This window comes from Falco punctatus (assembly GCF_963210335.1).
Source record: "Falco punctatus genome assembly, chromosome: 2".
Taxonomy (NCBI): Eukaryota; Metazoa; Chordata; class Aves; order Falconiformes; family Falconidae; genus Falco; species Falco punctatus.
This window is the reverse complement of record NC_137581.1, coordinates 79,723,450-79,969,051: the sequence shown is the minus strand read 5'-3', so window position 1 is coordinate 79,969,051 and position 245,602 is coordinate 79,723,450. Positions and strand designations below refer to the sequence as shown.

At 43.3% G+C, this 245,602-nt stretch overlaps 7 protein-coding genes and 1 long non-coding RNA gene across 29 annotated transcripts; 4 read left to right on the top strand and 4 right to left on the bottom strand.

The window, feature by feature from the left end:
* Positions 1-16,219: 16,219 nt before the first annotated feature.
* Positions 16,220-26,390, bottom strand: NDUFV3 (NADH:ubiquinone oxidoreductase subunit V3). Of its 2 annotated transcripts, XM_080376745.1 has the most exons (4): positions 25,512-26,390; positions 25,055-25,145; positions 20,715-21,680; positions 16,220-16,489 (listed from the first exon to the last, which is right to left on the bottom strand). In XM_080376745.1, the coding sequence occupies exons 1-4, from the start codon at positions 25,716-25,718 to the stop codon at positions 16,323-16,325; spliced, it is 1,431 nt and encodes a 476-aa protein (XP_080232871.1). In that variant the 5' UTR covers positions 25,719-26,390; the 3' UTR covers positions 16,220-16,322. The 2 variants fall into 2 exon arrangements, with proteins under 2 accessions (XP_080232871.1, XP_080232872.1); XM_080376746.1 differs by lacking the exon at positions 20,715-21,680.
* Positions 26,391-26,475: 85 nt separating this feature from the next.
* On the top strand, positions 26,476-47,569 carry WDR4 (WDR4 tRNA N7-guanosine methyltransferase non-catalytic subunit). Its single transcript, XM_080376751.1, has 11 exons — positions 26,476-26,658; positions 27,231-27,293; positions 28,030-28,176; positions 30,270-30,426; positions 31,007-31,119; positions 34,266-34,326; positions 35,664-35,762; positions 41,543-41,607; positions 43,147-43,330; positions 44,225-44,294; positions 46,763-47,569. Exons 1-11 carry the CDS (start codon positions 26,531-26,533, stop codon positions 46,939-46,941), a joined length of 1,266 nt encoding a protein of 421 aa, XP_080232877.1. The 5' UTR covers positions 26,476-26,530; the 3' UTR covers positions 46,942-47,569.
* Positions 47,570-55,925: 8,356 nt separating this feature from the next.
* On the top strand, positions 55,926-63,890 carry LOC308059425. Its single transcript, XR_013926231.1, has 2 exons — positions 55,926-57,093; positions 57,496-63,890. It is a non-coding gene; the product is annotated as an uncharacterized lncRNA (long non-coding RNA).
* Positions 63,883-135,081, bottom strand: PDE9A (phosphodiesterase 9A). Of its 5 annotated transcripts, none has more exons than XM_080376741.1 (18): positions 110,051-135,081; positions 106,729-106,799; positions 104,843-104,920; positions 103,843-103,886; positions 96,477-96,531; positions 95,574-95,644; positions 90,800-90,884; positions 86,736-86,817; positions 84,316-84,390; positions 81,131-81,217; positions 77,907-78,011; positions 76,681-76,763; positions 75,661-75,817; positions 74,373-74,486; positions 73,606-73,710; positions 72,028-72,156; positions 71,743-71,838; positions 63,883-70,047 (listed from the first exon to the last, which is right to left on the bottom strand). In XM_080376741.1, the coding sequence occupies exons 1-18, from the start codon at positions 110,117-110,119 to the stop codon at positions 69,997-69,999; spliced, it is 1,557 nt and encodes a 518-aa protein (XP_080232867.1). In that variant the 5' UTR covers positions 110,120-135,081; the 3' UTR covers positions 63,883-69,996. The 5 variants fall into 5 exon arrangements, with proteins under 5 accessions (XP_080232867.1, XP_080232866.1, XP_080232868.1 ...); XM_080376740.1 differs by having other exon boundaries at positions 119,120-135,081; XM_080376742.1 differs by lacking the exons at positions 104,843-104,920; positions 106,729-106,799; positions 110,051-135,081 and having other exon boundaries at positions 98,183-104,834.
* A 1,444-nt stretch (positions 135,082-136,525) lies between these two features.
* Positions 136,526-178,568, bottom strand: SLC37A1 (solute carrier family 37 member 1). 14 transcript variants are annotated; one of them, XM_080376731.1, is made up of 23 exons: positions 178,434-178,568; positions 177,188-177,266; positions 174,254-174,320; positions 174,021-174,172; positions 172,336-172,417; positions 171,400-171,526; positions 169,490-169,568; positions 168,508-168,643; positions 166,924-167,000; positions 163,812-163,978; positions 163,025-163,062; positions 159,317-159,355; positions 157,210-157,293; positions 153,438-153,566; positions 150,037-150,127; positions 146,501-146,563; positions 144,718-144,803; positions 144,013-144,061; positions 143,110-143,183; positions 141,470-141,548; positions 140,797-140,894; positions 138,425-138,477; positions 136,526-137,797 (listed from the first exon to the last, which is right to left on the bottom strand). In XM_080376731.1, the coding sequence occupies exons 4-23, from the start codon at positions 174,074-174,076 to the stop codon at positions 137,782-137,784; spliced, it is 1,623 nt and encodes a 540-aa protein (XP_080232857.1). In that variant the 5' UTR covers positions 174,077-174,172; positions 174,254-174,320; positions 177,188-177,266; positions 178,434-178,568; the 3' UTR covers positions 136,526-137,781. The 14 variants fall into 14 exon arrangements, with proteins under 14 accessions (XP_080232857.1, XP_080232846.1, XP_080232855.1 ...); XM_080376720.1 differs by having other exon boundaries at positions 174,021-174,320; XM_080376729.1 differs by having other exon boundaries at positions 174,021-174,304.
* A 349-nt stretch (positions 178,569-178,917) lies between these two features.
* On the top strand, positions 178,918-196,752 carry RSPH1 (radial spoke head component 1). 4 transcript variants are annotated; one of them, XM_080376754.1, is made up of 10 exons: positions 178,918-179,053; positions 186,409-186,511; positions 188,533-189,752; positions 189,874-189,979; positions 191,164-191,254; positions 191,491-191,626; positions 191,929-192,000; positions 193,943-194,141; positions 194,595-194,735; positions 196,573-196,752. In XM_080376754.1, exons 3-10 carry the CDS (start codon positions 189,588-189,590, stop codon positions 196,620-196,622), a joined length of 960 nt encoding a protein of 319 aa, XP_080232880.1. In that variant the 5' UTR covers positions 178,918-179,053; positions 186,409-186,511; positions 188,533-189,587; the 3' UTR covers positions 196,623-196,752. The 4 variants fall into 4 exon arrangements, with proteins under 4 accessions (XP_080232880.1, XP_080232879.1, XP_080232878.1 ...); XM_080376753.1 differs by having other exon boundaries at positions 178,921-179,053; positions 186,419-186,511; XM_080376752.1 differs by having other exon boundaries at positions 178,929-186,511; positions 188,533-189,092; positions 189,639-189,752.
* A 6,710-nt stretch (positions 196,753-203,462) lies between these two features.
* UBASH3A (ubiquitin associated and SH3 domain containing A) lies at positions 203,463-229,554 on the bottom strand. The gene is made up of 14 exons (XM_080376709.1): positions 226,193-229,554; positions 222,705-222,758; positions 220,922-221,108; positions 218,489-218,687; positions 217,682-217,851; positions 216,604-216,812; positions 215,671-215,797; positions 213,633-213,741; positions 212,098-212,220; positions 211,211-211,303; positions 210,003-210,147; positions 206,061-206,167; positions 205,435-205,541; positions 203,463-204,529 (listed from the first exon to the last, which is right to left on the bottom strand). Exons 1-14 carry the CDS (start codon positions 226,303-226,305, stop codon positions 204,392-204,394), a joined length of 1,881 nt encoding a protein of 626 aa, XP_080232835.1. The 5' UTR covers positions 226,306-229,554; the 3' UTR covers positions 203,463-204,391.
* TMPRSS3 (transmembrane serine protease 3) lies at positions 229,497-244,771 on the top strand (the record flags this gene model as incomplete). The annotated part of the gene is made up of 11 exons (XM_080377673.1): positions 229,497-229,656; positions 231,568-231,678; positions 232,569-232,685; positions 234,467-234,590; positions 235,644-235,769; positions 236,503-236,546; positions 237,302-237,467; positions 238,922-239,091; positions 240,731-240,826; positions 241,984-242,126; positions 243,599-244,771. Coding segments are annotated over 11 exons (1,521 nt in total), but the record flags the coding sequence as incomplete, so codon positions are not given.
* Positions 244,772-245,602: the final 831 nt, after the last annotated feature.

The following is a 245,602-nucleotide window of genomic DNA, read 5'->3' as shown; positions in this document are numbered from 1 at the left end:
CATGTGAATGACATATAAATAAGATTTTAAAAAATACAATTCTTAGTTTGTCTTATTCAGAAGAGCCTCTTTCTCTATTTCTGCTCTTGCATCGTGTACCACCACCTCCAGCAGAGTTCCTGTGGCCAGGCTGCTGCCTTCTGCCGCAAGTTTCACCTCTCATTATCCCTGACACATTCATTAGTGACACATTCACTAAACAGTGCTTAAAATTAACTGGTTCCCATGCCCAAACCTGCCTCTTCTTCAAATTTGATTCTCCCTGCAAACCCTTTGTTCTCCTTCTGCCTTGCCTGCACTTCTTTGGATAGGAGTTCACCCATTTCTTCTGAGAAAGTAGAGATTAAATTCAAACTAATTTAGTTTCTGTTTAATCTCTTCTCCCAGTGATCTTCAAAGCCTTTCTCGATGCCTTTCCCAGCCAGAATTTTCCTTTCTCCTCCTGCTTCCCTTTGCTTTTCCTTCCCTTCCTGTCTGCCACTTTCTCTTCCCCAGCTCTGCCCTCACATGAGAGGTGTAGAAATTCCTTGTCTGCTGTCTTCCCCTTACCTCAGTAATCCCATCTCTTGGGTCTCCTTTGTAATTAAGATTACTCTACCCTTTACTCCTCTCAGCCTCTTACACTTTTTGTGGTTCTAACTCCCTCGATCTTAAAGCACGTGACTTCCCAAGCATTAGAATTAAGAAAGTCTGGTTCCCCACTCTTTTGTGCCTCATGGTTTGTTAACTTTTAAGTTCTAAGGTGAAAGCTTTAATGGAAATCTCTTCCAAAATTGTGGGGTACTTAAGCTCTCTCTTTTGTCAGTAGATGTTACCTAAAAGCTCTTGCTGCAGACTTTCTGTCATTCAGGGAGGACATGATACATCTTTCCTGCTCCACACCTTATTTTCATGAAAGTTACAGGAACTAAATTATTCTGACAACTTTAATCCTATCTGAAGTAAGTCGCTAGGTTCAAATGTTATTAAACAACATGGATACGCTCCGGAATATATCTGTACCTACATGACATGATCATATAAACCTCACTCCCATAAGAAAGTAACCTATAAATCATGCTTGATCTAACTTGTGCCTTCCAGCTGCCCATCTCTAAACTCACTGTTGCCAACCACTGTCGAGAGGTGCCTGCTTTTCATTTTATCTTTAGTTCTCTCTGATAAAGCCTCTTAAGGCTTGAAAGCTAAGCTTAATTTTTAAAATATCACAGCTGCAGTGACTCCAGGAGATGAAGATTTAAGAAAAGCACTAAAAATTACAAGGCTTTTGGGAGAAGCCTGCAACATTAGGAAAATAGAAGGAGCTGGAAAGAGAGGAGCAGCAGGGGAGAGGAATGAAGTAACTGAGATGAGTGATTCAAAGGCAAACAAAAACCCCAACAAACAAAAAAACCCAAACAAAAATGGAAAACATAGGTACCCTTTTCTTTCTTTGTTTCTAGTTGTCCAAACAAACTCTGTTGTTGCTTACCAGTTCTGAAAATGGACAAGGGTCCAATACATAGGACAGAAGGCAGCAATTCTCCATACTACACTTTTTACAAGGATTATTACGCAACTGATGCAGTTTTAAGCCATGAACTTCCATTGGTATGGGTTACTTATTTAAATGCAATGGTGAGAGGGCTGCTTTTTTTTCTAAAAAAGCAAAAAGCTACATGCCAAAGTGAATGAAATGCCATTTTAATGTTTTGCAATTGCTAATTACAAGTACATAAAAGTGAGGTTCTGTAATATTTAGGCTTGTAACTGCAAATAACACAAAACTCAGATTCTCAGACTTCTAGATACTTTCTTCACATTGCAAGTATTAAAAAAGCTTATTAGGTATAGCTCATTACTTAAAGCATGCACAGATATGTTTGTAGGGTCAGGACCTTACTTGGTTACTGAGAACAGTCCCAGATATGTAACAGCATTCTTCACAGTTGGACCAAATATTTGCAAACACTAAGCTCTGAAGGTTCTGTCTCACCAAATGAGAAAAAAAAACACTCTCCCAAACTGTACTCTGAAATGCACTTTCAATTGCAGTTTAGTGATAGCAGGATTGTGGAAAGGTATTAGAGTGCAAAATTGTATCTTACATACGTTGCTAGACGAATTAGGCTTACTCTGACACCCTTTAGCAATTTCCAAGTTCTAAATATTACAACTGTGTGCATAATATAACATTCATATGCATTTAACCTCTTCAGAAAAAGGAGACTTTTCATAGCTCTTGATTGTGTGCTTTGCAACTTTTTCATATGTAAGCTTTCAAAGGAAATATTTACATAGAGGTGAAGGGATGGGCTTCCACGCAGGTGGCAGTAATCTATACTCATAACTTACTGAATAAAGAGTGTAATTGCAGTGATAAGACTGGAATAATCTAAACAGAGCAGGGTTTTCCCCGGATTCTCATTAAAATCAGGTGAGATTTTAAGTGCTGATCTCTTAACACTGGGAGGCCTCTGCAGCAAACCAGTTTCTTCTTTCGTCACTCCAAGGGAAAAACGTATGTAATAAGACACGTCAATGACTTAGTTGTCCTCTGGCTGTTTGGAGAGCATTCCAAAAAGCAACCTCTATGCTCCCTGTTTGCAGGCACAGCACATCCACATCTGCAGCCACAACATTACGTGGTATAGGAGGAGCCTGGGAAAAATGTGTGACAATTTATAATGGATATGGCTTTTAAGATTTTAAAGCTGAAATTAATGAGTTAACTCAGTCTAAATAAATGTCAAGCTTTGCTCAAACTAGATCATGGAGATCTGGGAACACTCCCTCTGGAGAAATTAAGAGCTCATGTCCCACAGCAGGACTTGGGCTTGGACCAAGAGCTGGCACTGCAGTACAGTACTGCTGCAAGGAGGTTCTGTGTGGGGATCAAGATGCCTTTTTGATCATCCTTTTGATGAGTTGTTATCATCCTATGTTTTTCCACACTTGCTGTTCAGTAGAAAAACCAACGTCCTTAAAGCCTCCTTCAAAAAAGGAAAAATTATAAATGCCTTATTCAACGTTTCTCCTCTTGTTAAATCAAATTCGAATTTCCAGAGCTGTACATTAGCTGAATCACTGGCTGCATACTACTCACTCCATCTGTTTATATGGTTGAGTCACTGCATTACCAGTATCTTAACACATTACTTGGAAAGAATTTGGGGCAATCTGCAGGATAAAACCCCAAAGCTCTCTAAGATAATGTTCCCTCCTGTATGTTGTGTAGTACCATACTCTAACATTGCTCCCTTTCTGCTATCAGAGATGTTAATTTGAACAAACTGCTGTTTTAGAAAAAAGAGCTTATCATAAAAGTACAGCTTCCCCTTAAGAGCTGAAGATTGAGCTGTGATGTAGAAATCCTGTCACCTCCCCACGTGCAATGCCTTGCCCTGGGAACTGTGCAAGGAGTTCCATGGTGATGGAACAAACATCTTTCACAATCCAAGGCATCTTTTTTCCACTTGAGATACTATAAGCAGATTACCTTCTGAAGGCAAACTCTCTGCTTTTAATGATGCCAAAAGTTGAGGGTATCTTTTTGACTGCAAAGTTTCTTCAAAAATGTGCTATATTAAAAAGACATTTTTATTTACCTCATCGTGGAGAGAGGGCAAAAAACAGGGCAGAGGGGCAGAAAAGCAGAGTCAGAAGGAAAGACCAGAAGTGGAATTGCTAATACATATCTTGATTTTTATTTTATGAAAAACATAAAAATTTTGTATGAATCTCACCATGGAGGACTAGGAATGCATTCATGTTATTCTGGGAGTTGAGAAGGAGAAAGTGAAACAAATGAAATAAAAGAAAACCAGTGAGACTAGTTTTACCTTCCAGACCAAGGCTAGATCCAACTCTCGCAGAACTCGGTGGAACAATTCCCACCGGCTTGAGCAGGATTTGGATTCGGCAAAGTGAAATGCAGAAAGAATAACCAGAAAGCATTAATGAGAGGTTCTCAAACACTGGTCTACAGAGCACTTTCTTCAGTCCATAGAGACTTTTCTTTCCTCTCCATTACTCATTTACTTCCAGCTGCTTTTATAGGTTTCTGCATTTTGGAGCCTAGAAGAACCAAAGGCGTTGGTAACAGGGAATGAGAATGGCTGGCCAGCCGGCCTGCTCCCGACACTGTTTTGCAGATGGAAGAGGAAAGAATTCAATTGCTGAGTAAATAGAGCAAAAATAAAGAAGGGACTATCTGAAGGAGTAGAAGGCCATTAAACTGAGAGGATTAGGTGGCCTTCAGCAAGGATTAGGTGCTTTGCTGCCTAATGCAACTGTCTAGCCAGGCACCTGAGCTCCGAGCACAAAGCAAGAGAAAAGCTGAGCTCCACACAGACGTCTGCACTGAGCTAAAAGCAAATAGGAAATGCCAAGGGCAGAAGCGTTCCACAAACATTCCCCTTCTCGTCTCCGCCAAGTTGGGATTTGTGGAAACTACCATGCACACCCACCCCTGGGCTGAAAGTAGACAAGCCTGTCTCTGATGGTCTACACTGCAGTACTTAGAAGCGTATCCTCCAGGCCAACATCCACACTATCATTCCAGATGTGACATACATTCCTACCACCACATCTAGCTGAAGCCCTTCCTCTTTGGAGCACTCAGGCATCTGGACCAGGCTCTGGATCAGCTGATGGTTGATGTTTGCATTCCCATTAACGCTTTCAGGCTCTTCCTCACCATGAAGGGCTGTTATCATCTGAGTATGAAGCTAACACATGCATGCGCGACAGCCTGGATGGACCTAGCTGGCAACCAGTTCTTAAATGCAGAGCAATCCGTTCCTTCCACATGTACATGTGGGTCAAACTACCTTGAGTCCAACAGTGACTAGTAGTAACTGCTTAGTGAAAGAATGCAAGAAACATGAAAACTACTGGGTCAGCCTTCCTCTGGTGTATCTTAGGACCTCCTGGGGTCAACAATGTAGCACATATCTGAATCAGCAGTTGGAATCAGACCATCATATTCAATGGCCACTGGCAGACTTCTCCATTAATTCCTTTAGTCCCTTCTTTGAACCCATTTTACAGATTGCAATTCTGTAATGCCCATTTGCCTGCCAGTGAGTCTGTCCTGGAGTTAGACTACCTAAGTCAGCCTTTCCTCACAAGAAAGTAGAGATACAGGAGGCTTTCCGGATATTTTTTCTAAGATTTATTGATGAGAAAACATTCTAGGAGAGAAAGGGTCTGTCAACATCTCGCAGAGCAATAAGGTACAGAGATCCCTATACTGGCTCTGCATGAAATAGCTTTGGATCTGGAAGCAGCAGAAGTAATACCAACCTCATGCTGTGTCCAGGTTAGTTGGTGGGCTGAGAGTCTAGGCAAATTAGCTTGAGGCTGAACGCTATGCTAGCAAAGCAATACTGCTTCTGAGATCTGAGCTTGTATCCCTGCCAAGGTCTGCTCCTTCCTCCAAGAATGACTGGCCCACTCAGACCTGGGTTGGGGATCTGCATCATAGAGATGCATTGTGCCACACTGGCACATCCTGAGAGGAATGTTCCCAAAGCTTTGCAATGCCTGAGGATACAGACCCACCTCCCTGGTGGACCATCTAACCTGGAAGCTGCAAGACAGCGACTTTTCAGCTCTTCTCAGTTTGCAGCATTCTGTTTATTTCCCAGAGCAAGTGCAGATTCCCAGGGAGAGACTTAAGCTTCCTCCCATAGAAGGGGTGTATGAATTCCCACAGATCTGCAGACCCCATGCCTCATACCATTGCTATAGGGTCTCCTGGGATGGGAGCTGCACCCATCCATTACTGAGATTCTACCGCATTGCATACAGTATTTGTTGACCAGCACAGACAATGATGGAACGATGCTCTCTAGGATTATTTAAGCACATTTGATCCAGAACCAGATTGGAACTAAAATTTTCCCTATAACATGCCTTGTTTGCTCTCATGCTCTCAAGCTGAATTGCATCCTGCATCAATCAGAAAGCCCCATACATCACATCATGCTCTTAGGAAGGAGCTGAAGTGCAGCCCCTGACGCTGGGTGACTTGCTTGGTGTCCTCAACAGCCCGCTGCTGTCACACACTGCTTCCCACTGATGGGACCTTGGTAAAGTCTCCAGCACACCTTGGTCTGCTGACCAAGTCTTCTCCAGACTAAACAAGTAACCCTGGTCTAGTGAGCAGCACACTTACCAGGCAGAGGGCAGACCTAGGTCCCAGCTCACAGCACCAACCAACAGCCAACACAATCATGCTGGCTGGCTTTTTTTCTCTTATCCAAGGAATTCTGAGCCCCGGAGAAGAGAGCTATTAGCAACACATTCCCTTTTACTCCACTTAAAGCATAAGTCACATCAGTAAGGGTTGGAACTTACTTTTTTTTTTAAAATCTACTAAGTGAAGTTCATGCAGATTACATTTCTTTTCTAATAATCTGTATGTTTAGGTAGCTTTACTTTCATAAATATGGCATTGAACGGGGTCAGAAAGAACACACTGGAATCAGCAGAGGCCCTTCAAAAAGTGCCAGAAACAATACTGCTTATGGCTTTGTAGCTGTTCATATAAAGCAAGAGTCAGCATTGCAGTTCATTTCATAACTAACCTATACACTCCATAAGTAGTTTAAAGCATCAGAAAAGGCAGCAACAAAATCCACTCTTCGTTGTGAGGTGGCTCGTTATGCTCCCTCACTGTTTCAGAGATTTACTGTTCAGCTGTCTCTAGGGTCTCCTTCCCTTAATCCTACTTTCTGAGTATTATCACCGAATCCTGTCAAAATTGTGCTTTTGTTTTGCACTGCCTTTTCCAGTTCTCTTCTAGAAATGATGATGCTTCTGCTTTTCCAGTCACACAGGAATTAAAAAGCTATATCAAACCTGGCATGTTTATCTCAGTATGACATCCCATGTGTAAAATGTGTGCCTATTTTGGATGTCAATCTTCATTATTTTCTTTACTTTAATCAGACCTAGGAAAACAATCACAAAACATGCAGGGGATTTGTTTTTTTCTTCCTCAGTACTGTTTCAGAGTACTGCATGCATCCATAGGATGATGGCATTCCTTTGGCTGCTCAGTAAGCATATTCCCTGATTGCACAGTCTCCACAGGCAGCAAGCAGCCGAGTTCCCATGCTGCACAGTTTGTGCACAGAGTGCGTTTGCACAGTGAGATTCAACTCTATCTGCTTGTAGGGCCCGTAGCTTGCTTTTTCTTTTTAATACTCAGGAGCAAAGTTTTACATTAGCAAAGGTTTGGTGTTTTGTGTTTTTCCCCCAATTAGTACAACATAAACTGCATAGTATATAAGTACTTATGTATAAGTTGTACTTATATGTGTGTACAAGTACAACATAGCCAGAATCTGTGGTGACTATAAATTCCAGCTGCTCCCCTAGTAGACCATGTAGCAGTAGGACACTACTGATACAGTTAAACATGCAAAAAATGAAAGCTTTCAGAACCCCAATTTTCCTGTCATACCTAGACACAGTCTTGCCCCTTTCTCATACTCCAGTTCAGTTCTGTATCACCACCTCCACTGCTGACAATACTTTTTTCAATGGGAATATCACAGCTGTGGCCACTGCCAGAATCTCTTGGCAAATGAGCTGCTTTCTGAGTCAGAGCCTAATGCCATTACAAGGTCTGCAACAGCTGCAGCAGTCATACATCTGCAAGTCATTTGAACATTTTATGATGAATAAAAACTATCCATTACATAGACCTATACATTATATATTAACCCTAATACTTATTCAGTTACACTGACAATAACCTTTTCCCTCTGCATGCCGTAAACTTCTTTGGCTACAGTATGTGTTAACATAGATACTTAGAGCTGCAGTCCATGGTGGAGCAGTCCCTGTGTACATATTACCTAACTTATTCTACCTATTTAAACATGAAATGGGATGATGCAAAGAAAGAAAGAAAGAAAGTGAATGTAAAGCTATAAAAATTAATACCATGCATAAGGAAACCATTTTAATATAATCGTAGGAGGCTGCATACACTCATACAAATAGAGAGTATACAAAACAATGAGAAATACAGAGGAAGAATGAAAACATGGACTGAAAACATAGTTAAGAGATTTGGTTATGATACGCACAGATCTCAAACCCATCCAGATGTCTCCAGCCGGCAACCTGACTCTCAACAGCATAGCCAAGATTTTAAATCTAAAAAGTCAGAATACTGGAGACAGGGTAGCAAGGCTTATGGAAAAAGAAACGGGAGTTGTGAGTAGTTAAAAACCTTTAAAATAATAACAACAATAAAGAAACATAAATGTGGTTTCATGAAGGAAATATATACACAGCCGCAAATTATGAAGTCAGCCCTTCAGGACATTACATTCCTCATGCAAGCTGCTGAGCCCGCTCAACATAAATAGGTGTAAAATACACTCACCGGCTTAGTGACTTCAAGGATAGAGTCCCATATGTGATTCCTTACCAATGAGTCTTCTACATATGTATACTTTTACAACAGTAAATGCGAACTGGGCAAGACATACCTCCCTATGAGTTTCACCATAAGAGTTTTAAAGAGACAAGGTGAAAGTCTGGTATGACAGAAATCTGTCTTAATTTTTCCATGAGATTCATCCAGATCCAGGATTTTACTAGCATGCATGTAAATATTATTTCATGTTTGTTCATTATCTATCATTTGCAAACTCTTTTTGGATTCTCAGAAACACATCTCTGTTGCTTCCCATTCACTTTTACTCTGTGTTTCCTGTATCAGTTTAATGCCCTTCATATCAGTATCGCTTTGGAAGCAGAATGTCAATTAACTTGCACTTCCACACAGAGTTAAATGTGTGGATTAGTAATCTACAAATAGTGTAGGTTTTAAATAAGAAGCAGCTAATAGAATAGTCTTACAGTTAAATAAGTGATTTTTGGGAAATGTTTTCTTGACTTGATCTGCTTCCTCTGTGCAGTCAGAGGCCAAACTGTTTATTTTACTGGCAATCCATCTTTATTGCTTGTGCTGGCTTTAATATTTCCATTCAAGCAATCCACGTATTAAAAATGAAAAAGAAAATCCTAATAAGGTTACAAGCAGTTCATTTAAAGGGGACTCGAAAGGCGTCCAGCAGAGATCTTTTTTTTAAGGGTCAGAAAAGCATTACATTTCAGGGCTGAAAAGCCACCTTGCCGCTGATGAATGGGGACGCTTTACTCGACACGGCCGAATGAATCCCCGTGGTCAACTTGTGGAGCACCTACCTCCCGCCTAAAAAAAAAAGGGGAAACCCTGGCCCTTCTGATTGCAAAGATAACTTACCAAGTATGACGTGACGCAATGATGTCTTTCTAAGTCAGCAGCTAGCCAGCTGTCTCTTTGCTGCTGCTCCTACTTTTCCCATGCTCCGGCAGAGCGGAGCTGAGCAGCCAGGCCAGTTGTACAGCCGCTATTGAGTCAAAGGGCAAGAGCGAAGCTTAGAATAAACACGTTTTCACTCGCTTGCTTGAAGTGCTGCCAAATCTCTTAACGTTAGCACACATAAATTGGTGAGTATCATGAAGCCCGAGGCCCGAGCAGCTGGAATCTTGTAGTTGTTACCTGAAATCTTAACGTCCAAAAAAATAGCTTCCCCATTCCTCCAGGCTATTTGGAAAATCTCAAAAAACACAATCATAAAAGTACAACTAACATTAAGGAAAAGAACTCCCAATTATTTCTTTCTTTAGTTCTCTTTTTTTATCGTAATCTCAAATTTGTGGAGGTGAAGGGGGGAACGAGGTATCTTTCTTGAGATTTTCAAACATGCTGGTTTCCTAAGACTGCACAGAAGAAAGCAGTCATTGGTTCTGGAGGTAAATCCTGAAGTTATTTAGAGGGGAGGAAGACTGAAGATAAGCAGCTCAGGGCCCAGTACTAAACAACCGAACAGCAGGAGCTGAGCAGCTGGAGGAAGGGTAGGCTGGTCGATTTTTCGCAGCCCAACGGCGACCTCCAGGAGGCAGAAGTGGGGTAGAATAGTGATGTTCACCCCCACCCCGGGCAACAGGTTTGAAAGGGTTCTTCAGCAAGGACTTGAAAGAAAAAGCTCCTTCTCCATATCCAGCCATCAAGAGAAAAGGAGTTGAAAAACACTGAATCCTTATGGCTAATGGGAGGGTGATATAAAAGATGGAGTCCATTGACTGGTGTCCAGAGACAACAACCTGGTATGAATTCCAGCACCATTCCACTTCCCAGCAGCTGGATTTCTCACCAGGGTAGATTGCTGGTTTTGGACACCTCCCCATTTTTTCCCGCCTGTTAACAGTCTTCCACTAGTAAGTATTTGGAACAGTTGTAAAGCTTTTTTTGTATCTAAACGGCCTTGCCACTGCCTGAATGCAATTTCAGAATCGCTGGCATTTCTGTGCAGACTATCTGAAGTGTATTTTTGTCATGCTGTTAATAAGCGTTGCGCCTCCTGGGAGAACCTCAGCTAGCTCAGAGTTTCTAAATGATGTGCATGCTTGACACAGATGTAAGAAGATTTTTTTCCCATTTTTTCCTAGTTTTTATTCTGAGTTGCTTGCTAAATAGACGTGATGTACAAAGAGAAAGTTGGGACCACTAACTTCTCATCTATAAAGTGAGGATGAGAACCAAAGAAATTAATGTGACTTGCCAAAGGTTATGCAGGCAGGCAGGGGTCTCACAACTGATCCATAGCCAGTCCAACACCTGAGTCATAAGGACCATCCTTGCTCTCAGTTATGACATTATCCTTCTGTTTTCTGTATCCTGAATTTCTTTCCAGCTCCCCTTACATTTCCCCCAGTCCTCAAACACTAGAATATAGGGTGCTTTTGGGGGTACCCCAGGAAAGATTGGGAAACATCAGTACAGTTTAGAATGGCCTAGCTTGGCATGAATTTAAACTAAATTAAGCATAGGAGTGCTTTTTTTAAAAGGAGCGCATGAAAATGAGAAATGAAAGCATGAAGAGGTGGTTCTTTCAAGTCCCTTTCCAAGCCTCCAGGGAAAGGTAACTATTGCCCCCTTCTTTGATACAAGACATAAGCATCTGCCTAGTACAAGGTGTGTTGTGGCTTGCATATTCCCTCTCTGGTGCTAGACAGATTCTGTCACAGATTTTAGAAAGCAAGCGTATCTCCACTGTGCGAAGTGCCAAACAAAATACCAAGAGCACCTCATAACCATGGAGAGAGGTAAGACAGAAACAGAAAACAAATCAAAACCTCAAGCAACAAAAAAAGGAAGCATAAATAATCTTAATTAGGTCATTTTTTACATAACTGGATATTCACTGCTTTAGGAACTATCTATCCAGACTTGATAAAACACTCAGATTTGGAAAGGGGTACTGCCATTTGAGCCACATGTCAGACTGGAGAAATAAAGATGACTACTGCTAAGAATTTTAGGCATTAATTTTAACTAAGACACATGGCATAGGTTTTGTATTAAAAGTTAACATGCATATAGGCTGTATTCTGTGATACTACGATTTACAGAACCATGTTCCTGTTAATTGTTTTCCAGTTAAAAGTTTGTTGAGAGTGCAGGGGAGACCAAAATAAATTTTGAGAGCTGACCCACTGACTCCATATGCTGATTCAAAGTCTGTGGGATGTTTTATTATCATAAACACACATGCTTAAACTTATGTCCCTAATTATGCATTAACACAGCCTTTTCTATCCCAGAGCTGCCACGTATCTTAAGACTCTCAGAGGTGAGTATCAATTTCCAAATGTAATTGAATGTGTGTAGGCAAAGAAAAAAAAGGGAGCTGAAAAATATGTGCAGATTGGATTAGGAGTGATATCATCCTGAGATGAACACTTAAGGATAATATATAAGCACCAAAACCATAGAATCATAGAAAAGATAAATAAGTATTTATAACTCCGAAACAGAACCACATGAGAGGAGAAGGATGATCTGGAAACTCGACGGGATGTTTTGTTTAGAGTCCTCAGAGTTTAATTAAAATCATCCAGAGTTTAGAGGAGTTTCTCTCAAAGGATAAAATTGAAACACATAAACAAACAAAGCCACAATACAAGAACACCATGGTCGTAAACTCAATCACTTGAACGCTCAAAGGACCTGTACTAAAGTGCTTATACTACCCTTATTGTATTAGCTCCTTTTGTCTAACTCTGTAAAGCGTAGGAAGGTTGTAAATCACAGGCAGATAGCAAATATTTGGGTCGAGAACAATTCCAAGATTATTATTTTTTGTTTTTACAGCAGGACAGTGAGGACCTGAACCTGCCCCACACTACTGTCCCTGCATAACATCATGACGAACAGGAGTCTCCCAGGTCCCTTCCCAATCACTACAGGAGAATCCACACAAAAAGTTAGGAAAATTAACATAACCTCCCTTTTAGCATGTTATGAAGCATAAGCTGTGGGAGGAAGATGGTCAGAGACCACTTAGGCAACCTGCGCAACTATAGGATAGAGTAGGACACACTAAGGGGTGGACTGTGACCACACAAAGATGCAAATGGGCCTGGAGCACATTGCACGAGATGTGCCTGAAGGAACAGAAGTTACCTGGTCTGAAGGTGAGAGTAAGGGGCACCTTATTACTACCTTCAACTACTTCCTTGATGGGTATAGACAAGACAAAGCCAGGCTTGTCAGAAGCACGTAGTAAGGATAAGTGTCAGAAAACCAAAAATTCCGATTAGGTAACAGGTAAAGGTTTTGCTTGCCGTGGTTTTTGTTTGTTGCTGTTTGTTTTTTTTTAAATCACGAGGGTGTTCAAATGCTGGAGAAGGTGACCAGGGAGACTGTAGCATCTCCATCCTTGAAGACATTCAAATCTCAGCTGGACAAGGTCCAGGACAACCTGAGACAATTGCATCTGCTAGAAAGCAGAGGACTGATCACCTCAAAACTTCCCTTCCAACCTCAGTTTGCATGATTCTGATGTTAAAATGCTGTGAGCATGCTTTCTACTCACTCACTCACTGCACAATAGTCACTGATTGGATGCACCAGGTACTAAAACTGTCTGGAACAGACAAGTGGCTGCTCTCACCAGCTTGTCCTACTCTTCCTCCCAAATGCCACAAGATCTCAAAATCTCACCAAAGCGCTTTGTAAGCTGTGGAATTCTGATCAGCATCAAGCTGAGAAGCCCTGCTCTTCTATGGATCTTCAGCAGACTTGGACAGTCTGGTGACTGTTCTCAGCTCGCGTTCTCATTGCCGAGTAGCTGAAGGAAGAACTGCACGTTATCCTGATGTAGCCTTAAAACTTCTCACCATTTTTTCAACACACGTTAAGAGCAGACTCAAGATAATTGCACAAGTAGCTTAGATGATGGTGTACTTGTGGTGGGCAGGTTTTTATGGCTTATGAGTTTACAGGAAAACAGTGAGATGCACTGAATGTGTTTTGAGTGTTTAAAGTTGGGGACATACTGTGGAAGATCTGGAAGTGCATCCAGTTAAAAGTCTCATTCCCCAAATTTAAAATAAATCATGAAGACAGTCTTATAGATTGCAGCGCTTACAACTGGATGCCAAAGGAAGCACCAGGAGGACCAGAAACATGCTGACCTTGTAATAACTACAGCGATCACCACAAACTCTGCTTGCATTACACTACTTCTGGACCTTGGATTAGTGGGTTTTCAACTGCTGCCCAGGATGTTCTCAGTTTCTAAGTTACTTGTGAGGGATCTAAGCGGAACAAAATTATGAAAAGCAACCTTATTAGCAGTTTGCTACACTAAAAAAAAATTAAGACCTGAAGTTTGAAAGCCACTCCCTTTGACAAAGAAAGTAGTTGCTTCATCTTTTTAATGAGAAGTTGGTGGATTCCACTTTCCACATTTTTGTGTGGACCCACCGTAACACATCAAAAACTCCACTTCTGAAGTTTATGCTGGTTCTGAAGAGCTGGTTTGCACAAAAACTAAGATGAGGCTTAATTTCTTTCACATTTGATGTTTTCCAGGAGTTATGTTAATATCCTGGATTATACATTCTTTAAAACAAGGTCCCTGACTGTATCTGACAAGTGCCTAGCACAGCAAACCAAAGTTATAACGTCACAGAATTTGAGCATATTGTATCACATCCTGCTTGAAATTTAAATGCTAGCATATGACTCAAACACAATAATATCTGATAATAAACAAGTACAAAAACATGAAGCCTTTTTCATCGAAGCCCAGCAAAACTCAGCAGTGGGAAAAAGTCTTGGTGCCCTTCCTCACACTATGTGCCTCTCCCCGAGCAGACTGGTTCACTAAACAGAACAAATATACAATACACATCATATATACCAAAAGAGTTACAAATTTATTTGACTTCCAACTTGATTTTAGAGGTGCAGGAAAGATCATCAGAAGCCACTGAGCCAGGATTACAGAGATAGGAAGGGCATTCACCATTAATTTTTGCTGTAATTGTGAAACAAGGGTAGCAAAATGCCTAGCCCAAACACAGATTAGAACTTCCTCAGCTAGAAATGTGTAGGAATTGACTGAAAGCAAGACACACTTTTGTTTCAACCCATTCCTCCTAAGCTGTCAGTATTTATAACGACAAGCCTCCTTAGACGAAGGAGTCTGGCTCTGAAGAGCTAACAGTCACAGCTACTGTGGGTAGATTTAGTAAATACATATGCATATCAATAGTTATCTTTAGCTTTTACTGTTTAGATACTGACAATTTACAGCCTTCTGTAATCACAAAACAAATAGTTAGGAACATAGTTCAGCACCAATGCAGATCTAAGCTACAGGGTTCAGGTTACTACATGGAGTCTCTGTTCATAAGAAAACACAGCAGCTTTACTGGGGCCCTCCGGCGGGCCCTTAATAAAGAAGACCCTTTTCCTTATTCTTTCATGTTTTTATTCTTTCCCTTTTACAAGTCCAGTGTACATGGCACCACTGGCGTCTCAAAGTGACTTTCTGCACTTTATTCCTAAGCACATGGACTTAGACATTTGCTGATTTTTAAATTTCATAGTTAGTCACTTCTTAGTTTTTACAGGACAATAAAATTGCTTGCCAGGGGTTTCTGACTTCAAATTCTACACAGCAGATTGATGTAGCCCTCTTGATCCTTCTTACGACATTTTTGCCAAGTCAGAGTATAAAATATCTGTTCTACTAATTGCACCCAGGGATTTGCGTCCAATATCCAGATAGACTCCTAAAGCAGACTCTGTTTTCCCTTTGATCTTGCATATTCTGTTGCTTGAAAGAATACAGACAGGTGATGGAAAATGCTGGAGCTATTGCAAGTACAACTGCTCAAAGACCAATTAACTCAAAAAAACCCTCAAATGAACAAGAAGCCAAAATGGAACTAAACCCACAACAGCTGGTGGTCATCAAGGCAGTTTTCCCAGAGGGCAGAAGACTGTTACTAATAGGATGGAAACACAAAATTTACTGAGACCAACTGTGACTGCTGATAACATATATTGAGAAGTGCCTCATTTCTCACATTTTCTGTAGCACAAGAGCAAAGCTGGACAGCAATCTTCCTTTTTTTTTTTCCACAGCAAAAGTTAACTGAAACATAGTCCCACTGAATTAGTACAAGCGGATTTCACCATAATGCTATTTTAATCACATTTAAGAATAACATTCAAGTGATTCTACCCATAGAAATAAATTTTCTCACTTGGAGTTTAATCAAAGTAGTAGTTCATTAGGAACTGCCCACTCAGTGCATTTTAAATTCTTTCAGTTAGTGCAGAACCTGGATGCTAGAACCCCCAACAGAAGATTAAATAAAGTTGTACATTCTCCCTTTACAACAGCAGAGGTTTTGAGATGTTTCAGTCACATTACATGAACTTACATTCCTCTACTAACACAAAACATACACTCTTGCCACAGGAGACAAATATGTCTTAGGCTGTTTCCAGCCAATGATTTTAACTTCAAATCCAGAGTAAACATAACCTCTTCAGAGCTGGGAACATGTTTGTTTGCAAGGAGAACAGCCTGCACAGCAATTACAGTGATAATTAAAATCATGGCACATGCTAAACAGGTACATGCACGAGGGCTGTTGCGTTCTTTGACAACAGTACTGAAAGAATGGCCAGTTTCCAAAGTTTGGAGACACTGAGCAAAGTCGGGACTTTTTTTACACTATCACCAAATAATATATAGTGAAAGGCAAAAAACCTGTTTTTATTCTGTGATGATTCATTTGCAGCTCATTCATATAAGTCAAGAAGCGAGGGGCTCCAAGAGCTAAAAAGAAACGTTCAAAAGCATAACTTATTACGCATTTATTATCTGATTTATAATACAGATGAAGCAACAACACTAAACAGAACAACTTGTTCTGTCTGGGCATTTGTTTTAAATGTGGTTCTTTCAGTGTCTTGGTGATGGTCTTCCAGAAGATGGCTGAGGCTGCCTGAATTTTGAGAGAACTGCAACAGAATCAGCAAAGGTATAAATGTTATATTCATGATGCTGAAGGTTCTTGTAGGTAGAATTATCGAATTCTTCTGGAGCAGGCTGAGCAGCTGCTGTGGTCTCTGTGAAAACAAAACAGTAACTGGTGACTATAAGGATACCACATCAAAGGGCATTATTCTTAATTACTGAGCCAGCCTTCATATACTGTTAGATCCCTCATCCAGCCAACATTAAAAAAAAAAAAAAAGTAAAAAAAGTCAGCAACTATCACAAAAGGGTAAGTTTACTAAGTTCTGCTGGTACCTTGTCTGATCCTAAAGCAGCACATCAGCATGCAGTAGGGGAAGAGGAATCAGTACAAGTCATCTAATACAGCAGAGGTTTTAAAATCCAAGCTACCACCTAATACTGGGGGTGGATAGGGCAGAACATGTCATTTATGTTTTGAAGACATATGTCTGCATTTCCTGGCTTTTTCACAGTTGCCTTGGTTTTCACACCAGCCAGAACAGTAGGTGACATTCTTAGCAAGCCAGGAGAGGCAAAGAAGCAGTACAAATGATTTATGATCATGTCAGACCATGAGATACAGCTATTAGAACTACTTTACAGATTGAATTATTTTCCATGGGGAGAAGTGATGGAATTATTGATATCTCCATGGTTTAATTTCAAATGTGGTTATACTGAACAGTAATATATCAAGAGCCTTTGATATAAATTTCCTTTCTTCTAAATATAATCTTCTAAACTTTGTATCAGCTCTTCTTCCTAAAAGAATAACCTAACGAAGTTATTCAGAACTCCTTACTTCACATTAAAGCCAACATTAATTCTTACACTTTTAGAATATTATGCAAATTTAGGCAGTAAAATTTACATAAAAGGTTCCTGTTACAGGCTGATTTTACAACCAAGGAAATTGCAAGAAATAAAACTTTACTCCCAATGTTAATTTATTCTCATATACCCAGAGTTTTAACAATAGGAAAGACATAAGCATAGTCTAACAAAAACCTTCATCATATAAATTTGTATGTAGTGGTTTAGGTCAGATCGTATTAAGCTCTTTGCCATACAATCATCTACAACAAACATACAAGGACTCAGGCAACTGAACACCAGAATTTCCCCTTAATTATGACATCATTATTGCAATGTAACACTATCAGTTTAAGAACATGTATCTGTAACATTCAGCAAGACTTGCTTATCAAATGCAATGTTGTAAGCCATGGTTCCAGCAAAACAACACACACAACCTATGAAAATATCCCTGTGCCTACTGCTCAGTGCCAAATGAGACAGCTCATAGCAGACAACACTACAGATACAAAAACCAGATGATGCAGTCTTTGCTGCAAATAGCCCCAAGAACAGGCAAGCGTAGGCAAGCGTACATTCAACCTGCAACAGACAGTTGTTCCAAATTAAGAGACAGATGCTCAGGAAGAAAAGCAGATGGGAGCCTCATTTTTCCTGCCGAAATACACTGTACTTGGCTTCTCAAAGGAAAAAATTTATCCCTGAGTTCATCATCCTCACACTTAAGACTTCATCTATGCTTTCTCTCTTAAAGAGCAAGTATTTCACAGGGTGTTCTTCCTAAACGAATAAGAGGTATATTTCCGAGTTAACATGCTACTATTTTGCTGCTTAGCAGTTAAAGTCAGCAGGTTTTGCTGACTGCTTAGCGTACCTGCTCTACAAAGCAGATGACATCACCTTAACGTCCAGGTTTGTAATGGGAAAAGTTGCTTTTACATCTTCAGCGTGCCTGCTGCAGAGTTTGCAGATGAACAAAAGAACACAGGAGCAGAAGTACAGAACACAGAAGGTATCATTAACTGTGAACGTTAAACACGGAAAAGCAGTAGCTGTTCTCAAAGGCCTCCAAAGGAAAAGAGAACAAGATACATCTGGATATACCAGTGATGCTGTTAAACACGGTGTAGCTACATTTGACTCTCTGGTACCCTCTGCACCCAAAGACATTACACCAGCAGTAAAGGGTGTGAACTTGCCTGTACTAACCCCCACCTCTCCTACAGCCACTGCATCAGAGTCCTCTAGCACCTACCCAACAGAAACTTTCCTGCTGCTGCAGCCTTACCATCTCCACAGAGGAGCTCAACAGCAAAACCACATCCTACCTAGGAGGCTTTTGCTGTGTGATGACAACAATGGGTCTGAGGCACAGTGGTACTGTTGCCCCATCAATACAGATCTGCAGGAAGTTTGTCACATGGGCTTAACCTTAATTCTGGATTTACAGCATCAGAGTGGAGGAGGTTGCTTCACAGATCTTTGATGTGTCATAATCTTCACCTTGAATCATTAGAACATTTTAAGTTAAGTCCTCCCTCTCATACTTAACAAAGTTAACTGAACTGATTTTTTGGGTCTTCATATCAGCTTCAACATGGAAAAAAAAAAACCCTCTAGCATCTAGAACTCCACTATGGATGAATAAGGAGAAAAGCATCTCTGTAGATAAATAGGAATAGCCCTTGCCAATTATTTTTTTTTAAGAAATCCACTGCTGACTGCAAGGAGGAACAAGTAACTGAAGATGTCACTTGCAAACAGTGCTGTATTTCACCATTGAGTTTTAGTCAGGAAAGAAGGCAAGCTTAGCTTCCAGCTCTTCGATGAAATTATGAGCCAATTAACCCCTTAAAACAGAAGGTTGGTCTTTTACTCAGCACTGTATCCTGGGAACCCATGTACAAAAGCTATTATTTGTCACTTAACCTGCTTAGACACTTCACAGTCACAAAATGGCTGAGGCTGGAAGACACCTCTGGATGTCATCTGGTCCAACCTCAAACACTCAAGCAAGGTCAGCTAGAGCAGGCTGCCCAGGACCGCATCCAGACACCTTCTGAATGTCTCCAAGGATGGGGACTCCACCACCTCTCTGGGCAACCTCTGCCAGCACTCACAGTAAAAAAAAAAAAAGAAAAAAACCCAAAAAGGTGTTTCTTGATGTTCAGGCAAAACCCTGCGTTACAGTTCATACCCAATGCCTCTTATCCTGTCACTGGGTACCACTGAAAAGTCTTACCTCTGTCTTTGCACCTTCCCATCAACTATTTATACACATTGATGAGATCTCCCTGAGCCTTCTCTTCTCTGGGCCAAACAGTCCTAGTGCTCTCAGCCTTTCCTCACAGGAGAGATACTCCAGTCCCTTCACCATCTTAGTGGCACTCAGCTGGACAATCTCCAGTAGCTCCACATCCCTCTTGTATCGGGGAGCCTGAAACCGAACACAGCACTCCCGCTGTATCTCACCAGGGAAGGATCACCTTTCGCAGCCTCCTGGCAACACTCCTCCTAACGCAGCCCAGGTTACCATTGGTGGTCTTTGCTGCAAGGGCACACTGCTGGTCAGCTTGCTGTCCACCTGGACCCCCAGGGCCTTTTCTGCCAGGATATCACTTGAAGGATGATACCCAAGCAGCTTTACAACTATGTTACTTATACTTCCAAGTAGGCAAACTCTTTCATTCAAAGAAGCAGCCAGAAGCACGGGGTCTTAAAAATGGTATGCTGCCTAAGTTGAAAGGCAAGAATGGTAAGCCACCACCGATCAGGATGGAGGGGCATTTGCTATCGAAATACATGGAATGAGATCAGTAGGTAAGTTAACAGAACCGGTAGTAAATAAAAAGGGTGAGTTAAACATGGAAGTATAGCTAGGGAGATGATTATATGATGCATGATGCTCTCTCCTAAAAATGTATTGCTATCTCCTCTCCAATTCACTACAAAAACTGAGTTATAAGGTCAGCTCTACTACTTCAACATGACTTGCTTACAACCCACCAATCTCAGAATCAATACCTGTTTCTGGCATTATACTATGATTTCGGAAAGTCTACTGAAATCTGAAACACTGCAAGACTTAAAAAAAAAAAAAGACATCAGGATTTAAAGCAAAAATCAGATGGCACCAAATTTGGGTCAGGAGAAAGGCAGCTACAAAATCCTTCTGAGAAAAGACAAGAGGGAAAGCAATTTTTGTCATACAAACTCCATGATTTTCATCATAGAGGAAACAATCTCATTTTCATTTTATAATTAACTGGTTTATGAAAATATAAATACAGTGAAATGAAGACCACTTCCTTTCACAGGATAACTGGAAACTGAGTATTACTGAGCACTTACAACTATTAGCAATGAACAAGAATTTATCCTCCAGAAAGTCACTGCTACACAGTTAGCTTCAGTATAAAGATCAGAGAATCATGAACAGAGTAGATTTGGAAACACTTTAAAAAAAGTTCAGCCCTAGCCCAGATGAATCAATACAGTTCAAACAATTTAAAGTTGTACCCTCTATTGTGTTTCTTTCTCCAGCCTGGACTCCTGCTTCCTGAATGGTCTCCTCCTTGGCTGTAGTGCCCATCACCAATATTGTGCTTTCAGAAGTCTTTTCTGGTTTACGAGCAGCTACTACCTCTGCTTCTGACTCCTGTGCCTCCTTCACCTGCTTTTCTTCTCTTCTGGATACCAGTTTTTGCTTTTTGTCTTCCCGAGTCACTGATGAAGCTTTCAGCTGAATAGCTGCTACCTGGGTTCCAATGGACTTTTCCTCCAAATAATCAGATTTATGAGTGACATCCATCAGGTCTTGTCTTTCAGTCATGTGTGGTTCTAAGACCAGCTTCTGCCGATCCGCTTCTTTTGGAGTTGATTTTACTTTGGGGTCTCTTGCTTTGGATTTTGGCTTTTCATGGCTGACTGATCTTTTAGAAAACGTGACCTGCTTGACAGGAGACACATCAGTTTCTGTTCTGCATGTCTTCTTCTTAGCTACATATTCTTGGTGGGATTTTTGGGACAAGTTCTCTCTTGCTAGCATTGATGCCTTTACTGCGATGTTCTCAGAAAAGATGGAATCCCGTCTAGGAAACTCAACTTTGGTTTTAATGGCAGCTTCTGAATCATCATCATTTTCTTCCCCAGAATCTGAGCTAGAATCTGAATCTGAGCTGGATGAAGATGAAGTTTCTTCCTCAACTAACTCTTTCCCCAAGCCTCTTTCTGTTGCTGGTGTAGTGACATTTTCCTCCTCAAGGGAAGAAACAACTCGCTGAGGAAATGCAACCACGGTTTTTCTTGACATGAACACCCTCGTGTCTTCAGCAGAAGGTTTTGAAGCTTCCTCGAGGTTAGTACTAGATATGCTCTCACCTTTATTTGCAGACAAAAGGAGAGCGCTAGAAGATAACATTTTAGGAAATTCAGCTGGTGCCTTGGTGGCTAGCAGTTTGGTGCTTCCCTGTGGTGCCACTACATCTAGGAAATGGCATAAAGAGGATTATCATCATTATATTTGACACCACTGTTAATTAGTAATCTTAGTCAATTTTAACTTTCTGAGAAAATCTGGCACAAAAAGCAAATTGAAAGAAGTTATTATACTAAATACAGGCATTATAAAGCAGAAAGTTTTAAGACATTTTAAGTTAAAGAAACTAGAGTTCTACTTAGCACTTAACAATTTTTGCTGCCACAATGCTGAAAGTCACGAGACAATGCCTTTTGCTCCTTGTTTTTCCAGAGTCCTTGCAAGAGCTATTTTTCTCCGTGATTCAATTCTGCACCACTAAAAGTGGTTGACAGCCACCTTCCTATCTCAGATGAACATTAAGACAGCTTGTTAGCTAAGCTCTTCAAATATGCTGTTACAGAGGTAACACTTGTCTATGAACAAGCCAGAGAAACAGAAGACACAGTGAACAGACATAGCAATAGCTAGCCTCTTGCAGTAGTTATCTTTAAAGCAATAGAGAGGGATGACTCCCAAAAGACAAAGTAGCAGAATAACAGATACCTGAGGCCATATACGAAAGTATTACTTATTCATGCGTCCATGTGACCTACCAACTAAATTGTATCTAATACAGTTTAATGTTACTTCCCCAAGACCTCACCTCCTCCAGTCTTTACTGTCTCTACTTCCTTTTTCGTTTGAGACCTCTTCGTAAAGTCTTTGAGGCTTTAGGAGACCTTCATATTACCCTGCCTTTATTTCCTCTCCCTCATGGATACTTTTATTAAGCTAAATTCTCCAGACAAGGAGCCAACAGTTGAAGAGAAAGCAGCAGCATTCAGGCCCTTTCAGAGAGTGCCAAAACCCCCTTGGATGCTTGTGCTAATGATATCCTTGAGAGGTTGATCAACAGCAAATACTGCTGTGGTTACTGAAAACAGGAGGACAAAGAAGACTGGAAGCACATTAGGAAGATACAGCACCACTGAAAGTTGCTATAGCAAAGCCAACTCCATTATGGGTTGCACTGCTTCCAACCAGTTGCATAATTCAACAGAGTTCCACTCTATTGCATAGATTTATCTGCAATTTGGAAACCCAGATCTACTTTACAAAACCATAAACTAGATACAGTTTTCCCCCTTACTAGTATTTTACAGTAATACCTTGTATAATCTAAAGAGTTAGTATAACGAGTTCTGAACAGAAGCAAGTCTTTAGCAATTTCCAAGTGAAAACATCATAGAAGAGACAGACACATGAAATTAAAAGCAAAATATTTAACAAAGAAATACAGAGTTCTTCAGTACAAATAAAAAAATAACAGTTTACTACACAGGTAATACTTTTGAATAATTTCAGGCACATTATTTGTCTCTGCTAGACAGAAGGTGCAGGGCAGGTAGGGAAGGCAGGGGGAAGTAGGAGGATGGGCAGCCACCTTTGAAATAAGCCTGACTCCCTGCCCAGACTGACACAGCCAGAGTAGCCTGTAGAAACTAATACATGAGGAAACCACTCAGGATCGAAGAGTTCTTCAAAGCAGCGTACAGGAAGGCCAAACTAACACAAGAATGCCCCAAGGGATGACAGACAAGTGAAAGCTGAGCAAAAGTTGTAGTAGTATTAATGTTAAGACATCCTGAGGAACCAGGAAGGCACGTTACATTCAACTTGACCGTTAACAGTAGGTGTTATTGGAAAAATACTTTAAACAGTAATATTTGGATATGTGAAAAAGATATGTTTCAGCTTTTAATCATAAAGTCTAATACAACTGGTACACACACTTTAATCAGGGTACCTCAAACTTTGTACCACCTGATCTGTATTTGCATCACTTTGCCAAAAGAACAATACATCCAAATCAGTAACAAGAATATTATTCCCAGATGCATTCTTACTGATGCTGGTAACATCAGCATCATTATTGGAACATGTTTAAAACATGTTCACACTCAGAAAGGTGGCACGCAGAAGTTATAGGTCTATTCCCCATCACTGACTTCGTATGTAAACATGACTTTTATCGAAGAAATTTTGCACACCCCGTTCCAGCTAAAATCTGAAAAGGACAGCTGCATCCTATATACATTAACTAACCATAACCATTTACAGGGGAAGCAGCTGGGTGAAAGAGATGGTCTAAAAGGTCTCCTGACACCTTCTGAAACCAGAGCTGCAGGACAATGAATCTAGAAATTGATGCTAAAGTAAATCTCAAATACACTTAAAATAACGCCCCCAAAAATACTGTAAGGCTTTGTTAATGTAACAACAAAACTTTTATATGCCTTTGCATTTAGGAAGCTAACATTAGAAGCCAGAAGCCCACATTCAATTATTCTTCCAGTGATATTTTCAACAGCTGTCTGATCATTCTACGTATAGTCCCACGGAGCTTTGCTGTTTAAGCACATGGTTCTCTGATCTGGGGTGGGAACTGTACTCACTGAATTCAGTGAGCCCCTATTTACAAACAGCATTTTGAACAAGATATCCCTCTCTGAAGTTTGTACTCATGTTTTGACTTTGGTAAGGAACAGAAGGGGTTCAAATACTTCTGAATGTTGAATGCACTGCAGCATCCAAACCCAGGCCCATGCATTGCCTTGCTTGCAAACTTATGGGGCAAGAAGCACTATAACTAAATTTAACACAACAGGGCCATGGCAGTTTTCTGCAGTTTCTCGACACTATTGCCTGGAGTAGGTATTTGGATCTTGCAAGTCTTTCTTTCTGTGGAATGAGATGCTTTTGGACCTCACAACCCAAACATTTCAAAAGAGAAAGGGGAACATTTGAAGTCCAAAACCAGATTTTGCACCTCGTTTAAGAAAGTAACTTGCTACACTCATTTCCATCACATTTCAGGCAATTTGCAAAGCTTCTTTAGATTAAGACAAATGTAATGATAGCTCTCAAGTCTAGTCAAACATCACAGCAGCTATCATTAAAGTGAAGGTGAACAGGAAAGAAGTATCAAGCTCACAGCATGGCCTACGAATGTAAATATATCCCACACAGCCCCATTCCTACCAGCCCTTTACTTTCAGTTTTCTTACTATGCAGTACATTGGAACAGAAATCCTTGGTTTACATGGGAGTGACCTTTTACTTTCTTGGCTTAAGTAGCAGTTGTGGCCACGAGCATTTCTAAACTTTTCTTGCTAATTTAATGACAGAGGGACCTGAACTTCAGTTCAGGACTCCCGGCTCCAACCCGCTGATTATTATGGTCTGGGTACCACACTCAGGGCACAGAAGGCTCCCCAGGCAGGCAGGCAGCAGGGGAAGGTGGTTAGCACCAAGAAAGGAGGCTCTCCTAAGAGGAGCTACATGCCCGTTTGCTTTTATTTACCCCCCACCACCGCTGAGGACGAAAGGAGCATCTTACTCGTCGGCGGCGTCCCGGAGCCCGCCGGCCTGGTGCAGAGCGCCGCGCTGGGGGCCGCCCCTCGCAGCCCCCGGGCCTCCAGCCGCAACACCTGCAAGGCACCGTGTAAGAAGGAACGATGCGGGACACAAGCGATCGCCGGGCCACGCGGGACGCGCGCCCGCCGCAACGGCCCGGTGAACCGCGTCCCCCCCCCGCCCCCGGCGGGGCCCAGGACACACACGCGCCGGTGCCGCCGGCCCCTCGGTGGGGGGCGCTCGGTGGGCGGGGCCGCCGTTCCGCCCGCGCATGCGCACCGCCCCTCGACCGGCACCTGCGCCACGGGCCCGGGAAGGGGAAGGTCACCGGCCGGGTGCGTGCCACCGAGAGGGAGCCGAGCAACCGCGCAGGGGTAGGGGGGCCCGAGGAACAACCCCCTGCCCCTTTCCCCATGTCCGGCGTCCACCCTCCCCCTTACCTTGCGGGTCGCCACCCGGCCGCAGCCCAGCAGCGAGGGGGCCGCCATCTTGACGTGAGCCCGGACGGTGCGCGAACGCCGGGGCGGCTCCGGGCCCTCCCGGTGGGCGGGGCCTGAGCCGTGGGGCTCTGCCCCTGCCGGTGGCCGCAGCGGGGACGCCGTTGGCGAGGCCCGGTGGGAGTGTCGAGTATAGAACGGTAGAATCATTTAGGTTGAAAAACACCTTTGAGATCATCAAGTCCAACCGTTAGCCCAGGACTGCCAAGTCCACCACTAAACCAAGGCTACGCAACCGGCGCTCCCTAGCCGTCTCCCATCCAGGTACTAACCGGGCCCGATCCTGCTTAGCTTCCGAGATCAGGTGAGCTCGGGCATTCTCAGGGCGGTATGGAGGAGACACGCAGCCTTCTGGCTCGTGAGCGGCATGACCAGGACATTGTCAGTTACTTCCAACGCTTAAGGCAGAAAACTCCCAAGTATTTTAAAATAAAATCGCTGCTTTCAAGTTAAAAGCGGCCGTTTACATTGTCCATTATCTGCAGTTGTACACGGAGCAATAACGCAAAACGCGGCTATTGGAAATGGCTTCATCCTGCCGTGCTCTCTGTTGAGGCCGCGCCACCGGGACACTGCGCAGCTGCCGCCTGAAGCGCGGCCCCATCAAACCCCGCCAAGGGCCCGGGCGGGCGGGACCACCCAAAGCCCGAGGCGCACAGGAAGGCTGCTGCTGCGCCCCGGCCGGCCGCTCCGGTTCCCCGCTGCGCGCTCAGGGGCGGAGGGCTGCGCTGAGCCCCGCCCGCTGCCCTCAGCGGCCCCGCTGAGAGAGCGGCCAGCGCAGCGCGGGATGCGGGACCTCCCGGAGGCCGGGGGTGTTCCCGGGCACCCGCCGTGTCACGCAGCGGGACAGGCGCTCCCTGGCGGAGCCGCCCGCGCAGGCGCAGCACGGCCACACGTCATTGCCCCGTGCCGTGACGCCCGTGCCCTGCGCCCGCCGCGGCGGCACGTGGAGCCGTTGACGCATGGAGGGCGGCGGCGGTGGGGGGCGCAGCCCCGGGCCCGGGCCTGGGCCGGCGCTGGCGCTCCGCGGGGCGCTCATGGCCGCCAGCGGCGGCGGGCGGCTCCTGGCGGCGCGGTACAAGGAGCCCGGGTCAGTGCTGGGCGGCGCGGCTGTGGGGTGGGGCCTGTCTCGCCGGCGGGGCCGGGGCGAGCGGGGCCGGGGCGATCCGAGCGGCAGAGGCTGCCCCGCTGCTGGCCGGGGGCGGGGGGCGGGAGCGGCAGCAGCCCCGGCCTGTGCCCGCCTGTCGGGAGCGCCGTGGCGGCCGAGCGCAGCCTTCAGGCGCCCCTTCGGCACCCGCCGTTACCGAAATGGCGTTCCTCAGCGTTCTAGTCCTGCCGGTGTTCTGGCACCATTGCGCGCCACCAGGTGCGCGCCGCTGGTATGTGAACAGCGGGGTAAGTGCTAGTGACAAGCACAGCGGGTCTGACGAGTAAAATGTGCAGAAATCACGGTTACGTTGCCAGCAGGTGACGATTTGGTTTGGCAGGTGTAAACTTGCGATGCTCCTGTGGCGCTTTGGGAGCCCGTTTGGCAGGGGGGGCCTCAAGGTTTTGGCGGTGCTGCAAGTGACCACGAAATAGCATGTTACAAAGGAGTTGAGCTCTTTGTAGTTAAGCTTATGGTCGTTCTAGTGGTTTTAGTTCGTTGGTTTTTATTCACAGTGATGATGGTCTCTTCGTGTACGATTGCAGCAATGTGGAGAAGACAACCTTAGGAAATAAAGGGTGAGAAAATCTGCTGTTTTCCTAGAGGGAGCATCTCCTCCGAAGGTTATGTGGTAATGACGATAATAAAAGAAAGACATGGGATGATTTCTTGATCAGGTGATGGCTAGTTTGGTTTTGCTAACCCTAGTGGATATATATATAAATATATATATATATGTATTTTTTTTTTCTGTTTCGTCCCAGAGGGGAGACTACAAGTTTTTAGAGAAACACCAGTAGTACAATCAGTGATTCTGTAGGACTCTTCTTGGTCAAGACATCTACAGAGAATGCTGCATTGTTTACTAGGTCATCTAAGACAGAAAAAAAGATATAAACCAGTTACATAACTCCTCCTTCAGGTCTGTTCTCCAAGTCATGAGATTTCAAAACTTGAAAAAGTATTTTTCTTAGTTTATATTCTACCACTGGGTATTGTTTTACCTGTAGCTAATTTTTCTGTTTTCTCCTAAATTTGTATCAAGATCTGCTAGCACAAACCCTAGCGTTTTTTGGGTTTTTTGTAGTTTTTTTTAAGCAGGTAAATTCAGACTTAGACCTTATATCAGTTTCCTTTTTCTTAGCTTTTCTCTTTGCATTAATGTTCAAGTTGGCTCAGCATTTTAAGCACAAATACACAAATTGTTGTACTTTGTTCTTCATGCTCCCCCTTGGTGGTGTGAGAACAGCCATCTTTCTTAAGGATTTCAGGAACTCTCAGGTTGTGAACTGTTGTTTTCCTTCTCTCTATTAGGCAGGATGGAAAACTTACAGGTAAAGGAAGTGATGACATCCTGGCTTTTGCCTTCTCCCCATCAGGAGATTATTTTGCCTTGACAGATGACAGCAAACATCTGATTCTGTTCCATACGAAGCCTTCCTGGGAATGTGTTAGCATCAGGTAAGGAAGCAGGATGTTGTGTGTCACTTTGTTATGGAGATATGGCTGATTCATTTAGAACTATAAAATAGTAGTGCTTGGGATGTTGCCATTTGTTGTCACTAAGCTTCCTGTTTATATCATTGGCTGATGAAAGGATAATCTGTTTTCTTATTCCAGAAGATAGTATTTATGTCCTTAAGAACTGAAACTTTACCTACTCCTAGGGAATGGTAAGGTTGGGCTTGCAAGAGTAATACTGAGTAGTTCAGCGAGTGCACTGTCTGCTTCTCTTGATTTGGAGAAGATGTTTTGAGGAATTTGTGAATTCTCTTAAAAGCAGATCTTTAGAGGTGGTGCCAACTGTTTCCGTTCTGCTGTACGGTCCTCTTGAGAAAACAGTCTGTAGCTGTCCACCAGAGGTCCTCCAGTTACAGGTTTGCTGCTGCTGCTTGTGACTACTGTTTGTGGAGAAAAAAAAAAAAAAAAAGAGTACCATGAAGGACTTCCTGAGAAAGTACCTCAGCGTATGACATCTCTGTTTCTGGTGGTCTCTGACAAATGGTGAGGCCCTGGTTGCAAAACAAAATAGAGTCTCTGTCTGCCTGGCTGTGTGCGTAGGGTACATGATGGACCTTTAACCAATGTTATCGTGAGTAAGTAATCACCAACAAAACCAGAAATGGTGAATTCTGTTCATTCTGCATTCTGTCATCCCTGTATATCTTGCCCATAATATGCCATGGGGTAATTGTTTGATATTTCATGTTTCTGCTAAAAGATCAGGTAGGACCACAGCTGGATTTTTTGGGAATGTCACTACCTGCTATTAGGAAACCGGGAATGCAGGCAAAAGGGCCTCTGCATGAAAAAAAGAATGCTAGAGTTGAGCTATGTAACTTGCGCTGGTGTTCTGTGGCAAGCTATATAAAAGTTTTCATGTGGTGCTATCTTTTGTAGTCAGCTTATTTCAGACAAGGGGAACTATTGACTTTTTGTGTTGTAAGATCAAAGGCAGTACAATGAACTTGGACCACGACTTTTTCTTCTTGGCAAGGTAACCTATTTTGAAACTCTGCTGCCTGAGCCTGCAGTGTGTTAGTAGGCATTCTGTTCTATACATTTTTCCATTGTTACGGTGTTCCTTTAAACAGCCACTAAAAAATATTAGATTTTCTGATTCCTACCATAAATACAGTGTATTGTTCTTTTGCCTCCAGATGATCACCAAATTTGAGAGCGGGTGAATAGAAATGTCCATTCCTTATGATCCCTGGTGACCCTAGTCGTTTGTTAACACACAGGACATAGAGGGGTTTGGAAAGAAAAGAATAACAGCAGTAACAATAGCTGTTAAGTTGCAGAAGCATTTTCCAGAATAAGTGATTAAACCTTTCCTAAAACTTGGTTTTCTCACATATATGGTCCTTACATTTATCTGAAAAGGTGCAAGAAAACTGTTACCTGCTGCAATAGCAACTGGAACTATAAGATACTGGCAGATGATGAGGCACAGTCAGAATTCAAGTTCAGGGCTTTGCCTGGACAAGGTACCCTAAGACTGTGGTGCTCTGACTCTGGCTGTGAGGAGGAAGAGTCCTTGAGGTTCACAAGTAAGGGCTTCCTTTTACAGTAAGAAGTGGTAAATGGAGGAGTAGTTTCCACACAGTTTTCAGATGTGTTGTTGCAAAGGGCTTTTACTAGGAGAACTCCTACCTTGTCTTCTCTTTTCTGCATGTTTAACTTGTATTTTTATTATGGAGAGTTCAAAAAAGTCTGCTCGCTTTCTTTATAGAGTACTGGCAGGCTGCCTAGGTAAAATGCTCAGTTGAGAAAGCACCTAAGCAAAATGCAGGCATGCAGCTTTAATGGTCTCTTTTTTTTCTGTCACCCCCCCAGGTGTTTGCTATTACATAGTTTAGTCTTTTAATAGGTCTCAAAAGTGCTATTTCAGCCCCATACCTTCCCTTAACATTATTCTCATTACTGCCATTTCAAGGATACTGCGTCTGAGAGCTTTTTGTCCAGTCTGTTGGCCTGTTTAACCGGGTCTGAATCCAGATTTGCTGAAGCTGCCATCCAGAGCTGTTCAAACTGTGCTGTTTTTCTTTCAGGTCTGTGAACAGGAGATGCACTTCCCTGGTTATTACAGCTGCAGAAGATAAGATTCTGGTTGCAGACAAGTCTGGTGATGTCTATTCTTACTCAATAACTGAACCCCAAGCAGATGGAAAACTTGAGCTAGGTCACTTGTCTCTGCTGTTGGATGTTGTAAGTACATGTCTCCTTGTAGTTAGTGTACAAACCTGCGTTCCTGCTTGTGTTTGGGTCTTTCATTGTTGCTCTTGTCCTAGGTTTGGGATTTCTGTTTTTTATATAAATGAAATACGTGGTCGGGATTTCTTCCTGCAGAGTTTGGTAAGGAAAAAAGCTTACCAAAGGGTTTCCTATTGGGGAAGTGTGTGTGTTTAAGAAGGCTTCATGTTACAGTCACAGAAGACTTAGTGATAGAATGTATATGAGAATTCACCTAGTCTGTCATGTCAGTTGGGTTCTTCAATGTGATAAGTTTCTCTTTTTAACACTCAGTGGGACGTTTGCCTGTAGTGTTGGAGCTCAGTGGATTTCACTGGACCTGGTAGTCAGTGTCGCTTGTCTTAGCCAAAGTTACTGTCATAAAGATGTATGCTTCTGTTTTTGGTGGAAAAGCATGGCTTAATAGCTGCGCCTGTCATTGAGAATCAGGAGCAGCAGACAGTTTACTGCTTATCTTTTTTTCTCCTGGTTAGAAAGAATTATATTAAAACAAGCATTGAACCGCCGGGCACTTAAACTCTCCCTTTACCAACAGGCACTGAGTCCTGATGACCGGTATATCCTAACTGCAGACAGAGATGAGAAGATCAGAGTCAGCTTGGCAAAGGCTCCTTATAATATTGTATCTTACTGTTTGGGACACACAGAGTAAGTTCGTTGTGTGCAAAAGTTATTGTGTGCAGCTCTTCCCTGTGTCTCAGTGGATGAAATGATTGTCTCTTCTAGTCATAGTAGATTAACAGCTAAGTCTGTATTAGAATTGTAGAATGTGTTGAGTTGGAAATTACTTTTAAAAGTCATATAGTCCAACCCTCTTGCAATGAGCAGGGACATCTTAAACTAGTTTAGGTTGCTCAGAGCCCTGTCCAACTTGACCTTGAATGTTGCCAGGGATGGGGCATCTACCACCTCTCTGGACAATCTGCTCCACTGTTTCACCACCCTCACTATAAAAAAAAAAATTCTTTCTTCTTTCTAGTCTGAATCTACCCTCTTTTAGTTTAAAACCATTACCCCTTGTCCTATTGCAACAGACCCTATTTAAAAGTCTGTCCCCATCTTTCTAATAAGCCCCCTTTAAGTATTGAAGGGCTGCAGTAAGGTCTCCCCAGAGTTTTCTCCAGGCTGAATGACCTCAGCTGTCTCAGCCTGTCCTTATAGCAGAGGTGCTCCAGCCCTCTGATCATTTTTGTGGCCCAACTCTGGACCTGCTTCAACAAGTCCATGCCTTTCCTGTACTGAGGACCTCAAAGCTGGACATAGTACTGCAGGTGGGGTCTCACCAGAGTAGAGGGGCAGAATTGCCTCCCTGGACCTCCTGGCCACAAGAGACTGCAGAGTCTGGAGATTGTTAGTTCAAGATGGAGCCCCCCTTAGTCTTAGGAAGGGAGGTCTTAGTGATTAGCATGGGCAGATGTTGATCTAATGCCGTCTCAATGCAGAGCTCAGACTTGGAGGCTCTGTGGTAATACAAAAGAAACCTGGCTGTATCAGTAAGATACACTCTTTCTGCCTGGACATTAGACTGCAGTGAACTAGAGGCTGCAGAATGGCTGCATAAAATAGATTCAAGGAATCACGCTTCTTAATGTAGTTACCTGGCCTTTCTGGTAGCTGAGAAAAGGGACTTGGTGTTTTTCTTGAGATTGGTTTTATTGCTGTGGGGAAGAATACTTAGGTAGGTAGAAGGATCTGCAGAAGGTGGATTGTAGGGGATATCCCTGTAGAAAGATAATGTGTTGCTGCTGTGTTACTAAGCCTAGTAAAATTCAGGGTTCGCTCTGCATAAAAACAGGAAGGATGTTCCTTCCTTTCCCTTCCTTTCCTTTCTCTTCCATCCTGAAGTGAAGGTCCTTCTATTCCCAGGGATCTGAAGAGTAGAGGGCAGCAAATCAGCCTGCTAGCTGTGTGGATGTGGTTCAGATGTGCTCTGACTTGCTAGGAGACAGGTACTTGTTTTGCTATAGGAGTAAGGTTTTTTTCTAGCCAGTCGATCTGGACTTCCTGTTCAGCCTACAGGAGGGGACTGTATTTTCCCTTTACTTCTCAGCAGTCATTTTACCGTGAAAAAGACTCAGATGGCAAATAGACTTTTAAAAGACTTTTAAAGCAGCAAAATGTAGAGAGAAATGTCTATCAGTTGTGGTATTTTCAAAGTCTGTTCACTTTGCCTTCTATCTCCACATGGTTTTGTGGACTTTTGGAGTTTTTTTTGTTGTTGCTGGTTATTAGGGTTTTTGAGTAGGGTAGGGGGGTTGTGCAAGTTTGGGGTTTTTTTTTTGTGTGGCTGCTGCTACATTTTGAAGTCCCCAGTGACAAGATAGCAGCGAAGATGTGACCCTGCGTAGGGTGGAGAATGCACGTAATTCTGCTTGTCTGTCTTTGAGTTACTTGGGGTTAATGATGCCCTTCCAGGCGTGTTCTTCCATAAGATGATGCAACACGGTGCAGTCAACTCACTGTATCAGAAACAGGAGTTAAAGACTCTCTGACTGGGGAACTTGAGATATGGGTAGCAAACCTATCTACACTTGCCCACCAAGGTGTTTCAATGGAGCGTTTAGGACATGGATTAATTTGGAGTGTCAGTCTGATTTTAATAAACATCATTTGGTAGTCTAATCTGTGGAGAATTGGCATAGTATAAAAGCAAGAGACTACTGAAGTTAAAGATCTAAGTAGTCTTTGATCAGGCCGGTTTCTATAGCATATTTACAGAGCCGTGTCTGGTGTTTCCACCTACTGTGTACACAGTTGTACTTTCTAATGAATAGAATTTGATCGTCAGAAAGACTCTTCTAAACGGGGGCTGTTTTGTCTGCACAAAGAGTTCATTAGTGGCTGCAGAGTGGAAAGGCACTTAGTGTAAATTAATTGAAATATATTTAAAAATGCAATATTTAAATTAGGAATGAATGAGCAAAGGTTTACATAAAGCAGCTGTAATTGCTGTCTTGTTTCACACTCCTGGATCTTCTTTCAGTGAGGTGCGTGGTGACTCTTGCTGGATCTGCCATTACCGCTTTGTCATGGAAGTTTGTATTACAGTGGCCAAATCTCTTCCTTCTATTTATTTTTCCTCTTTATTTTTTTAATGGCCTTAATATTATGCCCATTTTAAAGCAAGACTGTCCCACTCAGGTAATGTTCTGCTCAGGTCACTGTGTTTTAAGTTGCTGAGCATTAAGTTAATTAACGAATTCCAGAAGTTCAGGTCCTTGTTACTCAGCAAAGGCAAGTCACAGTAGACACAGCAGTATTACATATTTCTGAAAAATAAGGTTTCTGGCTGAATGTAGACACTGGTGGTAAATTGTCACATTCTTGTTTTAAAAATCTGTAAAGATTGCTTTTGAATGGTCTCCAGCTGTGATGGGAGAGATGTGGTACTCTGAAAGCTGATTCATTGTTGTTGCTGTGTTTTAAAAGCATCTGTTGATTTATGTTTTAAATGTGTGTCATGAGTTGAGAAAGGGCAATGTGCTACCCAAGTAAATCTATCTCCATTGGTATTTTCTTGGTCTAAATGGCAAAGCTCACAGTCGGGAGAAAGTCGATAGAATTCCTTGAGTGCAGATGGGGAAATATTTTTTTCCTATTAAGTAGAAAGTAGTTTGTGTAGCATATATGAAGTACTGTAGACATATTTTTTTTCTCCCTCCCAATTAGCTTGATGTCGATAATCTGTTTGTTTATTTTAGAGTTACTTTTAAAATTGGTGTTTTCTCTTACTGTGTGTGTTTAAAGACCAGTGTCATGCAAGAGAGTTCAACTTCTCACTACTTTCCCTTTAGGTTTGTGAACAAAATACTTGTAATACCCAACTGTCCTGACCTACTGTTATCAGCTTCTGGGGTACGTATTGCAATTTCTTCAGAAAAGTATTTCTCAAAAATACAGATTTTAAAGCCATTGTTTGCTTGTCTTTCCCTCAGGTTCCTTGGAATACTTAGCATCATCTCTCATGGTTTACAGCATGCCCTCTCTCTCCCTCCCCCCCCACCTTTCTCCGTTTTCTCTTCAGTATTCAACCATTCTATTACTAGATAATCTTAAGAGCCATTTACTCTGTTTATAGCACGGCTAGCTGCTTATTAAGATCTTTGGGATGGAGAAATCACAAAGTCCTCAGTATTTCTTCATCGTTAATTCTTGCTTTGGAGCACAGACAAACTTTAATCGTTGGACTGTTAAACAACTTTGAAGCAAATGAGTATTATGATACCCTGCCATGATAATGAGTGTCTTGAGAATGAATGGCCTTAGAATCACAGATATTTTTAGAGCTTTTAATATGAGAAAATTGTTCCTTCTACACCCTCCCACTTGCTTTCCCCTGGGCGACTTGTTCTGGATTATATCCTTGTCTGTATGTCCTCATAGTATGTCCAGTGCATGTTATGTAGAGATTGCAGTGCAGTGCCTCACAATGCTTGGATGAGGACTGAAGAAGTGAGTGTTCCATCCATTCCCTCCCCCCAGCCCTTTTCTGAAATTGATGGCATCCTGCTGTCATGCCAGACATGTACAAAGGGAGTAGATGGAGTTGGCCTATAATAAGGGAAACAATATTCTTTGTTTCCCAGACTACCAAAACTACATAGGAAACAATTGTTTTCTGTGAAGATGTGAAGATCATAGTAATCCTTAGTGTTTGGTTTCAGCTGCTGCTCTTGCCTTCCCTAAGGCTCTTGTCTCTTGTTCCTTTAATACTTAGCAACTCTAGTGTTAGTGCTGCGTGTGGCTGTATTTCATTCTTAGCTCTTGGATGACTCTGTTTTTCCAGAGAAGTGTTTAGCTTCTTTCTGGGAGGTTACTAAAGCAAGCAAGAATTTGGGTGATAACAAGAGTAGGAGTGGAGAAGGGCAACTTGAAAGAATAGCCATTAAAATGCTGAGCACATGTATTACTGTGCTATTTGAAATTAGGCTTGAAATGTCCTCCTCCAGCTACCCGATTTCCACTTCAGAAGGAGAACTAAAGTTAGTATGATTGAATAATTTAGAATGGAGAGGAAAAATTGTGTTAATTAAAATGCTTTATCTGCAATTTGAGGTCTTAACTAAATGACTGTTTAGCAGCTTCTGTGGGAAGCTCTCCAGGGAAATAGGATTTAGCTGAAGGCCACGAATGGCTTCTCTTTGCCTGAGGTGCTGTTAGTAATAGACTTGTGTCCGCTTCCCTCTGTCCAGGACTTGACTTTGAGGCTTTGGGAGTACAAAAGTGGAGAAGAAGTGTACTGCTGTCATCTAAGTAGCATCTGTGGGCCTGAGACAACCAAACCCGACCAGGTACTCCTGTGTGTGTGTCAATGCTTTTGCTATCTTCCTGATCCTTGTGACTCCCAAACGTGGTGTTTGCATTTTGTTGGGAGTGCTTCCCTTTTGTCGGTGGGTTCAGAAGTTATGTGAGGCCTGTGAGTTGCTGTTACAATAGCCTGGGATTTCAGGAAAGATAGAAGGTGCTTGTGTGCATTTATAAATGTGCCAAGCAGTAACCAAATGAAACTGTTAATTCTTCCCAAATACAAGTTCTGCACACTGGAGAAAGCCTTCATGTGAAAATGTTACCAAAACCACGGGTGCCAGAGAGTCTTGGTGCCAGAAAATACCTTGTAACACTGGAAAAAAACTAAAAAATCGCCGGTTTTTATAAAATACCTAGAATTTCAAGTGTTACAGTTGCAATTTATCTGAGCAAAGAGCAGTGTTGTAACATTTGTAAGCAGTCACCTGCAATAGTACTACCCCACAGAGTCAAAACACTGGGCTTGGGTTGTCTGAAGCTGGGCGGTATCCAGAATTAAAATGTCCAAGTCCTACATGAAAACTGAATACCTCAGCAGCTCTCCTTAGCTTGCAGCCTGTACGTGAGTGCTGTCGTATGTGTGTGTTTGGGGTGCTGCTGTGATAACGGGATGCTAATCTGACGTGAGCAGTGGTTCTGGTAGTATTTGATCTCTGGTTTTGTTCTTTCTTGTCACATGAATTGACATATGACCTTATAGCAGTGTTACAGCACTTGTACTTGTCCCTACTTTGTATGTCATATTAAGCTGGCTGCTAATCCGTTGAGTCATTTAAGAGCTGTTCATTTTACCACCCATCCTGCTGGGTGTGTTTTTCATGTGAATCTTTAAACTGCTTTCTCTGAAGTCCACAGCTGCCTCCCAGTTGTTAGGTGACTGGGAAGCCAGCAGCTGTGCATGGCTCTTGAGGCAAATCCACTGCAGAATTTGTATCCAGACTGAAATTAAATTGGAAAGTCCCCTTCCCTTGTGTTTTGTTGTGGTTTTGGTTAGTCAGTGTGTTGTGCTTGGCCTCTCCCAGCAGTCGGGAGCCATTCACGGGCATCCGTCAGAGATTCTTTGATGTCCATATACGTCTGGCCTGTTTTGTTAGTGGGATTCCCAGTTACTGAACTGGGAGCATAACTGATGGAAGGACCAAGCTGCTAGGTACAGACCCAACAACTTGAGGTTTTTTCTGTGTGAAAGACATCAGTAAGTTGTTCTTTGTGTTGAGTAATAACTTGCAACTTTGTAGGTAAGCCCAGGATGGCAGCCACTTGGATCATAGCATTCAAAGCTTAGATACTGGAAATCTTGGGTTTGGAATTCAGAGTAGTATCCATATATTAACCTGCTCCTGAACTCGAAAGTATACTTGAAAGTACACCTGAGCCAGAGACCTCTGGTACACATTCACAAGGTCCCTGGCTCATTTCAGACTGAGTCTAGTACTTGAAATCTTTGAAGTTGTTACTGCTGTTTCTTTTTTTCACAAGCAAAAAAGGGGTGTAGCAAGTTAGGCAACAAGCCCATCTAGCGGGCATCCTCTTAGAGTCTGGGTGCAGCAGGATTTGAGTGAAGAAAGGAGAATTAAGACTGAGGCAAACCTGTAAAATTACTGCATGTAGTCTTCTGGAAATAAGTGGCTTGGGGAGCTTCATAGCTAAGGTGTTTTCTCTTTGTGTTCAAAAGTAGCTAATGTTGAAACAAGTGCTTTGTTGAAACTGTGGTTTGATAACCATCAAATCCACATCCACAGCAATGTTGTAAGGCATTTCCTTTGGAGGGAAGATTGGTTTTATTTTAAAATAGTTTGCCTTCTAGCTTTACTGGATCATTGAGGACTAGTAAGCAACTAGCTGTGAAGTGAGGAATCCTATTATTAATTTTAAAAATGCTACTTTTTGCTTAGACTGGCTTAGCATTTAGAAAGATAGCTTGCCTATAAATTAATGGGGCTTGGTCTCACACTGTATTCTAACTTCATTGCTTACAAACTATTATTATTTTTTAAAAAAATGAAGCTATAATAAACTTTGATCATAGCATTGGATAAACTAACAAATGTTAGAGGAAAAAAACCTTGTTGCTGCAAGCAAGAATTGATTTTAAAAATAATCTCCAACTCTCTTAGAATGTATTTGAAGGCTTTTGGACATAGTTTAGTTAATACTTGCCTTGCCTCCTCACACACCTGATAAAGTCCCTTCCATAGGATACTCTGTGCTGATGGAGTCTCTCAGCAGAAAGTTGGGGTGCCCGTTCACTGAGGAGTGTCAGTTTAGCTTCTTTACCTCGGTGTAAGCAAGCAATGACAGGGAAAATCCATAAACTGTGGGTTAATAAATGTAACACAACAGTTAATAAACTATTCCTGCAGTGTTTTGCAGTTCTTCTGTCCACTGCCGTATGTGTCTCCTAATGGTGGTCTTGGAAGCCTCAGGCTGGCCTGTTCCTTGAATCTGTGAAATTCTGCTCACTGCCCACTCTTACAGGGGTTTTAAAAATCTGTCTCCAGTGACACTAAATTTGCACAATGCTTGAGGGATGCCAAAGACTCAGTTGACTTCTGGAGTTTGTGCACACTTGGAATGGTGATCAGGCAGTGTCTCAGTGATTACAGACAGATAAATGACAGATTTAAACCTTAATACAGTGCATTGCCACTTTTGTGCTGTATGCTACACAGCTGTCAGTACGTGCTTCTTTCAGAACAGTTACAGTCTCAATGGCCAGCAGGACCAAAGGAGGAGATTTGTGTTTTGCTGGCATCATAGTGCTAGAAATGCCAGAGGTGTTGTTTGGTGGTAGTTTTTAGTCATGCTATGTATCCAGGTGTATCAAAGATCAACTTCAAAACCTACTGTAACATTTACAGTCTGAATTTAAGGGAACAATGTCTTGAGTCAGCACTTTGTCGGTTGTAACTAGCAGCTGTCTGCAGATGACTCCAGCAACCAAAGATCAGATATCGATAAGTGTGTTTTCTTGTCTTCTGCATTACATTTTTATCATTGATAACCACTGTGAATGCACTGAAGCTTGAAACACAGCTTGAAGCATGGAAAAATGGATAACAATAATGATAATGGAATTATCAGTAATGATGGGTCATGTGAGCACATAAACATGGGCTTATTTTGCTTGGCAGATAATGAATATATGTGTTTTGGGAATGTAGCAATGTTTTTGAGCAGTATAGCGTTGGTTTCAGCTGATGGGTTGCAGATCCTCAGTTCATTTTTTCACTAGAATGGGAGTAATTCTCTAATTTCATAGTGCTATATAAATGTTTTTCCTGCTTCAAAGCTTCCGCCTCATCTGATCCTCTTGACAGCAGAAGCTTGTTTAAAGTCCAGAACAAGAATTGCACAACTGTACCCCAGTGCTCCGGTACATTAATTTTTCATAGGGTCACCTCTTCTCACAGATGACATCAAAAGTTAATTTTAAGGTGTTGGCAGGCTGGTAACAGTGTCATATAAATGCTGAATAAGTTCAGAGAGTATCAACTGAACATCTGTTTATCACAGACTGCTCCTGTAGCTTGTCTTTAAATTAACTGATTTTATAGGCTTGTCCTTGAACAAGATACTACTCCAGGTCTTGTAATCACTTTGCTGATTGTTAACTTACCTGCATGTGTAAAGGAAAGAGCTTGCAAAGAAGATACAATTTCTTGGTCTGTCCAGCTGTGGATAACACTTGGTTCAAATCAAAAAAGCCTTCTCCTCCCTCCCACAGTGAGGGTCGGGGAGAGCTGCTGCATACTTCAAGTTCACAGAACCCTTTGTCTCTCTGACAAAGCACTCCTGTGTAGGTAGGTGGGCACTTCCCATCGCTGCACTTGCCCTGCATGTTTGTCATGAGACAGGCATAAAAGCAGCGCTTTGTTATTAGAAGTAAATATCACAGGTTTGGGGTTTCTATATATATATTTCTGTATATCTTGGCTTGTTACTTTAAATGTCTAAAGAACCCACTGGTGGTTTGCAACAGGAGCTGTCAGTTCTACTCTAAAGCTGTGGTATAAATGGCTCCATACTGCAATAACTACATTTAGATTTATTGGCTACAGAGGACCTTTCTGATTCAGCCCACTCATCCTGCCCAGTATTTGGAACTGCAAGCATTTTTTATGTCAGTGTGAAACAGGGATCCTGGGTCCCAATGCTAAATATGGACTAACAACTTAGTATTTCTGCACAGTAGCAAGAGATTAGTCCCATCTGTTCCCAACAGCTCTGAAACACATCATCGTTTTGATAATGTTCTTTGTAAAGTGCTCCTCTTCTGTTCATATTTGCATACAGGCATCTGAATACGTGAGTGAAAGGTGTGCGCATGCTGTTGTTCTTGCTTCCTTCCATGAGATTGTATCACACAACGGATTTAATTTTTTTTCTCATGTGCTTGAGATGCACTATGTAACCCTGGCTTTCAGATGTATTTATACTATTAAATATCTTTCCCACTGTTGGTTTATCTTTTAGTAGTTGCGTCATGTACCACTGACAAAATAGTTAATTCTGGTATTAAACTTGCTGACTTGAATGTTTGGAAGCTGTACAGCTTGTTTTGCTTTTCTATGTTGATTGCAAAATTCGGAAACAAGCACCCTGACAATGCCTATACATCAGCTGGTAGCTCAGAGGGTAAAATCCCATGGTTACTCCCAAATTCAGCTGAACCTGGTGATCCAGATGGTTTGTCTAGTGACCAGTGTCATGTCAGGGAAAGAGGTGAAGGCTGGAAAGTAGATAAAAGGAAAGAGGACTTGAGGATGCACCTGAGTTCTGCCAGCAGGGTGTCAAGAAGATGTAGTATCTCCTTTATGCCAGGGAAAACTCGAGTAGGAAGGCTTTTATTAATCAGAAATGCTGGTGTTATAACTACTTACAAAATATACTTGAGAACCAGCCTTTTGCCTTTGCTGTTCCATCTTTCACATTACATAACAGATACTTTTGGAAAAGCACCCTAGGGCATCTTATTGCAGTTTCTCTGCTCCTCCCAAGCTCTCGCTTCCCACTCAGGGAGCCTCAAATCAGTTTTTGTATATTTCAAGTAGTATGTTTTGTGTGGCAAAGGTATTTCTCCGATTCTCTCCCAGGTAAAACTATGTATCTTCTAAATTGGGAATGTTGTGTAGGGTTTTTTTGTTGCTGTTGGGTGTGAGATTATAATTTTTTTTTTTAGTTTGTTCGAGGATTTTGTTTGGTTTTTTTCTTAATGAGGAAAATGGCCTCTGGCCGTCTTGCCTTGTTCTTCAAGGCATGTTTTCTGTTAAGCAGTATGGCTTCACCCAGACGCAGGTTGAAAACAGAGGCATCACAGCAAGGATATTAGCTGTGCCTCACTATCTTCTTTTTTTTTTAACAAACATAACAGCAACAGCAGCTAATGGCTTGTGTTTATAATCTCTGAGCTGCTAGTGTGATATCCTGGCTGAGCGGGCTTAATGTCGATGTTTTTGCCATTAGCATCGCAGGAGAGAATGTCTGAAGGTGGTGTACTTTTCCTTCATCTGTTAGTTGGTCTATTAAGAGTAGTTCACTAAAACCTTTGCATTTGATCTCTGGATGGCTGTGAAGGGAGAAGTGTGGAAAACTTCATAAAACAGCAAACAGTGGTGCAGTTTAAAGGTAATTATGTTGCTTAACTTGCTGTAAATTAAGACATCTTCTGTACTTTAAAGGCTGAGATGTGAAATGGAATGTGAATTTTCTGCCCATAAATGGTCTTGACTTACAAGGATGTTTCTTTTTCTTTTTTTAATAGAAATACCCTGTGTCAAGAATAACCTACTGCTGTCAAGGTGGTTATGTTGCCATTCTATGTGACTGGTAAGAGTAAATGGGGAAAAAAGGCTAAAATCATCATGGCTCCTGCAAAGGCAAGAGCAGCTTTCCTTGCTGGCTGTCCTAACTTTCCCCTAGCCTGCAGTACTTGGTACTGTGGATCTCCAAGTGTCCCAGGTGTGCCTGCAGCCTCACAGGGAGCCTCTGAGTCCTTATTGTGCTTGGTCTGCGTGCAAGGGTTAACTGGCTTAGTTAAATTTTGCAGACTTTAGCAAGCCTTTCCATCACAGGAGGAAACACACGACGAGGATGTGTGAGAGCCCTCCTTGGTGCTCAGGATGTCTCCCAGAATTGCTGTGCCTGACGCCCATGTGTTTTGGGTCCAGTTTTGTTCAGGGTGCTGTGGTGATAGAACGGCCAAACTTCTGTTAGCATATTCTGCTCCTGTAGATGGGTTTGGCCATTCTGTTGAAAACCCCAGCGTTGCTTCAGTTTAAAACTGTGGAGAGCCTACGTTGATTTTGGAGGTTCAGATAATTGTGTTTGTGTAAGGAGAGAGTGCTCAGGAGCTGAAGGGCCTAAGCACTGAGAAACTTTACAAATCCAGCTGGCAAGGAAATGTCTTATGGGGATGGACAAGCACTCTTCCCCTCTCTTTCCACAGCACCTTAAGCCTGCTAAGGAAGCTGTTCTTCCTGACAAAAGCTTGCCAACAGGAAAAGGAGAGATTGCCAGAGCTACCTGTACAGTGAAATCTGTAATCTGTCCCCTCAGTGGACTTGCTCTTGGCCAGAGCAAGGATCCCCGTCATGCATTCTGCATGGGCATCCAGAGCGGCCCTGGAAGGAGAAGCCATGTCAGCTGAGGGCTGTGCCTGTGTCACTTAGCCCAGGGGCCATGCTGCGCTCTGCGTCAGGCTTTTATTTCTAACTCCACAGCCTAGCATTTCTGAACAGTGCTGTCACGTGGACCTGGTAGGCCACTCGGGAGGGAGCCATGGTGTCCTGCCTGGCACACTGGGGACCTGTCTGAGGGAGGTTAGGAAGCTCTGCACGTAGAGGCTGTGGCTGCTAGAGGAGTGAGTCCTGATGGGAGAGGTGGAGATGAGTGCAGTGCCAGAGTCCCGTTCTTCAGCTGTGTCAAGATTTCCTGTCCCTCTTATTCCCTCCTCCCCTCCCTGGTATGTAATTCCCTTCCTGTTTTATTTTGACTGGTGCTTGGCTACGTATTCCATCAAGTGAAGCCTTGTAGGCCAGTGTGCTATGATGCAACACTCCTTATATAAATCTTTAGTAATTCTTACGAAATTCCATTTGCTACCTTTTCTTTTAAAGAAAGGGCAGTGTTGACCGCTTTTTCTTTCGTATAACACTTGAAAAGCTGTTTGATGTGTTACGTATTTACAGCTTCTGTCTCAGATCATGTAAGCAAACTGCACTAGAAACGCTAGAGTATTTTTTGCAATTCCTAATGACTTTGCTTTGGCTCTGTTTGGAATTAGCGTGGGTGTTTGTAGTTTGCTGTGCAAGTGATGGCTGTAGGTGGATTTGGTAATAATGGTAATTAAGTTTTTCCTCTCAAAAGTATTCCCACAGTCTACATCTTTCAGCTTGATGCCATTGCCCAACAGCTAGTTTACAGACAGCAAATCTCTTTGAAACATAAAGGTTGGGACATTGCATTTGAGGAAACAGGAGATCTCTGGATTTTGCAGGAAGACAATGAAGCTCCTCTTCAGTTGTACAGACCGTGTGATGATCAGTGGAAGGTAGATACTTTTGTTACACTAGCATCCTGAATGTTTTGTGTTGCTTTGAGGCCATAGCAAAAATGAGTAAACTATGTTCCATGAAAGCTAAATGGCACATTTCTCTGTTTGTGTCTTGAGATGGCATAGAAGGCACGGGTACACATCTCATTCTATTCTCACCTGTGTATAACGCAAAGCTACTGAGAGCTTATGATGAATACCAGTCTCTTCTCTCGTAAAGCTGACATCTGCCATAGCAGGATCAAGCAGAGTGGTTGTCAGCTGTTGCACTCAGTACTTCAAACCATTGTCTGTGCTACACTTGATTATTTAAAAAAAACACCACAAAACAACAAAATCCCTTTCTGGTTTGCTCAGATATGCTTTCCACACAGCCTTCGCTGTGCCTGCCTCTGAAGGATCCTTTGGGGGACAAGGCATTCTGGGAGCATTAAGGGGATTTTTTTTTCCCACGAACAACAGGAGTCAAATTTGAGTAATGTGCTATCAAGTTCTCTATAATAGCCTGTTAAACAACTGGAAACTCACTTGTTATCCTTTTACGTCCCCAGCTAACTATGGTACAGCTGTGAAGTGATTTTAAATGAAATTTCCAAGTATGTTCTGTGGCCCTTATGTGTTTCTTGTGATATTCCTTTTCGTCACAGATTAGTAAGTGGGAATCTGTTTTCTTTTCCTTCAAGTTGCAAAGCTTCCCCAGCAGAACACGTGATCTCAGGCCAGGGTTCTATAGCAGTCCTGGAAAAAAGGAGCCTAAAAGAGGTTGTGGGGGGCTTACACTTACTCTCCTTTCACTGTACTCATTTGAGAGCTGTTGCAATTTTGTGTGCCATGAAGCATGAGATTAGATGATATTTTGGAAATAATAAACAATATTCCTTCTCTTCCCAGGCTGTAACTGATGACAAAGGACTACAGAAGATGTCAAAATATCTTCAAGACAACTGGACAGTGTTTGAAGGTAGAGAAATTTGGCCTAAAGGCCCAGGAAATGCAGTTTTTATAACTAAAGCATGAATCTAGGAGCAGAATTAGAGTTCAGGTCTGTTCAGCTGGCTGTTGAAGTTACTTCATCTTTCAGTTTTCTCAGTTTCGTCACTCCATCTGGTATGGCAGTTAGTGTAGTACATTAAGTGTGTTCAGGATACTGTTACCACAAAATGATGTAGGCATTTAGATCTGAATTATACCATTCTAACTGTTTTACTAGACACCTTATCACAGGGATGTATCTAAACACCCTATGATTGAGCTGCCAGAGTCTGTCTTACTGCTGTGATATTGAATACTGTTGTTTGTTTGTTTAGTCTCTTTAACTGGGAGTGATACTCTTATCAGAAGTATAGTGGAGACAGTAAGAATGGAATAGCCATGGGAGGAGCAGCTTTGCTGTAAAGATGGGCCATTCAGGTCCACCGTGGCAAGGCAGATTGTGTGGAGTTTGCTGTGGCTGGAGGGTGTGACCCTGGATGGTATCACAGATGAAATTGTTTGCTGTCAGGGCTGGTTCATTTTGTTCTTGATTCCTGCCCCACCTCTAGTCTCTGAAAGAAAAGTAGTACATGGTTTACTAGTTCAGAAGCACCCAATGCTTCTAGGATTTTTTTAAGTAAAAACCACCCAACTTTACTTAGAAGCTGAAATTATGGTGGCTGCAGGACAGAGAAAGATTGCAGCACATGCCAGTGGGTATCTCATTGTGTATTGAGAGTTGATTAATTGAAGTTTCTCTCCTGTACTTTGCTGGGAAACTGGGAACCTTCCTTAAAAAAGTTGTTACAGTCCCCATTGGTCTTTTAGTCTGTTCTTGGTGGCCATACATAAAGATGGAAATGTTGCAGGAATCTGCAGTCTAATGTAAAGTCTTCTTAGTGTCTAGTATTGGATGGCTTAGAGTGTAGCTGTGATTAAGTTGTTCATTAAATTGTCATTAAGCTGGTACAGTCTTTGAAATCAAAGAGGAAGTCAGGTACTCCTTTGGAAGGGAGAGTGTTTGCATGTAGATGTTGCTGACTTGATAGTTACAGCCAGGCAGATAATTAGAAGTACGAGGTGTGAGTGAAAATGAACAATAGAGAAGTAAAAAGAGTAGGCAAGGGAAGAGGTTCTGAGCTTAATTAGCCACTGTAACAAATTACTGTGATATGTGGTAGCCAGCTGCATCTGCAGCTGGGAAGGGAGGACTGCTCAGATGACAGGGTCTATTATTGTTAATTAGTAAGGAGAGGCTCACTTGATGAGCACTTATTCCGGTGCATAATTAGTGCTTGAAAAGGTAGTTACTCCTTTTAAAAAAGGTGATCATTACATTGTTTAAACCCAGTCTTAATTTCTTCCTGCTGTCCCTTTATAAACTTGTTTAACCTGATTGATGATTCTGTAGGTTTTAAGACATGTAGGTCAATCTTGAAATAGACGTTGAACAGTTTGACATTCTGCTTGTAACTGATCCCAGAGAAAGATAGATCAAGATTTAGTGCAGACCAATAAAGCAGAGACTATCATGGGTATTCAAACTGACAGCATGCAATTTCTCCCAGGGCCAGAGGCCAATAAATTGTTTACTATGTGAGTGCAAGATCTTTGAAAGTAAACGTGTATGCTTTGCTCAGTGCCAGCAAGGGAAAATTGCTGGAAGAAACGAGAGGATGCTGTATGTACACTACTGTGGAGTAGCACACTAACTTCAGGACCAAACCCTAGCAAATTGGCCCTTTAAGATCAAGAATTTTTGATAGCAGGAAAAGTAGGAATATAAAAAGAACTAGAGGTAACTGGCTTTGTCAGGTATCACTCCTTAACAATTTTTAGAAATGTGGACATAGCCAGCTAGTGTCGTTCTACAGAAACAACCTGATCAGGTTTTTTGGGATAGTAGTTGTCTAAGCTTGGAGTCTTGGAGATGGTGTGATGAACATTATGCAGAATTCACAGAAAGTTAAAACCATTGGAGTGAATACTTAGAAATGAGTACATTGCTATTTGAAGTCTACTTCTTTGAGCTTCTTTTAGGTTAATACTCTAGGAGACCAGTCACAATTAGGCATACCCTTTGCAGGTCTTGGGGAACAACTCGAATAAGATGTCTAACAAGAAGTCGTGACAGCAGTCATTTTAAAAACAGAAGCCTTGAAGTCTGCAAGTGTCCAACATGTAAGGAGAGCTGCGTGCTCTCTTTGCTTCAGTGTCAGGTGCTTGTGTCTGTGAATGTTTTTAGCCTAAAAATGGAGACTGTGCATGGCTGTGTGAAGGCTAAACAGGTGCTAACCAGCACTAATCACAGTGTAAATGCTGATATTTAATAAAGTGAATAGGACCACAGTAAATTAGTTGAAATTCCACTGTCTGTAATTATAGTACAGGAAGTAACTGATGGGACCCCCAAGGGAATTAACACTTGTCTTGTGTTCTCGCTTTGCCCATTTGCAGGTTTTGTTGGTGCAGAGAGCCACTACAGCAGTCTCTACAAGGCTTCATTTGATAACATGGCTGCCTACTTACAGAGGAAGGAGGAAAGGTTACAGCAGCAGAAAAAGAAAAGGCAGGATCTGCAACGCGGCTCAAATGGACAAACAAAAAAGATGAAGACTGAAGAATCATCACTATGACATTTGCTAGCTTGTAACTTTTGCCTTGCTGAAAAGAACTGATCCAACTGTGGACTGGTTTTAAATGCGAAATGGATTATGGAAGAAGGCTGGTTTAAACATCTATTCAGATTCAGGTTTTCAAGTAGCCTGATATGACAATATCCTGCTTGCAGCAGATAATGCATTTACAGTATGTCTAAGCTTTTAGCTGCATACAAGTATTAGCGGTTCAGTCCTAGGAATCTCTAATGCATGATATATGAAAATTGGAGATGGTGTTTTCCTCGAGACGGAATTTCCTTTTTGCCTACCATGTTCAGGCTTTGTTCCTCAGGTGGAAGTGCACTGATTGAAGTTGATGTGTTGGGTTTTTTTCTTTTGTTTTTGTTTTAAAGGTCTGTTAGTTAATATAACTAGCTTAGTGTTCTGGCTATGGGAGAGGGAATGTAGCAAAATCCTTGCTGTATATAAAACATTTTAGCTGAGATTTCGCCATCCTTGTTTTTACCCTTTACCTTCAGTTCATATGGTAGGAATTGTGCCTAGCTTTCAATCCATTGCTTCTTGCTTGTGGCATATTTCTGTAAGAGGAAATGCAAAAATAGATTTTATACATTGGAAAGTAAAAGTAAAATGTGTCAGTCAACTTTGTGTTACTGGAAGATCCTTTTATTGCAATATGATCCTAGTGTTTCTGTAAAAATTGAGAGGTCTATAAGGAAAAATTGGAGTGCATTCTGCTTTCTTCAGCAAGAACTCTTTCATGTTGCGGTTAGCCAAGAAGTACACCTTTTGAAAAAAGTTACCAGTAAGAGCCTTATGGGATCACTTGTTGCTTCATCGCGGGGCAGAAGATAAGCATTCGTCTACCAGATGGCATTGTGTCTATATGGGATATAATGTACTTTGTAAAACCAGGTGTAGAAATCTGTACAATCCATTACGGAATTAACCTGTGAACCATGAATAATTCTCTAGGTCTCTTTATATAGCTGTCCTCTCTGGAGTATCTGGATACTTAAAAATTTTGCACTCAAGTTTTAGTTATGCTAATGTGTAAGACATTGTTGAGCTGTAGCTTGTTTTGAGAATATCAGGTGTCCAGCAGTGAAGCAGAACTTGCTGCTTACATCTGTTCAAAATTGCAATCTTGTCCTTGTGTGTCCCAGAGGCCATGAGTCTTTCTTGAGGTGTAGGATGTCACGTGGATTTTCATAGTCCTGTTTGGAAGTGCCTCCTTAAGGATAGTGTTGAGTGCATTAGTACAGAGCCAGTCTTTCACCTCCTGGGTCCAGCTTATTTCAGTGATTCCTTTTAAGAACCTTCTGCCTTGGTTGGCAAAGGTCTCTTTGGGCAAAACTTGTGAATTGTCAAGAATGGTATTGTCTGTTCTGGTTAATGTCTCCATTCTGGACGGAGCCGCCTCGGCACGAATAAAATGTGGAGTAGTTTCTACTAGGTGTACAGTTGCATGATGTAATAACGCAGTGTCACATCCAAAAAGATGATGATCTTGTGTAGCAATTCAGCCCCCTCTGTCCAATAGCCACATACCGGGGATCTGAAGCATCTTGTTTGGGTATCACCAAATCAGTTGAGTGCTCCTGGATTACACTGGGCCTTGAACAAAGGAGAAGGTGGTGGATATGTTTGGGCTTCAGCAAGGAGTTTTACCCTCTCGAGGGCAATAACCTTTTTATTAGAGAGTCTGCTGAGATAGAGAGACTTGACTACATAATCTGGAGGAAACACTTTTGAGCTGATATGTCTTTCTGTCTTTCAGGAGAGTGCCTGAACCACCAGGCCAGCCTGGTGGAGTGACTCACTGGCTCTCATGCAAAGAACTGGCCTAGCATGGAGGCACGTCCCTGGAACAGGGCTGCTGGCTGAGCACCCTGAGTGCCTGGAGGCTCTTGTGCTGCATGGAGTCCTTGCTGTTTCTGACAAGCTGGCTTGGGTAGTTTCTTATTTGTACTGTTTACTGGTGAGGATCATGTTCTCATACGTGCAGTGCCCTCCCTGCTCTGGGAAGGTGGTGTCTGTCCTTAGCTGTGCTGTATTAGAAGTAATTATTTCTGCAGTGCATCATTGTGTATGTGTACATACGTGATGTCACATAAATGGAACAAATGATTTCCTGTATTTAGGTTGGGAATGTGGTAGAAGGCCTAAACAGAGCTCAAATGCAGGCAAGGCCCAGCTGCTTGGTTTGCTGACCGTAGGCTCCCCTTCTCTAGTGGAAGATGTTGAATGTCAGTAATGGAGCTCAGCAACAGGTACGTGGATTTCCTGGTAGTTTCCTCACATCCCATGCTGACAAGAAGCTAGGATTAAGAAGCCCTATAATCAGTCTTCTGAAGGACAGTTGCAGGTGTAAGGTGGAAGTCTTTTGACTGTATCTGGAACAGTAAATGCATTGGTATGACACTGGTGACGCGTGTTTGTCTTGGTCCTCGAGAAAGGATGAGAAATCACTAGCTGAAATGCTTGATATTATTGGGTAGGAATGGTGACTTGGAGACTGAGATACCTGCTGTATGATGGTGGCTATGAAAGTGTTGTACTTCATTTAATTTAAGAGGGGGCTCTAGGGAAAGCAGTTGGGGAAGCAATTAAGGACACTCTAGCCACAGGGTATAGCTTTGTGATTGTTTGGGTGAGGAGTTCAGTCATTCAGTACAATCTTATGAGAAACAGGCCAGCGCTCACGCTGCTTGTGAACTAAGCAGTACAGGAGGAAAAAGCTCCAACTAGTTTTTATGCTAATTGTTGGTGAAGAAATGATTCTTCTCTTTGCCCAGCATGAAGCCTGCTGCTACAAAGCAAACTGCAACATTCTTGAACAAATTTGAATCTGCAGCAGGAATCTATTGGATCAGTTCTGCGTGTCACGTAATACTGTTTTTGAGGTGGTGGTGTGTGCTAAAGGCAGGTCTTTTTTGTGTTTTATTTTAGCTGGATCTGACCTCATGAGGGTTGGTCCCAAGAATTGCTCTGGTGCTCTTACCTTAGCATGGGAGGGATGCAGGGATGCTGAAGGCTGTGGCACGTGAGGCATTTCTGGAGGGGCTGACAGGACAGGTCACCTCTTGTCTGTGACCTTTCTGGTCACCACAGAGGTTTCTGCCTGGCCCTACCTTCTTTTTAGCAGCTCTGATGTTGAACGTTATGAGTCCTTGTGCATAAAACCAATTACAGGGGAGGAAAATCTTCTGAGGACAACACAGGTAACTGCTTTCAGTGCATTGGTCGCATGTCCTACATGGAGTTTCAGCATGAATGTCTGTATTGTTATGCGTCTAAAGGATAAGAGACTGCCATGTCAGCAGTTCCTATCCCTGAGGAATGCTCTTCCCCAGCTGCTTTCTCAGCACAGGATGGACCTCAGCAGTGATCTTCACTGGCTGTGGGTGGGATGCTCTTGTGATCCTCACCCTGCCTGCTGTCCTGGAAGAAACACAAAATTTCTTCCAACACTTTAACTTATGACAGATCAAGGTGTGTAGGAGTGATGTGAGATGTAAAATCTGACAGACGATTCAGGCATTTTTGCTTTTTCCTGCAAGTTTTTCCTTCCTTTTCATGTTTCCTTTTCTGCATGCAGCAGTTACTGAGCTTAAGTTGTGAGCCTGTGTGTGCCTGTGGACTGCTTTGAAGGGGTCTGAAAAGTGATCAGAGAAAGGAAGTTTGCTGGAAGGTCTAACTCTGCTGTGGTGTTGCCTACACCTTGAATGGAAAATGGTTAGATACCCTCAAATCACTTATAAAAGGAGTGAGTACCAGTGCAACCGTGTGAGACAGCACTCCTCTCCCTGGCATTTCTACTGTTTCTAGTGGTTAAACCTTACGTCACTTGCTTGTGTTTATTTTATGAACTTGAACTGAAGCAAATGTGCCTAACAAAAAGGGGATAGGTCAACTAAGGTGTAGTTCTACAGCAGAACTGGGAACCCTCAGACCATTGCGAGGGGTATTTGTAGGCCACGAAAGTTCACCCTACAGTGTGCTAGATTTCTTTTGTAGTGATTGTGCGACTTCCCTGCTTCTTTCCTGAGCACTGACAATCCAAGGAGCCTTTAAAAATGCAGGTAAGGAAAAAGTTGAAGCAGTAATGAGTTTCTTTTCCTTAGCATTTTAAACTGAAAGATGTTTCCTGCTCCTGTTGTTGGGATTTCACTAAAACCCTTTCAGCAACACGTTGAACAGAGTGACCTTTTGTCTGTTGCAGCAGGAAGGAATTGTCATCAAATACAGCTCAGCAGCATCTTTTAGAATAGTCCTTATATTTTTAACAAAACTTCAGAAGCAAATTTACTCCTTAAGTGTCTGTAAAAAAAAATGTTCCTTTCTTTATCAAAAAAAACCCTACCCCCAAACCCCGTACAGTACAGTTGCTTTACCCTCAAAAGTTGTTGCCAATTTCGATACACTCCAAAGTTTGCTCCAGCTTGCTTTGCTTTTTGCTGAAATATTTTGTATGAAGTTCTTTGATCCGAAAAGGAAAAGCCCTACAGGCTTAACTTACTGGATGTCCCTGCTGCCATCAGTCCTGGTGATGTGTGGTGAATGAGGCCAGGATAACTCAGCCGAATGTGGTGGTTCACAGATGAGAAAAAACAGGCTGGACATGGTTTGTCAATACTTGTAGACGAAGTGGATGGCTGAAAAGAAAAAGGGCTAGAGAACTGAATGGCTGTAGAGGCTGACAAATCTCGATTTCTAATGTGTTTGCACAAGTTACTGTGTACCTGTCAGCAGCAAGGTTCTGGAAAGTCGTGCAAGAACTAGAAGTAAAGGCTCTTCCACTTCTGAAGTGGGTCATTGTTTGATACCCCACATCAGCACTTTTTTACTTGGTGACCTTCTGCATCGCCTTCCCTCAGTCCGGTCAAGGACAGAGTAGAAATTCTGTGGGGAAAAACACCTCCTGGGAACTAACGTGACTCTGGAAGGCAAAGGAGCAGCAAGGAGGTGAAACTTCCCTGCATAAGGTGGGGACCTGGACATGAACGCCACAGTTGAGGGCACATCTGTATGCATGTGTGCGTAGTAAGCTCTCATGGGTCAGTGCCGACTGACCTGGCACCTGTCTGCTTTGAGCAGAGGAGCAGAGCCCAGGACACAGCCTGGCAGCAGCCCACAGTTGCACTGTCTCCACCCCTGGCACTCAAAACAAGAACGCTCAGGCTTTTTGCTCTGCACCCTTTGTTTCAGGCTGAGTCAACCACCCCAGCAGGGGCTGTGGCAATGGCAGTTCCCCTGGACACCTTTGAACACAAGCCCCATTTCGGTGCCGAGGTCCCCAAGCAGCAGTGTTGTGACTTGTGGCATGCGCTGGGGATGCCATGGCCAGCATGCAGACAAGTGTGCCATCACCAGTGGTGGTGTGGTGCAAGTCTCATTTAGCTCATGGCATTTGGCAAGCCTATGATGCAAGGCCACTGTGTCCCACAGGGATTAGCAGCTAAGATCTATCAGAGCTCACCTCCAAATCGAGCTACTCTGGCTACGGGTGCCTTAGGAGCTGGACCACAGCTGTCAGTAGTGAAGAAGGAGTTGTGTGACCTGATGCTTTGTGTTCAAGCACATCAGCAATGTATTTCTTTTAATACTATATTTTTGCCCCCACCCTTTTCTGTTAATAGAGATAATGGATGTGTTTGCATATGCATAAGATGGATGTTCCTGTGTGCATAACCTGAACACCTGGGAGTGGCTACCCCCCATTTTCTAATCGGTGCTTACAGCCTTAAGTCTTTTGGTAAGTTTATTAAGAGTCAGTGGGACTGATACTCATTGGATGTGGAAGTTAAGTACGGTTGGTTGTGTAATTCAACTTTTAATTCAAACAGTACGTTATAGCTAGGTAGATGTATTAACTCCAGAGAATCACAGAATGGTCAGGGTTGGAAAGGTCCTCTGGAGAGCATCTAGTCCAACCCCCGCTAAACAGGTTCTCCTAGATCAGGTTGCAGAGTCACGTCCAGGCTGGTTTTCAGTGTCTCCAGAGAAGGAGACTCCACAACATCTCTAGACAGCCTGTTCCAGAGCTCTGTCACTCTCAAGGTAAAGAAGTTCTTCCTCATATTCAGATGGAACGTCTTGCGTTTCAGTTTGTGCTCATTGCTCCTTGTCCATCGCTGGGCACCACTGAAAAGAGCCTGGCCCCATCCTCCTGACACTTACCCTTAAGATATTTATAGGCATTGATAAGTTCCCCTCACAGTTTTCTCCAGGCTAAACAGGCCCAGCTCTCTCAGCCTTTCCACATAAGGGAGGTGCTTCAGTCCCTTAATCACCTTTGCAGCCCTCCGCTGGATCCCCCCAGCAGTTCTCTGCTTCTCTTGAACTGGGGAGCCCAGCACTGGACACAGCACTCTAGATGGGGCCTCACCGGCACAGAGTAGAGGGGAGGATCACCTCCCTTGACCTACTGGCCACACTTCTCCTAATGCACCCCCGGGCCCCACTGGCCTTGGCCCCAAGAACACACTGCTGGCTCATGGGCAACTTGCCATGGCCACCAGGGCTCCCAGGCCCATCTCTGCAGAGCTGCTTTCCAGCAGGTCCTTCTCCGGCCTGTGCTGATGCGTGGGGTTGTTCCTCCCTTGTGTAAGACCTTACACTTGCCTTTGTTGAACTTCATTAGGTTCTTCTCCACCCAACTCTCTGGCCTATTCAGGTCTCGCTGAATGGAACCAGCACAAAGCAAATACAGGTAGAAGCAAATATGGGTAACACAGCTGTGGAGCCCCCCTCCTTCTATTAATAGCAAGGCTCAGGCTCTTGATGGAAAAGCTTTGTACATAGATTTACAAAAAAAGCTTTTTGTCAGATTTACATTTACACGCATGATATAGTATTTCTGCATGTTGCCCATAGGGGTACAAAGAATAATTTAATAGTCTCATCTGGAGAGGAAATTTTGATTTTTGGACTGTCAGACCTAGTCATATATATACATAAATAAAAAATTATATATATAAAAATCCACAACAAACAAAAAAACCCAACCATTTGTAGGAGACCCAAACTGCCTTCTAACATGAGGTAAGGAGACAGTCACCTGCATTGTATCTTGCTGTCATCCTTTGGCTTAAACTTCATTTGTACGTGGGAAGAGAACAACAGTACTTGTGGCCCTCGCCTCGCTCGACCACCATGGGAAGAGAAGGGGACAACCTAAACCCTGTGTGATGGCCAGGGGACAGGACATGATGGCACTTTGGAGTTTTCTATGCCTGGTGCTAAGGAAAAGAGAGTACAGTGTAAGCAAGTAGCTGTTGTCGCTGCTGTTAATCCTTTCTGAAGTGACTACCAGGGGAAGGCAATTATGAAACACAATATTCAATGTGAAAAACACCAACTAAAACGTCCATTTCAGCATTCCAGTTGTGCAAGTGTTCAGGCGTGTGGCTTTGATTAACTGCCTTTACTGCTGTGTTTCAACCCACCAGGGTTTTGTGCTTTTAAATAAGAGCTGTGTTACTATATTTTCTCATCAGCATGTTGTCAAGATGGCAGCACTGAATATAAATTCTACTTAGTTTCTGCAATGCTGGGTATCTTGGATTTCTCTGTTGACTTTTTCCCCTTTATATTTGTAGTATTTCTCATTGCAGTGCTACCTTTGCTTTCTAATGTTCCAAAGCTTAAGAAAGGTAGGATGAGACACAGCAGTTATTTTAAATTAAAAGCAACATTGATCTGATTTTTTCCCCTTATTTCATAGTCTGCAGAATAATTCATATTATTATCTATGTACATTTAGATTTACCTGAAATAGTAAGTCATCATCATATCTAAGACCAACAGTATTCAGCAAATAAACCAGCCTTAGAAAGTGAAGGCTTATCTTCAAGGAAATAATAATTGTAATAATTAGTCACTGTCTTAACGTTTGCATATACTGTGTTTCTGGAATACTTTAGCAAGAAATTATTTTTGCAAACAAGGCAGAATTTCTAGTAAGAACAATAAAAAATCAACCGGTACTTCTCTGTTTTCCTGAAATTTCTTAAGATAGTTTCTTCAGAGAAGAGTAGTTACTACCTGCCTGTTTTAATACAAAGGCATAGGAACTTTTGTCGTTATGTCATGACTGAGTTTTCAGCGTTTTCCCACTCTTGCCACTGACTTCTTTAAAACACACAAAAAAATCTCCAAAATCAAACAAAAACCCCACAGCCAAATTAGTACAAAAGACCCCAGTGATGCCTCTGTTAAGCGTAAAGCCAGGTATGTAAGTTTTCAAAATATGATAATTGTCATATGACTATGTCAAAACCAGTCATATCAGACAAGGCTCCGTCCCTTCTCTACTCTTCATGGTACAGCCAGGAGGAAGTTTCAGCTGGTTTTGGTTTTGTAACCTAGTACAGGCATGATCTACAGTAAAATAAAAAGGGAAGAATCCTCCTGACTCTTCCACCTGTGCAGCCTTGGAGATTCCACTGCGTAAGAGGTTAATGGCTTAAAACTCGGAGTGCTCGCTGGTCAGATGCAGCAGCTTAGGCAACAGTTGTCTAAAACAGCTCCATTTGGCTGTGCCAGGTACCACCACGGGAAAGCTGCTGCTGCTGCCATTTTGCTTCCTGTTAGTAAGCAAAGGGTGTGTTTGGGAAGGCACTGAAAATGGGTTGAATAAATCAAAAAGCAAGAAGTTTTTTCACCCAATCTGCTTTGCTTTTTGTTTTTTTTGTTTTTTTTGTTTTTTTGTTTTTTTGTTTTTTTGGTTTTTTGTTTTTTTTTGGTTTTTTTGGTTTTTTGGTTTTTTTGTTTTTTTTTGGTTTTTTTGGGTTTTTTTTTTTTGTTTTGTTTTTTTGTTTTTTTGTTTTTTTTTGTTTTTTTGTTTTTTTGTTTTTTTGTTGTTTTTTTGTTTTTGTGTTTTTTGTTTTTTGTTTTTTTGTGTTTGTGTTTGTGTGTTTGTGTGTTTGTGTGTTTGTGTGTTTGTGTGTTTGTGTGTTTGTGTGTTTGTGTGTTTGTGTGTTTGTGTGTTTGTGTGTTTTTTTGTTTTTTTAGTGCTTGCTGGGAAGTCCAACAGTGTTATCTAGATAGCATAGGGGAAGTCTATGCATGAATTAATAACAATTACTGTAATTCTTAGGAGGTTCCCAGTTCACTTACTGCCCTGTGACTTCATGTGGGGCTTTACTGGCACCGTGTAGGCAATGCCCTGCCTCGCCCCTTGCATGCCTTGTGCCACCCTGCCCTGGCACCTGTCTTTCCCCATGCTGGTGTAGAGAGGGTGAGGTTGGGGGACTCGGTCTGTGGCTGGGCTTCTTGCTACATCCCCTTCTAGGAATGCACGGCACAGTGAGACCTGCTCTCCTCACCTACTGGGTGTGGGAAGGAGGCTTGTGCGCCAGCTGAGGGAGGCAGGGCTGCGTGAGCCATCAGAGCCCTGATTTCAGCTCTCCCTTTGGCCTGATGTGTCTCCTCTGCTGGATTCCCCTTCATGCATGTCGCTTGTGCTTTGGCACAGCACCTGGTGCTCCAGCTCCACTCTGTTCTGACAGCTTGTGTCACACTGACAGGAGCAACAGGTGTCATCAGGCTCCCCCTGCAGATGTCACTGACATGATAAGTCTTGTTGAGCAAGGTATGCACCTGCACCAAACAGTTCAGTTAATGAGAAATGGAGAAGTTGCTCCCCTGGTAGGGCTTTCCAGGAGGTACAGTCACCTCCCCATTCCCACACTCATCCTTCATAACTAGGTGAGATGCCACCTCTTTCTTTTGCAGGCACTCAGGCCTGCATACCTTGTGTGCATCTTTGCTCTTTCTGTAATTATCTTCAAGAACCCAGCTGATTTTACTTGCCTGAGGACAATTAAAATGTGCAAAGCCTGTTGGTATTTTCTAGTAAATTTTATGTATTTTCTAGTAAAACAACTTCTTTATTTTTTTAATATAGATCATATCAAACTTGCAAGAGATGGAGAAAGGGTCAGGAAATTATGCTTCCTGGTAAGCAATGAGCAGCACTGCAAGTGTGGCTGCCACTTTATTCCTGAGTGGGAGATGTTAGGACTGGGAAGATATTTTGCTAAGATACTCAGTCCTTTCTGCTGCCCTGGGGAGCCAGGTGGTGGTGAGAAGGCTATCTACTGCCCTTGCTGGTCAGCTCCACTTCATAACAGCAGACCTGCAGGAGTAAGCCTGGCAAAGGTAAATACATCAAGACATGCTGACAAGTTGCCTGCTCCTGAGCTGTGGGAGGGGAGGCAGGCAGATAGTGTCACTGAGGCTGGGAGCTGATCCCACCCTGGCCACCTCTAAGCCGTGGAGGACTTTGGCAGAAGCAGATGCTAGAAAAGTCAGTCTGCACTCAGGCTTTACTGGCAGTGCTGCTCCTGAGCTGGTCCATTCAGTTCTCAGCAGTGTGCTATCTAAAGCTGCTCAGCCACTACCCACACCCAGGGCTCCTGTCGGGACAGAGAAAGCTCTTATCTGCCTGCAACATATCATGTAGACTCAGCCCAGTCTGGTGTGGCTGAATGAGGTCCCTCAGGGCCTCAAACCAAAGGGAATTTAGTCTTTGTGAGCACCAACTGCTTTTTTTTTTTTTAGCCCTGGCAGGAGGAAAGCCAGCTTCTCTTGGGAGAGACACAGCTGTCCCCCCCCCTGCAGCCAGTGGTACTTCAACGAGCCCTTACTCACCCAGGAGTAAGTAAAGTAAGTAAACGCGTAAGTCAGTAAAGCGCGTGAGCTTGGCCCTGCGATGACATTTCTGCTCTGCTCCTCTGGCAGCAGTAGTCACTGATTTCCAGCTCACATGCCTCTGGTTAGTCAAGTACACCCCCTTTTACAGGAAAAGTCTTTCCTGGGAAGGGTAAAGGCAGCCTGGTTTTTGCCCCAGTGTGCTTTGCTTTGTCCCCGTGAATTTAATGGGCTCTCTGCACTTGGCTGAGCTGAGCACAGTGTTCCCAATTCAGCCCATCAACTTACAATAAAACGATGTAATTCAGAAGGAAAGCATATCTAAATGATCCTAATTTAAAATCAACAGATAAGCTGAACATGCAGGAGTAACACAAGGCTCAGCAACATCTAGGGGAAGAAGGGAAAGTCTTTCCAGATCTGACCTTTCAGCCAAGCTCCTCTGAGAAGCAAACAGATCACCTCTGTACAGAGTTATCTCGCAGGCTTCTGTCCAGGGGCAGAGGAGCTGCATCAGCCCCTGCATACACAGACATGTGTTGGACTGGTGCACTCAGCAAATCTTTCCTGAACGACAGTAGAAGAAACATGCTGTAACCATCGCTGTCACAAGCTAAGAAAGAAACTTCAGCTGAAAAAATGCAGATGAGTTTGCACTGGCAACTTCATTTTGGAGAAATGTAATTAGTGTTTTGCACCCCTATGAATTTCCTGACTTCTCTCACAGATCTCTTGGCGACCAAAGATGGCATCAGCACTGTGTTCACACAGAGGTTAATGAGTAAGAGCTACATTGGGAATGAGGGTGGGAGGAGTTTGCTGTCCCTGCAGAACATTCAGCATCATCAGAGTGCTTCGATCATCTGCTTGCTCATCCTAGGATGTGTATTGCACCATGTAAGTTAATTTATGTCCCATTTCAGATTATACAGTCAACTCACTGAGGTAGAAACTATGCTTCTCTTAACATTTGCAGACTGCCCAGCAATTCGGGGCTACCGTGGTATGAAGTCTTCCAGCAGAAAGTAGCATGTGACATTAGAAGTGAACAGAGAATTAGTGGCATCTACTCCAACTTCTCCCGTTTTCATTTTATGCTTATAGATGTTTCCTGGTGAAACATGGTTGTCCCCGGGGAAAGCTGGATGAATTTTAAACTGAGAGGCTTCCAGTGAAATGTTACTGTTTGACGTACTCATGTGGATAACCACTGTAGAAGTGTCCTTATTAGAGCTAGAACAAAGAAACAGTGTTTAGATTTGATAGACATAGTCTAAGATTTGAGGTCAGGGTTGCAACAGAGCCAAACCTATTTGGGATGATTCACACTGGAAACCCTCACTAGGATCTGTGATTACTGTAAAATTGCCAACTGAAGAAGAAAATACTAGAAAAAAAATCATGGTAGTCTCAACGTTAGGAGGGTAAGCATTGGCTCCATCTTTAACTGTTCTGGTTTTAGTGGCCATGCAGCTTCCTTGTCTTTCTGGTGGCTGCGCCTGTGGGACCACTCAGAGCTGGACCTTGTGGGTGGCTGATGCACATTATTTACAGAATCATATTCCTGGCAGAGGCGTTTGTAGTGATCAGGGGCTTTTACAGACATCTGATAGTTACAAAAGTTGTTTATTGCCAGCGTCATGTAACCACTGAGAATAGTGGCTATTATCCTCCCCATCCTGCTAAATCCTTAAGGATCAGAAAATGTACAAGTTCTGCGTGATTTTCTTCTCTGATCCTCCTTTGGCAGTTCTTTAACACAATGCTTGTGCAGTTGGAAGTGAGGAGACTGGAGTGGGTGTCATACAAGGGATTTCAATGTGTTTTGTGAAAGGATAATGGAACGGCCTGCTTGGTGCAGCATGCTTCTGAAGATGGAGAGTCCTTTCAAATGATCAGTGCCTTTCACCTGTGGAAAGGCGGACATAATTAATATTCTTCTAGGACATTTTGAACAGTAAGTACCAACATAAAAAGAAATGTCAGGTTTCTATATGTTTCCTTGTTATTATGCTGCTTTTACGTACATGAGAATACATTTAGATGGGCTAAAAAGGGGTTCTTAATGGAGTAGAGTAGATAATGTAATTCTGAAAAAATGAGAAACTGGAGAAGATAAAAGGTGTCATATTTGGACAGTGTGGGAGATGGATGGAGTTGATGCAGGCTAATTAACCCCTAATTGAGCAGAAGAGGGCATAATCATGTCTGATGTAAACTCTACAGCTGTCACGTAGCGTAAAATGGTACACCTGTTAGGCTGGCCCATCTGCCATTCTTGCATGCATGAATGTTTAATTGGAATTTTGTCTAATGAGGCTAGTATGCAAATTTGCATGCAAATCTAACAGCCAAACCTACTTTGTCAAATGCTGTATTGCAACTTTAAAAATACACCAACAGCACAAAGGCATTTAACTCTTGTGTTCAGGTGACCAGTGCTTCTTATTTTCTGCATTGGTTACTTGGCAGTAGCGCCTGGCACTTTGTTCCTTAGTTGGGGCCGGCACAATCCTGAGGTTTATTCTTTACATGCAAAACCCAGGTAAGGGGTTCCAATGTCCTGTCTCCCTCTGGCTTTGCAATGCCAGTTCTTTCCTCTGCTGCTGTGGGAGGTGCGTGTTGCGTGGACCCCACGCAACAGGAGGTCCTCAGCAGAGACTCCACTGCCCTTCCTAAGCCTGATACCCTCTGGTTTTAGCAGCACTGGCAGAGCAGACATCTGCAGCCTCAAACCTGGGATCCCTTCCCCCTCTAGGAAGGTGGGGGGTGAAGCTAGGTGTGTGAGATGGGGATTTGAGGGCTGCAGGTTTGCTCTTCCTTTTTGCTATAGCTGCAGCCCTACTGCAGGGGCTAACTTGTCCTGGCAGCTGCCAGCTTCCCTATGTGTTAGTGTTGACAGCAAGGTCACAGCCATGTTGACATCCCTAGTGGTATCGTGCCTTGGTCCTTGCCATGTCTACCACCCCAAAAAATGTGAGCTATGCAGCTGTGGTGCTTTAAGAGGGCTGCCTTTGCTGGGAGTGCAGATTGGAACATGAACTGCCCTTGTTGCAGACCAAAAGGCTCCTGCTGTGCGCTGAGGGAAATGGTGAAAGGGTTTGGCTGCAGATCACCCTCTGATGCCCACTGTGGTACTTCCTTCTCTGGGCAAGGGAGGAATGGGGAGCACCACAGCACAGAGCACCTGTGGCTGTGCTGCCAGTCACTGGGTGGTAAAAATACAGCAACAGTTGGGATAGTAGAGTAAAGGCAGCGTGTGCATACGCACAGAGGACTAATCCAGGCACTTTTATCTGCCCTTGATTATCTGGCTTGTTTACAGAGAAGCTGATTTTCCAGGCAACTAGTTGGAGGCAGCTGCCCACAGCTTTGGGAAGACTGCACTGTGTAAATGCACATTCAGGGGGTGAAAGCTGATATAAGTTATGGTGGTGAAACTAACTTTTTACTGAGTTCTAAAGAAGACAGATCTCAAAAAAGAAATTTTAAAAAATTAGGCAAACCCTATGTGGCAAACGGGCTTTGATTTTGACCCCACCGTATGGGGAACAAATCTTCCTGTGCAGTGCAGCACAGGATTCACCTCTTTTCTGAAAGAGTATCCCAGGGGCTGTTACTCTCTTTTACAGTCTGCAAACACTATTCTTTCTCTGCAAACTTTGAGTTCCTCTTGCAAGTCACGCGACCAAACCCCTCTCCATGTGCAATGTGTCTTTCAGGATGATTATTGTCTTCCTAGTTAAATTTTAACAACTGGGATGAGAAAAGACCTTTGTCCTAGAGATAAATTCAGAGGTACTATAAGGTTATTACACTGGAAATAATGCATTTAATCTCAGTTTTTAAAAAAGTAAGCATCCTGACTTACTCTGCATAGTTCATGTTTGAAAGAGCGAGCTTTACCGTACTAACTGGTACAAACTTTGAATATTAATCAGCTTGCAACCTTTTGAATTTAATTTTCTGTATTTTCCTGCAAAAGACACATGTTAAAACTTGATTCTGTAGAACACCTAAAGGAAGCTATGTGAATGTTTATAATTCAGTGCAGTTCAAAACTGTGGGTGCCACTAGCTTAGTATTCACAATTTTCTCCTTAGTCAAAATAGTTAAATAAATACATAGATAAAATAAGGTGTAGGCATAGGAATGCATTTTCACTGCTTTTTAAGTGCACTTGCCAGTGGATGAATCTGGATGACCTGTCATAGCCCAGTCTCTCATGAAGGTGCTTAGCACTGTGTAGCGATTGGCAGCAGTTGATGCTTTCTGCATGGGTGGAAATGGCAACATGAGGCACAGGTTAATGAATAAATCACCATATGGGCTGAATAAATTAAACAGCTGGCAGGATAAAATGAAACACTAGAAATAAAGGGGAGATTCCTGTACTTTTTATCTACTGAAGTCCTACAAACCAGGTTCTCCCTGGACACAGGCTGCCTTCCAGATGGAGGTGAAACTTGCCACCATTCTCTAGCAAAGCATGGCCAGCTTCCACCAGCTCTGGATGATGCAGCCTTGGCTCACCTTTCCTAAAGTGAGTGGCGTGTCCTCTGCAAGCAAAGGAGCTGGGATGAGTCACTGCAGCTGGAGCTCTGCCCTTGGCAACACACATAGTAGCCAGCATGATGAGGAGGATCAAAGTCTTGAATGAGGGAAAAAAATACAGCCTGGAAGAAATGAAATTGTCATTTATGGCACATCACCCCGGTGAACTTTCTGAAGCACACAGTGTTTTAGACTTGTTATCCTATAACCTTTAGGAACATATTTCTTCAGCTCTTCCCCAAGATAAGCAGCTATCTCCTTGCAGCCAAACCCTGCTGGCCAGCCCTGGAGGCACCATGCAAGTCCAGATGCCCTGGACAGCACTGGGAAGCTGTGGTAGAACAGCTGCCGCTGAGGAAGGAGGCGCCATACTCCCAGTGCGAGCATGGTTTGAGGACACCAGTGCCTGCCCCAGGCTCTTCATTGCTTTCTGGGGTGCACCGGCCTCCTCTTGTGCACAAGGCGCAGCTCCCCTGGCCTGACCTGCAGTGTCTCTGCCGCCGGGGCCCGAGGCAGGCGGAAGAGGGCTCCTGGCCATGGCTGCAAGCTGTTATGGTGTTGCCTGTGGGCTGAAGTCAAATTGGGCAGGTTGTTTCAAAGCTGGGCAGGGAAACATAGTGGAAAACATTTCTAATAGGGACGTTATGGGCTTGCTTGTTTCAAGAATAACTTCACCTAATAATCACCTAATTATCTGTAATAAACTTCACCTAATTAATAAAGTTTTTTGGAAGGGAAATAATAGCTCAAAAATGAAGGAACAGATAAGCATTGCTGTCAGCGTTCATTTCATTTACCTGAAGCTTTTGTAGTTAAATAAGATTTCAAGCTTTCAAGTTAGTACAGGAAAAATTTTTGAGGGTGGGAAATTTGCTTATCAAAATGGAATATCTTTGCACCTTCCTGGAGAGGTGGTCAGTGCCCCAAACCTGTCAGTGTTTAAGGGGCATTTGGTGAACAACATGCTTTAACTTTTGGTCAGCCCTGAAGTGGTCAGGCAGTTGGACTAGATGATTGTTGTAGGTCCCTTCCAACTGAAATAGTCTATTCTGTTCTGTTCTCTTCTGTTCTGTCCTACCTGTAACATCTTTCCCAAAGCCACGAGGAGGTTGGCAGAGGGTTTCTCCCCACCGCCACCCTCCTTCCCTTCATTCACAAAACGGTGGGGCAGCGGGGGGCAGATGTGGCTGAGAGGGAAGGCTGGGGTCAGCAGCCGAAAAAATCCCATGGCGGCCTGGAGGCAGGCTGCCCGCGCTTTCCCCACCGCTTCCTCCTTTGGGGACTGTGGGGGTGCCCTGGCGCTGATGGTGGCTCAGGGCCTCGGCCAGGGCCAGCAGCCTGCTCCCTGCAGTCTGCCAGGGGCTCGGTGCCCATGGCGAGGGCTGCGCTGCCACCGTCCCTGCGCTCTCTGGGTGGCTGCCGCCCCTCCCTGCACAGCGCATCACCACGTGCCCTCTGGAGCCACGGGCCCACTTGTAGGCAGCATTTATATTTAAACTACAAGAGGGGATTTCAGCCTCCAATGCCATTTTACATGGCCCCAGACGTGAAGGCCTGACAAGGCGGCTTTTGTGTGACAGAAAGCTCGGCTGATCGCCAGGCACTCAGTGCCGTGGTAAGCAAACATGGCTGCTGTTTCCAGCACGTTGATTTGAAAAGCAGACCAAGTGCTGCAGGATGGAAAAGTGCTAGAAAAAAACCCCAGTCAGCCCCTGCCCCGCCCCATCCCCCCCCCCCAAAAAAAAGAACAACCTCAACCAGCTTCCCTGATACGAAGCTAGAAGGAGCAGGAGGGCCTCAGAGCCCATGTCCCGTTTGTGTGGCCATCACTTTGCTGGTCATTTGCATTTATGTTGAAGCCCTGGCGATGCTGGCCACGGAGGTGGTCATGGCTGGGCACAAAAGCTACGGTGCTCAGAGCCCAACAATTCTACTGCCAACAGTCCTTTGTTGGGGGCACATTTTCACTTCTTGGATGTGGGGAGCAGGGGCAGTCAGGCAGCACACAAACAGCTGGAGACACCATGTCAGGAGCAAGCCATGCATACCCAAACACTAAACCTGTCTGGGAAAGCCTGAGAAAAAATCCCATAATATCTGAGGCTGAAAAATTACACTGGGATGTTATGTCCCCATACCATGTGGTGGGCTGGCTGCCTATCCCTCTGGCTTGCCGTGCTCTCCTGCTTTAGGCCAGGCCAGGGGCAGGTCTGGATCTGCCTTTCCACTGAGATGCATGCGTATCTAATGGTTTATAGCTTAGTTGTTCATACATGAGCCTGTTAGTTACAAGTGCTTTAGAGCATCCTTGTGTGCTGTGGGGTGGCTGCAAAGCCTGGCAGCTCTCCGCTAGCACAAGTACTGCAGGACAAGCTGGCTTCCAGGGGTTAACCAGAGAAGCTATTAACTGGGCATGCTAGAAGGCATGGCTTGGGCACACAGATTTGAGGAGGATTTGGATGTTTTTGTGTTGATTTTCTTGTTGTGTTTTTCAACCTGGAGCACATCCCGGCTGTCCTAAGCCCAGAACACCATCAGCAGGCTGACAGCAAGCTCTTTTCGTCTAGAAACACATAGAGCTGCTCCAAGTCCCTGTCACCTTGGAGCTTCCTTTAGGGCAGAGGATCTGCCGGGTCTGTCAGCCAGGCAGTAAATGTGCTTCCACACAGTTTGGAAAACAGAGATTTTTCCTCAGAGACATTATAGCACATGTTGGCTCTGACAAGAGTGGTTTACACTTTCCAAACCCTCCTGGTTCTAAGTTTGTCTTGCAAAAGAGCCAAGAGCTGTAATACAAAAATGTCTACAGATAGCCATTTTGTGTGTGTGCATGTGCCTGAGTACACCTGTAATTCCTGATTATGTGCCAAAATAGTCAGAAAGGTTTTTTTGTGTGTGTGAGATAGTAAAAAGTATGACTTCTCACTAGCAAAGAGCCAGATCTACTCCAACATGATCATGAAGAAAGAGATGTTTGACTTGTTGGTTAGAGCTTCTTCATTTATGAGGACATCTAATAAGTATTTTGGCCAGAATTTTCCATGAAGTTGTATTTTCTGGAAATGGTAACTGTTGGTTCTTGCAGTGAGGAGCATTTTACATCCGAATACCACAAGGTGCTTTACAGAGGTGGGTCCCTTTGTTTGAAAGGAGAGGGAAGCCCTGGCCTGATGACTTGCTTTAGAGGGTATTTGAAGCCAGTGGCAGATATAGGTTTATTATTAAGACTTACTGGTTTCTTGTGCTATCATAGGACCCACACACAGGCCAGGACTCCAATGCACCAGTTTTTCATAGTACAAACTTTACCTCTGCCTAGGCACTCCCCTGCAGAGCTGAGAGAAAGGAGAGCTCGCCCACTGGACTGTTGCCTAGAAAAGCAGAATCCAAGCTGTTTTAAATATACTTCATAAGTCTTTGCTTCACTTTGCTGGCACTGAACAACCTTGGTTGCAAGGGTGCTGCATGGCAGAGGGTTGTGCATACAGAAGGGTGGTTCGGGAGGGCAGGGCCTGCATGGTGTCCTCTGGGCCACAGCCTGGAGCTGGGATGTGCCTGACTCCAGAGCAACCTCTTGGAAAGTAGTTTTTTTTTTTTTTTTTATACTGGGAGTCAAAGCAGCAGCTGGATGACCCCACATCAGGCTGTCTGTTCACATATATCCTTCCTGCAGGCTGGGGCTTGAGTACTCCTTGTCTCTAACAGGCATGTTGCTGTGTTTTATACCCTGCCTTGCCACAGGGAAATCAAGGCGATGATAGTGCGGGAAAGAGGTAAATATGGGGAGATTTTGCATTAGTAGGTGATTTGCCCCACCATGTCTGCTTTCTCACAGAAACGTTCACAACAGAACAATATGACAAGGAGGATACAATGTGTGTACGCTCTTAACACAACAAACCAGGCACAAAGGTGAGACTTGTTCTTCAGTTGTTTCCAGAGAGAAGGGGCAGTTTGCAGTAAAAACCCACTGCTTAAACAGGAAAATTGAATACTGCTTGACAGTACTTCTCCTGGTGGGTTCATATTCCACACCAGCACTCTGCTTCTCTCTCATATGGAACAGATGCTGTTATTATTGCTGCTCAGAGGCAGCACTGAGATTAACAATGTCCATGTACAGATACTTCTTTGGCATTACATAACCTATGTATTTAACACACACTAAATTTTCATTGCAAATTGGCTGCTGTGGGGGTATTCACATTTTTTAAAAGCTGTTTCCTTCCCAAGACATGCAGTTGTACTATAGCCTTAGTTTGATCTGATTATGAAAGCCATCCTAAAAAATGAAGTGAGTATGGGGCTGTGGGATCTCATAGTTGTTTGTTTTTTTTTTTAAAGAAGTAAACTCCCAGGGCTCATCATTAGTTTTACAAGCTAAATGGCATGGAATAGTTACAGCCTGTTTCATGTTCATCTTTGGTCACAAGTATAGGATTAGCAATGTAAGGCAAGGCTGGGATGCATGTGGCACTGTTGTGATGCTGAAAAGATGCATGAAACAGATCACAGACAGTTCTTTGTAAGGCACCTACCATAAACAACACTGAGACACAATATTCACTCCTATTCCTTGGATTAGGGAGAGAAAAGATTAAATCACACTTGAGACATCTGTCTGGCTGCCTCAACAAACTTCATTTTCATGCTAAGTGTAGTTTTAAAATGTCACCTTGGAAATGTGTGACATTTTAATGGGCTGATTGCCAAGACTGTCAAATCTGTTAATTTGCATATGAATCACATCAGCAAATATTACGGAAAAAATATAAGAAACTAGAATTATGAGAGAATGCCTTGCATTCCCCTTGGTTAAACATATGTTCAGAGGATTGTCTCTTAGAAATAGAATATTACAAAGGCAAATGAGATTAAAAAATTCTGTGGTATTCCTGTTTATACCAATAGCTGGTGGTGATTGCATGTGGTCTTTTTTTCAGCTGTCTGTGAATAGCAGTCTGGATGTTGCCTGTTCTTTCAATAAGCCCCAGAGCACATTATAGCATCATGACAATCACTGGTGCAGCCCTGAGGACAGGTTGCATTCCCTTCTCCATGTTTCTGATGCAGCTCCAGTAAAATCAGTGGGATTTCACCAATGTCTTCTGATCATCTCTCTCCAGTAAAGAGTTTTCTTGCTCTTAAAAATGATGGAGCCAAAACAAGCCAAACCAAGCACTAAGGACCATGAATTCTCAAACAACTCCCATGAACTTCAATTAGAGAAAGCTAAGGAGCCTGTACTATGCAATCAGCTACTGTACACCAGGGTCCACGACTAGGCTTGTGGAAGTTAAGCACATGCATTAATACTTGTTAGATGAGGGTTTATGATTAGAGAAAATCCTTCTAACTGAAAGAAAACTTCATATCAGGATCTAACTCTTAAACAGTTTTAGTGGAAGGAGGGCGCAGTCAGGTTCCTACAGCAGGTTTTCTCATCTCATGTAACAAGCTCAGTGCAGGACTTGGCATATCCTAAGCAATTGTTCATAGCTCCTGCACAGCTCATCTGCTTTGGGAGCTGATTTGTGACGGAAATCCACTTGAATGGAGATGGTAAATTTGATTTACTTGGGAAAAAGAAGTGAAGAATTCCACAGCAGAACTATCCGGGTCACAATGTACTTTGAATTGTAAGATTTAGTACAGAAAAAAGGCCCAAACCACGTAAGTCAGATCCAACTTTCAGGCATCGAAAGTTTGAGGTTAATCAAAACTAGGGTTTAGCTCACCCATTCATGAAGATGTCTGTGTAGCTCAGATCTGACCCTGTGCTTGGATCTTCCCATCTCCCTTGGGGTCCCCCAGGACTGTTCAAACCCAGGGATCAAAGCCTTTTCCAGTGGTAGCAGAAAGCCTAATCCCACCCCCAACCCCAAGCTGTTTAAAGAAGGAGGCAGCTTGAGCAGAAAGAGGCACAAGCAGAGAGAATTAGCTGTGAATCTGCCTTGGGTCTCTGGAAATGCACAATCAGGAATAGTGAGAGGGATAGGTGTTTCAGGTGATATTGATCTCCCTGAGAGAGTGGACAGTAGCTGAAGTAATACAGTTTTGTGCAAAAGAAAGTGACCAAACATGGGAAATGGCAGTGGGGGAGAGACAAGAGCTAAGCTTGGAATTAATGTACAGAAACAACAGGAGAATAAATCCGAATTTCCATAGCAGGAGGCGGAGTTTGTTGTTCAGAGGTGAGCTTGGTACTAGACACTGGCCAGAGAGGCTAAGCTTCCTAAGGTGTGTCCTGGGTCATGAGGGGCAAGACTGGCCCCCACCTGCTCACCTCTTTCTGAAAAACAAGCTAAGACAGCACATGTGGCTTTGGATTTTACAGAGGCATAGCACTAGTGTTACCCTTATTGCTAACACACCTAGCAAAGTTGATGGGGCAGCCTTAGGAACTGAGCCAAGGAGAACCAAAGCAGCACGCATTACACTTTGCTGGCTGTATGCCTACGGCTGCCAGTGTGGGGGGTGCCAGCAAGCCATGGTGCATGCGTACCACTGGTCTCAGCAGCCATGCCGTGGTAGGAACTGAAACCCCCAGGGAGTGCAACCCTTCCCCCGTGGGAGAAACCAGGAGCAGGTGAGCAGCCTGGCTGTGACTTGCCTCTCATGGGCACAATGAAGGGGGATTTCTTCTGGCCTCCTCTTTGGTGAGACAGTGTGCAGGAGTCAGTCACAGCATTGTCTGCTGCTCGCTTGCATGACTGCAACTCTGGGCAGAGCTTGGCTCCCAGACTTTATAAAGTCATCGCTGGAAGTGAAGCTCTTTTGGTGTTGCTCTTATGATGCAAGTATAACACACAAAAAAGTGTTTCTAAAGCCTCTCCTCTTCAGGAGAACCAACCCTCCCCACTCCTTTACAGCCCCTTACCTTGTATTCATTATGCAAACATTTGTCTTTAGGAACAGAGACAGTTCTCACGTGAACACAGACACAAAAGAAAACAAGTGCAACACCTTATTCTGTAGAAGAATATATTATTTAGCAGATCAGTTTAAAAGTAAAAAAAAAATCTGTACAACTTTGAAGATTTTTCTTGTTGTTGCTTTTTGCCTCCACAAGGATAAAAAATGTTTGTACAGTGGTTTCAGCTTTGTGCTCCCTTCTTTGCTTGTGCTGAAGGATCCTGTGACATCTAGCTGTACCAGGCCACAAAGCAAACCTGCATACTCACTAAAGTTTCTTATGATTTCTTCTAGTGTAGAAAAAAAAAAAATTGCATCCACTATGTGGACCTCTGAAGGTACTGTGAACACTATAAAATTCAGAGAATAACACAGAGAAACGTGTCATTAGGGCCTACTAAGCAAACAAAAATATATGCCAGGGCCCTTGTCAGGATATAAGCATCTGTTAAACTATGCTGTAATTAGCATACTGCTGTACACACATATATATATAGTATCTTGACTAAAACAACTCTTTTATTTTGTTTTTGGATGCCAGTGGATCATTTTCCAGAAAAGGCTCCTTAGCAAAACTCCACTTTGCCTCTACAGACTGCGGTCAGTGTGGTCACCAAAAGGCAAATTTGAAGATTTGAGCCATGCTGCAATCGGCGCAATGTCCGCAGGGGAAGCCCTGCTAGAGGGGCTGTGGTGGGCATGCCAGAGCGTGGGGAGCCCATGGTGCCCAACGGTGGCAGCATCTGTGTGAGCAGGCTTTAGGCTGCAGACAAGGTGCCCAGGCAGGCAGAGAGGCAGGCAGGGCATCTGTACCTGCCACATTTCCATGTACATGGTCCCAGTTGGATTTTGACGTAGCCACCACATCTGTGTGGCAAATACAGCATTTCTCAAAAACAGAATAACCTTAGGGCTTACGTTTTGTTCAAAGACTTTTTCGTCTCACTTTTCAGTACTGCTGGTGGTCAAACTTTCACTTTTCTTTTTCTGCAACTAAAATGAAAAGCAAAGCAGGATTAACACCCCTGACTCACACAGTGCCCCTTTCCACTGCTGCTGTGAATTGAACTCTCATCTCTCCACAAGGCATGTGCAACATGTGTTGGGAAATAATAGGCAGCAGCTTGGTATATCCCAGGCACTGTTTCATCCAAACAGCCCTGAATGTATGTCCTAAGTAAACAGAACTCAGTCTTTCTCATCGTTTGCCATGCTAGGCTCTTGGATTATTGACTAACTCCTCTTGTTTCAGGATATTTCTGAATGCAGGCAGCTCCCATTTTCCTAAGACCTCTTGTGCCAATACACCATAATTAAATCTCCATCAGTTTGTATAAAACTTCTGTTTTGACAGCTTCTTTAAACCAGAAGTAAAACCTCAGCTCAATTTCAAAGATTAATAGGACTCAGAAAGTCTGGCAGTCATATTTGAATTTTTCTTCCCTTCTTTGAGAAATGCTCCTCTCTAAACTGAAGAATGCCTAAAAGACTTTTTTTTTCTTCTATAACTTTGTGCCCTCAGAGCATGTGCTCTTTGATTCACCAACCTTAGTATTTCTGCTGCTGATGGGCTTTTCCTCCAAAGCACTTGGGAGGAGGTGGAAGCTACCCCAGAAAGCTACCATTTCGCTCATCCAGCCAAGGATGATCAAGTGACTGAACCTTCATTTCCCACATATCAAACAGTATCAGCACAACTAGTGCTTCAGGGCACATCCCGGTTTATTTTAATGACAGAGTGACTGATAGTATCCTGTCTACACGATTTATTTGTTCATGTCAGAAAACCCCTAAACTGTAATGCCATTTGGACAGGTTTTGTCACCGTCCTTGGCAGGGAAAAGAAGTGCTCAAAGAGGCATGCAAGGCAGGCGTGCAGGCTCAGCGTCGCAGGCTGCAGGGTGCTGCGGGAGCCGGCCCAGCATGCTGGCTGCTGCCCTGCAGACACAGGGCACCTGCTCCCAGGGCCTGGCCTTGGTGTCCATCCTGCCAGTTTCCTGAGGCAATGCAGACAACGGCTGGAGACAACAAATGTGGTCACATTTATATCCCACCTCCCCTAAGCCTGACTTGTGAGACACAAGAGAGCCTTGCAATGACAGACACTCTGTAAATGGAGGTCCTCACTCAGCCTGGGCCTTAAAATGGCTTCATTGTTGTGTGTTTAATCTTACTGGGTGCTGTGTATGAGAGAGTAATTCCTCATAAAATTTCAAACACATCATTGATGATAGACACATGAGTGGAAGTTTCTTCCCAGAAAATAAACTTGTGCATTGGTGGTGCAGTGCCTTGAACTGTCCAACCCCAGGACATTTTGCTGCAGTCTAGCCTGGGCTAACTCCTTTCTGGGGAAAAGCAGCTTCCTCCAGGAAGATGCTTTGCTAACGCACTCCCCTTGGGAGCTTATCTCTGGGTTTTGTCTTGAGGTCCCTCTCTTGCAAGCAGCTCCCTTCCTGCAGTTGTACTTGCGTGGTGCCTGGTGGACTCTGCAAGGGCATGGCCTTGTGCACACTCAGTGCTTGTGGCACACACTTCTCTCCAGCCAGGTATAATGAAAGTTTCTTGTGAAAATGATTATGCCATAAGCATTCCTACTATTTCAGAATTAACCTGCTATTAAATTATAATGTTTGACTTATTCAACCATAACGTTTACTTTATCAAAGAGATATTTTTAGCACTTACCTCTTTCATAGCATCATCTATCTGTTTTAATTCCTCATAGTGGTCCCTGGATTCCCAAAGGGGTTGGAGCATCACCTCCTCCACCTCTGGGAATAGCTAAGTGAAAACAAAAGAAAAAAGATTGATATATCCTTTTGTATACATTATCTTGTACATGCTAGAAATGGGGTGAAAGACAGGGTGTGAACTGTACATCCTCATTTCCCTGGCTAACTAAACACCTGTTGGAGCAAATGTTGAAGCTCTACACACCCCCACTTTGGGTTCTGGCCTTGGTTGACTTACCTTTGTTACTGTTTCGAACATGGGGATGAGAATAAACTTCAGGAAGCCAATCTGTGCTGTTGGCTTGGTCACTTTATCACGGTCCATGAACGGTGCCACTGGAAGCCCCTCAGATTTTTCTCTGTCACTCTGGAACAAATCCAGAGTTAACGAATATTAATCTTGGCTAGAAGCTTGTCAGGAAAGTAATGTACCAAGCAGATCACTAGCTAAAGAGCAGTAGCCTTCAGATACAGATCTCAGTAGTGTCTGAAGATAGCACAGAATAACAATATGCTTCCCTTGGGGCAATGTATCCTGCTTTGTTGAGAGCAAGCATCTGAATAACGAAAACTCTGATCAGTTACTTCTGTACAACACTGGCATGAAAGTGTTCACCTCCAGGCTTATGGGGCAATGAGGCTATCTGATTACCTTTGCAAACTCATGGGACTTGTGACGTAAAATATTTCAGAGCATTCAGAAAGGTGGTAATGTCTCTTAACCCTTTGGAAAAGAAGGAATAGGTATTTGATTTCCTTACCATTCTCCAGAGGGTGATGATTTTTGGGTATTCAACCAGAAACAACTACTTCTTCTTTACTAATGATTAAAACTAATTCTGGCTAACCAGGTCAATGGAGAATAGTTCTGTTGACTAGTAAGAGTTTACCAAGCTATGTACTTGACCACTCACTGTTTCTATGTGGGTTCATGTGCAAGGAGGTCACAGACTATGCATGCAAAAAAGGTATCCTGTAGCAGACTTTATTGGGTGTTTCAGGACATAGTGCCTTTGCTGGATGGCCAAAACAGTTAGACACACAGATAGTGTGATTTTGAGTAAGAAGCTGGAGATGTAGCGAGCTAGAAGCCTTTCTGACACATCATCTGAGATGTCTGTCTCTTGCGAGATGCCCTCCTTGGTGTGCAGCTTATCAAAATATAGACAAAACACACCAGAAGGCTCTGGCATCTTCTCCTCAGAGCACTGCAGCTACGTGTTGGTTGAAATCCTACTGCTGCAGTGTACACACTACTCAGGACCCTGTCTGCTGGAGGCAACACAGGGCTGCTCTTCCAGGGATCCTTTTTTAAGCAATCAGAATCTGTGTTCAACTGGGAATCCAGTGAGGAGAAATTGTGTGTGGAGCTTAAAGTCTGACTTGACACACCTCAGCAAGTCTTCTTTTTTCTCTTTAGGGGACTATTCACATGCAGTGAAAATTATCTAAATGAATTCCCATGTGATATTTTATATAATTCGCTTAACTATTTTCCCTTGCCACTGCTCTTGCCCTTTTGGCTCAAAAAATCATTTATACATCAAACAAACTTGCAAGGCAGCCGCTTTACAGAGAACAAGCTCCGGTCTGCTAGCATTAGGATTTCTAGGTCTTTGATCTGCAAATTGTAGCCAGCTGCATTCACTTGCTTTCCGAACAGCTTCTCTTCCTGACATCCTTCTCTGACTTTCTGTAAAAGAAGCCTTTCCATCCTAGGGCTAGACTGCACTGTCAGATAGCGGGACACATGTAGCTGAGTTGGAATTCAGGAAGATCAGTAATTTGTGCAATTGCATCTCTCCCTCATTCTTACCTGCATAAAATATTCCTCTAGTAAGCAATCTACCCAGGGCTCTGCCACTTCCATTGGGCGGACTTCATTGGAGATGTCACAGCATTTTATCAGTACCATCTTCAGCTGAAAGATGATAATACTTTAATACTGCAGTCTTAATGCCAGCATATTTTCTCCTATCCAGAACCTGTGTCTTTACAATGGAGTGGTTGGCAATCTTTTCAAACAGAAAGGACAATTTTAGGATTAAATTGGAGGTCTTAAATGACCTGGATTCTTTTCCACTCTTTCAGTCACTTATTCCTTCTCTGCCTTGGTTTCCCTGTCTGCAGCACTGGGATGTGTCGCTGCGGGATGTACGCTTATTTACTGCACAAAGAAGTTCAGCCACAAATAGCCATTAAGTTGTTTGTGGAGCATTCAGAGGCAGCTGAGGAAAGACTTCCCTGGACATCAAAGATGACTGGGTTGGTAAGTAGAGGAAACTAGAGTCTGTACTCTTGTGGATAATTTGCTCCACAGTAGTGGGCAATAACCATTTCAACCTGACAGAGTAAATATAGTTTTTTTCCTAATGGGACTCTATTTCTAAATTTCTAAAGCTGGACTAATCTATTTTATAAAGAGCATTTACAAATCGTAATTCTTTTTGGTGGGGCAGAGGATGTAGGAAGGATTCTTTTTTTGATAATGCATATTGAATCTTGGTTTCAAAACAAACAAATGTTAATCTACAAGCTTTCACACTATGCACATAAAAATAATAATCCACAAAACCTCCTTACACAGGTCATGTGTTCTTCATTTGAGTAATCAAAATTTTCCATTTTTTCCTTGAAAGAGTCCAGTATTTCTGCATGTCTTGCCATATCTGTAGCCAGGATTAATGTAATTATCCCCTAGCAAAGAAAACATGGTCACATATTAATTTGACAATCTTTACAAAGTCTACTATTGCATAGCAAAGTAGGGTCTTTCTTACACACAGAAAGCCTCAGATGCATTACACTGTTAATACTGAAAGGGGAAGTTTCTAACTTGAAACTACCAAGCAGACTGGAGGAGGATTATAAAGAGTTCACGGTATATGAAGATCATGGTTGGATTGATCTGTAACACTGGTGTGATATTCCAGAGGCATTGAGGTTTTTCCTTTCTGATTGACTAATTCTGAAAAAAAAAAACCCTGTACAACAGGATATTAAAAGCCACACTCTGTTTGCCAAGATCCAATTTTGGCTCCTTGGAAAGCACTATGGGTTTTGCTGCTGACTCTTAGTGGCCCTAGGAAGAGACAGAGATCAGTAGATACAGGTGTCTTCTGTGCTTGTCCTCCTTGGAATAACGGCTTTGAAATACCCAGATGCAGCCAATGTGTTAGGAGCTCTGTATCTTCCTGCTAGGCAGAGTTTGTGATGGGAAAACGTGGTTAATTTAAAGTTGTGGGGTTTCATACAGATCTATCCATTTTGGACTTATGCCTGCTTCCCATACACTGGCAGAATCAGTAACTCCAACCAGACCAGTATCTGAGCCTTACACTGGTCTGCTTTTTCATTTGGTGTGTGAGGAAGGTGTAACATGAGAACTAAGACCTAATTGTGGCCCTTGGTGCTCTAATGGGAATTGCAGCATTGCTCACTGTCTCAGAGATAACTGGGATGACTCCCAGACCACCAAAGCCTCTTCCAGCAAGTGCTCTGCTGTTGTAAATCTTTTTCCATTTTGAAGTTCCTCTTAAAATTAATACAATGTTCTTTTTAAAGTATAAACTTCTGTCATGAGAGCTTAATCATTTCCCAGTTAAAGCTAATTGGCTCCTTCAATAATACCCCCAAAATGTCATAGGCTTTAATCATCAGGAAATACTCATTATTTCACAGCAAGACATGCCAGGGAGTGCTGCTGTGGAAATTTTCCAAGAATCCCTCTTGGATCCTTCCAGTGAGAGGGGCTTTTTCAGGCCCACCCTCTAGGGAGAATGATTCACTTGCATTGTACGGCAGGGAAGTCTGTGCATGCTTACATCTTCAGGAACAGTTTGTACGACACAGATGGGTACAGCATTCGTACCTGTCTTATCTGCTTGAATTGGTCCTGGTCAACGTTGGAGAAAATGTTGTATTCTGGCTGGGAAATGATCTGGAAAGCCACAGCACAGTGGTGGTTCTCCAGTGGGGAAATGTCATTGTAGCGTACCGCAAGCTCGGTTCGTGCATTTATCTGATAGCTGATGTGAAGAAAAACAATGAAAACCCCTACAGACACACACCAGCTGCTCTAAACCATGCTCCTTACTTTTATTTACATTTTTTTCAATACTTATTCAGCTAGCTGCAGCTTGTTTTTTGATTGTTAATACTAAATCAGATTTTTAGAGAAGATAGATACTACTTCAGTATCATGTCAGGCACTATTCCCCTGTAGGTTTTTCTTTTTAATTTTACCATTTCTGTAGCTTAAAATGACATAGACCAAACACAAAAGGAACTGTCTGACCTTCAGTCAACCCCCACTAATGTCAATGGAGAGATTCTCACTAATCTAAGTCAGAATTAGGTTCTACTCTTATTTAATGAATGTCTGCAACTAAAGTAGATTATCTCTCTCTTTTTCACACACACATACATGCACACAAGTGTCCATCAGTAAGCAATTCTAATTTCATTACATGATAATAAATAGAATAATATGCACGTCATTATTTATAATTATGAAATAATGTGTAAGTTAAATCACCCTTCGCATTTTAGTGTAATTACTCCATTTCAGTCAATAAAGCTATAATAATTTATGCCCTCTCTCTCAGCTGTAAACCATTTTACCTTGTTTTCTCAGGAGTGAGGGGAACTGTTGGAATAGAAATCTGGAAAAGCATTTTCCTTACAGAGCCAAGGACAGCTGGCAATCCCAACCCAGACCTGAGTTTTCTGCATGAAGCTGTGCCTTGGCCCATGTGCGAGCGAACATCAGGGCCTTGAGGAAGGTCATGACCAGCTCAAGCTGTGAGAAGGAAAACCTGATCTACCAAAAATACCAGCTGGTATTACCTTCCCAATAAATGTTAAGGGAATAGAATCAAGAGAGACTTACGTATTGTTATAGCCCGGATGGTCCAAGTCATGGCATACTGCTGCAGTCATGAGAATCAAGATGTCAATTTGGGAAAATTTCTCCTGTAAAATACAAAACATAAACCTAGTATTACAATTTCTACTTCCCCTGTCCCCATAAATGAAGTAAAAAATACATCCACATTTACTTTTTAGAGAAATGCAAATCTGAGCAAAATGAAGTATTTTTCCACAGATCAATTTACTTCAGTCAAGAAAGAGAATTCTGTCTTCCCTTCCAGTAAAAATGACTCAGATTTGCTTTTGTTGCATTAAATAACAGCAGCTCGATGGAGGCAATTTGCTTGAAACTTGGTATCACTGCAGAGATCATATAAAAGCACTGAGACATTAGTACAGTCTCTTACAAGTCATTTCAGCATCCTGATTAGTTAAGGGAGGGCTGGAAGATAGCTTAGTTGCCATTGCATTCTCCATTAACTAAAGTTATGAAGAGTAAGAAAAATTAAGTGTTACATTCTCACAGCTTCTGAATAGGATGAACTCCCATTCAAGCAAGTTTTTCTTCATACTCCTGCTGGCAAGAAAATAGACTTAGGCCAGTAACCAAGATGTTTAACTATGGAGTAAAAAGTTTTTTTTTTTTTAACTGAATAAAATCTGGTTTGTACAGAAATTAAATTAATATATAAACACAGGTTATCCAGTCAATGAAAACAAATTATGTCTGTAGTTTTGGAGAAAGTACAGGTCAAACGTGAATCTTGCGTACAGTACATGCAAGGTATTATTTGCAGTAGCTGACCCAGATGCAAGCACACATTTGGAGAAAACCTCTTGTGGGAACATTTTGTGTCACGGATGAAGACTATATCCACAGACCATAATTCAGTAGGCTTTTGGATCTGATTCATAGATGTTTCATGCTATCAATGTCACAAGAGCTTCAATGTACAAATCTGAGATACCCAGGAGGTGAAGGTAGCTTCCCAGCAACCCCAGGAAGCTGTGTAGGTGCTTTTGGGTCTAGGATGGGATGGCTGAGTGGGCAGCCAGTGGTGGAAATGCAACACCTCTCCTCCTCTCCCCAAGGACTGAACAAGTGCAGCTACTGCAAAGCTCATCACTTGCTAGCCAGCTGGTGGCCTGTGTTGCAAGGAAAGTGGCACAGGTGTCATGGTGCTTAGTGGACGAACATGTGCCCCATGAATGAAATTGAGTGATACTGTTGAGGTGGGGGCATACCTGGAGGCTGCAGAGTGAGATCATGCTGTACATCATCTGGGTCACGCAGAAGCAGTGCCGGAAATTATGAAAGGGGTTGTTTCTGTAATTGTCGTGAATACACAGCTGCAGAGAGAGGGAATGAAGCAGTCAGAGACAAGAGAGTTCTTTCCTTATAAAAAAATGATTACGTACACTTCCCAGCCTCCCTGGAAGCACTGTATACCTCTACAAGAGTCCTATGGAGCCCAATATAATTTTCTGCTAGGACAGAGTGGTAGCACAAGGCCCTCTGACACTCCCTGTCCACCTGGGGAATGATGAAGAACACTGCATTTCAAGAATTTGTCAGCAGGTAAAGCTTACAGCAATTTCTCTCTCATACCAGCTAGTGATGGGTAAACATCCCAGCACAGCTGCAAGTGCATCTCGATCTTGAGATAGGACTCTGTGCTCTAATCCTGAATTTGTATTTCAGACTGTGATGTGGTTAAATGGTGACTTTGGGATGTGTAAAGAACTCAAAGTACATCCTCATTCCCCTGTCTCACTGAATGCAAATTGCAGCTTTGAAAACTTCCAGGCTGAACTGTAGTTGTTATTTCATTTGCAAATGTTCAGAGGTGGCACTTTGGGATGTGTTTCCTGGCAAAGTAAAGATGTGAATGCACACACACTAGCGTACCTGTGTGGATTTCCTATTCTAGGCAGCATTGAAGAGATTTAGCCATATAGGCACGTGGAACTGATTTTTGTGTGTTTTAACTTTCTACAGATCCTGACTGTGTGCCCTCATTACAAATACAAGCTAGAGCTTGTCTTTCCATGTGTCCTTGCTCCTGTCAGCCAGGCTAGCTGAGTGAAGCTGGCACAGCTGTGTTAACACATGCCACAGTCACTCTTCCAATGCACTGAATAGCCTTGGGTATCCTGTCCTGCACAAAACAGCAAAGCATCAGCAGCGCTGCTGGACCCCTTCTGCTGAATCCTTTGTAGCCTGGACCCTAGAGAGCCCTTACACACATTACTGAGTCTGAATTAATGACATGGACAGAATTTGTGTCCCCTTCTCCAGCTAAATAGTGGATTTACTTAAAGAAACCTCAAGCCCCACCAGGATCAAACCCTTCAGCCTGGGACCTGATTTCTAGGAAGCCTCAAAGCTCTGGACAAGGTCAAGAGAACTGTGGATTTTCAATGCTTATTCAATATTTGGGGGCTTCATTGCAAAAGCTGTTCAGATTATTCTGCAGCAAGACTTCAGGAATGTATTACATTATTGTAAAATGAATAACTAATGGAACTATATGGTTGACAGCAGGGCTTCCAGGTGGTGGGCAGTGTCTCACAGCCTCCACATGGAAACCGTGGCCATGCCCAGGCACTGTACAACACTGCATGGATGTAACATATACATCCAACATTGGAGCCCAGCGTATCCCAGGGAACTCCTGGCTCAGAACACTAAAGGGCTGGAGTGACTGGGTTGTATTAGTCGCCCTTTCCTCCCCTTTCTGGAACATTTCTGTAGCCAATGGATATGGGAGCAAGAAAGCAAGCATACGTATGAGGTGGCTTTTTCTTACCCGCTTAAGTTCAAACTGGTGCCCACAGCATGCCTGGGGAAGTATCATAGTTTGAAGCAGAGTCCTTGGGGCTCTTTTTAAATCTGTTTTTCTGTGAAGCTAGAGTTTAGGAAAAGAAATCTTACCCTGTCTTACCTTTGTAGAAAATACATAATAAACTCCCCTTGTTCAGATCTAGGTGGTCTGAAATGCTGTTGGTAAATAATTAATTGGAGATACATGCTAACAGGAAGCTGCCTGCAGTAATGTGTGTGGGTGGCATGTTGATGTGTGTTGACATATCACCTTGTTTCCCATGTTTTCAGGCTGTGAGACAGGAGGAGGAAATTTTGTGTTTTATCTACTCTGTGCTAGCCTTGTTTATATTGGGTTTCATCCCACCCCTCCTGTTCAGCTGCTTTCTAAGGTCAACATTACTGAGCTTTTCATCTGCCTTTGGGGAGAGATTTCCTAGGTCTTGATTACTTTTTGTATCTCCTTTAATGTAGTCATACTGTTTTTCTAAAAATGTTTAACCAGTGCTAGACCTAAATCTCAGGTAAGCCTTTTGCCTTCTATGGTGACATGATAACATTGGTCCATTTTATGCCTTATTCCATTCTCTGGTCAGTCCAATGACTTGTTAGATTCACCCTACAGCAGTGCACCAAGCAATGACAGTCACTGCCCCTGTGTACGCTGGTGCCCAGGTGCTTTCTGCTCTTGTTGTACTTCATGATACAATGAATCCAGTGCTTTGCTTTGTGTTTTCTAGCCACCTTCTGAATTTGTGGAATTTGTTCAGGCCTTTCTTGGGAGTCTACATCCATCATGTAGAACAGTTCCCTCTATTCTGTGCATATGCTTCAGGTAATTAGAAGAAATTAATGAGATTTAAGTCTTCACTGTAGGAATTGTATGAAGCGTCTGTATAATGAACTTCACATCATGATGTTTTTAATTATTGTTTCAATCATTTTTTCAGGTAGAGTTGTAAGTTTTACTAACTGTAATTCTTCAGGCTACCCCTAGATCCTTTTTGAACAATGGGTAAAATACTGTTCTACAGTTCGCTAGGGACGTGATAGGTTTTTCTGAGAAAGCAAATATATTCTTCAGTTTTTAGCAAGTGCTTTCTTATGGTCTCCTTTGGACCTGAAAACTTACTGATTTTTAAATATTCCAATGTTTCTTCTTTAGACATCTTAATTTTGGTATGATCTCATCTTTATCTGAAGTCTTGCATCTCTGCAACATTCTCAGCATTAAAGACTGAAGCAAAAAATGCTGTTTAGTTTGTCAGCAAGTCCTTTTCTTTCCTGACTTGCTCTTTTAGTCCCTGTGACTCAGTACCTCTAATGGATTATTGCACATACTGATTTTTTTCTTGGTCATATCTGAAGACACTGTCTTGTCTCCATTTCCAGTAGGTACCAAGAGCATTCGTCAGAAATGAGCTGCTTTCAGTAACAGAAAGCTCAGCAGACAACGCAAAACAGTTTTAAAAAAAGTCATTGACCACAAGAATGTAAACATTTGCTGAAATACTTAAATTTTAAGAATTTGTATAGATTGACTGCCTTCAGTGGGATTACTCATGTGAGTCGAGTTGACTAAATGTCTTGTTTATTGATTTTTGAGTTTGAAAAACTGCTAATATCAATAATTTGAAATACTTACCAACCACCTTTTTAACGTGATAGGATTGATATTGAAGTCTTTTACCAATCCAAGATCATGGTACATATGTTCCAAACAGCTCAGCATCTGCAGCCCGGAAGAGATAGTTTATTGGTTTGGTAAATATCAATTTACTTTATGATACATTGCAAAGTGAATTTCCTCCTTGCAAGCATTGAATAATTGCAGAGCCCTCTTGTTAAGATGAAAGATGTTCAAAGATTGCATGATTGAAGGCAGTGCAAGAGGGGAGACAGAGGTTCTGAAAGCTTTTTGAAGTAGACAGACCGCTGTTGACTTCATAGGTTTTGTGCAGGGCTTTGAATCACACCAGCTCTCTTTAGTAATTGTGATTCATGCATATCATAGCAATTCCTTCTCACAAAAAAGTATTGCCATTTTTCTAATTCAGCTGGGGTATGTTCTAATGCTCAGTGAAATCAGTGGGAGTTTGACCACTGACTTCAAAGGCCCTAGCTGTACAGAAATGGATCAGGCCCTAGATGTATAGAAAATGACAGCAGAAAATAAAATAACCTTAGAGAAATATTTATTCTAGATATGTGTCAACATCTTCTTTCTTTACTTCACTCTCTTAGCTCATATTTCTTGTTTAACAAAAGATAACTCTACAAAACTGCAGCAGGTATGTGACCATCCACTCCTGTAAACTATAACTATTAATCCTAACAGCTGAAATGCAAAGACAGGCTGCTCTTTTGACACAATGTCTGCTCTGCAGTAGGAAGGGATGCAGGTAATTTAGCACTACTACTCCTGGTTAATCTTCCGGGTTTGAAAATATTGGAAAAGAAAGATATTGATAATGTGATGTGTTTGGGCACTTAACAGCTGCCACCAGTCAGAAATGGACAGACTTCCAGGAGTTCAGGAGTTTATGTATCTGCATTTCCATTTCTGAAGGCAAAATCTGAAGGGGATGAAATGTAGGTATTATATTAGCAGCTGTAGTTTTTAGACTGTAGGCTGATCCAGGAGTTTTAACATGATGAATGTAATGTCACAACTATGGTCTTGGAGACATTTTTAGTTAGGTTTCTGTTATTTAGGCTCTTAAAAACTCTCCAGAAAAATTATTTAATCTAATGAAACTTTATATTTATCCAGAGAATATGCATAGTTTGTACAGTAACAAAGGGGCTGGTTTTGAGTCAGCCGAACAGGAAGAAAGAGACTTTCCTGCAAGACTTGAGGGACAATGTCTGAGCTGAGTTGTGCTCACATGAACAGCGTTTTGCTGTAGACCACTTTGTCTTATTCCTGGCCCTTGAGGTAGAATATACATTTCACAATACTTTCAGAAAAGACTTTCTGAGACAATAAACTTGATCCAAAAGGGCTGAATTATCCTCAGAAATGCCTGTCTCCCTCCAGCTGTTGCCAAGAGATCTTTGGGTGAGTGGCAGGGTGACTCTGAGTCCCAAAGCTCCTGCCCCTGAACACATGAGAATCTCAGTTTCCATTTTCAGCTTTCTTGGTCAAGAGCAAAAATTTGAATATTGGACTCTTGTAAGGCTTGAAAGCGAGGGAGCATTTGAGAAAGAGAACACAAGTTTGTGGCATATCTCTGTTTACTGAGATGATGCAGAGCACGTTGTTGATTTGCTTACAGAAGAATATCGTTTATAACCTGCCTGCCCCACATTAAGCATGTGGGCAAATGCTTATTGCTAAGCAAGCATTGACAGAATTGAAATATTCTCTGTAAACATAAACTAGAGCTACAAGGGTGAGATAAACCCATATGGTGCTTGGCTCGCTAGAGCTTGTGTGGTATCTTATTTCTGAGCAGCACTCCTCCTTGCAGGGCATGTCTAATCTCCACACCCTCTTGTTAGCCTCATTCATGCCACCATATGGGGTTTCCTAGTACTCTGAATGAGTTACTGTGCTAAAATACTATGCCTCAGCACACAAGAATCCGTGGATAATGGTTTTTGTCTCTCCCCATTCTTTCTTAATAGTCAGAATAACAGTGAGCCAACAGCGTTATGGTCCACCTGGCAGGTCATAATTTTCTCTTGCTGTAAAGACCTGACAGGTGTTCAGAAGCTGGGGGAAAGCCATTTTGCCTGAGCAGTTGTATGGCCATGGTAGAGAGAAAAGGGGCTGGAGAGGGAGCAGTAACTGCAGAGCACCAAGCTCAGCTTGGCATGGACTGCACAAGGGAAGCTCTGCCAGCCTCTGTGAACGGGAGCTGGACTTAAAGCCACCAGAGAGTCCTTCTGTTATGCTGCCAGCCAGATGAAATATCCTGAAAGGAATATGCTGTTCCTGCAGGTGTTGTATGAGGTACTTTTCCTTGTGATGTTGACCTACAGGTGCTGAACCACAATGACTCTTGTATGCACAAGATCTGATTGGGATGGTAGTTAAGGTGATTGCTGCTAAGGGGTGCTGTGAGAGCTACCCAATCCTTCCCTTGGGGAAAATCCAACACAAACCCCCTGGTTTAGTCCTACCCTCCCTTACACTTTTCCTAGGTGAGATTTGCTCATATTTGCTGAATGTAGTTTCACATTACATTATAAGCTGGCCATTACAGAAACAACCTTTTCCTTCATGTTTCTACAGAGGTTTACATGTGGGCCTTCCAGAACCTTCTGCAATACAAGTGATGAACAATGAATAATACTAATAGCAATAAGAAAAATAAGAAAATGAAGTAATAAGAAAACACTAATAGGCTGTGCACGCAATTTTGCAACTTCTTCAGAATACACTACAGAAAACCTCTTGCCTAAAAGTGTGTGAATCAATGCATGCACCTCTGTCCAGCTTCACGCAGCAGCACGCTGCTTTATTGATTTGAGTGGAGTTATTGATGGTGTGCTTAAGCATACGCTTTCATAGGGATTGATTTGTTCAGATAAAACGGCACAAGAGAACTCATGTGGCAGTAATGATAGTGCACTGGTTGTTATGGGACATTACTAGGAATAGATTAAAGAAAAAATAAAGACAACTCAGGATATAATATTCAGTATAATCTACCTGGCATCTGTCAGGAAAAAGTACTGTATTCTGGTGTGATATGAAAATTAAAAAAATATAGACAGTAAGGGGCAGAAAAGGGGAAAAACCCTGCAGACCATCTTAAAGGGCTCTTCTGGCCTTGTTGGCTCTCAGAAGGAGTGCAAACTCAGCTAACATGGCATCCTTACTTCGTTGGGCTCCCACAGCCAGACATCAAAGGTTGGCTTCCGAAGTGCTTCAATGGTCTCCTGGGACAGCATGTACTGTAGACAAAAAGGCAGTCAGAGTAAGTAATGGTCCCCCACTCTGGCAAGGGACCTACTGTTGGCATGTCCTTGGGACTCTCGGGGTTCCATTCGTGAGGGGTTTAGCCATATTTCCCAAAGAGAGAGCAACTGATCTCTTCCTCTGCCTGCCCAACCCTTCTCACCATCCCCACCAGCTGCTTGTGGTCACACCAGAATGGCCACACCAGAAAGCCCTCAGACAGCTTGCTGCCTGCCACAGCACCAGCTGGTAGGTCACTGATGGGTGGAGATCCTTGTGGAGCCAGGAGGTGAAGGGTTTGGGAGAAAAGGAAGGAGAGCAGAGGTGTTATGGACCGGGCTGTGAGTAAATCCAGCACAGAGATATAAAGATCTGTCCCCGGCTGCACTGGTTCTGCTGCCTGCAGAACATCAGTGATAATCAGTGGAGCCAGTTACATCTGGATGATGTGAAGTGTCTATGCCAACAGTGTTAAATTAGCTGGTGGGTATGATATATTTACTTTCAGATGATTTATGCTCCCATTTTGAGTATTTTTTCAAGAACGCCCACATTTTCAAATTGGTTGTCAGCCTGCAAGACTCAAGTGATTATTTTATCATTATGCTCAGAGGCTTAAAACAAAATCAAGCTCATCATCCAGTTACCAATTATATACAAAATTTAAAAAAGGAATGTGGAGGGTTAAAAGACCAGGGGAGATCTGGACTGTACTGGTTTATCTTTTCAAGACTCTATTCATCAGAGTCTTTCTGGGACACAAAAACCTTGTAGCTTCAATTGGTCCATTTACCATGGCTGTTTCTAATTAGTCTGGGCTTACTGTAGTGAACAGGTGAATGAATGTTCTAAGCTATCAAATTGTTGATACTTGATCCAAGGAATAATAACACTGAAGATTAATTTTCCTCCTTAAGAAGCAATGATTTTTGCATTTGCTTATATAACGTACATTTAATATGACTTTCTGAAAGAAAACTGTGTGTTAGCAATACAGATTTTTTATTTGATACCAGTGTTTAAATGATATCTTCTTTCAGTGTACTCATCACTTCCTAACCTCACTGACATTGGACAAACCCGGCACCTGGCAACTGATAACAAATTTCACAGATTTGTCAAGCCGGACCTAAACTCTTAAACACGAAACTCTTATGGGCTTTGGTCTAGGGATAATACAGAAATACAGACTACCAGTTTACTCTGCAGTCAGTCAGTACAACTTTTCATAGTGCTTGTTGTTAATTCAAGATCCTAATATCATAGCAGTACATCAAAGTTTGTTTTGACGTATATACTGATTAAGTGCAAAAATCTGCTTTAGAAGCGATATGTTTTGTGAAAACATGTTCTAGTGTCAGAAGAACAAGCCTCTAGCTCAGAAGTTAATGGAAAGAAATGTAGTATCATGATGTCTGCCTCAGAGGCCTGGAGGTCACTTTTGCTAGGCAGAGCAGAATAAACAACAGAACTTACAACTCATTGTTCTGGAAGACTGTGAAGACAAATACGCAAAGATGCACGTCCATATCATACACCTGCATCACATGGGACCATGTGAACTTCAGAGTGGCTGAGACAGCTTTGATGTGTGCAAACAAATGCTCACTGTTAAACTATGACTTGCACATGTGTAAGCTGGTGTCTTGTCAAGGTGTGAGCTGGGCACTGAGCAGACATAACCTGGTAGCTTTGAATAACTCCTGTGGGTAAAGACTGCCAATGCTAGGATCAAAGATCCTGTGTGCTTCATGGTTTCAGCCTCATTCATCAATGTGGATTTGCACTTGTACTTGCCCAATAGACATTTTTCTTCAAGCATTACTGTTTTCTCTAGCAAATACACTAACTCATTTTCACAGGGACAACGAATCATTCTGCAGAGAATCCAATGTCGCATTTTATCTTTGTTTCCCTGGGTGAAGCATACCCATAAATTACTTTTTAAATTAAAAAATAATCCATTAGGAGAAAACAGACAGCAACACTATTGTCAATCAGAGTACAACATTACGGGCTAGTTTTGATTGTCTGCTATGAGCATGGAGAATAAACAAATATAACTAGACAAAAGAGCGTTAAAAGTTGGTGATTGCAAAATGATCATTAACATTTCAAACACTAATGAGTTTTCAAGTATTAAAAGACTACTGAGGATCCAACTTTAAGTCACCACTGGCAATGACAGCTTTTCCCATTAGTTTCCAGGGATTTTGGATCAGGTCCTAGACTGTAGAATAACTAGGCTAAGAAGGCTATGGAGTCATGCATTGTAAACCAGAGCTTGTCAAGATGGCAAGGGTGTAGTAGGATTCTGGGAAGAGCAAGCATTGTGTGGTACCTTTGGGTAGGATGGTACATCTCGCCGGGGAGTCGGCCTCTTGTTTTCATCCAAAAAGCTGTACTTGCAGGAACAGTTAGTCCTGAAATGAAATATTCAGCTTTTAACATTATGGGAACAGAAACACAGTGTCTTGAAAAATGCCAGAAGTACTCTTGTTTCTCAGTAGGCATCACTCAGAGAATTACCCCACTCCCCAGCCTCTCCCTTTCTAATGTGGTGTTGCTCAAATGCTTTAAAAGTGTGATTCTCTTTCGGATTTTCTCCCCTCGTGCAATGCCCCTGTTGCCCCTTCTCCATATATTTGAATTCAAGTGAGAAGCATCTGTCTTCAAGCATGTATCCATGGATACCCAACCACTTCTACTTAAACCAAGTAACTTTCCTTTCAGCAAGCACCTTGCCGTCTGAGGATGGCAGAGCCCTGCTAGGGGCGATGCTGAGTATGGACGCTGGCATACCTGTGCTTATTTACTGGTGTAGGCACCCACTGAGCCCATGACACTGCAGCCCAGCTCTAGGTCTTGTAAAATCTTGGGTATGACCATCCATTTTGATGGCATGACCATCTTGTCTGCTGCCCTTCAGGTGGGACAACAGCAGTGAGGCACAGGCTCAGCAGACACAGTCTGCTAGGCTCCCAGGGGGAAGCGAGCCACTGCCAGAAATTACAGGTAATTAACACTTGCCGTGTTATTAACACCAGCACCCACTGCCAGTTATCTGCTCCTCCTTCCTCTGCATGTGGAAGAGCCAAGCTGGGAGGTACACTCTAGCCTTACAGCCTTTGCAGAACATCTAAGCTGCTGCACTGTAGCGCGAGAGCAGTTCCTTGCCTTACAGCCATGGGGAGAACAATAAAACTAAGAGCTGTGAGGTGTCACCCATGGCAATCATGATACTTTAACTCAACACATGTTTCCCAGGTAGCTGGTCACATGGGCTTTAATTAGTCCCATGTGAGACTGATCTACTAGCATTTTGTATTTATCCCTGTAGTCCTAACATTTGGATTATCCTTTCTCATTTTTCAAATCTCCTGCTAAATAAAGCTCAAAGAAAACCCTCTCAAGAAACCAACCAAAGTATTCCGTTAACTTTGTTTGTCCCTTTTGAATTATTTTGCATATTCTGTATTGCATCTCTTTTTAGTGCTTCTCTTCTCCATTGGGAATTGGTCCAGCTGTCTTGTCTTTTCTCCTCTTAATATTGATGTCTGCTAACATTTCTGATGATATTGTCTAAATCCTGCAAAAGTTATGTCATCTTACAGTTCACGGTGGTCAGCTGGCTTCAACCAGCTGTCTTTTCTTGCCCTGTTTAAGGAGAGTCTCAGTGGGTGAAAAGCTGTCATAATAATTTCTAAAGCTGTTTCCTCAAAACTCCACTGTGAGGGGTATTAGTAGGATAAAATTAGTGGGACTGGGGCATTCCTTGCCCTAACTGGAGCTGGCTGCCAGGGTTAGCTGAGGGTCAGCCAACTCTTTCTAATTCCCAGCTGCAGTAAGACATCGAAGCATTCATCCTGCCACACTGGGGAACACACCAGAGCCAGGATGCATCAGACCTTTACAAATGTAAAACTGTATCTGCAAATGATCATGATTCTAAATTACACTATAACATTATTAGCATCTGTCAGTGGTGAGTGCAAAAAGCAGACTAGCAAAACCCCCACAATTTAAGGGGGTGCAAGTGGGGCTGCTTTGCTCTTCTGAAGAGGGGAGATGCACAGTTCACTGTGTGATGACTTTATAAACCTAGCTGTTAATCCTTACTCTGACATTTGTTAATACAAGAGCAAATGTATGAATATGTAAACATATAAGAATACAGCTGTGTACACTGTGATATTATTGAAAGAATATAGGCACCGCATATATTTATGTACATTAATTAACATTAGATGTAATCCCTAATTGCAACTGTAATGCATTATCTAGCAAATGACATTGCACAAGGGATGACAAGTCTAAATAAGAGCAAATATATTTCCACTTACCCAGGGATGTCTCTGTTCCTCCCATAGCATGCACATATCTCATGCCAATGGGACAGAGCTTGCTGAGCCGTTCTGGGATGAAGGACCCCTAGGCTGAGGTCACCATGGGCTAGTGGCATGGGTCCTGCAGAGCCATGGTCTTTTGGGAATAGAGAACCACAGCTCATTCTTCAGCAGCTCCCAATGAGGTCTTACAGCAAAAAGAAGTGACCCGCAGCCACACCCATTTAGACACTGAACCTAGACACATCTAGCTGCTGCTTTGAGACCCAAGCCCTTAGGCTACTGATAATCATGGGCAGAATTTTGTGCAAGGAGAAGGAGGTTTTGTGCAACTGAGAGGAGGAAGACCCAGCTCAAGGCAACCAAGAAGAGCTGTGACAAGTAGCTGCCACGTTGATATGGCACAAAGCGATGCTGAGCAGAGACAGTTAGGCTCCTGCTTCAGTGAAAGCAGCTATGCAGTGTGAGCTCAGAGCAAGCTAGCTTGGGTGTCAGCACTACCTGCTGCTGAGCACCACACCCACTTTCACCACAGCTTGCCAGCATCCTGCTCCATGCTGGACTCTGGCTTTTGGCAGCTGTCATATCTCATAACAAGCCCGTGGTGAAGACTACACCTCAGCTGGAGACGGCTGCACTGGGCAGACATAGCACTGCCCATTCCTGTTTTTCTTGTTAACAGGTTGCTGTTTATAATAAAAAATAGAGATTGTAAGGTGACAAGATCTGGAACAGGAATGAGTCATAGCTGCTGCTGGGACAGTCTCGTACTTCCTCATCTGTGTGGCAGCAACTGGGTGAGCATGAAGCTGCCATTAATTTCTTTTCTTGGTTTTAATTCCCTATCTGCCTGTGTGTCACTATGCTCATAAATGCAGCTCTCCCAGCTCCCTGAAACAGTTGAGGAAAGGTAAGGACGCATGCATAGGCACACGTTATTCACATCACACTCAGCACAAATCAGCACACATGTGCTGCCAGTCTGAGCTCCTCACATAAGGTTTCCTCACACACCTGAACAAGAAATGCTGCAAGTCACAGGGCAGACTGCTATCCATTTTACTGTTATAAATCTAGAAAGCTGGAGCAGATCTGAGTTTAAAAATGTTACTCTGCATTTATGCTGGTATGACAGCTGAATTTGGCCTTAGACTTAACAGGAATGTATTAATGCTGAGCTACCTGATATATCTGGGTAGCAAAATTCATAACAGCAAATTATTATAAAGTCTAATTCTTTTAGCAAATCTCCCACTGCCCTCAATAGGTAATTGCTTTGATTAAAGGACAGAGAATTTGACCTCAAATGAAGAAAATGAGAGAGGCTGTCAAGATAGCATAGTTACATTTGCTGAGAAAAATCCCCTTCACCCGCACTTTAAGCAACGCTGTATATCCTTCAGCAACCTTCCCAGAAGTATTCATAATCTCACAGTGATGATTTGTTTGTACTAATGGGGTATTTCAGTGACACAGGAGGCAGACTTTCAAGCCTAGGCTGCATACCATACCAAATGCAATTTTTTTCCTGTGTTTTAATTACAGCAAAACCAAGCTTCACAATCACAGTGAGCCCTTGAATTAGAAAGTGAATTCCCAGTTTCTTGTTGAGTTTGAAATGAATGTTTTTTTAATAGCATGAGATCATAATTAGAAGAGCTGCTACATGTTTATTTTATATTTTCCCAGAATATATTGGAGCTGGTTTGAGTGATAACTTGCTCCTAATCAAACACTGCACTGTGCAGAACTTCTATGCAGAAGTTCTTCTCCCATTCCCTCTCTCCCAGTAAATCTGGATGAAGAATTCCCATTCTGTATGGTGAAAAATAGCTCTCTGTTGCAAGACCTTTTTCTCTATTCCCATGGCCTGAGCTATTTTAACTGATGAATTGCTGTAGATCTTCAAATGTTAAATTAAAGCCACTGTCCTTAATGGTTATTAGTTTCTTCCTCCTTTACTTCTAAGCCCAGAAGGTAACACAATTCTGCAGAAATGTTGCATTAGGGTTTGAAACCAGATGCTTATTTCTTTGGTTAGGTCCAAAGCAGAACTTACCTGCTGCTTCTTGCTGCCATTTCCTCCCTCATCTTTTTAATGTCGCTCTTGCATTTCTCAATCTCCACGACTTTCAGGCCTTCCACTGTCAACAAAGGAAAACAACAGGAGGGTTACCATGGCAAAAGTCGAAGGATCTTGTTTCACAATTGTGCAAAATTTCAAAGGGCTTTAACAGTGGGGTTATCCAGTGAGCCAGCAAGCTCTTACATTCTGCCCTGGTTCTCACATATGCAGGTGCTGCCAAAGCAATATATCTTGAAAACCCATAGGAATTCTCTGTTGCCAATTTTAGATAATAGCTACAGGATTTTAATTCACAGAATGGCTATAATGTCTCAGCTTTTCCACGATTGTTAGCAGCAGTCAGCTGTTCTGGTGCCTTCACTTCTTTGCTGTAGAACACAAATCAAAGGAAATCCTGAGTGAAAAAACCCTCCCACGATGGGATGATAAGCGCAGCTAGGCAAACGTGTCCCAGTAGGATTAGAATTCCCATTAAGATAAAAGGTTTTAATTTTTAAGTTCATGCAGAGCATTAAGGAGCTCTGAGAGTCATTGTTAAGTACAGAAAAACCAAAGTGAGAATGCAGGAGAGGGAGAGATATGTTGAAAGTTTTGCTCTCGCAATTGATTTGGGTTTTTTTTAGGTATTGAATATCTGTCACTTCTTTTTGCCAATCAGTTTTGTAATCAAAGGTTATTTCTGCATGCAGCACAAAAATCCTTTATTTCCCTTCTGTACATAATTATGAGACCCACAAGGCAAAAAGTTTGATTGCCTGTTTATGCAGCAATGCTCTTCATTCCATGTAGCTATGAGAACCTAATGCAGTGCAAGTATGAGAAAATTCTCCCTTTTCTTTCCCTCTTGTTGAACTACCAGCATGCTCAAGTACATAATACAGCAGCATTTATTAAGTACATGTCATTCATATGCAATCATTTCACAGCTCATTTGTTTACTGAACTCATTGTTTGCATGGACAAGCTGTGGTTCAGGAAACTCAAGGGAATGTGCAATCATACAACCAGTATTCGGTCACTTTCTTAGAAAATAATAGTCAAAATCACACTTATCTGGAGGGTAGTAGCATGTAAGTGACAAAAAACTGCCTTGGAGGGCACAACTCTGTAAATAAGCAGAGACCTCAGTTTTGCTTTCTTTATGTTCGTAAAAACAAAAATTGCTGTTGGATCTGGGAAAGGGGGAAAAAAGAGAGATATATGAACTGAGTCCAAAATGCCATATATTAGGAGAGGAAAGGGAAAAGCTTTTGATTTATGCTTGATTACAGGGATACCCTTCACTTAAATATCCTGTTTCCAGATTAGTGTTTTTTTGTCTAGCATTGCTACAAGCAATTTCTTTGGGTGATCACAATGTGATGATACAGGCAAGATGCTGTCTTGCTTGCTCAATATCTTCATTTTGGGTATCTGGCTGCACTTTTTTTGGGTACTCCGTTCAACTGCCACTCACCAGCTGCAGCTGACCTGACCTGCAAGCCTCATGCTGCTGTATACCACCCCAGTGCATTCATCCAGGAGAAGTTCATGGGTAACCCATTTGCCAGGCTGTCTAAATGGTGGCTGGTGCCTATTTGAAGCAGTGGGAGCCAAGCGGAGTTATCAGATGGACGGGGTAGTGGGGCAGGCAACTGCAGAGAGAAGAGAAGTTCTGGTGCAAAATGGCAGCCCTGAGCATTTTTCTGTATTGCATCTCTTTAGTTTTCTTCCAAAACCTCTCTGGGGAGCACAGCATTTACATAATTATTTTCTTAAGGTAGATGTGAGGTGCTTACAAATTGCAAAGGGTTTTTGCCAGCTTCCTTATTGATATGTGGGCTGCTGTAAAAACACTGGAGCAGAGTAAGTCAAGCTATGGGACAAAGCATTCCCAGTGCTTGCCCTGCATAGATGCATTTTCCAAGGGGAAGTCACAAGCTTTAGATGGGATTTAAAAATCAGTTATAAGATTTGGCTCCTTGAAAACACATCTTTGTGATGAAGTCTCTAGACAGTAATGGGAAGGAAGCTGAGAACATTTTATGTGAGGTGCAGATGCAGTGCTGTCATGAGCACTTATCCCCACACACGTCCCTTCTGGGGAAGAAATCCTGGAGATCGCATGTCAAAGTGGTGGAAAAGGGATCTCTGAAGAAGGTGGGAGAAAAGGCAAAACAAAAGCACAATTCTTTTTGCATTTGGCTCACAAATGATAAATGGCCTTGTCATGTGCACTGATTAAGAGCCCATTATATTATTCTGCAGCAAGAAATACCTTCTGAAAAGACCCTGTGCTGTCTAAAGAAATCCTTGGGCTGAATCCAGCACTGAAACATGGCTCTTAAAGCAACCTCTGGGAGTCCAGCTCGAGTAGGAAGGTTGGACACTCCCTTTCTCTCACAGTTTTGCTTTTTAAACATGAAAGCGTGGGATTATTTCAAAATGTTGCAGATTTGGCTCTGTTGCAAATTCTGGAAGTCCATTTCTGAGCAGATGGGTGCACTTGTAGACAGGCAACCCAGGGAGCTCCTTCCCACAGGCTGAGGCTGCTGGAGATGGGATTGCAAGCGCTCAGGCAGAATAGCAGCAGATTGCTACATCAGCTGCTATTTCCATCAGCGGTGAGACCCACTTACTGAAAGAAGCCTTGTCTGGGGACCAGTGAATTCAGTTCACCTGCACGGCACAGCACCTCTGTGTAGGCTGCCTTCCCTAAAGCAGCAATAAAGTGCTGGAGAGTGCAAGCACACAACTATTCCTCTCCTGCAGCGGTGTGCAAGTCTTCATTATCTGCCAGGGGCTGCTGGTGCTGAAAGGCAGTGTGCATGCAGGGTGCAGCCAGGGGTCCCAACCCAAGGGGTCATCAGGGGAGTTGGTGGCCAAAAGAAGCCCCTAGCTGGCTGAGAGAGCTGCTTGCCTGGGCTGCCAAGGGGATAGGAAGACTCACAGGAATGCTTGCCTCATTTGCTCTAGTCCATGGCACTTAGCCCTGAGGACTGGAGTTGGTCAGAAGTTTCACAGAAAAGGCAGAATGACTGAGCTAATTTTTCTTTTTTTCTTTCTTTTTTTTTTTTTTTTCTTTTGGTCCATAGAATAAATCAGCGGAGCCTTGGGAAAAGCAGACAGGGAGGAATTGCTACCTGGGCTCCTTGCAGAGATCTGTGCTGTGAGTATGTGCGCTGCAGGTTGCCCCCTCCATGAGTGTGACCAAAGGGCTCCCACTGCACCGGGAGCCTGTGGCTGGGGTGGCCTCACAGAAAAGGTCCCCTGCAGCTGCTCTTTGAATAAGAATATTTTTCCTCTCCCTGCTGACAAAGGCATCAGTCTCATTGAGAAGCTGCAGGGTCAAGGCAGCTTCTGGTCAGGGGAAGTTTCAACAAAAATTCTTCCATGAACCAGAAACTTTTTTTTTTCCAGCCAGCTCTAGTGAGAAAGTGGTTTCTGCAGCTGTAGTGCTGGGGAAGACTCTGCGTGCTCCTGACTTAAATGTTGCGTATCAGCAAGGATGTGACCTTTGGTGTCAAAACAGTGCTGGGTGACAGTGCCCTGTTCATTCCCCTTCCCTGCCTTTCTGGGACCTGTGTTCTGCCTCATATACTGAAAAGCAACAAAACAAGTCAGGTGCTGCATGGGGAAAAAAATTCCCCCCCCCCCCCCCAATGGAAAAGGAGCTTTTGACCAGATGAACTTAACTTTGCTGTTGCACAGTAGCTGAACATGGTTGCATTGCTGTTAACGCACTGAACAAGGCAATCGATGCTGCCTAGAACTCTGCCAGGCAATATGGCCAGAGAGGGGTGAAGCCCCGTGTTTGCAGCCCAGCAATCACCCCCTCGCGAGACCACGAGATGTACCCTCCGGCTGCCTCATGGCACATGTTACACCACCCGTTTATGGACGTTTTGGTGCCGTGTCAGTGCCCCATGGGTAGCGCACACGTGGCACCACATGTGCTGTGGGGACAGGCCTTTCCCCGGCCCCTGGCCCTTTCCCAGCAGGGGGAGGCAGGCAACATGGCGTTGAGCAGAAGAAACACAGTCAGGTCCCAGTGCTGGGGCTGGGCCTCTGTCAGCGACGAGGACTGACCTGACTGCTTAACACACAGTAAATGCATTTCTGAAAGGAGAAAGCCTCTCTGCAAGGCAACATGTTTGACCTGTGCAAGTATCTGACTTAAAGTAGGATGAAGGCAGCTGCGTTACCCTCCTGATATTAACTACAAAGCGCAACAGCGAGCGCTAGGCCCCGGGTGTGCTCCAGGGCAGCGTCTTGCAGGGAATGCCTGTGCAGAGGCATGGGGGACACTGCTGGGTGCAGGGGAGCTGAGGAGGGGCAGGGGATGGGTCGGAGGGCATGGGAGGGCAGGCTGAGGGGCTTGGAGGTGGGCGATAGGGAGCTGTGTGGTGGAGACCCTCTTCTGTGGGGACATGGTAGCAGGAGGATGTGGCCCTGGGCCCGAAGCTCAGCGGAGGGGTCGATGGCCCCTCAGCGGGGAGGCCGGGAGGAGCTCTGGGTGTCTGCAACACAGAGCGTCCCTCCGCGGCCTCAACCCGCCGGTGGGTGCCACCACAGGCTCCCACCTTCCCCGGGCCTCACCCTGGGACGGACTGTGGCCTCTCAGGCTCAAGGCTGGCCACATTGCTAGCGATCAGAGAAAGCAGAGGGGCTGTGAGGAGTGGGACAGAGAGGGGTTCAATGAGGGCAAGAAGGTGGGGAATTTCTGAGACACCGGTTCCCACTGCAATACGAATAAAGGGACACTCACATTCAACCTTTTTCTCCAGCATTGCCAAGTGATTAGCTACTTCCGTTTTCAGCTCATTGATTTTAAAAACCCTGAAAAGAAAACCCTCATGTATTAATGTTATACATTTAGTGCTGTACCTGCCTTAGGTACAAAGGACTTTTGCTAGAAACGTCTATATTTTTCAAAGGATTGATCTGTCCAACCATGGTTGCCATAAGGAAAAGAAATTTTCCTGTGGAAATGCTAAAATTTGGGCAGAAAATACACTCGCATTTAATTTTCAGAAAAATTAACAACTAATGATTTTGTTGTGACCCTGGGAACGTACTGTGGCTCTGCAACACTTCATCACCCCCTCTCTTGGCAATGGCTTGTTATTGTACCCCCCAAGGGAAGCAAAGTTAAGTTGATAATGCTTTGCCTAACAGCAGCATCTTGGTGTCTGCACACTCTGAAGCCCCCCTTCCTTTAGAGTTATGCTGGTGATTTGCTAAGCTGTGGTGGGATTGATCTGTCTTATTGAAACCAGCTGGAATAAAATAAGCAGCTATACAGATGTTGATAAATCCTCTCAGGGGAGAGACATGTTTGAGTGATAAAGGGAAAAATGAAACAAACCAGATGATTTGACTGCTCAATGTAGAAACATTTCTTTTGCTTCCTAAGAGGGCAGAAGCACAATAAGAACATTTATATTTACAACTTGATCTCCTTTTTAGATCAAACATAATCACTGAAATCACATTTAGTTCAAGCTACCATATTGCTGTCAGCAGGAAATAAGCTGTGTACCAGGCGTAAATTTGTCAGGAAGAGTGGGATTTGAAGATCTTAAATGCCCCTCTGCCTCCTGTGAAAATATTACTTTAGGGTGATAAAAGAAATAGCATTTTAAATTAATAATGATGTTCAGCTTCTTACCTTGAGAACTGCTCAGCAATCTGTCCCAATAAATTCTGGAACAATTCTTCTTTCTCTGAGAAAATAGGAGGGGGACATAACAGAAAATGACAGAGCAAAAAAGACATCCTCAGCCTCCCTGCAAAGTGGCATCCCCAGACTTCCAGCTCTGTCGCTGAGGCATTTAGCCAAAAAGTAGTTCTGGTCCTTTGAACAGCGATAGTGTTTAGGAATGACTTCTCATATCACCTGCCTTTCTCTGCCTGCAGATTACAGTCAAGGTTTCTCAGAAGTTTTTTTAGAGGGGGGTTGGTGAGGTCTCTGAGAGGTACTTGTTTTAAGGCAGCACTCTCTGAAAAGATGACCCCTTTCACATTTCTTGGGTAGGACACCCAGAATCACCATCCACTTTTGAAACATTTGGCTCACAAGGGCTGCCTCTACACCGTCAGCACACTGCCGGAGTGCCTATGAGCAGTGCAACAGCTTATGAACACAAGATAACCCAGTTTTCTTTTCAGATGTATACTGGGACATTATCCTGGAGACCAATTTTTTTTTGGTGCAAATTCATAAGGATTGTACTGCTATGCATAAACTTCAGGCAAATGTGAGATTTCAAAGTGACTGTCCTTGCAGAATGAGTCCTTCCTGGTTCACAGGATGGACACAGCAGTGCATAAGCTTCCCAGTCCCCTTCCCTTGAGAACATAACTTGGACAGAGCCACCATAGGGATCCCGTCAGGATCCCATCAATGTCTGAGACGCTGTGGCAGTGGCTGCACTGGGAGCGCTCACTCCAGTAGCTCCCTGCCTCCTGCTGCCAACTCCAGTGCTCGGGTGCTTCAGCCAGCTCAGGAAAGTCAGCCTGGTGAAGCACCAACCCCTTCCAAGACCATCACAGGATTGCAATAACTAACACAGGGAAAAGCAAATGCATCCTTAAAACAAGAACCTAGATTTTGAGGGACAGTACACTTTAGGAAGGAAGAAGTATAATAACAATATTTTCCCATCTTTCAGTCAGTCCACACTGTATTCACACAGATGGGAAGCATAAATCACCTTTGCTGAGCTGCGAGCTGCTGTTTTGAGATTGTTCCCACTTTGTCTCACCAGTTAATTTAAACTGCACTGTGCTTGCAATGTGGTTGCACTCTTGGTTACTCATGCTCCAGAAGTAGAAATGTTGCATGCTCTTATATACATGCCGCACATTATGGAACACCCATTTATATGCTATGTAGAAATACCCCAATGGCATTTCTGAAGCTACTTTTTGCACTTGCCTGAGGGAGCACAATGTCTCACGAGTGCAATCACCCAGGCAAAACACATCACACAGAAATACAGCCCAGCATTTACAGAGTAATTCTAAATAATAGCTCTTGTACCTGTTGAAAAGATTTGCAATTCCTCAGGTATTAAAGATGTCAGAAATACTTGTCAAGTGCTTTCACTTTGCTGATCGAAACAATTTGGCTGTTACCCCTGTGTCTTTAAACTGGAACAAGCACTCTGTGCTCTGAAAGTCTCAGATCTATTTCCCTCTTCATATTTTTTTTCTGTGATCCAACTCCCAGCAGAGAGGCTAGCAGAGCAAATGAAGAAATTAGTTCTTTTCACAGAGACCCATTTTTCAGTTTTCTCACAAATCCCATTTGAAAATCCAAGCGCTGAAACAAAGCAAACGCTGCGTCCTATTTAAGACAGGAGGAAAGCTTACCGTGCACAGCACCTGGGATGGTACCTGAGTCCAACAGTGAAAATAAGCAGAGAAACCCGTGTCCTCTCACTTCAATGCTGCTCAGCTCTCTGACAGTGGCTGTAGCATGCCAGAGACTGACAAGTTCCCTATAAAAACTGTTCCAGTAAAAAAAAAAATTAAAAAAAAAATCTTATTTTCATTCCCTCCCCCTGTCAAAACTCACTTGGAGTACTAGGACGTTCTCATCCAGGGAACAGTCAGCTGCAATCTGATGTTTATAGATGTAATAAAAGACTTTCAAAATGAAGATGTATGTTTTTATAACCCTAGGGTGCAGTAAAGATATATGACTAAGAGTGGCAGTTCGTCTCATCTTAAAGAGACAAAGATCCATTTCTTCGTCCTGTTCCTTTCCAAGGGGGAGATCACTGCTAACCCCTGATTCTGAAGAAAATGAGATAACACTCCAACATCATTTAGTCTCACTTATCCACTCATTTGTGTAACAGGAGGGCTAGGTGTTCTTTTACTCCGTTACCGTCTATCTGCTTTTTTTTATACCTCTGGGCAGGGCTGATACCCCAGGTGCATGCAGCCACCTTTTCCCTCAGTTGCTTCATTTGTTTTGCTGCAATTCCCTCTATGAAAAGGAAATCCTAGTGCACGTAGCATGGGCAGCTGCAATCTGTGAACGTTGCTGAGGGTCACCAGCTCCTTCCTGCAGCACCCCAAAAGCCAGCAGCAACCCTCTTCTCAGCTCACCCTCTGCCAGCACCATGAATGTGCAATGTTTGCAAATGCAGGTGTTCAGCAAGACAGATTTTTGCACAATATGCAAGATATTTTGAAGCTGACAAAAGAAAATTAGAAAAACTCCCTCCAGAAGATGCTGCAATAGTGTAATGCTGGGCAGAGGACAGAGCAGCTCAGGCCTCCCCAGGCTTCCCTTGGCTCATTCCTGTGCTCACTGTGGGCACAGGGACTTCAGCTCCTTGCCTGCTGGCCCCTGCCAAGTTCAGCAGGGAACTTGGCTGGGGCATCACAGAGCAAGGAGCCATTTTGCTGTCCCTCTCAGCAGTCCTGTCTCTAGCAGGTCTGGGCAGAAAGCAGGTGCAGGGGAATATGGCAGCAGCACTTTTTCCTGTGACTCCCACTGTGGCCGGATCAGAGGGCTGGCAGCAAGCGTGTACACACCTTCCCTGCCAGACAGAGACTAGGTACATGCTGGGGCAGCTCAGGTCACCTGTGCGCTGACACAGATGGCTTATGAGCTGCTGGCATGCACCCTCTGCTTCACACCGCCCTGCTCAGCAGTGACTATTCCTCTCCTGTCCTACCCACCAGAATCACAGCCAGGGAGCCACCTACACCCTCTCGCCCTCCCTGGCTCCCCTTGCCATCCTGCCAGCGTTGGCAGGGTGCAGGCAGAGAGTGCATGGGGTTGTGAGTGTGGGATGGTTTTCCCCCTATCTTTTCTGCTGTGACCATCAAGGCTGGGAGGGTGTGGGCATCTGCCTTTGCCTGCCAGCATCAGGCTGGTGAACTCCTGCCATACGGTCTCCTTCTCACATGTTCTTGTGCCTCTGGCTCAGGCTCCTATCTGTATTTTGCACGCTGTGGTTTGTTTGGATCAGGACAGTCAGAGGAATTTAAAAAAACCAAACAGCCAGGTGGACAAAAGCCTGAGGAAGGGGTGTGTTTTCCAGCCCAAGCCCACGTCTGTGAATCATGTCATATCGAACACCAAATTCACTTGACAGCTCAGGTTAATTCGGGCTGTTGCATGCAAACCCCTGCTCAGGTGAGTAATCCTGAAGCTGTTGGCCCTGTCCGGATGCACGCATCCATGTGGGATGCATGTAAGGAGCAGCAGGAGGGAGGGGGCTTTTTCTCTCACAGTCTCTGCCTCTTCACACTTGCTTGATCTGCAAGCGTGAATATGCCTCCAAAAGGAGAGGAGAGATATCCCAGAATAAGAAGATTTAGACACAGTGACAAGCTTCTGTCACTTTACTAAGAGCAATCTGCACAAGATCTTGTGTATTTAATCACTCTGGGGGGGGGAAAGCTGTCTCCACAGTTCGCTGGTGCAGTCATTGGTGGGCTCAGGGGTGGGCAAGGCGCAGTTAGCACTGTTCAGATGTGAGCCTCCTAGCAGGCAGCTACACAGGTGTTGGTTGAGCTAGCTTTCCTGCTACAAGCCGATATCCATGGGGAGAGACCCTGGGCTTTCCTCCATGCAAGTGCTAGATGGGTTGTTAGCTGAAAAGGCAAACAATTGAATAGCAAGTGAAGTGGGAGGTGAAGATGCTGCCTATAGCCTTAGGCTGGCCAAGCCGCTCCGATGCACGCTCCGATGCACGCTCTGATGCATGCTGGCAGGGTTCCCCACTGCTGAGGCTGCTGAGCAAGGAGTGGTAAGTGGTGAGGTCTCTCCACATGCTGGCCTCCATCCCAACAGGGCACTGCTGTCTTCGGGTTTCCTTGCCCATTTCTACAGGGATGAGGGGATGCTTGTGTTGAGGGATCCACCAGAACAAACTGGAGACAGAGATGTGGCGAAAACTGGGACTAAGCTCAGCACATCTTATGCTGTTTCAGGTCACATCCCTGGTGAGATTTTTAAGGGCTCGTTCAGCCACCTGTGTGCTTTGTTGCTCTAACTCTGAAGCGGTAGGACAGTCCCTGCACGTTTCCAGCCCTGTTTAGGACTGTGGTGGATCAGGCTCACTTGAGCTCCACAATAGCTCCACTCTGTGCACTATCAGACTTCAGTTTTATTTCTCAAGCGTGTGCTGCTAGTAGGATTTGTTCATTTAATTGGCATCTCCAGCAATATTGCAGAGTGCTTGAACCCTACTAATTATACCCACAACACAGCCATCCATTTGTGAGTTTTGAACCTGTTCTACCACAAGGATGCAGACCAGAGCCTTCCTGCTGTTGGGAGGGAGAAGACAGCCTTGGGAGTTTAAACACCCCAGAAAGAAGGAAGGGTTTGGCACCAGGGGTTTGATGCTCTGCTCAGATAGCCACGTACCTTCTACTCTGGGGCCACAGAAGGAGGGACAGCACATGATGCAATGGCCACACAGGCTCAGAGCTGGCCAGCTCAGCCCTTGCTTTGCCTTGCAGACAGCTGACCCCATGGTGATACGGTAGTCACTGCTGCATCTAACGGATGCTCACTGGAATAATAATTTTTGTAATTCCAGCCCTCTCCCATGACTATGGCCAGGAAATAAAGAATGACTTCTTAGTAGAACTCCAGTGGATATCTCTTCTGCTGGATAAAAGCCACTGCTTATATTTTCCTCCCAAAGGATCATATTTTCCAGTCCCACCTTTTACAGTCTTTGTTCCACTGAAACATGCGTCATTCTTTTCCAGCTGCCTGGGAGACTGCTGAAAAGAGGTGCATTATCTCCCACGGCTGTGAAAATTAGGGTGACCCCTTTTTTGGCATGTATTTGGACAAGTTGCTTTGGGAAGCAGAACCACGCAGGCAGAGTTGCTTAAGAAGTGAAGAGTAGAACAGAGGTGGATTTTTTTCTTTTAATGAAGAGGAACAATTTCCCACTCTGTTTATTCTTCCTACTCTCAGCAAAATGTCAGGAATGCTTAAGATTAATGACAACCCATGCAAAAGAGAAACAGATACCAAGGAACATTAGTTCCATCACACTCAATTCAACTTCCCTCCTCTTTCCATAGCAGACTCTCTTCTGCTTTGGCAACTAACAGCCAGAATTTTTCTTGCCCTTTTCAGCTTAGATCTTTGGAAATCCTTGTTTCATAAAATTCAAGGAGGGAAGAGAGACCTGGCTGACACAGTGAGCTGCACTCTGAAGAAAGAAGAGCCATGTGCTGTCAGCTGGGGTGAAAAACGAGGGCCCTGGGAAAGTGTGAAAAGTCATACATGGTCTTATAAAAATATACAGTTAGTTTCATGTTAGGTAAAAAAAAAGGGTAGATGTTCTAGAAAGACTTTTGATTGGCTTCCCAGCTGGTATAACACAGTGGCTTTCCCCAGCAGATCCTTGCTGGCCCTGTTTGCCCTGTTCTTCCATCTTGGGGCAAATGGCTATTGATTACCCATGTAGCTGGTACACCGAGACACATGCAGCAGGTAAGACCCCACCTTTTCTGACCTGATGATGCAAATAGCGTACTTCTGGAGCACAACAGTGATGCTGTTCCAGCAGAGTTTGTTGCAAAAAGGAAATAGTTTAGGAGGCAGCTTCTTTTCCCTTAGCAGTTGGCTTTGACTACCTCCTTCCAGCAACAGTGGCAATCACCGATCTAGGACCTGTTTATGGCTTGTAACAAATCTTACTGTGATAAAGCACTTCCCCATTTCCTAGCTTCTTTGTTCTTTTTGCTCTGTTTGCCTTTGCTCTCTGCATGCACAAGCTCCCCACTGCGGCCTTTCCATGCCCCCCCACCCCCCCACCCCCCATCATTCTCCTACACTGCCTTGCTGTGCCCTTTTCCTACAGATGTTTCTGCTGCAGCAGTCGTGGGTGCCTCAGAGAGCAGCTTTGGTTCCCTGTGTCTCCCCATCTAAAAAAAGGCAGTGCTGTGAGACACTATGTTTTGTTGTGTAATACAGGAGCCTGAGCAATAAGAAGAGGTGGGACCTGCAATCAGCATTAGCAAGAAGACAAACCAGTGGGACCAGCAAAACTGCCTTGCCCCTGTCACAAGAGCCTCTATTCCTGCCCCAGACTTTCTGGCTCCCTCCTGTTCTTTCTGTTCCCAGGATAATCTTAACCTCTTGCCCCTTGTCTCACCTATCTTCTCATTTTACTGCTCCAAACTGTGTCCCCAGCTGACATTCCCTATCCTCCTGCAGCCCTTGCCTCAGTGGCCAGCCTTTCGCTACAGCTCCACAGCGTACAGTCTAGGGCTCTTGCTCAGTCTGCCTTGGAGAGAATAGCAGGAGATAACACGGTTGCACAGATGAGAGAGACCGTGAGCCAGATGCTCTACAGGACCTGCCCCAGGCAAATGCTCTTCTCCAGTGTCTGAGAGCTACTGGCCTGACTGTGACACTGGCAGGCAAAGAGAAATGGTAGAAGTGCCGCCTAGTCTTGCCTGTGGAGTACAACAGTGTTCTGTGGAGAACAGCTGTGTTCTGGGAAACATGTTCCAGATGTGCTCTTCCATCCAAGCCTTCTTTAATCTTGTCAGGTATATTTAAATATTTATTACACTTAGAGCTACCATGCCCACAACAGAAATTATGCTCTCTCCTCAGCCATTTGGAACTAACATGGAGTTCAAATGTTGTGCTCAGTTTTCCAGTGGAGCTTTGCTGAGAGATGAACAAGTTAAACAAAACACTGCAGGACAGTCTTTCAAACTTTGTCTACATTGCCTGAAAAAATCACACTGCTCCATCTAGGACTTTCCCCAGGACATCAGTGGTGCTGTCAGACCACAGCTAAGCACTGGGAAAGTCTCCTGGACCCCAGCCATTCCACCTCATTCTCAAATACTTTGGGGATTTTTCTTCAACTTTCCTCCAGAACACTATGATCAAATACTTCTTATTCTGCTGTAGCTACAATCATGACACTATCATCATTCTTCCTTGCATCATAGCCATATATTTTCCATGTGAAAATGTTCACAAATTTAGCTTTAGCAAATTCAGTTCAAAAGGGTTGTTTTACCTGAGAGTTGCCCAGTGGCAACAGGTATCACTTTGTATGGCGACCTGGAAGAGTCAGAGAGGGTTGATGTTAGCAACACTCAGAAAGCAGTTTGTATTTCATATCTAAACTCCCCGAGAATTTGGAATAAGTATCTGAATATATTCTAAGCACTCTTAAAACCTGTGAGTTTAAATATGCAATGAGTACTTCTTATGAACACACATCTCTCCAGTTTACTACTGAGCTAGAGACAGAGAGATCTTTCTTGTGCTGTATGGTCATGCAACAAACATGGTAAAAATGCCTCCTGCCTGGCAAGCCTTGATAGCTTGTGGACTGAGATGGTGAGGAAAATTTGTAGGTCAGAAGGGAGCTCCAGTGGTGGGGATCATCTTTTGGCCTGTGTTGACACATCATCCTGTGCAGTAGATTCCTCCCAACTGCTGGGGCTCCATCACAGGTGCCAATGAGAGTAATGCCAGTGATAAGTAATGATGAAATATGCAATTAAGAAAATGACACCAGCAGGAGTAAGTACAAGCAGTCAGAGTGAAACTAAAAGTCCCAGGTTGGAAAAGCAACAGGAAACTAAGGAGAGAAAGAAAAAGGCATTTGGAGGTGAGAAGGGCCAAAGCTAGCACGGAAGAGACCTACCCTCATCAAAACCTTTGACTTCTCTTTGCAAGTAATGTCATGGTTGTGTCCTAGCAGAGCAATAAAGGAGTAAGGGAGCCAAGGAGCCGGGAGCCTTGACAGCAAACATGGTGGGATGGGAACAGATGTTCTACATTCAATACCTAAATTCCTCAGACAATTACTTCTACCTTAATAACAAGTTAAAATCTTCAAAACCAGCAGGCATTAGTGTTATAAGCCAGCAAGCAATTCTTACTGTCATCTCCCTCCCTCCAGGGAGCTGCTCACCTCCCACTGCGTATGAAATGCATCTGCACACAACCATCACCCCTTCCCTTGGGCTTGACCCTATTTTTAAAGAGCAGGTTGCAGCAAAGCTTACCTCTCTGAGTTTGCAGGCATTGTTGGGTCAATGGATACCATACAATTGTCTGCCGTCAAAAGGGAGATTGTTGTGTTCCTGAAAAGCATGTTTCAAAGATGTTTATTTGACCTGGAAATGCTGGCTGAATTTCTGTGCACACAGCACATAGCCATCTTATCTCCTGCAGCACTCTTGGCCTGGCCTGACATTGTCTCAGATCCTTTTTACCTGGGTGCAGAAAGGGTCAAAGCACGGGACAGGGTGAAGCTTGATGGTTCGCCCACTTCAGTTATCAGAGATGTTTCTGGAAAAATTAAGTGTGATCATCCTTGATCTCTGAGCAGACTTTGCTCCCTGAATTCAGTTGACTCATCAACTCATAATTTCTGTTAAAAAGCTATGTTTTATGATACATTGACTCAGCAGCTATGTATTGACTCCCACTACACAAATAACTACTGGTAATATGACTGTCTTGAACTTACTCAGTTACTCTTTTACCAGAACAAACAAAACAAAATGTCTTGCTGAATATGGGGCCTTTTTTTTTTTTCAGAATTGTGAGAAGTGTGATCTCATAGGCTCAGATCTAAACCTTGGAGGTTTACTTTGGCTCCAGAAACCTGGTTGAAATGCACCGTTCTTTGAAAGTCTTCTGATGAAAAAAAAAAAAAAAAAAAAAAGCTGAATATGCGGTGAACACCCTAATCATGAGTCATTAAAACTGCTCAACAAAGTTTCCTCAGTGATAGAGTGGAAGTATTTCACATCATAAGCAAATGAGAGTTATTAACCTCTCTCATGTCAAATGGGAAGAAATAGCTAGGATAAACGGCAAAGGACATTAATTCTGTCCAGCAGCTTATGCAAATTCTGAGTCAATATAGACATTTTTATCATTCAATCCCCAGAGCTAGAGTCATGCAATAAACCTATAATCAAAGGACTGGCTTATTTTTTCCTATGCTTTTTCTTATTGTAAACCTATTTTTACACAGGTAAAGACTATAGCTTATCGCATGCTGCTGTGCATCTGGCCTGCGTTGCCCGAGCTCCTATTCAGAGAGGAGATGGCCCCTTTTAGACAGGGCTTCCCTCCCTGCGTGCCATTGCCCTGGACAGGTGGTGCAGAAGTGGCTGGGTGCTACACCATGCCACCCTCCACCATTCACCAGCCTCTCCCACCCCAGCACACAACTACACCTGATCCTGGATCCCTCTCAACACAGAGATTTAAGTTGGATGCTGCTTTCTAGGTTGAAGGTAAGAGAAACAAACCCTACAGGAAATTGCAGCAGGAGAGATGCATGGACTTTGCAAGGCAACATAAATTAGAAAATACTTGGCCTGGGCAATGGATTTGGGGATATTTATGTTCCATAAAATGGGGTATTTTATGTTTAACTACCCTATACCTGGGATTAGATTGTACTGTATCTAAACAGAAAGCCTTTCACCAATGCCAAATGGCCTTTCACCAATGCCAATGGCAAATCATTGGGCCAAATTTTTCCCTAAAAAACAGGTTCTAAACATATGGTTGTGTTTCACTCGATCTGGGCAAAAATGTAGTGCTGATGTATAACTGGCACACAACCCATCTGCACTCAGTGCTGGTCTTCTGCACTTGCTTGTATTTTTTGGACTCTCTCTTTTCTGTTCTACCCTATTCCTCTCTGTTCCTCAGGCACAGCTGCCGCTGAGGTGGCTCAATGCCTGACAGAGCTTCATGCACTTTTCCAGCTGGTGTTATCTGGATTGCCCCAATTTCTTCTTCCAGTAGACTGGAATGAGAGAGAAGCTTGAATAGCAGCTAAATTAGTCTTTTGGGGCTTGTCTTTAAATTTCCCCCAGAAGTAAAGAAACAAAAGTGAAACGAATGTCACAGATTAAAAGAGACCTACCTTGGTAACCCTGTTGCAATGCAGAAGAGGTCCATAATATCTTTGGAGTTGCAGTATTTGCTGAAGATCACCTTCCAAACCGAACAGCAGCAGGGGGAGAAAAATAAAGACAAAGAAGAAAAAGGACAGTTAGTTCCCAGTGAGATATAAACTCTATTCAGGCAAATACTAGGCTAATTTTAAGGCCATTTCAATTATCTGATTTGACTTATGAGCTGGAATATTTCTCTACTCCTGTTTAATACCTGTGTCTTTTTTGATAAAGAAAGCAAGCTCTGGAGACCTAATTGTACTGCTCAGAAGTAGAGCAATAATGTATGTGAACTGACAGCAAAAGGTTTCTTACAATGCCGTATTGCTGCAGGATGATAACAACTGCAGATTTAAGGATGTAAGAGCCCGGATTTAGGAAGAAAACAGTCCAGATTTGGGGAGGTCCTTGGATGGTATAAAAGGGCACTACTTTTTGGACTTAAGCCAGCTTCAAACTGAACAGAGGGGTTTTTTGCCCCACAGGTTGGGCCAAATTTTCTGCAGGCTGTCAGGCTGTGTGGTTCCCATTGTTAGGTCACAACCTGGAGCTTGAAAAATTACAAAATTTGCCAGTTACCTTCCCAGGCCCCCAAACAGCTTTTCAACCCACTGCCTTTCCACACATGCCTTTTCCTATGCAGAGAAGACTGTCTGAGCAGTGGATCTGGGAATGCAATATCCCCTTGATCCCACTGTGATACAGCCTTCAATGTTGCCATCCCATGCCATGATTTTCCTCAAGACTCCTATGTCCATCAGGACATGTGGGTGATGGTGCTCCCTGGTTGAGAAGCTCTTCTGCAGCCACAGTGGAGGGCAGAAAACCTCTCTGTGTGCCTTTGATTGACTGTGGGTGGAAGCTTTGAACCTGCCATGGAAATAAAATGCCTCACTGCAGTCAGGTCTAGCTCATCTGCTCAAAGTCAGGAACAATGGTGAGCGGTGGGTCTGATTTGTCTGGGGGCTGCTGGTGTCAACAGGGTGGCTGTTGGCTGTGGGGGACAGCTTACTGTGGTGAATGGGGGGAGGTGGTGGTGTGGAGAGGGGCAGTTTCTCTGGCCAGTGCTGGAGCACAGCTCCCTCACACACCACAAGAAATAGCCATAGAGCCTCTGGGTTCAGGATGCGGCAGCCCAAAGGGACTTGTGGAGACCTAATGTCTAGAACTCAGGAGGAGCAAGAAAGAGGTATTTTGCAGATGAGGTCTGAGGCACAGGGAGACCAAAGTCAAAAGTCTCCTCTCCTTTCAAGTACCTTGCTGGAAACTCTATTTTCTAACCCCCACAACCACCCTTAGCATCCCATATTCTCAAGTATAGCCTGTTGTGGACAGAGGAGTTTTGTGCATGCCCACAGATCAGCCTCAAGGCTGGTGACCCAGAAAATGAGGAACGTGTCACCCAGGGTGGCCTTCCACTGGTTTGTTTTCACTGTCTTGCCTCATGCTGCCAGGAGGAGGCAGGGGCTGCGGGCAGCGGGGGCTGCAGGCAGTGGGGGCTGCTGCCACCCTTGCCGGGTCAAAGCAGGCCCCATGTGTTCAGAGAGATGAGGACCACACTTGAAAAAATAACATGTTATCATCTAATTAAAGATGCTTCCAAAACTGTCAGTGCCAGGAGTTAATTAAGCCCGCAGCCTCACTCCAGCAGCTTTGGCCTTTGAGTGCTTGAGTTCCTAAATCATAATAGCGTGGCTGTAACACACGTGCCTTTTCTGAGATGCCTTTCAGACACCAGGGGAAATTCCTCACCCAGAGGTGTCGTGTGACGCCAACCCAGACCTCTGCTGCTGGCAATGGGGAAGCCACGGGACAGCCTGCAGGACGTTGTGCCAGTGAGGAGTTGCTAATGCCTGCTCACAACTCGGGTCACCACGAGCCTGAAGCATCAGGAGATTTGGGACAGCATGTGCAAGACCTGACCAGCCTGGTTGAGTCCCCTTGTGCCTGGAGTGAGATGCACCGACACTCCAGTTGATGCTGAAGCAAAGCCCTCTTACTCTTGAGTGGAATGTCATGGGTTTTGTGGTACAGAAGAGAATGATACTGGTCACCTCAAGAGGTGGCTGTGACCGATAGGTGTGCTCACACTCACCTTCCCTGTTTTCTGACCTGGATGAGATTACACCAGGCAATCAAGGCACTTGATTACTGAGGTAGTGATTGTTACTGGGGAAATGGGTGGGATTAATACCCAAGTGGGTCTTAAAAACCTGTTTTATCCAGTGATTGGCCCTTGGTTATTAAAATACAGCAGCAATCAAAGCAATAAAACATAGTTGATTGGGTACAGATAGGACTGAAAACCCACTCCTAGCAGAACACAGAGTCCTACCTGAGTGATAAGTGCTAAAATTGGCTGACAGGTATTGGAGGGTACAACAACTGGTGCACACAGTAACTGAGCAGATTATGTTAATTGTGGCTGAACAGAAGGTAAAGGCTTGTGATGTGCCAGGAGTGCTATTTCAGGTATTGAGGTTTCTTATTCTGGAAATCAATTATTATTGACCAGGACAGATAAAAGAGGAAAAGATAAAAAAACCATAAAATTAAAACCCATTAAAGGTAAGAAAGCCAGCCTGACTCATAGAAAGCAGCAGGATCTTTCAATGCATTGAGGATGAATTTTAATGCTTTTTACTCCACGTAATAGTGCAAGAGTGGGAAGCAAAATAAAGACTGTGGATACTAGATCATGAGTTATCTCCATACATGCTTTTTAGCTTTCCACACTTGGCATTTTTACTTAGGTTTTCTAGAAGTGGATTTGTGAATCACCCACCGCACTTTGATACTCAACTTAGGGTGGTTGTCCTCAGCTGCTTGTATTTTTTTAATCAAAGCACATAAGCTACTACAATTTTCTTCTATTGCAACCTGCTGAGCTCTTCTGACCAGCTTCCTTCTGTTCCAAACCAAAGCAGCTAGCTTCAGACATTACCCAGCAATATGCAATTGTTCCTGTTACTGTCCACAGGTTTACATTCCCAATAAAGCTGATGTCAGTTTTGCCGATGGGATACAATTGGAATGTATTTTGGAGAGACGGGAGGACAGTACCGCATACTATTGATGGCTCCAGCACAGTATAGGAATCCGATTTGCCTAAAGTCCATTGTCATTGCAGGGACATTAGCAACTTGAAGGCAATATAGTGACACTTGGCTTGCAGCCATAGTTCAACCATCTGGGACACATGGTTTCTCTGATGATCAGGGAAGATGGTTGACCTGCAGCTTTGAGGATAGGCAACCCTGTTGGCACTAGTTGCAGAAGCACGTATCTTACCCAGCCCTGTGAAGATGTCCTTGCTTGGGCAGATCTCCTGAAACCATTGCTGTTCAGCGTGGTCTCCATGATGATACTTTTCTGGTACTGTTTGTGGGTCTGATCCAGACCCACAGACAGCACTGAGGGACTTCATCTCCCTTCAAACCTGTTTCAGCTGTCTCTGACCCACAGTCATCCTCTTGCTTAGGTCCCTGTTCCTACATCTGGGTGGCAAGCCGCGGCTGCGATGTGTCCCACAACACTTCACTCCCTGCATTAATACCTGGCACTGGAAGATACCACTGCTTAGGAAAGAACTGAGACCTTGCTATGGAGCATCATAGAGGCCAAAGACAGGAGACCACAGCAGTTTCTACAGCTGTTGTAGTGGGCTAAGATCATGTGTGTGTAGGGCACAGACAGGTTTCCCAATAATATGTGTCAAAGAAGTTCATCACCTAGGTCAGCACAGCCCAAAAAAGCCAGGGATTCAGCTTCTGACACACCTCCTGCAAGAAAAAGTGGACACAGGGACTCCAATATTGTCTCATGGTACAAGAGTTTCCTGCAAGATTGGTCAACACAAGACACTCAGTTGCCAGGGTCATTTCTGAAAGCAAAGGCAGAGCCAAAATCACATGTAAGCAGAGTTACAGTAGTGATACACTGCATGGGAAACAGAGGCCTCTGCTTCAGCTTGCAGACTGATAATTAAATGCTACGAAGAAAATCAGCCACATATAAATCCTGTTAATTGCATTTCCCTTGGATTTTTGCCAGAAGAAAAATAATATATTCCTCAAAAGTGATGCAGCGTCTTCAAACAATTAATTTCCCTTGTTTGAGAACTAACATTATTTCATATTCCTGTCTTTGTCACTGTTAACAAACTTCTACCATGTGTAGAAAAAAAAAAAAGGACAGGAAAACTAGTCTTCTCTGAATGCTTTGCTTGATTGTTTCAGTGAGTCTTCATCAAGACCAAGAAGCAGCCATTTGATTTAAGTGAGGAATGGTTCTGTCTGCCTTGGAAAATAACATGAAGCAAAGCGGGGGAAAGCAGAATGAATAATAACTGAAGCTTTTTGGAGTGGAAATAATATTGTGATGAAACATTCAGTGACTGTGAAGCAGGACAGCATGAGTCGATGGGGATGGCTGGTTCCTGGCCCAGAGATCGGTTCTGTGAGACTGATTTCTTTCCTGGAGACAGTTCTGCAGTTTTTTAAAACATCTTCCTCTGAAATAAGGAGGCATTGTCTCTTAATCCATAGTGTCTACCCCTGGTCCAGGACAAGGATTCCAAAACCCCTCAGAAAGGGTAGGGATTAGGAGCTCTGGTACTCTGACTGGCTTCCCCACTCAGAGGAACGGTTCAATATTAAGGACTGTGATGGAGGTATTACTAAGGGACCATTGAGCACATACTCCGCAACCCACCGGTTTCCAACTAGTCACATCATGTTTTGCTTTCAGATAGGGTGGGTAAAAAACACAGCTTACAAATTCAATTTCTGTTCTATATTTGATCCTCAGAACAGTTAATCCTCTCTGTAAACCGCAAACCCTATCCAGAATGTTATCCTGTTCTGATCTGCTGTTGGTAATTGGGTTTTCTTCCAAGAATTTAACTCACATTTGTGGGGTTTTTTTACCCTAGTAAAATTCCTAAATAAATAATACAAAAATATTTTCAAAGCCAGTGTACCCTCAGTTTCCAGTCCTGCTTTCTTTTGCTGGTCTCAACCTGCTGTGTTCAAGACTTCTAGCACTTGGTGATGTCTTTCATTCAACTCAGTGATCAATGTCCAGTCAGGGCTGAAACTGGAGTGGAAACAACCTAAAATGATAATCACTCCTAATGAGATTGGAAGAGAGTGTGTCAGAAGAGAGTCTGGTAAAACTTGGTTATGTATCTTGCATGGACTGTGAAAATTGTTGCTGCTTCTGTACGAGCAGCTTTCATGGAGGATTCCTGAATTGCTATGGCAGAAGGCTGATGTGAACTTTTTCATTGTGATTTTCCCTGTTTCTCCAGTGGTCTTTGTTGTGCATATTAGTATGAAGCAAGATCCAGGACTTTCAGATACCACTGTGTAGAAATCACTAGAAAGAATTTATATTTCTAGACGTGTAAGCAAATAAGACTTCCTTAAAAAACAGCAATAAATGAACTATCACAGATCCCAATATCTAACAGCAGCCTTACCTAAAATCCCATATCTAAACATCTTCCAGGTTTCTTATACTTTGAATTCAGGTACAAGCATAGCATAAGCACAACCATATCCCAACTATCTATTTTTTATTTCTTGCACTAATTAACAGTTGATATTTTGAAAACCACCCCGTTTATCCGAGCTTCGAATGTTAGGTGGTATTAAAAATAGTATGCTAGATTTGCCAACTGCATGATGTAGTAGGGGCTTCCCTAAGAGAAGAACAGGAAATAAATGCATGTGTGCATGTGTGCATGTGTGCATGTGTGCATGTGTGGGGAAGAAAACATGAAAGCCCTCAGCTGAGAGTCCAAGCAAAAATGAAAGCTCCCCCAAACTCTTTAAATATCTCTTCTGTTAGAGGATGAGGAGTGTGGTCGATGTTTTACTTCCAGCAGCTGGAGCTCTGCAGTCCTGCTGATCCACACTTACCTTTGGGCAGTGATGTGACAACATTTATTTTAACAGGACACCTAAGTGAAATATACAGGTGGGATTTGTCTGAAGTAACTTTAACCATCTCCAAGTTCAACATCTCATGCATGTCATTCTGCTAGACTCCCTCTCTCGCCAGCAGAGAAAGAGGACAACTTCCAAAGGGTATATATCAGCCCACATGTCTCCAAAACCCAGTTTAAGATGGGATGAATCATCCTCTGGAGATAGCACCCACCTCCCCACTGACTACAGGGGAAACTGCATGACTAGCTTGGAGCAGTCATCACTAACTTTTAGATGGCTACGATTAATGGTTAAGTAGGGTGAATCCTTATAGTTTCCTAATTATATATGTTATCCTAAAATAAGAAACAGGAGCTGCCAGACAGAGCTGAAGTATCAAGATCGCGAGACACGTCACTATATGGTAAGTCGCAATTCCCACCCCTATAACATTCCTGAACAGAAAGCTATAGGAAAAGAGATTTTTCTCTTTTGGGGAAAGATAAAACATCTATGATTCACTCATATGTGTGATCCCCAGGGCAGTTTTGGACATCCATTCAGAGAGACAGCATGGCAGAGGCTGGCTCTTTCACTATGAGTGAGGAAGGATCTCATTACTTTTTAGAGTCCTTTGGGCTCATAGAAGAAGTGAGGTTGCATTAAAGAGAGCCTTGTGCAACCTATTGACTATACTAAGGGGCGTATTGCTAATATTCAGTCTTTCAGTACTAATGATTAATGGTGGAATATAACCAGGAACCAGGTTATAAACCAAGGCTGTTTGTGAGAGGCTGAGCTGAAAGTTTATTGTTTCCTGCAGTAGACATTTCAGCCTTTGAGCAATAACACAAATGTCTATACTCTGGCTTTTCTTAACACAAAAAGGGCACATGTTTGCTGCTAATGGAGTGCTAAGTACAATTAACCCTGTAGCACATTAATGCATTAGGCTTGAAATGTTTTGTAAACTGAATAATAAGGAAGCTTTAGCACCAAATGTCCTCACTAAATGCAAGTGAAGCTAGGCTGCTTGTTTCAAAACTACTCACACAGTTAATGTCTGACATTACAACATGCTTGATAATATAGGACTGTTAGAAGGGTAATCTTAGTTAATGGTGTAAGGAAATGCAGGTATGGTGAGGGGTCAGTGAAAGGCTGATTTGAAGCTGTAGAAATAAGTTTGCTAGAAAGGTGCTGAAACCAAGATGGCTTTGTCTTGTTTGTAGTAAACCAGAAGAATTGTATATGAGTCGCGTGAGTTGCTGTGTTTGGCTTGTCCACATTCATAGGTAATGCTAGCAGGAGACTGTTACACTTTGTCTTGGCTAATGTGAACAGCAACTCTAACAACTGTAATAGACTGCATGTGACTTCAGAATGATAAACAGCAGCAAACAAGCCTTTCTGGGTGAGGGGCATAGAAGAATTATGGAGCTATGCTGGAATTACAAAGCTGTACTGGGACTATGGGTTGGTCCCCTAAATGCTCTGAGGAGCCCTCACTGGGGACGAAAGAGAAGGGGGAGTAGGAGAGAGAGAGAGACCTCTGATATGACACTTTCTTTCATTTTTTAAAAACCATGGTTTTAAGCCATTTTGACTCTTTAAAATGTTTATGTGCTGTAATGTGGTGGAGTTTTAGGAACCTGCTGTTCATTTCTTGCTGCTTTACAAGAACATCTAGCAGCTGCCTTGAATTCACTGGGGCCAGCTAAAATTGGAAAGCCAGGGTTAGCTAAGACCACCGGCCAGACTCAGGCTGTGCGACCTTGCACCCTCCCGCACCCACAGAGATCTGCCAGCAGTAAGAAAATGGCCTTGATCCCACAAAAACACACCTCACAGTGCTAAAATGGGTTTTGGCATCAGCTTGTGCATGCATGGGAAGAACCTGTGAATGCCAGCCAGGCAGAGCAGCCCCCAGAGGTGTCCATGCCCCCACAGCCCATGAGCACCCACTCTGCACACCCCTCTGACACTTGGCAGCTGAAAGGGTGTTGTCCTAAATCCTCATTCCAAACAGACAGGGGATGGGGTCCGTAAGCACCGCAGAGCGTGCTTGCCCTGCTGTGCCAAGAGTTACCGGCATGCAAAAACATCTAATCGCCTTGAACCACTCATCATGCCATTATTTTTCTGCTGTGTTTTGTAAACTGAATCCAGTTTGGTGTGTTAAAAATAGCACGGTGCGCTCTGGAAAAATCTGTTGGTTTTGCTAGAGTCTAGGCATTTATACCACAGTTGCTGTTGTTCTAATTAAAAAGAGAAGTTCACATGACAGAAATTATTCCGGTGCGCTGACGTTTCAGTGCAATAACCACAGCACCAAAATGCAATCTTAATGTTGTTCTGTTCATTGCAGACCTTGGACCAAGAGGAACAGTGGCTATGGATGGCTCAGTGTCCTGCTCCACAGGTCAGTACAGCAGACAGTCAGAAAGGTTGAACTCAATACATTTCTTTGAGAAAATAACGAAGGTCATTTATCTGTTTGGCATCCAGAATGACTCAGAAAACCGGCAAAATTACTCCAAAACTCTTTAGTTGCTTTCTGAAGAGGAAGAAAATACCACCCTGAATGATTTCATAGACTTCTTGGCAAAGGTGGCGGTCCTTTTCTTTTTTTCCAGTTAGTTGAGGTCCTATACCCCTCTGACTTTCCATCCATGTTACAAATATGATGTTGATTAAGACACTGGAAACAGAAATCCTCTTGAATTAAGTATTTTTCTCAGAGGAACTCTCAAAGCCACTACCCTGTGACATTTGAAAATGAGAGCCATGAAGCCACCCACCTGGGAATAGGGCCACTGGCTGGTTTGGTTTTGCTACCATTTAAATCTCAAAGGTCAAAAGAAAATGTTCCCCAGTAGTTTCTTCATGGAAAAAGATCAGGCACAAGCTGGGGAATATTTTCTTGCTGGTGGATTTTTAATTTGAAACAGACTCAGTAGGATTTTTTCTTAAAAATGCAGCCAAAGGGTTAATAATATTAAGAAGGAAAATAAGACTCCAGATCCAGCTCAGGTTTGGCAGAGCAAACCTCCCTTCCTGCCGGCAGGTTGGGGGTTTTGGGTGCTTGGTCCCATCTAGTGGCACTCCAGGAACAATGAGAAATCCCTGTCCACAGTGGCACTGCAAGATCCCCTTCTCCTACATCAAACGGGGCCACGGCTTCCCCCATCGCACCGTTTTCTCCTTTGCCTGGCAGCAGAGCCAGCTGTGGCAGGGGTGGGACACGGCTGGGTTTCACAGGTGTGCTAAGCCGAAGTGCAGAGGGAGGCATGTATCCAGGCAAGTGGGAAATGAACTGCTGCGTGTCTCTGGGTGAAAGGATCCTTTAAAAATGAACAAACAGAGCAGCTCTTGTTTCCCCTGCATGTGCATCCCCTTTGCACAGGCACTGGATAGGAAGTGCATTATGCTGTAATTTCATTTTTCAGTCAGCTCCAAGAACAAGTGACCTCTTTGAAGCTAGTTTGTGCAGAGTCATGGTTTGGTGCACGGCTGGAACACTGCAGAGCCTTTGATCCTCCCTCTGCTGCCGCCCCAGCACAGCCATCCCCTCCATCTCCTGCTTTGTGTTCAGCTCTACCTCCACCAGCTCAGCAGGCGGCCACCCCATGGGACACCCCCATCCCCTCCCCTTGGTTGGGACACAGCTACCAGCAACCCAAAGCCTTCCCCTGGTGGACACAAAACCCACCCTTTGGTGATCTTGAGCTCAGGTGCCTGTGGAGGTACCATGGCTGGTGTGTGCTGGGCTGGTGTGGGTCATCTTGTGTCCCAGCATAGGGAGATGCTCAGTCAGCTTTGGTGAAGATAGTTTTGTGCCTGCCCATGTCTACGAAAGGTCAGTTTATCAAACTGTGACAAACGACCAGAAGCTTTTGAGGCTGCAGGCAGGATGGGGATGAGGAGAAAGGGCAGGAGCTGAGTAATTTATGGAGGCGAGGGCGAGGCTTCCCCAGCATCACGTTGGAGCAATGTACAGCTGCACTGGGCTGGGCTCCCCTCAGCTCCCAGCCCCCCACTGCCCTCTCACAGGAGGCTATGGGACTTTTGGTTGTTCATGGCACCAGCCTTGCAGGTATGGACTTCAGCCTTTCCTCTGGGACCTGCTGGCCTTGGGTTTAGACGTTCATTCAACCCCTGCTGATGGTGCCTCCATTATTTCAGTGACTATTGTGAAGGGTTTCCAAGCCAGCCAATTTTCCTTCAGTGATGGCCTCCCTCGCTGTGCCCCTCTGGACCTGCCGACACACAAACCTACTTAGCTTAATTCAACACTCCTGTCAAGTGCTCATCCGCAATGTGCAGGCTCCCAGGGGAGGTGGCATGCAGCTCTCTGAGCCTGCTTTGTCCCTTTGTTTACCCCAGTGCTGAGGTGAAACAACTTCTCCCAAAGTCAGTAGCATGCCCTACAGCTGCACCGGTAAAAATTCAGGATGAGGCCATGGAAACCCAAAATTACCTATGAATAGTTGCTATCACAACTAGCACTACCAGAGGATGCCCGGTTCTATTGCACAGCGCTGGCATGTCCAGCAAGCCAGTTGCAAGTTGGAGCTGAGCCCGTTCAAACAAGTGCTGTTATAATGAAGCTCCTACCTCATTACTGGGTTGATGAGTAGCTTAGCATTGATTTAATGAATTCGCTGTAGAAGCCTCCAGTACTGCATTCCTTAGAAGATTAAGGGTTGTGAGGGTGGCTTTTTTTTTTTTTCTTTGTAATGACGTTGTTACTGAGGAGGCATGAGAATCTGAGATATGCCCTGCTTACCCCTGGATGAACCCCATTTACATGGCATTTTTACTGCAGGAATGGAATCCTTCCAAACATTGCACAGATGGAATTTCACATCTGACAAAAAGAAACAGATAACATTTAGAGAACAAACCCCCCCTTAATCCGCCTGAGTTTGCGTTTGCTTGGTCTGCGATTGTGCCTCTTCTGCGTTCTTAGTGTCAAAAGTACTCTCCAGAGACTGGTTCTGAGAAACGCTTTTTTTTTCTTTTTTAAACCAGCACAGATGACAGACAATGTACTTCCCCAACATCTATGGAAACACGCACCACCCTTTCAAAATACCAAAACATTTTCATACTGAACTGCAAAGATGCCGAGGAGCTCTGTACAAGCCTTGCTTCTGGGGGCCATCAGGCAACTAACTCATTAAGCCCTGGCAAAAGAGAAGCGGCACCTTCAGCTCGGCAGAGCCAGCACGCTCCCTCCCACCAGTACAGAGGAGCCCGCGGCAGCGGAGGCACCTTTGTCACATCTAAGCCCTGAGATGGATGAAGAGGAGCAGCCTGCTCCTGGTGCAGATTTGGATTCTCCAAGGTCTTGTTCCCGAGGATATGACTTTGACGGTCACGGTGGGTCTCCAGGGCAGTGGCAGAGGGGACAGCAGGCAACAGAGGCATGCGTGGTGGGACGGGACTGTATCGGCTCTCCCTTTACCTCGTTACTGCAGTCACTCATACAGCAAAGGGGAGGGAAGGGAAAGGGTTTCTTTGCTGTTTCTTTTTAAAGGAGAAACAAAAGGTGAGGCTAGGTGAAATGAAAATTTAGAGCAAGAAGACAAGAGAGATTTGAATTTTGCAAGTCAGAGTTTACTTGCTCTTGAGCCTTGCAGCAATTCTTAATTACAAAAAAGGCACTTGGTTTGTAGCCAAAGAATTGCTGACAAAAAGAAAAAAAAAATTACAAAAATGCAGCGGCATTGTTTCTGTTTAAAAGCTGTCAGCTCAACAGCATGCGAGCTCTCCCTTCAGCCAGAATATATTTCTCCTGCAGTTTTCCCTGTGCTGTGAACCGTGGTTCAGCAAACAAGGCAGGCTAATGGAACTGAAACTTTTAATTAACATTTATCATCATTTATGAACAACTTAGCAAAGGTGGTGGGGACCTCCCAGCCCCCTGGCGATGCAGCGGCACACCCCATCGCACAGCAGTCAGGCACCTGCCTGCCGTTCAGCTTGGCAGTAGCAAAATGCCCATTGCTAAAACCCCTGGCAGAAAATCTCCAAATAACTCGGCACGCCGTGCTTTCTGGCTCCCACTGCTTGGTGAGAACCTCTCCCCAGGCAAAACTTTGTAAACACGTTGCGACGCTACTCTGGGAGAGGAAGCCTGCACAGCTGCTAAACCAAGGATCCCCACACCAGCAGCGAAAGCTGGCAGCACCCAGCCCTCCCCTGCTGCCAGCCTCCCCTTTCCCCTTTAAACAAACATCCATGTACAAAGCAGAAGGCGCTCGAGATCCCCCCCTTCCCCTTAAAAAGAGATTTGAAGCGTGCAACTGCGCTGAATGCAAACATGCATCTAACTTGCGTTACAGAAATAGGTCGTGCAGCAAACAGCCCGCAGTTGCTGCTACGTCTGGAGATGCTACTTTGTGAAAAACAGCAAAAGTACCTTTTGAATTCTTCCATCAATATCCAAATAAATACACTTGGGCCGGTAAGTTGAAGAGGCAGATCCCATCTTGCTACAGTTGGGCTTTCACTAGACTTTTTTCCAGTGTCAAACAGAGCAGAAAATAAGGTTTATCCTACCAAGCTGAGCCACCGCTGCCTGCCAGTTTGGTGTCCCCGCTCTTCTGTATCCCACTGTACTCTCATTCTGGGAAGGTCCCTCCTCTAACATGCATGCATTTTGCTGTGCCTCTGTCTCTCTCTGCCACCTCCTTTTAGTTTTGCTTCCCTCCAAATCCAGCTGCCTCAGACAGGGAAAGACACAGGCTCCAGATGCTGTCTGCAAGTGCCCTCTCAATTCCCATAGCAACAACCCCTCTCGGCTTTAGGACTGAGAGCTGCTGGGCATCCACATTGCAGCTCTGACCCTGGGGCTGACCAGCTCCTGGTATGCACCAGACCAAGTGGCACTTATCCCCCGGGGGGGCTAGGGAGGGGGGAAAAACCCCTCCTTCATCAGGGGGGTGAGAGATGTCATTCTTTTTTATGCTGAAATAGGACCGTAGTTATTAATTAGTGCCGACCGTTTTGGTGAGCTGCCTGCACCCTGTGGGTCGTGTGACAGGCTCCCAGCTGTGCTCTGAGCCGGCCAGGGCTCCAGCTGTCTCAGCCCAAACTCAGCAGCTTAATTGCCGCATCCCTCCTCTTAGCATTACAAGGATGGAAAGAAAAAGTAGCTTTTTTCACCCTGTAAGCTCCAGAAGCACGAAGAAAGTGTAAAGCCCACACTCTCACCCAGCACCACCCGTGCCACACCTGGAGTGAAGGAATTTGTTATTTAAGGGAATGTGAAGTGTCCTGGCAAAGGCATCTCCCGTGGGAAGTCACAGCCAAAAACCAGGAGGGAGACGAGCATTCGACAGTCAATTCCCTGAGCGGATGCCAAATGCCATCTGCTTTGTGTCTGTGCTGTGCTGCAGTGCCTGCGCCTGTGAGGAGCTGGAGCAGTGGCGGAGAAGGGTGATGCTGGTCATGGAGGGGAGAGAGCTTTGGAGGCAGCGGCTCCTCTGCCTTCACAGGGGAGAGGCTGGCTGATGGGCTGCAAGCATGCAGTGGCTGGAAACAGCTCGTCCTGTGAGTGTTAGTTCTTGGTGTTTTCTGAGGCTTCTGATGGAGGAGCTGCAAAAACATTGCCTGGCCTCTTTTGCGCTGCAGTCTGGGACAGCTGGAGTTGCAGCAGCAGCGTTAGTGCTGCCTTCCCTGCCCACCCCCAGGCCCTTGCTGCAACTTGAGAGAGATGCAACTGACTTGCAGAGGAAGCCAATGTGGCCCTGCGGGCTATGGCTCAACGCGCAGCCTCAGCTGCCCCCTGCAACACACGGGCAGGGCTTGTTCGCTGTGCGAAGTGGATTCGTAAGAGCTGGCAGGGCTGAGCAGGTCTTGGAGCCAGCCTGGGAGCTAGAGCCAGGCTGGCCTTTCAGACCAAAGCCAGTGGTACTCCTAACGCCCTCAGAGCCAGCAGCAAGGCGACTCTTCGGGGAGGTGCAAGCCTCTGCTTCAAATCTTTCCTCTCTAACAGCTTGGAGCAGGCACTTGAAATGCTCCAGGAGAGAGTCCCTGCCACTGTAGGGCTATCCTGTGGGCGGTCCTCCAGGCTGTCTTACAGTCTATCCTGTAAATGTCCTGGAGCCCAGCCCCTAGGCTATCTTCTAGGCTATTTTGCAGTCTATCCCATAGCTATCCTGTGAGCTATACTGGAGGCTGATCCCTGAGGCTCTCCCATAGGCTATGTCCATGGCTGTTCTGAGGTGGGAGCAGCTTCTCCCACTGCAACAGCCCTGCCACATCATCCCCACTGCTTCTGTACATCAGTTAGGGCTTCTGTGACTGATCATCTCATACCCTGCTCTGCTAAGCACTGCCTTAACCCCACTGACAAATGGCAGGTATCTGAGGAAGATGGCCATGGCAACAAAAATGCAGTCATTTGGAAAGAGGCAGCAAGAGCACTCACACTGGGAGATGCACATGGGGTGTTTGGTCTTGTAGAGGAGGAAGCTGAGATCTTCCCCTGTGACGACCTGCCCCAGAAGTGGTCAGACAAGGTCACTGGTGCATTGAGGGATTTGATTGCACATCATTGAGACATCTAATGTCCCAAATCTCACACCGGTGAGCATTCACCTTTTGATTTCTATTTAAAAAAGTGACCAGCTTCTCCAGCCAGCAAAAAGACAGGCTCCAAAATCCAGGCAATGAACCTGTTCCTGCCTCTTCACCCTCTTACATACCCGTTGTCCCTGTGGATTTAAATTGTGTTTCTTAAGCTCCAGCACGCATCCCACTCCCCCTTAATTACATTACTTCTTGTTGGAAAAAAATAATTTTTTTACAGCTTTGCTGTAAAATTGCTGACTACTGCACTTTTCAAGAACTTTTCATGTAGAAGTGAATCTACAAAAGCTGGGCTCTCAGAAATTATGGGAAAAACCTGATGCAATCTAAGGCACAGCACAGGCCCATGACTGAAAGTTGACAACAGATGGTATTTAAAGAGGATGTGCAGCTCCGTGAGATTGCTGCCTTCCTTTAGCTGGTTTAACCCTCCTGAATCTCCTTATTTTATTCTACACTGTGCGACATGGGGCAAAAATTACTTAGAAGAATTATTCTATCTTCCCAAACCCTTCAACAGTTCCTCAGCTGGGCCAAATCCTGGCAACACAGCTCCAGATGATGTTTCTCCGTTCTTTGCTTTGAAGGAGCATTTTGACCAGCTAAGGGCAGCACTAGGCTGTTACCCCCAAACCACAGGTGGCACATCAAGTGTTGCACAGCTCTGCTTTGCCTTTTCTGCTAAGCTGTTTACTGAAGTTAACACACACCACTTTGTACACACAACCCTTAAAAGTAGATGTGCGGGGGTTGAGCCTTTGGCCCAACGATCTGGTAGCACCCCAGCCAGATGTCACTTAGCCCAGTGGGTGCTCCCAAGGAGTAAAAAAGGTGCTTCTGTCTCCCGATCCTGGCATCTGCTCCATGTACACGGTTCAGATGTAGCTTTATTAGCATTTCCAAGGTGTAACTGGAGGATATTCAGATCACACACGGTTCGCACTTGGACTCATCACTGCTGTTGAGACACAAAACATCCATGCTGTCTTTGTATGAGTTGAGATCTGCTCCCCTGTTGCAAACCCTGTTTAAAGGGTGGCTGGAAAGCTGTAGGGATGAAAAGCACTGCCCAAACCACTCTTCATGCAGGCCTGGGGTGGGGTGGCACTGTCCCCTCTGTCCCCCTGCCTCCAGTTATGTCTAAGCATATGGGACCGAGGTGGTGAGCCATTGAGGACAAGGTGAGGGCAGCACTGCAGACTGCCAGCCTGCGTGGTCCCCCCAAGGATCTGCCCATCAGACATGTCTTGAGGTAACAACATCCTTTTGAAATAGTTTCCCAAAATCTATAGCTTCTCCCAAGCACCCCCATCAATGCCAGTCACCTACAGACACCCATGGGACAGGGTTTCCAGGGCTCACTTCCCCCGTCCTGAAGTCACTGTGCTCACACCATGGTGCCCACCACAGCACGACCCCCAGCCTCTCTAAAACCTAGGTTTTCCTGCAGCACTCAAGAAATAAACTACCCTTTGCCACCTGCTGTGGGTAGCTGCACATCCAAACCAGGGGAGTGCAGCGTGGTAATCTCCAAGGGGATTTAGATGGGGAAAAAAAGAGCGAGATAAGTTAATCCTTTCAGTGGAAGATTCCCTGTTCAGTTTTCCTCAGAGAAACGCATTTTCACATGCCATTGCTGAACTCTCTTCTCTCGCTCCCTGCTGCTCTTTGGCTCTCCTTGCCCCCCGTGATGGAGCGAGAGCTCTCCATGCCCTGCCAGGGTGCCCGCCTCTGCCCTGCACCCCCGGGGAGGTTGCTGGGGCCGGACCCCACACCAAACAGGTCACCCCACCTGAAGGGCAGGGGGAGGTGCCTGTGGTTGAGGTGGCAAGGGAAAACCTTGGGGTTTCTGCAAAGCACAGAAAGTACCAATGTGCCCCTGGAGGGGGTGGTTAGGGTCTAAGGCTGTATTTGGAGATGCCCCCTGGGCCACTGGGACTGGAAGGTGCAGCCTGGCCTGAGAAGTGCCTAACGCACACCTGGAGCACGACTCAAGACAAGTATTTTAAGGACAGTGATACATTTTGAACACAGTTTGCCTTGAAGAAAAAGCAGAGAATAATAATTTTAAAAAATCAACCTTTTTTCTTACCTACTCCCAGCTGCTTCCTCTGCCCACTAACCCCTTCTCTTGCAGGTCCCCTCCTTCAGCTGTAGGTCTCTTGCACGTGTCTGCCTGTTTCCACGTTCCCACAGGGCTTCCTCATACTGCTTTACCTCTCCACGCCATTTCCCTCAAACCCACTGAAATGCCTGATTACCCCCGGAGCCAGGAAACTTTCCCCTTTGCTCCCCCGGCTCCTCTTCCCCTCCCTACTTTGCTCAGTCTTCTCTCCCTCCTTTCACCATCTCTGGTGTTTTGCCACTCTTGCTTCTAGATTTTTCTCCCCCACAAACCCTTGAGTCAGGGTTGAGGGTATGCAGGAATTAACTTTTCATGGCGATTACGCTGTTAACTGGCTTTGCCAGTGTACGCTCCTCCGTCACACCTGTGGCAGGGTATAACCAACCTTTCCAGCCCAGCTCTCGCTCCTTTCCATAAGCTTATGGAAAGCCTATGGCTTACTGTATATGGAAATTTTAGCTCACTTCTCTGCATATTTCTTTTATACACTGCCAGATTTCCACAGGACCAAACCTGGAAATAATCATATTTAATGCTAATTACAGAATGACTGATTGCTAATCCTGGGACCTTCAGACAATTTGTCTATACGAGCCCTGAAATTTCGCGTTTGGCTCTTCACCAAGCAGTGGCACAGCTCTCCACTTTCTCTTGGCTCCAGCCCCATTTCTGGGTTTGCTGCTCACCCCAGCCCGTCCCCAATCCATGCAGTGCAGCTGTAATCACCCACATCCCTGTTTCCATGGCAAACCCCCAGGAACGTGGGCTGGAAGGGAGCTGCGGCATCTCCTGGCATGGCTGGTCCAGGGCAGTAGGGTGCAGATATAGAGCCTTGCGGACTGGAGACATAGTATTACTCACTCAGGAACCACTCTTGCTCTTTGAGCCAACAATGCTGGCCACCTCGGTGATATACTGCCTTTATTCTGTTTACAATTGTTATCAAATTTCTGAGACCAGTAGTTCTTGCTTGTCTCTCAACACTCACACGTACCAGTTAATAGGCTCAAATCTTGGGAAAGTGAAAGCAGCAAACGCTGTTAACTCACAAATACCTGTCCGTCTGCGCAGTACTAGCTTGGAGAAGAAGAGCAGCCTCAAGCCATTGGGCAATCCTACCACTTCATGAAACCCTGTATCCATTACAGCATCTGCTATTTCTTGGCTTTCCTCTTCTGTCTGTTGAGGAAAAAAAAACATTTTTCTCCAGCTCTATATTAGCTATTTGTTTAATAATCTGTTTTGTAAAGCACTCACAATGCCTGGCAGGACCCCAGGTTGATTTCCTGAAGGTGTCCCAGTGGTGAAACCCATTACTTTTCCCTGCTGGGCATGGAGGAAGCCCAGCCCCCACAAGTGTTTCTTTTCATTGCAATGCTAATATCAGGTCCTCAGCAGAGGCCTTGCAACGCAGTGGCAGACAACCCTACATCCTGATTTTGCTAAAAGCACTTTGCATCACCTCCTCAGGTGACCCCTTCTCCCTGCCAGGAGCGAGCAGGACCTCAGGCATTGCCATGCCCCATGCCACACGGTGGTGTGCTGCCAGCTGCCTACAGAGCGCCTTAGCTGCCCTCTCTTCCATTGCAGCCTCTCTGCTTGACTTTCAGGCTCCCTTGCCTCTCTGCTTTCCATTTTCCACCCGTTCCCTTCATTTCTCACGCCCCTCCCCTCCTCAATCCAGCTACCTGTTCCTAGGCCTTCATTTAAAGTATCAGTATGGAGCCAAGAGCACCCGAGTGCCCTGCAGCCTCCCCCTAGGCACTGCTGTATATGACGTGAAGCATGCAGTACAGCCCTGTGCATATGGACCCTAACTAGCTGCTAACAACGCATGCAGCCAGCGTGCCGGACCCCTAGCACAGAGCTTCTGGGAAAGCCCAGCTGCAAAAGCTCTGTTTTCCTAAGCTTATGGAAGAAATTAGCAGACCCAACTGGAACTTTCAAGAGCTGATGAGAAAAAAATAAATGAAATTAACTGTGGCTGGAGTCACCCGCTAGATCATTCAGAGGGATGATAGCCAAGAAGTGGAAAAGTCAATTCCCTCTACTGGACAAGGCTGGCTCGTGCTTTTGGCAGGAAAGCCTGAGCGGGGGCTGCAGCCCATGCTCCCAAACCCGGGGCGGGGGAGGGGGGGGGAAGCAATATATGGCTCAACTTGAAGAAAACTGCCTGGCATTTTATGTGGTGCAGGAAAGTGAAGTTACTTCAGATGCCTGTTTTGGGAGACTGCCATCTGAGCAGCTCCGAGCTGCTCAGTGACTCACTGTAAATCAGCTATTTCCATCTTCCTGACAAGCGGACCTCAGACACCCTAAAGTCTTGGCAACCCAAAGATTAATGAAGGGTTGCTAATAGCTGTGCCAGTCTAGCACACATCGCTTGTTCAGGAGAAGTGGGGCCTAGGGGACGGGGTGTCCCTGTGCTTTTGTGTCTGGGCTAAAGACCTGACATGGGCAGGGCAGGAGGCAATCGCTGCTGCATCTGTGATTCATCCCTGGGTGCCTCCTTGTCTGCGTGCGTCCCGACATCACCCCCTCCTTACACCACCAAGCCACCCATCACATCAGCAGGAACAGAAACAAAATGTTTCACTACTTGGGGCTGCTTTTCAGCAAGCTAGGTGCAGTGGCAAAGTTCGGACCCTGGGTGGGAGACAGTACCTCAACTGCATCACACCTGAGTCCCATAAAAATCAGAGCTAGCTGTGTGAATTCCTGGAGGTGTGTGCCAGAATAAAGGGACTTTGCACAGTTCTTTGCAGTACATAAAAAAATCAGACCTTCAATTTTAACATGATTTTTAAAATACTGATCTTCATAAATAGCTAGATAATCTCTCCAATATATAAAATTTTTCTATAATGTATGTATTTTCGCATATTTATTCTGTTTGCACAGATGACTCAGTGCTGTTCCCATTAATGGGCAGAACCACATTTTCTCAATAAAAGAGATTAAAGAGTCTCAGCTTTTAGGGTGAGAAGCCAGAACAGGATCACAGACTCGGTGTGAAAAGGATGACAAAAGCCTCAGGTAGCACTGAAAGTGCCTGATCTGCTCCACCAGAACACTGAAGGCTGCATGAAATGGGGAATTTTTTAACAATTCTTACAGTTTCTAAAACTATGTTGAGTGATGCTTTTCCCCAGGAGCGTTACCTAGACAATCACCCATCACACATCTCTCCATTACAGTTATCACCATTTCTAAAAATCATAGGTCATGACCAAAGAAACTCAAAAGACTGGATGAGAAATCATTAGTGTCTGCTTTCAAGTAACATATTTGTGGCTCTTTTTACTTGTCTCCTATTTTATGAACCTGACTTCCCATCCAGGTCATGTACGTGAGCTTTCCTCTATGACTTTGAAAGCCAGAAACTTTCACTAAGGGACAAAGTTGAACTGAGATTTTCATGCACCAAGACTATTCCACTCCCCACGCAAACAGTAAATTTCATGAATTAATAGTGTGGTCAGGAGAAATGGCAGTACTGAAGTATTACAGACAACAAAATGGAAGTAGCTTTGGAAGGGACAGAGTGCTTCACACAAAAGCTGATTTTTTAATTCTTTTTGTAAATATTTTCAACTACTCTTTTTCCATCCTCCATTTGCTTCTGCCCTGCACAGCCCAAGCTTTCACCATGGTGCTGGGTCGCAGGCTATACCTGCCCTCCCTTCCTCAGAGGTGGCCCCAGGTGAGCCCTGAGACCAGCAACATTGGTTTTCAGATGTGAACATTAAAGTCCAAGATACTTGGAGGTATCTTTACCAAGAGGTAAAGAAAACAAGCCCAATCCAGTGATCCCCTTCTTAGGTCCTGCACAGGGAAGGACCCAACATCACCATGTTGAGACTAGCTCTATAGCATGTATTTAACCTCAAAACTGAGGAGAGAGCTCAGGGACCACCACCAGGGACAACCCTCATGGCTGTCCCCATGGGGTCCCAGCTGGCTTTTAGCAAGAAGCTTCTTCCAGAGGAGCTTTATTAGTGGCCAGATCCTACCCAGTCACAGCCCAGCACAGCTAAAGCCATCTCTCCTCCCTAGTCTTTCACCCTCCTCTTCCTCCTTTCTTCCTTCTTTTTCCTTCTTCAAATCAATTTCACCGGATTCACTTGCATTTATTTTTTTGGTTTAAAACCCTGATCCTCCTACCTTCAGCTGCTTTCACACAACCTGGAGATAAAGTTTTTCCCCTCCTTGGATCTGTTCCTCTGCCCAAGCATTTCATGAAGATGGACTGTTGGCTCTTAGCTACTGTCTAAAACCTTTCTGTAGGCAGCAAAAGTTTTCAGACAAGAAACTGAGAAGATCAAGAACATACAGAAATAAAGTAAAAGCCCAGCAGCCCTCCACTAAAAAAAGTACAATATTGTGCCCAGCTCTTCTCTTTTCCCTGCACTTTTATACTTTTTTTTTTTCGTTTCTCCTGCTGCTCTTCCATCATGACCTCCTCTGACCAGTGTTCTACTCCCTGCTATTTGCTCCAGTGTCTTCACCTGCCACAGCTGAAGGGGCTCCACACTCTTCCCCTTGCCCCATTTCATCTGAGGGACACAGTGTCCCTGCCATTTGCCATCCAGCTCTCCTGCCAGCAGTGCAACCAGCTCTCCACTTTCCCTCTGCCCAAGGAATGGCGCCCACAACCAGCAGAAAAGCCAAGAGCCAGAATCACCAACAGAACAGGATTCCTGTAGAGACGCTGCACCCTGCTTGCTTTGAAGCGTATGAGTGCTTGGCCCTCACGCTTGCTAGGGAGAAGGCCAAAGGCAACGCATCGCTTTGCTTCTCTTAACAGTGCTTTTGGTCTATTTGTCTCCTACACATCCCCCTCCCCTTCTGTAACCAGTCACACCATGTTCCCAGAGTGAGTGACTGAGACCGGAGTTTCATTTCAAGAACTGCGCCTGTAGCTGAAGAGCCGCTGTTCAGAGGTGTGCCTGGGCCACGTGCGCACGCCTGTGTGCACAAACACCTATGTGTGAGTGTCCATAGATCTTTAAGGTGTAGCATGCACTATGAACATGCCCACCCCACCCCAACATGTGTGGTGGCTACCATGAATTAAATATTGCTAGTGTGCTAGAGCATCACATCACTATAAGCGAAACATCACCATTACTAGCTGCTCCTGCATTACTGAATACTATTTGTAGGAACTTCCATGGAGTCCTCCATGAGGATACCCAAACCTCCGACAAGATTAATATATCCCACCACTACCTGAGAGGAGCCACACACTCTTTTCATGCCTTTGGAGTCCAGCTTCTCCCCAGTGCTGCCGCTACTGTTCTCTAGGTGCATCTGCTCCATGTTTCTTTTGATGCAATTGCATCAAAAGCGATGATGTGATTGTGGATCACTTTGTGAAAACATCCTGCCCTTGGCATCCTGGCTGAGCCTCCATCAGCCAGCGCGTCCCCCTGGAGCATTAGCTGCTACAGACAGCCCAGATACCTGTATGGGCAGAGCTCAGCAAAGGCCACACACTCCGAAACAATCCAGGATTTCATTCTAGGTTAGTCAAACTGTCATTCACAAGTAATTGCTTGGACAAACGTGCCTGAAAACAGACTCATGCCACAGAATACTATACTTGCTGGAAAGTCACGCAGCACCCAAGTGCTTACTAGATCCATTTTCTGGCCCAAAAAATAAGGCTAGCAAGACAGTTTATTGGAGGTTTGTTTGCTGCTCTCAGCAGAACCCATTTATGTGAACAATTTCAACTTTGCTTGAAAAACAGAGACAGCAAAAAACCATAGAAGGCAGATCCTGATGTTTACAGGGATGCATAAGGTGAATGGACCAGATCACCCATTTTAACTGTTTTTATGGGTCTGGGAAGGCTGAAAACATCGTGTATAGGAACCAGTCTGCAGTTAGGAATAACATTTCCTTTCTGATGACACACAAATGACATTTAGATGCTGCTTTGGCAGATGCATTATTTCATTAGAGGATTTCAAGCTGGCAAATATAGGAGTTTTGTTTTCCCAGTTACTGTATGACTTACATCATCCGTAACCTTTCTACCAAGAGGTCTCATTTCAAATGACAGTGAGAACCGTTCTGAGAACTAAATATGTTAGTTCTGTTTCAGATGTTCAGGTGATTTCATCCATTCACCATTTCTAGGTGCTTTGCTGGAGCGGGATTTCATCCTCCTCCTCAAAAAAAAAAAATTATTTGCTGAAGTCTGGGGTAAGTTTAGAGTCTCACGATTTGCCTGACAGTGAAGCACATGGGAAGATAGTCAGCCTAGCGGAGCTCTAATACACGTATCTGTGGTGAAATGCACATTCTCAGGCTTCTCCGCCTGCACTCCAGATCTGCCAGTCAGCCCAGTTCTGCCTGTCCGGGCTGGTTTGAGAACTGCTGATGTAAGAATCAGAACAAGGAAACCATAAAGCTTCTCTTTCCCTCTGCTTTCAGCAACGGCACTGTTTTGCAAGCAGACATGCAGACCTGCCATGGTAGAGGATTTCCCTCAGTGCCAAGCAAGTGAGCAAGTGTTCTCACTTCCAAACCCCTAACATGGCCAAGAGGAAAGTAAAGAGCTGGCACTGAGCTGAATGCATGCACGCGTGGATGCGTTGATGGTCCCTCCAGCACGGGTGACCCTGCATACCATTTCAGCTCCTTCTATTTGGGAGAGAGGATATGCTTTTGATACATTTTTGTGACCTCTTCTGTTCTTTGTTAACATGCATTCTTCCTTACACGTCACTGCAAAGCTGCAGGCAGCGGAAAAGGGAGAGGGAGCTTTATAAAGACTTCTAACAGGGATGGCTAAATTGAACCCCGTTTTCACACCTGTCGGTACAAAACCAAACCTGCAGATTCTGCCACCAAATGACACAACACGCAGCTGTTTCCTACCAGATGACCAGAGCGATTTAGGAATAGTTTCAGAACCTTCTGTACTTATTAAGCTGAAGTCTTACATGACCTGTGGTGAAACTGGGTGACTCAGACTCAAATACAATACTCCCTCCTCTGCAGTAGAAATAACATCACTGTGTTTAGCAGAAGATTCAGAAGAAACGCACATCTCCCAAGAAGTTTTGCCTGTACGTCACTCGACTGCAATGGGCTGCCTATGCTGACTACCCTGCGCATCACAAAATTTTGTTGCTTCTCTTTTGAACTAACTCCCTGTACCTATAAGGCAGTGAAATCCATCCCTTTCAGCTTGATTTCAATTCATGCTGCAACTCATGTGCATGCATGTATATATATATATATATATATGCATACACACACAGAGACATATATATATATATACAGGTGCATCTGTATCCTTCTTGATTTAGCATATGAACTCAGGCTGCTGCTTTCAGTTGTGGCCTCAATGCAAGAAGCTGCTGCTGGTTTCTGAATAACCTAAAAAATTCAGGCCACCTGTTAAGGATTAAGGTACCAGATAAGACTAAAAAGAACTTCAGTGCCCAAGGATGGCAAGGGCTTAAATAAAATTCTGGGCTTCTCCAAACACTTGCTCTTGAGCTACACCAGTGACAGGGGAATTAATTCCCAGGCATAAAGGCTGAAGAGGATCACACCTTCATTGTAGCCTATGAGTACAATTGCAAAAGTACTTACAGTTAGGAAAGTTTAAGCAATTTACCTCCAACTTACCTCACACAGCTCTGCTGCAGTTCATCTATCCAATACCACCTCACCAAGGCTTTGCCTTCTGTGAATCTTTATGTGGCACAAACAAGAGTAATTAACTCATAGATGGGAGGCCACAAAGAGCACATTTTCTAACATATATGAAATCGTTGTCCTGCGATAGTGGGAGAAACATTACAAGCTCGGGGCCAGGTTTATGAAATAAAGTGACCTCTAGGGGTGAGGAAAAATGAGAAATGAGAATTCCAGTTCAAATATCTCTGCTCTATTTTTAAAATAATATTATTAATGTGATTAGAGCAGGAGAATTGATTAGTATGATGGTAAATAAATGTAAATATCAGAGTAATCCAGGTTCCAAGACGTTTATTTTGAAGTACTACCACTAGCCCCAAGCCCAGATTCAAGTAACTGCAGTAACCTGGAGATGATGGAAGTAACATGAAGTGACCCCACGTGGACAGGCCTGCACCTTGCTGGGGAAGGACATCCCCACATATTTTAACCCCACTCAAGTTTTCCACTAGCTGCTCATCCAACCCCGTGTCCAACCTGCCGTCACACCAGCAAAGGAGCATGCTGATGCCAAAAAGTGAAAAATCAACTGAAAGCTACTGGATGCGAGTCCTATGACAGCTCTGCAGGGACCTGCAGAAGCCCTGAGACCCATCAGCCCAACCCTCACAGGCATTTCTTACAAGCACAGCAACCAACTTGTTATGGGAGAAAAAAACCCCCAAAATTACAGATGTGAGCACAGAAGTGCCAAACTTCAAATGAACCCACTGGCAGTTGAAAAATGGAAAGGTTCAGGCTGAAGCATCTAGGCATCTTACAGGTTACATATGGCTAAATAGTATGTGGGAAGTAACGCAGCAGCTCCACATCCAGTCACAGCAGCCCTCTGCCCTTGGGATATGTCCCTTGGGGCTCTCCCGAGCCCAAGCCTGGTATCCACCGGAGGCAGAGGGGGGAGAGCAGCCCCCTCATCCCTGTCTGCAAATGCTGCTCAGCACATAGTACCTTTGGGGTGAGGTGGCTGCTCCCCGCCTTTCGTTGCTTTTTTTCTTTTGTCCTTTTTTTTTTTTTTAAATCCCAACACCAGACTTCCACTTCCCTCTGTAGTTTTTCAGCCAACCCAGACTTTTGCACGTTGTCTTCTTCGCATTTTTACCATTACTCCATCCCATGTTCACATCTCTATAGCACCCCAATGACACCCTGCATTTGAAATCTGTGTCATCACTTGATGTCCTCCTCTCATTTCCAAAACTTCCCTGTTTTAATCTGTAGCAAACTTTTCATACACAAAGGCCCTTGTTCATTTTTAGATGAAGTCTGTTCAAGCTTTTGAATGCAGCCTTCTGATGACTTATGCTTTACTTCCCTTTGGTTTGTCTGTTTGGTTGGTTGGTTTTTGGGTTTTTTTTTTTTTCCGTTTTTTTTTTTTGCAACCTCACTGACATGCAGATATACCTGTGTGTGTGTAAGACAGACTCATTTGTATTTATTTACATCTGGACAGTTACTTAGTAGCCACAAAATAAGCTATTCCATGGATGTGTGTACATACCCTTATTGTATGGCACAGAATACATACGCCAACTCTCAACCAGAAAGACAGCCCCTTACGATGTGAAGTCAAACATTCATGAAAAGAGTTCTTAGTTGTCTTCCATTGCTGAACGGCTGGAAAAGCCTGGAGTGAAGACTGTAATCAATCACCAGGAAGGAAATCTTTTTGCAGCCCATCAAAGTGAGAAACATTACCTGCTGCATTAGCCTTTTAACAGCCTTCTAATGTTTATACTTAGGTGGCAGGGCAGAACACCTGAAGTCAGTTTAATGTCCTCCTCTGCCCAAAACAAACAACTGGACCAAAGAGAGAACTGTGGAAACGTGGCTAAGTATTTGTCAGCTGCTTTTATAAGAGAAGGAGAGAGAGAAACCCTATCCCCAGCATCATCACAAGGCGAAGAAAACATCCTTAAAATCCTCCAGGTAAGTACAGTATCAAAAAAGACTTTCAACACATTTTTGACAGCTGGTCTCCTGATGCAGGACGTGAGCAGGCTCCCTGAAATAGGCCTAAAGAGTCTGGCTCTTGTATTCACAGTTTACAGAGCTGCAAAAGTTTCCCTGCAGGAGAAGGGTAACTGGTATACTTTACCAGGACAGAAATACAGAGGTAAAAATAAAAATTAATCCCAAGCATCAGCTGGTTACGTTAACTAATTCTCTCCCTATTTCACACTAGAAACTAACCAAAAGAAGGGAAAACCAAAATTTTATAGCAATTGAGTTTAATAAACTGAGTCAGTGAGACACATAACACAATGTTAAGGTCAATGGACATGAGGCTGAAGCATGAGGCTAAATCCTCTCTTTCCCCTTTCCCTGCTTTAAGGATGACAGTCAGGTTTTTAACTCAGCATGGCAGAAAATGTAGTTGAAGGTTACCAAAGCCCCTGAGCACACAGATACAAACCTCCCGGTGAACTGCCTACAGTCCTTCCACAGAGGAGGGCAGGAGGAAGAGTCTGTACCATCGCATGGCTAGCTCAGCAGAGCACAAAAAACCCCCAAAACAGACTTCCCGTACAGTGAGAGTGACATGGGTCAGCAATCAGAACATTGTGTCAGATAAACTGAGGTTGGGACAAATCATGAAATAATCAAACCTCCTATATAATATGCAGGCCATAAAACTTCATTCAGACCGAAGAGCACCACTGTTACCAATTTTGGGCCTCATCATTTGATGGGATTGCAAGCAATCTTCCTCAAATTAATTCCATATGAAGATCAGTAGATTCCAACAGCTCTAAATATCCTCCGATTCATTTTTACCATCTTACACCTACCTAATTTTGAGCAGCATTTCTCATATAAACAACCTCACACATTAGTCACTGCAGAAAACTACCAGCAGCAACCAAACAAATTCCCAAGTGTAAACATGATGAGGTCAACCAAAGTCTGAGGCAGTGTGACGTTGGCACAAACATATATGGAGGATTCCCACTGGTATTCTATGGATATTATGCCAGAAACACATGTGATAACCTCCCAAAGCGGATGGCAGAATCCCTTCAGGAATTTCCTACCTGGCAAAACATACAGGAGTAGGTCTATCTTAGTGCACGGAGTAGGTTAGCCGTTTAACTTACAGGCAAAAGAAGTCTCAAAGCAACCTGGAACACGACACCACCCTCCCTGCTACTTATTCATCTTTTTCCCACCCCTAAAGTTTTCCTACACACAATGGGGACAAACCTCCACAGCAGCCTGTTCGGCAACAGCCAGGGTGCTCATGAGGGTACAAGCACCTGCTCCAAATCAGGCAGAACAGAAACTTGGATTCAAGTCTCCCTTCTTTTACAAGATGCCCCAGCTATATTTGCCTGTTCCTGAGAGGCACTTTGGGCACATTTTGATCAGAAATTCTGCCCTCAAGACCCTCAAACATCTTTTTGTTTTCCTTTCCAAACAGCTTTTCCACAGCGCATCAGTCATTTGGTCATTTGGACATCGTATCTCTGGTAGAGGCACACAAACTACACCAAACACCATAGCAGAATGAAGTCAAGAATAAATGTTCAAGATGATTAGAGCTAGAGAGAAAAGATGAAGCTTTTCAATTTCAATTCCATATAAGTTGAAGAGCAGGCAAAGCAGGCAACAAAAAGAAGTAATTTTAAAACTATGATGTAGGAGCTGAACTTAGTCCCTGACTCCGGTGAGTGCCCTCCTGCCCTACTAGGCCAAAATAAGTAAGCAGAATATACCCATCTGATGCAGCTGACTGGAAATACTGGTGTTGCACAACCCACAATCCCACAAAATCAAAAAAATTACATGTTGAAGTTGAAAAGGGCACTGTTTTCAAAACAAAAGGTTCTCATTTGTTCTCCTAATGAAGCATTTTCATCACCTTCACAAGAGACAGTAGCGCTGTTCCAGCAGGGACGCCTACCCTTCCAACCAATAAATGGAGCATTTCTTCATGGAGATGTAAAAGATGAAGTAATCAACATTTCTCATATTAAAGTAGGATCTATTTTATTCACCACAGGACGGTAAATGGATAAAATTCACAATAACCAGCATTAAAAATCAACAAACCAACCCTCCAGTCCTATTTAAATTTGGCTTTATCTACTGGTCACTCACATTTCTACATACAAAATTTTGTCACTTTTGCTCATTTCCAGATTAATGGATATTGACACCCGATACTAACAACACACAGTTTATTCACAACTTGGGGGACCTTTATGGTTGTTAAGAAAAACAAATCTTTTGTCTTTTTGTCCAACAAATTCATAGCTGGGAGGAACTGAAAAGCTGCACATTAGCAAGGAAGGAGACTAAATTATTTTTTTTTTTAATAGCACACTGAGTCCTAACTCTGGCATACAATCGATGGAAGGAAGGACTCAGCCCAGCACCTCCAACATTGTTGCCATCCCATATCCAAGTCAATGAAGTGCAAAAGCTATTAAAATAAATAAATAAATAACAGCAGCGGCCCCAACAAGTAAAACATGTAAAACCCAAAACACAGTTAAATCTTTACAATTTGTTACTACTAAATACAACTGAAAGCATTTTAACCGAAGACTTCAGCCCATAGGGAACAGCCTCTCAAAATCTGAGTGCAGCAGTTCAAGTTGTTTCTATAAACTAGTATATAGATCTACACAGCTTTTTTGGGGGAAGGGATTAGCATCTTCAGCTAAAGTAGTCCTCCGTCCATCCATCCATCCATCCCTTCCTCCCCCTCTCCTCACACAGCCATTGCAGTTGTGCCAGTACAGATGTTCTGGGGCTGCAATGTTATTTTTCCCCCATCAGAGGCTTGATCAGTCCCCTGGTCTGGCTAGCAGTCCCCCCGAGTCAGTCTGGGCGAGCGAGGGGCAGTGTGCCATGCCACTGGATGTCCTTTCAAGTAACATCACTGCAGAATTCTGTCCCATTTAACTACGGCCTAAAGCCCAAATGCAGCACAGATTTATTAATTCACGTGTTGAGATCCCCACTGGTCTCAACAGTTTCACTCAAAAACGTGTGAAGTTCGCTGTTCATCTAGGTAACCGCAGGGTCAGGGCCTACACAGGGCATTCACTTGCAAGGACTTGGCACCTTCCTTAAGCCTTTGTGGGACTGAGGTCTTCCTTGTATCTCTGTTCAGCAGAACAGTTAAAAATTAACACTGTCTTACACTGGTCAAGACAAGCATAAAGCACGTGCTGAATTAAACCAGTGAAGTAAAAACTCAAAGACTGAATTTCCAGGGTTGTTCTGTGATCGCCAAGTGTTGTGCCAGCACATGGAACACAACACCAGCAGCTGATGAGACATTTCTCCATGTGTTACAGGACTATTTTAGAGCGTGCTGTTTTGTTCGTCAAGTGTAAAGACTACTGCATTGTTTCACAAACAGTTCAGAACAAGACATATGCCTAGAACTTTAATAAATACAGTTAAGAATAATACACAGCTGAATTTATCTAGCCTTCGTGATCTAAGTATAAACATCTCATACAAAAACAAAAATCCTTTTTAGTCTGTACATCTTTAAAAAGAAAAATCACAGAAACATCTGTTTTGCAAAGAAGATAGCTGTACAAAGAAATGATATGTTTTGAAGATATTAAACCATCTAATTTGCTGCGTAACTCTAGTTACTGAAATGTTCTCTTAAAACATACTACCTAGGTCATTTTTCTTTTCTGATATTTTGGCTCCAAATCTGAAATTCAGAGCCACTTGAAAGAAATTTCTAATTATCAAGGCCCTGATCTGAGAATGATTTCCACGTGCCCATGTCAGCACTGAAATCTGGGAGTACCCAGCAGAGATCACTGTGGCCACGGGCACTAAAGCAGCTCATCTGTTCAATCCTGTAGTGCTAAAGTATGACAGCTCACAGTTCCCTGCCACCCCAAAGGAACCACCTCTCATTTCAACCCAGCCTAGTGGAGCAGCACAACTGCGTGATGCTTAGGACTCCTTTTTGCACAATCCTAACTGAGGATTAACATCCATCCAGAGAGGCTGTGAAAACTGCTAACCACAGTACACCGCAACACTAAGTTCCATTTCATTACCTACCAAAAGGCTGGGTGTCCTCGGGATTCGAAGCAGTACTGTAGTTACAAATTAATAGTACGGTGAGGTTATTATTGTCTGAGCAGCTTCAAAATATTAACAGCAGTGCATCTTAATAACCAGCTGGTATCATCCTCTCTGAAGTGATGCCCTCTATGTGTGCAAGATGACATAAGGGATACATACTTTGCTCACTGACACTGGGACGTTTCACTGCTAGACCGTTATGATTCCTTCTGCTCTAGTTTTGACTTGGTTTTGGAAAATACACAGTTCTGCATTTTAATTAAAAACATTCTATCAAAAGAAATAAAAAGGCACTTGGTATTTCTCTTTGGCTCAGTTGAGGTGTGCTGCTAAAACCTTCCCAAAGTTCCTGTCTCTTCATCTGATGAATAGTTGCCATCCTGAGGTACTTATTCATGTGCAAAAATAAGAGCTTCAGGGGTTTACCAGCCACATTTGTCACATTGCTTCCAGCAAACGTGTAAAGTTCTTCACCAAACAATCTCTTAAATGCAGAATAATGCATTCCATGAAGTTTGTTTTTCAGGGAAGAGATCTGACTGATGCAGTCCTTATTCCAAATCTCGTTTCGTATCTCAGTGTTCTTTAAACCTGGGAAAGAACAGCAACCAGGCAGGAAAAGTTGAGGTGGAAGGCGTAACAGCCACTAACTTCAAAATGCAGGATCTACCCCTTGCCATGTGTTTTTCTATTCTCTGTCCATTTTACTTCTCCAAAACTACAACCAAGGGGCTTAATTTAGATTTTGCATATGCCAGTATAACTTCATTGATTCAGTGGCTTTTTATTTTTTTTTCTCAATTCAAACCATTGTAAATTCAGAGTCACCCTGTTCTTTAAGCAAACCTTTTGGAAAAGTTAAATTTGAAACTATTAATAAACACAGAGCAAGCAATCGAGTAGCTTCTTACTCCCCACCTGCATGCTCCCTGATGAAACCCAGGAAAGTTACATATTTGGGAAAAAACCAAACCATAACCAAGAGACCATGGCAGAGGTGTGTTTTCAGATACTTTTCTAAATAAGACGTTCTAAAAACATGTTCATGATTTGAAAACATCAAACTGAATTACTCTTTTGAAACTAAATTAAAACAAACAGAAATGGACATACAGAAACTGTTAACACATTCAGTCTACACCTAGGTATTATGGGGCGAAGGCTTAGTAAATGTTTTTAAACTGTTATTAAAGAACAACAGCCAGGCGTAACACTTACAGGGTATGATCTGCATTACACCGAAGCTCCTTCTGAATAAGACGGAGTAAGAACTGTAAAAAGTCACAGTGTCTGTATTAATATCTATACAGATAAACAAACAAGCTAAGTTTCAGGGTAAGATGTTCACTGTTATTCAAAGAGTTCCTTATTTGAAACATGACCCTGTAAAGCTGAACTCAGTTTAAAACAAAAAAAATTAAAAGATTTACAGATGCTCTGTCAATGTTTGGAAGAGGTGTTTTCACAATGAATAGGTAAGAGGAAAATAATTTCCTTTTTGCAACTGAGAGATCAATTTCTTCATAAAAACCAGAATGGCTTTCCAGTTACTTTACCAGCAGATGTATAAAGAAACCAGCAGAGGGAACCCAAGACTTCAAGAAAACATGGCAGAAGGAAATTATGGAGTAAAAATATTTTAGCTGCTATTCTGTAAAACAACTGTATGTGTGAAAAGCTTTAATCGCACAATTAGGCAAGACAAATTTAAGTCAGCCATGTTTATTTGCCTGTTGCAGGATCAGGACTTTTAAAAGCACTTTAAAAGGTACTAAGAGTACCCAGGAAAGCGATTTTACAAATAAAATCTGATTATTCCCATGTACATTAAAGACAGAATTAGAACTTCCAGGGTTCCTCACTGTTACAGGTTTCCTTATCCTCAGAGTCTCACTGTTATAAATAGAAGTTTCTTTACTATCCTAAGTATTGGCGTTTTATGAAGTTAAACCTAACATTTCAGAGGTATGGGAATAGCCAAGAATGACAGAACTGAATACCACATAAGAGACTAAAGCCCCTCCACATATCTTTGAAGAAATAATATTTGAACACAGGCATCTATATGCTGTTCTGCTCTTCCTGTTCTTCGCAGTACAAGAGTTACAAAAACCAGCATTTATTACAACAGCACAAAGTCAACCCTCTCAACAACAGAGCTTTACAAAGGCACTTTAACTGGAACTGCAAAGAAACGTGGGATTTTTTCAATTGGTTTTAATAATGAACCATAAAAGAAAAGCAGCAGAGCTTGAAGTCTACTTGGGAAAACTGACAATCTCCCAAACCTCACTGCAGCATGGAACAGCTAATACTGAAAACAGCACAAATCAGGATTTATAGAGCTGCTGACTACCAGTGGCAACATACTTCCAGCTATTAACTTACCTAATTTATTTACTTAACTTCCAGAGATTTCACATCTTAAATGTGGAAAAAATTACTTTAAAATTTTGGATTTAACTTGAATTTAGGAAAAAAGCCTCAATAGTAACTCAAAGCAAGATTTTCTGCTTTTCTTGTGCCAGGAAAGAGTGGTCTGACACACTCAGCATTAGGTCCTCTGCAGGAGCACAGAGCTCCATGCAATATCATGCACAGGGCTTTGTCTGGGCACAGCCAGCACGGAGGAAGGAGTATTTCTGAAGTGTTCCACAGTCACCTTGCCCTTTCATGGGTACTTCCACCCCGGACTTCAAAAGGAGAGGATATGCAGGTGACGCTTCAGGACATCTCTGAGATAATCATAGCAGCATTCTGCTCTGCTGGAGATCAAAGCTGGTACAGATGCCTGCCAGGGAAATCCGTGGCAATCTCAAAAATGTAACCTACAGGCTAACCTACAGATGGGTACAGCGAGACTGACTTCAAAGTACAGCAAGACTCCCCTTGCCTCATCTTGTGTCTTCCTTGGTCTTTAAAAGCAAAGCAGAGCGACTCAGAATTTAAAAAAACCCAAACAACCCTTTCAGATCTTCCTATCAGTCATGCAGGATCTCAGACACAAGAAAAAAGGAAAATGTATGTGCTTTGTACCAAGTCACCACGTGTGTGTTGCACTCCATTTCCCTAAATATCTGCTCCTGGTTACTGTCAAAAGTTAGGACGCCAGTTGTACGTCTAACCTCGTACAGCAGTTTTAGAGCCCGTCTGGAGAATGCAATGTATTAACTTTCAACAGCTTCATTGTTGTGGTGATTTTGGTGATAAAACAATGTAGTAAAACATCTGTTACCACTTTGCTAAAACAGCTTTAAAGAAAACAGGAGTAATACTTCCGTGAGTGGAAGGCGTCTTCTAGGTCTATATATGAAGGTTTACTTACAATTGTGTGCTGTATTCTGCTCAGACAGCAATTAACAGATGTGTATTTGCTCAAGAATTGACGTGCATCAGAATTAATCTGCACTTTTGATTAAAATTAGATGAGAATTTCAAAATTTGCAAATTTTCTCTTTAATAGAAAATTTCCTACACAATTGGAAGTTTCTTATAAGATGGAGTATAGAAATTGCAAAAGGAAATTTGCATTTTAAGGTAGTTTAGCACAAAGGAAGTACACAGCAACTAATTAGTAGTTTTAGACTTACTAGCAAGGCACATCCATCTGCCACCATAAGCATGTAAAACACGTTGTTCCAACCAGATGGGGAAATAAGACCAGCTAAGAGAGGCCCCAAAGCCGCACCTAAAATACAACATTGATATTGTCAGAATAACGCAACATAAGTTTTACTATGCTGAAAGACCGTTATTCCCAGTAAGAATCTCAATTTCTCCACCTAGTTAACTTAGTATTCACTTATGTATTAAAAGGTCCCAGAAAGTCCAAAACGTTACTGGTACAGCTGCAAGCCAGTAGGAAACCTATCACAGGGGAAGCTGAAGACTAGAAGTTTGAGAAATGCTTGCCTTTGGCTCAACAAAATGCCCATCCAGTACTCAGCTGAATCCCACTTAGTTTTCCCTGGCTGCACGTACCAGTGCAGAGGACTTGAATAAAATATCCCTGATCTCAGAAACAGCCCAACAGCATCTATTTTTGCTGTTTGTGCCCAGTATCAGTCTACCACCCTCCTCCTTCCTCCCTCCCCTCAGGTGTGGGACCACTAGAGATGTTTAAGGCTAAGTTTGCTCTGCTCCCCACGGCCAAAGCTGTACTGAGTCCTGGCAAAACGTGAACTGGAGAGAGCTGAGTTTCTCAAAGATCCTTTGTTTTAACCTACCACAGCTAAGGCAGGCTGCCTTAAAGCTCTGGCTTACCTACAGATCCTGTTCCATCGATGATCGCTGTCACTGTGGACAAGGCTCTTGCATTCCCTTTCAGGCTTTTATGGGTACCCTAAAGTGACAAAGACTGCTTAGACCTGCTCTGAGCTGAACTCCGAAGAAGTCCTCATGATATCATCTAGCTCACACCCCTCCACATTAGATGTACATTGTGAAGATGCCTTAAATATCCTAGCTCAGACCCTTTTATCACCACTTAAAGAAGCCTTCTACTACATCAACCTGTTGCCTAGAGCATTCTCCTTTATTAAATTATGTTATTTAAATGACAGGAGCCAAGAAGCTTTCCGTTCTGCACACTGTGGATTCAAGCAACAAGGATGGCACTTCAGCTCTGCGTTTATGCTGCAAGGCTGTTTCCACAGCCACCCTTCCCCCTTCTAATACAGCTCTGCAGAACAAACACACGCACTCCCATTGGCGGGGAGGGGGGACGGGACGGGGGAGATCACTGCTATGACAGGAATACTAGAATACCAGAACTATGAATATATACTGAAATGCTAAAAATTCAGAGAATTCCTAAGCTTGAGCGTCCTTGAGCCAAAAGAAGCTATTCAGTTCCAATTTTAGAAGCCAGGTCTTCAGAACAAAATGACTGATAAAGGAAGTGACTTAGTAGAAAGACAGAGAAACTGAATAGTTCAGAGAACTGCTAATAAGAGACAGTCCTTCATCTCCAGTACACCAAGGAAAACCCAGTCAGGTAATCAGCGATTTGCATTTGCTTGTGTCAGATATTTGATTGTTGACATTTGAGGAACTGGCTGGCAGTTTCAACCCTCTTCCCAAAGGCCAGGTAGAGATCTTACAATGGCAGGCTCCACTTTCTAGCGAGCAGCCCCTTCAACAAGGCTAAGGATAAAATGGCAATGCATAGTGGCTGCCTTTGTCTTGCCAAGACCTCCAGGCCAAGGACAGGGCTCCAGAGGACATTTGGAGACTTCTGTCCTACTCATTTTCTTCTATTTAGTGCATTTGTTGTTAGAGGACTTTTGCCTCTTGCTTGGTGACTTAAGGAATCAGTTTCTTTGAAAACAATCTTCCAAAGCCCACCTAATGAAAGGTACCAGGGTCAATGTTTTCACATGGCATTTGTGACTTGACTGACCCAATCGAGCTGGAAGTGCTGGCAACCAGAGTAACTGTACAAGAAAGGGCAGAGGGTAGCATGGGCAAAAGTAAAGGTATGTGCCAGGTACAGCTTTCTGCACTGAGGGAATTAAGTCTCCAGCTCACCTCTTACACAGATATAGCTTTTCCCCTCATTTAAAGATGCAAAGTATAAAAGGGGAGAAGGCACCTTGTACAGAGACCTGGCTTTGCATGCAACCCTCACATTCACTTTGGGCTGTCATCTACAAGATTTGGTCTGTCTTGTTAGTAGGTAGGCAAGAATAATTTAGAAGCCTCTCACAAGCACGACACTCATTCATACTAATACATGAACTCTAAAACAACCTTAATGGCTGAGTTCAGCACTGCCTACCCAGCTCCTTATCCCTCTGCTTTGGGACAATGCAGCCACTTCACTGATGACCCTGCAAGAATCAAAGGGCTCTGGCTGGAGACCAAGGCTGCTACACTGGAAGCAGAGGGGAAACCAAACTCACCAAGTCAGCAGAGACAGCAGTGGTGATCAAAGCGTAGGGGCCATTCACTAGGGCACCACTGATAAGCAGCATCACTGTTGTAAGATGACAAAAATGGAAAATATGAGTTGCCTAAAAGACCGTTAACCTTAAAAACAGGAGACATCATAGCCTATGGTTCTCAAATGATTTAACCCCTCCTTCACTCCCCTGATCCTATTACAGAATTGGGAAAGGAGGAAAAGCAACATACATTCCTAGCTCTCTTCAATGCTTACTCCACGATGTGAATTCTCAAATATATCAGGAGATGGGACTAGTCAAAAGGCACTTCCCAGGGCCTTTATTGATCCTGGTAGGTCAGAGAAAGGGGAAAATCTGACCAAACCAACCCTAAGAGCAGGGGATGCTCATAGGATCCACCCATAAACTCTTCCTCTGCTTAGACAGCATCAAGCACCAGAGGACTCTAAAACCTAATAAGGCCTTTAGGTAGGCAAGACACTACTGTCACCCCTTGTGTTTCAGCTTCTGTTTTGAGATAACAGATATAAAGCCACGAGTGAATTCAGCCTATACAAGTAAAGTTAACATTGCTGTCATAAGTCCTACAAGTATTATTTAAACACATCTGACATCTGGCATAGGGAATATAATAAAGCCTGTGCTGACACAACAAGCTCCAGAAAAAAGACTAAAGGTATTAATTAAATCACTGTTCTCATACCACTCTTCACTCATTTCCTAGCCCCCCCTTTCCTTACCCTGCAAAAAGCCTGCAAGACAAAGTCTACAGAATTTGATTGTATACTTCCTCCTCTAAGGGAAAAAATAAAATAAAAATAGAAAAAGGAGAGAGAATCAGGGGATCATATACGAAAAGTTCACAGAACGGCAGGCAGAAAATAATTTAAAAATACTCACCTACAGTAGCCTCAAGACCCATTTTACTGACTGCAGAGAACAGGTACAACTGTAAAGACGAAAAAACAAACATGCTGAATACCAACGTATGGACTAATCCTAGGTTCCCAATTTTTCCCATGTTAACTACAAAATATCTTAAGTTGGTATTACGTGAAAAGTAGTTCCAGGTTTTACTAAACCCTTTTAAGACCACAGCAGAATGATTGTTTGATTGGACACAGGAGGGAGATAACAGGTATGCTCCTATTCCCCAGTATGTCCTTTCAGAAGAAAAGGCTGTGTCATGAGACCACTCAATTTTAAACTCTCAAATCACCAATTTTAACATAGCATAGAACACTGTTCACAGAAGAATCAAAGAAAAATGCATCTCATATGTACAACTGCCAGTTTTCCCACAGTTATAGCACATTTTAGCCTTTGAGCAGCTAAAATTCTGGCTAAGAACTGAACGTCAAATTTTACAAGAGAGTGAAACTTTCCATATAATAACATCCTAGAAGAAGCAGCACGTTAGACTTGTTTGCTTGTTTAGTAAAGGCAGTCCCCAATGTCTATACTTGCCCACATGCTAAACTTCCCACGTCAGCTTTCAACCTGGCCTGAACTCTTTAGATCCAAGTTAGGAGATGCTGTCTGCAGAACCTCCCAAGCAATGCTGTCAAAGTCTCAGCCACAGCTGTAACAGAGGCAAACTCTTACTGTGGGTGCTGCAAGCAGTAACATCATTCCGCAGGTTGATGCCCTCTTCTCCAGCCTGTCTGAAATCAGGCCTGCCAAAACTCCACCTGAAAGACACCACAGGTGTTTGAGGAAAACACTCTGCACATCTTTTACACAAAAGGCATCAGTTGTACTTTATGGAACCCAACCCAGATTAAAACAATATGACATGACTTTTAATGTACAGTTATATACAGGAGCACAGAGCACAAGACTGACAACGTAATTGCACTTAGCAATATACTCATTAACCCAAACAGCTTTGACTTGGAAGTTAACACCAGCAGACAGTCGTTCTTCCTCGTTGTTTATTTCAACCAAATACTGAAGATGACAGGAGTGGGGGCGGACTGGAGATGGCAGAAATACTTAGAAATCATTGTTCTGCTGATTTTGAATGCAAAAAGCCTCTCTTCCAGGTGCCACATGGCCTCACTGCTGGCATTCTGGAATCCAGCTGTGCCCAGCTACTCACTGGTCTCAACTGCTCACATGCAACAGTAAACTCTATCCATGTCACACTGAAACCAGGGGTAATGAGAAATTCTAGATCTTGGGGCAAACGAAATATTAGGTTTTCACTCCAGCCTCTTTAATTTGCCCTACTTCTTTTGTTTGCCAATGACTGTACACAAAAGTACTAAACGCAGTGTGTGGCAGGAAGGGGTGGGAAGGCCTGAGGGAAGGAGCTGCAAAATGATACAAATGGAACTTGGTACAGGGAGAAGGAAAGGAAGTTCTCTGGATTCTCCAGATTCCTAAATATTGCTGGGCCTCCTCCTCCCTTCCCAGCTGCCCATCTCCAAAGTGCTCACATCCCACTTGGATTTAAATGCAAATGCCAAAGGTCTGAGCAGCACTGACACATTAAGTTTGTATTCACAGTGAAATAAGATGCTGCTGCAAGAAGTCCCCCACATCTCTAAGGTACTACTGACTCTGGCTTCTAGCTACCTGGGATGAAATAAACAGCGAGAAATGGCAGAAGTCACACCCAGCACAAGACTAGAACAGTAACTACAACACACTTTGACAGCTGCATCTTGAACTACCAGGGTCTACATAGCTCTTGATCCAGTGAAACTTCTCTATCATCTTCCAATAGACTTATACAAGGCTTACTTTCATAAAGGAACTGGGGGAGGTGGAGAGGGCATGGGTGTGGAGGTGTGCCATGAATCAGCCAGGCATCAAGATGACGATGCTTGTTTTGTTGTGAGCTATAGTGTCTACACTGGCATAAAAAAGTAATTATTCAGTGGTTACCTCACAAATTACAAAGGAATAGTCCCACCCTTGCTATTATTACAATCTTGCAATTTTATCACATACAGTTATATGAGGCATCAGGGAAAAAAAACAAAACGAAAATACCGGTGGCCATTCACCTCTGTGCCCACCAAAAAATACACACCTGTGCAAGCTGAGATACTTCTGTTATGTTACAGTGACAAAAGGAAGATATTTTGATAGGTGGAGTGACCAAGACTCGTGGGCCAGAGCTGATGGAGCTAAAAGATTCCATTATATTTGGCTCTTACAAGTCTGTACTGGACAATATAACTGGCTCTGTGATTTGTTGTATCTGAAGATATTCTGCTAGGTTTCCAATGTCCAACCCAGCTCCCAACTTAGTACCTTTACTGCCACTCTCCTTCAGTGGACACAAGGCACAAGGATTAATAATATACGTAAGCTACGTTTACCACAGTTTTTCCTAAACTGGTGTGATTAATGATGAAATATTAATAATGAAACTTACCGAAGATTCCACCCACATCAAACAGTGTAGATAGGTCCCCAGCTCTTTTGGCATCAAGATGCTCTAGTGAGACAAGTAAGACATTTGACACATTTCCAGACTATAAAACATATAAATCTCATCATGGTCTTGTCATGTTTGGGTAAAGGCATCTTATGGCAGTATTGTTTATTTACAGGAATAAGCTACCGTAAGGTGTCATTGTGTAAGACAAGTAAGAACCTATCATGACTGGATATTCAAGGATTTAGTCTTTGAATGCAATTACACTAACGGCAAGACACATTTTACCACTTTAACAGTTAACCACAGAATGGCCTGGGGTCAGAAGGGACCTTTAAAGGTATTTAGTCCAACCCTCCCTGCAATGAGCAGGGAGGTCTTCAACTAGATCAGGTTGCTCAGAGCCCTGTCCAATCTGACCTTGAACGTTTCAAGAGGTGGGACATCTACCACCTCTCTGGGCAACCTGCTCCAGTGCTTCACCAACCCTTATTGTAAAAAACATCTTCCTTGTATCTAGTTTAAATCTACCCTCCTAATTTAAAACCATTAGCCCTCGTCCTATTGTAACATGCCCTATTAAAAAGTTTGTCCTCATCTTTCTTATAAGCCCCCTTTAAGTACTGAAAGGCCGCAATAAGGTCTTCCCAGAGTCTTCTCCAACTGAACAACCCCAAGTCTCTCAGCCTTTCTTCATAGGAAAGGTCTTTGTGGCCCTCCTCTGGACCTGCTCCACCAGGTCCATGTCTTTTCTGTGCTGAGGACCCCAGAGCTGGACACAGTATTCCAGGTGGGGCCTCAGCAGCACAGAGCAGAGGGGCAGAATCATCTCCCTCAACCTGCTGGCCACGTTTCTTTTGATGCAGCCCAGGACATGGTTGGCTCTGCAAGTGCACATTGTCGGCTCATGTCCAGCTTTTCATCCACCAGTACCTCCATGTCTTTCTCTGCAGGCTGCTCTCAATCCATTCATTCTCCAGCCTGTATTGATACTGGAGGTTGTCCCAACTCAGGTGCAAGACCTTGCACTTGGCCTTGTTGCACCTCATGAGGTTCATAGAAGGCCACTAGGTTGGTCAGGCAAGATTTACCCTTGGTGAAGCCATGTGTTGTCTCTTAGCACCTCCCTGTCCTCCATGTGCCCTAGTACAACTTCTATGAGGATCTGTTCCATGATCTTCCCAGGCACAGAGGTGAGGGCTGACTGATTGGTAGTTGCCAGCATCCTCCTTTCTACCATTTTTAAAAATGGGTGCCAACATTTCCCTTTTTTTAAGTCATGAGGGGTTCCACCTGACTGCCATGACTTTTCAAATATCATTTAGACTGGCTTGGCAGCTACATCAGCCAGTTCCCTCAGGACTCTGGGATGCATCTCATCAGGTCCCATAGACATGTATGTTCAGGTTCTTCAAGTGGTCATGAACCTGATCTTCTTTCACAGTGGGAGGGACTTCGCTCCCCTACTCCCTGCCTTGTGGTCCATCTGCTCGAGAGGTGTTGGAAGAAAGGCTGCCAAGCAAAGAGTGAGGCAAAAAAGCTGTTGAGTACCTCAGCCTCCTCCCTGTCTGTTGTTATAATTTGCCAGTCATGTGCATCAGGGAGGGGTATGCTTTCTTTGACTTTCCTTTTCTAGCTGACATACCTATAGAAGCCCTTCTTATTATTCTTTGCGTCCCTGGCCAAGTTCAGGTCCAGCTGCACCTTGGCCTTCCTGACCCCATCCCTACATAACTGGGCAGTGTCCCTGTATTCTTCCCAAGATACTTGTCCTCACTTCCACTGCCTGCACATTGACTTCTTGCCCTTTAGTTTGATCAGCAGGTCTTGACTTATCCATGCCAGTCTCTTCCCTTCTTTTCCTGATTTCTTACACCTGGGGATCAAGAGCTCTTGCACTTAGTGGAAAGTGTCCTTAAAGATCAGCCAGGTCTGTTCTGCTCCCTTGTCCCTGAGGGCCATTTCCCTGGGGATCCTATTAACTAACTCCTTGAACAGCTGGAAGTTTGCTTTCCTAAAATTCAGGGTCCTGACTCTACTGTTCGCCTGACCCATATCCCTCAGGACTGTGAACTCCACCAGTGCATGATCACTGCAGTCCAGGCTACCTCCAATCTTGACATCACCAACTAGCTTACTTGCATTGGTGACCATGAACAGTGCTAACACTTGGACTGTAACTATGTTAAAATTTGGCCAAACAACTTTCCCATAAACATATGATTCATAAACAGTTAACAAATCCTAGTGAGGCTCTCTGCTCTAAAAGCATGGTTAGGGTACACTTGGATCACTTGTAGAGCCTCATCCTGGAGGCCTCCCTCACATGACCAGTAATATTAATGATTAAATTACATCTGGCCACCCTGCTCGGCACAACAGGCACTGTGTAGTTTAGGATGACTACAAAGAGACAGTGATTTCTTTAATTCCACTGTCTGCCAAGGGCAGTGAGGACCACTGTTTGCACATACTTATATTCAGTCTAACATAGTTACTGGTACACTATGGGGTCAGATTTCCAAAAGTACATCAGGGAGATGGGCAACCCAGTCCTATTGTGTAATCACTAGTAAGCTAGTTGGTGATGTCAAGATTGGAGGTAGCCTGGACTGCAGTGATCATGCACTGGTGGAGTTCACAGTCCTGAGGGATATGGGTCAGGCGAACAGTAGAGTCAGGACCCTGAATTTTAGGAAGTGTGAAGCTTAAAAAGGAGCTGAATTTCTAAACCCCTGTGATTTTTTTTTAAAGTCTCTGAAATATATTGGAAAGAACAGTATGTGCTAAACCAGTGATGTCAGTGGCACTACCATAACCTCACCAGCATCTGCCACAGCACAGATAGCAGTACTGCTGTAAATACCATCAACCTTTCTATCAAAAGCCCACTGCTTGCAAGGTACCCAGTCCTGCAGGAGCACTGGTTATTTGCAGTCCACACACAATAGCCTTTAACTATAGGATTTGCAGCTTTATGTGTTTCCATAAGGTGTTCAACTTGTCTCTCTCTTCTGGTTATTACTGCCATACTTGTCCAGCTGTCGTGGCACAGCTTTTTCGTTAGCTGAGGGTTTAAAGGTCACATCATGACTCACAAGAACATGAATTTCTCTGGCTAGGGAGAACTCCTTTCTCTGCACTCTACAGTACAAAAAACAAAACAGCAGTACTGAACAGATAAAGAAGCTAATTTAGAGGGTTTTGGTAAACGTTTTAATAAAGCACTTCAATCATGTAAAACCATTATTAGAAAGTAAACCTTTTTGATCGGTTTGCAAGAGCCAAAGACAGCATTTATGCTTGGAATTGTTGAAGATAAGCCAGATTCTTTCTGTTTTGAAAATGCCTTCTCATAATACTGAGTTCATAGAACTGAGAAATATGTTAGTTGGTGACTTATAACTCTCCTGCTACTGTAGTAAAGACAGCCTACTTCAGAAACTGTAATGTTCATTTTCTTATTTATTTCAAGCTCGTATTTCCAGACATTTTGCAGTCATAACTCTGTATCCCTTTACTGTGATACTTACCTACATTTGTGATATAGAGGGGAAGCCAGAAGAGGAAAGTATAGCTCACCAGCTTTGCAAACAGAAGACAAAGGGAGAACTCTATGACTCCCTGCAAGAATCATGAAAATAAGTTAGTATCTTGACAAAGGCTGCTACTTGTTTTCAAAGACCATTCTGAAAATGGTTTCTAAGAAGCATTTAGGCTTCTCTTTTTCTCTTAAGAATTCCCAAGAAGCATTCTTCCCCTAAGAGCACAAAGCTTAAAATCAGAGCAGACTGCTATTTCACTTATGTGTTATCTCTTCTCTTAATTGTACTGAACTGACTACAGAGAGAACACTAAAATGAACAGGAAGGATTTGATACTGTTTGGGACACCTGCATTACTTATTTTCCTCATGTAAAGACTTTTTATATAGCATTGTAGCAGGTTCGGAATGCATTGCAGAGAAATCAGCATATTTTTGTGTTCTTTATATCCTTCCTTCAGATAGGTCTAAGGTTTCTCCCTTATTGTTTAACTCTTTACAAAAAGCCAGCAAACCAGTACGACAGTTCAAATGAGTAGGTGGTAAAAGCACACTACAGACAGGGCATACGCCTATCTAAAATACTAATTTGTTCCACCCTCTTTCCTGTTGGGTACATGGAAAGTATACTTACTGCACGGAGCTGCAACTAAACTGCCAAATTAACCTACCTTCATTCCCCTCACCAACTGGTATCTTTTTGTTTGAAATTGGCTTTCTTAGGTCCCTGGTATAGAGTACTGCAGTTATCTGTGTGGACCACACACCTACACAGCTGGCTCTACTTCACATACAGTTGTGACTCTTCCCAACAAGAGGCAGGAAAAATACCAGAGAGTTAGAGATTCCAGGTGGCATCAGCAGCAATTTTTCTACCCATTACTTCCACTTTGCCACCGTAAAAACAGTTGAGACACAGGACCAGACTGGACAAGATGAGATGATGCAGGAATACAGTGACTGAGTGCTGGGGATTTCCTCCCCTACCTTTATACCTGGTCCAAATTGATTTGCTTATAATTCTACCTGCGCATCCCATTGAGGCTGCTAGGCTTCAAGCCAAGAGGACAATCAAGAATGATAGTTCCTTAATAAAGGAAACTTCCTTTCCTTTTACCAGCAGTCCAAATGTTTGGGTTCTCTGAAACTTCTCAATATAAACCATACAAGATATTTTAAAATTCAAGCTTTTAAAAACAGTGTTGAGGAGTGTAAAAAGGGAAGCCATGGAAGGAAGTTCTGATGCAGAGAAATGCTTATAGACTCAGTCTGCTATTCCATCCTTAATACTCATGTGTCATTAACTAAGAATAGTAAACATTTATTATAGACTTCAGAATAGACTATTTCAGTTGGAATGGACTCACAACAATCATCTAGTCCAACTGCCTGACCAAAAGTTAAAACATGTTGTCAAGAGCATTGTCCAAACACCTCTTAAACACTGATCAGCTTGGGGCACCGACCACTTCTCTAGCAAGCCTGTTCCAGTGTTTGATCACCCTCTTGGAAAAGAAATCATAGAATGGTTTGGGTTGGATGGGATCTTATAAATCATCTAGTCCCAACCTGCCTGCCACAGGCAGGGACACCTTCCACTAGACCAGGTTGCTCAAAGCCCCATCCAATTCGGCCTTGAACACTTCCAGGGATGGAGCATCCACAACTTTTCTGGGCAACCTGTTCATCTCTCACCACTCTCACAGTAAAGAATTTCTTCCTAATATCTAATATAAAGCTACCCTTTTTCAGTTTAAAACCATTACCCCTTGTCCTATCACTACATGCCCTCGTAGAAAGTCCCTCTCCAGCTTTCTTGTAGGCCCCTTTAGGCACTGCAAGGTGCTATAAGGTCTCCCCAGAGCCTTCTCTTCTCCAGGCTGAACAACCTCAACTCCCTCAGCCTGTCTTCATATGAAACGCTTCCTAATGTCCAGTCTAAACCTTCCCTGGTGCAGCTTTGAACCATTCCCATACTGGCTATCACTGGATCCCCAGGAGAAGAGCTCATCACCTCCCTCTCCACTTCCCCTCCTCAGGAAGCTGTAGAGAGCAATGAGGTTGCCCCTCAGCCTCCTCTTCTCCAAACTAGACATGGCCACAGTCTTCAGCCACCCCTCACGGGACATCCCTCCCAGCCCTTCCACCAGTTTTGTTGCTCTCCTCTGGATGAATTCAAGGACCTTCACATCCTTCATAACGGTGGGGCCCAGAACTGCCCGCAGTGCTCCAGGTCAGGCCGCTGCAGCACTGAACGCGGGATAATCGCCTCCCTGACCGGCTGGTTATGCCGTGTTCAGGGCACCCCGGGGTGCCGTTTGCCCTCCTGGTGCCGGGGCACGCTGCTGGCTCACCCTGCGCCTGCTGCTGACCAGCACCCCCAGATCCCTCCCCGCGGGGCTGCCCCCAGCCCCCCCTCCCACCTTGTATTTGTGCCCAGCGTTACTGTCTTAGGTGCAGAATCCGGCATTTGGCCTTGTTAAATTTCATCCCATTAACCACAGCCCAGCGCTCCCATCTGTCTAGATCCCTCTGCAAGGCCTCTCGTCCCTCAAGAGAGTCAGTGGCACCTTCCAGCTCGGTATCGTCAGCAAAGATGCTGATGGTGCATTCAACTCCTGCAGCCAGATCCCTGATGAATGTATTGGTCAGGACCAGCTGTAGAACTGAGCCCTGAGGAACGGCGCTGGTGACCATCCATCAGCCAGGTGTAGCCCCATTCACTACAACCCTGTGAGCTCTGCTCTTCAGCCAGTTCTTCACCCAGCGCACCGTGAACCCGCTCATCCCACAGCTGGACAACTTGTCCAGATGGATGCTGTGAGGAACAGTGTCAAAAGCCTTACTAAAATCCAGAAAAACTACACCCACCACCTGGGTGACCTTATCACAGCAGGATATCAAATCAGTTCAATGGGATTTTCTTTCCCTTGGTGATCCCATGCTGCCCCCATGCTGACTGTGCCTGATGATGGAGTTATTCTTTAAACGTCTTTCAACAGTACCGAGTATAATCTCCATAATTTTTCCAGGAACTGGGGTTGGACTAGCAGTTCCCTGGGTCTTCCCCCCTGCCCTTTCTGTACACTGGAATACCGTCGTCGAGCTCCCAGTCAGCCCGGACCTCCCCAGACTCCCAAGACCTTTGGCAGATGATAGAGAGGGGTCGTGCCATAACGTCTGCGGGCTCCTTCAGCACTCTGGGGTGAATCCCATCCCGTCAGGCCTCACGGACTTGCGAGCATTCAGCCGATACAGCTGGCCCCTTACAATTTCAGCATCCACAAATGAAAAGTCACTGTTCCCACATCTAGAACTTCATGGGAAATATGAATTCTAAGGCAAAATTCAATTCTTAAAGGAACAGGCAAGAATAGCACGTGTACTCACTGGTATTCGCAAGGCCCCAAGGAAGCTGATGGCTGATGTCCCATGTCTACCTCCCCCAGTGACCACAGTGCTGGAGTTCAGTGACACGCTGCAATTTTCACTGTCAAGTAAATGCTGCATCTCTGGATCCTGAAATTTCCCCCAGCAAGACCATACAAAAAAAGAAAGGAATAATGCATCAAAACACATATCAAGGAATCAAATAATTCCAAAATATTTTTTAGACACTGTATCCATTTTATCACAGAAAGTTAAAGCCTTTAAAAATCTCTTGATTTGGATATACAGCGTATATAGAGTAGAGAGCATATACAGAATATCAGGTGAAGCATGCCTGGTTGCTTATGCCTGAGTGCATAAACTCTGTTATGGAATCAGTTTCTGTTCTATTGCAGAACAATTTCAAGTTGCAAAAACCACGTATTAGAGTACAATTCAATGCAATAAAACAATTTCCAGTCTCCCCATACCCCACCACATAAATGCAGTCTAATTAAAACTGACAGTCTACCGAGTACTGCAACACATTTATGTATAAAAGCATGTATTACCTTCTTTCTGCACAAATATTAAGTCCCTTTTTCAGACACTGTAACATCACCTTATCCACTGATTTAAATACAGGCCATCTTTCCAAGTGAATTATGGATACTGAGTGCTTTATGTTAAGAAATCACTTATTTTTTCATGTGTTGCATTTGAGCATTGCAATCCACAAATTATAAAAGCCTGGAGTTTACCCATACTACCTAAATTGTGAATTCTGAGTTCTTTTTTAGCACTAGGAAGGAATTTACTCTAATAATTCCACTGGCTGCTAAGAATACTTGTGCAACAAGTTATTGCTTAACAAAAACATGCCACCAAAGTCTAGCTGTGAGGATATCTTGCTATTTTTATCCATCAACCACAATGAAGTGAACTCTCAAAGTAGAACAGGAAATTTATATCTTACAGCTGTACACAGAAAAAAATATTTCAAGTATAAACAGTCCTCAGAACTTCTTTTCCAACTCGGAAAAAGTATGGGATGTATCTATCCTCACTTTCACCTGCTCACTGAGAAGCTTATTTAGCTGCATACTTTTACTAGCTATAGATCTATTTTACATACTGTTGTCTTTCTCCCAATTTGCATTCATTTGAATAAAGACTTAGTGAAGAATTAAGCCTCAAATACATATTTGTCTGTAGGTCAGTAAGGATATTATACCAGGCCACTCTGTTTCCAGTAGTTATTACAAAGATGGAAACGTTCTGATTAATATTTGGTAAGAGGACAGAGGAAGAAAGAAAAAAAAAAATCAAGTGCTGGACAAATTAATTTCTGCTATTTTATACTCAGTGATTCTAAATAAATTCTGTTCTTAAAAACTTTCATTTAGGAGAAGACACTAGGGAATAATGTGGGCACCTGAGCCCAGACATTTAGCATAATTTTAGAAGCTACCATGCAGCATCCAAAATATTTGTACAGGATTGGTAGATAGGATGCAGGATTTACAGGAGACCCTGCACTCTGATGAAACATTAACTAGAAGACAGAAAAAACATCTAGGAACGTCTGACATGGCACCATAAACCTATGTTATGGCACATGAGTCACTCCATCATAAGTACTCATCTTCTGAATTACTGGGGCAACTTCCAGATTTCAATGATTTTAACAGTAACAATTTAAACCATCAGCTATTAACACTTTAAGAAAAAAAGGGGGGGGTGGGTGGAAAAGAAGGGCTTAAACAGTGCATCTTAAGTGAGTATCTCCTGCACAATTTGCACAGCAAAATTAACCAGGATTGTCTGAGGTAATGCTGCTCATTTCTAAGACAGTTAGCTCTAGGCCTATTTAAGAAGAGTGGGTTAAACATTGAAGTGGATGTGACCAAGGTCCAAATAACTTATTTAGCAACTCATGCTGGAAACTTTTCTCAACAATATGGGATTTTTATGCTGCACATAGCTGAATGATAAATAAAAACAGCATTTGTGCTTGGCAGAAATAATATTGTTCAGCCTTGCCAGCTTGTCACACTCTGATTAGGCATATGGCACACTCTTGATCTCTGGGGAGGGATTCATTATCCCTCAATTTTGTGTAATTTTTAAGAGGCCAACCTTACATAAGCAGTAATGAACACACAGAGGTATTCAGGTCACACAGCAAAAACCACATTCTGCTTTCAATCACTGCATATCCTGAATATTTGCTTTCTTTTTACAGTCATTGAAGAGGTCACGGAAAAAAAAAAAAATCAGTAAAAGCTGCCATTCCAGTGTGGTTGGAGACCAGCTCATAAATGCAAAACATCTGCTGTTTGTACAGGCACAAAAGCTGACTGCAATAACCATCTCAGCACAACTGTAACACAACCACTGTAAAAAGGAAAGATACTCAACCCTACTTTGACAGGAAAAAGATTATCTTCTGTCACTGTCAGAAAATCAGGGGGTCTCAGATAGTGACAGACAAGGATTTTTAATTTTTTATTAATTTCTTTTTAACCCTTTTTAGGACTCCATATTACAAACATATAAGCCAGCTGGCAGGGTGGAGGCAGGGGGAGAACACTGACAGCATCACCAGCAAGTTCCCTCATGCTTTGTTGTCCGTGTTGTGCCTCTTCCCTGCTCACAAGGGACCACCAGCCAGTGTGAGAGGGGGTCCGTTTTCCTTGCCTACTTGCTATGCAGACTCTTTGCACAGGCTGAGAGTAGAGGTACTAGCAGAGCCAGGAGAGAAATTTTGGCTACTAATTTGCTGACTATATTTTTAGCTGTCCTCAGGACTTGTCTAAAGAGAACTGCTGATAATTCTTGTATCTTCTCTCCTTATCTTCCAGCCGGTTGTGAAACAATATTGCCAAAAGGTTTCTGGGCCGGAGAATGTTCTTGGGCAGCTCAAAATGAACATTAATAAACTCAGTTCTGAGGGGGTTTAGGCTGGACTGATCGAAAGAAAGAGTTAAAAGTTTTCTTATCAAATTATCAATATTTCAATCAAAATATCTATATTATCAAAAATGTCAAAATCTCTTCAACAACATTGATTATTATACCCTGTGAATGCTGATTATTATTTTATAGGCAAAGGATGAAAAGAACAGGAAGTTTCTATTTTCCTGTAAAAGTCTGAAAGAAGTTAAAAAGAAGACGTTATCATCTCAGGATATGACGTGACAAGTATACTGAATACAAATAAAAAATTTCAAATGGATATTTTCAGTTAATGTCCATCACAAGATAAAATGTCTTTCTGTTCACAAATGAACAAATCCAGAATTCAGTTTCCAGTGAGAATTACCAGCACTTACAGTTACAAGTTTTAAGCAAGATTTTTGTGAACAACTGCTCATATTTAGAACTCTCCATCTCCATGTATACTCTTGTAAGTACATACACCTATTACATTAAAAAGCAAGAGAAGGGAGACTGCAAGGTCAGGACAAACACAATATGAGTAGTTTAAAGACTTCAAATGGGCTATTTTTAAATATTGCGCAGTGCATTACTTTTGCTGGAATTGTATGAATATCACAAGATAAGACCAACTGAGTAAGCATGCTCTCCTACTCACCTCAGCTTGCAGTATTTATGTTAGATACTGCTTAGCTCCCTCATTTGAATTTTTCATTTGTGCATGAAGATGGAAGTAGATTTCAGCATCATAAAAGGAAGAGCAATCTTTACCAATAACAAATCTACTATAATTATTCCATGTGAGCTTTAAGAAGTTTTCTATACTATTTTACAACAATATGTTACATTTTACCTGAGGTTTGCTGGTTTCCTTAGCATTTAAAGTTGTCATCTGGACTCTGAATCGAGATGCACCATTCAGAAAGGTTTTAGAACTCTGAAAAACACAAAACAAAAAACCCCCATACTTCTGTTGCTTGTTTTTTAAAGGATTACGTTAGTGTCGGTCATTTCTCTGCAATAGAAGTCTTTGTGTATTGTAACATAAACATAACATAACCCCAAAGGGAGCATCTTTAATTTAATGACTGTATTTTGGGTTTCTAAAGTTCTTATGCAGACCTATGGCAACATACATAACATGCAGTCACAAATTTATTTGGAGGCTAACTTCACACTGGTTTTATATAGAAGCAGCACACTGAATTCAGAGCAGTCATGCCATTGTTAAAATCTTTAGCTGTTTTTTCCTTTACTGACATTGCAAACAATTTTTTTCATAAGCAGATAATCCTAATAGCAACTACATATGTTTATTTGTTTCAGGAAAACTTTGATTCTTCATTTCCCCGTCTCTTTAAGATAAAAGTTTTTCCCTTTAGCTTATTCTCACTATATTCTTCTAACCCAGAAATAGACTACGCTCTTGTGAGCAGGAGGGTTAATGAAGAGTCCGAGCATCTCCAGCATGCCCAGTACAAAAAGAGAGCTGACAAGCTGTATCTTCAGGCCTCAGACAGACCTGCTTTTTACGCGTACTTATGAGTGCATTAGTGTATCCAAAATGGCATTCATTGGAAAACATCATTGTGAGATCTTTGTCTAAAAAGATTTACCAGGGATATTAAGGTTTGTCCATCAAATTAAACATACAGCTCTGAAGCAGGTTTGCAGCTAGGTACCGACAAACTATTGTTAATACCACAAGAGGCACAGTGCACTCCTCAGGGATGAGATGTTTAAGTGTCTAATTGTACTCCGGACACCACATTAAGAAAACAAAATAAAACTAAAACCCCCAAACCCTGCCCCAAATAAACCACTGCTGCCCGCCCCCCCCCCCCCCCCCCCAACCCACTACCACAAATAAAAAAAGAATGTTCACCCTCACTGAACATTTTAATTCAAAATTAATCTCTAGGTAATTCTTCCCCAACGAAAATATAAGGGTATGTATTGCAGTATTCTTTAGACAAACTGCCATATATCAACCAAATCCTTCTAAAGAAGGCAAAACACTTCTGAGGATAAACTAAAGTATTTCTGCTGCTCAGTGCAGAGCTGAGGCACAAGCAGTCTTGGGCATGCATTCCCCAAAATAAACAAAAAACACTGAAAGCCCAAGGGTCTAATAAAACAGATTTTTAAATTTTATCTTACAGAAAATTAGGGTCTTGTCAAAAAAGTGTTTTACGATAACCTATGGGGAAGAAAATCCATTATGCAGAGACAAATTATCTATATCTCTATTCAGCAGCTCAGCAGAGAAAAAAATGAAAGACTTTTCCATTTCAGTGTCAAAAATAAGATCTGCTGCAGTAAGGAGGAAATGTCTGGGGAAAAGGACTAGACTGAGAGGCTGCACATTTAATACTTAAGACTTCTTTCTCCTTTTCTGAAGATAAAAACTGCAGCCTGGTATCTTTTAAGTGCACAAGCACTTTGCCACAGGAGTTTAACAGAACCAAGTTTCCTGGAAATGCAAAGTCAGGTTACAGAAAGTTCCTAGAACATAAAGACAGGTCTGTGTGAACATGCTGCAACTAACGTGTTTAGCTATAGCAAAAAAAGGTACAGGGAGAAAAGATGAGAAGCAATAAAACCAGTTCTAAATCATCACATTTCACAAACACCTTTAAAATCTACTCTAACTTTCATCATGAAAGTGCACTGTTGCTTAATAAAGTACACTGACTTCTCACTTGTGTTTGTCATGGGTATAGCATTTTGGAAAGTCACAGATTAAGCCTCCAATGCTAGCATTTACAAGTACTTTACTGTACTCAAATATTTGTTTTGAAACAAATTTCAGATTCATAAATCAGAGCCAAGGTGAAAACAAGAAAATGAAGCACAGCCCAAGAAGTTGGTGAATAAAGAATAAAACCTGCACATTCAAGGCTCTGCATCTTTCCCTCCATCTGGGCTTCTGGACAACTCATTTAAATCAGATTACTCACCACTACAAACTCTGTAGAAATACTGGGCTCACGATCATGCTGCAAATAAACAGTAGACTGCATTCATCCAAGATAGTGATAGCACAGAGAGATTAATCTGATCTATAAATCTTAATATAAATCTACCCTAAGTCCTTCCCTCACGTTCAGCATTTATTTTAGTCGTGCTTAAATTTAACTGGCCTCATTTTTCCACGATGAGGTTTGGCTTTTGGCACCAGCTAGCAGAGCTGCCTGCACCAAGACACCTGCCCAAAGTGACCTACTACAGCCTTATGAGCAAAGCAAGCATGTATGGTTTTTTAGTGTCTTAGAAAAAACATTTCTAATTATTTGAAAAAACACACAGGTTGTTCAGGTTGTCATTGAAATGACTGAGCAAAAAAGGACAACTAGTATTTCATGCCTGCCGGCAAATTCTACCCCTTGTACAACATGGCTGAAATTTTTTGTTCCCAGTAATAACACAGTCTACTTGTGTTATGATTGTCTATTGTGTTATGAAAGGTCTATAAACCTTTCCTTGATTTGCAATCATTTTACTTTAAAGTCAAACATTGTCAGTACCACATCTGCATTTGTAGAAGATCTTCTTGAACTTCTATTTTTACCTTATTAATTTCCTTAACTTCTAAAACCACCCTCCCCGCAGTGAACAGCAGCTGTGAGACTTATTCACTAAGGATTTAGAATCCATTGTACTTTGCAGACCACACAGGTCTGAAGAGAGGTATTTGAGCAACCCAAATGGCATACGGCTTCCCAAGACAATGGCAAATCTTGATCTGAGGAGGGTGGGAAGCCCATCTATAAACCTCCTGCAAGACAAACCTTCTCCCTTCCACAAGCAGATGTGGATATATGGAATAGGGAACTAAGAAGTGATGCCTTTTGCCATGGAGAGCAAGATTTCCAGAGCAAGAGAAGGTCAAATGCATCCCTACACAACGAGACTACACCTGGAGCAGTGATCTTGATCTAGAGAAGAATCTAGAGAAGATTAGGTCAAACAGTAGCCTTTTTCTGGACTGGGGGAAAGGGTGTTGAATGGAAGGGGAAAACAGCTCCGAAAATACCAAATTTTTGTTAACAGTATCATGGCAAGTAGATATTGAATGTCTAATTTTTTCCATACTGGCTCCTTGTAAGATATGAGCAACATACTGTGCAGAACTCTTTAGTTATGCTTTCCAGTAAGTGTTTGAAACAAATAACAAACATTTTACTTCCATAAAGCTTAACAGCAAGTTCTGTAAACATTATGCTCTAGGTATTATAAACAGCAGCTGAAATGTTCATGGGAGCATTTCTAAACTAAGTAAAATCTATGGGAAAAAAATACCTCCTGTTAGGAGTCTTTAAGAGTCAAAATATTCTCATACTTGACAGAAGTTACCTTTAAGAAATGAAAGAGAATTAAGTGAAAAATACAGAGCACATTGTAAGCACACCTTATCTCACAATAACAGACTAGAACAGGAATTCCACAGACCATTAAAAGCATTCAGTAGCTTCATCAGGAGTACTTCATATGAGGAGAAAAAAATCCATTAACTGGTAAAGAAGAGATAAAACAGACCAGAAAAGCGGTCTTCAGTTACTATTCAAGAAAAAGAGAGCATTTAAAATTTTAAGAAGCCATCTATCTGAAACTATTGGGTGGGTGGTAAAAAAACAGCAATCATCCCCATACAATCTACCTGCAAGACTTGCAACTAAAATTTATAGTTCATGTACACCTACATGTGCAGACATCTCCAGGTATAACCCCCTAGCACTGGAAAATATATGTGGGATTCCCTTGGGACCTTCCCTCTGACACTTTCTGCAATAGCTCTGATTTGCCCTCACATACAGGAAACCTTAAAGACCAACCAAATCCTACTACTCTTCCACAGAACTAGTTGAAAATGTGGTGAACCTGATTGCCCACAGGTCTATGGGAACCAAAGGAGAAAGAGCTAAGAGCAACAAGCTGATCCAGGTTTTGGTTAGAGACAAACAGGTACCAGAGTCTTACAGAACACGAAACAGAGAGGAACCTGCAAACACACTCCTAAACAAAACTGGGCTACAAATGACATTCTGTTACAAGAAGTTATACACATCCACATCTAGTCTTCCTAATGTTCTTTATTTTTTTCCCTTTCCTTGCTTTTTCTTTTTCTCTCCTTCTGTTTGGATTGCCTTCCTCCTTTTGGGTCATAGCTACATGAGGCAAAAATGGAATCATTTTCTCACATAGTAGCTAAAGCTTTCTAAGGCATATCTTTTTACCACTGACATGGCTTTCTACTTTACTTAATTCTGAGTACATAAAATGTCTTATGAATTTTTGTTTCAGAAGTGCTGGGCAAACATCTTGATACCTGAGCTTAAAGACTTCTAACCTACTTTTAAAGTAGTGTTTGAACAACTCTATACAAATAACACAAAACTTTCCTTATAGAAACAATTTTAAAATTTATGAGTTTTGCTGCCACAATGGCACAAGGAAGTATATATGCAAAGTTCAGCAGCTCAAAGAAAGCTTAGACATTTGCACACACAAACACTTCAACCCTGTTTCAACAATGCCTTAAGCAGTCAATCTCTGCTGATGGATTTTCAAACTCGAGTCGAGTCAGATTTTCCCTTGTGATCCAGGCAGTGTGTCCCACAGTTTGTGTGTGATAGCATGTTTACAGCTAAAGTGAAGTTCACTTGACAAAATAGCAAGATCCACTGCCTTGATGCCAGTAAAATGTGATCCATGCATTCTAAAAACACTGTATATTAAAAAAAATCATCTATGTATAATCAGCACCTCCATCCCTGAAGACTTGAAAATTTGACAGGCAAACCCTAAGCAATTTGATTCTCTGTCAAACTTAGACCTACTACAGAGTGTAGGACCATACAATGTCCAGAGGTCCCGCCCCTTTCAAGTTAAATTATTCTACGATGCCACAAAAACTGAAGCGTTGATTCATCATGTGACCCATACCTCTAAGCACAGATTATTTCTCTCTCCTTTTCGCAGCTCTTTAATGTCAGTTTTGGTTAAATAAAGGCCGTATTATATCATGATTAAACTCACGATCACAGACTGACTGTTACAATCTCTTCACCTCAGGTTTATATCCGTCCCATGCTTCCTCTCTTCCCTAGCCATGTGCTTCTATTGTTCTTCCCTCTATCAAAAGAAACATCCCACCTTCCATCCCCAAGCCCATAGATGAATGGTTCGTTGACACTACATCACAAAAAGGCTGTTTGCTCTTTCTGCAGTGCCTAATACAGGGTTCTCAAACAGTGACACAATTCACAGGGCATGGTTTGCAGCTATCTCATTATACCATACCTAAGCAAGGAAGGTAACAGGCAGGAGATAAGTCAAAATGCTCTGAAGATCCCCAGGAAGACTGAAGGAAAGCAAGAAAACTCAAAAAAAAGATGAACAGTTTTTACTTGATTTGCTGTAGTAAGAGCAACTATTCCAAAACTTTAGTTAAAACAAACTCATTCACCTCTTGATTCACATTGCTTTGATAGAAAGTAAGCTACTAGTCCACCAGTGAAGCACAGAAGACCAATCTTTCCCTCAAGTACAGGGTCAGTTACAACAGCCTGACATGAAAGGGCCACACAGATTATCTGAATTCCAGAACTATCATAATAAATGTGTATTAGGAGGCAAAAACCAAAATAGAAAAAGCATTCACTTACGCTGGATGGTGTGCAGGAGCAACTTATATCCTTAGGATCTGAAATACAATACCACACATAGTTAATAGTGAAAACAAGCATAATGAACATAATTTAAAACACCAGTAGTGTAATTTACCAACAATAAACCAACAGAACAACTAACACAGAAGTAGTCCTGTTAGAAATGTGTAACTGTAGCTTCAGAGAAAAACAAAAGGGTGCTTCATGGTACCCTTCCCATCCCATGACCACATTAAGTGCTATTCTGGCAGTCCAGCCCACTACAGCATTCTAGTCACATCTGCAGAACTTTTTACTTCCTGAGATGGGACAGGTACAGTAAAATAAGCATTTATACTAATATTTCTGAGTCTACACAGGGACAAGATGGGGCATTCCTGTTTTATTTCTAATTTAAAGTACAAAACTTGCTCTATCAGCTGACTTCTGTATTTCATGGCACTGAATATGAATAGCATGGGTTGAACAGTAGCACAGACATATACACTGCAGCCAGGTGGGCTAAGATAGACTTGAACAATTTACAAAGACAGGGAACTAACAACGGTGCAGTGGGCTGAATTCTGTAGTTTTACTCTCCCAGGTATGCCAGAGTCTGAGTGTATAAACTCTTTAGACATACACAGGTTCTTCTCTATCTAGTGTTCTAGGAAGAAGTTCTTTAACTATTGGCACAGCTTGAGGAATATACTTCACACTGGGTCATTTTGCTTAAACAGCTGGTGTTCCTCACCCATAATGAACTATCTCGCCCATAATGGTTCTATCTCATTAAAGCACTTACGTTCAATAAGAAACAGGAAACAAACAATCCCCATCACAGCAATGATAACACCAGGCATCACGAAGGACAGACCCCAGCATGTAGACACCCAATAAGCAGCAATTAAGGATCCCAAGATATTTCCCACTGAAGTGTGTGAATTCCAGATTCCCATGATCAATCCTCTCCTGCATTTAAAACAAACACACAAACATTTCTTACTACTCCAACTATAAGCATTACTATCTTGAGAAAACTGTATCAAAAATGACTGTTCACCTGTGATGTTCATGAAATATTTGCTGTTCTTTAAATGATCACTTTTTATGCTAGTCTTTCATCTGGCAATTTCAAGGCACCTAAATATTAATAGAAATGTTCTAAATACTTCTCTGTGTGTGACAGAACTCATCCTGCATTTAATGGTATCACTAGGGCTTGCCTATTTCCAGGTAAGAGTTTCTTTGATAAAAAGAAGTATGCAGATATTGAGTAGTATGTGTATGCCAAGTCTGACACTTCTGGGAATGCAAGTCCTCCTGCAGACATGCTGCACCCATAAGCTAACGCTTTCAGGGTATGTAAGACTTATCATGCAGAAGAAAACAATCTGTACAGGACAGGTAGAGCAAATCCAGTATTTTCTGATTACATTCTGGATTTGCTAGGCACTAGTAGAAGGTAACACCTGCACAAGCTTTGCTGAAAGCTACATCAAACTGCTGTCTTCCTGGAAATCCCAGATTAGAGCTGCTGCAGAATAGCTCCAGCTGAGCCACTGTAAACCACAAAAGTCCTACTGAAGTCATGACAATTAGCAGGTTTGGGTTTTTTCCTTGTAAGTCATAGGAAAACTGCTTTGCCCTCAGCAGGGGTTTACCTGAAGCACCCTAATTTGAACTAAATCAAATCTTCCTTTGGCTGAAGACAAGATCTAAAGGGTCTGCTCATGTTTCACAGAATTTGTAGCAAAAAACCTCCAAGAACTGGATCACTGACATTCAAACCAGAGTCCTGTCCACCGGTCCACTATGCAGCCTCCTAAAAACTAAAGGCTGTTGCTTTTGCACAAAGCAAAATCTGAATAAACGTATCTGTTTTGCACACACTTGCCAGTTTTGTTCAGTATTGTATGACTGTTATCATTCTCTGCATAGAACCATAGAATCATTTAGTTTGGAAAAGACCTTTAGATTATCAAGTCCAACAATTAACCCTGGACTGCCAAGTCCACCACTAAACCATGTCCCTGAGTGACACATCTATGCATTTTTTAACCACCTCCAGGGATGGCGATTCCACCACCTCCCTGAGCAGCCCATTCCAATGCTTGACAGCCCTTTCAGTGAAGAAATTTTTTGTAATACCCAATCTAAACCTCCCCTGGTGTAACTTGAAGCCATCTCCTCTTATTCTGTTGCTTGTTACTTGGGAGAGGAGACTGACACCCACCTTGCTACAACATCCTTTCAGATAGTTGTAGAGACCAGTAATGTCCTCCCCTGAGTCTTCTCCTCTCCAGGCTCAACTACCCCCATTTCCTTCAGATTATCCTCACAAGGCTTGTGCTCCAGACCCTTCAGCAGCTTCACTGCCCTTCTCCGCACCTGTTCCAGCACCTCAATGCCCCTCTTGCAGTGAGGGGCCCAAAACTGCACACGGTATTCAAGGTGCAGCCTCACCAGTGCTGTGTACAGGGGGACGATCACTTCCCTTGTCCTGCTGGCCACACTTTTAGACACAAGCCAGGATGCTGTTGGCCTTTTTGGCCACCTGAGCACACTGATGCCTCACGTTCAGCAGGTTGTCAACCAACATCCCCAGGTCCTTTTCCACTTGGGCAGCTTTCCAGCCACTCTTCCCCAAGCCTGTAGCGCTGCGTGGGGTTGTTGTGACCCAAGTGCAGGACCCAGCACTTCTCCCTGTTGAAACTCATACAATTGGCCTTGGCCCACTGGTCTAGCCTAGCCAGATCCCTCTGCAGGGCCTTCATACACTCAAGCAGATCAACACTCCCCCTCAACTTGGTGGTGTTTGCAAATTTACTGAGGGTGCACTCGATCCCCTCATCCAGATTGTCAATAAAGATAATAAACAGGACCAGCCCCCAGTACTGAGCCCAGGGGAACACCACGTGTGACCAGTCACCAGTTGGACAAAACTCCATTCACCACCACTGCTTGGGCTCAGCTGTCCAGTCAGCTTTTTACACAGTGTAAAATACACCATAAGCAGCCAGAAATGTTGCTGAATGTTCCATTTTGCAACATTCACCTAAAAGGTAGCAGCAACTATGGAAAACTAGTTTGAGCCTATTACTTCTTAGCTATCCTGTGATTTTATACAGAAAGCATATACATAATTTTTATATGTCCTTCTTTTGAACTGATTGACAATAATGTTCATTCAATGTTATGTATCTAGAATGGATGGCACTACAGTAGCATTACTATATGCTACATGCACCAACCATTATTAAAGCAAATGGATTTAGCATGCAACTCTTGCAAAATTCATGGAAAAATCCTGTATGGTATGACAAAATAAATGTTATGAGTGATCTCTATGCAGTATTAAGGGAAAAAAAAAAGAGAGATGATTTAAAGTGACAAAGAGAAAGATTAAATCAGTTGGCAGATGTATTTTCTTTTTTAATTACATTTTCAAATTTTTAAATTTTTTTTGTGTGTTAGAAAAAAGACAATAGACAAAAAGATACTTCTAGAGTTACACCCAGACAGCTGCTTTGAAACACAAATGAAAACAAAGGAAATTCCATATTAAAATGGCATAACAACAGCCTTTATTAAAAGTGGGTTTAGATTGTTAGCATTTGCAAGAATTATTCTTAATTCAATTCTGAAATATTTCATCTGAAAAATTAAGCATCACACTAAAGTGCTACCACAGAACACTGTTTTGACATGAGGGAGAATATTTCAAACCAATGTATAAACTACTAATCAGTGTAACAAATGGAACTCCTCTCAAAGATCTACCTAACTGCTTGTTTCATCCCCCAAAAAATACTGAAGGAAAAAAAAAAAAAAAGATATTTACATTGACTATATCATATTACAGCCCAGAATGTATTGATTTGTACTTCCAAAACTTTGGATTGCATATTATTTACCTTCCTTTTCCAAACCAGTTGCCAATACATGTAACGACACTCGGCCAGCCAGTAGTTTGCACCAACCCATTAGCTATCTGAAAGTATATAAAAATAATAATAAATAAACATACCCTATAATAAATCAGGTTCCTACACAATTCCTGCCAAGTGCTGCATAGGGAAGAGGAAGCCTACACAAATGCTTTGAATCTAGAAATTGAGCAGGGGGTTTTGAAAGCGTTATTTTGCAAGAATAAACAATTGATGATGTTTTGTGGAGATTCTTCCCTCTGCCTACATCTCTCTAATTATTTTATGACTTAAACCACAAAAGATTGTAATTCAATCACATGCTTACCAAAATCACATGGCACTGAACTGAACAGAGAAATTAACCGCCTACACTTAAACAGAAGCATATTTGAACATACAGCAAAGCATGTTTGCAATCAAACAAAGCAGAAAAAAAATTAGGTGACTGGGTAAGTTTGAACATTAACTTTAAAATGCTTAACAGACACCTGTAAATAAACTGAGAGGAGAAACTTATTGTATTCAGGCTGAAGTAAGAACTATTTCACCCTTCATGTTGCACAGACCATAATGCTAACTCATCTCAACTCCTAAAACACTCCCTAGCTAGAACTACATATTAACACAAAGATCACAATAAAATAATTCACATGTACAATGAGCATTTGAACATAAAATGAAACAACCTCGCTCTACCCAGCAAAAACCAATCAGGCTTGTGGCGTGAGACCACCCTTGGTACTACAGGACCCACTGACCACACAACGCAGTGCAGCATTGGTAGAGATAGATAGTTTATCCCTACAGGAGCCAGCTCCTGTCTTAGAAACAGGTAAGAAGCCAAGAGCACTGCAGCAGCGACATAGTTAAATGGATGATGTGGTGAAATGGTTATAAATGCTTGCAGTACCCAAGTTAGTATCACTGCATGCCATGTTGCACAATGCCAATCAAATGTGCCAGCAGTGAAAGCGCTACTGCAGTAACACAAAGGAGCAGTGCAAGGTGCAGACCTGTCCAAAATGACTCAGAAGTGCTAACAATATCTTGGTTCTGACCTAAATTCCATTTTAGGTCAACAGTAAATATTCTTGTGACACCTGATTAGATCTACAAGTGCTCTGAAAAATCCCACACAATGAATCTTGTTACAGAAGCTGCCTGTTCTCAGCCACACCAACGTGGGAGACTGTTCGTTAGCAGTATAAATGTAATTTTCCTGCAGAGAAAGCCAGGGTGCATCACTCAGGTCTTGGCAGACTGACAAAAGTAAATAATTTGTTTTAAAACTTGCCCACATTTAAGCTTGCAAGGATTTGATCACTGACTTGACACAGACTGAAACACTTTAATTTGCTTTCAAAGATTTCTTCCACTAGAAAGAACATTTTTCAAAAATAAGCCTGGGGCTATCCACTCTATCATTTCTGCCTGTCATCAACAACAATGTATGCCAGCATTTACAGCCTCCCATCCAACCACTAATCACTGTTCACAACTGAAAAACTCCAATAAAACACTAAACAGCACCATAGAAATTCAAGAGTATCTAAATAACATCATGCATACCTGGGCCATTATGTAAAACCACAGATTATGTATATTATAGAAATAACCCAATCCAAACATCGCAGTGAAGAGTCCGCTAGCAAGCATCCCAACTGTCAGATAGTACCGGATAGGTAGCCGTTCTCCTATTATTCCACTTGGAACATGGAAGAAAATAAAAAGAAAAGCAGTAATTAAAAATTACATCATACCCCAGCCTTCACAAATAAAGAATATTTTGTGTTTACTTCTGGTTGAGGAGAAACTTACGCTGGTAAATGCTGTTGTTCTTCACAGCAGCAAATGAGCAATTTTTAGCACTCAACAGAAAAAAAACAGCAAACATTTCATGTTCGCTAATTGCCAAATACCAACATCTGCACAACTATCTTCCAGGGAGATACTCACCCGGAGCGCATTGGAAGTCATTTACTTACAGAGTCATTTTCTAAATGATCCATAAGGTGGGACAAGTCTCCAGCCATTTAAAGTGAGACTTGTGTCCCTTGCTAATGATTCTAGTTATGAAGGTTCTGGTTTTAGTCAGTAAAAAGAAGCATCTCCAAAGAGCAGCTAATACTGCACATTTTAAGATTGGTTTGGTATTATTTTTTTTAGGAGGTGTCTGCTTCTGTCCTTTGACTATAGGGAAAGCCAGGACAATCACTTTAGGCTACTTCTGGAATATATCTGTCCTCAAACTTTATCATCCAACTTGCAGAATATATTCCTTCACATTCCATATGAAGAAAAGACTGACTAGATTGCAAGTCAGAAAGCATTCTTGCACAAAGCAGTCAGGATGAGTGCAGCTAAGAAGCTTTCTATACACCAACAGGAATGGTACCACTGGGGACTCAGGATGATGATGTTTTTTCCTCAATAACCAAGTTCTTACTCTCTTCACCAGAAACTGCAGTAGGAAAGGACATTATCTTAGAAGCAGTGCAGCTCCACAAATTAACAGGAAAAGACAAAGCAGGTTTCCAAGAGCGCAGTTTACCTTAAATACATTCCAACTGCATATGCACACAAAAATGAGTAATCCAGTGCTCCCAGTAACTGTTTGTAGTTGTTCTTATCTAAGAATAATTTTCAAAACAAATTATCAGTTAAAGGTACCAATAACTTCCCAACCATTTTTGCATATGACAAGAAAAATGTTAGTGAATGTGCACTGACATTTAATTTTCAATAGGCACTTTTAGACACAAGCATGCATTTTGCAAAATATTTTATTTAATCAAAACAACAACCACTACAACTGACTCTTCTGCCTGTAACATATTAGTAAAATCTTGGTAGACCCATTTGAAAGTCTACCTTATTTAAATTATCATTTGAAAGAGAACATCAGTTATTAGCAACTTTTTGTTGTTAAATTTAATAATTAATAAAAAATAACCTTTTCTTATAGGTCCTTAGAGAAAAGAAGACCCAAATTTTAACGGTCTTTTATTAGAAGTGGAAAGATGTGTTGCAAAAGTGTGAGGTCCTAACTGTCGAAATGGCTAAAAAGCCCCATCATCATATAGGCTTTTAAGGAATCAACTTAATATATCTTTTTTTAAATGGTTGAAGCCTTTTGAATTTCATTTTCCAACTAGCTACTCATAAGGCATAGAGATAGAAGTCTTGTTTAATGAAAAAACAGGATTCTGCTCTGTACAGCAAATTACCATAATCACAGCTAAATAGGACTTGCAGTCAGGATGGAGGGAGCAGGGACTCCACCCAGATAGAAACACCAAGTTTAGTCTCAAGGGACCTGAGCTCATACGAAGAAAGACAGTTTGTGTATTTGCAAGGACCCACAATTCCCATTGACTTTGAGAATAAAGTCACAGTTATGAAAGCATTCCTTCTTCCAGTGTTACTCCCAGCTTGCCAGCTATGTCGCCTGAAAAAGAGCTGAAAGAACAAGTCTAGAGTGCCATTCCAAAGGGGTAGCTTTGCAATAACCTGTGCAGCGTATTCATGGAAAAAGGAGGACACTGGAGCTCAGAAATCTCCATTAAGAAAGCTAACTAGTGTTTTAGACAAGCAAACTGTTTCCCCTTGGTCCAGGGACGAGAAACAGAAACGAAGCTTAACTGCATCCCGATACATTTGGAAACCTGTTGGACTAAATTTCAGTAGACTGATTACCTTGCAGCATGCAGTTAATACACAGAATTTTGTCCACAGAAAACCCAGAGCTCAGGCCTTTAATTACCTTTGAACAGAGTAGAACTTTTTTTTAATTGCTAATTAAATAATAATTAGAATGGATGGCTAGATAGACCAGAGTGGAATGGCACATTGACAGAATGGACTATTCTACTTTGCTGATGTTCTTGGTAGTGACAAAAGCATCAAGGAATGATTCAAAAATCTCTATTAAATTCAAATACAGTTATTTTTAAATTTAATTGTAAGTTGGAAAATATTTTTTCTATGTAAGTGAAAGGCCAGGTTCATAAGCTATTCAATAAGTTGTCAGCTCTATTCTGCAATAGTCACCCAAAAAGCAAGAAAAGTATTTTTTCTCGTAGGTAAGGACTCTGAAAAGTTCCAGTTTACATAAACACCAAGTAACTTCATTTAAATGGTTGCTGAACCTTGAATTAAACCAGCAGAAAATTATAATGACTTATTTAATTCTTCACTGTTTTTTCCTTAATAGACATTCTAAAGACAAATTCCATTTTCTGACTGAAAACTGATCTCTTAAAACCATCTCATAGCTGTAACAGGTAAAATAATGTCAGTGACTAAGTAGAAAAGACATCATACAGTTAGTCACAACTTAACTTTCTTTGGAAAAATCAGTGAGAACACGGAAAACAAAACACGCCTCCCATACATATCTCCTCACCTCCTGAATCCCTCCACACACGAGGAAGAAATAGCAAGAGGCATATAATCTCTTACCAAATGGCTCCCAACCACACTGAGATACATTAGATGGCTTTTTGACAGGTTGAATCTGCGCAGCATATTCTTTGTAAGAATCGGGTTCAACTTCATGTGAAGAAGCGCAATGCTTATGTAGCTCTCCCTGATACAGAAAGGAAATTTGAAAATGGAAAATTTACTTCTGATTGTTAAACTCCATACAGCAACAAGTTTAACAATTCTTGCTTTACATAAACCTGTGTCAAACTCACTGAAATCAGTAGAATTCTTATCCATTATTAATTGCTTGGTGAAACCACCATTACACGAAAATGTAATTATGTGGGTCAAAACCACATGCTATAGTGAACCGGTGCTTCTAATGCTGCAGAATTTCAAAAGTCTTCACTAACGCCAAGCTACTTTGCCCATTTTTATTTATCAATATACAATACAGACCTCAGGAATTTAATTTGTGTTTGACAAATTATATAGGTTGAAGATTAACAAATCTAGAATTAGATAATATTTTGCCACCAGCTTCACTGGAAACAGAGTCCCAAGTGTACAGACAACTATGACTATAATGCTCAACAATACTCGAACAGTCTTGCAAACACCAGTAGAATTTTATCAGTTACAAGCAATTTTTCTCAAACATATGAGTGTAAATCTGTAAACTCCTAAAATCTATAATTAATTAGATAAATTCACATGAATTATGTGTAGGCATAGCTTTTTCAAGTCTTAAACCCAAAGATTAGAGGTATATGCAATATTCTAGGTGTGGTCTCACCGAAGTTTATCAAGTAAACGTCACTATGTACTAGCTTTATCAGTTTTTCAGCTTTTGAACCATTCCAAGTTAAAGTTTAACACTGCCTTTCACAAAAGGAAATACCAAAAAACCGCAACTACTTCCGTGTTTGACAGGAACAGAAGGATGTTTAACAAGGATGCAACCTTGCTTACCTTAACTATACTAATAGGTTTCCTTGATAAATGGAAGCTGGCATACAAGAAGAAAGTGAGAGAGAAAATGAAGGCTCTATACCTACAATATAAAAAAAACAAACAACAGTATTTGAAAATTATTTTATTCAGATTTAATTTTAGCACTAAGTTACATAAAAACATTACAGAAGTCATTGGTAATCTTGGAATAGTGAAACCCAACTTTTTTTTTCATGTTCTCTAACAGTCTGTAGAACTACCCTAGCAGTTATGTTGTTTTGCAAAATCTGCTCAGATCTGTCTTTGGAAGGGAGTTTGGTAACACCCAGATATAGGCAGGACAGCATGCAGTACTCTGGTGTCCACAGAGCTGATCTGCCTTGTTTACAATCTTCCTTTGGGGGCTATTTTAAAGGCAGTTCAACATTAAACGTACTGATAATCAGATTTCACATTTCACTGTCTCATCCAGTTTTCTGGTACAATTAGGACATAAATGATGGCTCTGTGAATTGCCAGTTTGGCTACTATGGGTTTTTTCTTTCCTTACTGCTTTTAGGATGTTGCTTTACTTTTGCTGGTAGCAACAGAAATCAGCCATTTCTAGAGATGGACAGGGAGACAGACACTGACTGTGCATACTGTCAGCTAAAGCACATGAACGTAATTAACCAGCTTTGGGACTAGGAAGGAATTTTCCCCCAAGATCCTTGGATCTTTCTCTGCAGTTCATCTGAATTAAAAGGGCATCTCAATCTCCCTGTCACTGCAAGCGTTAAACAAAGATAACAATCTGATCTAGTCCATTCTCCACTACAGCACATTTCAGATTGTGCTTTTAACAATATGCAAAGTGTATCTACCACTTCCTTCTAGCCTGATCTTAAAATTAAGCATCTGTAAATAAAAGTACATATATACGTATAAAGATCTGATATCACACAGCCTACTATGGTCTCTAATTTTTCATTAACCCTTTTCAATAATTTTCTGCCTTACAAACTTTTACTAACAAGGATCTTGTTTTATAGTTCTGGTATATTCACAGAGACATTAAAAAAAATATCCTGTGAGTTGACTTATTCACTTAGGTAACTGGAAACGCCTCACCAGTGATAAAACTTAAATTACTTTGTCCTTGCTGCTCTACTAGAGAAACCATATAATAAAATTGCTCAAATGGGAAGTGCTTGGTCTTTCATTTGTTATTTTATTATCCACACACAACTGACTCGGTATTCTATCTCATTCAACTTCCTGAATGGGTTTTCCTAAAGCAGAGGTTTTGGGTTTGTTTTGGGATTTAGTTTTTTAAATACTACAGTAGCAAGAACTAGAACTGTCAGGCTGCAAGTCTGTATTACACATCAAATTATGGGGGAGAAAACATACTTCTGGTTAAGAAAGCTAACCTCTAGCACCCCTCCCACCTAAAGAGTTTGTAAATTAAAATCTGAAATATATCCCTTCAAATATATATCTCACAAAGAAAAGGACAAAAGGTTTTATTCTCTAGCACACCTGACTTGCAAGGGTCTGTGTTCCCCTAACAAAGTATCTCACTTTTTAGGTGTCAGCAATATTTATTTATTATACAACTGGCTACATTTACTTGCTGTATATATTAAAAAACGAAAAAGTAAAAACAGAGCACAAACTCACATTGTCCAAAACAAAGATCACCACCATACTTCAAGACTTACCACTGATCTCGTGAAAATGAAGTGATGAAGCGAATGCCAGGAGGAAGCTGAGCCATCTACTCCACAGCTGGTATCAAATTTTAGGCGACACAATTATGTACTTATGACAACATTAACTGTTCTCCAGAATGTGTACAAAGATCCTCCCAAAGCTGTGTGATGATAGGCTGTTAACAAACGTGGAAGATACGCTGCTGAGTAGATCTCCCTGTACCTTTTCTTTTTTTTTATACCTTCAGTTGTGACGTGGCAAATTCTTCACTCTGCCTTTGTTAACTGCTGATCTTCAAATAAGAGAAGCTGACAAGTAAATATTCTTACTGAGTTAGTGTAATATTTTCTAATCATAACATTTGAATCAGCAATTATCTATTTCAGAGACAATTACCACAACTAATCTTCTAGACATCAAAAATGTAATGAAGAACTTTAAGCCAATATAAATTACAGCCTTTTCTCAATTTGATTACATATACTCTATTTTGAGAAGTCAACATAGTATAAAGAGTGGGGACACAAGGGAAAGATGCACCTAGAACATGATCCAAAGCCAGCTGACTGACATCAAAACACTCTGCTTTTGTCCCTGAAAGACTACAAATAGGCAATCCCCCAGCTTACAAAGACATCTTAACACATCTGAAACATTCATGAGGTTGAAATTTGTTAAAAAATTCCTGTAGCGTTTTCAGCCCAGAGACTCTTCCAGCTAGAGAGTAGGTGCTGCTGAACAATACTGCCAGCAAGACTTGGCCAGCACCCCCTTTTCCAGCCCAACTTCCCCATCCCAGTATCACTACTGCATAAAGCACCACATGATCAGAAAACTTAGAAAAGAAAAAAAGCTTTTTCACCACTTGAGCTCCCTACACCTGCTCATCCAGCACAAGGGAGAAGGCAGGCTCATGCACCTACATGACATGCAGGGAAGACTGAGACTGTGGCAGCATCAATCCACTTTGGTTTAAAATCTTGTAGAGTCCCTCCTGTTTGTTCAAATTTGGGCGGAAGCCCCTTAACAGATAAAGACACACGGTACCCTTTATTACAGGTACTGCAACAGGAACTAGCTGCATTGTTACTTCGCAGCAAATCTGAGCCAATGGTTGAGTAAAATGAGAAAAGCCACTCCAGGCAACAGGTGTGACTGCAACTCATGCGTGCAAACCGAGCCTCCCTGCATGCTAACACTAGAGACACCCCAGCAGCCTGACAAATAACACACCACTGTCTGCACCATAACCCCTACCCTCCCCAGAGCCCAACTACTGGGCTTAGCACTAGCACCAGCTGCTGCAACGCTCCTGACGGAAGCTGGTAGGATACAGGACTAGCTCTCCTGGTAAACAGCAGGAGGTGAGCTAAAGCAAAATCACTTCTGAAGAAAACATACCTGCCAAGACCAAGGGTTTGTCTTAACCTGGGAATTTTAGAGGCTGCCACTGGGTAGGCAAAGGTGTGAGCCTCCCTCATGTTTATTGCCTCATCTTACTACAGAAATCAAAACTACTACTCCTCAGCCAGCTGAATGACAATACCAAACAGAACCTGCTGTGTCAAAAGCCAGAACTTGAAAGTTTCACTACCCACATAGGCTTTTTCCCCAGGAATGGAAGGAAAACTACCACCTCTTCACGTAACAGGGTATCCCACCAAAACATCAAGTCTGCTCCTTTATGCTAACACATTTTTGTCATACCTTTATTTTTTTCACAGCATCCTGGTTCATCTTGACACCTCCCTCCCCTAAAAGTGAATTGACTTGCTAATCTTGCTCAGCACATTCCACCTCCCCCTGCCCTGAATCAGATAACTGTTTGCGTAATTAATCAGCAAAACCCATAATCATGGGGTTGCAGGTTAGGGGAAGTGCAACCCTACACTCTCCTCCCCTCTCCCACTCCCAGCGGCAGGTCCCTGCCTCCCTCTGTGTCAGACCTTGCAGTCATACTGCTATAGTTCAAGTGCTTGATCCATAAGAAAATAGAACATTAACTCACTCTGTGGCCAAAAAGCTGCTACGCAGGACGAATCCGAAGCAGCAGGAACATAAAGGCAGGGACTACAAGCAGGACTGCCCCTTACAGCCATGACTAGCTAGTTAGGCCAGCTGAACTCTTAATTTCAAATCAACAACTGCTTGTCAGTAATTTTGTGTTCGGCTGAAATGAGATGTGGATAGCTTCTCCAGTGGGAGAAGAAAGGTAAGAAGAGAGGTGGGCACAAGCAGCTCAGAGTAGGAGTGAATTTTTCTTCCACCAGTAACAGATCTATTTCAGGGTGATCCCAAACCCCGTTTCCCCTCTCTCACAGTTATCCCAAACACTGAAACTGTTATTTAACTGATCACACTAAGTGAGAGGACAGAAAAATCTACTGGGAAAAAACTGAGAGGCCAGCAAAAGTCCGAGGTCATAAACCTCTTTAAACAGTTCCCTTAAAATATAATGGGACAAGGCAATTGTCATCATAGTAAAGTAATTGCTTAACAGGTTACTATTTAACAGCTTTAATATAAACAGAAAAGGACTTCACCCATCTTATAAGAGATTTCAATGCTAATTGCACATGCCCCACTGATCATATTCACAGCACCTCTTTAACAGTGTATCCTTGCCATAAATCCAGAGTCACAAAGCCACAATACCCCAGCAAAGATGACTGGACTAGCACCAGTGCTTAGAGAACTGCACCCTAATTCTATTTCAGAGGCTGATTTCATTTTCTCTACTGCAGACAGCAACCAGAGGTCTCATTTACTTGTCAACATTGCCTCTGTCCCCATATATGTGTAAGTTCCTCTGACATTCACGTGCCTTTAATAAACAAACAAAACTCCTTCCAGAAAAGCAAAGAAACTTGTGGCAATAAAACTTGTGGTAGCAGATTATAAAGATCACATCCTGCTGCAGATTAAACCAGATTTTAAAACTAAGCTATTCTTCAGAAATGACATTAACAGGCTGCCACACACAAATGGTAATTTATAAACACATCCTTTATATTTCCATTTTATTAATGAAGCCCAAGATCAAACTCCAACTCAATCACTTGAACTGGTCTTATGTTCTTTCATTTTTGGCAACTATTTTACCTGACAGTGAAAACAAATACTTTGCTTCCTCCTTGTTGGGCTACAACGTATAAAGCAATATCCCGGTACTTACTCTGAATCCATATATACCTTCCAAACTTCGTACCGCTTCTTCAGGCTCCCGCTGCACTGGCTGAAATACAGCTCCCTCCCTGTTTCAGTAAAATACAGTAATTTGTGACTGGCCTTTAGCACTGCAAATACTGCGAAGCCTGGCTCAGCTGTGCTGCACGCTGGAGAGACAGCGCGAGGCTGCCTGGCCCCTGCCCCATCACGCACGGTTCCCCTGGAGGGCAGACATTAATTCTGCGTATGCAGAGACAGCGGGTAATGCAAGTGCTCATCAGGATGCCCTTAAGGACTCAAAATGGCCTTTAGACACACGCAGATCAAATGCATACTGTGCTTGAATGCCCAGCAGCTCTGCACCTGAGCCATAAACTGCCAAATCCATCAGCTTTGGACCTTAAACGTCCATATTCCTGCCATTTAATACAGGAAACAGAAAACAGTTAATCCTGGCTCAACAACAGGGGAGGAGAGTCCTTGCGAACGCACAGCGAACCCGCGGCAGCGTCCCGGGACCCTGCGCCGCCAGCCGCGCCGCGCCGGGAGCCGCCGCCACACGGGACGCGTGGCCCAGCCGCAGCCCGGGCTGCCACCCAGCTCCTTCAGAGCCGAGCCCGGGCCGAGGGCAGCACACCCTCACGGGGGCAGGCCGGGCGCCGGGCGAGGGGAAGGCGACAAGCACACGCCTCCCCTGGCGGGCCTTCCCCAGCGCTACCAGGTGCCGGTGGCCTCAGGAGCCGCTCGCCCCCCACGGGGAGGGTTCGGGCACCTCAGCGTCAGCCGCGGGCCGGCCCCTGCCCCCGGGTTACAGCCGCCCAGCGGCAGCCGCGCACCCCCGGCGCTGCCCGCGACACCCAGGGACGCCCCCAGAACAACGCCCCCGGGCCCGGGGCCTGACGCCGCCGGCGGGGGCGGAGTAAGGGGGTCTCGGAGCAACCCAAGACCATGAAGAAATCAAAGGAGGAAAGCAAGACAAAAGGTGAAGCAAAACAAGCGGAGAGCCGAAGGCGGCGGCGGCCGGGGAGGTGACCGCCCGAGCCCCGGCCGCACCGCAGCCGCCTACCCAGCGCCTACCGGCGGGGAGCCGGAGCCGCCGCACCCGCCGCGCCCCCCGCCCGGCCACCGCTCCCGAGCAGCCCCGCGGCGGAAGGGGCCGCCGCCGCACAGGCGGGAAGCGGCGGCGACGCCCCCGCCCCGCCCCCGCCGCGAGCACGGCAGGTGCACGGCCGCCCCCCACCCGCCGAGCCTACCCGCTGCCGCCGCTGCCGCCGGTGCTTCCTTCTTCCTGCCTGGCCTGCGCCGAGCCGAGCGGCCGGGCGCGGCTGCGGGTCGCCGCCCGGCCGCGGGAGCTGCGCGGCGGGACCGGTCTGCCTGGGCCCCTCCCCACCGTGCCGTGGATAAGGAGGGCGCCCCGCGGCGGCGGGGCGGGCTGCGCCACGCCACGGCGGGGTTCCGGGCGGCTCGGCGGGCAGCCGGGCACCCCGGCGGCGGCGGGCCGGGCCGGCGGCTGCCTAGAGCTGCGCCGTGGGCCGGGCCGCGCCGGCAGCGCGCCCCGCGGAGGCTGCGGGCCGCCTCTGTGACGGTGGGCGAAGCCTCCGGGGGGAACCGCTACCCTCTCCCGGCCTCCCGCGGTTCCCCGGGCCTCGGCCGCCGCGGGGCTGAGGGGGCGGTGGCGAGTCCTCGGCCCGGCCCCGGCCCGCCGCGGGGAGCGGAGCCGCTCCGTGGGCCGGTGCCGCCCGCCGTCCCTGCCGACCCACCTGTCACCCCGGCGGCCTCTCCCACCCCGGGCGCTCCGGAGCGGCGGCCCGACGCCCTCTGCTTTTGCCTCTGGTTCCCTCATCCCAGCAGGGCGTTTTCGTTTGCAGCAACCGTACGTGTTTCAAAACTTAGTTATTTATATAAACGTGTACTTGCAGCTGCAGCTGTATTTCTTTATAGCGACCATCTCACCAGTGCAGATAACCCTGCGCTGGTTAGTTCATCCAAACTGAACAGCTGCCTACAGTCACCTTGTGCAGGTTTTGATTTCTCTGTATAACTGTTTATGCCTTGTAAAGTATCACCTGCCTGGCACAAGAAACCCACTTAAGATGCTCACTAAAATGTTCAGTTTTATTTTCTTTCTTCCCTGTCATCCTGCACTGCCTGCCCTGGTAATACCAATAAAAGAAATTTTGACTCCCAGTGTGATATTACTTAGGCCCCATATTTCAAACACTGCAGACACGTTGGTTAGCTTGGCTCTGCCATCCCACTGGCACCTTTCCTTCACTTTCTCCCAGTCAATAAACAAGCCCTCCTCCCTTACGACAATGTTTGCAGAACCAGGGTCTCAGTGCTGCACCTGGACCATTGCAAATGCAGATGGGTGCTACACAACCTGCTGCTTTTAAGCTTGTCACTGGCAGTTGTTGGTTCCTGCTCAGGCTCACATCCTTCTAGCTGAGATTTGCAAGCAGTTTGTCAGAGGTTAAAAAAGTCTTCATAACACGTCCCCAAATGCTAGAAAGCTCCTACTTGAAAAGCTAATACACTGCTTTTGATTTTCATCGATCTTACCTTTTAAGGAGACTGCTTTGGTTCACAGATAAAAGCAAAAGCCACTGCTTGGCATCAGAAGGTCTCACGTTAGCACAGCTTTTACAGAACCATGTTGCAGTATAAGACAACCGACAGTCATCCAGTGTCTCAGGGAAAGGACAGTGCATAGTTGCTTTTTGACAGTACAGCTCCATGTCTCTTATGAATCCAAAAGAAAAATCATCTGCCTCAAACCCTCAGCAGCTCAGCTGAAATGGCTGATGCCCTGGGCAACAGGGCTTAGTTAACTCTTGGAGGGCTCTTAACATTTGGAGATGGAGCACAAACATGCATGTCCCAGCACTGCTTTAGCTCTCCACATGTCCTGTCCCCTGTATGATGATGGTGTGTGAACTGGAGAAGGAAATACTTCTAACCTCCTTTGTTCTTCTGAGCAGGCATGTTGTGGAAGTGCCCTTGTCTTACCAAGAGGGCATTAGTTCTCTGGGGTGGAAAAGCACATGGTAACATCAGATATAGATGGTGGAGTTACAGCCAGAATGAAGCATCTCTGTATGTTGATATTTATCTTTTCTGCTGTAACAACCATTTAGCAGAGGTAAAACTAGTCAGGGAATGCTCCTCCAAAAAACAGTGAATTGCATGAATCATGTTGCTGCACTTTTGCACCAGCACGGGGAGGCACCCAGGCACTGTCTTTTCTGACTGTCACGAACACAGAAAAATGAAGATTTGTCTCTTTACAACAGAAAAGGTCAGACCCATCACAGTGCATTTGTTTGTATACATGATTAGCCATCCCAAATTATCACAACGACTATCATCATCATGTGGGATCCTGATATTTTTAAAATGGATGTCAGCTTGGCCCTTTTTAAGTTCCTTTAATAATTTAAACTTGCTTGAGTATTCTTCTATCTTCAGTTACAAGCGACTTGCAAAAAGCATGACCTAAACAGCCGCAGAAATCTCTGATATTTTTTCATACTTAAAAGTAGAAACTGCATCTCCCATTAAAATAAACGTCCCTCATAACCCATTCCTCTAACATCACGGAAACCTGCTGGCTGTCACACTTGGCAGCTGAGCAGCTGCTCTCTCTGCTATGCCGGTGCTGGTCACCAGCAGCTACTACAGTTGCCAGAAGCTGTCAAGTAAGTACAAATGCAGAGGGAAGTGGCAGCATGAGCTTGTGCTGTTGGTTGCAAAACAGCCTGCTGGTATAGAGTATCAAAGGAGGGCCAGAGGTTCCTCAGAGATAAAAGGAGGTCTACAGCCAGGAATAAATGGTTAAAAAAACACAGAACACACACACACAAACACATTTTAAACAACATATTCGATCTAGAGCCTCACAGAAAAAAATAAAAAAGTCATTTTGCCAGTTCCTTTGCAGAAGGAAGTACAAATGAAAGATACAGTCCAGTAAATGGCTGTATTGGGTAGCAAGCGTGGCAGTGGTTTGGCTTTCTAAGCCTCTAGCAATGTTCACACTAGAGGAAATAGAAAAGGGCATGTTCTTGTCTGCAAAACCAAACAGAAGTAAAGATGTATGAGTTGACAGATGCTTAGCATGCCTCTCCTGGTGCTTCTCTCGGAAAAGGTACCCTAATTTCCTGGTTGACAGTGAAATTTTATGTCTGCTGAACAAGAGTGGTTAGTGCTCTTAAGTCCTGAAGTAGCAAAACATACTGAAGTTAGTGGATGTCAGCATAGTCTTTCCTTTGCTGAACAGGTGATGCTGGTTGCACAGAGGTCTGAATGCAGACTATGGTAACCTTTAGCTGATTAATGTATTCATTTTCTTTCCAGTAGATTGCACAAGTATATTTTAGTATTCATAATTGCACAGATGGAAAAGGCTAATCTGTTTTGCCGCTGAGTGATCTCTATGTCTTAGGGGATCAGAAAAGTTCATAACTTCTTTATATAATAATGGGTTGTTAAATAGTATTTTACTATATAAAAACCGATATTTACTTAGGCTTTATTCCACACAAGTAGCAGGATTCTCAAGACTGATATAATCACAGCTTTTAGTTGCCATTATTAGTTTTACATGCTTTGTTTTCCCAACAGAGTAGCTGGGATATTGTATAAGCAATTCACATTAACACTGGCAGCAATCCAAATATGACCTGCCATCAAGCCTTGGCAGATAAAAAAAAAAATGTCCAAAAGAGCCAAAATAGAAAGAGACTTCAAAAGCTATGCCTGTATATATGGAAGCAGACAGGTATAGCAGTGGCCGCACTTAGAAATGGCTGGAGGTAAGCCAGCTGTGGTCTGGAAGCTATCTAGCTGAGTTAGCACAGTATGTCCTGCCTGTTGAGAAATTTTGGAGTCGGCACAGCGCCACATTAATATGACTGCATAGTTTCCAGACTGGTACTTTCATCGCATCTAGCTTGCCAGGAAGCTAGTGAGAATCACCAGTGAGTAGCTTTAAGAAGAAACCAATGGACAAGACCACTGTGCCAGCACAGCCTTTTCCCCAGCCAGACCAGGATGGTACCTGAGTACTAAAGGCTACTTATGAAGAAAAATTCCTATAGCAAGTGGAACATTGAGAGGGAGGGGCAGTAAAACTCCCTCCAGGCCTCCTACATAAAGATAGATACTGCTATGACTGCAGGGGACATTTAGGAATAATGGCATTTACTTGAGCCCTGTGTGTTGCTTAGCAGGTCTCTGGTTCCATCCAGAAAAATGAGATCAGTGGTGCTGACCGTATGCTACTCTGACTCACCCCGGGGTTTTCCAGAGGGGTGGGCAGTGGGACTGTTTAATCATCTCCCACCGTCTAAGGAAAGATCTATAAAAAAGCAGTTGTGGCAGCAGTGGTGTCTGTTGGGGTAGGATCTGCTGGAAGGAGTCCTGGGCAGAGCTGCTGCACGTGACCTGTTGCTACAGCAATCAGTGGCCCCTTTAGGTAGGATGGAGGTTCCCTGGGTGGAGACTTAGATCAATTCTCATACCTTCAGCCACCTGTTCACAGAAAAATGAACAAGAATGTACTGAGAGTGCAGAATTAAAAAAAAAACAAACAAACACCAAGCTGTATTATTTTAAACAGAATCTGTAAAACAATATATAGATAATTTTTCATTACAAAAGAAGAACATCTATTTTGAGGAACTTATCTTGAATAATTTAATTCTGCTTCCAGCAGAAAATGGGAGACTTTCTCTTGTTACTTTGCCCTTATTTCTACTTTTCTTAAATTTCCTGGAGAGCTGAGTGGAAGTGAAGAAATGGCTACAGAAACAATTGCTGAGGATTAAACAGATGGAAACAAGCGAGTAGACTACCAATCGATTTAATTTCTCCATGTTTGTGGACTTGATCACTGGAGGGCAGTTAAACGAGAAAGGAGGACTAAGGCATTATTTTAATAGAAATCAAATACCTGAACAGTTACAAATACCATGGTAAAACACAGTAGACCAGAACAGAAAGCTTATACTAAAGCAGTTGCCTTGCAAGTCATGTCTAAGAAGATGAAGTACCTTTAAAGGTATTCAAGCTGACAGGAATGAGGAGGCAGCAAATTAGTCCCATCTACCTCAGTCATTTCCTTCTCTATTGAATCCATTCTGAGTTACCAGCTAAGGATTTCAGATAGTTTGGACAAAAGGACTGGACTTCTTAAGCTGTATGTCACAGCTATGACTAAATAAGTAAGCTTACGTTTGAGGTTTTGTTCCTTTAATGAAACAAAACCCATTTCCAGAGGAAAGTAGAGAAAAATGTAGTATTAACACTGCTTTATTCTTATACTGACTATAAAGTATTTTTTTATCTCAAGAATATCAACTGCTTTCTTGTTAGCAGTAGTAACGCTGACTGTTGTAAGTCTTGAGAAGAGACATTAGCAACAATTTCCTAAATGGAATAGAAGTGACCAAGCACTTTAGTGGAACGGGAGATCCCTTAGGTAAAAGAAAATACTTGACAATTTTCCCTTATTTCTGAAGAACGGAATGCACTCTGTACTTCAAAATGAGCAGTTAGGTCAGAGAAATGGGAGGCAGGGTATAAATACAGCAGAACACTTTCCCTTGGATATTTTGCAGGAGGGAACTGAAACTTTATATTTAGCCAAGATGCAAAAAAGTATTATTGGTATTTCAAGAATGGCTTTCATACAAACATTTCTTTTCTAATCATCCCACCTTCAGGATATCCCAATGTTAATTGTACTTGGAGGAGGCAGCGTAAACTGAATGCCTGGAAAGGTCATTTACTTGTTTTTCTGGCTTGGTTATGAGCACAAAAAGAGGCTTTCTTTACTCAGTATACAAACATACTGAACAGCTTTCATTTTGCCTGTAAAGGGCTTAAAAAGAGCTGTGTGGAGAGAAGTTCCCATTTTGCAAAGGATTTTGACATTTTAGAATCTGTTTTCATTCTGAACTGGAGGAAAAATACCCCAATATATGGAAGTTAGTGACAGTAAATTCCACTTTGTCCATGGTTTGCTCCCATGAGCTAAAAAAATATTTTGAATTCTTAAAAGTGTGTCTGGTACTATATATTGCAGAATAATAAAAAGGCCTGAAATGTTTATTCCCAAATAAGAAGTCTCTTTTAGATATTACTTTAATTCCTAATCCCAGTTTTCTTCCAAAAGGCTGGTGAAATCACCCTGGTTTCTATTCAAGTTTCAGGAGGAAGAGAGCTGGTTTCATGTTTTTTCCTGAGAACTCCAGTTTACACTTTGCTAGTATCTGATACTGACCATGGAGTACTCTAGACTGTGGTTTTGGCTTTTATAAGGAGAAAGATGTAAATGACTGTCTTCTAAGAGATAACAAAATATTTCCCTACAGATTCCTGTTCTTTAAATTCCTGTCAAAAGACATAATCTTGCCCGGGTCTGCCCTACCAAAAGCCATAAATGGTCATTTGCATCTCTAGTTTAGCCCAGAGCAAAACTCAAACTGACTTGAGTGCCCAAGGACTGGCCCTCACAAAGTGCTGTCAGTAATCACTGAACAGTATGTGAAGTGAGGAAACCACACTGCGAATCAGGCAAATTACCTTCACTCTTCCTATTAATTCTGCATTTGTTAATTTTTTAATTTGAAAAGGCAGCTCCCTAGAGCCACATTGCTGGCAGGGTGGAGAGAAGCTAGTTCACAGGGGCATTGCCCCTGGAAGAAGGATGCATGGTAGAACAGGGGCATAGAGCAGGGGGCTCCTAGAGGGCAGGAATGTTGGAGTGCACCCTGCATCAATTAAGAAGCATGCTGCCTTTACCACATCAGTGGTGATGTGTGCACCCTGCTGTATTTTTATCACCCCTTTGAAGCAAGAGAATGATTGCAATATAAAGGCAAACAAATAGTACTGTTGTTTCTAATGTTCACTGTGCAACGTGTGTTTTCAAAGCTTAATCAGTGCTGGAAGGAGCCCCCAAGGCCAGGCCTGGTACAGCATTTTTCTTGCAAAACCTCAGCACTGCCAAAAGTCTCCTACTTCCTAACACAAGGTAAAGTCCAAAGAGAGCCAGGAGTGTAGCAGGCCTTAAAAGTGCCTTTTGGCCATTCCTCCCTACGGAGGAGCACTCTGGCTAAATTCAAAGTGAGGACCTGCAAAGCAGGATAAAGGGCTGTCCAGGGCTGTCCTTTCCTGCAGGAGTAAACTTATGGGGTCCTGTGCCTAGCAGTCTTTTGCTTTGCTGTATCACTGTCTGCCTCTGTTTGTAGACACCTCTAGCAGCAACAACTTTGGGTTTCTCTGAAGTTTTCTGTCCCTCCAGGACTTCTGCTCAAATGGCAAACCAGGAGCTTCTCCAGGGTAGCTTGCAGCTGCAGCAGCTGCTGCCCTCTCCTGCCAAGGTGATTGACAGTCGGTGCCAGCTGAGCCAGCAGTAAGAGCAGAGCAGATGATCAGCACATCCACTGACTCTCTCAGGCCTCTTGCTGAATGAAGTTTATATGCAAGATCAGAGTGACCTTAAGAATATTTATGTTATTATGTTGGTCCTTTGACGGAAAAGGAAAAAGAACAAGAAAATGAGGATGATAGCAATCTTTCTTTCAATAATAACATACTTAAATCTTAACTTTAATCTGACATTGAAACAAACCCAAATGCAACTGGAAGACCAGAACCTACAAAACATATGCTCCTTGTCATTAATTATATGCATCTGTATAAGCTGTAGTTGTCCTCACAAGACCGTAACTGGGTATATAAAACTTTAAATGATGCTTCCCTCATTTAGGTCAAACAATGTGATCCTGACATACAGAGGTTTGTGCAATCTGCCACTTCTAGGTTCAGAGCAGTGTAAATCTTATGAAGAAATCGTTCTTGGCTGTTTCCCAAGAAAAGTGAACTCTTCCTCCTTCAGACCCTTTCCTCCTTTAGGACTTTGAAACAATACATCAAGCAAGAGCAGTTAAAGATCATTAGGGGGAGTGTCTCCAACGGCTTGTCACTGCTTCCTGTTTGTGCCACAGCTGTTCTCTGGACTACATCAAATTTGAAGCCAAAAGACATAGCCAGTTATTTTTGTCATGGAGTTTAACAGGGTGCACCTCTAATGCATTCCAAACATATTCTCCCTTACAACTCTGAGCTGCAATGTCTGCTTAGAATTAATATGCCACTCACAGACTAAGTAACCAGTTTTATAATTAGAGACATTACCTTACCATAGATAAAATAATTCAGCCATCCTTAGGTGAAAGAAGAAACTGAGGCATCATCAGGAGTGAGGAAGGAGGAAATGCACGGACTATGCTTCAGATAATACTCATATCCTGTTCTGCAGAAGGTAAGCAATCAAAGCAGTAGTTACATACTCTGCAGTTACTTATTAACTTAACAGAATTGTCATTATGCAAATTAGGCTTCCCTAGTCAAATGCTGGGGATGTGCAGATAACACATCTATGTGGGGATAACCATACAGTTTTGAGTTAATAAATGCATAGCTTCTTAATGCTCTGCCAGCTAACAAAGTTTAATTTCAGTGGTTTTAAAAGTTTCAAATGGAAAGCACTCCTAATTAGTAACTGGGTATTAACTCAGAAGCCCAAATGGTTCCTGTGACTTAAGAAAGCGGTGGTATTTAGCAATAGTTCTCTTCCTTTTTCATCTTTGCCCAGCTGAAAACAAAAAGGCACATATGCCACATAAGTGACACATCTTAATAAATAAATACTATGTATTTATTATCTAAATACTGACTACTTAGATTCCTACCTATGAAAACTAAGAACATTACCTGAATATGTAGTATATCTTTGTATAGAGATGACCCTGTTTTTCTTGTGGTTTGGGTGGTAAAGCTTTGACCTACAGTCTAAAGTGACCTCCATGTTTTCCAGCCACTTGCCACTCCTTTTGCTGCCTATCTCAGAAGCATCACCTCCTCTTCCCTGTGCTTAGTTAGCCAACTGCTTTTCACCACCCATATCCTCACATGGCTCCCCTTGTGAAACCTTGGCCATTCAATTATTTTGCAAAGTGATAGTGAGGTGATCTGCCTGCCTCCTGTATCACCGACAGGCCCCAAGTCCTGCCAAATTCCTGCAAGCGATGTGAAGCTGCCGCTGTGCAGAGGAATGAAGTACCATTCACATTCAGCAAGACAACCCACCCTCAACATGTGCAGGAGGGGAGCATGAGCTGTAATGCAATCATCATCAACTCCCTTAGCCAAGGTAGATTTTTAGGTTTTTTTCCTCTGTAAAAAGTAAGAAAGCACTACCTCGTATCAAGGCAAATAAGATCTTTTAAAAGAGAGATTGGTTTTGAGTACTGCAGCTCATATATGAAACATTAATGCAACAAAAAATATAAAGCAGGTCTTTTCCATTTGGGGTCTTATTGACACATATTAATGGACTGAGGGTGTCTATGATGTACTTTACCTCCTCTTTTTCCTTGTGAGCTACTCCCTTCTACTCCTCTTGGCCTTTTGAGAAAGGAGAGCTCTCCTCATGCTCCCCTGCACTGATTTAGCTGTAACCATATTAGTTCAGGAGGCTCTTGCCTGGCTGAGGTAACTGAACCTGCCATCTGAGTTATGTAGATCACTGCTGAGGCTGACTGAGTAGAGGTGTTTGGAGAAAAGTCAGAATACAGAGAATTCCCTACATATTAAGATCATTGAGAATGGCCACCACCACAGTTCAGTGCGATTTAGAAAAAATAACAGGAGAAATTAACGCACAGTCCATTCGTTTATGCAGAAACATGGGAATTTCCAGGCCAGATCACACAGCGGTTTGGTGACTTCCAGTGCCTAAGCTCCAGAAGTGATTAGTGCCAGAGCATTTCCCTCCCTGTGTGCTGACCCCTGAATTACCCATACAGACCATTCAGATGCTCTTTGCATATAGAAAAGAGAGAAATCTCTTCAGAGTGCCCTGAAATGCAGGGCCTGACTGCTAATGGTATGCCAGTGCCCCAGGCGTGCCAGTGGCAGCCCAAACGTGCTTCTGTGATGCCTCTTGAGCACATGTGGGTCCTCTGTTTCCAGCCGTGCCATCGGGTGTGCACCAAGCCAGCTGTGGAAATCCTGTGGGATTTCAGTGGCTCGAGCTGAATGCCGAAGGCTTTCTGGCTGGAATTTAGGGAGTGTACTGAATTTCCAGTGGGATTCACCAGGCTGTGTGTGGGGAACACGTCTGGTCTGTTGAGCAGATGAATGAGAGTTATCATCAGGCTGAAAATGTAAGATGTGAAACAAAAAGATAAGATCCATGAACAGGAATTTTTGAACATCATTAAACGTGACAGAAAAGAAAGAATGCAGGAATGGTTTTTAAATCTAAGACGTTGTTTACAGGCCAAACCAGCCAGCTCTACTGGGAGCTCTCTGAAGACTGAGGGCTCTGAGGTCACATCTCAAACGTCACCAGCCTGTTCCATGACCATGAGGGTACAGGGCGGGAAAAGCTAAGCACAAGCCGCAGGAGGGAGACCAGTGACGGGGAAAGGTGGCGTCCCGCACCCCGAGCGCTTATTAACACGTCAGTCTCCTGGCGGCTGCCGCACCCCTCCCGGGCCTTCGGCGCCGAGAGCCACCCGGCAGCTCGGCAGCCCGGTAGCCCGCCCGGGGAGGGGGCAGCTCCCCGCTCCCGCCGGCCGCCGCCGCTTCTCCTCAGCGGCCAGACGGCGGCCCCGCGCGCCCCTCCCGCCCCGCCACCGCGGAGAGGGGCGGGGCCGGCCCGTTGCTCTCAGCACCCGGGACAGCAGCGCGCGCCCCGGCGGGTGTTGCCATGGCAGCCACGGCGGCGGCGGACCCCGCCCTCCCCCGCGCGCCTCGGTTGCCGCGGTGACGGCGACGTCGCGGTCATGTCGGACCTGAGCTCGGAGCTGACCGAGGAGGCCGAGGCCGATCTGGGGGTCCGTCGGGGCGGTCTGTGGGGCCGCTGAGCAGCACGGGCGGGGGCGGCCCTGCCCCGTCCCCGCTGGGAGCATCCGCCGCCGAGGGCGAGGGGGGGAGCGGGGCAGGCAGCGGCCCACCGCCACGGGCACCTCGGGCGGCCGGGGGGAGCGCCAGCGGGGAAGGGAAGAGCCAACGTGACCGGCCACGGGGGCTCGGGTACTGTGTGCCGGCCGTGCCCAGCCCGGGGAGCTCCCGGGGCGCTGCTTCCCTGGGCACCGGCCTTTCGCAAGCGGGGCTGTGCCGTTTCGGTTGGGGCCTTCCTGACTTTCTCCAGCGGATGACAAGTCACCCGTACTGCCCAGCGGTGTGTCAGGGCAGGAGGAAAGCCTCTGGGTGCCAGGATCTGGTGAAAATGTCTCCATAAGCAGTACATCTGTTGGCCAGGTGCTCCTGCAGTCTCTGATTCAAGCCACACCGGAGCTTCTTGAGCAAACACTTGTTTCCTCTCTCTAATGAGGTTAGAGTCAGTCAGGTCTAAACAATTTTTTTCCACACTTGATCAGGAGTATGATGGTGAACGCAATTCAGAAGGTGAGCGACATGGACATGGAAAAGCACGTCTCCCCAGTGGTGATACATATGATGGAGAATATGAGCAGGGTCTCAGAAGTGGACAGGTAAGACAATGACAGAAGGCAGCCGTCATGCTTATGTTTCAGCAGTTCTATTAGTTTGGGCACTGTACTGAAACAAGAGTGAGAACTGACAAATATTTTATCTATACCCAATACATTTCAGGGGACCTACAGATTTAGAAATGGTGCTTGCTACACTGGAGGATATCTTCAAAACAAAAAGCATGGCCAGGGAACTTTTTTTTATCCAGATGGATCCAAATACGAAGGTAACACACTGAAGAGAGTTCCAAGGATTTCTATAACTGAAATGAGACTTCCCCCCCAACCCCAAATGAAAGGAGATGATAGTGAATTGGAGAATGTATTATTTTAAGAAGATGAATTTGCTATGAAATTGGTTTGTTTGTTTTTTGGTTTTTTTTTACTGCAAGGTCTAAGAAGTATGTGTTTTACTTGTGGGAATTTATGTTGATTATTGTGCGGAATGTAGTATTTAGTAGCAGTTTATTCTTCTTGTCGTGTCCTTGTCTCAAGTAGGGTGTTCCAAGTTCTGAAAAATATTAAATATCTTTTACAAATCAGTGCAATCAGTAGAAGACAGTATAGTTACTTATTTCTGAATAAAGATTAGAACCACAGATGTGTTCAGGATAAAATATTTCAGGACTTTATTAGGTCTATTCTTAAAACATTGTCTACTGATTAGAGCACTTACTCAGGGAGTGGGATGCCTCTGAAGTTTGAAGAAATTGAAAGTCACACTATTTCCCCTCTTCCAGAAGAGTACCTGAAGGATTCTGAATATCAGTTAGGTTTCCATGGACAACATTTCCCTGGAATAGGGAAATTCTAGACAAGAAAGAATATTTGCATTGTGAGGGCTTGAAAAAGAGAGCAACAAGAGCAGCCCAGTCTTGCCTTATGGGAGCATATGCATGTGTCATTTAAATTATTTTTTAAATTTCTTTAAAGTTTGAATAGAAAAGTAGTTAAGACACTCAATCTAGCATCCTTTTGAGTATATATTGCTCCTGACAGACAGGAAAGTTTTAGCAAATGTGTGAAACTAAAGTAGTCCCTCTTTTTATTTGAGTGGAAATGTCACATTACCTAATGGCACTGTCATACATGACCAAATTTAAAGACAGGAGCAGGATGTTACATGGCTTCTTGTGTTCATAATGATAATGGAAAGTGATAACGAAGACAGACTGTGATGGACAAAATGAAAGAGAGGTCAAGCAGCTGCATAAATATATGTGGAAAGTGACAGAGAAGGGAAAAAAGAGCAAGGGTTTAGAATAAGGAATGGTGTAAGGAATCACAGTGGTGTCACAGTTTTCTTTTCCTTCCCTAATAATTCACGTATGATAACTTTACAAGCTGACCACTATATCACACAATGAAACAAACCACATCTCACTCTGTTTTTATCGTATTTTTATTAAAGGAGACTGGGTGAATGATCAGAGACACGGCTACGGAAAGTATACGTATGCAAATGGAGACACCTATATTGGAGAATGGTTTAACAACAATAGGTTTGTTTCATTCTTACAGTGATGTTTCAAGTCACCCAATGGCATTAAAATGTAAAGTTTATTCTCAAGGCATGGCTGACTGCAGTAAATCAAGTGCTACTGGATGACCTTGGCAATTTAGTCCAACTTGAGCCATTTCAGCTACTTAAATAATACAGTTTTAATACCTTAAGTATAATACATCCTGAATTCTTAATATTCAGTAATAGAAAGCAGAATTATTATTTTCTCCTTAGGCATGGGCAAGGTACATATGTCTATAAAGACACAGGATCTAAGTATGTTGGTGGTTGGGTAAATGGAAACCAGGAAGGAGAAGCTGAACTTATCCACCTAAACCATAGATTTAAGGGCAAGTTTTTGAATGGAAATGTAAGTGTGCTGAAAAGCTCTCTATTCATCTGAACAGTAAGCATGAAATTGTCTTAATTTGATCTGTTTCCACTTAAAATAAGAAGCTAGGCTCTTGATCTTTTGCAGTATTTCTTGTACCATAAGTGTAACATATGTGTCTGTGTCTGTAGGTCACAATGCCAAGTTTCTCTGCAACTTTGCTTTCAAACTATGCTGTTATTGACTATAGTATGAATTTTGTAGTAAAGTGTATTTTACATTTATATGCTTAGAATTTACTAACTTTATAGTTCTGCTGACTTCTTCCTATCTTTGTGCAGCCTTTAGGTCGTGGCAAATATGTCTTTGATATTGGGTGTGAACAGCATGGTGAATACATAGAAGCAGAACAGGTAAAAGAAATAGTGCAAATTATACTGAATATCAGAGAACTCAGTAAATCAAATCTCGTGTTGAGTAATCTATAAAATGCCGTATAGACACTGATGTTAAAGTAGATCTAACCAGTCAAAAAAGGGTAGAAACTCATGCTTCTTAAGAATTAATGAGGTTTCATTTTGCTTTTTTCTTTAGCTTCTCTACTGTGTGAGCTTTGACAAGTACAAGGTGTGATTTTTGCACTACTTGCAAAAGTTTCAAACCACAGAAGAATGTAGATGTAATTATATATTTAACCTGTATTCTACTTTGTTCTGAAGACTAGGAAACAATGAAAAGTATTTCTTCTTGTATTTCTGAATTGCTTGATGCTATGTGTACAAATGGTAATTTCCAGAAGATTCATGTTTTGGAAATATGTCCCATTGTTGTTCTGGTCCTGTTAGGAGCTTAATAGCCACAGCTCCTAATAACTATAGGGAGCCGCTGTGATCAGAGCCTGTTTTTCCTTCTCCTTTATGCATGAATGTTTTAAAACATTTCTGATTAATATGGTGCAAAACAGCTATAGAAATAAGTAATATATCTTAATGTTATTGTTTTGTTTTCAAGAAAATATGCTTAGAATTTGCTACTTCTGTCGTCTGACACATTAGTTCCCATTACACACTCAGTTCTCCAATGCAGCAATTGTTTCTTAAGACAAGGACAAAACCATAATTGAAAAAAATTCCTATCATTAGTGATAGAGATTTGCAAAACATGGGGACTGTTTTGCTTTCTTGGATAAAAGCAAGATATCCTCAAATTGTCAGATTCATATGAGTATCCAAAGCAGTGTGTATCTAGTATCCTCAGTTCAGTTGGGAATTGTTAGATGTGCTGATTTTGGAATATATAGGTCGTTGATGTAGGAGTTTAAACATGAACTTAAGAACCCAAGCACTCAGCTTCTGAAAATCATTACTCTCAGAAACAATAATTTCTTCTCATGTGAATGCTGTAGTGACTGTGCAAAGCAATGGACAGTGCTTTGTCTCACTAAAGTAAGATTAAATTTTGCCTCTTTGCTTTAATTGAAGTAATTGCAGAACAAGGCCCATTTAAAAAAAATTAAAAGAAAGTAGCTTGCAATACAGGTGATGATTCCATTACTAAGGCTCCTTCATATTTGGATAAAATAAAGCATGATTTAAAAAATAAAATAATAATCTTCAAATTTCAAAAACATACGCTTTGTGCAGTATCTTACTGCTTCCTAGATCCCTTCCAAGGTCTTCCCTAAGCAAAGACTGAGGCAGAAAGAGCTGTTTTGCCACTCTGTTCCTGTGTAACATAGACAGCATAGCATCTACTGGACAGAGCATCAGGTCTTATCCACCGCTGTTATACTGTAGGTAGGCACAGAGGAGGAGATGTAGTTAATAGGCCCCTCACAGCCATTCTGTTTAAGAAAGAGAAAAAAAAATAGCTTAAATAAAACAAGCTGGCAAGCATTGATCATTAGTAATAGTCAACTGACTTCATCAAGGTTCAAAGTGTAGTTCTCTTTCAAAATTTGTGGCTGCTGAAGTTCTTCCACCTGTAAATACTTTAAAAGGCCATGTCATTGCCATTTTGAGGCCAGATAAAGGTTTTAGTACAAAAAACGATCATAGAATCATAGAATCATTTAGGCTGGAAAAGAACACAGAGTCCAACCATTAATCTAGCACTGCCAAGTCCACCACAGAACCATGTCCCCAGGTGGCACATCTACAGGTCTTTTAAATCCCTCCAGGGATGGTGACTCAACAACTTCCCTGGGCAGCCTGTTCCAGTGCTTGACAACCCTTTTGGTGAGGAATTTTTTCCTAATATCCAGTTTAAACCTCCCCTGGTGCAACTGGAGGAAATCTTAGTTACTCCCTTAATAACCTGTAAGATGAGATGTTGGATTTCATGAGTTTCTTCTAGGATAAAGGAGAAGAGGAGGAACCCTCATTACTTGTCACACCAAAATGGAAAGCATCAGAAATTACCAAATTAACTCCTCAAGGGGAAAACACACCTTTTCCCAGAAAAACCTCCTTAGTGGTAGCAGCAGAAGCAGAAGCAGTGGAAGAAAGAACAGCAGCAGCAGTAACTGAAGAGGAGAAAATGCCAGCAACTACAGGTTTGTTCTGCTAGAACAGCTGGAAACTCCGTGCTTGGACTATCCTCCAAAACTGTGTTCTTCAGGTTTAATATCAAGTGGTATGAGCGTTTTGGTTGTTTTTTTTTTCATTTGTTTGTTTGTTTGTTTTCTTTTCCCTATAATTTACCACATATTGAATGTTAGGAACTTCCAAGTCTGTTCATGAACTGCACAATATATATATATGTCTGTTTTATCTCACACAGCATAATGAGATAAAACTGTCATGGGAAGCCTGTAAATCATTTTAGTCTATATCATGGCTTGTTATACACTTAATTATAAACAGTCACAGAAGATTTTGTGGGATTTCTCATGTGAGTAAAGACTACAGACCTCAGTAGGAGTTATTAGCTACTGCATGAAAACAATGGCTGAGTGCAATTTTGTAAAATTAATTTGCTTTGCCATTTCTAATTTCTTGTATTTCAGTCACTGATGGGTCTGCTGAGGGTAGTGATGATGAGCCTTCCCTTCATGAAGCATCCAGGGAAGTTTTTAGCCCAGTAAAGTATGCAGGAGAGGAAGATGAGGGAAGCAGAGAAGAAGAAAACAAAGATCAGGAGGATCAAGGTGAGGAATGGGGCACAGATGCTCATTCTTCAATTAACAATCAGGGTTTGAAATTATGTATTTCCACCAGCTGAAGAGATGCTGCTGCCGAGAGGTCCATTATCAAGGTGAAGAGACCATGGGAATCTAGACCTTTCATGAGGGGGGCAGTCCTCTAAAGATGTAAACTGCTTTTGAGTAGTCAAGTTTATATACTGTAACAGTACAAATGAGAAGTGACAATCCTGTGCAGCATTATCTATGCATGTACAGTTGACAGCACTTGCACAGCTGACTTTATAAGTGATTGCATTTACCAAGTTTTTTTTTAATACAAAAATGAGAGAGAAACTGCAAAATTCATGAGGTTTTCAGCAATCCACTTTTCTGTCATGAATGGAACTGTGTATTCTTATTCTCTCAACTGAAGTTAGAAAGCAGGCAAAACAAATCTGAAGAAACAAATTTTAGATGTTGTTATGCATTATGGTTTGAACAGTCTCTGGCTGATTTGTTTCTCCTACAAACCAAAGAGATTTGGAATTCAGATGCTCACATTTTCTTTCAGGCAGTTCAGAAGCTTGTTTTAAATACAAAATTACTAAGAAGCAACAAAAGGTTGTGTCTTTTATTGCTTTGTTTACTCATATTTAGCCTATAGGCCTCCACCCAACTGTGGTGTTTATATTTATTGTTGACTTTTACATATTTGAGGTACGAAAACATAAAATAAATTTATCCATTTGTAGTCAGTCCATTTCACAATAAGTCAAAGCAAAGCACTATCCACAGGGATCAGAAAGACTATTAAGACATGTGAAAATGCCTGGAGGTATACACTAAACATTTAGGTCAGCCCTTGGAATTTTTATAGTTTATTTGCTCTCATTTTTTACCCATCACCTCTGAAGGTGCTTTCCTGCTTCAGGACAGACTAGCCAGATAGCTGATTGATCTGCTGTGTAGGACTGACTTCTTAAAAGATCCCTGGGCTTTTTTTTTTTTTTTTTTTTTTGGGTCAGATCCAGCAGAAATCTCAGCAGGTTTCCTGCATACCTCTGCTTTGGATTTGGCAAAAGTTCATTGAGCCTGGCTTGTCTCAAAGTCTCTTGGACTCAAATAACTATTTTGGCTGAACTTGATTCTAGTAAATTTTCTGGCCTACCACAATGAAGCAGTTCTGGTATCCCCATTGTTTTTTGTGGGTTTTTAAATGTTTGTTGTGTTTTTTTTAAAGAACAAATGGACCCAAGTATTTGTCAGAGACAGCATAGATGCAGATACCAATGCATGAAAACAGAAATGGGATAGATGTTCTCAAAGTTCCTTCCAGCTCTTTATTTCTAGAATCAAAGAGATGTATAATATCATCCATTATACATTTTTTATCATAGGTCTACATCCTTTATTAATTAGGCAACATATTTTCCTTTTGTCTTTATGTTTAGTAAGATTAAGTTATAGTAAGAGGAAATGATTTGAAGAAAATATGCATACTGTAAAGAGCAGATGTAATAAAATCTGTTTTCATGCAGCCTTATATTCTTTGTCCTATTACTGTCATTTTTATCCACAGAGGAATTCCATTCTCCTTGTTCCACATTTCTTATGATACTGTCTAAGTAGGAGACATTCTTTGGCTATTCCAGAGTTACATATGGGCCGGCTGGCAGACTGTATGTGTGTACTGAGTCTGTCTGGCAGCTGACAAACAATGTATGACAATGAAATTCAAGTATTGGCAGTGAAAGGCAGTAGGGAAGAAGGACTGAGGTAGACAGAATAGTCATAGAATTATGTTTCCAGTATTTTATAATAAAATGCATCCCTACACCCTGTCTTTCCTTTGCCTCCATAGGAACTACTGGTTTAGAGGATAAGGAAGATGAATCAAAGGAAGCAGAGTAATTGGACAGAACTAAAGACAAAGAGCCAAGAGTAAGCCTTTTATTATGGTAAACCTGCATTAGTTTTGTTCATAAAAGGCTGAGTTAAGATGCTTTGAATAAACATTTCTGTCACTGTTCTGTCTGGAATATATATCTCTGCAACTTTTATGATCTCAAGCGTGTGCAGTATCACGTGTATGTGTGTGTGTGTTGCAGCTCAGTCACATGTTTCTTATTTACCATATAGCCTTCCTGAAGTTGTTCAGAGGAGACTCTCTACTGATCAGGGTGAGGAAGCAGATCTGTAACAAATTTACAGGCCTGGAGCCTGAGGTAGAGAGGTGCCAGCAGGTAGCAATTTGCTTTTGAAGCAAAATAACTGGTTTTGGCCCGGTAGGGGTAAGAGATGTTATACTGGTATTGCTGAAACAGATAAGGAAACGAGCCACATTAAATAAATAGAGTTTATTACTCCTTCTGTGCAATTTTTCTCCTATCAAAAATGTCACAGTGAGAAAATTCCTATGCAGTCTTTCCCCTCCTATCTTACATGTCATTTTGTTCACAGTTTCTTATTACACTGGTGTGACTTCAGTGAGCATTTTTAGAGGTGGTTATCTTTTCCTCTTTTTGCTTGCTTTAGCAAACTACTGCATTTCTGTTATTGCTGTAGCTAGATCAAAGCACACTTGGCTTGCTAATGTTGGGGGCTTTGTCTTTTTATAAACAACTAAAAATGATTAGTTTACTTCCTAGTTTTAATATATTATATTGTAAATTTGAGAAATACCTGGACAACGTATTTCCCAACTCATTGCCATTTTAAAGTATTCTTCAGGTCAAGCTGAATTAATTCTTGGATGATTTAGATTACCTTTTCCCCTGCAGCACTGTACTGTTATTAGTACGTGAGTGACCTCCAGTGGTATACCTGTAAAAAAATGCATCCTGTCTGGAGTACAATCAAGGAAAAAGGTCTGGAAGTCTCTAATGTATTACAAAGTGCTCCCGAGAAATTGGCTTACCACCAGTGCTTTAGTTGGAGGAGACATTTCACTGTATTTTCCAGAAATACCTTAAGGATAATTTGGAAACTAGTTAATAGTAGTTCCTTCATTCCTATCTTGGAAAGGACCCCCTGCCAAAACTTATTGCACAAAGGTGTGTTAATGCCCTCTCATCCTTCTGCCTCTTAACTCTTCAGTAATGAAGAAAGACAGTTTAGTACAAGATACTATGAAGAAAATTAACTCCATCCCAGCCAAAACCAGCACAGTATCCCAAAAGGTGATATTCCTTGAAAGGGTCTTTGGTGACATGCCTTGTTCAGCCTGTAAGCCCAGCAAAAAGGTTATCTGTAATCTGCTTCTGTAAGAGACATAAGAAGACATGACTAGACTCTGTAAAGTCATGCAGCGCTCACAACCCTGCACCAACTCACATTCCTGTGCTAACTCTTCACCCAGCAGAGTCCTTCACAGGCTTGGGGTCCCAAAGTTGTAGCCACATTGGCACAGTGCTGTGTCTGAGCTAACAGACACCATTAGCACTTAAGGTAAAAAACATCAATGTTGCTCTGTGCTGAGAGCATCTCTCCAGGTGTGGCATGGACACAGGTCTGTGCATGAAGTGCTGCTGAGCCATGAGGGCAAATGAAGCAAGGAACTACAGCGCAGATGCAGGTGTCTCTGCATTTCAGTCCTGCAGAAGAACACAGAGAACTGCAGAATCTGAAGCTTTATCGTGTACATAAGGTGGGAAACAAAGCCATAAAAGAGGTTTACACCTTATTTTTCTACTCAGAATACACAACTTGGTTCCATTCCTGAAGGTGAGCAAATGTTGGTGAGTCATTTGCCAACCCACACAATCACAGAGGTTTTCACCAGCAGAGGTATATCCACAAATTACTCTTAAGAGGCTTTTAAGTAGCACAGTTACTGTCATGTACTGGAGCAGTTTCTGAACCATCCTCAAGTACAGTGATTTTAAACTAAACATCACAGCGTTTAGTAAATTAGCAACTTTCTGACCCAAGTTCTGCGGGACCACAAAACCCTATTTCTTGAGTACATCTAGCTTGGTATTTTTTATAAAAATTGATGCTTGGGCAAGATTTTTTTGAATACATTTGTTTTAGATAATAGGTTACATTGCACATGGCATTTTTCCAATCTGTGTATTATTTATTCAGCTTTCTAGCCCACAGTTGGCAAGAGAAACCTGGCAGAACACCTGGGAAATGATATCTTAGGATCAGACAAATTTAGGGACAATTGAGCTTTAAAAGACAGAAATAAGGCCATTGTATTTTAAATGTGTTCTATCAAAACTGGATTAATCAATTTTCATAAACAGATTTGCAATAGAAATTCCTGTTGTGAATTAGAAAGCATACATGTATTAGTAGCATCTCTCTCTGCTCTTCATTCCTAGGCCCAAGCAGCATCAGAATACTGAAATGCTACAAGTTTAGGTCCTGGTTTTCAAAACACTTAATTACACGAGTTGTTCCATTAAGGAGGCACTTTCAGGTGGATTGTGTTGAATGCTTTTAACAATATGGGTTTGGTTTTGTTCTTTGCATCTGTAGAGGTAGGTGACACTGCCTCCTGGGTATCCTCACTGAGAACCCAGGAAGCTCAGGGAGATCCTATTTAGAAGTTTTGCACAGTTTTTCTCCAAGTTTTTCTTCTAACTGGGTGTTAGAATCAAGACACCTGAAGTGTTCTCCAGACACTGTGATCTCCACAAAAAAATGGACCGCAAACCCCAATGATTCACTAAATCCTTCATGTTCCCCATAGTACAATCTTTCATTTGTTCAAAGCTTTTGTGCTTTTCTAAAGTTCGAAGAGTAATGAACATTTTAATTTTTAATCACCCTTTAAACAAAGCACTAAAAGGTCAAGACCAGACTCACATATTCTTCTGAACTCACAATAAACAGCTGCATACAGTCTTTTTAAAAATTTCCTTTTGTTTCAGAGCACTGCAATAACAAACCTCTCAGGAGACAGACAAAAATCTACTCGACTGCTTTAATCTCTGCCTGATGATTTAAAATTGTGTAAAGTGAATAGAAATAACTATGGTTCTGAGTCAGCAGAATTGCACATTCGCCTTGCACCAGCATCAATGCTGACACAAGGAAAAAGATTTAGAAAAATAAGGAACAAAACAGCCATAGGATTTTTTTTAATCTTGCTTTTCAGAAGAATGGGATCCAAATCTCTATCCAGCAGTTCTGCCTAAAAGTAGTCACAAACAGAGATTTCAATGTTACTATCCTTCCAAAGCGTATGGAAGGAGCATTCTTGTTCAAAAAAATGCTGCTCCTCCTCCCCATCCCTCAATCACACCAAATCTTTCTTAGTCATGTAAATCTGAAGTTGTATTTTCCCACAAGGTGTCACCATATATTAACTTCACTGTAGGTCTTTACCAAAAGAATTTATATTTTCAGTTTTTAAGATATAAAAACCCCATTCAGATTCTCTAGGTAGTACTAGAAACATTTATTAAAGTACATAATTTTATAATGAAATAGATACCATTAAAGAAAATTGCAATGGAGTAAAGCAACATCTATTTTTTGAAGTTGCATAAAAAATCAAGAAAATAATTTCCTATTTCTTTTGCTTACTAGAAAAACAACTTTGAAGCTTCCAAGGAAATTTTCTTCATTTCACCCATGTTCAGTGATCAGTTTCGTATTATGAACACACCACGTCAGTAATTCTCTCTCTTTCCTAAGCGTTAGATTTGCAACTAATAACCCTTGTATGTTAAAGGTACAATTTCAGCTCTGATCTTCTAAAGTGTTCTTTAGAGCTGAATCTGTGCTCGCGTGGGGTCCCAGGAAAGCCAAATGCAGGGTCCTTGTGAATAAAAGAGCTTGCCCTTGCCCTTGCCCTTTCAATATTAAGGCTGAGGTACAGTTTGAATGACTTTCTATTTCTGTTACCTGTTCTTTCTGTTCAATTGATTTGGACAGTAGAAGCAGAGAAGTCTTTATAAGTTACAGACAGTATTTTGCGACTAAGCATTTGTCCTCACCTGCTTAGCACTGTGGTGTCTGGATTAGAAACCATCATAAGACAAAGATTTAAATCCCCCAAACGCTCTTTCCCACATGCTCTGAAGTTTAATCAATTGCATTCACTGCAGTAAAATTCATTGGAACACATCTGTATTGGGGTGGGGGAAAGCGTAGTGGGATTTTGGTCCAAGCATCTTAGCAATCTGCCTGTTAAGTATGTTTATTTTGCAAATAGTGTTGTTCGTGCTCTTTGGACATTTGATTAGATGCCAAGATACGGTGAATTGGTTGCATCCTTCCTCCATGCCTTGGTCCTTTCCCGTAAGAAAGGCCCTACCAGACAGAGAGGCACTTTGCCCAGCTGTGTCCTTCTCTTCTCTTGGCACTGCCTCTAGAGCAGCCTGCATGCACTAGTTTGAGATAGGAACTTGATGCATAGTAACAGGATTGCAGTGCCATAAACTGGATTTTAGTAACCTGATTTCTGCATAGCAAAAGGATTGAAAAGCAATGAGAAGTATTTCGTTGCTGTATTGTACACAGTGGCAGCAGCATAGGAAAGCTGTTCAAAGAAAGGAGATGATGCTGTTCTTGCAGGTTACTTTTCACAACAGACCCATCCTGACAATAATTCTGATGTCATTGGGTCAAAGAAGAGATATCATTTGGTATTTTATTTTGGTGTTTTAAAATAAGGCCCAGATTCTTAACCCAAACTGGTATTTGTGGCACAATCTAGGATTAATTTATAAAAGAATTACAGAAAAAAATTGCCTACATTTTTTTTTTTCTATATTTCTAATATTCCACATTATATGTAAAAAGGTAGAGGAAAGTTTCTCATTAAAGCACTTGAAAATTTATGTCACTAATTCTTTAAAAATGACCAATCTTTTAAGTGGCTTTGAAGACTCCTGTTCCTGAAGGGAGTTTCCTTTTTCTCTTCCTTGTCAGTGCCAACTCCATACCCCACAGGCAGGTACGTTGTGTAACAAGGAGAGCACAGGTCTCACCTGCCTCTGGCTCCATCCCCAGGCAGGCAGTGTGCCACCATGCCCTGCTCTCATGGAGTATCATTTGAGCAGCAGGCATTTTCCCTTCCCATGTGAACCTGGAGCATCATTGTAACTCCCACCCATCCTTATTTTCATCTGGGTTTTTGTTTCACTTGAACCAGCCTCTGTGCCTGGGCCACCAAGGTTGAGACCTCCCCTTATGCAATGCACACACACGTGCCCCGCTGGAGAAGAAAGGCAATCTCAACGACTTGCCTGCGTTTCTTCTCACATAGAAAGGAGGGATCAGACCCAGTGCTGGAGGAACTCAAAAAGCTGAAAGCAGGTAGGCTGAAGCCTGGGACACAGCCTGCAAAAGCTATCTCAGAAGGTGGCTTTTCAGAGGTGAGGGACAATGGTAGCATGGACCATATCAAGTACAGCGGCTACCAGATGTTAAAACAGAGCCACGTCTCTATCCAGAGGCTTTATCCCTAGCAAAAGCTCAACCCAGAAAGACACACCAACACTTACACAATCCTGGTGCCACACAACCCCAGGCCCTGGTCAGAGCTGGGACCATCTCTCACATGCAGGTTTCAGTCTGGAATGACAGATTCTCAGATGACACCTGTCCTGTGGCTTGAAATTGCTTGATGAAATCAGAGCAAATCACACCAAAAGCATCAGCTTTCATGGAGAGGAAAGCCCCATGGGTGCACTGTGAGGTGGGAGCTGACTTCTCTGTGGGCATTGAGCTTGAACCTCCTGGGAGTGACTGGAGGTGTCAGGTGCCAGGGCCAGGTCCTTGCCCCATACCACCCTCATTGCTCCACTGTCCCCATTTGCCCCTCCCTTCCCACTTGGACAGGTTCCTTGGTGAGGAAGCAGTGCCCAAAGGGGCTGCTTTTCACCAACAGAAGGTTGGGCTTGCCCCTGCATCTGGGGCTGAGCCCAGCCTAAGGGAGCAGGTGGTGTGATGGGAGACCCTTGCTGGCTGCTGTTAGCTTGGCTGATTGCAAGGCAGAGATCTTGCTCCCTCCCTCATCACCTTGCTCTTCCCCTGCATGCTCATTTTCTTGTATCACAAGGCCTTTTCTCAGCTAGACCTCTGACTCGCAGCCCTCCCTGAAGACCACAGAGGAGACTTGCCCACTGCCTTTGGGGCTCAGTGCAAAATTGTCCCTCACCACACCTGCCCCTCTCAGCTGACACGTGTGTGCTGGGGCAAGCTGTGGAGAAGTAACCAAGCCACAGCCTTCTCAGTGCTGTAGCAGCATCCTTCTCCCCCAGAGCAAGAAGAGGCTGTGATGACACCTGGGGGTTTTATCTTTTTTCCAGTGCTGCATCTGTAGCCACCCATCTCATGCGCTCAACCTGCAACCAGCAATGCAGTCCTACACCCTTCCTTGCATCTCTTGCTAGCTAAAGTGCTGCTGTCTTGGCCCTGGGGCATTTGATGTTCACTTTAAAATTATAGCTCTTGTCAGAAAAGCAAGAGTTCACCAGAGCTGGGAAGTCAAAATGAATCATTTTGGGTGCAAGACTGAGATACAAAGTTTCCACATGCACAGATAAGGGTGCTTGTCAGACACCTCTCAGCCCCAAAGCCTGAATGTCGGTTGGGCTGTACTGCATGCATGCAGAGATGTGTCAAGAAAGTGCAGAGAGATGAAAAGTGAAAATGAAAACATTTTTAGTCACGCTAAGAAAGAAAGAAAAACCTCCATTTTTTCTTTTCACTGAAAGAAACACTTGTCTTTTCCAGGAGGTAGTTATCTGAGAGAATAACTAGAAAGGAAAATTAGAAAGGAAAACAGACTGGGAAGGCATGTTCGTATTTATGCATGAAATGTCAGGGCTACATTCCCTTAATCAAACAAATCACCAAGGGAAGAGCTACAGAGACCTTTTGGGTGACCCACCTAATAGATATGTCACCATTTGTAGAATTCAGCACAGAACTGCACAAAGCAAAGCTGTTGTCCTGTGAGTGCCATCTCAGGAAGTGTTCAGCAGTTAGAGTTGCTTACATCATGGTTTTGTCACCAGTACAGTAACACAGGACATCTTTCTTTGTCCCAGTAACAGTAAAGCAATCAGTTCAGTTTTCTTCAAAAAGGAACCATTTAGTCCCCTTTGCAATATAGGTCACTCGAGAATCACTGAATGGGGAGCTGTTGTGATAGAAAAAGGATTCCCTTTGCAGAAGAGGTAAATAAATAGTTAATGTGGTATTTGATCTCACAGAACTGACAGAGTGAACAGGAAACCCAGTGGCTTTAGGTGGAGCTGGTCTCCTCTTTGGGTAGGAGATGACCTTTTTTCAGTCCCAGTTTCACTGCTTGTCTGAAAATATCCAAGTGCATGAAAAAAAACCCAATTCTTACTGGATATATTTTGGTCTTTGAAAATGCCACAGTGTCTACTTTAGTGCCTTTAGCAGTGGGATTTGTAATCAGGTAGTTCTGTATTTATCAAACATTGTTACTCTCAGGAAAGGGTAGAAGGTTCTTCACCACCAGAAGAGTTATTTCTCACTCGCATGCCCGTTCCTAGATTACTTCTTCTCAGCCACTGAAATAAAAACAAAATTCAGGTGCTAAACTCAGAAGAGTTTTTCTGTGCTTTGACAACTCAGAGGTTTTGATTTACATCCTCTGTAAATCTTCTGAATGAATCACTGGACTGTGCTGAACCATAACCTGTCTTTGGCTCATTTTTGACAATGGCAAAGGCAGAGCCGGCCTTCTAATCTTCCACGATACCATTTCTCCAGTTAAATGCTGCATTTGCTCCATGAGTTAACGTCTTCACTGGTGGGTTGACCATCTGCCATTTGTTCTCCTCTTTCAGCTCTTCGCAGAAACACATGCCCAGCGAAGGGATCTAGGAAAGAAGTTACCAGTAGTATTATTAGCAGGGTCATTGCTTTGACATGGAAGAGAGGGCTTTGCTACAGAAGAGAGCACACCCTGAGACTGTTCTGGAAAGAGAGACTGGAACATTTTACTACTTCTGAAATGAACTAAAAACAGACTGGAGGCCTGTGGGGTGAAAGCTGAACTTGTGTCACCACCCCACATTCATACTTGGATTTGATGATCAAAATACGTTTGCTCCTTCTTATGCATTGACAGTGGTAGTAAAAATATATCTAAAGGCTGAATTTTCTGGTCAGTCATACCAGATCAGATGGTAAGGAAAATGAGGGTGAAGAATTCTGCCACTGGTGATAATACACCAATAAAGTAAGCCAAAACCCCCATGGTGACCTAATCTCAAACACAAGCCCCACTTGTGAAGCTGGCAAGAAAACCCTTCTCCACTTCATTCTGTGGCTGAGCACCGAAGCTGTGAATTTACAGTGACTCAAAACCCACACAGCTTGTTAAGGAGCGACTCACTGGATGTAGCTGCAGGTTACACTCACACCACCATGGGGAGGGGAGGCAAGGCTCTTAGCCATGTTTCTAAAGGAAGGAGGCTAGCCTCAGGTGGAGAGGTTTGTCTTGTCTGTAGGTGTCACCTGGCATTGACTTTCCAGGGGAGCTGGACAGAAACCTTCTCCAAAGGCTTAGCTGCTAGTCACATACTGTTCGACAGGAGAAAATCCTTCTCTTGACCTCCAGTGCTTTGCTAAAACTACATGAGACCATGCCATTTGTAATGAGAAAGCTAATGTCATTGGTATTGGCACGCAGTTACATGCATATCTTGCTGTGTAAGCAGGCTCCTCACTAAAAGTGTAATAAAACAAAAAGAAAGCTTCCTGCTGATAAAAAACCCCTTACCTTTCGTACCACCTGGGCAAAGTCACTGCTGTCTCTGGTGGGAAGCCCTATCAGAGGTCGGATGAAAGATACTAAGGAAGAACCATGGCCCACAATGAGGATGATACCTGACACACCAGAAAAAGCAAAGAAAATTGGTAAGGGAGCTGCAGCATTGTCAGGTTACCCATCAGCAGATGAGTATAAGGCTTTTTTGGTGCTGTTCATTTTTGCAGACCTCTTTGATAATGTGGAAGTGTGTATTGTGTTGGTCAGAAAAAATCTGGTGTGTTGTGGGTGTGCCAGCTAGTGAGAGAAAGCATTTGCTAGGAAAAGCGAAAAAAAAAGCTTCCCAGAAAAGTAAATTGTCTTATGCTGAGCTACATCCCAATGTACAAAGACCAAGCAAAGAGTGTACTCTTGCATTTTAGTACTCTACTGTCTCCTATTTAATTTTGCTTTTTCATTTCTATCCCATAAATTGCATGTATTTTAATTTAGCATAGCCCAGGACAAGGACTAAGAGTCTAACTTAAGCTCTGTGCAGTACCAACAACTTGTGTTAAATGTGTTTCTGTTGGCAAATCTCTGCCAGTTGCTGTTACTGAAAGTGTCTGACAGGACACACAAAGATCTGAAACTTCTACCTTTGCTGGTGCAGGCAGTGATGATCTGTTTTATAACCGCAGAGCTTCTGCTTACAAATTCTTCGTAACTTTCCGACGGCACCAGAGAAGAGAGTGGGAAGTTACCCCTGGCAATAAAATCACAAATATATGTTAATCTAGATAAAAACTGAGACACTTAGCACCACTGAATGACTACACCAGAGAAAAGGCACTTCATTAAAGGGATATAGCTTTATTTACTGACTTGGCTGACATACTGCTACCTCAGCTTGCATGGAGCATTAGCTTCCCCCACAGTCATTGCCATTAAATCTTATGGCTAAATCTCATAGCTCATAAAGCACCAGATGCAGGGAAAACCATGCTTTAATAAAACTTGTAGTTTACAGTGGAGATTATTTAAAGTAGGATTCATGCCTAAGAAAAGCTTAAGCTTTAAGCAATTCTGTCAGCAGGGACCGCTGCCCAGCTATGGATTGCAGATTTGCAGAGCTGCCCAGCTCTGCGGTTCTCACCAAGTTCAAACCAATGTGAGACACTGATGATTTGAATGCTCTCAAGATTTGGCATCTCATTGATAGGGTCTTTAACAAAGCAAATCAAAATCTACAGCAGACGAGGCAATTGCAATACACCAATCCTAAGTATCTGAACACTTCCACAGAGTCCAGGCATTCTTCTGCTTTTATATACTAGGGCTCTTCAGGAGCTGAGTAAGTATCTTCCTGAAGCAGTAAGAGCCAGATCTTCAAACTGCTGCAAACCAGGGCAGCCCCACAAGACCAGTAGGGCCTGGGTTGAGGGATGCCATGCACCCTGCTCAAACCCATCCCAAGGCTCTGCAGCAGCTTCCAGGACACCAGCTCAGTCCAGCCGTGGGAAGGGGACTGGGGGCTGCCCCAGCCCAGTGGCAGTGGGGAAGAGCCTGCAGAGCCCTCATGTGCGGGGGCTCGTGGTGCCAAGTGTGGGCAGCTGGGAACACCAAATTTCTGATGGTGGGAGACCCTAACAACTTTCCTAGAGCTGTGGGACAGGCAAAACAGGCAGCAGGGACCATAGTAATTTGCTGCCTCTCAGCAGGCTCCTGTCTTTGATACCAACCCTCTTAGCTGATGCTTGAATCAGGCCTTCTTGGCAACAGATTAAAACCTCCCCAAACTCACTTTCTATTTTTTATGTGATCCTCTTAATCTCTGGGGATGGGAAGTGTTTACTGCTATAGCTGGCAAATAGTTAGCCATGTGTTTGTGATACAATACACGGTCTTAATTTATTTTCTTCAAGTAACTGCCCCCCCCTTGCCCTGATTTGATTGTCTCATTGTTCAGTGAATAGGCAGGATGAGATTAGATTAATAAATTGTAGTAAGGTATGGTATCACAGTGTACTTTCACAGGTGAGTCTTCAGTGCATTATGTCAGCACAAAGGGCAGAAGTAGAAAACAGGTGGTAAAACCGTGTGAAAGGCTCACGGTGGATTGTTAATCATAGCTCAAATTAGTCCTGGCTAGGTTGGACAAGTCTAGACTGGGGTATTCAAAACTAGTCCGCTTTTTGGCGGAGCTGCAAATTTTTTTTAATGCACTGTTCTGTTGGTACCTCAGTCCCTTCAGTATTGACCCTTTTACTAACCAGCCATCCTGCAGCAGAACTAAGCATCCCCAGCACTGGCCCAGGTGGTTTGCAGGCTAAGTAGCAACAGGAGTGCACAGCCCAGGCCAAGGTCTTGGTGGGAGTGCTGTGTCCAGGTGTGAGTGCTACAGGGCAAGTGAGCTGAGGACCAACAAGTGAAAAATCCAGAAAGGAGCTGCGGGCAGGGGTCCAGAAAGCACAGCCAGCGAGGGAGGGTGGGAGGAGTTCAGCTCAGGGGAGACTGAAGAAAGACACGATAGCAGTCTGAAAAAAGTTGTTGTGAAGAAGGGTCTGTCCTCCATGCAGAGGATGAAGAGGAAAGAAATAAGTGGCTTACACATGGCTGCCAGTCTTTAGCAGCAGGAATGGGAAAGGCAGAGTGTACCCTGCTTTGGGACAGGGAGCACATACCAACTCTGCTTCTGTGAAAGCGTGAGAGGAGGGAGAGGCAGAGTTAATCTCACCCAGATGTAGCTGCCTACCACTCAAGTGTCTGGCTAGGTCAATGGAGACAAGTAAACCCCTTCAGAAGGCAATTCATGCTATCTTAAATGTCAGACGTAGTCTATCTAAGATGGGAAAATCAGTCTTGGGAGCCCCTTCTTTCCACCAATGACAAGGCTGCCAGCAAAGAATCACAGCCTAGGCACCCAGCTCTTAGATGTCTGCAAGTGGTTGCAGCTAACCTCAAGCTGATTTCATCTCAGCACACAATGCATGGGCAGCAAATGTTTCAGCACCACTCACATTACCTCTTAGTGGCACTGGCAACAGGAGAATTTGGGTCAGGTCCACTGATGGCAGGCAATGATCAGGGACTTAACCTAGTTGAAGGTTGTCATTTGCAGTGGGTCAATATGGTAAAAATCAGTCCCTGGGACCTGAGGATTTTGAACCCTGCATGCAACAGGAAGAAACTGGCATCATATGTGCAAGTTTATAGCTCATCCACCCTATTTTTGCCTGGACCTGATTGACCTGTGAGGGGTCTAAATCCAGTAGTTACCATTGCTTCAGAGCTTCCTCTTTGTACTTCCCACTGCTCTGCATTTGCACATTTTTTTTTTTTTTTTTAAGGCAAGTGATTTTGTACCAAAACACCTAGGAAAAAACAGTTTGTTGGTGGGAAAACACAGCAGAAAGCACTATGATCCAAGAAAATGAAGGATTTCATTCCTTCATACAATTTCAAACGAAGACACTTGCTTGGCTGTAAGAAATGCATTGAGACGTGAGCAGTTTCCTTTCCCCCTTTCTTGTATATATGGGAAACCCCAGAGATACGCACTTTTATTAGCTGAGTAATATCCTGGATCTGGCTGTGCACTGTGAACACAGAGCAGCCTGGTTTGTGAGCAAGATGAGGAGCTAGATTGAATGGGAGGCTGATTTCCTGCCCTGCTGTGGTTTGCAAGTGCTCAGAAAGGGCATCACACACCCCACACACCCCTCCCCAAGTTATGAGGGCCCCAAAAAGTCCTTGCTGAGCATAGTGTTAATCTTTAAGCCGTTCAAAACAAACCCCCTCCCGCATCCCTGACCAAATTTATCATGAACATCAATGATAGTAAAAGGCTGTCACCCTGCCTGCCTCCAAAACCAGAAGGGCAGCTGGTACGTGTCAGGCTCACCTCTCTCTTCCCAGACCCTGTGTGGCTCTGTCCTGGGGTGCACGGGGGTGGCCCCTCACTTTCCCTTCCTCTTGTTTCAGCGACACAAACCCGTGACATTTCAGTGTGGAGCTGTGCTCCTTGCCATCTCCCAGCCTGTGCTCACCCCCTGACGCCGGGCAGACCTCTTGCTGCTGCCCTGCAGACCCTCAACAAAGGGCTCACTGACTTTTCTGAAACCACAACTTTTCATCGCTGAAAACCAGCACGTTATTTACCTGACAGGTTATTCTTCCCATTTCTAAACTGTGCTTCACATGAGCCAAAAGTAAAAAACAAATGGCTGTAACACAACTATGCTCATGCATGACAAATTGTGGGCCGGAGCCAGCAGATGAAGACAGCACCAAAGCATGGCTGGTCCTGCGCACAAGTATCAGATGTTTGTGCACGTGCAGGTGCACCCATGTGCTATATAGGCACATACTGCCAAGCGTGCACATGTGTCTCTGTGTCAGAGCAGCAAAGTTGACTCCTGTCACAAGACAGCTGACAACATCACATATTTTGGGAACAGATCATGCAGGCTTGACTTTGATCAGAATCACCCCATTTTTGCAATGTTTGTAATGGTTTATGACATTTAAAAAGGTGAGGAGATACTTTGGGGAAAAAAAAACCCCACCAAAACTTCAACAGCTAGATATGGAGCAATTACCTGTAATTTGTATCTATTCTGTAAGATGCCTCTGCCAGTTCTGTCACAGTCATGAAGTTAGGAATTACTTTGCTTGTTTCCCACTTAGTCCATTCAAACAGTCCTGGTTCCACCCTGATTTTGATTTTTTGATCTAATTTAAGCCCTGCAAGAACAAGGAATATTTCTTAAGGAGAGAAAAGTACATTCCAAGTGTTACATTCAGGCTATACATTTTGCCTTGTTTGCTGTAATGCTTTCATTAATGAAAATAAATAACTTATTGTCAAGCAAAAGAGGATCATGTTGATTAAATGAAGCCACCATTATATTCTTGTCTGATTAATACTAAGGCACTACAAATTATCACTTTTATTATTATCACCATCATTATTATTATTTCTGGAGCTCTCTTGTGATGATCTGCAAGGGACAGAAGAAAAGACCTCAGTAATGTTACAGTCTGAGTAAACTTTAGACAGGAAAAGTTTTTACCATTTTTATATAACATTTTTCTCAGTGGTCCTCGGTGGGGCAATAAATTGCCCTTCAGAGTTAGAAATGGAATTATCTTGTCAAGAGATACATTATTTTGTTGATAATTCTCAAGAGAGATTACTGAGTGTCACTAGTTCCCAGAAGAAATGCACTCCCATCGTAATTCTGAGGTAAACATGGTAATGAACTGTGAGCCTATGACAGACCTGTCCGAGCAGACAGGAGAGGGGAAAAAAAAAAGAAAGGGAGAGGGAGAAAAAGGAAAGATTTTCTGCAATATGAAGGAATTACAATAGTTTGGCTTGCAAAGGCAAATGCTTTCAGGAGAAAGCTGTCTTCCCTGATTCACATACCTATCCTTTGGAGCACTGGAAACATCTGCTTTTTGGCTCAGAATGTTTTCTGGTAAAGGTGACAGTGGTGATGAGCAGCTACTAATCTTGAATTCAACTGGATGTGAAACGTCTCTGTTTCATACAACATCAGATTCCATTTTAACTAGTGCCTACTAGAGTTAGTGGGATCGCACTCTGCAGACCATACATGTGGCAGTAGGTTTATTACTGCCTGTATTACCAACTAGACAAAACCATCTTGTCTTCCCTGCTTAAATATAGCAACAAATAACCACAAAGTCGTACATTTTAATTGCTCATCTCAGAGACTTCACAGAAGTTTCACAAAGATGTTTTCACTGTGGCAAAAGCACCTGGTCGGTTTTGCTGCCTTACCCTGCAGTACGTGTTGAGCTGTCTGTATGCAGCGGAGAGCGGGTGATGAGTACACATAGCTGACTGTCACCTCCTGGTCCAGCAGAGCTTCCCCTGGATGGGAACAGCAAAATGAGTTACTCTTTTATCAATCATGACAGGTGAGAAACTAGTACAAAATACTTTCTGCGAAAAACAGCTTGGAGCTTTTCAGTTTCATTGACATGGGATACATTGACAGTTCCTTTCTATTCGTTTTTTCACACTGTTGACTGAGTTCACTAAAAAGCTCACTCTGGTGGCAATAGGAAGTTTAAAATGAGCGTTGGAGAGATAATTATAGAAGATTCACTCCAAATCTGCAAACAGCGATTAGGCGTTTGGCTGTCTCCACCTACCTGAATCATCAGACACAAGCATTCGCACCAGCCTTGCACTGTCACAGTCAGGCACGCTTGCTCAGGGAGCAGAAACAACGTCGTTTGGTGAATGAAATGAGTCAGACTAACCCATACAGCTCAGCTGTCAGGTACCTGTGATGAGGTGACCACACTGCTGACCATGAAGCTGTTTCCTCTGGCCAGCCCCTTCGCTCCTCACTGCCCATTCAGCAACAACTGCATACGACACTAATCTGCAGACAAGCAGCAGGGCATGGGTAGTGTTGCAGCTTATTTTTTTCAACTTTCTTTGCCAGGAACTGGCAGAATGGGTCCCAAAGATGAGCAACCAGCCATGCTCTCTGTTTTTCTGTTTAAGAAGATCTTGCAGTGGTTGCCCATAGAGGTGTTACCACAATGAGTGCTGCTAAAAAGTTTTTCTACTGCAAAACCAGTACGAGCTTTTGCAGATGATGAAAGCTTGCTTCCCAAACCCTTAAATTTGCAGTAGTATATTATCCAGCTTACCTATAAGCCTTGACTGGAAAATACCACAGCAAGATATAGGAGGATCATTTTCAAACTGCTTCACGCTATCTTTCCGCTTCGGCAGGGTGGAAGGGAAGTTCAGATCTGCTCTGTAGTATTTTCCTGAAATGAGGTTGGACATTTTGCCACAGCACAAGGGAAGCAGCAGCTGAACACACAGATGGCATTTTGTTATAATGACTTCACTTCAACTGAATGGTTGGATGGCCGGTTCTGAAAACTCAGCTCAGAGCAGCATCTTGGCTGGCAAATGGAACAGGTCAAATCTCGTTCTCTGGCCACGAGGGCAAGTGATGAAGCGGGGCACCTGCCCAAGGAGCCAGTCTCTCTTCCCTCCACCTCAGACACCCACGCTGTCTGTCCACTGGGGATGGACAGTGATCTGTGCTCTCCCCAAACCTCACCTGGAAGCCACCTGGGCAAAGGGGCACTGCCATCAGCTGCGACCACACCAAGGAGACAGCGGATAACTAAGCAGTTCGGGGGATTGCGGGGCACTGCCTGAACTCAGATGCCTACAGGATCACTTCAGAGAGACACTGACTGTGTCTGCAGTACTGATGAAAAAACTCTGCAGTGACTGCTATTATCTTAAAGAGATCACATTTTAAAGTCACAACACTGGCTTGGGAAATCACCTGTCCTAATAAAACAGCACCTTTTCTGCAAGCTCTGAAGGAGCAAACGTGGGGGAGAGAGGGCAGGAAAGTGTGCAAATTCAGCTTTGTGGGGCTCACATGAAACAAAAATCCACTCCTTATGGATATTCTTTTACCATTGCCAAAATAACAAAAAACATTTCCACTGAAGAAAAATGAAAGCAATGAATAGGTTATGCAGCCAGAAGGTACCACCCTCATCATCCAGTGTGAATTTAGCACACTTAATATAGGAGATCTCCAGCGTAACAAAGGAGACTTTCAGCATAAAGCACTCCCTTCTGAACTCCCGTCTTCTTGTTGCCCTCCTTCCTCCTGACACATATTTCCCTCTTCTGGGTCAGTTTTCTTCACCTGAAAACATCCTTTTTTTGAGAGAGAGGGCCAACAAATTCAGCTTTTAATTTAGCTCAGTGCTGACATCTCATTTTCTCCATGGATTGCTCTTGCTGCTCTTCCCCAGGTTTGACTGGTGACATACTGTGACTGATGAACAGACCGTGATTCTGACTCAAGCACAGAAACGTGGAGGGGTCTGACAACCACCACCACCTTGTGTAACGAGCAGTAGAGATCTTGTGTTTTGTACATCTGTCAGCGAGACACACATCCATCAGTATGACAAGATCTTTGCCTGTTCCACAGCATTTATCCAACATAAACATGGAGGACTTTAGACCATTGCGAGCTAGTTATATGCAGGTCTAAGCAGTGCTGCATCTGACTGGCTACGTTACTCACTCTTTTGTGTCAGTGTTTACATTTACACATAGGAAATGGATTTTCTTGTACGCATTACTGGGGTTAATTGGTTTTGGTTCCGATTTGCTAAGATCCTCCCATTATCTTACTTACCATCTGCAGTCAAGCACTGCTGAAGCCAAGATTTGCCAAAGACTTGATCAACTCCTTCCCCATGGCGCATCACCAGCACGCCTCTTCGCAGAGTGGCATTCTGAGACAGCTGTGTAAAAAGGGGTTTCATTATGATATTAAGTGTAACCTGCATGAGAAGTTTCGATTCCTGGATGCTGCCTGATGGAGGAAGGAACAGTGCCTGGGAGGTTTATAACAAGCACAGAGTGGGAAAAAAAGCTGCTGTAATAGATATCTGTCTTCAGGACAACAGGAAGCCTGACTGGCTTTCAACTGAAGACATAGGAAAGAGATCTCTGACCTTCATGGGCTACAGATTAGGTTTTAATTCTGCGTTTACGCTAGTGAAAGGTAATGTTGATAACAGATCTTTTAATTCCAGCGTGGGAAAGAATTATAGTTTTAAGGTATATCATATGGTTGATATAAACAGAGGAGGGAAACTAGCTAAAATTTAAATGGTAATGTTCTTTCCTACACCAAGACTAACACCAAGCTTGTCCTTCTTTTCCTAATGAAAACACTACTTCTACATTTTCATAGCTATATGGCTGAGTCAAAAGTGAACCCAAATCAGAGGCCACATTTTTACTCAGACTGTACGGAATTATAAACAAGTTTGAAGTAGTTTGGGTTTAGTATACAATGCACGTTAAATACAGATGAGAAGATAAGGAGGAACAGGTTAAAGGCTTTAAAATTTTTTCAGCAGTAACCCATTGCAACATTACTGTGGCAGCCCTGAGGTTAGCGATATGTATCTGCAGCAGCAGAGAAGGGAATTCTTCAGAAGTGGTATGAGATTTGTATTCATGTATTCTACTAAACGCTATAGCATTTCTGCCATGAAACATGAATCAACTGCCACAAGATCAGAGTTTGAAACTAAGGTTTCGTGGTCTTGCTCTTCTGCTTTGGAGGAACCCAGAGGCTGGGAAAGCTCTAGACTGGAGACCTGCACATCTGCAAAACATTTTCTTCAGGCCACTTAGTGTCTCTGCCACAGAACTGAGCTAGACAAGAGCAATAAAGACCCAGTGGAAGAATGTGTGACTGACAGAAGTTTCTGTCTTACAATCATACACGCAGCATCCTGAGAGGCCCCAGGGTGGAAGTTCCCTCAAGGTGCCCTCATGTTTCTCTGATGTTAACACAAATAAACCTGGGGTTATCTCCCATCACAGCAAAAAGAGAGGCTGTGGGGCCAGCAAGCCCAAAGGCGTTTCTGCAGCATGTCAGTGTGCCAGAAAGGACTGCTGGCATCCCTGACAGTCAAAGCCAATAAGGCAATGCAGGTGCAAACATGCCATAGGTAAAAAAACCTAAGTCATTTGTCTGGCCAGTCCTAACAGAATACTAGTGGAAAACCTGGTAAAAAAATGATACGTGTTGATTTTGAAACTGGGACAAAAACGTAATCCCGTCAGTGCTGCCAGCCTTTCAAGTGAGCTGTTCTCTTGCTGCATTTCTATGCAGTTAGTTGCATTAGCTATGTATCTAAAAACACAAAAGAAGATGAACCATTTAAGTGTGCCAAGACATGGGACCATGTAAACCACCAAGGTGACATCCACAGAATCTGGGCATAAAGTAACAATGAACAACAAGCCTAGTTCTGCTCTAGTTACTCTGCTGTGAACCCATATGAAAGTCAGAGGAAGTTGTGCCTCTGTGTCACTTGTCAGACATGTTACGGTATCTCTGCACAGCTTGCCCAGTAAGGTTTTGCACAGAGAAACCCAAGCAGAGAGCTCATACGTTGTGCTGTTATGACAGGAACGAAAAGGGTTTTATGAAAGAAAGCAGGAGTAATGTACATCATATACATTACAAAATATTTATGAGATATACCATACGATATGAGCATGTGTGTAAAATATATATGTGCATTACAACATAGCATGAAAATGTGAGGGAGAAAAAGGAAGATACTATTAAATTTACTAAATGCTTTTAAGTAATAATATATCTACACAAGCACATGGCAACAATAAGAAATGGAAAAAAACCCTGTTACCTGAAGAGAAAGTACATTGCTTACACTCCTTGATGTACTAGGATTATGGACTTCTCCATTCAGCTTCACATTAGGTTCACTTTCAGTTTGGGTGAGGAATCTTGAAGCTGTTGCAAAAACATATTCCCTATAGACAGAGCAGAAGCAATACACACACACAGACAGATGGACACACAAAATAAAAGGGATTTTAAGTCATGATTTTGTCTACAGGCACATGCAAGTCAGGATTCATATTCCATTCAGGGATTTTTTGCACACTTGCAATCCACTTCATCACTTTGCTCTTGAGTTAGAATATGCCCAGTAAAACTAAGTTTGAAATACTATGAACTTACAGCATGTTCAAGCAGGAAATACTAGTTGGTTGCCTCCTGTCTGCCTCTGAGGACTCAGCAAGTGCCCCTACACCTCCCTTCTTAGAAAAATCAGCTCTAATCTACAGGTAGCATCAGCTGTGCTGTCAGCTGCAGAGCAAAGTGCAGGAAGCCAGGCAGATGCCTGCTGATACAGGGTAAATCAACAAGATGAGGGTGGGCTCAAGGTGGTGGAGTAACCTTTGTGTGGTTTCATTTTAAGTTCACTTTGGAAGCTCTTGAAAGAAGAAGAAAGCAGTGAGCCAGGCTGAAGGCTCAGCCTGCCCAGCAGAGTGTGGTCTTTTAAAATTCATTAGGATGTCTAGGTTGTTCAAGAGCAAACAGGGGTCATCCCTTGAGCAGCTGAACTAATGAACTCTGGGTGTCTGTGGGTATGTCCCCTATCTCTTTTCTTTCAGAAGTCTCAGCATTCCACCCAGACACACAGGATCCTCTCCTCTGCCCATGCCTCGGCTCCCGCCTGGCAGCCCACAGCTCACACAAGGAGGAACACTGCCATGGCTCCGCAGCAGAAAAAGTGACTGATACAAAGCAACGCCATGAAACCCCAACTCACCTGTGCTTAACCCACGTGTCCGACTCATTGGCCCTCTCAGTGTAGTTTTCGGGAAGAAAACCCCTGCAGCCAGTCCGATGTGAGGTCCCGATCACCCAGCCTTCGCTCACGTCAGACTGCTGCGTCGGGTCAACATAGATAAAGTCCCCGGCATTGATCATGAGTTCATCAATGTTCTGGGGCTTGTACTGGAATAGGGCTCTCAGTGTCTGGGGGGAACACACAGCAAGGTCAGGCTGCTGCCCAGAGTCCACTGTGGACATGACATGACAGTTCAGGGGATGCTTGTTCAACTACTGAACACAGTGACCAGTACTATTTTCCAGTCTGTGATGTGCTCTTTAGTGGCACTTCGGCAGAGAAAAAGGAAGACGCTACCGCATTTGCAGTATGTGTAAAAATAGGCACTTGGTTTTCATAAAAATACTTTTTTCCTGTAACTAGTACAGGCTTACTTGAAAGCAAACATGGCAGAAGTGCTATCAGCTATTTTTGTGCTTACTTGCAGCTCTCCTGCGTGTGACCAAAATCCAATATGAGACTTGTGACAAAGTGATATACTGAACTGGCTAAAAGATGTTGATCATTCCATAATTTAAATTTGGAAATGAGAACTGGGAAAGTGTTTACTGGTTTAAGTAAGAGTCTGTTAATCATCAGCAAGAACTGTGCCCTGCTCACTGGTATTTAATCTGGACAGTTTTCATCATGGCTGGGACAATCAAGAAAACTAATTTTACATAATGGAACTTTACTGCAAAGCTGTGATCTGACAACTCTTAGCAAATATTCAAGGATCATTATTTCCCGTCTCTTTTATTTTCTCAAGTCATGGTAAGATTTTTTTCTGCTGAAGTTTGGAATTATACCTTGCTGACATGCAGCTCAAACAGCCAGCCATAAAGGTATCTTCTACTGATCGATGAGAACAGTTTTTCAACCGAAAGAGGTGTTTGAAACAACAATGCTTTTTGAAACACTGTACTGTGCATGCACTGATTTTCTTCAGGAAATAAAAGGCAAGATGACTAGCAAAAAGTCTCACCATGGGTTCAAGAAATAAATCTGATGACAGTACCTGGTAATGCACAAAACGCATGTCCCGTGAGTAGAGAGCAGCTACCCACTGGCAGGTCTCCCCTGGGTTAATGCATTTGGCCAGTTGTTCCAAAGTCTTCTGATGGTGAGGATAAAACTTGTGAGCCAAGGTAAGGTGGAGCTGCTTTTGGCAGGGCTTCACACGGCAATCTAGGAATGAAACAATCATATCACAACATAGAAGAAAAGGTAATTTAAAGCTCTTCTTGCTTTATCCTACATGTTTTGCATGATGCAGGAAAAACTCATAGTAATTAGTACCAGAGTAGATGATAGTTTTGCAGAATGTCATGGTTTTGATCATGCCAGAAAAAAATGAGCAGAGCTTGAACTCCTCTCCCAGTCTGAGATGTATTGAACTTAGTTCTGCCAGATGAAGCTATGCTGGGGCTGTGTCCCTTCAGTCTCTACTGGTGATGCAGTTTTCCTTTGCTGTCACTGGAGCGGGAATTAGGGCATATTTCTCAGGGATGCAGTTGGGCCATAGGATGATGGGAATGGACGTCTGGGAATAGGGAATATTATATCCTTGCCCATCTTGGATATTCTGATCGATGGCCTATAAAGTTACACAGTCAACCATTTCAGCTTCTAGACAAAAGCACTGTCTCTTTGAAGTCTAAAACATGCTCCCCTAGCCACATTGTTTTCAAACCTGTAGGAGGAAAGGGTGCTTTCTGGCAGTGAAACATCAGCTAAGCTTCCCTGGAGACACAGGAAATGTTTTCAGTAGCATGCCTAAGCATTTGTGCTACAGCCTACCCATCTTCCCTGATGTTGGTCCTACCTGCCAGGGCTGAAGCCTCTGACGAGAATGCCAGAGCAAATTCTTTGAGGATATTTGCATGGCTGTCACCAATGAAGAAGCCAAGGTAGCTGGTGGATGAATGTAGTGAAAGGGAAATGGCTGGTGGAAAGCGCTGTAAAAAGCTGTTACCAACTCGCTTTAAGATGTCATACAATAATTCCACTTTCTGGTCTTCACACTGAAAGAAAACAGAGGAGGAGCAGGCTTTACCCACTGGCTCAACAGCCGCTACCATAGCCTGTGTTACACAGCAGCACTAGAAAACAGTGCGGGCATTAGAATTCCTGAGAAAGACCTGCTAACTTGTCTGGGACTCCTGGTATTAAAATCTGTACTGTTGGGCAGTCCGATCTGCACAGTATCCTGGTGCTGTACGAGGAGATGGAGCATTCTACCAGATGTTATCTACTCTGGGTGGGAAAGAGCCAAAAGATTTTACCATCTGACAGGTGTGCAGTAACCTATCTGAAACGAGGCAGGGATCATGATTTTCCTCTTCTAAGTAAGAATTTGTGTTCTTATTATCCTACAGTCCTTAGCTGAAATTGCTCCTGGTAAAAGTTCAAGATCTCAGATGATGAGCAACATACCTAGCGAAATTCATAAGGCATCTTTGTCATTATGATCCTTAATGCTCTAATCACAGCAAATTAAAAGATTGAACAGAGCCATGCTTCCACAAAAGAGTGACAATTAAGCAATTTAAGAAGTGAAGAGACAAAGATGGAATTTGTGCCATTCAGCCAAAGACAGGAACATTAATGATGCTCCATTTCTGAGCTGCCTTGTTCTCTTCCACAGAGCTATTTGCTCCTTTCAGCCTTTATACTGGGCCAAGTTGCTGAAGGGGAAGAGCAAAAGAGAAGAAAGGAGCTCCTCCTCCTCCTTCTCCTTAGACAGTCTTTCTCTCTCAAGCATTTCTCAAGCCACAGGGAGGACAGATGCACCAAGGGGACACTGGGCAGGCTGGGCTGGGCTGGGCTGGAGGTGGGATCCTGCACCAGGGCAAGTGCCATACAGCAGGCTCCTCCAGGGCTGACAGGTCCAGCAGCTGCAAAAGATGTGGGAGTCAGGAAACAGGAGAGGGCCAGGTCAGGAGAAGGAGGTGGGAGCCAGGTCAGTGAGTCTGGCTTTCTGCCTGGGGGGCAGCCAGGTCAGGTCTTGCTGCCAGCCAAGGAACAGCAAAGAGCACCAGAGGGTGCATTTATCACTAGAAATATGGTACCTGAAATGGGGCTGAGATGTGCAATGTGAGGGTTCCCATTCAGTTGTCTCTTCCCGGGGCAGGTCTTTATAACTTGGCACCTTCCAAGAGCATGGCATTCACTCTGTTCTGTATAATTGTGATTAACAGCCACAGGGTACCATTCAATATTTTGCAACAAAACACTCTTATTTTCACTGTTTATACTTAGTGGCATGGTTTAGCATAGAAGTACGATTAACAGAGTAATTTTTGTCCAGCTGCTGTAGCTCACGTCTGTTTCAGTGCATTTCAGTGGCAGCATGTTCATGTGCTGCACCATCAACATGGAAAACTGGATTCCAGGTGGGTCCAGAGTTTTTCCAGATCAGTGGCTCTTTGGTGGTCTTTGCTGGTAGTGGCATCTATGCAAGAGAAGCAGCTCAGCTGGGAAGTTCTCTAGAGGGCTACCCAACATTCAGAAGGTCACCTAGGAGGGCAGTAACATCTCTAGAACCAGAACACAGCCCACCAGGAGTCCAGCTCAGGAGCCTAACTTCCATATTAAATTATTGACAAAGTGACTCAATGGCATTGCCGGACACCAGTTCGGCTTTCCTTGCTCCTTGAATCCCTGTGCATTCCCCTTCTCTCTTTTTCACAACATCCAAGATTCAATAGAAAATGTAAAGACTGGGACATACCACCATAGTGGTGACCTACTGGCTGGGGCTCTCTGGGGAAGGCAGGGGTTTCCTTGAGATTCCCATAGGGGTGATACCAAGGTTGACCATATCCTATGATAGCTCTGTCACCAGTGCACAGCTGGCTGAAGGCAGCCACTGCTGTCCTGGCCAGGAAGGTTTAACACCCTAGATCAATGCAGAAATGGCCACGATCTCTGAAGCCTGCCGATAGCTGCTTGTGGGGAGCAGTGATTCCTGCTGGATGGATGCTGGACATGTGTCACTCATCTACCTCGAAGCATCCCACTGTCCCCAGCATCCAATTTTTAGGTATGCAAAGGCCCAAGTTGGGTAGCTAAAGTGGGTGGTGGGAAGAAAGCCTCCAGTGCCTATGCAGGGGCTGAATGCTCAAATATTAAGTATGTGTGGACCTGGGTTGTGTCAGTTTGATCACCAAGGAGAAGTTCTGGTGTAAGACAATGGCAGGTGGCCCAGTTTCACCAGTAATTGATATCTGAGCCTTGCACATCTTTTATTTCTTACCGTGAAGAAATCGCAGAGAGTGACGTGTGGAAAAATCTCATGGGCTCTGTTTTTCCCACACTGGCGCTTGCTCTCCTTCCAAAACTCTTGCAGGTGGTTATGCAAATGTCCAGTGGGACACAAGTAAAGAGCATACTCCTGAGGGATTGGGTCATCCAAAGAGGGATCGTTGCAGTGGGAGTGCAACCTGAAATCAAGAGCATATCACAGAGACTAAGTGTGCGCACCACTTAGTCTTGTGGCTGAAGGCATCCATAGTAGAGACCAAAACAAGGAAATACAAGATTGTTATTTTCTTACAAATGAAAAGCTAAAATAAAAGCTCCTTACAAATTTCCTCTCTAAAGTACTAACTAATGGGGAATGGAGATTTTTTTTCCTGCTTATTTTTTTTATGTGCCTTCACTTCTTCCAATGTCTGAAAGTCAGCAAAAAATATTTTTTTTGGTTTTTTGGAGTTATTTTTCCTTTTTCATGACTGGAAACAGAGGATTGAGGGAAGAAAAAAGAATCAATGGGTAGAAAATGTTGAAGAATGACAAAATGAAAACTAACTGAAGATTAAAAAAATATATAGAAAGAGCTAGCCTTTTGATTCAGACCTAATAAAACCAAGTAAGGCAAATCAGGAAATGCACAAGCACAGATCAGAAACTTGTATCCCATATGATATCCTTCACCTTCTTCTTCTTCACATGCTATATGTTTGACTTTGCAGCTGTTGGATTGGGAGTTGGATTCTTGGAAAGTGTGGTAGCATCCCTGGCAAAAAAAATTATTTGGGAAGAACATGCCATTCTGAAATGCCTCCTCTGGCTTTTCACAAAACAATAAAAAAGAAAAAGAAAAAATAAATCAATCAATCAAACAAACAAAAAAACCCCCAAAACACCCAAAAAGAGAAGAAAGTGCAAGAAAAGACGGGATTTAATTTGAAGGTGGATTAAACAAAGAAATCAATTATCAGCACATGAATAACATGAATGCTGTGTGAGAGTCTTGATACAGGGATCAAGACTAAGAAGTAATTTTGATTCTAATTGTACCTCCATCTGACCATCAGCCTTTCAGCTTATTTTATAATGAGTCTTTCTCAAGGGAATAAGGTGGACTGTTTGCCTTCAGCCACTGCTGTTCAACCCCATGTTGTTACTGCATGTTTGTAACTGCAGCCATGGGTTTACAGATATTTCCACTTCCTTCCTCCTTTCCTTTGGGAAGGAGAGTCCAGGTTCCCCCCTTGGGCCCTGTGCCCGTTGCCCGTGGGTGCACACCATGAGGTGTGACTGCTGTGCCAAGGCAGGGAGGACATTTACCCCATGGGTGCCTCCGAGCACCTTCCTGGACATGCCTTGGTATGTGCCCACCATCCTGGCTCAGGGCTTGAGAATCCCTTGCAGAGGCAGTGACCAGATCTTGGTGGCCATGGCCATAAAAATCAGGAGGCTTGAAACTGAGGAGAAGGGTCTGCCCCAAACAGCGGGTCCCATGAACTGACTAACATGACTGTGGTGAAAGTAGCTGCTTCTGCCCCCAAGACTGCCCTTTCCTCCCCAGCCTTTCTGATTTACCCTGGACCTTCTGCTAATTGCCTCGCTTGCCAGAATAAATAAAAATGCAATTATTTCTTTCTCGGTGTGAACTGAAATGAAAAAAAAAAATTAACTCAGATGCAGGAGTTTTTATGGTAGTTATCTTCAAAACTGAGTGACAGAATCAGCACAGAAACAAGGATTTTTAGGCAGGTTTAATAAAATACTCCTTAGAAATCACAGGTACTTACCATTTTGCAGCATCTTCTATTGTCTTTTGTCCAGTAGCAGCCAAGGCTTTTTGCCTAGAAAAAAACCCACAAAATGGATTCCTCAGACTAACAGAAAGAAAACTCCTAGAAAGTAAAGAACAGGCTTGCTGTGGTCATTGAGTCTTATTTTCCAGCAGTGACAGAACCTTTAACAACTAGGTTATTCCTGGCAAATATTAACGTTCTTGAAGCCCTCCAGATATTTTTTTCCACTGCAAGTCTTTAGTTCTTTCTTTCAGGACTGGTAACTTGCTCTCCCCACTGGATGTCTTCTTTTTGTGTTCTGTAGGTGTTTCCTTAACAGCCCAGCGGGCTATATGGATTGCCTTAGGGTTGGGTAAACCATACATCCACCCACTGTAAGAGCAGGGTTTGCTCGGTTCGCGGGGTAATGTTTTGGTTCAAGATGCCAGGCCCAAGCCCATACATGTAAACAAAGCAAAACAAACTTATATTGGAGTTTGAAAATGTGGATTTAGGATCTTCCATAGGCTAGCAGAGAGCCACACCTAAGCCACCAGTTCAGTCCAAGAAGAGAGACAATATCTCATGTTTCTCTCTGTTAATGCAACTGTCATTCTCTGGGATCGGATTTGATTAACATTTCCTTTTCTCACTAGAGCTGTGAAAATGCCAACTATGTACTTTACATGAATAAGTCTCTGTGGCTAAATGCTAGGTGATGGGTGAAGGACTCCAGTGTTTAAATAGCACCTGCATGCATGAACCCCATTTCCATCCCTGTCATCCACCTACAAACTTCTCAGAAGAGAAATGAAGGGGTAACAGAGACAGTGGACATGGAGGAGAACCTGCTAAATTACTTGGCATTTGCTCACCTCTTTCTTTCTCTCATAAGGCCATCCTTCCTGGACACTGGGTCCTGAGGGCATTGATTCATTTAGTCTTCTCACATTTTTATCCTCCCTCCATCCCTGTGACACCCGAGCATGCACCAGCAGTGCAATGACAGCATTAAGAGCAGGACTCAGGTGCATCCTTGGTGCTTTCTCCTAGCCTTCTGTCTTCTCTCTAATGCAAAACCTACACACGGGCTAGTTAAAAACATTTAAATGTGTACGTGCAACCATGTCTGGCTCTTTAGTAGGGGCTCAACATGGATGAGGGCTAACGTGAGTCTTTCTACTCAAGCTTTACCTTCTACCTTTCTTCTTTGTAAAGTAAATCAACTACCATGGCCAAATCAATGCAAACCCATGAACTAGCTGGTCTAAAACTAGCCTGTGTCCTCTGTGACTGAATACTACACATTTTCTTTCCATGCCCCTGCTGGCTTCCCCTTCTCCATCACATCAAACATGAACAACCTGTGTTTTTGTCATTCTCCCCATGCAGCCCTTCCTGCCATATCCTGTTGAAATGTCGGTGCCTGCCACTGCTCAGCTAATGATGCCAGACTTTGTTAACCACTTGTTACTCCTCAAAGTGAGTGTTTTACTGCTTCATGCCATGCTGCCTCTCCCACTTGGAAAGAAGCTCTGGGCAAACAGAGCTTGACTTCAGCTTTTGCTTACCACAGGGCCTGTAAAATCATAAATGTAGTAAGACAAGAGAGACCTGAAACCATGGACTGTCACGCTGCTAAGTACTGTCTTTTGCTCCCTTGTGCTCCTTTCTGTGCCTGTTCCCACCTTTGGTTTCATCATATGCATTGGCTGTAGGATGCTTCCCAGCAGGGTTTGTAGAGCCGTTAGGGTCAGGAGAGCATTAGGCTGTGACTAGAAATCCTGAGCTTCAAAGATTGAAAGTGAATACTGAAACATAATGCACAGAATAAATTCTGCATGTACTAGTTTCTCTCAGATAAAGACTAGGAATCAACCATTGAAAATCTTTATTAAAAACAGTGTCTTTACAGTAAGAATAAACTGGCTCTTCCCTAAAGCAGAAACTGCTGACACTGTTCAGTTCTGTGAAAGCACTGGGGAGGCCCATTTTATTGATCTGATGCTGGTCTTGATCCTCACATATCTGGTTTTCTTTTGTTGGGGAAATGTTGCTTTGGCATGCTGGTCCTATGTTATGAAAGATTTTGTAATATTTCCACCCAGCCTCATTTTTCTTAGGCCAGGACATCTGAAAATAACAACTTTTCAGTGCTTTCATGTACAGTTCAATCCAGGAACTACAGAAACAGCTAAAAGGTTTTATAAAAACACAGTCAAAATTTTGAAGGTCTTAAAGTCAATGAAAGCAAATAGGTTAAAACATAAAGTGCTTCTGGACATTTTATCATTTTATGCTGGTTTGCATAGTACTTCTGCCACTGCTTCTTGATTTTGACCTGGGAAGCACAAAGCCATCTCATTAATAGCAGAAAGTGTTTCAAAGTGGATTTGAAGAACATCAAATGCAGGACAAAAAATCTGAAAACTAGACATCACTTTGGGGTGACCTAACTTACAGTATTACTAGAGAAATGATGAGACAGGTTTTCAGCTGCACAGCTAAAATTCTACGGTGCATAACTGGGAACAAGGAACCCACAGTTTCCTTGTAAGCTGTGCCCATTGTGTCTAAAGTTGATCCTCTAAACACAGCTGTTCCTAAAAAAGTAACACAGCACTTACAAATGAAGCCTTTTCAACTTGCTCAAGTTTTAGTCAAAAGGGAGAGATATTGCTCTACTTTCTAAAATATTTGTAGGGGAGGTTCTTTGACATTTAAATAAAAAAAATATTTTTTGAGTAGTTTGAACTAAGTGTCCATACTTGCCCTTCAGATGTTGGAAAATCCTCCCCAAAGTTTCCCTGTCCAACCAGAGCAATGTTTGAGGGAGGAGTGACCACCACATTTCTTTCTTATTAACTTGGTTAGTTGCCACCAGTTAATCTCTAATCCACTGAGGTTGCCAAGAATAGTGCCTCATTCTTTAATATTACGTTTTCCAGGTAGGACATGCTTTTGGAACAAGATCCTGATTCAAGAAAGGAAGAATAATTGACAGACTTATGTGGTATCCTGTTAAGGAAAGCTTGCTCTCTTAAAACAGTTTCCAGTGACAAAATCCAGCAGGAGATCTTTGCCAAGCCTGAAAAAATCTTTGGAAAGAAGTTACATCCACATTTAACTCCCTTAGAGTAACAGTGATAGGCAGAAAAAGTGGAAAGAGGATAAATCCCAGGAACAAACTATGGACGTCAATTTCTTAACACATTGTGAAGCCTCTCAATCTGAAGACACGCGAGGGCATGTGTCTTCAGATATACACAGTATTTATAAAAATGGATACAGGGCAGGTTGTTTTTGCAATGTGAGCAACACACACTGCTCCATAAGAAATTCAAAGCAAGATAGGTCTGATCCCTGCAGGGACATCGCTCCCAGGAAGCAGCATGCTCTCTTTATAAAAAACAGCAAGCTGCTGCTGTCAGGATCTGGTGAGAAATACCTCTTATATCTTGAATACTTCTTACTGTGCAAAGGCAGCTGAACACATTACTCACGCGATATGAGCTGGGAATCCTTTGGCAAGGAGAGACTCGAGGAGCGCAGAGGTGCTTTTGCTCCTGTGCTTGTTGGACACCTTTGCATACAGCTGTGTCTCAGCCACCGCCATCTCCTCTGCTGCTCCCCTGACTGTGTGCTCAGTGCTGACAGAAAGTGGGAGGTGGGAGGAGGGTGCGAGGGAGGGAGGGAGTAAGAAAATGAGAGAGAAAGAGGCAGCTAAAATAAAAAACCTCAAACCTCTTGTGATCTTTTCTGACAAAAGCTGACATCCTGTTTTCGTAGCATCTACACCTTCGAATTTTTGTTTTAAGGTGGCTAAAAAAGCAAAAGGTACCTACAGGCTTTCCCATCCACCCCAGAAGAACAAGACTAGTAGTCCAAAGGTAAACACCATAGTCAGGGTGGACTTGCTGAAGGGTCTGAGATGGGGTCTTTTATCCTTTCACTTTAAATTGTCTTCTGAAAGCTGAGAAATCTACCTGCGTTGCTATTGCAGTGTGAGAGAGGTGACAGGGATGTCCTGCAGCATGTAAGAAGTTAGTTTGTAGGCCAAATGCTTTCCTTGTTTGGCTTGATTTTCCTGTCCTCCTGACCCTATCATACATAGCTCCTGCTTTGGTCTTCTCAGCCAAAGGTGATGAGCTGTGCAAGGCCAAATCCAATGTGCCATCTAGACATCATGCCCTGAGGCTGGGCTTGGAGCAGCTCAGGGTGGCAGCAGGGACAAGCCTGTCCTTTCTGGTGGTGCCAGTCCCACCATGGGAGCCTTTGCAGAGCTGCACTAGCTAGTCCCCAGGGTTTCCAGCATGGACAGAGCAAACAAAATGGAGACAATATTCTCTGCTCTGGGCTGTCCTCACTGAAGCTGTTCCCCTGTGTTCCCCATTTCCATGGAAGGCTGCTGAAGGAGTGTCATAAGAGATCATGAACTCTTGATGTCATGGGCTAGATGTGAACAGTTAACAGGATCATGATGTGGCGTCCTCTCCTCTGGAAGTGCCAGTTTCCATTATGCACAGCAAAGGAACTGAACAGCTTCCCTCATCACAGCCATGTTCCAGGAACATGGATTTTGTCAGGGAAAACCTTCATTTCTTCCCTGGCCTTTCAGGAGCCTTGTTTCACTTACACTGCTATGTTTTTTTGCTTCATCTCTCCTTCTCCTTGTTCCCTACAGCCTCCCCTCTGTCCTCTTTCTCTCTTCTTAGTAAAAAAAAGCCAAGCCAAATTCTTACTACTCTTGAGCATTTTATGAAGCTGAGCATATATTTTAATTTTCTAAATCCCAGAGTATGAATAAGTTGATACTTCAGAAAGAAGAGATACTGCTTTCGAAGCACTTCCAAAATATTGTGCAATATTGAATTATAAAAGTTATCCATAACTATAACATGGGTCTTTAAGCATGCTCTTTGCTGCAAGCACACAGTGAAGGCTAAATCAAGTGAACAAAGACAAGGTGAGCCTGTGGGCCTTGTGTGCCAAAGAGATGAAGCACCTGGGGCTTCTGCCTTCCACCACCCACAGCTGCCTGCAGGCTCCTCAGCTGCACGAGTTTTGATAAAAGACGAGCAAGCATGAGGCTGTGCGATTTGTGCTGCTCCTTTGCTGAGAGGTTACAGAAAGGTTTGCAAATGCTACAATATTACCTGATGCTCTTAGGCTAATTAAAAAGCGTGCTGAATTTTTATCTTCCCCTTTCCGTAGCCATGCCATCAGGGGCTACCTGATACCCTCGCCAGGTTGAGTTACACGGGATGCTGCCGTAATGCCGCATGCGACAGATGACTGAACGGGCAGCTCAGTGAAAACCTTTCCAGAGCAGACTGGCTTAGCAACCTCAGAATTTCTTTTTGGTTTCTTTTGATAATGAAGAAGGAAAATAGTTTTGCTTTTAACTATGACTTCTCAGGAAGAGGTGAGTGAAACTTTGGGAGCATGTGATATCCTCTGAATAAATGCCACATCAGTGTTTAGCTTTTGTGTAGTGTACTTCACAATGCTGTTTTGTTTCCTGGTGGACAACTTATGCACCAGTTAGAAGGCTTTTTTTTTTTTTTTTAATATTTAAAAATCATGCACAGTAAGTTGTTCTTTTCTCTGCCTTAAAGCTAGCAGATTCTATGTAAAATTTAATTTATGTTCATTGAAATGTACGTTAAATTTTATCAAATGAAGGAGTAGAAACCCTATTGCAGTTGTTTGATGAAAAATGAAAAGATATTCCAGGTGACTTAAAGATATAGTGTCGTAGACAAAACATGTATTCTTCACCTAAGATGTGTCATTGTAAGCATTTTCTGGGACTGACTTTACAAACCCACCACTTCTACAGCTTACCAGCTCCACTGTCTTTAACAAACCTGGACCTATTTCACACCCCTGTGAGTTCAAATGTCTGATTCCTTTTGCCAGTGCCAGTGTGCAGAACTGGAGTCAGAAATTAGCATTTCAAATATATTAACCTTGAATTCTAGCGTAGCCCATTTTGATTCTTTTTCACTGTGTAGAAAGCGATCAAAGGTTTTATGGAGTAAAATTCAGTGGGCCCCTGCATGAGGATCCTGTCAGGTGCTGTGTGGATGTCATACACTGTTTAGTCTTTCTCTTGTTTCCTATTGCAATTAAAGAACAGGGGATGGATTCACACCCCCAGTGTGAGTTATTAAAAGTAGCTATGGTGCTTAGACAAATTTAAACAAAAATTAACTTCACTAGTTTGCTGGTAAGTTTATTACAAGAGCTCCTCTCATGAACATTAGATACATAATGCACTGTGCCCAGCTCTGGAGTCCTCAGCACAGGAAAGACATGAACCTGTTGGAGCAGGTCCAGAGTTGGGCCACAAAAATGATTCCAGGGCTGGAGCACCTCTGCTATGAGGACAGGCTGAGAGAGTTGGGGTTGTTCAGCCTGGAGAAGAGAGTGCTCTGCAGAGACCTAATTGTGGCCCTTCAACACTTAAAGGGGGCTTATAAGAAAGATGGGGACAGACTTTCTAAATAGGGCCTGTTGCAATAGGATGAGGGGTAATGGTTTTAAACTAAAAGGGGGTAGATTTAGACTAGGTATAAGAAAGACATTTTTTAAGTGAGGGTGGTGAAACACTGGAACAGGTCACCCAGAGATGTAGCAGATGCCCCATCCCTGGAAACATTCAAAGTCAGGTTGGATGGGGCTCATTGCAGGGAGGGTTAGACTAGAATGACCTTTAAAGGTCCCTTCCAACCCAAACTATTCTATGATTCTATGATAACATTTTGCAAGGTGATTATCTTCTTTTTTTCTTCTTAATTTTTTTTTCTCCTGTTGAGACAGGTACAAGAGACTCCCACTACTGGAAGTCTTGAAATCATCTCTGTTACAGACGATGAACCACCAGTGTCAGAAATTGAGTTTTCCTTCAAAAGATTTTTTTGCATACCACAAGCAAAAGTGGACCCCACTGCAGATGGATCTGGTAGGGACACTGCAGAGCTTTTTGATCTTTGTAATGTAACTGGATAATGTAGGTATTTAGCCCTGCAAAATCATGCTTGCCCACTCAGCCAGAGAAAGGAATCACCTGGAGAAGAAACACAACCTCACTCCCCAGCCATGAGGTTTGCCAGCATATTAAGAGGTGGTGACACCTTGGATGGCTTGCATATGTAAGCATTTTTCATAGCCAGATTATTCACACACTTCAGCCACACAGCAAATATTTGCTCACACTTCCCAGACACATTTTTGAATGGCTTACTTGAAATTTTACCAACCTGGCATTTGGTCCACTAAAAAACCAAATATACAATACAGCCTTGGAGGGATAGCATGCATGTTTGCTGTTTCCCATAGGTTTCATGGCAAAAATAGCTTCAACAGAGGCAGGCTGAGCATCAAGGATGAAGATAGAGCAATTTAATTTTCTAGTCCATTAGCTACTACAGCTGTCTATTTTCTGGTCTATACTCCATTGCCAAAACCAGCTACTCAGCTGTTGCTGACAGTCTGTGTAGGCTGGGATTTTCTTATGAGTCTATAAGCCCTGGGAGACACTCCTCATTCTTGACTGATTATAAGTGTCTGGCAATCTCAAATTCAAAGCTTAAAGAATGAGAGAGTGAAGAGCAGCATGAATTAAAATTGAAGACAAGATTCTGTCAGTTCCAGTGTGTACCCAAGACCGAGCTGTGTATGCCATTTTCTCATAGTTTGCTCTTTGTATATCAGAATACATATGAAACAAGTGAACTGTTGACAATACCACTATGTTGGGGTCAGCTATGGAGGTGGCTTGTTCGCAGGACTAGTCCAGCTCATGAAATATATTCAGCAATTACTAACGATGAATATTTTAACTTCAGAATCGTATTTTTTCATTGAGAACTCAATGCTCAGCCTTGAGCCATTGCTCAGTTCTCTCCTTGTCTTTATAGCAAAATTTGGAACAGATCGCTGTTTTCCAGTACCAGTTTGGGGGTCCTGTTTTTTGCAAATTTAGCTTTCTATCACTTTCAGTTAACCTTACTTCCAAGTCCAAAAGGACCAGTCACTTTCCTCCTTTTTGTCTTGAACACCTATTTACTAGCTAGTCCTGCCTTTCTCTAATATCCCTGCTCCTGTTCAAATCTTTAGGCTCTGTTTCCATGCCTTTGCTACCCCAACTCTGCCGGAATGCACTGTGCATGTGACTTAGCTCCCTGGTGCATGAGACGGAGCTATGTGGCCTCTGGCCTCATCCCAGGATTTTTGTTGTCCCAGGCTCATCACTCAGAGCAGCATCCAGCTGGGGCTAACAGCTGGAGGGAGCACAGGGACTGTGGGCTTGGTACCGGCAAGAGTCAGGAGGCATTGCAGATAGGAACGGTCATATGGAGGAGACTCAAACTAGCTTATTCTTCTGTACTTCCACTGAAAGAATTTATTAGTCCATTTGAGTGTTCTGAAGTCCTCAAAGATTATACCTGTATCCTGCACACAGGTTTGATTACACAAACAAACCAGGTCTGAATTTAATTTTTATTCTGGGACTCATGTTTTCAGGAAAGGTGTTTGTATACTTCTAAAGCTCACAGTGTGATGTAACCCATTAAAATAAAATGTAGAGCTCGTATCCTTCATTGCATTGAGGCCACGCCAGGTGCTTTGTAAGAATGTGACTCAGACCACTTGTGGGGCAAATGCTGAAGGGATGTCTGAGAGCATCAGCCAGCCCCAAAGCACTTGCAGTGTTCTCAGCCCCTGAGTCAAGGGATCTGAACCCCTCCGGGTCAGGTCAGCTCATGAAATGTATATACTGCCATCTAGTTTAATGTTAGATAAATCTTTTTCATTGCAAACTCAAGCTGATTTAACTTCACAGAAGCTATCCTCTCTGTTTGGTTTCTAGGAGATATCGAACCACCTTCTGTGTGCCATGTTCTTCTCTCTCTAAAATACTTCCCATATATCTGTGGCTTATTCCTTGCAGTAATCCTAGCAGTTGCCATTGGCCTGGGTGGTGAGTACAATTAGTTATTCATTAAGTTCTCGCTTAACCATTCAAATGCTTAATTTTTCATGAGCCTTTTACTTAGAATGGAATTAAACTACTGCTGCGGCTTGTTTGATGAAATAAAAAATCTTGTTGATGTGATGGCTTTAAATTTTATTTACATGTAGGGATAAAACAGATCTGGCACTCATAAGAGGATTGGTGTAATATTTACAACGTGGGAACCTGCAGCTCCATGAAACCTTTCTCCAGTAAAACTTCACCGATTCCTCTCGGGTGGTGAGCTAAGAGTTTAGAAACTGAGGGAGGCTTCAGGTAGTGCACACCCTATTTTTGTCCTGTAATTCACTTTAAGTTAGTTGTCAGAGAATTAAAGAACTTTCCCCTATCATGAACAGTTTCTGCAAAGGAAAAGAAAAGGCAGAATGAGTTTAGTTGTGACTGGGAAGTGTGACCTGTCCAGGTCTAGGTGCCAAATATGTTGATGCTAGAGCAGTACCTCCACGCCTGCAACAGGGATAAGCTTGTGGGAGGTTGAGGCATCCCCTCAGGAAGAGAGTGCACTGACCGTATTTTGCAAGGGTCTACTTGCTTTGCTGCTGCGGGGCTGAGGCACCAGGCAGAAACTTGTCCTGGAGTGAAACATTAATTTGGTAGAGGGAGCTGAGAAGGGGTCAGCACAGACAGCAAGGCTGGCCAATCCTACGAGTCATTACTAATGGATGAGTTTAGCAGCACCGAGTAGCAACCTCCAGGTTGCATTTCAAAAGTTCCTAGAGTACAGGAGTTTTCTTTTCCTTAGTAAGAGAGAAATCTGGCCAGATAATGGAAGTCAGAAGTGTTAATTTAATATCAAAGTGTGTTTTCATCACCCTGTTTTCTCTCATTCTTGTTAGTCCAATACAACTGCATTGGGAAGTTTCGCTGCCGATCATCCTTTAAGTGTATCCAGAAATCAGCCAGGTGCAATGGTGTCTTCAACTGTAAAGAAGGGGAGGATGAGTACGGATGTGGTAATTTAAATTTGATTATAAATCCCTCCTACCTCCTCCTGTAGCATCTGGCACGTTATCAAGAAATGCATGTTGTAAAGACTTCGGGTGAGACAAGAAAGATCGAGACTAATGTATTATCTAAATCACCACTTCAGAGGAGCAATCTCTCTGAGGTATTGATTTACAGCTTGTGAGAAATTAAACTGCTCTTAGGACAAATGTGATGACTGCTGAATATTGTTACTGCCGTATTGGGCGTGTTTCTCCATTAGAAGTCTAGATGCTTTATGACTGCTAGCGTTTCCTCTGCCTGCAACGTACACCATCACTGCGTTACGGTGTGTGTATACAGCACTCTCTGTATTCACCAGCACACAGTTGCACTGTGTTGGTTCTGAAGATTGCAAAAGCCTAATATTATCTTAAGGGATGTGGGAACAGGAGAGATCAGCACTGCCTTTTGTGCATTGAGTATTGTGGAGTCTGCTGCTTCGTGTATAGAATGTATGGCCCCATGTCTGAGTTTCTCTCTGTAATGGTTTCAGGCATCACAGGGACGTTTTAAATGGTCCCTTCCTGTCCTGTGCTATGGAAGATGACTATAGTGTTTGCAGCCACTGGAGGGAAAGGACTCTACTAGTATTAGTAAACAAAGTAACTGATTTTTAGATCAGTGCACTTGTAATTCTGACTCCTGTACCTACAGGTAAGGAGGCAGCACAAGTCTCCATCTGTGCCATATGAGGAATGAGCTTTTGGCCCCAGCTAACCCTGCACAATGCTTTCAACCTTTTGCGTGTTTTCCCCAGGGAGTCTTCGGGCCTCTGTGGAGCTTGTGGGCAATATGTCTGCATGTCTTGTCTGCCTCTGTGCTGCCATAACACTGGCCTATGGGCCTGTAGGAAATCCCTGTCCAGCAGTGACCTCCCTTCTCTCTGGGCAGACCACGTAGATGTGCCGTTTTCCAGGTCCAGGTGCCTCCTGCTCATTCAGGGCTCTGCACCCTGGCAGCAGCTGTGGTGTGGGGCACAGGGGCGAGGAGGACATGGCGACATGCAGGACAAAGGGTGGTGGGTGGTGGCTCTGTACCTGGGCCTCCTGCAGTATTTCTCCATTGGTCTCTTGGCCAGGGGCAGCCCAGCTTGCAGGGGAAGGGCTGTGCTGAGCAAAGCCTGGCTGGCACAGGGAAGGAATCCTTGGGAGCTGAGCTCCTGACCTGTGCACCTCTCCTCTCCCCAGCCTTTACATGCTCCTCAGCCCAGACATGCCAGCCCCATTTCAGAAAAGGGAAGCAGATAGGAAACTCTATGGAAGCTTGGAGGTGTCTGCATGCAAGTGCACCCGCCTCTCTGATTGCACTGTGCAGTGTAGGAGGTGCCAACCACCTTTCATCAGTTTTCTTGATTGTAGGTTTCCTCAGTGCCAAGCATCTGAAGCTCCAACTCGCTGCAATGAGCAAAACTTGCTTTGGCTTGTCAGAGGGCAAGGCAGCCTTCTTTAATACAGATGGAGCTAGCATCCCCCATCCATTCCCATGAGCACAGACTTTTTTCTCCTGGCTCTTTTAGCTCAGTGTGCCTTGGTTCCCTTCCTTAAGGGGGGGGCAGGGAGGGGAAGGGGGAAGCACAGAAAAATCTGTCAAAGCATCCAAGTAATGAAAAAGTCAAGCAGTAAAAACTCAGTGAGCCAAGAAATGTGTATGCCACATTTATCCACATGCTGCATGGACACTGTTGTGCACCTGTTGTGTACCCAATAGTTCTTCTTCACAACTCATGTTGTTCTTCTGGATCTCAAAGTCAGGTTGAGTGGCAAGAAAGCAGTGCTGCAGGTGTTCACTTCTGGGTCCTGGCGAACGGTCTGCTCTGATGACTGGAAAGAAGAGTATGGAAATACTACCTGCAAACACCTGGGTTTCTCAAGGTATGAACACAAAATGGAAGAAACTTTATTTGGCATTTTGAACAAACTCTGAAGTTTTCAGTCTTTCTAAAGAAACCTTGTATTAGTCTGTGCTTTAAAAGAAAGAAAGGCTTATCAATACACCTTTGTGAATTATATGGTTCAGGAGATTTGGGATGATGTGGGAAATAGTCCTGAATACTTGTGCACTGTTATGAATCCTCAGTGATGGCCAAATACAGTGGTTTGGTTAAATCTTCCCTATGGGGTGCAGGTGCCTGAATCCTACTCGTCTCTCTAGTAGCTTACAGCCTGTCAGAAAGGCTGTAAACATATGAGAATAAAAAACATCTGAGCATTTTCTGTTTCTTTTACTTTATCTGTAGGAAAATTGTATATATAATACATGTGATGACATCTGTTATGAGTTAAGAACCACCTCACAATTAGAGAATAACCTAGTAAGGCGGTTCTTACTGGATTGATCCCCTTCCTGAAAAAGGACCATTTGTTTCACAAACTTTCACACAATTAAGAAAGAATTTGAAGTTGTGGCTTGCAATGATGCTATGTTATTTCTTACAATGGCATCATTCTGATTTCTGCGCTTTATAGTTAACAGTATAAAGCTTCTTTTGAAGAAATTCTTGTTGCCTTTAGTATAAAATACATCTCAATTGTTCAATAAAAAAAAAAGAAAAGAAAAAATTACAAATTATTCATCCTCCCTGCTTCAAAACATAACTCTAGAAAAAGGATACAATGAGCTTGTTAGTACTTCAGGAAATGTGCCAGCCAGTTACAATAAAAGCTTTATTGGAATATTAGAATTAAAATTTGCTTTCTCTGCCAGTTAAATTCCTTTCAGCATGTGTGACTTCCATGCATGATTATGGCTAAAATACATGCACGTGATAAGAAGCATTACTTGGGGAGGATAGGATTACTTTATCAAGTATCAGAATTCAATTATTGTGGTTGCTACAGTGGGTTTTCATTAGCAGAACCACTGAATTATTTAAACAGATTACTGAAATGCTGTCTGAGGAAGCTGTGTTTATGGTTTATTTGCAGTTACGTGAGTTCAGGTTACCTGCCCGTGGCTGCAGTTGAAAAACAGTTTCAAAGACATTTTGTATCCCTCAGCCACTGGTTATCAGCTGATCAAGTGACATCCCTGCACAATGCAACAAACCTCAGGTATGCCTCAGCGTGCTCATCCTGACAGAAAGCAAGCGATCAATAGAAGGAGAATTAGTAACGGTCTAAGACTGTTGCCTGTTTTTCAGGCATGTAGTACTTCATAAGTGGTTGATGGTGTTATGTGTCATAAACCAAGGTTCAGTAGCAGTCTTGCTGGAGTGCAAATTAAGAGCCTGATCCAAGGCCCATTGAAGTCAACAAAGGCTTTAAAATGAGCTATTTGAAAAGCCTGTTTGTCCCATGATTCCTTTTTTTGCAAATGGATAGGCACCAGGCACTTATCTTTTCCCATTGTGAAGCAGTTTGTTTCAGTTTACAGATCCCCAGATATTTCCCAGTGGGTTTATGAACCCTTTACGGTCCATTTCTTCCTCCTGACAATTGCTTGTTTTTCTTAGTTACCTTTCACTGAGAAGCAAGCTATGGATCCAAGGAGACTACAGATCACATGTTGAAAATCACTGATAAGCCTCCCCTTGCCGAAGAGTGAACCGCTCTTCAGCAGGGCAGCATATGGTCTGCGGGCTCCTGATGGTATTTAAGCTCCTAACTTAAGTATTTCAGCTAAATGCCCTGAGTAGATTGGATGAGTACCTGACTTTGTACCTATTTCAGTATGTGAGTTACTTATATTTATGTGCACATAGCTGTACAGGAAGATGACACAATACTGAAAAATGTCCCAGTATTTGTGAATTGAAGCTAATACTGCACTGTCTTTTTGTCTTAGAGAGGAATGTACTTCTGGGAATGTGATCATCTTAAAGTGTTTGGGTAAGAATCAAGAAAAACGAAAATAAAATCAGAAACTGTCCTTCATCCACTGCATGGCAAGAGTTGAGTGGAATTGTGTACTCAGGGCATACTATAACACCGGTTTATCACACAAAAGAAAAACAATATTTATTATATAAAGCTTAAAAGAATTTCAGAAAGTGAGCATAGGCTGAAAGGGCAGACTGGGAACATCAGGTATCAGGAGCGTTTTGGTGAGAATGTAGTAGGAATTAGATGTTTAAGGATCGGGAGTTGAACCCATGGACTGATAGTGTAATTCCAACTCTGCCATCTCAGCGGTGAATAGGAAATTCTGTCTTAACATTTGAGCTTTCACCCCACACCTCTCCGTATCAGCTAGTTTTCAGATTGGAATATGAAAAGGTCAAAAACCAGCATCAAAATAATCACTGGGGATAGGAGATGGTTCAGGTTGCCTATGTGGGCCCCTGGGACCCTGTATGTTTAAGGAGGGTGCAGTGGTGGAGTTTACAGCTCAGCTGAGCACTACGTCTGCAGGGGAGAAAACGTGAACCTCGCAGCCCCCATACAGGCTGCCAGGCACGATGCTGCAGGGATGGCAGGGAGGAGGAGAAACCTCTGGGAGCAGCCCCAGATGTGGGCCATGGGGATGGGGTTGGTTCTGCTGCAGAGACCTCCCGGCCTCAGCAAGTCTGGGAGCAGAGGGGCTGAAGGTGACCAAACACATGAATCTGTTTCCTCCATGGACTGTAACCTTTGCTTTCTGGCAGCGTGTGGGACACGGGCCAGCTATGGGCCACGGATTGTGGGGGGCAATGCATCCTCCCCCCGGCAATGGCCCTGGCAGGTCAGCCTGCAGTTTCACGGACACCACCTCTGCGGAGGGTCCGTCATCACCCCACGCTGGATCATCACAGCTGCCCACTGCGTCTACGAGTAAGTCCCTAAATCATCTTGCTCAGGGTGTCCCACTGGCCCTGCTTGCAGCGGGTCTGTATGGGGGGCCACTGCAGTGGAGGGCTAATGCACTGTGATTTCTCTTCAAAATGAACTGAAGGAGAGATCGGGTTATCCTTATTTCATGGGCTTGCTCAATAACATTTAAGCCATCTCTCTCTCTCCTTGCATGAGTGCAAGTCTTTACTGAAAAAAAAGTCTCCCCAAGAAGTGATCCAAATCAGGGCCCCCAGTTTTCAGATAACCTGGGCACTCCCAGCTTCCTGGGAAAGCAGCTTAAAATATTTAAGCACCAGATTTTAGGTATCCCAATCTGCAATTTCTGTACATTGTGTGTGAGTTAAAAGCTCAGGAGGAATTTGGGCTTGGCTGCTCTGGTAATTTGGAGCTCCAAAATAGATTAAAGTAATCCTTTTCCAGTTGTGGTAGGTAGTGAATTGTGCCGTGCTTAGTGCCCTTTACCACATACTGTTCCTTTTTATGCTGTTGAAGCAGTCTTTGAGTTGTAAATAGATGCTAAAACAGTTATTTCCACTCCTATCCTTTGCGTTGTTATAAACACAGCCTTCTCTGTTATTTATAATGAGTTGTCTGTTTATGGCCAATAGTGCAGGACAGCTCTTCTCACTCTTACAAACTCGAGCTCACTTTCACCAAAGACATTTAGACAGCTAAAATGGGATTTTTCTGACCACTTCTAGGCACCCACAATACCCGCCTGCTTCTGAGCAGGTCCTGTAGGATGCTTTTATACCCAGTAGCAAGAAGAGATGGGACAGATGAATCCCACCCCTAGATCCTATGCAGATTCCAGTCTTGCCACAAAAACAATTACTCGGGAATTAAGCATTTTAGGACTTTTGTCCTTGGCTCCATCCCCACAACCCAGTTGGCTGCGGTGTGTTCAAAGGCTGATGCAGGATGGGAGCTGGCAACACAACCCACATGCCTGAAGCCTTTTCCCAGCACTGGTGCCAGCCCATTGCTAGCCCTGTGGGGTGAGGCCAGAAGAGGAGCTGCTCATGTGCCGGAGGCTGAAAGATGTGGCTGCTTATGAACTGGGGGCAGAAGCACCTTCCATAAGTGCTGCTGATCTAGCCAGATGGCTGAGCACAAGGGTGCCAAGCAGCAGCATTGACTGCTGTGGGGTCACCCAGGAGGACAGACAGGTAGGCCAGTGCAAAACTCGTATATTTGTAGAAAACTACAGAGGTAAAATACAAGTGACCCAGTGTGTTACTAAGATCAGTCACTCATTCTACATTTTTTGCAATAGATGTAAAACATAGCCAATATTAACATAGGTAAGCAAGTACAGCAGACTGTAGGCATTTGCCTGTGGAGCCTTACGAGGCTCATAAGCTCAGAGGACAGCTAGAAAACCTGAGATTTTTCTTTAAGATTTTTCACTCTCTTCTACCTCTTCGTTTCAGCCTTTACTTGCCGAGCTCGTGGAGTGTGCAGGTTGGTTTTGTGACTCATCAAGACACCCAGGTTCACCCATATTCAGTGGAAAAAATTATATACCATCGAAATTACAAACCCAAGACAATGGGAAATGATATAGCACTGATGAAACTGGCGGCACCACTTGCTCTCAATGGTAAATCTTTCTGTTAGCTTTCAATTGACTTTCTCATCTTTCTAGCTAAAAGTGAGAAGGGTCTTTCCTAGTATAGACAGGGAAATTTCTGTTGGCACCCTACGCCTGACCTAGAACTGTCGAGTGGATCCCCACTGCCTCTAAAAGCAATGAGAGATGTGCAGCACAGATGTAGCCAGTCTGCAGTTGCGATGGCAAGGCAGTGATGCCTGTTCAGACCGCATCGGCAGAAACCCCTCAGCCTCGGTATCGGGAGCTCCTCTGTACTCTATACCCAGGCACAGAGAACAACAATTTGGTCATAGGGCTCTGCAAAGTATTCCCAGTCCATTCACTGACTGAAAGAATTTAATAATAGGCAAACATTAACATTATCATTTCTAAATATTTTCCCTATCTAAAATAAATACCCCACCTCGTTTTACTTGGAGGTCACAGAGATTTTTATTGTGTCCTTTCTGTGGGTATGGGGGAGATCCAGCAGTGTCCAAAGCTGAAAATCAAGCTTAAATTTCAAAGAGAAGAAAAGGTAATTAAAATATAATTATGCTTTTAAATGAAAATGACTTTTATTTTCTCAGCAGAATGCTACCTACAGCTGACACATAGAGTGAATTGAAATAGCGTATAATAGTATGAATTTAAATGACCACCTGCCAATACCTTCTAATGACTGTGAGCTCTTTGCAAGGGGGAGCTGGCGCTCTCTGTGAATCTAGATTGTCAGTTCCTAAATAAATTCTCTTGAAACACTTCAAACTTCCACTTTGAATTAACATTAAGCTTGGTCTTGCTTTGTTTTATGTCTCAGCTAGAGCTGTTTTCTTTTGCTCAGGGATAAGTTTGGGAGGTTGTCAAGAACAGTAATGGCTCCATCCCTGAGCGAGACACCTGCTATGCCTGGGAGGCTGGGGCAGCCCAGGGGGCTTGGAGGTTCCACGCTGGGGGCTTGATGCTTTGAGCTGGGGTCATTGCACTGTGGAGAACTGAACCACTAGGAATTACCCAGTAATACCTTGCATCTTCCCTCCCTTTGCTCAGTGCCAGCTCATCTTGACACGTCACGGTTTGTCCCTGCAAGCATCAAACACTGACCGTATTGCACGGTATTCAGTGCCCCAGAGCGCAAAGGCACTGAAAGTCTATGAGCCAGTGGGTTGGAAGCAAAAAGCAGCCCAGACCTCTTGTTGCCCTTTCAGAAGAGTGCAGGGATGTGCACACACGGCTCTTTGTACATGCCATTCCACACATCTGTTAGGACGTGCCATACAGTTGTGCCGTTTCTTTGCCCAGGCAGGGTGTTGTGGGGCCTCTGATCTGCCCATCAGCTGCGTATGCGGTGCATTGCTTGTTGCTCATTCTTCAATTTATTGACCTGCCAACACCTCCTTCTGTTGCTTCATACTTGAAACTAACGAGCCCTAGTGTAGGTACCGTATCAAACCCAAGGTATTTGCCACAAGGCAAAAGACCTGCAGAACTGCCAGGCTATTTATGTGGGGACTGGGTTGTGTTCAGAACAAGTCCACTGCAAGACAAGTCCTCAGGTTTTACTGGGGCATACCATTTTTTGCTAAATTTGAAAAGTGATTCTTTCTTCCCTCTCTTTTTTTTTTGGTTTGTCTTTTTTTTTTAATAGGTCACATAGAGCCAATTTGTCTGCCTAACTTTGGCGAACACTTCCCAGCAGGGAAAATATGTTGGATATCAGGATGGGGAGCAACTGTAGAAGGAGGTATTTAAACTGGTCTCCTGTTGATTACACTACATGAAAACATCTCACATACAGGAAATACAGGATTTGGCTGGAGCATTGTTCAACATTAAATTTTCTGGAATATCTTGGGGAGGAAAGAAGACATATTCCTAAGTATTATGCTCACTCTGAACTGCAAAAGTGCTATACAAACCCGATTCACAAGGAATGGATAGGTACACCCTGTGAAAAGGCTGAAAATGACATGTAGACAGCAAACCTGTTCACAATGTTGTACTCAGCCTCAGTTAAACAGGCTGTGTCCTTTATGACTTTGAGCGTAGAAAGCACAGCATGATTGCAAGAATCAATCCTCCATTTTTCCAGAGAAAGCATGTATGCATTTTCAGTCAGGTTGGATGATGTAGAAATTGCATCTGTGAATAATGTCACAAAGAAAAGGTCATTTATATATATATATTTTTACCATTACTCACAGGTCGTGTTAATCAATAATATATACTGAATCACTTTCATGACAAAATGCTTGAATTGTCATGTCATTGTTTTTAATTATTCTTCCTTCATCTCACTCAACATGTTCTTGTTCAAAGAACAAGAACAGCATGTTATCTGACCTACAGCTAGTTTTAGCAAAAGGTGGGGAAAAAATGAAAGTAAGATTTACTGCATAAAGTGTCAGCTATATATTGACAATGGACTGTGCACATACTCCCATTTGTAGAAATGATCCACTCAGACTCCAAATAAGATAAAATAAATATTTATAAAATAAATCAGATCTTTGCAGATCATCTGTTGACTAACAGAACAGGCAATAAATTAGAAACAAATTTTGGCACTAGTATTGAAGATAGTGTCCTACTAGTTTTAAGTTCATTAGTGTCATTAATTGTCTAGTTTGAATAGAAACGTATAATGTACAGCTTTATACTATATATATACTGCGATAATCCAGAGCTCTACAGAGATACCAGTTACTGGATTCTGGAAGCGATGAGACAGTTGCCTTACTTTATTGTCATTTTAACTGTATTTCTTTTGCCCTTGCTTGCCGATTCTTTACATACTGAAACATTTTATGTTTATAATTAGAAATTAGTTTCAAGGATGTAGAGTTTTTTTCTTCTGTTTTTTTTTTTTGTTGTTGTTGTTGTTGGTTGTTTTTTTAACAGGTGATACATCTGACACCATGAATTATGCAGGTGTTCCTCTGATTTCTAATGCAATTTGCAATCACAGGGATGTCTACGGTGGAATCATAACCCCTTCAATGCTTTGTGCTGGTTTCCTAAAGGGAGGGGTAGACACCTGCCAGGTATGGAAGTTTCCAAACTTCAGCTGTGCTCATTAACAGCAGCAATGGAAAAACATGAGTAATAAGTTATCAGAAGGCACTCCCAGGCTTTTCTTGGGCAAACATTTGGGTTTGTGCCATTTCCTGTTTACCATGAGTATCGATCACTGACTGTGTATGCATTCATATGCTACAATTCCCTTCTTATATTTCTTCTGTGGACCATATCTACTATTTCTGAAGCCAAATTTACTTAAGACATTTTTAAATTTCTTGCATGCGCTAGAGCACAGTGCCATCCTTTCTTTGCCCTGGCTGTGGCCTCTGCACTGCACTGAATTGCACTGCACGGTGAGCAGCTCTGGAGACTTGCAAGGTGTAGAAACTTTATGGTGAAAAGCAGGCAAAGCATATATCAAGAAAGAAGCAGAAGCATGTGATTTTGGAGACAGTAGAGTGAGGCAGGGGAAGAAAGAAAGGGAGAGGTGTCTGAGTAACTCAGAGGACTGGTAATGACTCTGGGGGAGAGGGGTTCATAGCAGTGATGGATCAGAGGATCCTTTGCAATGTGCAGTGGTGATGATTCAAAATCACTCCCAGAGTCATGATGGTGCCCACTTTGTGCAAGGTCTCATCCACAAATGCACTGATGTGAACTCACCTAGCTAGTAATGGAGCAAGGGCTGAGGAGGAACTTCATGTTTGCTTAGTCCCTATTATGCATGGAACAAGACAAAGCAAAGGTATTAGTTACACAGATCTTCATTTAAGCCCCTGTTTGCACATGTACTCAGCAATGTGCCCAGTATGTCAGTGTGCCTGGGAGAGCTGCCCAAAGGCAGCATGCTCAGCATACTGCTCCAAGTGACAAAACCAGCCCTACTCACCAAAGGCAGAGGCTTGTTCCAAATTCCCCCTTTTTTCATTGTGCTCCCTCTGATGCTCATAGGGCAGGGAACTGCCCCAGCAAATTAAATTGAGAGTTTTCAGTACTTTGATGTGAGTCAGCTGAGTCTCAAATCTGCTTAGCAAAGTGTCTAGGAAGGGGCAGAAAAGCAGTGTGCGAGACTGCAGGCAGGAGCAGGCAGGAAAGGGGGTGGGGTACAAGCTTCTTGTTGTGACCCTGGGCTCGGCTCAGCTCAGCAGCTAGGAGCAGTGGGGAGAGACCAAGACAACGGCATGGAGACTGCAGGTTAGCGATGCCCTGCCTGCAGGACAGGCACACTCCCCAGCACCTAAATGTTGTTTAATAGCAGGCTTCAAAGTTGCTTCTGTTGTACTGTGCTGCTACCTGGGGAAAGAAAAATATGACCAATACATGCCTCCAAGAAGCCTCCAACTTCTGCCATAGCATAAGCTTTTCCCAGACCCAAAAGAGAGCAGAAACAGGAGACGCTGAATTACTGGACTATGCCTTTCTCCCTGCCCCCCTAAATAGATGTTCCCCTCCTTTTCTGGGGCACTGACATTTGTTTTAATTCTTTGTCCTCCAGGGAGATAGTGGCGGCCCTTTAGCATGTGAAGATATGAGTATCTGGAAGTTGGTGGGGACCACCAGCTTTGGAGTGGGCTGTGCAGAAAAGAACAAGCCAGGCGTCTACAGCCGAACCACCTCCTTCCTGGACTGGATCCATGAGCAGATGGAGGTCTGGTTTTGCCCTGTCTCTCCATCTCGGGTTGTTGCTTTGCTCCACCTGTGCCACACAGGGTTTAGCTCATATTTGTCACAGCTGATCATGTCGTATGAACACATTTGACCCAAGGACATGTCTGGGGACCAGTGCAGGTCTGCGGGCAGAGCAGAGTGCAGGGGTCTTAGAGAGATGCAGGGGGCACTGGAGCAGGGCTAGAGAGGGGAGAGGAGCATGGGAGTGACTGGGGAGGGGGCCTGGAGGCACAGAGCAGGGAGCAGGGAGGTGTGAAAGGGCTGAGTAAGGAGATGGGGAGCAAGGGAAGAGATGCTAGGGGACTTTACCTGAAGCCATGAGGCTGCTATAAAAAAGCCTGGAGAGTGGAAGCTGAGAGGGCCAAAGAAATTGGTGACGGGGGGAGACAGCATTGGCTTGAAGGAGAGGAGAGCGGAGGCAAGGAGGTGGGGGGATGCTGCAGCCACCTTCACCTGACCGACAATGGCCCACTCATTCTCCAGAGGCCAGGTCCTCTGCTGCCGGCACCCCTCCAGTGCTGCCAGGGAGGTGCTGGGTTCAGTCAGCTGAGCAGAGAGAGTCGCTGTGTTTCAGGCGGACTCCCAGGCAGGGGTTTGTTGCCTAAGCAGAGCCATCTAGAGACATTTTAGAGACCCCGGGCTGTCCCACTGGCTCACTGGTGTCCCTGCAGAAGGGTAAAGACTTTCAGGAGGATACAAATGTTTTGCTAAAGGTTGTCTCCTGTGAGTGCAAAGAAAAGTTTTTTATTGCTTTCCATTACATGGTGAAAATTAGTCGATGTCCTTTCCCAAGATGTTTCTTGAACATTGTGAACAGAATTTCTGCTGCCTCCATTTTGGCCAGCTCTCCCACTAGGGAGGAAGCAAAAAGTTTATAGCACTAGAGGGAGTACCAGTGACCTACATACATTACTGTATGAGAAGTATTAATACTTCAACTATTAAATCTGAATAGAAATAAAAGGTGCCCACCCCTGGGGAAAAAAAAAAAAAAAAGAAACCAGCAAGGCAAAAACCAAGAGGAAACAAAATAACGCATTTCAAAGCCTATTCATCTCCCCGCATACATGTGTTCCATGCATGCAGTATCTACCACTGTTACTAACATATTCCTCCATCCCCTGTAACCATATTCCTTGATGAGTCTTACATGCCTGTGTCAGCTCATGCAAGGCTGAGAACCAGTGGAGTGCTGAGAGAAGCTGATGGCATTTGCTCAAGTTCACAGTGCACACAATGGGAATAGGACCACAGCTCTTTTGTTGAGGTGGTCTGTTATTCTGAAGGACTTCAGCTGGCAGAACTGGCTTCAGCAGCCCTGCGATTCCTTTGGTGACCCTAGTACAAGAGGGAGAAAAAAAATCAGAGTTCTGATTGTATTGAACCCTTTCAGAGTTCAGTAGGCAGCAACATGAGCATTTGAATAGATGCATAACTGGTTTTGCTTCCCAGAGAGAAGAACTGCAGACCTGAGAAGAATGGCAGCGTGCTGGGCTTCTGAAAACCCACATCATGCTTTGGCCCCATAGAAGGACCCACCACACTCTTCTGGACACCTGCTCTGAGCTTTGTACCTTCACAGACTATTTTTTACTATTTCCTATTGGTATTGGTAACTGTACTTACTGAAAACTGTTGCACATTTAGCATCTTTTGGATGGAAGAGGCAGCTGGGTGCAGGATGATGGGCATATGTATTTACTGTCAGCTACACGTGTAGAAAAAGTGCTAAGACTGATAACGTGGGAAGCTATCACAATGAAGTTTTGCAGGCACCATGAGTAAAAGACTAAAGCAACTTCAGATCAGGTTGCTAGCTAATATTTTAGTA

What these genes read in the sequence shown, in the direction of transcription:
- NDUFV3 (XM_080376745.1), bottom strand. Translation starts at nt 25,718, where the DNA reads ATGATTCTACCGTTCTATACTCGACACTCCCACCGGGCCTCGCCAACG. An exon ending in GCCGGGTGGCGACCCGCAAG is followed by an intron (nt 25,146 to 25,511) that starts GTAAGGGGGAGG and finishes GGTGCCTTGCAG; the next exon opens with GTGTTGCGGCTGGAGGCCCG. An exon ending in AGAAAGAAACACAATAGAGG is followed by an intron (nt 16,490 to 20,714) that starts GTACAACTTTAA and finishes TTGTTTTCACAG; the next exon opens with AGACCACAGCAGCTGCTCAG.
- WDR4 (XM_080376751.1), top strand. Translation starts at nt 26,531, where the DNA reads ATGGAGGGCGGCGGCGGTGGGGGGCGCAGCCCCGGGCCCGGGCCTGGG. An exon ending in GCGCGGTACAAGGAGCCCGG is followed by an intron (nt 26,659 to 27,230) that starts GTCAGTGCTGGG and finishes TTTTATTCACAG; the next exon opens with TGATGATGGTCTCTTCGTGT. An exon ending in TACTGTTTGGGACACACAGA is followed by an intron (nt 31,120 to 34,265) that starts GTAAGTTCGTTG and finishes CTTTCCCTTTAG; the next exon opens with GTTTGTGAACAAAATACTTG.
- PDE9A (XM_080376741.1), bottom strand. Translation starts at nt 110,119, where the DNA reads ATGGAGACCACGCTGAACAGCAATGGTTTCAGGAGATCTGCCCAAGCA. An exon ending in ATGCCTGCAAACTCAGAGAG is followed by an intron (nt 103,887 to 104,842) that starts GTAAGCTTTGCT and finishes TGACTCTTCCAG; the next exon opens with GTCGCCATACAAAGTGATAC. An exon ending in TAGAGGAATATTTTATGCAG is followed by an intron (nt 72,157 to 73,605) that starts GTAAGAATGAGG and finishes GATTTGTTCCAG; the next exon opens with AGTGACAGAGAAAAATCTGA.
- SLC37A1 (XM_080376720.1), bottom strand. Translation starts at nt 174,076, where the DNA reads ATGGCTCAGCTTCCTCCTGGCATTCGCTTCATCACTTCATTTTCACGA. An exon ending in GCAGTTGGAATGTATTTAAG is followed by an intron (nt 168,644 to 169,489) that starts GTAAACTGCGCT and finishes CCATGTTCCAAG; the next exon opens with TGGAATAATAGGAGAACGGC. An exon ending in TTTCCTGTTTCTTATTGAAC is followed by an intron (nt 163,063 to 163,811) that starts GTAAGTGCTTTA and finishes ATTGTATTTCAG; the next exon opens with ATCCTAAGGATATAAGTTGC.
- RSPH1 (XM_080376754.1), top strand. Translation starts at nt 189,588, where the DNA reads ATGAGGTTAGAGTCAGTCAGGTCTAAACAATTTTTTTCCACACTTGAT. An exon ending in GAATGGTTTAACAACAATAG is followed by an intron (nt 191,255 to 191,490) that starts GTTTGTTTCATT and finishes TTTTCTCCTTAG; the next exon opens with GCATGGGCAAGGTACATATG. An exon ending in GCAAGTTTTTGAATGGAAAT is followed by an intron (nt 191,627 to 191,928) that starts GTAAGTGTGCTG and finishes ATCTTTGTGCAG; the next exon opens with CCTTTAGGTCGTGGCAAATA.
- UBASH3A (XM_080376709.1), bottom strand. Translation starts at nt 226,305, where the DNA reads ATGGCGGTGGCTGAGACACAGCTGTATGCAAAGGTGTCCAACAAGCAC. An exon ending in ATAGAAGATGCTGCAAAATG is followed by an intron (nt 221,109 to 222,704) that starts GTAAGTACCTGT and finishes TCTTGATTTCAG; the next exon opens with GTTGCACTCCCACTGCAACG. An exon ending in AGAATAGATACAAATTACAG is followed by an intron (nt 206,168 to 210,002) that starts GTAATTGCTCCA and finishes TTTTATTGCCAG; the next exon opens with GGGTAACTTCCCACTCTCTT.